The sequence below is a fragment of the Pseudorasbora parva genome, chromosome 22 (assembly GCF_024679245.1).
Source record: "Pseudorasbora parva isolate DD20220531a chromosome 22, ASM2467924v1, whole genome shotgun sequence".
In the NCBI taxonomy this organism is placed as follows: Eukaryota; Metazoa; Chordata; class Actinopteri; order Cypriniformes; family Gobionidae; genus Pseudorasbora; species Pseudorasbora parva.
Window position 1 is genome coordinate 35232929 of NC_090193.1, and position 288358 is coordinate 35521286.

The window sequence follows — 288358 nt, forward strand, 5'->3', positions numbered from 1 at the left end:
ATCTACCACTCTCAACCTCTGCCTTATTTCTATCATTTGTTCATCTGTCCTCTTATCCTCTCTTTTTCACTCTCTGAGGTCAGACATCTTGCTAGCAGGCTGTAAGCGAGAGCTGTTGATTGGGTTTAAGATGTGGAGCAGAGAGGGTTCAGGAGAGAGATGAGACAGAGAGAGAACGCCAGAGAACTCAAAGCCAGCCCATGCATGAAGGGGGTAGAGACATATCTTTAGAGGACAGATAAAGAGAAATAAAGCAACACTCCCCGAGGAACATGTTATTGCTCAGACGTTGCTTTTTCACAGCACAGGAGACCTAAAGGCTTCTGATTTTGTTTTTATGTGAAAATAGCAGAGCAGAAATAACGCATTTAAGTCTAACCTTTGCCTCTCTTTCTCTTAAAATTATGGAGAAATAAAATTATACAGTATTCGACACACAATACAAAAAAACGAATACGCAGAGCAGATCAGATTATTTGCTCTTGAGAATATCACATTGAGAAATTTGATTTTGATTCTAGGCAAATCACAGAGACACTGTTGAGATCTCTAGAAGAAAAAGTAAAGAAGCAGGAGAAGCATCTCCATAAACAATCCATTTAATTTCATTGCTAGGAGAAACATTTATGATATATTTAAAAAGGAATGAAACATTAAAAATATGCATAAAAAAAAAATCCAGCAGAAAAATAGAGACAGAAAAGGCTTGAGGAAACGAGACGTGATCTAGGACATTAAATCTCTTTGCAGAGGAACCGCACGCATTGGAAGCTTTAAAGAGACGCATGCATAAAACATCACAAATTTATTGCACAAGTGCTTTTAGTGCTCCAAGGCATTAAAGAACACATGTATTACGACGGAAGGTGTAAATACGTTACTTGAAACAAGAAGAAAGCCTAAAGTGACAGGCGAAATGATGGAATGGGAGGATGAAGACAAACTAGCAGTGATGCAGTTTATTCCCAGCGAGCAATATCTACTTAGAGTTGTTTTTAGTTCAGCGTACATCATTCACTCAGTGTAACCCCACACACTTATGCAACAGATTCGATTTTAGGTTGTTAACGGAGCACTATCGGCCCTCCCCGCCCCGCATCTGTCCTGTTCTGTGATGAGAATCAGAACGCAAGGCAGGAAAAAACTTTCTACAGAGGGAAATAAACGGCTCGGCATCTCCCGAGGCCTTGCTTAGTTTTCCCACAGATAAAAGCGGGGGGAAAAAACTGCAAACAAATGTTCCACTGAAAACAGCCATAATTATTTAGCCGTAAAGGCAATTCACACACTGCTGGGGAGGTGTCTATGTGGATATGTCTATTTTGAGCTTCTATCAGCTTAATGAGAGGACCGCTGCCAATGCCGACAAACTAAAGCTAAACACTGAATTTAAACCCTCAAGATAACTCTGCCAAGGACATGTGAGTTAAAAATAAGTGTCAGGTGAGCACAAATTGCAAAACAGCAATTTAAAAAAAGTGTCACTTTTGCAGGTTACCATATGTGCATGCTAGTTATGTAGTGCCATTTATGTGAAATATGTCACCTTACAAATAAGTGGTGAGACACCGAATTTAAAAGTTTAGAAAACAGGTTTGCTCAGTCGGACGCTAGACTGTAGAGTAACCTAAAAAAAAGTAGAGTAACCTAAAATGAAAGCTTTGCACTGTAAAAGAGGTTTAAACTGGTGTTTATTTCTTATAAGACCAAATTATTTGTACTTTAAAGGTGCATTCAAGTTGTAACTTATTATTGTACTTAAAGGAACACTCCACTTTTTTGGAAAATAGGCTTATTTCCCGAGTCCCTTAGAGTTAAACAGTTTAGTTTTACCGTTTTTGAATCCATTCAGCCGATCTCTGTATCTGGCGGTAGCACTTTTAGCATAGCTTAGCATACATCATTGATTTGGATTAGACCATTAGCATCGCGCTCAAAAAAACGACCAAAGACTTTCAATATTTTTCCTATTTAAAACTTGACACTTCTATAGTTACATCGAGTACTAAGACCAACAAAAATTAAAAGTTGCGATTTTTGCGATATGACCAGGAACTATTTTCTCATTCCTGCGTAATAATCACAGATTTACTACCGTAAAAAGTGAATTCTCTGCAACTACACAAACTTAGTGAAGGTCGCATTGGAAGTTGCCTATCTGAGGACTACTTTCAGTCGCTGTGTAATATCACTGCGCCGCTGCACCAATGGGATGGCAGCACAGTTCCATGATTATTACGCAGGAATGAGAAAATAGTTTCTATCTATATCGGTCTAAAAAAAATCCCTTTTCATTTTCCGTTGATCAGTACACAATGTTACGACGGAATAGTCAAGTTTTAATTAGGAAAAATATTATATTTGAAAAAATAAAGTCTTTGGTCATTTCTGAGTGCGATGCTAACGGTCTAATCCAATTCAATGATGTATGCTAAGCTATGCTAAAAGTGCTACCGCCAGAGATCGGTTGATTGGATTCAAAAACGGTAAAACTCAACTGTTTAACTCTACGGGACTTGGAAAATGAGCCTATTTTCAAAAAAAGTGGAGTGTTCCTTTAAGTCTCTCCATCAGTGTGCAAACAATTTAAGGACAACGACCACAACTGACAATTCCAATTTTGGCTGGGTTCTGCAGTTTTATTGTTGCCAGAGTATCCAAAGCATTCATCTGGAAAGGGGTCCGGAAGCAGCAGCTCATTTGCATATAAAGGGACAAACACATAATTGCCGAGTTCTTGCTCACATCCAAACGGGGGAAACTTTACAAGCTATTTAGTCATAATCTGTGATGTATTTTGAGCCAAAACTTCGGACACATTCTGATACCAAAGACTTATATTCATCTTTTGAAAAGGGGCATAATACGTCCACTTTAATGCATCTTTAATACAAGCATTTTCTCTTAAATATAATAAGTTAAGAACATATCCAAAACTATCCAAAATGCATTTATATGCCTGATGCAAGGAAATAAAATCTACATATCTTATGCAGTGATGCAGCAGTAAATCGATCATGATCAAACTAAGATAAAAAACAGCCTATGAAACATTAAAAATAGCACATTCCACTAATATCCAGTGGATGCAGGTTTGTTGAGTGAACAATAACCTCAAACATAACAGGACATTCACTAACTGTTTGAAATACTGAAATGAAGGCCAGAATTGGTAATTGTCATTTCCAAACGGATTGGTTGGCATTGCATATCTTCCGAGAGTTGGAAGTGCACTGGTCCATCTTGAAATAAAATCATGTTTACTAGGTAACGGCTTATTAATGCCCACTTATGAAGAGAAAAGGACTGGATTAGCCTATGTTTTCCAAGTGAGTGGCATTCAATTTTAGGGTTTGTGGAGTACCTGTTTCTGATCGAATGATTACACAGTCTATTTCAGATTACACGAATATTTCATGTATAATATTTCAACATCCAAATATTTTTCTTTACAGCATTAAAATACACATTAATAATAACAATAATACTATCAGTGAAAAGTTTGTGTTCATCACACCTGCATTTATTTGATCAAAATACAGAAAAAAACTTTAATTTTGTGAAATATTATTAGCCCACAATTTACATTAATGGTTTTCTATTTTAATGTGAACATTTTCATCAGCTTTTTCTCCAGTCTTAAGTGTCACATGATCCTTCAAAAATCATTTGAATATGCTGATTTATTGTTAATAAATACAAAAACAGTGTGAAACGGTGTGTTTTAGGATTGATTGATAAATAAAAAGTTAAAAAACGAATAGCATTTATTCCAAAAGTCTTTACTATTACTTTTTATCCTTGCTGAATAAAAATATTCATTTCTTTAAAAAAAAAAAAGTATCACAAGTTATAAAATAATATTAAGAAGCACAACTGTTTCCAACATTGATAACAAATCATCATATTAGAATGATTTCTGAAGGATCATGTGACACTTAAGACTGGAGTAATGATGCTGAAAATCAACTTTGATCTTTGATCACAGGAATTAATTACATTTTAAAATATATTAAAATAGTAAACCATTATTTTAAATTGCAATAATATATAATAATAATAATAAATATATATTATTATATAAATAAACACATTTTTGATAGTAATCAACTACTATACAATATTTAAGTAATGTAACAACAAAACTAACACTGATTAATCACTTTAAATCAATCAGATTCATGTCTAAGTGGGCGGTTTTTGGCCAAGAGAAGCTTTAAAACGGATCAGATTTTCATCTGATATAGTCAAAAGTGTTGTTGCGTGACATTGGCTTATCTTTTCTTCTCCCACAACCTCGCTTTCATAGTCATCAAATTAAATGCGGTGACTTCTGACTAAAGTCTTGCTTGTATAATCTTATGACATATGAATCAGAGCTATTAGAAATGTTAGTTTACTGCTAATGTTGTCAGCTGTTACTCATCATCATCATCATCATCAGGGGCTCCGCTGGGGGTGGCGAGTTAGGAGGATTCTAAGGGCCCACACACATTTTGGGGCCCCTAGAGATTGCTTTAATTAATAGTAACACCACTAGCAGTAATGTGACAAAACTTTAATTGCAAAATAAAACAATTACGACGTTCGATCCTGTCCTATGTAGCCTAGAGATCAGATAGTACTGTCAAATTAGAGATGTCTTCACATTCGACAAAGAAGTATAAGTCCGGTCATCAAAACCGAGGCTACAGAGGGCAGAGAGAGGCAATGACTCACTCAGTTCTTCAAAATGATCAGGGTAATAAGTAATACAAAAATAACATTCCAATCAATCGTGGGTGGATGAGAGATAAACCATTGTGTTTGTTTGATGAAGACGTGCGAGCCCAGTGAGAGAAGATTCATTCCGGTTGCCGTTTTCCCACACATTTTCAAAACAATTCCCACATCTACTGACAAGGGAGCTGAAGCTCATTAAATATGCACGTCTTATCCAATCCTAGCTGTGGGAGTTAACTTCCAAGTCTTCAGTGCGACACAAGTGTTAAAAACGACATAAAATGGACATAAAAACTATCATAAGTTGAACTCAGACAACAGTACAAAAGCCAGTTCATGAAACCTCTAAAGATTTCTAGTGATAGATTGATTTCTCATGTCAGTCTGTGCGTCAAGTATAGGCTTTTCGCCGTGTTTTGGTTCATTTTTGTGCACATGAGCCAGAAAGAACTCGCGTTTGAGAAGACAGAAAAGCACATCCTGTATTTTTTTTTTTCAGAGGCATGACATTTTGTAGTCCTTTTGTACACATATCAAATGACTATAAATAACAGAGTACTGAGTTGTTTCCACTGCTGAGGGAAAAATCCAAGTGATCGCGCCGGTGCCTATGTCAGTTCTAGCACTGACAATTTTACATTGCAGCCTGTTCATCATCAAAATAAACTACAGGTCAACCGAACATATACAAAGTTCTGCAGACTTTATGTTCACAGCTGCTGAGCGCGAATTCCAGCGTGACGCTTCAGTTAACGGCCATGAAACTAAACAGATAGAAGTTTTAAACGAGCGACAGAAACAATCAGATTGCAAAGACTGTATCAACCAATACTCAGCGTCGGGAAGGGAAATATGCAGGTCAGGAAGGAGAAGGTGAGGGAGATGAGAAGCAGGTATTGTCCTATTTAACACAGATATAATTAAATTGCTGACAACGATTTTGGATCGCTACAGGTTGGCGTGTATGTTTGGTATGCGGTAGGGGGCCCAACCACTTATTCTGTCACATGAGCGTGCCTGCTCATCATACATTTGACATATTAGAAAAGGTAAAGATGGATGAAATCCTTGGAAGAGAACTGCAAAATACTGTGGCAGTTTTTATTGTCTCAAGACGAGCCTCTTCTCTGAATGAAGATACGGTGTTAATGATAGAGTGGCCGTCTGTCTTCACAGGGATGCCGTTTCCTTTCATCTCTTTTGTTCTTTGACTTAAAAAATATCAATTTGAAGTGTGGAACTTGCATAATTCAAAGGCCAGCTAATGCTTTTGTTGAGAGAGACTAGTGCCTTTCATCCCTCAGCGTCTCAGAGCTGCCGCCATGAAACCTGGAGCCGGCGCTGCTGAGCCGCATCCGCGCAGCCAGATCTGCTCTCACTTCACAATGTGCAATAAGACAGATGTGAGAAGAAAGCAAGTGAAAGCGAGAGCAATAGCTGTGTTGCATGTGATTGGAGTTGGCAAGTCTATGTGATCCAAAGTGGAGCCTTTCATATATAACAGCTTTTTAAAATAATATGATTACAAAGATGATGATAAGGGTACGCTAAGAAATGATAAATTAAGCTGAAAATAGCCAAAGATTTAATGGATTATAGTAGCTTTTCTTGTTTACACCAACAACTTTCAAAAAAATCAGTTTTTCTAGAATAATAATAATAATATAAAAATCAGTCGAGCCAACAAGCTTTTCACTTTATTATTCATTTAAGCTTGTATGAATTAAATCACGTTTTAAACTGTATTAAATTATATGAATGTAAAGTAAAAGTAAAAAATTATTAACCTTGAATGGATAATTGATTACAAATTTGATTGCAAAATATTGCAATGGTGTCCCAGTTGGTGATGATATTGCTGTTATAATAACACAATGTGCAATTCATGTGGCCACTCATGTGATGCCACCAGTAGTTGCAGGCAAGACTTCGAAAACATGAAATGAGGCACAAAACTATTTAAAACTATGTGCATAAATATAACAAGTCATATGACGTTCATCACATCAAACTCATCAAAATTAAAAACTCAATCACTCCCACAATCAATCGATCTAGCTTGCTGTGGTAGTCTGTGTTTAGCCACACACGGATTACATCACTTGCCCACCGTGGCACCACAGTATAATTATAGTAATACAAATAATTTTAATAAAAATAAACAGACACTACAATTAAAAACTGAACTTATTTGCTCAATTCAGCATGAGCATAATTCAACAAAAGCAGTGTTAGGGACTTTTAAAAGTAATGAATTAAAATATTGTGTTACTCCCTATAAAGTAACTAATTGCATTACTTTTTATGGAAAGTAATGGCTTGCTACTTTTGTGTTACATTACTTTTTTTCATCTGGGCATGTTTGTTTGTTTTTTGATAACAAAATTTATATTTATATATTTTTGGCAAATACAAAGGACCTTTTCACACCAAAAGTTAAAGGGGGGGGGGGGGGGGGGGTGAAACACTCAGTTTCAGTCAATCTCATGTCAATCTTGAGTACCTATTCCTTCATATCTCCGAAAAGTCTTTAGTTTTATTATATTTATAAAAGAAATATGGGCTGTACCGAGTCTTTCCGAAAAAAACCGAGCGCCTGGAGGCGTATCGTGTGGGCGGAGCTAAAGAATGACGAGCGCGCACAAAGCGGTGACGTCCTTAAGCATGGAGAAGAAAACGTTACCCTAAATAAACCATGGCTATCAATCAGATTCAACTAATACAGATATGATCCAGAATCAGATCCGGAGGCTGAAATAAATTGAACAGAAGAAGCAGCAACTGCAGGACGTCCGTCTCTGTGGTATGGACTGTATTTAATGGCCTGTCATTTGTGTGTGTTTACTAGCAGTTTATGAGGACATGATTCGGTTTATAGACTATTGTATGCGACTAAACCTTAGCAGTAGCAAGCAAAACGGTTTTGCACATCAGACTAGTGTAACCTTATACATAGAACAACAATGGAGTAACCGTTAGCGCATTTGAATGAGGAAGCACGCTTTTTGAGAACGCTAGGTTTATGTTTGGGTGGTTTTACAATAAACAAACTGACACCTATATTGGTCAGCTAAACAAATGTATTTAAACACACACCATAGATCACATGCTCCATTGATAAATTAACTAACATTATACACGATCGTGTTGTTTACTGATGTTTACTTACGCGACGATAGCCAACAGCATAGACATTTGAAGCAGTTTTACTCACCGCCTGCTTCCAAAGCACGACCGTGAACCTTTATCGCTGGGACTGCTCCGTCAAAAACACACTTCTTTGGTAACTGTTGATTTCGTGAAGTCCTGTGACAGCAGTGACCGTGGAGATCCACTTTTGCGACACGACTGAAGCGATGTTGTGCCGCTTCCCGTCATTTCTGCGTTCAAATCGGTTCAAATTCAGCGCTACCTTCCCGGAATGCTGTGCTGAAGCGTTGAAGTCGCTTGACATCACCCATAGAAATAAAGTGGAGCGCGGTGCGACAGAAGTGTTGCACGGACGAGTGGATCTGCACCTGAGAGCAGTGTTTATGGGCGTGCATTTGCTCTCTCGCTCTAGTCTCTTCCGGGAGAAGAGCCCGTACGGCCCATACAAGGACCTTCCGCTCTATCAACGTCAAGCCGACCCATATTCGAAAAAAACTCTCCGAAACTTGTGAGAAACTGGAAGGAGTATTTTTTACGAAATACTCCATCAAACGTCCAACTTAGTTTTTGAACCTTTGTCTATGTTTAGGATGGGAATCCAAGTCTTTAACAGTGTAAAAAGCTCAGTATGTATGAAACAGCATCCCTAGGATGTAATGCTCTGTTTTTGCCTTATTTGGAAGAGTCATGAATATTAATGTTGAGCTCTGCTCTGATTGGCTTATTTCAGCAGCTCAGCGAAGCGACTCGTGAGTCCTGACCGTCCTGACAGAACACAGACCGAATGAATGACACTTTAAGCAGAACATCTCAAATGGAGATTGATAAAATGCAGCTTACTTGCTTATTGGTGTTTTCAGATCATCCGCCGCAAGAAATAGAGCCCAAACAAAGCTTTTCTGTGAAAAGAACACATCCAGTGTTTTATCTAAACATGTCCAATCTGGCAACCATATGCACGCAAGCTCTCTCTCTCTCTCGCGAGTGATGTGATGTCCATGTACTGAACTCTTATTGTGTCACTATTTCAAGGTTAATTCAAATTTTCATTCTAGGGCACCTTTAAATAAATCCTTACAGCTGTTCTGCCATTCTGGATTGAAAAATAGGATGCAGGAGAAGAAAGTTTAACAAGCTTATTAAAAGTCAAATTTTCTAAAGTGAATTTTGAGGAACACTATATGGAGTTCAATCTTTAATTTAAACTTGCATTTTCGCAGTTTCACCTATTAAATCCAGTCATGCTGCAGCTTTAATAAAAGCTCTATGTTGAAAATAAGACAATTTGTCATTGTATTGTTTTCTTATGTTTTTAATAATAATGAACCCACCCTTCAAGCAATTGCTGCAACAACAAAAAAAAAGGTAACCAAACTTAAGTGTATTCCCAGAATGTTGAGGTCACCACCAGTCGCACTTGCTGTGAAATCTCTTTTGTTCCGGCCTACGACAATATATCATCTTCACGCAGTGTAACGGAACGATGACATCACGGTCTGATAATGGAGCCTTTATTGCCACCAAGGTCATCAGAAAACTAGCAATTGGCCCTGACTGAACGCAGTGTGCATGCGGCCCGCCGACAAAGAGCATCACTAATCAGTATTAACCCTCACTGAGATCTCCGATGAGATGAATTGAGAGGATTCTCAAGAACACAGTTCGTTCCTTTGTCTTCGGCTCACTTCACGGTTGGGTTCAGATAGAATTTCCTCCAGGAGAATAATCACTCTTATATTCTGACCTTGTGGACTGATTATATTTCTTGTACCACAGAGCGCAGACAATTCACCCATTCCCTCTAATCAATGAGTAAATAAACCAGCTTATTGTTTTTAATGGTTGTTTACAGCTCTCTTCAGCTCTTCTCTGATCCAGTGGTATTATTAAAGTCAGTTACAACATTGCCCATTTCTGTGACATTTCTGAGTGAAAGTCTGAATTGTTATTTGGCTGAGCAAGTTATTACGTTTTGATAAAGGATTGTGAAGAAAAAGATTTTCTTTAGAATAGAGTGAACTGATGAATCATGCCCAATAACATGTTTCAAGACAGTAAAAAAGGGTCAATTTTTATGTCAATTTTTAATGTTGACTTTAAACGAAACTGAAAATCTTGACTTATTAAAATCACAATAGAGTAAACCATAAGTTACTTCAGGCCAGTTGACTCCTACCAGCCTTTTTTTATTTTTATTTTTTATAAAGGTTGTCAGCCACCACCAGCGTTTTTGATCAGTTTTTATACCATTCTCAAGGCCCCCAGAATATGTTTATGTATAAATATCTGAACATGCAATATAGCAACAGAATTCAACACTTGAATGTGGGAGCAAAAATAATTATTGAGCAAAAAGCTTAGAAAAACATGTTTTTGTCAAAGACTACATCTGGATGTGAATGAAAACGTTGATTAAAACATAAAGGCAGATGGAGTCCATCATCACCCCAAAGCTTCACAATCATATAGCTCATGGGTCGACATTTCATTCAGTAACATGAGGAAGTTTTGATTTATATGCTGTTTAATGTTGATGATTGCGTTATTTTACATATGCATCTGCTTATGCTATTGCTGGTTTATTCATCATTCATGTGTTTTGGTCATTCACTGTTTCAGAAGATGTGTAGTAGTGTCCTCCTACCGTATAACAGTGAAAACACGAAAAGCCTTATATCTCTGTCAATGGTGGAAAGCTTTGTCTCATAAATGACAGAATTTTTTTTTCAATGGCATGGAAAGAGCTAATGTTATTTTTGAAAACATAAAAGTTATTCTTATATTTACTTTATAAAAAACTTAAAATACATCACATCAAAAAGATAATTAAAATGTACAATTATACTAAAAAGCCTTTAGTTACCAATCAGACTATCAAATAAACTATCAATCAGATGACAGAAGGCATGTAGTGGCTATATTGTGCACAACAAGTTTTTCAGCAAATATATAAAGATAATTTAGAGGCTTAATAAATGTGCGCACATAATACAGTAAGTTTTATAGGGTTAAAAAACTTTAACTCTTTCCCCACCATTGACAGAATTTTCCGGCTTTCCATATTTACACTCTTATATGGTAGGGGGCACTATTAAGCATCTCCTAAAAGAGTATAGAACCTCCAGATCAACAGAGACACAGAAACAGAAACAAGCAGTAGCATATGTAAGCGGAACTGGTCCTATACTTGAACTGCTCTGAGCGGGATTTGAACCGGGGTCTCCAGCATGGAGGCAGGTGTGCTAACAAGACTAAAGACAACAGCTTCTAACCTCAGTCGCTAGCCCGCCTCTTGAGGCCCAGAGTGAGGTTTACATGCACAGCTCTTACTGGCCTGCATTACACTTAACCCCCTAAACCTCACTTCCACCCGGGTCACGGCACCAATTATAATAGGGGTGTCGAAATTAATAGTTTCTGTGATGCAGATGAAGACGATTCAGTATCTGTTTAGTAATATGCAGATTTAATGGAGTTCATGTCACTAAAACACAACAGATATGAGCTGCATTTTATTAAACATCAGCTAATTTTAAATTTGAAGATGGCAATATGTCGAGCGCACCAACAGCACTGGTAAGATCATTCCGTTTTACTTTTAATGACGATGATTGTATGTTGAGCACCTACGATTTTAATTTCGTTTTAATTTGCGGTAGTTTGTGTGTTGGCTTAGAGATAAGAGATACTCTGTGGAATGTGCTGTGGTAGCGCTGTCATATCATGACATAGCCTATAACACTCTCATACGTAATTTTTTTTAGCATTGTTAGGAGGAGTAGTTTTAACAACCAGATGTATTTAGACTTTAGTTTTGGCCCAGACCACCTCCTGAAGTGGCTTTTATTATTTACTTTTGTGTATTTCTGTGCCCAGACTTGAGTTGTTTGTTTGATACATTTAAGAAGCTTGTTTTCTTTGAGCAGGTAAAATTAAAGGTTCAGTTCATTTAGACTTCTTGTATTTATTGATAAAATTGTATACATGAGGATGCAGTGTATCGTAATGCATCGCGGTATAAAATTGAATCAAATCGATGGCATGATAATCCTAATCGAACCGAACCATTAGACCAGTGTAGGTTCACATCCTTAATATATAACCGGTCCTCCTCGACCCATACCGATTGGAATTCGAACTGGGGTCCCCGGCATGGGAGGCGGGCGTGCTAACAAGGGTGTTAAAGATCGCAGCATCTAGCGTCAGCTCTTACTGGTCTACGTCCGTTACAAAAGCAGATGCAAGTAAAAATGTGATTATCAACATTAACTCTTTCCCCGCCAAACACGGAATTTTCAGTTATTTGTGAGAAACTGCTTCCAGGCCAATAACTGAATTTTCCGGGTTTCTGTGTTTTCACTGTTAGACGCTAGGGGCGCTATTGCGTATCTTCTGAATGAGTACTGAATCTCCTGATCAAAACACACAGTAAGACGGAGCGAAAACAAGCGACCTTATGTAATCATGTGCATATGAAAAATAACGTGATCATCATCATTTAACATCATATAAATCAAAACTGCCTAATGTTAGTGAATGAAATGTGGGCCCAATACTCGATCTACTCCATCTGTGTTTGATCATCGCTCTGAATCTGATCTGGAAACAGTCTTTCACAAAAACGTGATTTTCTCAGCTTTTTGTTCACAATGTTGCTTTTTTTATGAAACATACTCATATTCAAGTGTTGATAAAAAAGGAATGCAAGTGTTCTATGGGCTATTACATTTTGGTGAAAATGTTCAAAAACCATGGCGGTGGCTCGCAACTTTTTTTTTTAAACACTGGCGGGGAAGGAGTTAAATGCCATTATAAATCAAAAACTGCCTAACGTTACCGAATGAACCAGGGCGAGCTATAGGACTGAAGATTTTGGCTGTTAATGGACTCAATCTACCCCATTTTAGTTTTAATCTTCCTTCTTAACATAAGCATAATGAGCACAAAAATTCTGAAGAAAAGCAACAGACGTCCCATCGGGCACTTCTACACAATGCACACACCATCACAAAGGAGAAACACTCCCAAACAAGAACATAGCTAAATCGATCGAGAGCCACTGAAACAAGTTCTCTCACAGGGGAAACCTTGATGAAGAGTCTTGTTATCCAGTCAGTGTGCTGACGCCATGCTTTCCCAGTACAGAACTCCATCAGATGTGTCCTCTCTCCCAGGGCGTCTCCTCTCGCAGCATAAATCAAAGCGGCTTTTTAAAAAAGCTGCAGATTGCTCTTGTGCAAACACGGTGGGTCCTGCAGCTTGCCGCCGCATCACGCTCCTGTTTGTTCATTAAATATTAACCCCGGCCGTTTGGTGCCCGCTCCCCCCTGAAATAGATTTTCATTTTCCGGAGCGTTCGTTTGGCCCAGCTCGGATCCGAGTCCACTGTGAAGGGCATCGCTGATCTAATCAGATCTCAGCGTGTTGCCTGTGGGGAGAAAACTCTGTCCCTCTGCTGTTCAATCACTTTCTTTTTCGTTCCCGACAAGGTCACTCAGCCAATTTGGTCTCTTTGGCCGCATTTACACTGCAGGCCTTACGATTTGTTGACTATATCCGATTTATGATGACCAGTGACTTATATCTGCATTTACACTTTAGACTTGGTCAAACAGCCCAAGGTAGACGTACTGACCCAGAAAAGCTTAGGCCCGGATGAAATTATAATACAAGCTTTTGCTTTCCGCTCCATCTTTTAAGGTCATCTGTAAAACATTGATCTCTTAAGGCGGAGATATTGTTGCAGCATTGAAAAAGTCACGTGATCACAATTGGTGCCCATTTTTTTTCAATGACGTATGACTGGTATTTACAGAGGAACATCTGACCTGTCCGCTTACAAGGCAGACACGAATGCACATATCCGGTACATATCAGATGATCAGAGGCCTGAAACTGATCTGAAAATATCAGAATCCATGTGCTTTTTATTCATCTTACCTGGTCATGGGTTATATCCGATCTGTGCCACATAGGAGGAAAAAAAACAGAATTGGGTCACTTGAACTATGTAATGCGGCCTTTGTCAGAGTTTTCAAGGTTAGTAAGATGAGTAACTCATAAAAAAAGGCTTGACGTTATAACACACCTCAAAATAATCTCTTCTGTAAGATTTAAATCTATGTTTATTTTTTTCTTGTTATATTGTTTATAATTATAATTTATATATAGTTTTTATATAGTTTTTTTTGTTGCCTAGCAACGAGAGGGAGAGGATCCTCGCGTTCTCTGTTCGGTGGTTCTTCACCCAAATCAAGTAAAATAAATGTTAGATTTATGATTTTTTTTAAATAATTTTTTTGTTACCGTGACCATTCAAATCAGTCAGAGATATAATTGGGACTCTTGCATGGATTTTACCGTCTCAGATGACTTCACGCTAACCAGCCAACGGCTTTTTCTAGCTGTCTACATCACCATCGGTCTCGATCTCCCTAGTAATGTCATGGATGATTGTTTGGTGCTGAGTTCTTCTTTTATTCTGCATATTGCCTCTGTGGTTGGCGGTTGAAGAAGACATACGTGAAGTTTGTGTGGCTGGCATTATGAACTACTTGGCCACCCTGCTGATGGAATATAAAAACTACAATGCTCCATCATATTTATCAGTCATTCAAGAACTTTGACTCCTACGACGGCCACGTTACATCCACAGAAGTGCTTGGCGAAAGTTTTTTTATTCCTGGTCGGGTGAAACCGAGGACTGATATGCTGAGGATTATTAGCACTCCACAAACACTCATCGGCTCAGTCCCCCTAGGATTAAGACCCGCGCCACTGGGTACAGAGCCTTTTGTGCCGCTGCGCCACTCCTGTGGAATGCCCTCCCTGAGCATCTGAGGACTCCACAAACGACTGATGTTTTTAAAGGGGTGATGAATTGAGAAATCAACTTTTCCTTGAGCTTTGGATATATAAAAGGTCATGGTAATAAAAGATTATCCTTCAAGTTTCAGAGCTGAAAAATTCTTTGTTAGTCAAAGAAAAGCTTTTATAGACACCAGCCCAGAAAACTGTCGTGTTCTTCATCCTGACGTCATCAACTGATAAAACACACCTCTACAGAATAATAAGCACGTGTAATTCAGTAGCCCCGCCCACCGACTCATCAGTTCACGCTAGTCAGCAGCAATAAACACGTCGAAAAAGATAGCAAGATATTGTGGAAGAAAAGTCGCTGCATAAGCTTCCATCGGATCATAATATTAGGAATGTATGATACTTCATTTATTTTTAATGAAGTTCCAGCTCACGTGGGAAAGAACGTTTGTGTGTTCACTTCATTTCACTGCGGAATCGTTTGTAAAGTCTCAGATGCTGGATTTGCAGACACAAAGCTGTGCCTTCTATATTGGATCCGACAGGAATGGTGCAACAAATTTTTGTGAGTAAAACGTCTTTTTTTTTAATAGTAGTCCCTGGATGTGTGTTTTCCAGATGGGCTACCAAACATATGCCCGTCGGCAGAAATAATATTTTCGTGATCTGTGTGCGTGTACACGTATGTGTGTGTGTGTGTGTGTGTGTGTGTGTGTGTGTGTGTGTGTGTTCATGCTTATATCCACTGATAGGGCGGGCCATGTAATACAAAAATAATATTCCAATCAATCGCAGGTGGATGAGAAATAAATCATTGTTTGTTAGATAAATACGTTTACGAGCCCTGTGAGAGAATCATTCTGGTTGCCGCTTTCAGAACAAACCATCCTTCATGTGAACTGAACTAAGAAGGGGAGCTGATGTTCATTAAATATGCAAATCTTGTCCAATCCTAGCCGTGGCAATTTACTTCCAAGTCTCCAGTGCGGCACGCCCATCAAAACCCAGTGTTTTGGAGACAGCCTCAAAAACAGTGTAGAAAATAGACTATTTGTTATTAATTATGATGTTTTTGAATGTAAAAACCACACAAATGTCATTAGTTGACCTCAGACAACAGTATAATTTTTCTTTTAAAAGCCAGTTCATGACACCTTTAAAATGGGACTAAAAACATAGAAAGTTGAATGTTAAAAAGAATACATATACATACATATAAGAATACATAGAAGGTAAACGAGGGGGAGGGTAGTAAATGATGTTCCAGGTCCAAAAAATCCAGAGGTGTGTATTTAAGGGTTAAAATGACAATATTATTTAAATTTCATGGCATTAACACATCTCAAAAAAGTTGGGACAAGACAATGTTTACCACTGTGTGGCATCTTCTCTTCTTTTTATAACAGTCTACAAACATCTGGGGACTGAGGAGACAAGTTGTTCAAGTTTAGGAATAGGAATGTTGTCCCATTCTTTACTAATACAGACTTCTAGTTGCTCAACTGTCTGGGCTCTTCTTTGTCGCATCTTCCTCTTTATGATGCGTCAAATGTTTTCTATGGGTGAAAGATCTCGACTGCATTTAAGTAACTGGATCCTTCTTCTACTGTCATGTTGGAAAATGCAAGGTCTTTCCTAAAAGAGACAACGTCTGGACGGGAGCATATGTTGTTCTAGAACTTGGATATACCTTTTAACATTGATGGGGCCTTTCCAGATGTGTAAGCTGCCAATGCCATACACACTCATGCAACCCCGTACCATCAGAGATGCAGGATTCTGAACTTTTCTTATTCTTATCTGAAAAGATAGCATGGTGTCCCAGTTTTCCAAAAAGAATTTCAAATTTTGACTCGTCTCACCACAGAACAGTTTTCATTAAATTGTATTTCATTACATACAGTATTTTAAATGAGCCTTAGCCCAGAGAAAACGCCTGCGCTTCTGGATCATGTTTAGATATGGCTTCTTTTTTGACCTATAGAGTTTCAGCCGGCAAACGACGAATGGGGCGGTGCATTGTGTTCACCGACGATGTTTTCTGGAAGTATTCCTGAGCCCATGTTGTGATTTCCATTAGAGTAGTATTCCTGTATGTGCTGCAGTGCCGTCTAAGGGCTGAAGATCACGGGCATCCAGAATGGTTTTCCGGCCTTGACCCTTACGCACAGAGATTGTTCCAGATTCTCCAAATCTTTGGATGATGATATGCACTGTAGATGATGATAACTTCAAACTCTTTGCAGTTTTTTTCTAAAAACCTCCTTTCTGATATTGCTCCACTATTTTTCGCAACAGCATTGGGGGAATTGGTGATCCTCTGCCCATCTTGACTTCTGAGAGACACTGCCACTTTGAGAGGCTCTTTTTATACTCAATCATGTTGCCAATTGACCTAATAAGTTGCAAATTGGTCCTCAAGTACTTATATGTACATTTAACTTTTCCGGCCTTTTATTGCTACCTGTCCCAACTTTTTGGAATGTGTAGCTTTTGGATTTTCTCATGAAATCCAAAATGAGCCAACATTTGGCATGACATTTCAAAATGTCTAACTTTCAACAAAGGATATGTTATCTTTATTCTATTGTGAATAAAATGTAAGTTTATGAGATTTGTAAATTATTGCATTTTTTTATTCACAATTTGTACAGTGTTGGAATCCGTTTTTTTTAATTAAAAAAATATTAATAGTGAAAAATAAATAGAAAATTAAAAAACAAAAATTCAATAAAAGAAAAGAAATTCATTTTCTTTTCTTTTTTTGTTACCAAGGAGTTAACAGAGTTAACTTGAGATGATATATGAGACATTATATATGAAGAAAACTAAAAAAATAAATAAAAGAAACAAGATAATTATCACTAGTGAACAGTTTTTTTTACAGTGCATCATTTGCTGTCAAGATATAATGTCAAATTATGTAAAGAGCGTGAAAATATGCCAAACTGTAAATCCTAACGTTCAAAATAATTAATTGCTTTGAGTTTCAACTCAAACCAACTCAAATTTAAAGAAACAGTTTTAGTTCAAACTAATTTATTTTTATTATTGTTCTAGTATTTAGAACTTTTTCTTTTGAGTGCTCAAAACTGACACATTTTAACTAATTTGAATTGTTTCATTGGTGTGAGTTTTATGAACTTGTTGCTTTTAATTTAGACTAACTTAAATTTAACTGAAACTTGGCTGGGATTTCCCAGCATGCTTAGCCATGACACTCAAAATGGTTTTGTGCAAGATTAACATTAAGTGGGAGATTTAGTGGCGTTTAATGTGTTATGCTAGTTTAGAAGATTTTTTCATGTTGGTCTTTTTGTAGGGTTTACATTATGGTGACGAGTGGAGCACGAGATTAGTTTGAGAACAGATGTGTGTTAAATGTATTATTATATTGCAGTACTCATTCAGCAAGTGCAATGCTAACGGTACCAAAGCATTGTGTAACCAATTAACAAGGTGGCATTTGCTGAATTAGCTAAAGCTAGTCAAATTTCCACTACTAAAAATGTAAGATTACATAATAAGTCAAATGTATGCATTAGCTTTCTCAAATATTTCAAGTTTAGTGTCAAATGTATGATTACACAAAACAAATCTGCAAGTTCTTCTCACACTTTAAATTTCTTGAAGCAACCAATTGCCTCACGTTTTGAATTTTGCCCACTTATTCAGGTTTACAGTGCACAGTACCCAACTCCAAAAAATATTGCATTTAGTAAGTTTAGCCGTATGTCATTCTGATCAAGGCCGTTTAAAATTTGCATACTGTAGTAGAAGAAAAAGGAAATGTTTTCCCATATTCTGTACATTCAGCAAAACTTACAGTAAATGTAACAGATTCAATAAAACAAATGACATAAATTAGGTTTGCATGGGTTCAAAAATGCTGTATCACACTATAATGCCGTTATGATGTCTTTCTTTTCCCATCGTCAGCAGCCCTCAGTGTCATCATCAAGCTATGAAACCAAACAACTGATTTGTATTGGTATTTCAGAACAATTAATTTTAATAAGCATCATCAGACTCATCTTATCACAAACTTCTGGACCAATTAATGGTCACTGGTCAGTTTTTTAAAAAGGGCCAAAACAGCCTTTCAGTTTTAAGCTTTTACAGAAACAGCTCCCCATCGGGTCCTCTATGATGCTTTATGTTTCCAATTTGAAATTAAGAGGAAAAGAAAATGAACTTCAGCATACAAAACTTATTTGTGCCGCTCACCGGAACAACAAAGTTATGAGGCAAACACAAGCTTTGATCGTTGGGTTTGATGTGTGTCGGGAGTTTCCATCACAGAGGAGCATGAGATAGCATCATCCTCTCACTCCTGACAGCACAGAGGCGTTTGACGGCTTCAACAGGGCCAGATATCTCAACGCTTCACTAACTTCACCTACCTCAAGCTATTATTATCATCAAAGCTGATAAACGATCAGAGTTATGAAAGCTGTCAGGGCGTGTGTAAACAATCCAAGTTTCTAATACCAAATCATTCTCATCCATTCAAAATTATAATAATAATAATAGTCATAAACATTGCAATTCTATACAGTACTTACTTAAAGATAGAATGTATGGTTTTGTGCAGTTATGAAGATTTAGGTATCTTTAAGAACTAAAGAGTATGGGTGCACTTGGGTTCCCAGATGGTTTGATATACTTGGAGTCTTTGGAATAAACATTTTGTTGTATAGTATTTTACGCATCCTAAATACATACAATTAAACATTACTGTAATTTTATTGCATTACAGCTTGGTTAGAATTACAATAATAATATTCTGTTTATCTTGATATTTCTTCGTTTTTGTTTCACATGTTGATCTACAGCTCTTCTGACAAGTAAACCAACTCGTCAGGGTGGAATGATGCCAGTTCATCTCCTAATGAACTGAAACTTCAGAAAATGTATAATTAATAAACACTAAAATTGTTCAAGTTTATTTCGCTCTCTGTTCAGATAATAATTGAAACTAAATAAAATATAAAAAAATAACAAAGTTAAATATTTTGATGGGATAGTCTCCAGCATCACCACAACCCTGAAGTATAAGAGAATTGTAATTAATTTGAATTAATATAATATAATAATATAGTGTATAAAACAACTTTTATATTATTTATGACATTTTATTTAAACATACTTTAATTACAATAATAATACAAATATAGTACAAAAAAGCTTTTGAAATGGTGTAAAAATAAATGATTGCAATGTAATATAATAAAATATATTAAAATATATTTACGATATAAGATATAAAACACCATTCACATTTTATATTATTTATGAAATGTTATTTAAAAATATATGATTTATAAATAATAAAAACGATAGTAAAAAAGGCATTTTAAATGTAGTAAAAATCAATTTATGCAATAATAAAATATAATTATATCATATAATAAATATAATTAATCAAATCAAATAAATACAATGTAATTTATATGATATTTTGCATTAAACAACATTTATATTATATGACATTTCATTTAAAAATAGATTTATTATATATAATACAAATTTATATTACAAAAAAAGCTTTTGAAATTGTGTAAAATAAATTATTATAATCTAATGCTTTATAATACAATATAATACGATAATATACACAATATATATAACACCATTTATATTATATTTATGAAATTTGATTTAAAATATATGTATAAGTAATAAAAATATAATACAAAATGGCATGCAAAGTGTAGTAAAAATTATTATTATTGTAATATATAATATAATTAATACAATATAATATGTAAAACACCATTTATATCATATTACTTATGACATTTTTATATATATATATATATATATATATATATATATATATATATATATATATATATATATATATATATATATATATATATATATATATATATATATATATATAATACAAATCTATAATACAAGAGGCATATGAAATGTATTAAAATAAATGTTTCTATAAATTATGTTCCAAATCAGTTTACTTATATAAAATAGTACTTCTACGTATGAGTTACTTATTTTAAATGTAACTTTTAATGTATATAGAAAACTCTTTTGAGCTTCAGCTGAACTGAAATGGTATATAAATACATTTATATTTATTCATTTAGCAGAAGCTTTTATCCAATGTGACTTGCAAATGAGGATAATACAAGCAGAACTGATTAATCCAAGAAAGAAAACAATATCAGAAGTGCTCAAGAGAAAACTTCTCAAGACAATAGTACATTTCCACAGCTGAAGAGGAAGTATAGAGAAGAGATTTAAGTGCAATCAAACTAAACGTTGTAATTAAGGTCTTCATTATTTACGCTTCACTGCCCATCATGGTTGAGTGTTCGTTTTGCGATAATGGCCGTTTGACTACATGATCCCTTATTGAGAACTTTTTAGAAAGCCACTGTTTCATTAAAAATAATTGTGTTCAGAAAGTACTGTATTGAAATGTACTTTCCATTTTTTCGTGCTAGTAAATGTAGTCGTGTAGGTCTCCTGTAAACATCTCTATCAATTATTGAATCATTCTAATTTAAAAAATAGATGCTGCTGACATGCTTCAATATTAATGAAGAAAATGTGTGAAAGTTGCACAAGCGCTTTTCCTCTCTGCCTCCATTCCTGCTGTTCCCATGCTTCTCTAAACCTCATTTCAGTGAAATTACTGTGAGCGATTCAGGTGTGAAAACCTCATTTAGATGCCTAATTTTTGTTGAGCACTTGTTCTGCTGCTGTTGGGGTCAGTGCCTCTGAGGTCTCCTGCTGTAGTGTGATACACATACAGCGGGTAAAGACACACACGGATACGCAAACATCAACCAACCCCCAGTTTGAAATTGAGCCGAAAGTTGTTTAAACGTCTGAACTGCTCGCCTGATGAAAAGGAGCTTTTACTGGGTTACCGCTGTGAGACGCGCAAGATCTAACAGGGATTTTGTTCATTTGTAGCCACATTTTAACATCCCTTGGCGTTTTAAAACACAAAACTTGCTTTAAAGGAACAGTAGTTCAGAGAGAAACATGAACATTCTGTCATTATTTACTCATCCTCATGAGGTTACAAACCTGTTTGACTTTCTTTCATGCAACACAAAAGAAATGTTTTGCAGTTCCACTAAAAGCGTCCATAGAGCTCCAAAAATATATAAAAAACATCAGAAAGAGCATTTTTAAAGTTTACATTTCAATGCAAGTTGCAAAGTTAGACTGAACTAAGTTTAAGTACCAATCCTAATGCTGAAATAAAAATAAATAAATGCTGCACAGAAACATTACAAAATGTGTGCAAAAGCCCGTCATAAATTACTAAATGAAAACGGACAGTATAAAATGAAAAGCTAATTTAAAATATAAATAAATACTATAATAGTACTAAAGTAAGAAACTTCCTGAAATCCCATATTTGAGATGAATGCAACTGAGCTTCAAGAGCTAGAGAGGAGGGAAATATATTTAATTATGAATGAACAATGGCTTCGGTTTCATTCTGCCCCTCACACAAACCTATCGCATTGCTTCAGATGACCTGAAAAACAGTGCAAGACATATGGACTAATGTTTTCACGACACTGAATTTTTTCCAACTTCGATATGATTCCTTGAAAAATATCGATTTCCGATACTGCCATACACTGTAAAAGGGTTGCTGTAAATTTTACAGTAACTTACTGGCAGCTGGATGCCAGTAAGTTACTGTAAAAGTGTTTACAGTATCACTACTGTAATTTAATTTACAGTAATAATAAGGTATACTGTAATGACATTTACAGTATAAATACTGTATTTTTATTTACAGTATGAGTACTGTATTTCATTTACAGTACAAGTACCATATTTTTATTTACAGTATTATAATTGATTTCCTATTACAGAATTATAATTTTTTTTACGATTTTAAATTAGCTTAATTTACTTTAAACAAAATATAATTAATTTTAATCTACATGTCGTAAGGTTGCAATAAAGTTGATGAAACAGATCTAATCACAGCAGTCAGTTTTATTTAACACAGAATTCAGCATACACAGAAAACAAAGAAACAAAACAACCAAACCAAACAGAGTTTAAAAAGACAAACCATGAAATTAACAACAGGTGTGGCAGCACTGTAAACAGTTTTTTACCCCAAAAAATGCACGAGTCCTCATGAACATTTGTCATTAAAATATGCTGTTTTGTTTAACTGTTTAACATTTACTTTAAAAAGTATATCTTACAAATGTGTTTGAATTCATCTTGTGTATTTAAAGGGATAGTTCACCCAAAAATGAAAATGTGACGTTTATCTGCTTACCCCCAGTGCATCCAACATGTTGGTGTGTTTGTTTCTTCAGTAGAACACAAATCAAGATTTTTAACTCAACCGTTGATGTGTGTAGGTCATATAATCATGTGAATGGGTAACAAGTCTATTACTTCCGGTAAGGTCAAAATACACGCTCTGGCTTGTATATCCCATTTCCAGAGTGTGTATTTTGACCTTACCGGAAGTGAAGTGTGTTCCAAGCTGTTGGATATAGCGTTGTATTCGATGTAACAAAAAATTATACAAATATGGCTCGATTTCTCACACAAACTGATCGTTTTGTGTCTTAATATATCAATGTGTTGTGATGAGCCACAGGGCTCTTTGTGCATGTTTTCTAAGCATGTTTTTTTTTTTTTTTTGCTCTGATAGAATTGTTTACCCATTCAAAAGAAAAGATAAAGTGAAAAGTGAAAGATAAAGATAGAAATGCGCAAAGGAAACAAAAACCTTACAAAAATGATATACGATCCGCCTAATCCTGGCCATAATCACAGAGATGCTGATTCGCACGGGACTAATATTATCACAGGACCTCGGTGTTCGGTGAAAGATGGTAGGTAATTTGCGGGGGAATTTTTACTTTACAAATTACAGACATAGCCGATTTGCACGGGATTAAGATCACAGACATTCTCTGCAATTATTACAAATCACCAGAGGTCCACAGATAATACTAGTCCCGTGCGAATGGGGATAAAGACACCTACATGTTGGATGCACTGGAGGTAAGCAGATAAACATCAAATTTTCATTTTTGGGTGAACTAACCCTTTAACAAGGCTAAAAATGTAAACATACTGAAAAGCAGAACAAGCCTTCAATAATTTTGCCAATCGAAATCAACAAGCTCTGATGAAAGATGCCACAAGGGGATTTAGGATGGCGATTTTTCTCTGGACCCTTTTTCCAGATGTCTGGCTGATCTGTGATTTTGATTGCCATTTGGTGCCATCAGGGTTTATTCTCAGAATGAACCTGCAAGCACAAGAGAAAAAAAAAACATTTATCAAACCACTGCTTTCCCAACAGTTATAACATGGTGATGTATGCTCTTTGATGTTAATAAAAGCAATATGTACTATATTAATAAAGAACAGTGTAGACAGATTATAATGGAAATTTGTGAGATTGCAATTAAAGGGTTAGTTCACCCAAAAATGAAAATGATTTCATTAATTACTCACCTTCATGTCATTGGACACCTGTAAGACCTTTGTTCATCTTCAGAACACAAATGAAGATATTTTTGTTGAAAGCTGATGGGTGAGAAAGGCTTCAGAAAGGCCTCCATTGGCATTCAGTACATTCCCACTCACAAGACCCATAAAGGCACTAAACACATCGATACAAAGTCCATCTAACTACAGGGACTGTACAATCATTTGATGAAGTGACGAGAATAGTTTTTGTGCGCAAAAAAAGTCAAAATAACTACTTTATCCACCAAGTAACTGACATTAACTCGACACATGCGCGAGAATATGACGCAGATTCGCCGTTCGATACATGACCCAGAAGAGGAGCGCCGCTTTCGCGTTATTTCACGTCTGAGACCTACACGGAAGACAATAACTTGGCAGATAGTCATTATTTTGATTTTTTTTTTTGCGCACAAAAACTATTCACGTCGCTTCATCAAATGATTGTACAGCCAATGTAGTGAGATGGACTTTGTATCGATGTCTTTAGTGCCTTTATGGGCCTTGTGAGTGGGAATGTACTGAATGCCAATGGAGGCCTTTCTGAAGCCTTTCTCAGCCATCAGCTTTCAACGAAAATATCTTCATTTGTGTTCCGAAGATGAACAAAGGTGTTACAGGTTTCCAATGACATGAGGGTGAGTAATTAATGAAATCATTTTCATTTTTGGATGAACCCTTTAAAACGAGGGGCACATTTTTAGTGATTATAAAGAGACATCACTTTGCGTGCTTTCTGCCATGCCAACTCAAACATCCAGTAGCCTAAGCTTACATTTTCTGTTAAAGTTAACAGTGGTTTGTGAATGAAGATAATTTTTAGGGGAATACTTATGTGATTCAGTAGATTGACCGGTAGGGGACATGTTTGGACATGTTTGGTTCACTTAGTTTTGTCGTGGCCACAACATATAAACTCGTGGGAACGTGATATGTTGTTGCTACGAGATATTATTTTGTGGGAATGTCCTATTAAGTCATGGGAACGTGATAATTAATCGTGGCCACGAGATCATTTTGTTGAGTTAACGACATGTCGTGGCCTTGACTTCATATTTTGAGAGAACAACATCTATTTATCGTGGCCACAAGTTATGTTTAGGGAACCACACCGGTCAGTATATCCTACTTAACCACAGAAGTCGGAGATAGAGATGACTGATGAAACATCATTTTACTCTGCATTAGGAATGGCATATACAGATATAGAGCAGTCTCTGGCATTAAGACATGGTTACGTTATTAAGTGAAAGACAACATTCTAAAGTTGAATGGGCTTTTTCATTGGAAATTTGCTGGCTTGAATGAACCAGAAGCATCGCGCCAAAGGAGCGCGCACAGTGTGTTAAAGGGTTAGTTTACCCAAAAAGGAAAATTATGTCATTAATTAATTACTCTAATGTCGTTCGACACCTGTAAGACCCCCTTTCATCTTCAGACACAGATGAAGATATTAGTGTTGAAATCCGATGGCTCAGAAAGGCCTTCATTGACACCAATGTCATTTCCTCTCTCAAGACCCATAAAGGCACTAAAGACGTCGTTACAAAGCCCATCTCACTACAGCGGCTCTACAATCACTTTATAAAGAGACCAGAAGAGTTTTAGTGTGCAATAAACTAAATAACGACTTATATAGTGATAGGCCGATTTCAAAACAAAGCTTTGACTGGTTATAAATCAGCGTATTGATTAATGATTTAGATCGCGTGTCAATCTGCCAAATTGCTGAAATCACGTGACATTGGCGATCCAAATCATGAATCAATATGCTGATTCATAATGCCCATCACTATACAAGTCGTTATTTAATATTTTTTTGGCGCACAAAAACTATACTTGTCGCTTCATAAAGTGATTGTAGAGCCGCTGTAGTGAGATGGGCTTTGTAACGACGTCTTTAGTGCCTTTATGGGTCTTGAGAGAGGAAATGACATTGGTGTCAATGAAGGCCTTTCTGAGCCATCGGATTTCAACAAAAATATCTTCATTTGTGTTCTGAAGATGAAAGGGGGTCTTACAGGTGTCGAACGACATTAGAGTAATTAATTAATGTCAGAATTTTCATTTTTGTGTAAACTAACCCGTTAACACGCTGTGCGCGCTCCTTTGGTGCGATGCTTCTGGTTCATTCATGGGGAGGCAGTGGCTCAGTGGTTCATGTAGGTTGTCTACAAACCGAAAGGTTGGTGGTTCGATCCCCGGTTCCACCTGACCAAGTGTCGAAGTGTCCATGAGCAAGACACCTAACCCCAGCTGCTCCTGACGAGCTGGATGGCGCCTTACACATCACCGTCGGTGTATGAATGGGTGAATGCGAGGCAAAATGTAAAGCGCTTTGGATGGCCATAGGGTCTGTTAAAAGCGCTATATAAATGCAGTCCATTTACCATTCATTCAAGCCAGCAAATTTCCAATGAAAAAGCCCATTCAACTTAAGAATGCGCTTCAGTGTCTTTCACTTAATAACGTAACTTTATTTTAAAGGGTTAGTTCACCCAAAAATGAAAATGTGATGTTTACCTGCTTACCCCCTGTGCATCCAACATGTAGGTGTGTCTGTTTCTTCAGGAGAACACAAATGAAGATTTTTTTACTCCAACCGTTGCTGTGTGCCAGTCATATAATGGTGTGAATGGGTAACAAGTCTATGAGAGCAAAACATACAAAAAAAACAAAAAAACATGCTTAGACAACATGCACAAAAACCCTGCTGCTCCTGACGACACATTGATGTCTTAAGACACGCAGCGATTGGTTTCTGTGAGAAACACAACAGTATTTGTTATTTTTTTACATCATATCCTGACGAGTCTCATCAAGTTTTCCAATCGGCTGTGACTTCCATCTGATAAGGTCAAACTAATGAGGATCGCGTCATTTTAACCTTATCAGATGGAAGTAATAGACGATGGGAAAACTTGATATGACTCGTCAGGATATGAGGTAAAAAAATAACAAATAGTTTTTTGTTTCTCACAGAAACCGATTGTTTTGTGTCTTAAGAAATTGATAATAATCAGAAATGTTTCTTGAGCAGTAAGCCATCTAAATTACAAAGATTTCTGAAGGATCAAGTGACACTGAAAACTGCAGTAATGATAACAGGAATACATTACATTTAAAAATATATTTTAAAAGAAATCAGTTATTTTAAATTGCAATAATATTTCAAAATATTACTGTTTCTGATCAAATAAATGCAGCCTTAAAGCTTTAGGATAAGTGCTTGTGATGTACAGCCTGGTTGGATTGGCTGCTGCCTAAATAAAACATAATCTAACAATTTATTTACAAAATATTAATCTCCAACATGCGTTCACAAGAGGGTGTAAAATCTGCAATGCATTCGCACAGACAACTTTCAGTGTTTGCACACAAACTGCACAACCATCTTGACTGTTGCTTTTTTAAACTGTATCTTAACGATATAAGTTTAACGTTTTAAAAGAGTCAAATAATCACCAGCTTCTGCTTACCAGTTTCCTCAGAAGACTGTAACCGCCAGAAAAACACTCCAAGACACCTCCCATGTTCCAAATGGCGGTTTTAACAGCAAACTTTAAACAAAAACAACAGATTCAGTTCGAAATGCTGTTAGTCATTAGTCAATGAAAAATATTAGTCAATGAAAAACGATTACAACCTCGAACACCGGACGCAAAGCTCGGCACGGCGCCGCTGAAATTCGAACAGTGTAACTTAACAACACACCGGTGGCGGCATTCGGTGCCTGTCCGCGGCCACTCTGGGAGTTGATCAAAATCCTGCCGTGCCACGGAGCGCCATTTCAAGGTTTTATATTAAATTTATATTTTATTTCCTTCAAATCGCCAATGTAGGCTACATAACTTACGTTACTGATTTCACCCTGTGCTGCAAGATACACACATCGTGCAGCTCTTCTGTCAGAAGAAGATTTAAATCTGAGCTTTGCGTCCGGTGTGCAACCGTCTCTTTTTTCTTTCGGTGTTTTAAGGTAGTTTGCTGCCCCTGCTTAGCTAATTTAAAAGAGGTAGATGAACATTAAAAGAGCTTTTTTTCTATTTCACTAACTATTAGTCAATGAAAACCTTTATTCACCCCGTTGAAGTAACAAAAATCACAAGGACGACCGTATGTTAACCACCCGCCTTGACAAACATGCAGAAAAAAGTCTCTTGACAGAAATTTGCTAAACTCACTCAATTTGCAGCACTGGTTCATGTTAGGTTGTTGATAATAAGTGAATGAGTTTGAAAATATCTCAGTTTTAAATAAAATCAAGACAGAAATAATACTAACCTTTATGTTGAGTCTTTCCTCATTTGCCCCCACCAACCGAAAAAAAAAAAAAAACTTGAAAAGAAGTCTCCATTGTCATTGGTCAGTTTTTTGCGGGCATTGTCGCTACTGTAAATCGATTTACAGTAGAGAATAATTACAGTAGTAAACATATATTGTCCCATAATCCTTTGCTATTAACAGTATTATACTGTTAGTACATTTAACAGTATTATACTGTACATATTACAGTAAAATACTGTTCAAATTACAAAAATCCAACAAAATCAAGATAATACAAAAATGAATGGCGGTATATATATATACCGCCATTCATTTTTGTATTATCTTGATTTTGTTGCAATAGCTTCGAACAGGGAGGCTTTATTTAAATTGTTGAACTAAATTTACTAGAAAAACAGACAAAACACTCTAAAAAAGCTGCACTATTTAAATCTGCACTATGTAACTTTACCATCCGCTAGAGGGCGCCTATTTAAAACAAAGGCGTAGTTGGATGACCCCACGTTTAAGCTCAGAATCTTGGGACATGTGATCTTCTCCTCATGTGGTGGGAAAGAATCGGGATAGGACTCTGGCAGACACCATGTTGATGGATGCGGTTATTAACGTTACTGTTGTATGAAGCAGAGCAGGAGCGAGTGTTGAGGAGCTGAGCAAGGCCGCTGGAGCGATTGCTACGCAAACACATGCCTCGCGAGCAGTGGGACTTTTATTATGAAGGGACCCAGTGGCCGGCGCCATTTCCGCATGAGTATGAGGTAACGCAGCTCTGTTTATCATATTAGATACATTTAAGTCTGTTTAAAATGATGTTATGACGTTACTCTGTGCGTTCACTCAGCGGCTGCTGTGACACTTGTTCACATTGCTAAGAGTAAAGCGTTTCTGCAGAATAAAACCGGAAGCCGAGGGTAACGCAGATATGACGCCATTGACAGGCGACTACGTCAGACGGCCCGGCTCCTTGGTTAAAATACCAATTTTCTCACAATTTACAAATAGTTGGAAACATTTGGGATATTGTAAGGACACAACTGAACAAAACAGATAACACTGGCCTGGTGGTTTTTGGATATTTTACTGCAAAAATACTACATAGTCAGGTGGGTCTAACTATAGGTTAGTGTTCACGTAAGAAATACTACAGAAATGAAAGTAATCGGTAACACTGTATAGTAAAAATGATATGCAGATTGATGCTTAAAATTAAAGTTACAAAAGTGATACATGAAAGACATCAGCAGGTTTATTAGGCTGCTGTCACTTTAAGAGCTTATGCAGGGATCCAGTATACAGTTTCACAACATGAGTTCTCTCTCAACTATGTTCCAAAACTGACTATATTTACCTGAATACTTAGCAGGATGGACATTTTGACAATTCTATATGTATTTGTCCGTTTAAATGCAATAAGCAATAAGAAAGAAGTCAAATTGTTACTTGCGAGCTATTTGAGCACCAACTCGTCACATATTGACCCTTGGTCAGTTCCCTTCAGCGTGACTTTTTAACACACATGCACCTTTAATGTCGTTTTCGACACACAGTACTCGATTGATTTCAATGAGAAAACTTTGGTGTCAGACATGTTGGACATGGTTATCGTCATGATGAAATGACATATGCCATTATGACATGTGATTCTAAATTTAATCAGCCTATATTATTTTTTTTACATTTATTTATTTCTTTTATTTACACAATTCAGACACGTTTTGAACATGCAGCCAAAATTTATTCAAAAAGTGTTCTGAGGCCAAATGATTAATTTGTGTGAAGAAAATCCCCAAAAGCAATCAGCGTCTCCATCTGTCAAAGATCATAAACACATTTCAAAAAATTCTGCGCAAAGAAACGTTACGTCAGCATTGATGGTGAAATTGCATTGGCTTTCGTGAGTCTAGTAGGGTTGCCACCTTCAATACAGAAAAATAAGGGACGCCTGCCGCAGCGGTGGCCACACCCCTCGGGGCCACGATGACCACAGTCCCGATGGTGTGCCAGTGCAGTGGTCGTATATCATAACTTAAAACATGTTTTTGTATATATAATTTGTATATTAAGATTGATACCAATGGACATTATAATAGGATATCTGCTATTGAAATCAGTGTGAACAGATGCACTCAGTATAATACACAGCTATGACAATGAAAAACAAACTCAGCTGCTGTAACCTAGAGGGGAGTAGGATAAGGAATTGCAAATTAACTCGAGTAATTTTATAGTGTTGTGAACAAAGATTTTGACTAAAATATTTGTCATTGTTTGCAGTAACACCATCCAAACAGTGAAACCACACCTAAATAACTGTAAATGATATAATATCTACAATCATTTCTTATTTTAATAAAACACTTAACATATTTTTATTTTTGGTAAGTTAAGTAAATATATTTATGTATTATTCCGTTTTTATATAGTCTATTGTTAATTCTATAGTATTGGATGATGCAATTATTTAAATTTGTTAAGCATAACAAATAGTTGTTTATTTTATTCCTAAAAGGTTCTATTTTGATTAAATATGTATTAAATATATATGTCTTATCTCTTATTAAAGTAATGCTTGTGTCTAACTGTACAACTTAACCTTAATAAACAAATCATACCATAACATCATTAATGTAGCCTACATTATTAACATTATTTCTTAATAGGCAGCATTTGAAATCTAACGTTATCAATCAAAAAATTATTTTGATATAGGGTATTTGGAACTGCCTCCGTCATCGTTTCAAATGGATTCTGCCCATATAGAAAAGAACCGGCGAGGCGGGGTCCCCTCCTCTTCTGACTCTGATTGGCCGTGATTCACGGCCCATGAACCTGAAACAAACCTATCAAACAAACCAACGACGGCAGCGACCCAATTAGGGGCAGAATAGGACGTGTCTTCACACAATGCGGGTGGACCTATGTAAAATACGGGACAAATCGCGTCCTGTATTGCTTTGATACGCGACGCGTCATTTTTCCTGAAAATACGGGACGATTCCGTATTTCACGGGATGGGTGGCAACCCTAGAGTCTAGTGACTGATCGCTTCATGCTAAAGAGTCGGGTGTATCATTTGACATTTTTTATGCGATATGACTGGGTGAAGTATGCGCGTTCACGGTACTGACCGAGCGTCAATATTTGACAAGTTGGTGTGAGACTGTGTTGATTTGATAGGCTGTTTTATGTGAGCCCCACTTATACACGATTTTGGTGTGAGCCTAAGCACGAAACCTGCGGGAATAAGGAAAATTACCAATACCCGCAACCCCGCGGTAAAGTTCAGACCAACACTATTCAACCAGAGCGAATGAGACAAGTGAGTGAGAGGAGGCGGGTGTGTGTCGCACTTGGAGAGGAGAAAGAGTGAGAAAGCGCAGCTGGAATTGGTGTAGCGATACTGCAGAAACAGAGTAAACACTAATATGGACTATTTTATTATCATTTTATGATTCTTTTTGTGTCATTTTTTGGAGCTTGACAGTCATGCTAGTTTTAAGTATGCCGTAAATATACTAACAGTCAAGATAAAATCTATGAAAACAAGTCCTAACAGAATAAGTAATTAGTGTTGCTTCGAGTAAATTATATTGTTTTGAAGATTTTTAGAATATTAAACAGGAAAACAAGACAATAACATTCATTAAAAACTCTTCATAGTCTCTAATGAGGTCTTTTAACAGTGCATTCTCTATTAAACCTAAATCAACAACTGACTATGTCGTGAAAACCTGCATGTTTCCAAAGCTCTTCCCTAATTAGTCTACGCTGATGTGTTTGATATCTTTCTCCGAAGCGCACACTAATAATAAGATGGTAAACCACAAAGCAGAAAAGTTTGACAGCTTAGTACAATGAAATGTTGTTTAACCTTTAACTAGACAGATCAGCTAATTAATAGAACACACACACACACACACACTCCTGGTCCACAGCCATATTGAACAAGCTTCGGTGTGAAAGAATCACAGTCTCTCGGCAGGCAGAGAGGGCTTGTGTGATGAAGCGCTCTGATTGGCCGTTGCTATAACAATAGGGGAGGAGAGACAGCCAAGTGGGGGTGGAGACCCAGCATGATTATAAAATCCTTCAGTGAGACACATTTGCTTCCTGTATGTTTTTATTTTTTTATTTATTTTCTGTTATGTTTCCCGCATCTCCTCCTGTCAGAAGGGTCTCTCATGAGCAGAAGTAGGAGGGAGCGCAGCGAGGGGACGCAAGATAAACGCCTGTGCCTGTGTCTACTGCATGCACGCATGCATGCGTGCTGCAGACTAAATAAGACACCTCCAGTTTTGGATTATCTGTCTGCCGGTGCGCTGACTGCCTCCAGACCTGGAGGCCGCCCTCCTCCTCCTCTTTCTCCTCCCTTTCACACTGAAGGAAGAGTAGAGACGGTGTACTGTTTGCCTCCTGCAGACTCCAACCACTCCTGTGAGTATGTCTGTGTTGTTAAATGAACTGTCATGACTTTATGACGTGCTTGAGATGATTCTGACTGTGTATTCACTTAAATGCACTGCTGCTGTTGTTGTTTAGTTCTAGACTGAAGCCTTCTGATTAAAACAGCGCTGGGATCTGCATCCAGCGCTCGGTTGATGCCGCAAACATGCTCTTTCCATTCAGGTTTCGCTCTTCTTAGTAAACCCACATGCAGGCGTTAGGCTGACGCGCGCTGACGCAACATATGCGGCTTGGGGTCATGTGTGTTCAAAGCCTACACCACTCATGATTCACAGCTGCGTGCACAGGACTATAGATTTGCAGAGAGCGCCCTGAGAACGGTGAGATGCTTTAAAGTGACATTTCAATGTTTACATAACACGCCTGCTTATCGCAGCCTATCTGACAGCACTCGAACGCACAAATAGAGTCGGTCAATACCATTAGTGTGAAGCAGAACCAGTGTGAAGCCACAATAGGCGGCTGGCGGTGGCTCATTAGTGCAGAAAGGCGCTATTAATAAACAAGTCATGCATCTTGAAGTCAATCAGCCCACTGGCTGTGGCTGTACTTTTAAAAATAAAGCTTCTCTACGCTCATCAAGGCCGTTTTGGGCTGTACATGGTTCTTGAGTTGGCACTGCGGTGATTACGAGAGCAAAAAGTACTCGATGAAGGTCTGCAGATAAGCGTTTGGGACTCTGGATCTTCAAAAGCGACAGTATGTGATGGTTTTCTACAGAATGAGAGAGTAAAAAGTTGTTTGGAAAACTTTTTGTTTTAAAGAGCCCACCATGATCTGGTCTCCTGTCAGAGCAAATTCACAAAACAAACCTCACCTTCGCAACTCTTCCCAAAAGCATCGCTAGCCAACTATGTTCGCAAGTTCCGTCGTCATCGGCACAGTTTAATGAGACCACAGTTCAGATGAACATTCACAACCAGCATTGCAAAGTTGCTCTCGACCTGCGGTTAGAAGCATAGTTTCTTATATGCATGGCATGTAGACTTAACAACCCTTTATCTATATCTTGGTGACATTCAGTACAATCCGTATATTTTTTTTATTTCAAATATACAGCATACAAATGTCATTTACTTGCTTTAGTTTGTCAAGAGTGCGCATGTGCGTACGTGCTCAAGAACGAGCCTATGGTTGAACCGGGAAAATAATCAAAATTAGTCCTCAGATGGCATGTCCAAAAGAAAAAATGAATTCATTAAAATAAATGATTACTCCAGCACTTGCATGACATTATTAACCAGCATGGCGACAATACAGTTTTTGGGAAACAGTCATGACCTGCTTGATTTATTAACAATGCATGGTACTATGGTGGAACGAGTTAAGCCGTTGTATGGGAAACATCCCCCAGATTAGGTCTTGAAAAGCTCATGTGATCACAAAGATGATGTTGTTCAGCAAATTTATATTTGCCTGAGGGAAAATTACTTGTATTCACTTGTCATTACAATGTTAAAATAACTGTGGAACTGAGCAAATGCTGCTTGTGAGACTTGGAATCTAATTGCATTAAGTAGCATCTTCTTCTGGTGGAACATTTGAGTTCCTATTGAGATCTTTGACATTTGATTGCATATGTTGGATATCTTGGCAAATCTAGAGAAACATGAGTGTACTGGAGAAAAAGCAAAAGTCTCTATTTCATCTAGATGCTGTCTAGAAGAAACAACCGAGATATTCAAGAGAGCTTGTGTACCTTGCTATGGGCGGAAATCCAGTGGGAGCAATAATAGAAACGGGTATTTTTATCAGTTAGTCATGGTGACCACTCAGTCTCCTCATAATTTGCTCCACAAACTTTATTCCATGTGTGGAAGATAACCTTCATTTAATAGACAGAGAATATGAGGTCAAACCTGTGATGTGGTGAGGAAAACGACATTATGTAAGTTTATGACTGCCTTTATGGGATGAGAATATGACAGATATTATCACCTCAGTCTAGACAGACAGCATTTCCTCTCAGAGCTAAATTGTGTATTCAGGTGGAGCAATTGTGGTTTGTTGGTCTTCTAACTCGGTTAATTTCCTCCCTCGACTGTGAAGACTTACTTCGAGAAGGTGATTGAAGATAATTGTGCAAATGGGCCTAGGAGGACAGCATCAAATGAGAGGTTTTATTGCTCATTTGAGATAAACGCTGCGTCTCATATAGCAATGGCTGCAGTGACGCACAAAAATGTCCTAAGCAAAATGTATCGTATATCATGTGCTTGGATCCGGTGATGTAAATGGCTCTGTGTAAGTAAGCAAAGTATCAGGAAACAACAAAAGCTCCTTCAAGAATTTCCCTGTGGTTTGTACCCAAGCCGGGATATAATTTCAGACCCCTGTGATTATAAAGAAGTGCTTTTTACTTTTCTTCTCCACCTTTGAAATGGAAATGACACAAAATTCCCTACCTAGAGATGGAAATAACACTTCGGGAGAATGAATATGCACAAAAACGCCGCCCAGTATTGTGCGTGATTCTCAGTCTAAAGAGCTGCTGTTTTGATGGCGACAGGAAGATGAGAACAAGGTCGTCCCAACATGGACACCAGGGTACAGGCCTGGGGTGGCGCAGAGCTCTCCGTTCAACCTCTTCACCATCTGCCCTCTCACAATCTCTCGCCTCACTGGCTCCAGTGCTCACGGCCCTGTGAACTAATAAACTCTGTTTACTCCGCTAGCGAGCGTTTCTGAGTAACGTTCACACCACCAACAGATTTATCGCTCAAAACAAGATGCTGGAGTTGGTGGTGATAAAGTGCCGATGTCAATGAACTTGCACAATGTGTGGCAAGTTTGCAAAAGGAATGGGTTGCATTGTGGAAAAAGCAGAAAGAAGAGTAATTGTAAACAATATAAATGTTTTAACTATATATGAAATTACTATTACACACATACACATATGATTAACTAATCAATTATTAATTATTTAGAACTTGAGGGATGCAAATAAAGTTATTATATATCACATTTGAATTAAGAAAAACACATCAGCAGTAAAAACACATTATAAGACAAGTATTGCATAATTGTAAAGTAAACAGTGTTACACACTTGTGAGTGCACATTAATACATTTCTATAAAATTGGCAAGTTTCAATGTTGCTAAACAACCATAAGCAACTAAAATCCATATGGGATACGTCCTGTATCATACATAACATTAACGCTATGTTTCTTTGTCACGGCTGTAAATAATGTAAAGCTGAATCTCCTCACACCGCCAAGCCTAAGTCTGAACTACACTCAATCAGTAAATTGCATGTTGATATGTGAGCAAGTACTTAAATTCCTGTGCAACTGGAATAATGAGTAATTAAGACTCAGCTAATTAGATTCACAGAGAAACACACCATGCTCTATTATAGAAATACAGTTAGTGTACAAATTACATAGTGACTTTTCAGGGTTGTTGTTTCTTTTTTAACGTGATACTTCACCTAATAATGAAAATTCTGTCATTACTCAACCTCATGTTGTTCCTAACCCGTAAGACTTTCGTTCATCTTCGGAACACGAATGAAGATATTTTGTGTGAAATCTGAGAGCTTTCTGTCGCAACTACCACTTTGGTGCTTAAAGAAGTTCGTAAAGACATCGTAAACTAATCTACATGAACTGAGCACTTTAGCCCAAATTGTCTGAAGGGACTCAAAAGCTTTTGCGCTTCTGCCAGAACCAATGAGGTTCATTCCTGTGTTATGCATCATGTTTGAGCTTCCGCAATAACAAATTAAAGTTCATTTTCATGTTACACAGCACATTTGAGCTTCCACAAGAACCAATGAAGTTCATTCTCATGTTACAAATCACATTTGAGCTTCTGCCATAACCAATGAGGTTCATTCTCGTGTTACGCATCACGTTTGAGCTTCCACTAGAACAAATGAGATTCAATGAATTAATTACGTTTTTGAAGCGTCAAGTTGGTAGCGTAACTGTCAATGGAGGGACTGAAATCTCTTAGAATGCATCAAAATGATCTTAATTTGTGTTCTGAAGATGAACAAAAGTCTTTTGGGTTTGGAACGACGTACAGTCTTGTTCAAAATAATAGCAGTACAATGTGACTAACCAGAATAATCAAGGTTTTTAGTATATTTTTTATTGCTACGTGGCAAACAAGTTACCAGTAGGTTCAGTAGATTCTCAGAAAACAAATGAGACCCAGCATTCATGATATGCACGCTCTTAAGGCTGTGCAATTGGGCAATTAGTTGAAAGGGGTGTGTTAAAAAAATAGCAGTGTCTACCTTTGACTGTACAAACTCAAAACTATTTTGTACAAACATTTTTTTTTCCTGGGATTTAGCAATCCTGTGAATCACTAAACTAATATTTAGTTGTATGACCACAGTTTTTTAAAACTGCTTGACATCTGTGTGGCATGGAGTCAACCAACTTGTGGCACCTCTCAGCTGTTATTCCACTCCATGATTCTTTAACAACATTCCACAATTCATTCACATTTCTTGGTTTTGCTTCAGAAACAGCATTTTTGATATCACCCCACAAGTTCTCAATTGGATTAAGGTCTGGAGATTGGGCTGGCCACTCCATAACATTAATTTTGTTGGTTTGGAACCAAGACTTTGCCCGTTTACTAGTGTGTTTTGGGTCATTGTCTTGTTGAAACAACCGTTTCAAGGGCATGTCCTCTTCAGCATAGGGCAACATGACCTCTTCAAGTATTTTAACATATGCAAACTGATCCATGATCCCTGGTATGCGATAAATAGGCCCAACACCATAGTAGGAGAAACATGCCCATATCATGATGCTTGCAGCTCCATGCTTCACTGTCTTCACTGTGTACTGTGGCTTGAATTCAGAGTTTGGGGGTCGTCTCACAAACTGCCTGTGGCCCTTGGACCCAAAAAGAACAATTTTACTCTCATCAGTCCACAAAATGTTCCTCCATTTCTCTTTAGGCCAGTTGATGTGTTCTTTGGCAAATTGTAACCTCTTCTGCACATGCCTTTTTTTTAACAGAGGGACTTTGCGGGGGATTCTTGAAAATAGATTAGCTTCACACAGACGTCTTCTAACTGTCACAGTACTTACAGGTAACTCCAGACTGTCTTTGATCATCCTGGAGGTGATCATTGGCTGAGCCTTTGCCATTCTGGTTATTCTTCTATCCATTTTGATGGTTGTCTTCTGTTTTCTTCCACGTCTCTCTGGTTTTGCTCTCCATTTTAAGGCATTGGAGATCATTTTAGCTGAACAGCCTATCATTTTTTGCACCTCTTTATAGGTTTTCCCCTCTCTAATCAACTTTTTAATCAAAGTACGCTGTTCTTCTGAACAATGTCTTGAACGACCCATTTTCCTCAGCTTTCAAATGCATGTTCAACAAGTGTTGGCTTCATCCTTAAATAGGGGCCACCTGATTCACACCTGTTTCTTCACAAAATTGATGACCTCAGTGATTGAATGCCACACTGCTATTTTTTTGAACACACCCCTTTCAACTAATTCAACTAATTGCCCAATTGCACAGCCTTAAGAGCGTGCATATCATGAATGCTGGGTCTCATTTGTTTTCTGAGAATCTACTGAACCTACTGGTAACTTGTTTGCCACGTAGCAATAAAAAAATATACGAAAAACCTTGATTATTCTGGTTAGTCACATTGTACTGCTATTATTTTGAACAAGACTGTAAGTGTGAGTGACAACTTAAACTGTATTTTGATATGGCGGCAGTGGCTCAAGGGGCGGCAGTGGCTCAAGGGGCGGCAGTGGCTCAAGGGGCGGCAGTGGCTCTAGGGGCGGCAGTGGCTCAAGGGGCGGCAGTGGCTCTAGGGGCGGCAGTGGCTCAAGGGGCGGCAGTGGCTCAAGGGGCGGCAGTGGCTCAGGGGCGGCAGTGGCTCAGGGGCGGCAGTGGCTCAAGGGGCGGCAGTGGCTCAGGGGCGGCAGTGGCTCTAGGGGCGGCAGTGGCTCAAGGGGCGGCAGTGGCTCAAGGGGCGGCAGTGGCTCAAGGGGCGGCAGTGGCTCAAGGGGCGGCAGTGGCTCAGGGGCGGCAGTGGCTCTAGGGGCGGCAGTGGCTCAAGGGGCGGCAGTGGCTCAAGGGGCGGCAGTGGCTCAGGGGCGGCAGTGGCTCAGGGGCGGCAGTGGCTCAAGGGGCGGCAGTGGCTCAAGGGGCGGCAGTGGCTCAGGGGTGGCAGTGGCTCAGGGGCGGCAGTGGCTCAAGGGGCGGCAGTGGCTCAAGGGGCGGCAGTGGCTCAGGGGAGGCAGTGGCTCAGGGGCGGCAGTGGCTCAAGGGGCGGCAGTGGCTCAAGGGGCGGCAGTGGCTCAGGGGCGGCAGTGGCTCAAGGGGCGGCAGTGGCTCAAGGGGCGGCAGTGGCTCAAGGGGCAGCAGTGGCTCAGGGGCGGCAGTGGCTCAGGGGGCGGCAGTGGCTCAGTGGTTCATGTAGGTTGTCTACAAACCGAAAGGTTGGTGGTTCAATCCCCGGTTCCACCTGACCAAGTGTCGAAGTGTCCTTGAGCAAGACACCTAACCCCAGCTGCTCCCGACGAGCTGGATGGTGCCTTACATGGCTGTCATCGCCTTCGGTGTATGAATGGGTGAATGTGAGGCAAAATGTAAAGCGCTTTTGATGGCCATAGGGTCTGTTAAAAGCGCTATATAAATGCAGTCCATTTACCATACACCAAACATAGCTAGATAACAATTGTGATCCTTTTGTTTCTATACTTCCAAATATAAACTACAAAGTTCAAAGATAAACAAACAAAAAACTGATACAGATACTAACAGCTGTAGATTAAAAAGGGTGTCAGAACATGAGTAATGTGTCAAATTAAACATTTACTGTAATATTTGAATTTTACACATTAAGTCCCACATCTATCCTTCTGTTTTGACTTCTTTTGGGAGATTCAAACCTCTCCCCCTTGTAACTCACAGACTGAACACAAAAACAGAGTGAGAGAAAAAGCGAAATACACTATTGATCTGCACAGACTAATTATGGTGTTTATGGTCTCTATAGGGCACTGATTGATTTACTAGAAATAACTTATAGGACTGAGTGCTTATTGATCAAGCTTTGCTTCAGAGCTCTGATGACATCACTATAAATCTGTGAGTGATTACAGGAGATGAATGGTGTGCTAGACAAATAATTAAATCCTTATAATTTAACCCACAGCTGCCACAGATATTTATTACACAGCATATGGCACCAGGAGACAAAGGTTGTACATTCAGTGTATTTTAATTATTACGGGCAAAGGTAATCTACTGTGTATTTTAGAACTGGCTATGCATACACCAGCTCAGGATGTCTGTAATATGCCAGGGCTGCTTTTGCTGCAGAACAAAATGTATTCTTTGGTTCAAGGTGTTTTTCAAATAATAGGAGTCGTGATGGATAGGCTTATTATTGGAATTTGCAATTTAATGGAAGTCAAACATTAAAAATACACTCAGAACGCCCAGGCTAATGTATAGCAATGCACCAAAACCCATCTAAGAGCACTCAAGCAAGTTCTTAAAGTGCAAGAAAAAAGAAGAAAAAACACTCATACCTCAGCAACAAATGAAAAATGATGTGGAATAAGCCTACCCTAGAAACTGGAAAGTAAGTAACACACTAAAAATCACTCAGAAAACCCTAGCAACCCCACAGCAATGCACAAACCACTCAAACCCAACCGCATAGCAACAAAAAACACCCAGAACACACTAGCAACACCATAAAAACCACTTAGCTAATCAATTAGGTTTAACCTAGCAAAGCAAAACCAACACATTTAGACAAGATTTGGCTTCAGATGCATGTAATGTTTAGCCCTGTTTAGGTCCGTCGAGGTTTTCCACTTTAATTCCATATATTTGATTTCAGTCTGAAGGCGAGGGATATTATTTAAGCTGACCTCTGGAATGTGTGGTGATTCATATCATGGTGGGTTGACTCATTAAACCTTTAATAATAGACAAACATGTCATGTTAGTCATGGTAAAGTCCCCTGTGTACTGCATGTGCCTGTTTGTGTTCATTTAACTTCCCTGTCCAAGTCTTTGATTTGGGCACAAACTGTTCTCAGATCAGTGAAGATCTTTGAATCTCAGAGTTTGAGGATTTGCCACCCACAGTGCAAACAGAGCTAGTCACCCAGCAGCTCTGAGCTAGTTAGCCTGTCAACACACTTTCATTTCTATAAATCATATCTTGTTGGGGCCATTTATGGGTCATAACTTCTGTGCAGCCTGTAGCAAACCAGCATGGGACCAGTTCCTTCAACACAGGACAAACTGTCATCTTAAATCCATATTTCATATTTGGCCAGCCATTCAGTATAGCTTTGTTTTCTTGTTTTCTGTGCTTGAACAGACTGTCTAGCAAGGACAGACTCATTGTTAGTGTACTGTAGTTTTGGTCTCGGGAAAGAAAAATCACAAATGAAAGCAACGAAATTAAACGGAGATCAAAAGGAGATGCTTGCTTTAGTCTCTCCTGAGAAAAGATACAACGATCTCACTCATCTTCTCTAGGGTTTCAGATCTCAACGCACAAAAGTCTGCGGTTAATAGAGATCCCAATATGAACTATAGTTCTCATCCAAATATCAAATCAAATAGTTCTCATCAAATGATTTCCCAAAAATTTGATGAGCATTTAATTTATATGAAAAAATAATATACAAGAATCAAGTGTCAGTTTCAGAAGCCTCAATATAAACTTGAACATTTGTTTTTTTTAAAGACAAAATTATCTTAAATCCAAACATAATATATATTTTTTTAAATATAAGGTTATATAATATTGTTTGTCTGCAATCAAAAGTCAGTGTTCTTAATATAAACTCAAAAATTTCTTTTTAATTTCTTCAAAAACAAAATTATTTTAGTCCACAAATATAATTAATTATATAATTATATTCTATATTCATTATTATATATATATATATATATATATATATATATATATATATATATATATATATATATATATATATATATATATATATATATATATACACATACAAGTAAAATATATTTTATACAAGATTTTAACACTTACCCCACCTTAAAGTGATATTTCAAAACCGTTTCAGAAAAAGGACTCGGGCCGAGTCCAATAACAAACTTGTAGCCAATCAGCAGGTAAAGGGCGTGTCTATTATTGATGGTGAGAAGAGAGGCTCAGTGCACATCATTATTCAAAACACACAACACACATAACGGACATTAGCAGAGAACTAATATTTGCGGTCTTTTGCTTGAATATGCTCGTGTGTCATGTTCGCTTGTTTGTTCATTTGCGATCGTATTGTGACTCACTCCAGCGATGATAAAGACTCGTTCATTTCCACACCGTATGGAGCATCTAAATCTCCTCATGTCTGTTTCAAGTGTCAGCTCACAAAATGTGTCCGACAGGTAAGATGCAATACTCCTAATATATGTTTCCTCTTTTCATCTATATAACTCATCCGGTCATAATTGTAATATGTTGTTAGCTGGACTATCGAGCTTGTATAGGCTACTAAAGTTATCGAGTTGTTCATGAGAACTGTTTGTGTTTTGTGATCACTATAACTCTAATCTTGTCATAACGGTAATATGTCGTTAGCTGGACTATCAAGCTTGTGTTCTATCGAGTTCTTCATGAGAACGGTTTGTGTTGTTATGATTGTTATAACTCTAATCTGGTCATAATTGTAATATATCGTTAGTTGGACTATCGGCTCGTGTTCTATCGAGTTCTTCATGAGAACGGTTTGTGTTTTTGTGATGGAAGGGGTGACTTTTTCATTGAATATTCGACCTGGATTAGTATCACACAGATTCTTCCATAGTAATAATAATAATTCGTTGCATTTATATAGCGCTTTTCTAGGCACTCAAAGCGCTTTACATAGAAGGGGGAATCTCCTCAACCACCACCAATGTGCAGCACCCACCTGGATGATGCGACGGCAGCCATATTGCGCCAGAACGCTCACCACACACCAGCTGATTGGTGGAGAGGAGACCGAGTGATTAAGCAAATCAGGAGAGAGGGATTATTAGGAGGCCATGATGGACAGAGGCCAATGGACAAATTTGGATTTTTAATGACCACAGAGAGTCAGGTCCTCGGTTTAACGTCTCATCCGGAAGACGGTGCTCTTTGTCAGTACCGTGTCCCCATCACTATACTGGGGTGTTAGGACCCACACAGACCACAGGGTGAGCGCCCCCTGCTGGCCTCACTAACACCTCTACAGCAACTACCTGGTTTTCCCAGATGGTCTCCCATCCAGGTACTGACCAGGCTCAGCCCTGCTTAGCTTCAGTGGGAAACCAGTCTTGGGGTAAAGGGTGCTATGGCTGCTGGTAGTTGCCTGGGTTATGTATGTGTGGGACGGAGCTATCAAAATAGGGCCGAGACCCTTTTTGGGGGTAGGGGCGTGTTTGTTTTGGTGATTTGAAATAACAACAACAGTTACCAGATAACACTTACCCCACCCTTGAAAGTACATACAAATATAATATACACTTTTATGCATAGTTTCAGAGGTAAAAAGTCATTGATCTCAATATAAACTCAAACTTTTGTCTTTAAATAAAAAAAAAAAAGAATATTAATCGTCATAACAGATAACATAACAGATTATACAACATACACAAAAATATTATATACCGTAATCATCCATCTCTAGATTCAGAAGTCTGCAATCAAAAGTCAATGATCTCAATATAAACTCCAACATTTCTCATCAGATTCCAAGACTATGCCATATGAGCTAATATACATTTATAGCTTTAAACTTTACTTCATGAAAACTGGTAATTTTATTTGTAAAGAAATTTGAGGAGAAACACAGATACCTAAAACATCACCAAAAAACCTATAAAGCTCTGAGTTATAAAAGAGCAACCAGTGAGCATAGAGCTATCAAGCACAGACGGGTCAAATAAAGTCTCTGCAGTATGAGAGTTAGCTCAGCAATAGCACTAACGTTCACGTGTGCCTCAGACTAGCTCATCCCCAGTAATGTTTACAGTAGCTAGCCTGCTGTTTGCAGTAAATAAAAGAAAGGTCTTCACAGGAATGTTGCCCAACATTTCAAGCTAATCCAGTTTTACTCATAAAAGGCAGACATATTGACCGCTATGTCGAACTAAAGTAAATGCTGTTTATGGACCGCTAAAGATTTTGATAACAGCTAGGGGCCTGCTAGCAATCTTCACAGCAGGAGGGCACAGACTCAACGCATCTAAGGAGCGACAAAATGACCATGTACTCTTGATAAAAATCACAGTTTTTTTCTTTCTCACCAGGCTTAGTTTCTTTCACGTAATTCTAAGCCAGCTGAACGAACACTAGCACAACTAATAAAACATTTAGCTGATAGTTGCCAGTTCTGTTTTGTTATGTGTTTCTTAAATAAGAGGAACACTAGAGCCATTGTTTTAGCTTGATGGCAAACATTTTTTTTTTTTTTTTGTGCATCTACATAACTAAAGAAAGAGCTTCTTGTAGTGAAACAAGCCATCTCTGGCGTCGGTCATAGCGACGCGGACAGTGAAAACAAAAGGTCGTTTTTATTACTTCATCTATATGGGACGCAGGCATTTACTGCTGGTAGGCTTTCTAAAAATATATAAATCACGCCCTCCCCCAGATTTATGTGCATTTTGAAGTGTTTACTCAAGTATTGAAAAGTGTACGAGCAAATGAAGGAAAATTATATGACACCAGCGCTAACAGCATTACTAATGCATCATTCACAGCTCGCTCCTTTCCAAAAAAGACAGACTAATGTGGCATTCAGAGTAATATGCATCTTTATCTATGTCCACACATGCCATGAAGCCAAAGGCAATGACAAATGGCCCTTCCTGTCATGTCATTTTCGGCTTTGCCAAATATTAAGCTGTCTGTGTGTCCATGGAACCCATTTATCTTAGTTTAGTCATGATTTTCAGCTTGACAGGCAGGAATATTGTATCGGGGCGATACGCGTGTGAGGTACCACCATCCGTCTTAAGGGGGACGTCTCAATTTCACAACCACTGGGGCTGGACGGGGCGCCGTACGAGGTCAGTTACAGTGCATTCAATCAACTATTGGCTCCAGATAGTAAAATGACTAGAGAGCCACTGGCTCCCAAAAGGAAATGTTTAGGAACCAAAACTGAATATAGACGGCTGTTAAGAAGCAAAGTTGTGTCTACTATACTAAACAATAACCAGTATTTGTTTTTTATTACAACAAAACTGTCGATGTGCATCTTTAACTACACGTTGACTTTGCACAATCAGTTGGTAATCAAACTAGTCAAACATCAAATCAGATGACCAAAAATGATTTTGAAAAAAGATTCATTAAAAAGAACTGATTCATACGAGTCATTCATTTGAGAATCAACTATCACAAACACTCTAAAGATGTGACTTACTAACACTTAATTACCAAATCAATGTAATAAAAACACTAATTCAGGAAAATAATACAGTCTGTAGCCCTGTGAACTGAAAACACAAGCTAAGTAACATGGAAATTGTTAAATAAAAAAGTAACTGCTTTGGTTTTGCCTTCCCAAAAGAACAGGCTTTAGTGGGATAGTGTCAGGGAAAAGTGCGGATTCAGTTGCAGGTAACAGAATTTATTATGGCTCAAAACGGACACAGGAAAATAGCAGGAACACAAAAAGGCATAAGAACTATCCAAATAAAATGTCCACTGGTCCGGTGAGCACCATTAACAAAAGACAAGTCCCAAGCGTCACCAATGACGCAGCGTCGAAGACCCGCTGAGTACACGGATTAACGTGATGGGCGCGCAGCAAGGGGAATGCCCCGAAGAGGTGAATCTGCAGAGAGTGGGTTCCCCGATGGGAGTGGCGAGCGTGCAGAGAGGGACTGGAGCGAAGCCTCCGATCTTCCACGAAGTGCGCACCACCAGGGCCCGTAACAAGGAGGAAAGTACTGGCGGGCGAGAGGGAGAGAGCAAAAGGCACAAAAAATAAAACAGCACAGAGAGACTGAACGAGCACGACACGGCAGGACAGGACAATAGTGAAAGTAGGTCACGAGCGAAAGTGTGCGCTACATACCACAACGGTCTGACAAAAGACTGAGAACAAGAGGGTCTAATATACGGGAGAATAACGAGGGAGAATTAGCAACCGGTGAACGAAGAGCGCAAATGGGAATGAAAGATAATGAAGGGGAGGGGAAAAGATAGCAATCACCTGGCACTAATCAATAAGCCCATGTGCTCAAGACAAACAACACGCAAACAGTGAGGAGGAAAACAGATCAGACCGAAGTCATTACAGTACCCCCCCCCCCAGGAGCGCCACCTGGCGCCCCTGAGAGGGGCTCACCTCGTCGCCGACGGAAGTCCTCAACCAGAGCCTGATCCAGAATATCCCGAGCCGGAATCCAACTCCTCTCCTCAGGACCGTAACCCTCCCAGTCCACCAAATACTGGAAACCCCGACCACGGCGTCTAACGTCCAAAAGCTTTCTCACAGTGTACACTGGAGAACCATCCACTAGACGGGGTGGAGGTGGCGGGGGTGAAACAGGATTAAGAGGGGACCAAAACACAGGTTTAACCCTGGACACATGAAAAACAGGGTGAACCCGACCAAGAGTGTGAGGAAGCTTGAGCCGCACTGCCACCGGACTGAGGACCTTGATGATGCGATATGGCCCAATGAACTTGGGTGCCAGCTTACGAGAAGACCCCCGGAGAGGCAAGTCCTTGGTGGATAGCCATACCTTTTGACCGCAAACATAATGGGGAGCCGGAGTCCGGTGACGGTCGGCCGCCGCTTTGGTCCGTCTGGAAGCCCGGGCCAAAGCCTCCTTAGCCCTCCTCCAGGTGCGGCGACACCGACGAACAAAGGCTAAGGCAGACGGGACCGCAGCGTCGGGTTCCTGTGCAGGGAAAAGAGGTGGTTGATAACCCATAGAACATTGAAATGGAGACAAACCCGTAGACGCTACCGGCAGGGAGTTGTGGGAGTATTCAACCCACGGTAGCTGCTGACTCCAGGAGCTCGGATTACATGATGTCAGGCAGCGGAGCGTTCGCTCGAGATCCTGGTTGGCTCGCTCAGCCTGCCCATTGGTCTGGGGGTGAAAACCTGAAGACAGACTCGTTGAGGCCCCGATCTGTCTACAGAACTCTTTCCAAAACCGAGAGACAAACTGGGGTCCTCTGTCGGAGACCACATCCACCGGAAGACCATGGATCCGGAAGACGTGGTCCACCACCACCTGTGCCGTCTCTTTGGCGGAGGGGAGCTTGGGTAAGGGGATAAAATGGGCCGCCTTAGAGAAGCGATCCACCACCGTTAATATCACAGTGTTACCTCTCGATGGGGGAAGACCAGTGACAAAATCAAGGGCCAGGTGTGACCAAGGACGAGAAGGAATAGGTAAAGGCTGCAACAGACCAACAGGAGGATGGTTAGACGTCTTGTTTTGAGCGCACACTGAGCAAGCCAACACAAACTGCCTGACATCTTGGGCCATGGACGGCCACCAAAATCGCTGACGGATGGCAGCCAGCGACCTCCGAACCCCCGGATGACAGGCGACTCTGGACTCATGACCCCACCGGAGGACCTCAGGACGCAGCACTACCGGCACAAACAACAGACCCCCTGGACACCCCTCTGGGATCTCATCCCCCCGCACGGCCTCCCTCACCCGTCGCTCGACATCCCAGGAAAGGGACCCCACCACCACCTCTTTGGCGAGAATGGTTTTGGGTGTCAACTCCTCCCCAGGACCCTCGAAGAGACGGGAGAGGGCGTCAGGCTTAACATTTTTGGAACCTGGCCGATACGAGAGGGAAAAGTTAAAACGCCCAAAGAAGAGTGCCCAGCGGGCCTGGCGTGCATTCAATCTCTTGGCTGAACGGACATACTCTAAATTTTTGTGATCCGTCCAGACCAAGAAAGGCTCCGCTGCTCCCTCCAGCCAGTGGCGCCACTCCCCCAGAGCCAACCTGACTGCCAGCAGCTCCCTGTTACCTATGTCGTAATTTCGTTCAGCAGGGCTCAAACGGTGAGAGAAGAAGGCACACGGGTGCACCTTCCCATCTCCGGAAAACCGCTGGGACAGGACCGCGCCTACCCCGACATCCGAGGCATCCACCTCAACAATGAATTGCCGTTCAGAATCTGGAAGACAGAGAACAGGAGCAGAGGTGAACCGGGACTTAAGAACATCAAAGGCCTCCTGGGCCTGGGAATTCCATCTGAACGGTACCTTAGGAGAGGTGAGTGCAGTTAAGGGTGCAGCGACCAGGCTAAAGTTCCGGATGAATCGCCTATAGAAGTTGGCAAATCCCAGGAACCGCTGCAGAGCCTTCCGAGAGTCAGGGGTTGGCCACTCGACCACGGCCCTTACCTTAGCGGGATCGGCCTTAATTCCCTCCGTAGAAATTATGTGCCCCAAGAACGAAACCGACTTAACGTGGAACACGCACTTCTCCGCCTTAACATAGAGCTGGTTCTCTAGTAGCCGTTGTAGCACCTGACGAACGTGTTGGGTGTGTACCTGCAAAGAGGGAGAGAAGATAAGAATATCATCAAGGTACACAAAGACAAATCTGTTTACCATGTCCCTCAACACGTCGTTCACCAGGGCCTGGAAGACAGCTGGGGCATTGGTGAGCCCGAAGGGTAGGACCCGGTATTCAAAATGTCCCGTAGGGGTGTTAAAGGCTGTCTTCCACTCATCCCCCTTGCGTATACGGATCAAATGGTAGGCATTACGGAGGTCTAGCTTAGTAAAGACCTTAGCTCCCTGTAACAACTCAAAAGCTGATGACATCAAAGGCAGAGGATACCTATTTCTTATAGTGATGTCATTGAGACCCCTGTAGTCAATACAAGGTCGCAGAGAGCCATCCTTCTTCTTAACGAAGAAGAACCCAGCCCCAGCCGGAGAGGAAGAGGGACGGATGAGACCGGCATTTAAAGACTCCTGAATATACTTGTCCATGGCCTCTCTCTCAGGACCAGACAGTGAGTACAGGCGACCCTTGGGCGGAGAAGTGCCTGGGAGGAGATCGATGGCACAGTCATACGGCCGATGAGGAGGTAAGGATGTGGCCCGGGACTTACTGAAGACCTGACAAAGATCGCGGTACTCCGCCGGGACCCCGGTGAGATCCGCCTCCTCAACCTGAAAAACAGAAAGCACAGAGCCAGGAGACAAGGCAGCACCTAAACATGACGCAAGACAAGACTGACTCCAAGATAAAATAGAGTTCCCTGACCAATCCACGTGAGGGTTGTGCTGTACCAGCCACGGGTGCCCTAAGACAATAGGGGCACTCGGGGATTCTAGAAGATACAGCTCAATTACCTCACGGTGATTGCCCGAGACTATAACACTTACGGAAGGTGTAGAATGGGTAATGGAAGAGAGGAGGAGGCCATTAAGGGAACGGACAGAGATAGGAGAAGGAAGAGGAATGGCAGGAATACCCCACAGAGCAGCAATGGAGACATCCATGAAGTTGCCTTCGGCACCGGAGTCGATCAATGCTGAACAGGAGTGAACTGTGTCCTTATATTGCACAGAGACATTCAGCAGTGTACGTGAGATGGGGGAGTTGAAACAAGGAGAAGCGCCCACCAGGATTCCCCGGACTACTGGTGGGCTCTGGCTTTTAAAGGACAGAGAATAGCCCGATGTCCTGGCTTCCCACAGTACAAGCAAAGGCCCCGAGCCAACCGATCCTGTTTCTCCTTCGGGGTGAGACGAAGTCGACCCACTTGCATGGGCTCCGGGTCTGTTGAAGGAGGAAGAGATGAAGGAGCAGGACTGGACCCATACTCATCCAGGGTCTGGAAGGATCGAGCTGTCCACCGCTGGCGCCGACGTTGCAGACGTCCCTCCACACGAAGTGCCAGCTCCACAAGGGCGTCAAAATCAGGAGGCAGCTCATGTGTAACGATCTCGTCCAGAATGTCATCGTCCAGCCCCTCTCGAAACCTGGCACGTAATGCCGCCTCATTCCAATCACAAGCTGCAGCCAGAGTTCTGAAATGGATTGAGTACTCTGTAACAGAACGCCTGTCCTGACTCAACCGCACCAACTGGGAAGCTGCCTCATCACCCTGAGCAGAGCGGTCAAACAGCTTTAACATCTCTGCTCTGAACCCCTTAAACGTGGAACAAAACGGGGCCCGAGCATCCCACACAGCGGTAGCCCAGTCACGGGCCCGTCCTTTCAGGAGGGTGATAACAAACGCTACCTGAGACTCCTCTGTCGCATAGCGGCGGGGCTGGAGAGCAAAAACGAGAGAGCACTGTGACAGGAAGGCCCGACAGGAACTGGGATCACCATCATAGGGCGGCGGATTATTAGCATGGGGTTCTGGTTCTGCATGAGATGGAGAATGGCCGTATGCAGAAACTGACCTGCTGGTTATGGCCTCCCGCTGAAGCTCCTGTACCTGGAGGCTTAGATCAGCTACCTGGGCTGACAGGCACTCAACATCCCGTGAAGTGGCTGTTAACTGGCTGGAATGCTGGCCCAGAAGAATGCCCTGTTGACTGACTGCAGTTCTGACCTGGTCTGCACCTGCTGAATCCATCTTTGGGTCAGACCGTTCTGTCAGGGAAAAGTGCGGATTCAGTTGCAGGTAACAGAATTTATTATGGCTCAAAACGGACACAGGAAAATAGCAGGAACACAAAAAGGCATAAGAACTATCCAAATAAAATGTCCACTGGTCCGGTGAGCACCATTAACAAAAGACAAGTCCCAAGCGTCACCAATGACGCAGCGTCGAAGACCCGCTGAGTACACGGATTAACGTGATGGGCGCGCAGCAAGGGGAATGCCCCGAAGAGGTGAATCTGCAGAGAGTGGGTTCCCCGATGGGAGTGGCGAGCGTGCAGAGAGGGACTGGAGCGAAGCCTCCGATCTTCCACGAAGTGCGCACCACCAGGGCCCGTAACAAGGAGGAAAGTACTGGCGGGCGAGAGGGAGAGAGCAAAAGGCACAAAAAATAAAACAGCACAGAGAGACTGAACGAGCACGACACGGCAGGACAGGACAATAGTGAAAGTAGGTCACGAGCGAAAGTGTGCGCTACATACCACAACGGTCTGACAAAAGACTGAGAACAAGAGGGTCTAATATACGGGAGAATAACGAGGGAGAATTAGCAACCGGTGAACGAAGAGCGCAAATGGGAATGAAAGATAATGAAGGGGAGGGGAAAAGATAGCAATCACCTGGCACTAATCAATAAGCCCATGTGCTCAAGACAAACAACACGCAAACAGTGAGGAGGAAAACAGATCAGACCGAAGTCATTACAGATAGAAGGAATCCGGTGTAACTGCTTGGAGGGATGTCATTCTGAAAAACAAGGGCAACGTTGTGCTGGCATATTGCGAGTTGTAAAACCGCACTGAAGCATGCATTTGAATGAGTGTTCCTGTCACTGAGGCGTAAACTAATCTGACCGCAGGACTGAGCTCAGCTTGGCTTTATGTGGTCTGGGTTTGAGTCAGAATTGGAATCTGGGTTATACACCTAATGCCGCCATTAAAGCATTATTGCAGATGCGATCCGCCTTGAGAAGATGGACGTGAATCTTCTGATGGAAAGGTAGGCTAATTTAATACATTCGATTAGATGGAACCTGGAGACAATTGCATTAGTCATAAATGTACCAAATATGAGGCACGGATGCTAACATTATCTTTGGAATCACTCATGGGAAAGTGACATCTTTTCAATATGTCACTTGAAGACAGCAACAACAGGCTCCATATAAAATCAAATACTATAAATATATTCTAAAATAAATTTATATTTTTAATCAAAAAAAGAAAGAAAAAGAAATTATATATATATATATATATATATATATATATATATATATATAAAAAATAATATTATATGTTTAATATATATATATATATATATATATATATATATATATATATATATATATATATATATATATATATATATATATATATATATATATATATATATATAAATAAATATATATATATATATATATATATATATATATATATATATATATATATATATATATATATATATATATATAATACAATTAAACTAAAAAGTAAAATTAAATATTAAGGGAGTTTTAATATGAAATGAAACACTTTTCAAATAAAATAAAATAACACTAAAAATGCTGGGTTATATCAAATGTTTGGGTAAAATATAGCCTGGATCCCAGCCGAACTCAGCCCCACCCACAACATTTGAGCTCGGGCAGTTTGGTCTGGACTTGATCCATAGGAGAGTAATTATACCTGAACAGGAACTGTTCGGACCAATGAAATCATCAGGGCGGGCTTTAGACGATGACGGACAGATGATCAACAGTAACGTAATCATCACGTCATTAAAGAAGCTTGGGTTGAATTTGTTCAAATCCTAAACGGAGAGCTTGTTTATGCATTCACCTTCACTATTTCTCTCAAACATGATGATCATGTTGGTAAGTAAGTGTGCATCCTTAAATTCTTTTTTTTACAAAGATCGTTTATTCCAGCGCGTGTACAGACTGGGTTGCCAAGTTTTTTTTTAAAACAAAACCCGCCAACTACTAGCCCAAAACAATAGCTTCTCGGAGGGTTCTCCGGAAAAAAATGGCGTTTGGGGGGTAAAATGTGTTATTTTGGCATGGTTGCCTGCTAAAATTCGCATTCATGGGACTATATATGACATAATTGAGGTCGGAAGAAAAAAAAAGCACAGACTTGGCAACACAGTGCCAAGTAACATTATGCGTCGCTTCGTTGCTCTGATTGGTTGTAGGTCTATCCAATTGATGTCTTTCCTGGTTCGGTTGAAACAGGCCTCATAATCACAGCCCAATGGAGCAGTTTCAGACTCATATTCTGACTAGAATTGATTGTGACCACATCAGGCTAGGTAAAATATGGACAAACCTAACTGTTGGTTTAATTTTTTTATTTAATTTTGAAACCCAATGGTTGGGTTTTTCCATATTTGACCATATTTTAGAGTGAATAGAGCCAATATGAAAGCAACAAATTCTCAATTTCTTCCACAAATGAAATGATAAAATACATTTTCAAAAAGCAATTTATTTCTTTAAACTCGTCATGTCAACAACAGTGAAACTGTTTAGGTTTATTGAACAGCTGATTTCGCTTTTGCTGAAATCAGTGCATTACTTTTACATCTCCTCTTCTCTTCAGTATCAGAAGAGATCCCGAACTGTCTGCAATCAAACCTCAATATGAACTCAAAACATTTCTCATCATGTTTATCAGCTCATCATCTATCTGACCTGCTATCCACATTCATTTTTTAGTTCTGTACTCTTAATAAATGTCAACTATTGACTGTTGTCACTTGTCAAAGATACTTAACAGGGAAAATGATGTACCCTGAGGTTTGAAGGAGTCACCGGTAAACAATCAAGTTCTCTTTTGGCCATTTCCACATACTAAACGAAGCCACTTAGACTGAAATATATAAATTTTGTTTTAATACAGAGAGAGAAGCAATCTCAAACTCTGTGAAAGATCATGATCCATAGCAATGCCAGTGGTCATTTCAGAACGAAAGTAAATCAAGTGTGAAGGGACAAACGAAGGAGAATTTCTCCTCATTAATCTGTCCTGTTTATTCCACTTCCATTGTGTCCTCATGACTTCCCCAAAACTAACGCCAGAGAGTAATAAGCAGAAAGCGTTCTCCGCTATCTCTAGTTAGTCATTCCTCGCTTCACTGATTTAACTCAAACAACAGCAGGGCTAAATTACTCGTCTGCTCCAAATTGCCATAGTTTTCACTCATTTTACTCAGAATGATGGCAAATCTGGAGGTAAAACATGCCATTATCTGTTGCTGGCTTTTATTTTCATTATCAACCTTAAAAACAGCCCCACAATTTCAGGCCTGAATGGTTTAACGATTTTTAACCACGTTGTCTCAACAAATTGTTGCCACAGTCTTGGAATATAAGACCAATGTAAGTGACGACGAACACTAGATTTCTGGATTTTTCTCTTTACTGGAGTATCACCTTTATTCCTCCTGAGACCACATTACCGGAGCGCACTTCCGGATGAAATGACTGTCGATCCCCCTGGGCGTCTGACAGGATCTAGGTCATCTTTTTACAGACACATATAGAGAGATTCAAGGGGTTCGTACAAAATATGATGAGTGTTTCTGGATGAGTTGTTTTACAGAAAACCTGCAGTATTTTCTCTGCTGAGGAAAAAAATCATACACTAAGTATACTAAAATCATATTGTACACAATTCATGAATGATTCAAAATAAAAAAAAATAAAAAGAAAGAAAAATCTTCACAATTTCAAAATACACCAATATTACAAATCTGGCTGATAATGAATTAATTAATCATTGGCTGATATAAAGAAAATCTATGATATTGAAGTCCAATGTAAAATAATTATAATAAATACATATAAAAATAAAATGATACGTTTTAAATTCTACAAGTGCTTTCAGGATAATATTTTATATTTATATAAAAAATCTGCAAATGATAGTGTTATTAAATTATTAGAGTCATTAAAAAAATGTATTTAAGTGAGCGCAAAAATTGGGAGAAATATACAAAAATGGAATATATCACCTAATATACAAAGAATTTAAACCAAAAATGAATAATAAATCAATAAATTAAAAGCTAATATCAGCCAATATGGTATATATTGTGTATCAAATGCAATGACTTGAATTCATTGTTGTTGACTAAATTGCCTTACAAACTACCCAGTGAACAAGCCAAAAGCAATAAAAGAAAACTTAGGAGGAAATATGCTGTGTATGCGCATGTATATGTCTGCTCTATGTATATATAAATATATATATACACACACCGATCAGGCATAACATTATGGCGGAGGCAGTGTGATGCTTTTGGGCAATGTTCTGCTGGGAAACCTTGGGTCCTGCCATCCACGTGGATGTTACTTTGACCAAGCGGCAACCTCCCGCGATCTCTCTTGAAGCCAATACGGAAGTAATGTAAACTGCAATTCCTCAACTGGCCACTAGGGACAGGCTCCAGAAGGGAGCAGAATCTCATTGAGCCCCATGTTAAAATTCTCAACTTTAAAGCAGAAAAAAACATGTTTACAGCCTGGTACAAATTGTGGTTTTGGCTTATAAGGCTAATTTTGATCTTCATGACAACTCTGAGGGGGGTGAATTTTTTTATAACTCATTCGTTTTCCGTTATATAAAGCCTTAAGGTTCTGCATAATTAAGGGCGTGGTTACAAGTGGATAGCCATTTATCCGCCGTCTATAGTTATTGCGTCACCTCAGCTCCGCGCATATGCCGCCTTTTTGCCCATTTTCTGTTATCCGGGAGTGACACGCGTTGACTCGCTCACAAGATGGCAACGCCCAGCTCGACCATACTTTAAGCTTCAGAACGGCTTATCAGAATCCTATGGGTGACGTCACGGACACTACGTCCATATTTTTTTACAGTCTATGACTTTGACACTAACCACCTCCCTAAGCATTATTGCAGACAATGTACACCCTTTCATGGAAACGGTATTCTCTGGTGGCTGTGGCCTCTCTCATCAGGATAATGTGCCCTGCCACAAAGCAAAAAAGGTTTAGGAATTGTTTGAGGACACAACAAAGAGTTTTAGGTCATTATGTCTACGCAAATCCCCATAAAACATGAAAAACACAACATGTGTGTACATTTTCCAAAATCAAAACCTTGGTTTTCACTAAAAGTTGAAAATGACAATTCCAATGCTACTGTTGATTAACTGTGACATTTCCACCGTACAATTACAAGCAACAAGCTGCTTTTTTATCTATGCATGACAAGAGGATATCCCTTTTCACATTCAAATCAAATCACAATACTATTCAGTACCACCAGCAGCTCTCAGAGTTCTCCTTGTGGCCGTCTCTGCATGCTTCTCTTCCTGGACAAAAACTAGCATTTGATCAACTGCAAGTATTGAGTGAACTGAACCCACGGGCGCCTAAGCATCAATTAAAGTGTAGGTGAAATGATTTCCCTCTCTGTACGTCAGTACTCAGCCTCCACAGCTCTGACGCCGCTCCACTGGAGGGCTTGGCCTTGTTCGCCAAAGGCAAATGTCATGTTGTTTTCTCATTGTTCAATAAATGGACTCGGTAGATGGACATCTGTGCAGTCGTGCCAGTACTGTAATTGCAGAGGCAAAGACAGATGGGGAAAAAAAAGATTGGCTTTAATGTCCAAACAATCTCCGCAGGGTGTTCGGATGCAAGAAAAGTTCCCAGGCATTCAATAACCAGACTTGTAACTAGACTGATCTACATTTTTTTAATACCGGCCACATGATGATGACTATGTGGTTGGATGAATCTTTGGGGAAGCAAACCCAGAGTCAAACGCCATCCGATTGTCACTCGCGGCCTTACGCGGGAATCTAATAGGCAGATGAGTCAAAAAAAGCCTTCATGTTTTCTCTCGAGTTTGGACGAACGCAGAAAAAGGCGAATTGTCCTGACACACTACCGTAGGAAAGCAGCTTGAGACATCACTGTTGCACCATCAAGGGCTTCCTGCTGCCAAATGATGGGTTTTCCCGCTCGGAGCCGAGGGCCAAGTTGATCTGGCACGAGAATGAGAGCAGATGCCATTTGATGATGGCGAGCCAGAGACGGGGCGGCCAAACTCTGTCAGAGAGATCAGAATCATCTCATTATTTTCTCACATCTTTTCATGTGGGAAGTCGTGTTCCCAATCAAAACCGCCGTACCCCGCAGTGTGTCCAGTCCATAGAAAAACTAAATTAGGGTTTGCTTTTCAGTGTGTTTGCGCCATGCAGGGCTTCTGGTTGCACTTTTCGTTCTGTATACGTGGCCGTGAAAGAAACCTGCATGGATATTGGCCTTTTGGCCGGGTGCACAGCGTGCCAGTGTGTGCTCTCTGGTCCGTGTTAAAGCCAGATCTGTAGTCTGTAAAGAAGACAAATGGGCCGCATCCTGATTTGTAATGCATTCCTGGCAATGAGCAATTAAACTGCTTTGGAGAGAAAGAGTGAAAGACGAGAGAAAAAGGTGGATCAAATCAAAGTGTCTGAACTCTCTTTTTTTCTGTTCACTATTTTATAAAGACAGATTTATTACTGTTGCAAAAGCCTCAGTCTAGAGAGCAGAATATTACAGATCCTTAAAGGGATAGATCACCCAAAAACTAAAATCAGAAAACCAAAACTGTAGGGTTACAGTTCCACAGAAGAAAGAATGTCGAACAGGTTTGGAACGACGTAAGGTTTGAGTAAATTATGTTAAGGTGGACTATCCTTTTTGTAACAACATAGACACCACTCACAACCACACAGCAACTTGCTAAAAAAAATCTGGAACACCCTAGCAACTCCATAGCAATGCCATGGCAACCACTCACAAACACTCCAGCATCATTATTGGAAAGCTTAAAAATCGACCAAAACCCACTGGAACTACCAAAGAACTACTAAAACACACTGGAAACCTTATAGAACATTCTGAAACTCAGAACCCATTAGCAACTCCATAGCAACACCCTGGAGAACTACCAAAACACACTGGAAACCTTATAGAACATTCTAAAACTCACAACCCATTAGCAACTCCATAGCAACACCCTGGAGAACTACCAAAACACACTGGAAACCTTATAGAACATTCTAAAACTCAGAACCCATTAGCAACTCCATAGCAACACCCTGGAGAACTACCAAAACACACTGGAAACCTTATAGAACATTCTAAAACTCAGAACACATTAGCAACTCCATAGCAACACCCTTGATAACTACCAAAACACACTGGAAACCTTATAGAACATTCTAAAACTCAGAACACATTAGCAACTCCATAGCAACACCCTGGAGAACTACCAAAACACACTGGAAACCTTATAGAACATTCTAAAACTCTGAACACATTAGCAACTCCATAGCAACACCCTGGAGAACTACCAAAACACACTGGAAACCTTATAGAACATTCTAAAACTCAGAACACATTAGCAACTCCATAGCAACACCCTGGCAACCACCCAGAATTACCTTAGCAACATGCTAAAACTCAGAACACTTAAGTTAAATCACAATCACAAATAACAAGTTTTGGGAATTGAATGGCTTTTCCTGAGGTGAATGCAACATTGTGACATTGTCAGCTTATTGAGAGGATGCGAGGTGTGCTGCAAAGCTGTTCATTCATCAACTGAAAAAGAAATGAAGAACCAATATATGTTCTTAAATCCCAAGCACTAATCCATCCGTCTGAAAAATGTGTGGTATTTAAGAAGAGAGATTAGTTCTTCAAAATGAGAATCGTTTAAAATCGAGAAATCTTAATTTTTTTTACCCAGCCCTAGATTTTCTTCGGAAAATGTAAAACTTTTATCTTGTGTGGCTTGCTTTATGGCATAAGACAAGTGCACACAGACAGAGAGGTTAAAAGAATAGTTCATCCAAAAAAGAAAATTTACTCACCCTCGTGTCATTACAACCCCGTAATTTCGTTCACCTTCGGAACAAAACTGAAGATATTTTTGATCAAATGTGAGAGATTTCGGTCCGTTGAGAGCTATGTTACTACCACTTTGAAGCTTCAGAATGCTCTTAAAGAGATCAAAAAACGAATCCATATGAATTATCCACATTTTCTGAAGAGACTTGATCCCTTTTATTAACAAACACATTAGTAAACATAAACAGAAGCTCAACATTACTTATTTGATGCACAGGAATGAACCTCATTGGTTCTTGCTGAAGCTCAAATGTGCTGCCTAACATGAGGATGAACCTCATTGGTTCTCGCGAAAGCTTAAACGTGCTGTTTAAAGGGGTACTTCTACTACATTAATGGGTCATTAATGTAGTAGAAATGTGAAATTATTTTTGAATTTGGTGCCTTGACTGAGAAAAGACAGAAAATGTATTTGTCTCATGGGGATGAAAGACTACAATTCCCAGAATGCTTCACTGCCCTGTGAGGCCATTCCCAAAGCCACCGCTACTGGATTACTGTGACTGAGTTAGAGAACAGACACTACAATCAAATACTGAACGTGTCTGTTCAATATAACGATCGAGTCGCCACGTGAGTCTCACAGCATTAACTCAGATTAGTAGTCAGATTACATTTAACGTCATAAATGAGCTGATGAGCTCTCGTGATGAGAGCTGAGGTAAGCTGAGGCGACCACGATCAAATTGGTAGTTGCATAGCTGTCAATAGAGGGACAAAAAACATTTTTTTTATCACGTGATCTTCACCTGTGTTCAGAAAATGAATAAAACCCTTTCGCGTTTATAACAACATGAGGATGAGTATTATCTGGGTGACCGATCCCTTTAAACATTCAGTGTCTTTGCACATCTCACCAATGTTAATGTGATCTTTGATCTTGGCGTCTGCCGGGAGATGGAGAGAGGCAGTCAAGGACAGCAGGGGCTTTTGGGTGGAGTGATGGCGGGCACAGCTGTTCCTCGTCGGTTCATCCACAGACTCACTCAGAGGTCAATAAATAAATCAGACTGCAGCGTTTCAGCTTTGCTAACAGCGCAGAGCTCAATTAAGGCCATCACTACCTATAGACTCGTTCTGGGGATGTAAGCAGAGATGGATGCGACAGTGGGAAGATTACGTAATGAGAAACAGAATAGCTGGAAGAAGAAAAAGGGCAAACAATGTGATTATAAAAACAATAGTGTGTGATTTGGATATGATATGACAGTCATTAGCCCGAAGGTCAGATCAGACAAAAAGTCTGTAAGTGCATTGAGTTATGTTTTCATCAACTAACAGATTATAAAGTCTACGGTAGTTATGTGGGTGCTCATTTGGACAAAATGTAATGTTATTAAAGTGATATGTAGATACTATTTAAGATAGTATTGGCAATGACTCAATGACAAATGCTAGACAATATGTCGCTAAACACCAAGATGTTAGCAGCAGATCATTTAAGTCCCCACCTCGTAACTTACAGGACTTAAAGGATCTGCTGCTAACATCTTGGTCTCAGATACCACAGGGGTCTAGTGGGGTCCATGCCGGGAAGGGTCAGGGTTTTTTGGCAGCAAAAGGGGGGCCAACACAACATAAGGAAGGTGGTCATCGTGTTATGCCTGATTGGGTGTATACGTACATGAATAAAATAATAGATAATACAAAGGATTATAATATACTTCTGGAAACATTTATCTCACATTTCTAAACTGATGGCCTGACTTTTAGTGAAATCAGTCTGGTGAAATTACTTTTAATGAAACTGTGTTTTCATTGATGGCATTAAGCACACACAACTGACCATTACTCTATTGGATTATAAGCAATTTGAGCCAAGCAATCATAATCTGCTGGTTTATGACATCTAGATTAATGTTAATACATGATTACATGAACATGAAATCGGGACATCAGCTACCTTGAGTTGTGTTGCAATAACCTAGCAACATTCTGGCAACTGCATAGCAACACTGACGCTAGAAACTACACCGCAATATACAATAGAAGACTCAAAAGACCCTAGCAACTGCATAGTAACATGAGAAGACTCATGACCCTCTGGCAACTTTAATTAATTGCCTTTATTTTATGTGCCTTTTTATCATAAACTGACCCGATTAAAGTGCAAGATGGTTCATTTGAGTTAGGTGTGCAAATCACTAACCCAAAGAATGAATGGCACAAGTAATAGTAATGCTTGAATTGACAAGAACTGCAACTAGCCTTACTGCTCTACAGCAAGCGGATGCCATTGCTTTAAATGCACCCAACAAACTATAAAACAAATGTCTGTGTTTGACTAATGCAAAATCACCAGAATACATGAGAAGACTAACATTCCATCACCAGTTATTCTTAAAGCATTTTAGCATGTGCAGGTCTTGTGAAAACCCTCTGGGGTCTGTGGCGTCTCGTCTCTGAGCTCAGATCAACAGAAAGCGGCCCACTCCAAGAACACAGTCAGTCAGCCTCCATATGCCACCAGCCCACCGACCAAATGAAAAAAACCTTATTAATAGATTCCCTGTCAAAGAGAATTCAAGTAGTGTGTACAGAGCGCCGAATGAGTCACGCTGAGAATTCCTTCGGCTTCTTCAGACGCGCCTGGAGGAGATCGCATCACGGCGGTGGATAGGTGTCTCTATTTTGAGCCACCGCAATCCCCACAGAGCCGAGGCACGTAGCAAATGCAAAAGGCAGCGAGGCGGTGTGGCTGATGGACAGGGTCGGTCAAATGAAACGAGAAGGCTGTGAATTACTTGAAGTACATGAGGCATCTTTGGGAGTAAGTAAGCTGGCAGCAGACGAAAGCAAACTCAGTTTTATCAGCAATGCCATTAGAGAGACGAAATTCTTCTTCAGGATAAGAATTAGAATACATTACAGACGGAAAAACAGCCACCACGGGAAGTGTGACAGAGAATATAAGGTCACCTCTCTGGATGATTCGGTTAACATCTGCTTATGACACCCTCACATCTTTGGAGCGTCCCCGGAGTTTGAGACGTAATTACACTCGGATGAGGTTTTGGATTCAATCAGAGTGAATATGGAAGTGCGAGAGAATATCAATACTGTGTGTGATTAATGCTAGGGAGCTATAAGATGCCGAGGTCTTTAAAAAGCATGTTAATATCCTGCCCTTTGAATCAGAGCGGATTTAGACTCATCTCTGGGATGCTAATCGCTTGAATTTGTTCGACAAAAACACGTTTCGATTCAAATAGAGACCAGTAGGTGGCACCCAGTGGGTCAAAGTCTCTTAAAATGGTACACTTAAAGTGATAGTTCACGCAAAAATTGGCCCAATCCCATTTCTACCCCTTAGCCCTTCACTTTCCCCTATACCCCTCGTTTTGTGCGTTCACTTGAAGGGGTAGGGCTGTCTCAATTCTCTTTCGGCTAAAGTGGTAGGGGTATGGGGAAGGGCCAGATAGGGTTAGGGTTAACCCCCTCCGCTTCAAGGGGCAAGGGGAAGGGGTAGGCATAGTAGGCAAAGGGGTATACAATAGAATTGGGATTGGGCCCATATGTCACCGTTTTAATGGATGTCTGGATGTGTAAAGAGCACATTCAGGGCTTTTCAAAAATAGTAAATGTTTGGAGGTTTCACCATGACAACAACAACTCCTTGGTCTTTAAGTGACCAACTGTAATTTAGTGATACAATTTTGCACTACTTTGAAAATATGATAATACTGTGTAATTATCATTTAAATCTGACTCATTCATTTTTTTTGTCATATTCTCCTGAGAACCAGGAAAAAAAGTTTTGTGAATATAGTACTTTTTGTCATTTAATTGTTTAGAGCACAAGAAAAAATGGAAAAATTTAAAACATATATATTTTTTGCTATGTAGCACCATGTCTGTTGAAAAAAAAAAAAAAAAAAAACCTTTTATACCAAACTTTGTATTAAGATGAACTATGTTATGAAAGATAAATTATGGCAATTTTTCACACATTGCATCAAGCCAAATTTAGTTAGCCGAATTGAATTTCTGTGAATTAAATTGCATCAATTTAAAGAATTTCAAATCGGCCAACTAAACAATTTAGATGTGATCAGTCACTAGAAAATGTTCAATTGGAGCAATTTATATATATATATAAAAAATTTGGCTTGATGCAATATGTGTGAAAAATTGCCATAAGCGGGTTTTCCCATTAATGTTTCTATACATTGTATAACATTTGCATATTAATGTGTTCTTGGGGAAACATGAAATGAAAAAAGAAGGGTAAAATTGGAGTAGTAATTGGCAAGATTTTCATTATAACATGTAATATTTCATCAGAATATTGAAATATAATTATTTCCCTATTCACTTGTGTCTCCAAAATGATGATTTAAGTCTCGGTGTCCTCAGTGGTCATGTATGAAATCAATGCCTGTTTTGTAACACAGTCATATTTTGATTTGAAACCCCATAATGGTTTCCCGAAAATGTTGATTTATGACAAAAATAAACAAATTGTCAAATTTAAATGATAATGTGCTCTTTACTAAAATATAAATGTCCACTACAGTGGACTAAAGTCTTTTCCCGGGTCCCAAGATGATAAATCAACATCTCAGTAAAATGTAATAGAGTTTCTAACTAAAATATGACTTTCTGTTATAAAAGTGGGCATTGATTTCATACACTGTAGAGTCATCAATTAATTCTGTTATATATTAACATATCATATAGTTGAGAATCATCTTTATACTAAGTAAAAATAGATTGGTACAGTACATGAAAAAAATCCCATTGTTTTTGCCTATACATGTAATTTGTGTCTTTTTATTTAATTTTTTAAACATCTGAGTCCTGGTGTACAATACAGTGGACATAGCATAACATGAATAATTTTTCAATTTTTTTTAAATAACATGAAAAAAACACTTAATACTACTTTTTCTGTCTCTTGGGGATATTTTTTTTTTTTTTTCTTCTATACTATGTAAGTCAATGGAGCCCATTAACTGTCTGGTTCCCCATATCCAAGGAGTCTCGGAAGGCAGAAAAAAATCTATTTTAGATTTGTAAAAAAAAAAAAAAAGAGTTGAATTCAAAAACAAAACACAAAAGACAGAATGTTGTTCCATGCAAGACCTGTTAACCTCCCATCAATCCAAGGTAGATGATGAGATTATTCAGACAGATGCTGGTCTGCATTTCATCAGCCCTATGATGGGACTGCATGGAGCCATTATTGTCTTATTAGAGCCATGTTTCAAAGACCGGAAAACTAAATCATTATCCTTAGCACAAAAAAAACAACCACAATAATCAAAGAGAGGGAGAGAGTGTGAGGCAGAAAACAAGTTTGAGAGAGAGAGAGAGAGAGAGAGAGAGAGAGAGAGAGAGAGAGAGAGAGAGAGATGACAAGGGAACTTTTTAGCACTTGAATTTATTTGATTTTTTTTTCAGAGTCATTTGAGAAACAATGGTGCTCTGAGACACAGTTACTTTGGGGGTAGCTGACGCTAATTGGCAATGGGAGTATTGGCTAGTCTCCCACTTTCAAAATAATTAGTAAAGCACACAGCACGATCTCACACCCGGAATTAAACGAACCGCACTGGAACCCTTAGCAACCTGTCTGCCTAGTAACGTCGGAGCAGAAAGGAAGAGATTTTGATAAGCTGTAGTGAGACAGACCCGAACTTCATCTGTGAAGAGATTCAATGACATTAGAAATCTATCAAATCTGTCTCTTTAAACAGTGTTACTTCCATATACTTACAGAAACCACTTCATTACTTATAAAGGACATCATTTACACTTTTGTGGTGTATTTTGGTCTTTTTTCCCCTCAAATTAATTTAAAATAAAATGTCTAGCACCAAAACTATGATCTTCTGTGCCCTAGAGAGCACTGCTGTTGGACGGATAGGAAGATTTTTGTTTTGAGGGCATATTTTTACCCAGAGAAAAATTATTGTGCAGAGGTTGCTCTTTTATAGCTCACAAGACCCACAGTAAAGCTCACATACTTTATAGTAGGTATATTTGGTTTGAAACCCATGACTGTTAGCATCCTTCCCTCGGGTCATTTTGACCCGAAACTAACTCGGCGAGGTCCAAGACCTTAGGACTTTTGCTGTGTGTGAACTATGAACACACACACACACACACACACACACACACACACACACACACACACACACACACACACACACACACACACACACACACACACACACACACACACACACACACAAACACTGACTCGATTGATTTCTGTGGTTGTGAAAAAAAGTAACAAATCCTTCCCTCGTGGGTCACCTTTGACCCAGTTAGGAATGAATGGAAATGCTTCAATTTACATAGAAAAACCTAATTAAAAAAAAAAAAATCTCAAAATGAAACCTAAAAGTGCTACCAAACTTTACCAAATTAAAAAAAAAAAAAATGTCTACATGTTTATCTGAATGCATACTGAAGGATAAACTGGAGAACTGACTTTAGGACCCAGCGGAACAGCTCATTTGCTCCATTCAGAGCTATAAGGCCATCTAGTGGCATGTCATGAAAAACATGCCTATTTTTTTTTTCTTTCTACATAAGATGTCAGCAGAGACACCTTAATTGACCCAATGTGGGATATTTTGAGCTGAGATGAGCTGGTTATGTATTTGCATGTATTGGAGTTGGAGTTTATTTTGTAAGTTAAAAAAAAAATGTGAATAATGTGATTAAATTATATTATGTATTGATACAATCTAGTAATTTAAAGGTTAATACAATTTTTTTTAAAATAAAAAATGAAAAAAAGATTAAGTGATATAAGGTGGACAAAAAAGAGCTTCATGCCATTTTGCCCATTAGGGAAGGATTTATTACAGGATGTGAGGGAAGGATGAAGGGAAAGTACATTCTATATGGTATGAATGTGTGTAGTATGAATGTTGTCATAGTCATGTTGTGGCACTTCACCGCCATCCACAAATCCTCTCCCGTGGCCTCATGGGATTGTAAATGGCCATCAAATGCACACGACTTCAGAATTTCACCAGAAGTCGGTGATTTTTACCTATACTGTTTTAGACATGCGACTCAGCTCATACCATTTAAAGCTACACAGTGAATGCGGATAGAATTTCATGAGAAACATTTGAGTTCATACAGAGATTTCTGATATTTGATTGCAGACTTATCTTGGAAAATCTGGAGTTTTTCTGTAATCAACACCAAACTTGGCTCTCTGACAGCGCGTTAAAGCAGCCAGCGATGACAGAAGAGAGCAAATCTTTGCAAAAAGAGGTTGTAAACATTGAGTCAATCTCAGTTTAATTCAACTAAGTTCTGACAAGACAAGAACACAAAAGCTCATTAATATCATGACAGCTTCTATGTAGAGAGCACAACAATCTCATTTTCAGAAATGAAATAAATAAAATAAAACAACACATAACTTATACTGTTATTGCTTCCTCCACAGGACTTCTGGTCCAGCGACATGAACAAGATGAAGAACTTCAAGAGGCGTTTCTCACTTTCCGTGCCACGAACAGAGACGATCGAGGAGAACGAGTTCACAGAACAGATAAACCAGCTCAACATTTGCTGCAATGATGGTACAGTTTCTCTCAACATCCATATCTCCCATTCAAAGCCCAAAAGTCTGGCTAGCATCACGAAACCCATTGAAATAAACAAGACTTAAATATGGATTATACCTGATGCTGCTACTACCCAGAAAGTTGCCAAAAAAGTTTAAATGCATAATGAAAGTTCACCATGTTGCAGTGAAAAATGCAGCTTCATCTGTGTCTGACAAAGTTAAAAATAAATGAGAAGGGTAAATAATATACCATAATCACAAATAGTCCTATCCAGACAGGATTTGAATTCTCAGAGGACACTTGAGTTAGACACACACACACAAAAAGAGAGATACAAAAATAAATAAATCTGCGCAACACAAACCTTCCTGACGTCCTAAGGGAAACAAGTCCTGTCCAAACAGGGCTTTAGTCTAATCCTACAATATGAACTGTTTGTTTTTCATTAATTTCATGCATAATCAAGAGTTTATAATAACAAGTGACACGTTTTCCTAATTTGGGCATCTATAACGAAATCTAATTCAACTAAAATCCATTTTTTTGTGGTCCGTTAATCCTTTTATTGGATTTTTTTTATTTAATAAATCTAGAGAGAAAAAAAACTATATGAAACTTCCATATCGTGATATTTTCATGTACAAATAGTGCAGACTAGGGCAGTTCGTCCCTACAGACATAGACAATGGTCTTAAAAAATGTTTCATAAAATTAATAGTTTTAGATAACATCCTCCAATTTGAAATGAAGCATGAGCAGACTTGTGGCTTCAGTTTTATTGTGTTTCTAAGTTTCTACACCACAGCCACATAATATTTGTATACATTTAAAAAACAGAAATCATTACACTTGAGTTTATATATATATCACCATATTAATAACAGTCTTGAACTGTAATCTAAATATTTAAAAGTGTTGGTTTTAAATATATTTTGGTTATGTGTCTATTCAGAATGATTTTTGAGCAGCAACCTTTTTATTTTGGATATGTCATTCATGCCCCACTTGCCAATATATATGTATTGGTATAGGTATAGTTAAAGGTATTTGCATGGATTATGAAAAGTGGGCTATTATTTGTTAATATCATTTTCCACTAGTCATGCTGCCTTAGGTCATAGGACAGAAAAGCTGTTCCAGAGGTGGAAAAAGTATTACATTTTAAAACCTATTCAAAACCTATTATAGCAATATTGTTTTCCAGACTTCATGGCATTGGTTCCCACTCAAACTGAAAAATACAAGTAATGCTGATTAACAAAGAAAGCCACAATTAACCCAGAGAGATGTTCTCCAGCTAGTTTTGAAATTGGGAAATGAGCTAAACCAATTAATATATCTCACTGTTCAAAAGTAAGGAGTTATGATTGTTGTTTTAGGAAATTTATACACTGTAAAAAATTATTTAGAAAAAAAGTTACCTGGCTGCCTTAAAATTTTGAGTTCATTGAAATTAAATTTTTAAGTTAATACAATGAAATTTTTTTGAGATTTGACAACCTTTATTAAAATACTATTAAAAGATTTTGTAAGCATTTTAGGTAATTGTGTGTGTTTTACTTCTGATGACACAGTGAAACATGCCAAATAGTGCTATTTTCATGATTTATCAAATTTTTTATGTTTTTTAGATACAATAATATTTTGAGTTTCTATTTATTAAACAAATTTCCTTCATTGTATCAACTCAAATTTTTTTAATTTCAATAAACTCTAAAAATTAAGGCAACCAGGTTTCTTACTTTTTTAAGTTAAACCGATAAAAAGCAACAATAATTTTTTACAGTGTACTTTTATTCAGCAAGAATGCATAAAATTGTTAAGAAGTTATAGAAAAGACATTTATAATGTTACAAAAGTTATGTTTTAAATCAAAGCTGTTATTTTGAAGTTTCTATACATATATGATCCTGAGAAGTGAGCTTTTATTGGTTAATATTCTTTTTCCTCACTCCATGCAGCATTGATTAGGTCATCAGGATAGAAAAAAAGAAAGGGGAAAAAAGGAAAATTAACTATATTTTGATTACAAGACTTTGTTCCTGTTAAAGGGTTAGCTCACCCAAAAATGAAAATGTTGTCATTAATTCCTCACCCTCATGTTGTTCCAAACCATTGGACTTGTTCATCCTTGGGACACAAATTAAGATATTTTAATGAAATATGAGAGCTCTTTCTGTCTCTCCATTGACAGCCTATGCAACTACCACTTTCAAACCCCAGAAAGGCAGTAAAGCCATCACTAAAGTAATCCATGTGACTCGAGTTGACTTAAAGAGTGTCTTAAAATAAAATCTTAGCTTTCCTGTAGCTCAACCAGTAGAGTGTGGAGTTAGCAATGCCAAGGTCATGGGTTCGATTCCCAGGGAAAGCAAGAATTGATAAAAATGTAAAATTAGTACCTTAAAAAATGCAATGTAAGTCGCTTTGGATAAAAGCGTCTACCAAATGCATAAATGTAAATGTCTTAAACCACTGAAGACATTCAAAACCTATTCAACAAACTCTTATTTTATACAATCAAGAACCTTTGTTAAGAAAGTAAACAGTGTCAATTGTGAAGACAACTAAGGCTACCTTGAAGCCCTTTTGGTTGTTCTCAAATGGAATGGGACTCACAAAGATGAGAGTGAGAGTGAGCAGCTCATAAGAGTTTGATCATTTCTCCAAGAGATGGGAGAGAGGTGAGTCTAGAGGCCTGTGAGGACCTGCGGCGGTCAGGGCCGCTCCAGAGAAGATGAGGAGGAAACAGGTTTCTGAGTCTCCAGCGTCTTCGCTCTACACTCACAAATTGCAGAGGTGGTTATCATTGAGCCTGCATTATTAATGCAGAGGTAATAGTACTATTCTGCTCTGCTGCCGGGCTCTATGGTCTTAACGCTTTCTCGAGTCAATATTAAATCGAATTTCAAGGGAGAGACTACAAGTCGGGCCACTTTAAGAATTTAAGACTCTGTCAAAGAGGGGTTTTTACACCTGCGATCTTGCAATATAAATCGATAATGCTTGTTATTGGCTAGTCTGTAACTTGTTTAACTCTAAATAATAAGTCTTTATACACTTTATTTGGAATTCCAAACAATTTCATGGGAACAAAAATGCACCATATTTTGGTAACTGGAAGCAAGCAAACAATCATAAAAAAATGACAGGTTAATTGTCTTTATTAGTTAGATTTTTCTATGAATACATGAACATGGAAATTGTGCTTGAGACACGAATCCAAAGATGGCCTCAGGTATATTTTGGAGTAGATCCCAAGAGTTATTGTCATCTCAGTCTGATTTACAGTGGACTCTGGAACTTCTGTAATAGATACAGTATGCTGATCACCATTAACATACAGCACCAGAGGGATCTTATGGAATCTGTGGGTTAGAATACCACTGTAATTCATAATCAAATCAAGCTGCACCCTTCATTATTTGGTGTCATTTATTTGTTAATGAATATTCTTTACACTTGAAAATGCATTATATTACAGAAAATGTCATGTTTATAAAATCTAAAAAATGTACACCCATTATGTTTAGATTTATACCATTTTAACGACCACAACAGTGGTACAAATTGGTGCACAATTGAAAATGCCCAGCAGGCACCCAGAGATATCGTTTTCTAGACTTTTCCCTGGTTCCTGCTCAAACAGAACAATGTCAGTATTTTTATAAGTATTAAAGGGATAGTTCAACCAAAAATTTAAATTCTGTCATCATTTACTCACCTTCAAGTTGTTCCAAACCTGTATGAGTTCTGCTGAACACAAAAGAAGATATTTTGAAGAATGTTTGAAATAAAGCAGATAGAGCAATCATTGACTAGGGAAAAAATACTATTGTAGTCAATGGTTGCTCTATCTGCTTTATTGCAAACATTCTTCAAAATTACTTCATTTGTGTTCCAAAGATGAACAAAGGTCTTACAGGTTTGGAATGACATGAGGGTGATTAATTAATCGTAAGTAATTAACAGAATTGTTTTTATTTTTGAGTGAACAAACCCTTTAATACTTTTATTCAGCAAGGATGCATCAAATTGGTGCACTGAAGACATTTATAATGTTTACTTTCTACTGTATTTCAAATAAACACTGTCCTCTGTTTCCATTCTCAAATATTCTGTAGTTTACGCAAAAATATTAAGGAGCACGACGTAAAGTTTATGTCAAAATTATTAGGGGAAAATAGCCAGAATTGCTGGATATAAACTTGCAATTCTGAGGGGGGAAAGACAGAATAACGAGCACCTCTCAATATTCTGTTTATCCTTCTAAGAATTGAGGTATAAACTCAGATTTGCAAGAAAAAAAAATTAATTGTGAGATTTAAGTTTTTTTGTCTTTAATTTCGTGGCTTCCACAAATTGCTATGGCAACCAGGTAGGCTCCGCCCACAAATAACATCATCGCTATTTGCAAACACAAAATAGGTCTATAGGTCTGAACACACTGTTCGGCCGAAGCCCATAGCAAACAAACAATCAGTAACTTTAGGTTAGTGGCATCAAGATAAATCTCCCCTAGGCAGCATGTAAAAACAAACCGAGTCTCTTTCTGTCTAAGATAGTGGTTCTTATAACAGGCTGTGCGGTGAATCAGACTTTGGTGAAGTCAAAAGTCTGGTTCCCCAAGACTGAATAAACTCATACTCAGAAGCGAAACTGGCCGATGAACCCTCGGCCCATGCATGGCAGGACAGGGATTTGGACCTGGTCTCATGCATGCAGGGAACAAAACATTTGTTTGGGGAGCAATCAGGCCCTCAGCTGTCTGTCTGAGGCAGCTGTTTCCACAATGCCACATTTTTTCCCCATCACGGACCAGCTGCTCTGATCGACCGAGGGTACGGTGCGCTTCCTCCAGCCCTGGGAGAAATGGCAGCGGTGGAGACAGCTGGAGTTTGGAAGAAGTGCGCGGTTCTGAGGACAGGCGGGGTAGAGACGCAAGAGCAGTTCTTCTATTTACCCCATCCCCTTCCCTCCAGCTGAAAATGAACCTCCAAGCCAAGCGTGGCAGGAGAAACGTCAGCAGGTCGGAATGGAAAAAGGCATCGGAAGTGCCTTGAGAAATGGAACGCTTCTTTCCAATTTACTCGCCCATATACCTAAGATTATCAGAACTCAATTACCGCAAGGTTAATGTGGGAGAAAGCGATCTGACTCACGTTAGGGAGCCGGACCTCATATTTCCTCCCTGCCAGCACGTCTACCCCCATTATCTCGTTATATTTGTGATGTATCGCTGATCGAGGTGCAACAGAGTAATTCTCCATGGAGAGAGACCCATGATGGAGCCATCATGCAAATGTTGGCGGCAGTCTTTTAGTTAACAAGTGTTTCTTGATTACCACAAAAATGTAAGCTATATTTAATGATAATGCTTCCAAAATGGCTTTCCGACAGACTCCTCGGAGGGTTCGAACATAATTACAGACCCAGAAACACCCACACACATTCACACACACAGCAAGATGGCTTTTATAAGCACACTAAATCTCATTGAGTAGTTTATACCGCAAAAGGATGAATGTAATGTTTGTTAGGCAGAATTGAAAGGAGAGGCATCTCATTTAGAGACAGCCATCGAAATAACCACCAGCTGTCGCGTGGCCCTCTGGCTAGGCATGAATGAAAAGGGTGTTCATTTCCGATGAAAAACGTTAAGGACTGAAGTGTCAGGATGGTTTCGCTCAGAGGTACGAATCAAAACAATCATAAGAACACCACAACAAGGAACCAGGTGTTCAGGTGTGCATAAAATAGCTTTTATTCAAGTACACACATCAGGAGAAAAATAACTAGACCAAAGAGGACCTGAGGCTCTTGTAATGCAACACTCAAAAGTTTAAACAGTTTTATTTCTGTACACTACTGTTCAAAAGTTTGGGGTAAGATTGTTTCATTTAACACTTGATATATATATTTGATATTATATATATATATATATATATATATATATATATATATATATATATATATATATATATATAACACTTGATATATATATATAAATTGCTCCAATTGAACATTTTCTAGTGACTGATCACATCTAAATTGTTCAGTTGGCCGAATTGAAATTCTTTGAATTGATGCAATTTAATTCACGGAAATTCAATTCGGCTAACTGAAAAATGTAGATGTGATCAGTCACTAGAAAATGTTCAATTGGAGACCTGAATTTGTTTTACAGTGTACCTATTTTCATGGTTTACTGAGAACTATTTTCCTACCTTCCTACTAGCAACCTAAACAAACTTACAGAGGTGTAAGAGGTGCATTGCGGTTATGTTGAGAAGCCCTGACCCTGAAGTCGCATGAAAGGCTTTTAGTCTAAATATTTAGCCCTCTACGTTCTATTATTAATTCACTCCTAAATGAGGAAGTCTAATAGTTTTCTGCATAATGAATTCTGGTCCAGTGGGTCAAAGCATTTCGACACAATTTGCCTAATATCTGATGACCTACTTTTAACTGGACACTAAAATCAATTCTGTATAATTAGCTGAGTCTGTGCACCACCTGTTACCTCATAACGAAGCAAAATATCACTGGCTAAGTTAAAAGTTAATTTAGCTTCACAAGCAGCCTTTCATGGTTCAAACCTGCAAACCTTCCAGTTACCAACCAAGATCTTTAATCACCACCCCAGAGAAAGGTTCAAAACCAAAAGGGTACAGTAACACGTCTTATCAGTCATTCACCTCAACCACTGAACCACCTTTGTTTCAATGACAGCTCGATTTCTCTGCATTATTAATGTGTTGAGAGCTTTTGTCTCCGAACAGGGGATGTACTTGAAAAAAAGGAAGTTAGGCCCGGAATGAACGTAGAGAAGAATGTATAATGTCCTTAATTCGAAAGGAATTATGTTATCACCTAGCCTGACAAGCCAGACCCACATCAAGATGTTTGGTCTGGAAACTCACCATAGGCAGGGCTCAATCCGAGGGGCGGATAAACGGTTGTCTTTCAAACTCCCTCTGCACGCGATAGGATAGCGCTACACCAACCGGAGCAACGACGGTGAAGGGGAGCTCGCTGACTGATTAAACATTTGCCGTATCCGGTCAGCTAAACTCCGAACACATCTTCCCTTTTTAAGAATGACTTCAGTGCCACTCTTTGTTCTTTTCTCAGAGGAAAGCTTAACTCCAAGTCTACCGGAGGCGCGGGCAGAGCTGATTCGAAAGACCGCCGCCATTCGCCAGTTTCTGTGTTGACTAGAAGCACGCAAACGCAACTCGGCCGTCGTCATTATGGCACCGCCCGCCCACTCTATAGCCTACACGATGTGATTGGGTCGTCCAGATTCTGAGGAATACAGCTCAGATAGGAATTGAGAGTTGCTAGACCACACTTGCGGGCAAATTAAATTTGCTGCCGCTAGGGTGCATCTAGATTTCTAGGCTAGTTATCACCCTCATGATGTCGCAAACCATAGGACTTTTCACTAGGCTATATTCTTTTCTTGTAAGTGAACATTCTGCAAAACATCTGCTTTGGTAAAAGAAAGTTAAGGCCCATTCACACTTAGTGACAGCCAATCAGAATCCATCTTGCTTTCAGAGCTTGAGCATTTAAAGCGGCAGATGTCAAAGTGCGCTCGTAGGATCAACAGAACAATATCATCCACTTGTGTATTTCACTTTTTAAACTTTAGATAATGTTTAAAGTTGCTGTTTGAGCATAAACATCATCTGCAAGCAATGGGAGATATTTTCTTTTTAACTTAAACTCTGTGGACCCCATACAGGGTCCGGAATGACATCGTCATTATGTATATACTTTTTAATTTTAAATGTCTGTGGAGGAGCTATGACGTCATAGGTGATACCATATGAAAGCTTTCTGCAGATATGCATCGCTTTGGCATTTGTTTTAGACAATGAATTTACACTAAATTACTCTGGTACCATTTCTGCCTGGAATTGCTTCCCATACACACATACAGTGGTCTAAGTTCAACGTGTCATTTTACAGGAAACACTTTAGAGTTACATAAAACACTGTCATAAACAAAGTAAGGTTGTCTAAGCTGTTATAACCAACAAGTTTAAGAGGTTAAAATAAATCACATTTTAAGGACTACAACAAACAAAAGACCATGCTGAGAAGAGGAAAAGCTGTAGCAACGTTAAAGAACATTTAGGAGTCTTCTCAAGCTGTCACATCCGTCTTTTCATGTTTAAAAGCAAGATGAAACAAAACTATACATGTTCTGTCTTCATGCAGCAGTTATTCTCTGGCTCTGTGCATTTTACAGCAGTTCCCACACGAGTGATTTATAGATTATCATGACTGAACATGCTAATCGATGACTTCAAGATAGTTAACTCCACATCAGCTTCATAAATTCATCAACTAACCAGGAACGTCCTGTCTCATTCTACATGTTGTCAATTCTTCTTGAGTCCCTCCATCATTGTCTGACTCCGGTTTGAACATAAAAGGCTCTCACATTTTCATTGCGTGTCTGGATGAGGTAATCGGAGCCATAGATATCTAGCCTGACAAGCCAGACCCACATCAAGATGTTTGTTCTGGAAACTCACCATTGACAGCTCAATCCGAGGGGCGGGATAAACGGTTGTCTTTCAAACTCCCTCTGCACACGATAGGATAGCGCTACAACCAACCAGAGCAACGAAGGTGAAACAGAGCTTGTTAATAGATTAAACATTCGCCGTATCCGGTCGGCTAAACTCAGAACACATCTTCCCTTTTTAAGAATGACTTCAGTGCCGTTCTTTGTTCTTTTCTCAGAGAAAAGCTTAACTCCAAGTCTTCCAGAGTCGTGGTCAAAGCTGATTCGAAAAACAGCCGCCGTTCGCCAGTTTCTGTGTTTACTAGAAGCACGCAAACGCAACTCGGCCGTCGTCATTATGGCCTCGCCCACCGACTCTATACACGACGTGATTGGCCCGTCCAGATTGTGAGGAATACAGCTCAGAAAGGTATTGAGAGTTCCTAGACGACACTTGCGGGCAGATTAAATTCGCTGCCGCTAGGGTGCGTCTAGATTTCTAGGCTAATAGATATCCATAATAAAGGCTAGATGTCTCGTGCGCGCTGTTGGCCAATGGAGGTCGCAATCCCCAACTGGCAGCCATCTTGTCACAGGCAGCTCTCTCACTCGTAACAGTGTGTTTTAATGGTGCATGTACTTTTAAATAACCAGAACTTGCTCAAATTTCAACCGATTTCAAACGGTTTCATTTGTTATAAACGTCAGAGATGTAATTATGCCACTACATACTTATAAATAATTATAACCATGGACTTCAATATGAAAGTAACATTGAGCAGAACAGATAGGTGCAATGAATATACACACACAAGGTATTTATGTTTAATTAATATATAGGCTACTAAAACTGTGCAAAAAAAAAAAAAAAAAAAAAAAATATATATATATATATATATATATATATATATATATATATATATATATATATATATATATATATATATATATATATATATATATATATATATATATATATATATATATATATACACACACACACATATATACAGCTCTGATTTTTTTCCAGAGCTAGCAAAAAAAAACAAAAAAAAAACAACAACATGCAAACTAAGTTTACTTTAACTTCAAAAATGGAATTTATGCTTCCCCCCCCCCCTTCATTTCACTGTGCCTACTTCACTTTTCCCACCTAATTTTGCCTACCATCAAATGCCTTTATTATGGATATCTATGATCGGAGCTGCTAACACGAGCTCTTGAATGTCCGCCCTCTTCTTGAAAGGGGGCCAGGAGCAGCAGCTCATTTGCATTTAAAGCGACCCACACCCAAAAACAGTGCGTTTCTGTTTACTCTCAAAAAGTGACAATTTTAACATGCCATAAAAAAATATCTGTGGGGTATTTTGAGCTAAAACTACACAGACCTATTTATAAGAGACGTATTTCACATCTTGTAAAAATGTGCATAGGAACTCTTTAATAGTTTTCCTTCTTGATATAAACAGGCCTTTATAGATTTTTGGAGGAACATGAGTGTGAGTAAATTATGATGGAATGTTCATGTTCTTTTTCTTTTAATCATTCTCCAGTTGCCTATAGCAATACTACATCACTATTGGAATATCCCAAACTAATTCACGTTCCCACAGCAGCTACTAGTTCACCTGCTGTTTTATGGCCCCATGGGACTCATGGGATAGCTTTGATATAGATATAAGTCTCAGATAGAATTCCACAAGGGAGGTTAGAGCTCTTGGAAGTTCACAGAGATGTAAGAAGGCTCTTTATAGACCTGATAGGTGTGTTTAGACAGACTCGGCTGGAGTCCAATGGGAGAAAGTGGTCTGGGTAGAAGACTGTCTGAGCCCGGAGGCCTTCTTGAAATAGGAAACACACATACTCTGACATCCAGGGTCGACGGTAGCCTACTGGCAGGGCACACACAAACTGGTGCAGGTCTGAGTGCGTGAAAAGTCATTTAAGGACAGAGCGCAGGAAACTCACAGTTTCAAACAGTTAAGTTGTTGTCAGACATATCTATTATTCCTTTTGACCCATTCAAAAGACACTGGGGAGCCACTACAAAGGGTCAAACTGCAGGGCTTTGCTTCCATTTTCTACTCAATATTTCATCCAAAAGTAGTAACTTTTCTCATCTATACTTGCTTGCAAACCTTTATACAAATGCAAGTGAGTAAATCCCTTGCATATGTAACATTCTTCACTCTGAGCAACTAAATAATATGTATTATTAGCCATTGGTTAATAAATTAATAGATTTGACTCTAGTGTGTGTTTTAGAGGCTAAGTATAGGTGTAGCATAGATATATTTAAATTCAGCTCAATGGATGTGCAGCGCACAATGTGTAAGGCACTCTGTTTCTCTCACACACACACAGGGAGAGAGGGAGAGAGAGAGAGAGAGAGAGAGAGAGAGAGAGAGAGAGAGAGAGAGAGAGAGAGAGAGAGAGAGAGAGACTTACACTCCATGCAGAATTGATTTGCTATATGTAAACAATATTTGAGGTATTTTCCTGTTCATTTGTAATTATTCTGATTTTAAGAACATGCAAAAGATATGCAGGTTTCCCCGGTAGTGGGCGGTACTAATGCGCAAGCGGAAATCTCATTGGCTGGTGCTCATCTATTACCGTCCCTGTATTGATTTCAGCAAATCACCTTGAGCAAACACTGAACACGTGATTAATATTCATGAAGGCAGCAGTTCATCAATCTTTATTAGAGAATTAGTAGTACATTTACATTTTACATTTATGCATTTGGCAGACGCTTTTATCCAAGGCGACTTACATTGCATTCAAGGTACACATTTTACATTATTGTCAGTTCTTGCTTTCCCTGGGAATCGAACCCATGACCTTGACGTTGCTAGCTATATATACTACTACTACTATATAGTAGTAGTAGTAGTAGTATCTTTTAATATTAATTACTATTATCTATCACCTTCAATGTATCAATGTATTCATACATGGTTGCCAAGTTTTAGTTCTAATTACTAAAGTAGTTACTAATTAGTAATTACTAATGATTGATTGACTGATGTTAGGAATGTATGTTCAGATATTTAAAAAGCTGTGCCATTATACAAAGATGATTTGGTGGAATCTACATCAGTATAAATAGTATATTACAGTAAATAGTCTGGCGGGTAAACAAAAAAATGTACTAGCCAGTGGCGATTGTATTGCCAAGGTGTGCGTATAGGGTTGTCTTGTGTTTCAAAACAGTTTGATAGGACAGAACGGAACAGAATGCAAGGATCTTGAGATGACTTTCGTCCTGAGACAACGCCATCCATTTGTAAGTGTACATAGATCAACACTGAACTTTTAAAAAACAGCACTGAATAAATTCAAGAATGACTTGACTGAAAGACATTCAACAAATATATGGGCTATAAACAACTATATAACCTTTATTGCTCAAAACTATCCCTGCCAACCCCCACAGTATTATGCATTGAAATTTATTGTTGAAGACAGTGGATTAGTTACAAAAGCAGTAAAAGCGGAGCTTTAAAATGGATAAATTTAGAGATGCAACTTTATGAGAGCATTTACCATACTGACAGTTTAACAACATGGTTTCAGCACAGTAAAACCCTGTCTGCATTTATAAATTCATCCCTTTAAAGCAGCACAGCTAAAAATATTAACGCTAAAACAAATTAGAAGGAAAGTGAAAATGAGATAAAGGGTGGTGATGGTCGACCAGTTTTCGCTTTCATCTCAAAGATTCACCAGCTAACGCAATCTTTCCTCTATTTTGGACACCTCAAATAAAAAAAGCAAGCCAAATCTCCTGAGCGCATCCCCTTGTATTTGCTCGCCCTGCAAGCTATTTGCTCGAACCTTCTGCGGCGCGTCTGGATTTTGTCACTAGAGAAGGCCAGGATGTAATTTGACACGTACAGTAGGTAGATGAAGGTTCGGGGCGGATATGAAAGATTGGTGGGGAGTCCATATTGCCGCTGGATTTCCTGGAGAGGAAAATCTCTCCGATAGTGCGCAAGAGGACGAGAAAGAGAAAGCGAGAGGAAAATGACTCGCCTGCTACGACCCCAATTACCACAGAGGAGATCAAAGAGCTCGCTGCCACTGTGATATTTAAATGATGAGCCTGGATAGGGCCTCGCTTTTCATATCTGCAAATGAAGGAAACCAAGGCCCGCTGCCGCCCTCTCCCTCTCTCGCTCGTTCGCTCTGTCTTTGTGCCGGGGTTTGAAAGCGCTATATAACGGTCTCATTCACCAACCGCCGAATATTAATGAAACCAAATATCAGAATATAGGAGCCTATTTAATACATTTTTATATTCAGAATGTATGATTGTCAGTTAAATGTGCGAACTATATTGTTTACTTGCAACATTTGTACTATCTGCATATTACATTGATTTGCATTACATAAGTGGTAAAATGGTACTGTCTCTTTAAGACTATCAGCAGTACAAGTGAAAGTGACAAAACAGCAAGAACACGACACGGAAGGTATAGACCATTTATTGTTGAGATAAATCAATAGATTGACCTCTAGAAAAATCAACTTATGAAAAGTAATATCTTGAAACTTTCCTGAGGAAAAATATTCATGTATGTGATTCATTTGATTTGAATCAATTGACAGATCTAGCTCAAATTAAAAACAGTGTGTCATGAGTAGAACAGATCAGAAAGGAATCATTGTTAAATTAAAATGTGTGGAAGCATGAAAATGCATTATATTTAGAATGAGTCAAGCCTTAAAGGGATAGGTCACCCAAAAAATGAAATGAAAACCCTCATGCTGTTCTAAACCCATAAAGGACTTTCTTTTCTCCATGAAAAACAAAATGGAGATATTTTTATGTACACTCATAGTACACAGAGATATAAACCTGAAAGAAGCACCATAAATGCATCATAAAAGTAGGCCGTTTGATTCATGAATTACATTTGAAATCCTCTAAAGAAATATGATAGCTTTATGTAGAAAACACACCAATATTTAAGTAAGAGAACAATATCACTGAATCACATTCATTGAAAAATATGAGCATCTCTACTTCTGTCATGGAAGATTTTCACCAAATAACTATAACACAAAGCAATCATATGACTTGTAATATAGCACAAGAGTCATAATGATTCATATAATAATAGTTTATGGTGCTTTTTTGGGGAGTTTTGGAATTACATTCAAGTGGACAGGACTTTTTGTTCTAGCTTCCACTGAAGGAAGTCCATCCTACAGGTTTGGATCGACATAAGAATGAGTAAATGACAGCATTTTTATTCTTTTGATGTTTACTGAAATGCAACACCAACCAGCCCTCCAACGCTCCTCTCTGTACTCACTTTCTCACTTTTAAATTAGCATATGTGGGCTAGAAGACATTTACCTCTATCCTAACAAATCAAGGACAGCAAAACATTAACGCGTCTGTTTCAGCACGAACTGTACCCCGCTGCATTCCTAGGCCAGGTGTGAACATAAAATGCAATTAAATCAATATGAGAACGATGGAGAAAGCACGCACGCGAGAGAGAGAGAGAGAGAGAGAGAGAGAGAGAGAGAGAGAGAGAGAGAGAGAGAGAGAGAGAGAGAGAGAGAGAGCGAGAGAGCGAGAGAGAGAGAGAGACAGTTGAAACATCTAAGGCTGGGTGGGGGACCTGCTATTGAATTTCAGATCTGCTGAAAAGCAGGATGTGATATAAATATTGATGAATCAGATGGCTACCTGAGAGACAGAATAGCTATCTCTTGTTATCCGGATCCGACATTGCCTTTGTTAACAGTCTGCATCACCATAGCAACAAGCAATTAAATGGCAGCATGCATTTAAACATCAGAGACAAGTTGAGATTCATGCTGCCGAACAATAGAGGAGGAAAAAACGCTGGCTGTGTGTGATTGCTAGGGGAATCAAAAAAAAACAAAAACATTTCAGCGAGAGAGAAAAGTTGCGAGACACAACTAAATTGAGGGTAGACGAAGACAGTGTAAATGCTGGCATACACTTGATGTCTCACAATATACAAGAGCTTAATGCACATCTCACATGTATACTACACAACACTGACCTCAGACTTTCATTCTTTTCAAAAAATAAGCCTTGAACGAAACGAAAGCCTCCGAAATGAATCACAGCATTCTGTATTTCAAGCTAAAAAAGTTTATCAAAATATGATACAAATCTCATTAGTATTTAAGGTAGTTTGGTTCTTCACGGTGAATTCGGTTTTTAGAAGCTTAAAGAAGCTTCAATCAGCACTTAAACTCAGAGCTCATGCCAGGTCATTATCACTAAAAATCGAATTCTGTTTGAAGAAAATGAATGTGATTTTTACTTCAAGATCCCTATTGCACTCAGCGGATATATGATTGGTTGAGGTCTTTAGCGCCCTCCAATCAGAAATCGCACAATTGAGGGTGCATTAGGAAACATCTACATAAATGCATCTCTAGGAGCCATATGATGTGTTGAGTGGCGCTGATGCTGAGAAAATGAAAAGCCTTCGGGGTTCGCTCTGCAGTTATAATCCTATTACTAATGATCTTCCATTGAAAAAACAAATTACCAAAGTATGATAGCCTTTGAATATGCCAGTGCTAAGCCATGCTTATTACCTGAAACATCAAATATCGCTGGACGGAATCGATGATTCATCCTCGCAATTCGCCGTGTTAATGGGGATACTCAGGTTTGCCAAGTAAAGAACAGAACGGGCTGAAGCGTTAGTCTCATTATGCTGGAAGAGGGAGGGGGCGAGACGGGGCTTTTGATCACCCAGCGAGGCCTACTCCTGCTTTCAAGGCTGTCATTGACATAAAGGAGCATTAGTGATCTTTTGTGCACCTAGAAAGGGGTTTAAAAAGATAAAAAGAAGAGGCATGAAAGACTACAAAACAAATGAAACTGAGTAAAAAGGAGAATAGGGCGATCTGTCAGTTATTCTCTTTATTTATACTAGAGTGACTGTTTAGCGGTTTCGTGAACTGACATCTTATCCTTCACTGGGATAATGATTAGGCTATTTTAGTTATGTAAGGGATTTTCTTGAACCAATGAGAATGCCAGTCACCCAAATATGATGATCTCCTAGCAAAATCCCGTTTTCAAGTATACAAACAATATATAATAGCATATATAAAAATATATATATTGCTTAGCAAATGTACCAAAATGTTTTTCAATTGTCTGCTCACTCTGCTGATTATATAACACATAAAGCTGAGCAATAACCCTTACAAGTATACAAAAAATAAACATGTATACCAGAAAACTACATCACAATGAAGATTCTTGTCAGTGTATTAGCGGCGGGGGGTTTCGTGACACAGGTAGCTGGCGAAAGGTGACTGACTGTGACTGTGATAATGGTGACTTTGTGACTGTCACGGGACTGATTTGTTCAAAACACTGTTTATTTAGGAAGGAAAGTATTTTTTTAAAAACAATTCAGATTTATTCTGTTCATACATTCTATTATGAGTCACTGAATCATTTTGCGAATCGATTCGTTCGGAAACATTGATTCATTTAGTAACAAAGGTTTCAAATTGATTAATCGCATCTAACAAAAAATGTTGTATACATAATCTGTGTGTGTGTGTGTGTGTGTGTGTGTGTGTGTGTGTGTGTGTGTGTGTGTGTGTGTGTGTGTGTGTGTGTAATATAACATACATACATACAGACAGACAGACAGACAGATTATATACTGAATATACACACACATATATTTATATATACACTGATCAGGCATAATATTTTGACCACTGACAGGTGAAATTAATAACACTGATTATCTTCATCACGGCACCTGTTAGTGGGTGGGATATATTAGGCAGCAAGTGAACATTTTGTCCTCAAAGTTGATGTGTTAGAAGCAGGAAAAATGGGCAAGCGTAAGGATTTGAGTGAGTTTGACAAGGGCCAAATTGTGATGGCTAAACTGACTGCAGCTCTTGTGGGGTGTTCCCGGTCTGCAGTGGTCAGTATCTATCAAAAGTGCTCCAAGGAAGGAACAGTGTTGAACCTGGTGACAGGGTCATGGGCGGCCAAGGCTCATTGATGCACGTGGGGAGCGAAGGCTGGCCGGTGTGTTCCGATCAAACAGACGAGCACCTGTAGCTCAAATTGCTCAAGAAGTTAATGCTGGTTCTGATAGAAAGGTGTCAGAATACACAGTGCATCGCATTTTGTTGTGTATGGGGCTGAGCAGACCAGTCAGGGTGCCCATGCTGACCCCCGTCCATCGCCGAAAGCGCCAACAGTGGGCATGTGAGCATCAGAAATTGACCACAGAGCAATGGAAGAAAGGAGACCATGCTTCAACAGGTCAAGGCTTTTTTGGCAGCAAGGGGGAAAACACAATTTTTGGAAGGAATATTTTATATATGTGTGTGTGTGCATGTCTGTGGCATTTTATGATGTTTATTACTAGTACACTTGTAAAGGTTATACCTATTATATATTGCCTATTATGTTGCCATTATTAATCGTATTAATGTGCATATCCGTCTCAGTCTTTGTCATTTCCCGTCTATGACCCGAGAGTCACGTCTCTCCCTCCGTCCGCACAATTGGATCTTTCACACTCTCATGCAGCTTTGATGATTTTCAAAGCTTCACATCTTACCTCCTGAGTTCGACAGCACAGAAACCAGTGACTGTGCATGGTGACAGTCCGTGCTACTGAGTCGATGCAGGTGGTCATTCTTACCTTTCATCATGTCGCTGTTAGCCCGAGCAGAGAGGTACAGTGAGAGTGTGATGTTGGGGGTCAGTTTGTGTGTCAGCCCAGATCAGATGAGATGGGCTTTGATGTTCGGTGGGGGCCCGAGTCACTCAAGCGGCTCAGATCCAATTTCTGACCCTGTCCTCGGCACACGCACTGGGGTCAAGACTCAAATACCCCTCCGGCCTGTCAGGAGGGAGGGATTCTGATCCCTGCACAAACTCAGAACAACAGCAAATGCCAAGTAAGATTAGAGCTGTCGATATTAACCTGGGCGCACCACAAGGAATTCAAATGTCATATTAGGTGAGAGACTGTAGGGTCCGATTCGCTCATATCTTCCGTATGGCTGGATATTTACGGATTTCATGATTCAATTCGATTCCAATCCAAATTCAATATCAATTTGTTTGGATATATATCAGGTACAGAACTGGTTTTCATAGAAAATTCACTGTTCCTATATTATATATATATAATGTATTTGTATGGATATATAATTTTATTTTATTACATTTTATTTATAATGCACTTTACATTTAACAAAATCTTTATATTTAATATATATACATACACACACACATATACACATACACCTAAAGGGTTATTAGGAACACCTGTTCAATTTCTCATGAATGCAATTATCTAATCAACCAATCACATGGCGGTTGCTTCAATGCATTTAGGGGTGTGGTCCGGGTCAAGACAATCTCCTGAACTCCAAACTGAATGTCAGAATGGGAAAGAAAGGTGATTTAAGCAATTTTGAGCGTGGCATGGTTGTTGGTGCCAGACGGGCCGGTCTGAGTATTTCACAATCAGCTCAGTTACTGGGATACACGCACAACCATTTCTAGGGTTTACAAAGAATGGTGTGAAAAGGAAAAAACATCCAGTATGCGGCAGTCCTGTGGGCGAAAATGCCTTGTTGATGCTAGAGGTCAGAGGAGAATAGGCCGACTGATTCAACCTGATAGAAGAGCAACTTTGACTGAAATAACCACTCGTTACAACCGAGGTATGCAGCAAAGCATTTGTGAAGTCACAACACGCACAACCTTGAGGCGGATGGGCTACAACAGCAGAAGACCCCACCGGGTATCTGACTATTATTTCATATGTCAGGCTTTACAGGGTTAAAGTGCATAAAAACAGAATTTATTGTTTGAATTTAAAAAATGTACAGAATTTGAAATGTGAGAAGATCTTTTCATAAAAAGTAACTAGCACAAAGGTTATATGGCAGGTGAAAAATTAAGGTTTAGTGCAGTTACTGAAAACACCAAGATCGATCTTAGCATTTAAGAATCAATATAGATTGTTGAAATGAGGATTGATTAATCAATATTGTCAACCCAGTCCTAATATTCAGAGTCATAAGACGGACTCGTAAAACAGCTGTTGCGATCATCTCAGATAAGATAAAGACAGCCATGGGTAATGCAACCACGTCGACCAGCCGTCTCTGCCAGATGTGGCATTTTGCAGCATTCCCGCCTAAATGGCTCTGATAAAGAGTTCACTTGTGCGGTCCGGAGAGGATGGGACCTGAATAAATGAGAATGGATGAGCCTGGCAGGCAATTCTCATTCAGTGATGGGCTAGGCCCAATAATGAGGTGGATCTCAATTATGCCGGCACGGCGCTGTGAAATGGACCGGGGTCTCCCACCCTGATGCCTCCAGAGGCCCTTCAAACCCCCTCATCCAAATTGAACTGATGGAGCAGAAAAGCCATTTTGATTTTCGTCCTCACCTCCGAAAACATGGTTTGGCAGTGATAATGCCAGGCTGCCGTGGGCATCTGCCATGCGCTTGCAAAGGGGGTCGGTGGGTCCCTATCGGACGTGCCGTATAGGGGCGTAATTGGATTTGTGCTGACAGTCTGTTGACACAGACATTATTAATTGGGGTGGCTGGATTGACACGCACTTAGATAGCCACATCATAAATGCATGAAATTCGGCGCGATAATTGCGATCGCTCCACTAACTGCGGTGGGCTTGATTAATGATGCCGTCATCAGCATATGCCAAATCTGACCTCACGGTTATCGAGTTAGCAGGCTAATCAAAGAAGAGGTGGGACGTCTACGGCTCATTCGCACTCCAAAGCAGCACGAGAGATTGTTGAGGATCTTCAAACGACTCTTATGATTCAGTTACCATTGAAAATTCCAGAGTAATAGAAGCAGCAACTAAAAAAAGCACAGTGTGATCACCAAAACACAGCCTATAGGCTTTGATTAAAGCTACAGAACTGGAAAAAGGAAAAGTTTACTGTATTTACCAAGGATTTGTTCTAGTGAATCCGCTCAACATGTTCAGAAGCACTCGCTTACAATCCCCTGCTTTGTCCATTCTTCCATAAAATGCATTTTTTCCTCACCTATCACTCAATACCATCAGATACAAGAACAGTGTCAAATATTTATTGTAAATATTGAATGAACTGAGACTGCAGGATGGTTTCTCAATATCAGCTCCATCTACTGAACCAAAGTCAGACAGCAAATCCAAAATAATCATATTTTGATCAATAACATGTTTTTGTTCTGGTGTTAGACATTCATTTTAAGGAAATAATCAAAAAATCCCAAATAAATGTATTAAATCATTAAATCATTAAGATTTAATTGTTATTATTATTGACAATCTAAGCACAATTAAACAAAAACACTAAATAAAAAATATTTTAAAAATAGTATATAGTTTGTGTGGCCTTCTTAACTGATTTTTTTTCCATAAATATCCATGAGGAGACAAAATACTATAATTTTTTTTATTATTGTTACACTGTAAAAAATTATTGCTGTTTTTTGTTGGTTTAACTTAAAAAGTAAGTAACCTGGTTGCCTTAAAATTTTGAGTTTATTGAAATAAAAAAATTGAGTTGATACAATGAAGGAAATTTGTTTACTAAATAGAAACTCAAAATATTTTTGTATCTGAACCACATAAAACATTTGATAAATCAAGAAAAATGTTTCACTGCGTCATCAGGTATAAAACACACACAATTACCCAATATGCTTACAAAATCTTTTAATAATATTTTAATAAAGGTTGTCGAATCTCAAAAAATGTTCATTGTATTAACTTAAACATTTTATTTCAATTAACTCAAAATTTTAAGGCAACCAGGTAACTTTTTTTCTAAATAATTTTTTACAGTGTAGAAAAATCATGCACAATTATTTAAATATAAAAATGTTGACAGTCTGTGTCACCATGTTTTAATAAAAAATATTCAAAATTTGAAATGAATTGTCACATTTGTTTTAAGAACATTCTAATGATTATATCTGTTCACTGTAAAAAAAATATTTAGAAAAAAAGTTGAGAAAAAAGTTACCTGGTTGCCTTAAAATTTTGAGTTCATTGAAATTGAAATTTTGAGTTAATACAATGAACATTTTTTGAGATTCGACAACCTTTTTTAAAATATTATTAAAATATTTTGTAAGCATATTGGGTAATTGTGTGTGCTATTTTCATTATTTATCAAATTTTTTATGTGGTTCAGATACAAAAATATTTTGAGTTTCTATTTATTAAACAAATTCTTCATTGTATCAACTCACATTTTTAATTTTAATAAACTCAAAATTTTAAGGCAACCAGGTTACTTACTTTTTTAAGTTAAACCAACAAAAAACAACCACATTTTTTTACAGTGTTGTTGCTATTTTCAAAACTATTGGAAGATAAAGTAGCATGAAGTCATCTATATTTCTGTAAATATTGTTGTGTCCTACAGGTGTGGTGCCCAATAATCTGGGTCTACACAGCCTGCAACCTAGTCCAGTGGCTCCAGACAGCCAGGCTCAGTCTCCCACACAACTGCAGTACCGCAACAAAGTCCAGCACCGCCGATTCTCCATGGAGGTGAGTACTGCATCATATCCTCCTTCTCCATGCTAAAGCACAGCCAAGTGCTCTTTCAAGAAGCTTTGATGGAGACCTAGTGATCCTAACAGAACAACACAAGCTCTGCTTGTAATCTTATCCGAGTCCTTGCCAGAGGCACAAAAGCTTAGTTATCAAACGCTTTGTCTCTTTAAGGTGAGACCAGGTAAAATAAAAACAAAAAGTACTAAAGAGATGGCAGGTTTGTGTCTGACTGCCCTAAAACACTCCTTTACTACGGGAATCTCAGTTTTATGGAACCCCCAAAAATTAGATGAGGAAATATTACAGTTTGACGCTTTGCACAGAATGTTTGCATTCCCCATTTTGTTATGGAAATGTTATGAGGTCAGAAAAAATAATATATTACAGCACTTAAACGAACAAATGCAAAATTTCTTAAGGGAATGCAATAGATTTGCAAGAGAAATGCAAAATGTATGTTTTGGGTGCAAATGCAAAGTTTCTCAGTTATTATGCAATTGTTTTGGAGGAGAATTCAATGTATCTCGTGGAACGCAATGCTTTAGAGAAAGAACCCAAAGTTTCTCGTAGAATGCAATACTTTTGAAAAAGAACAAAGTTTCTCATGGAAGCGCAATAATTTTGTGAGAGAACAAAACGTTTCTTGTGGGAACACAATCATTTTGAGAGAGAATTGAATGTTTCTCATGGAACAATCATTTTGGAGGAGAATGCAACTTCTCGTGAAAAGCAATGCTTTTGAGAAAGAAAAAAAACGTTTCTTGTGGGAACGTGAACATTTTGCCGGAGAACACAGCGTTTCCCTTGGAATGCAAGACTTTTGAGAGAGAACGCAATGCTTTTGAAAAAGAACAAAGTTTATTGTGGGAGAGCAACAATTTTGTCGGAGAACACGTTTCATTTGGAATGCTAAACTTTTGTGAGAGAACACGATGTTTCTCATGGGAATGCAATACTTTTGAGGAAGAACAAAAAGATCTTGTGGGAACAACCATTTTGGAGAACGCAACATTTCTCGGAGGAACGCAATACTTTTGAGAGAGAATTCAGAATTTCTTGGGGGAAAGTAATAATTTTGAGAGAGAACAGAAGGTTTCTCAGGGGAATGCAATAATTTTGGAGGAGAGAACGCAACATTTCTCAGGGGAACGCAATACTTTTGTGAGAGAACGCAACATTTCTCAGGGGAACGCAATATTTTTGAGAGAGAAAACAATGTTTCTCGGGGGAACGCAATACTTTTGAGAGAGAATTCAGAATTTCTTGGGGGAAAGTAATAATTTTGTGAGAGAACGCAATGTTTCTCATGGGAATGCAATACTTTTGAGAGAGAACACAAAGTTTCTCGGGGGAACGCAATACTTCTGAGAGAGAATGGAATTTTTTTTTTTCCTCCCATTTCATAGTTTTTTTCCCCCATCACTGTTTCCCCTTAAGGGCTCTGTACAGTTTTTTGGCAAAGTAATATATTATTCAATACGTATTTGTATAATGCTTTTCACAAAACAAATCATTACTAATAAAAAAAATAGAGAAAAAAGTGATTCATTCAGTGCAATCTAAAAAAATATTCAGTGCGATTCTGTAATTCCGTGTCATATATGTCTCACAAATATCTCTACCTGCTAGAAAAGAGGATTCAAAATAAACCATGCCAACTGGATTGTCAAATGTCAAGAACACACTAATCAGAGCCTGCACTAGGCTCCTGCCTTGATCATCTTCCTCGTTTTTCTCCTCTATTCTATCATAATCATCCATGCGCTGATTCTATATCGGGTGTATGAGAGAAAAGCCTCGGTTGGAGGCGCTTGAGAAAGATGGAGTCCATCATTAAATGGAGTGGAAGTATTACCTGTAAGTTAGTCCAGAGCCACAAAAGACAGACTCGGCATTCGGAGTGTTCTTTGCCTCGGCTGTCAGCTTTCTTATTCAGTGGCCATGAATCTACAGGGAGAAAATTGGAATGAATGCCCTCTCCCATTTTTAAATGCGACGGCTTCTTTCTGCTCTCGCGAACCTTTTATCTGCACCAAGCACCCTTATTTCATTCCCACGGGCATGACGGGAGAGCACCGAGGAGAAAGGGAGGACTTTTTATTCCCTGGTTTTATTGAGAATCACTCGCTAGTTTTATTGCAAGACCATACAAACTCAGCCACAAGGCAGAACAGGAGGAATCACAGGAAATGCTCTCATTTTTCAGAGCACATAAGATTCCCCCTCATTGCTGTGCTATTTTTGGCCTTCGCCTAACCGTGCCGATGAATCGAGTTACGAACTAACTCCATCAGAGCTTCTTAAATGCGAGAAGATTGTTGGAGATACTTCAGCTCACTGCACTATACAATATTTTGTCCAACCCTGCCTCTGCGTATTGAGATTACACCACAGAATCCTTTATTGAGTGAGAGTCTTCACACTAGAGAAAAGTGACAGGTTTTCTCATTGTCATGCCGAGTTCGTCCTGGTAAGAATAGTCAGCTCTGCCTATAGGCGTAGAGTTGTGTTGCGCAGTGGAGAAAGCTGTCATATTCACCTTGACTCGCTGTGTTTTTATGTGTGCAAGCTGAACACTAATAGCTGACAGCTCTTTGATGTGTGTGCAGGATGTAACTAAAAGGATGTCTCTGCCCATGGATATTCGTCTCCCGCCAGAGTTTCTGAAGAAGTTACAGATGGAAAGCACTCCGCCATGCAAACCTCTCAGCCGCATGTCCAGAAGAGCCTCACTGGTTAGTAACCAAACTAAACTCACACAGATGATTAGTTAGAAGTCTAAAGAATGATGTGTCATAGTCTAAGCTATTACTAATATCTAGAGTAAGCCTAACACTCACACAATAATAATTCATTGGTTTGAGTAACAAATTGATTCATGAGTATTTAGAAAGTTTTTTTTAATACTAATTCACACATTTTAAGTAATCTGATTTGTTTCATTGTTTTGAATTTTATGAAAGGTTTTTATTTTATTTTATACAAACTTAAATTGAAATTAAACTGAACCTGGGATTCATATTTCACAGCATGCTTTACAATGATACTCAAAAGGGAGAGTAAATACTAAAGCGTCATTTATATAATGTGTGTGTGTGTGGGGGGGGGGGGGGGGGGTTGAGTGATGAGCTTGGTTTGAAAACAGCTATATGTTAAATGTTCAAAATGGCCATACTCATTCAGTAATTCATATGCTATGCAAATGCCATCAAAGTTTTGTGTTGCCAATTAACAAGTTAGCATTCATTGAATTAGCTAGATAAAGCTAGCCAACAACAAATCTGTTACAAAACCATGAGAACTTCCTAACTACATTTTTTGGAATCATAGACATGCAATAGTGTGCAGAGGCCTTGTTTATTTACCCGACAAAATATAAACCAACTTGTCACCATGACGGTAACACTCCAAAAAATAACAGAAACTCTTCCAAATTAGCATAAAGCATTACGCACTACTAAATCTGCCACTTAACTGTAATTAGGGCTGCACGATTTGGGGAAAATATATAATTGCGATTATTCTGGGTAAAATTGCGATTGCGATTTAAAATGCGATTATTGTTATTATTTTTTACAAATGAAAAGTTTGTGTATATAACATTTTGTGTTTTTATATTAATGTGACTAATAATAATTATTATGATTATTATTACTGCTAAAAATATTTTTAAAAATAAGAAATATTACAATTACAATAAAATTTTCATAATTACAAATAAAAAACAGTATGTCAGAATAAATATAACAATATAATACTAATACTAATTATTATTATTATTATTCTAATATTTTACAGAAAACTGCTGGGTTACCTATTAATATGCAGACAGCCATTGACTAAAAACATTAGAAAGGTCTAAGCCTAAGGAGTTATTGTAAAAAAAAAAAAAAAAAAAAAAAGATATATATTGTGTGTGTGTGTGTGTGTGTGTGTGTGTGTGTGTGTGTGTGTGTGTGTGTGTGTGTGTGTGTGTGTGTGTGTGTGTGTGTGTGTGTGTGTGTGTGTGTGTGTGTGTGTGAGCCTGTTTATGTGGTTTATGAGGACACAAATTTGTATAACTACATGGGTATTACACTGGTATTACACTATAAATGTGGTTTATGAGGACATATCAAATGTCCTCATAATTCAAATGGCCTTAAAAACATACTAAATGATGTTTTTTTGAGAAAGTAAAAATGCAGAATGTTTCCTGTGATGGGTAGGTTTAGGGGCAGGGGCAGTGTAAGGGGATAGAAAATACGGTTTGTACGGTATAAAAACCATTACGCCTATGGAGAGTCCCTGTAAACCACATAGACCAACATGTGTGTGTGTGTGTGTGTGTGTGTGTGTGTGTGTGGTTTATCTGTGATATCAATTAGTGATCGACCGATATTGATTTTTTATAACCGATACCGATACCGATTATTTGGATGTTTATTTGCCGAAAACCCGATATATAGAACCGATAGTTTATGAACGCTTCACTAGTTTGTGAAGAGGTTTGGCTCGTGTTGCTTTTTCAAACGTACGTTATAAGCGACTCGCAGTCTTTCAGACGGAGCAGCGTTTATCACAGAGCCGCTCTTCGCTAACACACTGGGCATTAATTTATTTAATTAAAATCGCAGCCTTTGAGATTTCATAATCGCACACAAGCCAAATCGCGATTGCGGTTCGATTTCGATTAATCGTGCAGCCCTAACGTTAATCTTGCACAATATATAACGCTTAATTTTACCTTTTACTCTCCCTTTCGAGTTCCATGAGCAAAGCATGCTGGGAAACAGAAATGCCAGCCTAGTTTCAGTTAAAAATTTAAGTTAGCCTAAATTAAAAGAGAAAGTTTATTAAAACTTAAATGAAACAGTTGTGTTTACTTAAATATATCAGTTCTGTAAACTTTAAAAAGAAAAAGAAAGTGCAAAATACTCATGAAAGATCATCTGACTGAACTAATTTGTTTACTTTAAAGGAACTGTATGTAAGAAACATATTTCAATAAATCATAAAATTGCCCTAATATGTCACTAGACATTAAGAAATCATGTTAATTTCAAATATTTATATCACTGACAACAGTAGTCCGGCCAGGATATTGTCATTTAAAAGTTGTTGTTGCAGCCCTCAACTGATGTTGATATGTTGTGTTTTGGCCTGAAGCTCCGCCCTCCACCGATCGACCAATCACAAGGTCAGTAGTGTTTGGTCATCCGGGTTGCCAGATCTGCTCTAGTTACCACAGCTGCAGATACAAACGTTCCTGCTGATCCTGCAGTATATCTGGCAACCTGGAGGCAGGGGGGGGGGGGGGGGGGGGGGGGAGACAGTGATTGCAGTACCAGTTTTGGCCACAATCTTACATACACTTCCTTTAAGTTTGTCCTACTCAAACCAATTAATTATTTTGACCCTTAAGGTTTACAGTGTGTGATAAAATTATATATTGAGTACTGAAAAGAACGAAAATGGATTGATGAGAATTTCAACATCCAGAACCCGACTTTTCCACTATATATCAATCCTTGATTTCAACTACATCAAACCATCTGCTTTTAAACTATAGGCTATCCTGTGCAAAAATAAAACTCAACAGGTTTGAGCAGGTTGGCCTAGTATTTCGGTCTACATTTTTTATACTTGGCAAGCATGCTCAGCTATAAAAATACACTGATTAATAACACAACATAAGGCACATTTACAGTGTTGCAGCAAGAACTGCTATAGCAAACATTACCGTATGAACCATACCAGAAGCCATTGCTCGCTCCACTCCACTTTAAACAATACTTACACACACTTTCAGTTCTAGCTCTTAAATGTGCTTATTTTCACACATTTTATTCATGCACTGCTTGGATAACAAACAATTCATAAATGTTTTTAACAAACTTTTTGCTAACACAGTATTCCATTCTTTTTCAGTCGGACATTGGCTTTGGGAAATTGGAGACCTATGTGAAGTTGGGCAAACTAGGAGAGGTGAGATGTTTTCTCTTCCCTGGGTGGCAACAAATGCTATAGCAGAAATTAAGAACATAAAACAGCAGTCTTCAAAATGAAGAATCAAATGTGTTCATTACGAGATTCCCTCCAGGCGATTACAGTGAATACGAGTCGTGTTGAATGTGGATTCTGATTTAATGGGCTTTTTTTTGGCATGAAGAGACATCAGTCTGTAATATGCTCAAAGCTGTACTGCGACTAGCCCGTCAATTTTCCATTAAGTGCAACAAAGCATGCTCATTGCAAATTGTGAGAAATAATGTACTACATACAACCCTGAGGAATACCATATCTAATGACTGTGTGAGGAAAAACCTGAAGTATTAGAAAAGTACTGGACACGGACTGTGGTGAATTCTCTTCAATAAAGAAACAAATAAGAGTAAAGCAGGTTTCATATCTTTATATCAGCAGTTATAAGCGTTTTCATTGGCGTCTAAAAGGTGCTTTCAGCTCGCTGGATTTCTAGGCCTGGAAAAGCCGTGGAAATGAATAAAATCGAAAAAAGTCATGGAAATTCATGCAATGTGGTTTTCCTAGTTATGCTCAGCTGAGCTCCAACACTTTCCATCAGCTAGAAATTGCTCTTTGTGAGTGAAATATCTGTAATATCATATTTAAAATTCCTTATCCTATTATGCATGTCATTTCGCTAACACTTTTATACAAATCAATTTACAAGGATTATTATTATAAGTCTTCCTAAGTGAATGATGAGGTAGAGTTCATGGATCTAACAAAGGCTTTAACACTTACATTACAATTAATAATTTTGGGGTCAGTCAGTTAAGAAAAAAAAAAGATATTCATATTTTTATTCAGCAAAGATGCATTCAATTAAGCAAAAGTGACAGTACAAACATGTATAATGTTACAAAAGATTTCTATTTCAAAAAAATTATTCCTATTCAGAGAATCCAAATATTTTTAATAGTAAAAATATTTTTAACAATATAACCATTGTATTGTATTTCTATCAAATAAATGCAGCCTTAATGCAAAAATATTTAAAAAAAAATCTTACCAACCCCAAACATTTTGAATGTTTAGTGTAAAACCTTTCAGTTAAAGCCCCACTTGGCTACTTTTGCTCTCGGGGTCCCCCTACAGTTTGGAAAAAATAATGTCCTCAACTACTGTCGTAAGAGCTGTCATCCTACAACAGGGGATGCCATCGCGCGTGCATTTGCTGACATGACAGCCCTGATAGCCCTGAACTAGTGATGCGTGGGTCGTCCCATAACCCGCGGACCCCGTATGTCTATTTAATGATCGCGGGTGCGCGGCGGGTTGTAAAAATATATACAGTGGTGCGGTGCGGGCCAAATAACATCATAAAAGCGTCCCGCGGGTCGGTGCAGCACTAACAGTTCCCCTGAACACTGCAAGAGGAGTTCTTCTGGCGTCGCGTGTGAAATGTCTTCATCCCAGGTAACGTTACAGTCAGTGGCATATGTTTCAGCATGTCATATGAATATAATTTCATGGGTTTTATTTTTTTCAAACGCCAAATAATCACGATGCTCACGTTTACAAGCCAGCGTCATTATAGTAGTCTATTGGTTACCGTTTTACAGAATCTATATGATACTTCAGTTCAATGTTTGAGTGGTAGCTCACCGTAACAAGCAGGAGAGCATCGGTCGGGCACGCCTCCTTCAGCTCACGCCGACGAGCAAACGCTGGTCACATGTTGATTCTCGTCCTGCCTTTAATCACAGCACTTTTTCGTTTCCTCTTATTGCTTTCCTCCAACAAAACCTTTTCTTTCTTATTTGTCTCTGCTGCTTCGGACATGACTATATTATCCGACGAACAAAGTTGGGCTCGCACGTCCGAATGTAAGGAAGTGTGTGTGTTGGTGGAAGTGACGTATATGCCGTAAAGCAGTCGAATTTTGTAGTTCTTTTTTTTTCTCGGGTTACTACCCGAAACCCGAAGTTTAAAAGTACGATAAAAAACGATACAGACCCCATCAGGCTATGGCAGACGTGTCATTCAACCTATTGTAAGTCGATTTATCATCACAAGAGTCTTAAAAAATATATTATGAAGGTTGAAAAGTTACCTAGTGCTGCTTTAACAGCCCACATCTTGAACCACACTGTTCATTAACCATCTCAAATTACATATTCCTTTAGATAAAGAAACATTGATACACTATTTATGGAAATGTTGAAACGTTCATAAATACAAGGACATTTTCTATTAACAAATGTTAATTTGATATAATACAAATTATGCTCAGCTCTGGCCAACATATAGGTACGCTCACCATTTTCTTTTTAAAGTAACAGCTCACCAGTTATAAATCTTTGTTGTTGTTTTTTTAAGTTTCAGACTAAACTTTGTAATATTCCAATCCAGTGGATTGCAGGTCTGATATGGTTTCAGAGAGTAAGAATAAAAACAATGTTGAATACAAAAATGTGTGTGTGTGTGTGTGTGTGTGTGTGTGTGTGTGTGTAGAATATCTTCTGTTTCCGAGAAGACTGACATTTTTTCTTCTTTCTGTCACACAGGGCACATATGCGACGGTATTCAAGGGTCGCAGCAAACTCACAGAGAACCTGGTGGCTCTGAAAGAGATTCGTCTCGAGCATGAAGAGGGCGCCCCGTGCACGGCCATACGGGAAGGTAGCGTCCTTCTCTCACACAGAAACAACTACGATTTCGAGCTCCCAGTTGTTCAAAAGCCAGATTGTCACGAAGAGTATACATTCTAAACTAGCGAGCCACAGGCGTCTTCTTCAACCACCCTGAATCACTCCATCTAAATGAGATGGTGTACGTGAGAGGGGTTGCTAATGGAAGATGCTGATGTAAAGCAAGGCTGCCCCCCAGTGGCTGCCGCACACATCTAATGCAGCTCACGCTGGAGAGGACGCACACAGGCGAAGGGGATAACAAAACACCACGATGCATTGCTTTACAAAACATGTCACAGGAGGTCCATTCTTTTGTAGCTCTAGGATTCAGGACAAAAATCTGATGTAAGCAGGGGACAAATGTCAGTTCATTCTCCCTTTAATCTTTAATCGTTTTTTGTTGCATTAAAATATTAATTAAAGAGGGGTAGATTATAAATTCATTTAATCACAAATTAGTTAAGTAAAATAAATTATACATTAAAAAAATTATATCAAGTAATAAGACATAGATATTAAATATATGCATTTGATTAGTTCTAAGTCGTTTTGTTGATTTGTGAGCATTTATACATACGCACACATATATACACATACAATATACTGTATACAGCATTATAACTGACGGGTGAAGTGAATAACACTGATTATCTCTTCATCACGGCTCCTGTTAGTGGGCGGGATATATTAGGCAGCAAGTGAACTTTTGTCCTCAAATGTTAATGTGTCAGAAGTAGGAAAAATGGGCAAGCGTAAGGATTTGAGCGAGTTTGACAAGGGCCAAATTGTGATGGCTAGATCTCCAAAACTGCACCTTTGGTGGGGTGTTCCCGGTCTGCAGTGGTCAGTATCTGTCAAAAGTGCTCCAAGGAAGGAACAATGTTGAACCGGCAACAGGGTCATGGGCGGCCAAGGCTCATTGATGCACGTGGGGAGCGAAGGCTGGCCCGTGTGGTCTGATCAAACATACTGGAGCTCAGATTGCTCAAGAAGTTAATGCTGGTTCTGATAGAAAGGTGTCAGAATACACAGTGCATCGCAGTTTATTGTGTCTGGGGCTGCATAGCCAAAGACCAGTCGAGTGCCCATGCTGACTCCTGTCCACCACCGAAAGTGCTAACAGGGGCACGTGAGCATCAGAACTGGACCACGGAGCAATGGAAAGAAGGCGGCCTGGTCTGATGAACCACGTTTTCTTTTACATCACGTGGATGGCCGTGTGTGTTTATATATAAACACACACAAACATACATGTAAACTGTATAGATATATGCATAAATACACATACATACATATTAAATAAAATCATAAATACATTTTAGAATTTATATATTTATATATTCATATACATATATAATATATATAGATCAAGATTTTTTCACATTGTTATTTCTATGTTTCTGTGAATAGCAAATATTTTGAATGTTAATGAATAACAACATTTTATTCTTCAGTATGAATTATTACCAAGCAACACTACAGCACTTATCTCTATAGCTTTTCTTATTTGAATGAAAATTCTGCATCCTGTTTGGCTCGATTTAAATTCAGGAACTGGATTAGCATTTCAATTTAATTCTGAATGTTGCACAACCCTGCTGGAGGTTATTGTTGATGTGGCTCATTGTCATATTCTTGTTTTGTTGTAACAGTGTCCCTGCTGAAGAATCTGAAACACGCCAACATCGTAACACTCCATGACATCATCCACACAGACAGATGTCTCACCCTTGTCTTTGAGTATCTGGTACGCCGCCACGTAACACAGCATTTCTTTTGAATGTTTTCACAACAATAGCAGGCTTTAGTTGAACTCTCACCTCATGCTTTGTGGTACTGGGTGAGGCGGTTTTTAAGTATTTTCCTTAGGGTCGTTGTTGACATCATATAACCAACTGTCTTTGCAGGACAGTGACTTGAAGCAGTACCTCGACAACTGTGGAAACCTAATGAGCATGTACAATGTGAAGGTAACAGCTCTCTCACCATCAACAAGCTTACCAATTAAAAGTCAACAGAGCTGTTCCAAACCCAGTTCACATAGACAGCTACCTTCTAAGACAGCATCCTAATGCAAAATAACACGAGAGAGACGTGCCTCACAATCGATTCTGACAGAGTCTGACATGTTAACAAGTTTTTAAGATAACAACAACAAGCAATTTGTCAATTGATTATGAGCAAAACACTGCTTGACAACATGCTCACAACCAATCAGAAGATATGTTTAATTATATAGTTATAACGAGCAGGATTTTGGACCAATGAAATTTCACTGGGCGGGGCTACAAACAGAACCAGAGAAGCAACCGCAACAGATATTAATCTCGTTTGCGATTTTTCTTTTTTATAGGGAAGGCTTTAATGGAAATTAGAGCATTGGAAACCCATAATTGACTAATTAGTTTGTTTAAATGACTAATAAGTCAATTTATTAAAGGAAATTAAATATAAATGAAGTGTAGATCTCTAGGTGACATTTCAAACACTGATTAACCGCATCTAATGATTTGGAAATAGGCCATATGTTTTATGAAAATGGAGAATTTAAACTGAAAAAATAATAAATTATTAAAAACTACACTTACAGCAATAATAAACTTTCCTAATTCTGTAACTAATAGCTTTTTGCATGTCACTTTATCACGATGTGCCTGAATAAAATTCAGTGTTAGACATAAAAAAGCATGTTTTAATAATAAAAAATAAAATAAAAATAATAATAAATAAATAAAATAAATAAAATAAATTAAAATAAATAAAATAAAATAAAATAAAATAAAATAATAAAATAAAATAAAATAAAATAGTAACACTAGTTTTGGGACAAATTCTCATTATTAACTAGTTCTTGCTTAGCATGCATATTTCTAGGATATTGGCTGTTTATTGGTACTGATAAAGCACATATTAATCCCTTATTCTGCATGACTATAATCTACATCCCTTAATCACCCAATGCTTAAACAACTACCTTACTAACTAATAAGCACTAATGAGGAATTTGAGGCAAAAGTCATAGTTAATAGTGAGAATAGTATCCTAATCTAAAGTGAAAACAAAATAAAATCGAAAACAGTATTTACACAAACATCATCTATATTTGTCAGTATTGAATTAAAAAGTATAGTTACATTTACCATCGACTGCTGAAAATGTTGCAATGCATTCTGCAATTGCACTATTTGCAGTGGATACTCGTGATGCTGCTGAGTGAGGAATGCCAAAATAAGGTATCTTAGAAGGCAGCCTACATTTTGGGTGCAATAAAATGCAGTCTTTGTTGGTAGTTCAAGTTTTAGAAGTGCTAACATCCACCTCTCTGTCTTTGTAGATATTTATGTTCCAGCTTCTTCGTGGTTTATCATACTGTCATAAGAGGAAGATTCTCCACCGGGACCTGAAGCCTCAGAATCTGCTCATTAATGACAAGGGAGAACTCAAACTGGCAGATTTTGGTGAGACTTTCTTACAAGGCCTTAATATTCACAGGTGTGATTACTTTGGTGTGTTGTACAAAGAATATCTAGATGTTTTTAGCACATTCCCCAGCAGTGGTCTGCTATGTGACTTTTATTGGCTCATGGCTGGAATTGTGGGTTTCCCAGCAACGTCTGTTCATCGCTTTAACTATCCGTCTTATCTTGCTTGTTAGGTTTGGCCAGAGCAAAATCAGTCCCAACAAAAACCTATTCGAACGAGGTTGTGACCTTGTGGTATCGACCCCCTGATGTTCTACTGGGCTCCACGGAGTATTCCACACCGATAGACATGTGGTAAGATGTTTCTCGAATAAACCGCTGCTAGAATACATTCAACATAGCCGTGCATATATGACATCGGCCACAATCTGCTGCTAACACTATTGATATTATTCATACACAGTGCTTACAGACTAGAAAAATGTTAGGCTATAATATAAAACCCCATATCTAGAGACCAGACCAGACCAGAATATCATATACTGGAAAATGGACTCTTTTGACTCAGTATTAGCAAAATCCCAGAAAGCACAAACACACTGTAGCAAGCTAACCATTTGCATAGACAAGTTTTACCAACTTAATTGAGAAATTAGTTAAATTATTTTAACTATGTACATTCAAAAATGTAAAGCTTGTAGGTTTCCACTGAATGAAGCCCTAGCTTGACGCTTTGTCCACTCTCTTCGTCCGAATCCACAGAAATAAATCCACAGAACCACTTGTGTGAAAATGTATCTTTTTACTCGATTAGCAACAAAACCATAATCACAAGAATATTACAAAAAATAAAACGATTAATTAACGAGAGAGAAAAGGTCAAAAAACTGTGAGGCTCCACTCTCTCCATGCCTGACTCCGATCACCGCAAAACTTTTTTCCTTTCCTCTCACCATTCTCGCGAGAGTCTTAAAGGTAAATGCGTTTAAAGGTAAAAACGCCAAAATGGTCCTATATTCCTCAAATATCACTAATGTATTATAAATGCACTGTAAATTATACACACACATTTTAGATAATTACACAATTAACTCCTTGCATTACTGTGAATATATTAACTGCATCAACCTAATGCAAATATCCCTTTCAATTTTCTCCACATAAATGAATAAGGTAAATTACTATTTAACTATGTAAATAAAATAATGTATTTATTGCATTTAGGCTTCTACATTAAGTATTTGCAATGCATCTCTGTTGATGATTTTTCATAATGTGTTTTCTTCAAATTCCTTAGAAGTAGCAATCTGTTCATTGTGAAAACAATTACATTTAATTGGTTAAAAAAAATATTCGCGCAACAAGCCAGATTCAAATAGTTAAAAAGTATGAGATTGGTTTACAAATAATAAATGGGATATATTGATAAATATTAGAGCTGTCAAAATTAACACATTAACATAAATGCATTTTAACACCACTCATTTTAATAATGCGCGATTAACGCAGCGCGCGTTTTTTGTTTGATCCGTGCCGTAGACGTAAAGGGTGCAGCAGAAAACATTAATAGGGCAAGAAAAGGGTTAACATTACTACTCTGAAACAAGTGCAGCCTATACATAAGCTACCATATTTTCTGCTTAACATTTATTAGACTCCAGGTCGAAAGAAAAGTGTGTTTTTACACTGAGCACATTCTCTGCAGTCCGAGCGCAATGCACTGCAAGCTCACTTTCGCTCATGTCAGTAAATCATCACCACTTACATTACATGTGTTTTACTAAACTAAATACATTACAATCGGCTAAAACGAATACGCAGGTTACTTTTCTGAATAAGAGCGCTCCCGAGTCCGTGTTTCTCACACAGTTAACATGAATTGCGGCACAGTTCGTTGCACACACACACATAGAATACTGCATTTCAATAGATCACAATATATTCCTACTCGCTACAATCTCCTCCAGTATGGTGTGGTTCTGGTGCGCTCTCAGGTCCGCATGACGGCTTTGACATTACCAATTTTTCATTCGAACAGTGCCCTGTTCTGAACTAAACTGCCAGTGTAAAAACCCCCTTTATTTATATTTTTAAATGAGAGAAATCACTGCTTATTCAGAATTTTTAAGCTTAGGCTTAAGAGACATGAACAAGTTCTTTAAAAACTATTATTAACCTTTGATACATGTCTAGTCTTTGTGCTTTGTTGAATATGGTTTCAACAGTAATAAATATTTGCATAAAGCATGCATATTTGTCCATACTCATGTTGATTAGAGTATTAAAAACTATTAATTTAAGATACATTTACAACTGATAAAAATGTGAGAATCACAATTTAATATTTTAATCGATTGACAGCCCTAATAAATATATATAAATTGTGGTGTTTATTTTAAACACATTGAACTTAATAGTTCTACTATCTAAATCTCATTCTTAGTAGTTTGATATATCTATGACTGTCAAAATACGTATCACGTGTAATCCAAATGGATAGACATTTTACACACAATTAAAATACATAACTCTCATATGTAGGATTAAAAATGTATTAAATGTGGTTAACATGAGACAATCGTGTTGTCAAATCTCATCTAACATAGAAGTTTGTAAATATAACACATGCGCATGTGTGTGAGAGAGCGCGAGTGCACGTGTATACACATAAAAACACACACCAACTTTTATGTTACGCTATTAATCCAAATGAATTGATTTGACAGCACTACTTTTATTATGAAGTGTTTTAGAGACGATAGCTGGACTAAAATTGCCATCAAAGGAACTTTTTTGCTCTTTCAGCACTCAAACAAAATCAATTTCAGTCTATTTCATTTATTTATCATCTCATGCCCAAAGAACTAAATGAATGGGTTCATATAACCTTTTGTTTTGGTGGGGGGAAAAAATCCCATTTATGGACTTTATGAAATAATACATCAAACCTTCTTTTGATCATGCCAAAGAGCTCTTGACTGTTGCTCAGTCCTCCAGAAGAAACATTAAGTTAGAAAATTGAATTCTGTCTTTCCTGACACAACCTTTTAACGTCACATACGCACTCTGACACGCGCTCCTCGGGCAACCTTGGATAGCTGACATGGACTCGGACATAAATGCTTTTTTAAAGCTAAGCCGTCCTGTTCGATAAAAATACCGTGTTGTTTAATCCTCAGGATTAGTCCAGTGGGCTAATCAATCCGAGCGTGACAGCAGCCACATGTGTCTTTCCCGTATCTCCACCTCACAGCTTTCCCGAGACAACCCTCCAGTCAAGCAGACGTCAAACTGTGATAGGAAAATATTCTCAGATAAGACATCTGTGACAGTCCTGATCTGATATATTCAAATGCTGTCTGCGGGGTTCATTTAAAAGATTTGATGTATAGAATAACAGCACTGAAATTAAAAGAGATTTTATGATCATAACATGGTACAATGATGGATGTCTCTCTCTGTATGACTAGGGGCGTAGGCTGTATCATGTACGAAATGGCAACAGGGCGTCCCATGTTTCCTGGGTCGACTGTCAAAGAGGAACTTCACCTGATATTTCGGCTAATGGGTAAGAGAGACATTTCAAGTCCTTTTAATGTATAAATTAAACACCACTGCTACATGTAAACATTTCAAACAACAAAAGGTGGCATTTATTGCTCATTTATGGCACATTAAAATAATTCATGTTGGTTGAAAATATAGTAGGGATGCACTGATATGAAAATTGTGGGTTACACCGATAAACAGTATCATACATTTTGCCTGTTACTCACTTAAAAAGTAACTTACTGAGGTACTTAGTTACTTTTTAAGAAAAGTAATGTGTTGCCTTACTTTTGTGTTACTTTTTCTCACCTGGGCTGGGCTTGTTTTTTAGTGTGTTTTTTTATAAGAATTTTTTTTTATTTTTGAGTAAATGAAAAGATCTTTTCACACTAAAATTCAAATAATAAGCCTCAGGCTGAGGTAAAAATGCAAATTCACGCATGTACAGTAGAGGACGCAGCTCAAACAAACGTTTCAGCTGCTGCGATTCTGGATAACAGAAGAATAGGAAACACCAAAAAAACAAGTCATTTAAGTATTTACTTTACTAGTTACTTAAAAAAAGTTATCTGATTACATAACTCACGTTACTTGTAATGCGTTACCCCAACACTGCTGATAGCAGATAATTCTTTATATTTGAAGCCGATTTATCTGAATTCAAATGTTTTTTGAGAGCCTGATTACAAAAACATCACTCATTTTAATTGTATGTACCCTATATGACAGACTTGCACTGAACACACCTTTTTGAAGTGATTTCAAGAATATTTCAAGCAATTCAAAACCATCATAGCGAACAGTGCACATCTGAAGTGTCTCAGCTGAAGGATATAATGCATTATTTATAGGCTATAATATATCAGCCAAATTTTATCATCGGGCTGATTTGACAACATTAAAAAACATATCGGCTGATACTGATATGGTGGCAGATACATAGTGATTCAAAAGTTGACCATTCAAACATTTTTGACCATTTAAAATTTGGTTGGTAAGGTTTTAATGTGTTTTGGGAGTCTCTTATGCTTATCAATGCTGTATTTATTTGATGGAAAATATAGCACAAATAGTAATACTTCAAAATATTACTATCATTTTTTAAACTTTTGTTTCTATTTAAATATTTAAAATGTAATGCACTCCTATGATGCAAAGTTTCTGAATTTTCTGAAATCATTATAATATGCAAATTTGAAAATGAAAGTCACTTTTGATAACTGTATCCTGGCTGAATAAAAAAACAAAACTTTTGAACAGTACTTGAGACGAGTCTGAAATACTTCACCACTCTAATGTAGTCTGCCAGACTTTTGGATATCGGCATAAAAAAAAGAAGCTTGCAATGTTTTTTATTAACGCAAAAAACACTTGATGCCACCTGCACAGATTTTGGTTTGTATCCATAAGTAATTTTCACAAAAATAAAATTACACAGATCCAGTGATTACATGCTCTTCAAAATCACTCGTTCCATCAGCCAGCTATCTTGTAAACATGACAACCTGTGCACTTCGATTCCAGCCAACCAGATCATAGCTTGCCAGATGAACAAAACAGTCTGCAATTTTTTTATACGATATGCATCAGCGGTCAGTGAACAGACTGCGGGTGGTCCATAGGTGTACGTCTGAAGCTTAATGGAGGTCTAATTATCTCACTGTAGGACACTTACTAAAAAAGTACTTTTTTCCGTATCCAGGCACCCCAACTGAGGAAACCTGGCCCGGAATCCAAGCTAATGAGGAATTCAAATCCTACCTGTTTCCTCAGTACCGAGCACAAGCGCTCATTAATCATGTGCCCAGGTACCACAGAAACACTGCAGGCTGACTTTTCATGCAACAGGACTTAGCTTTAGGCTCCTTTAAATACAATGTGGAAACAAAAACACGCTTGTATCTATAAATCAACAATACAGGAAAACAGTATGTTTTGGAGACTTTGCATGCTATGAATTATACTGCCCAGCCAAAAAAAAAAAAAAAAATGTTGCTGTTTGGATTTAAATAGGGAAATACTTTAAGAATCTACAATTGGATCATTATTGCAATGATGTTTATGTTTCTAGCATGTTATATGTTTGACAGCAGTTCTTCCAAACTTGATTGATGGAGTCAACCATGTAGGAAGACATATCATGGCCATATTTCGGGATGGCAATGTCAAGATTTATCAGGCTTGAACTCTGAAAGATTGGTTGGGAAGGAGCATGAAGGATAATTTTCCAAAGAGTCCAAACCTTAAATTTATTGAATTTAATTCATTCTTTGGGATGTGCTAGAGAAGACTTTACAGAGTGCTGAATGTAATACAAGATCTTGACAAAGATTGATGGAAATAAAATGTTATTTCCATATAGAACTAATGCCAAATATATAACCGACTTTCTTTCTTTTTTATTTGGCCAGGCAATGTAGATGGTGAATTTTGTAATATACAAGCTTTTTTTCCATTTCAAGGCTTGACACGGAGGGGATAGACCTTCTTTCAGCACTGTTGATGGTAAGTGAATTAATCTGAAACATCACAAATTGTGACTTATTTTGAATTGAGCTACTGAGTTGCTACATGGAAGTAAGCAAACTTTCTTGCTTACTTGCATCAAACATACTCCAAACTGAATAGAGTTACAGCTAAATGTTTGTGCAATTAAACCAGACAGGATACTATTCAGGTAACTGTAATAAACATATCAAAAGCTAGCTTGATTATCGTTTATGCACTTGCATTGAGTACAACTTTACTGAAAAAGCAGATGTACGGTGTACACGTCTTTCCTTTTCTTGGAATGTCAAGGTGGAGCCAATATAATATGAGACAGATTTACGCAATAAGCAATTTGCCAGTCTACGTCAGATGTCCCTTGTGGGGAAGGGATGTACTGAGAATAGTCTAAAACCACACAGATACTTAGCCAGCGGTGGTACGGTTTAGAAATGCCCTGCGGATGAAAGAGGCCATCGGAAGATCATTTACAGCAATATAGCAGCACTGCTGACATCACAGCACACAATTAAAACAGGAATATTATTGCTTATTTTGATAGAAATTTGTAAACAAATCACTACAGATCCATCTGATAAAGTGTCAGTTCGTTGTTAAAAACACTGCAGTCCAAAAATCATGAATCTTAACAGATGATAACAATAATGCTAGGTATGCGACCAACCATGCATGCAAATTAGTTGACATTGATATTCATGTCAGATAAATGCCACCATTTGCTAGGTCTCCAAATAGCATACAACAACGGCATTACAGCCCCGTGAACTTCAACACTTCATTTACGTCATCTCAAGCGCAAAACAAATTCTTCAAACGTTTTAAGCCTGAACAATAAATGTGACCATTCCGATAACAAAATAACAATAACAATAATAGTGTTAATAATAGAAAAAAAATTATAATTTTTGGCAACACTTTACAATAAAGTATAATTTGTTAACATGAACTAACAATGAGCAATACATTTGTTACAGTATTTATTAATCTTTGTTAATGTTACGCAATTAAAATACTTTTTTTTGTTCATGTTAGTTCACAGTGCTTCTAATTAACTAATACAACTTTTGATTTGAATTATGTATTAGTAAATGTTGAAATTAACATTAACTAAAACTAACAGAGTAAAGTATTGTTCATTCTTAGTTTCGTTAGTAAAGAAATGAAACCTAATTGTAAAGTGTTACGTAATATTTTAGTTTGTATTTTTATTATTATAAAAAAGTATGCCATGTTCGCACAGGTGTTTCAATTATTAAAGATGTATTAACAGGTAAATTAAAAGATCAACTACTAATCAATTAAAATAGTATTGTTATTACTATTAATAAATAATAATAATCAACAAGCTTATATATATATATTTTTTTGCGTAATTAATTTAAGCGTTAAAGTCCCGTAATTAATTAATCTTAATTAACATGTTAAAGTCCCAGCCTTAATATATATATATATATATATATATATATATATATATATATATATATATATATATATATACACATATATATATATATATATACATATATATATATATATATATATATATATATATATATATATATATATATATATATATATATATATATACACATATATATATACATACATATATATATATATATATATATATATACACATACATATATATATATACATATATATATATATATATATATATATATATATATATATATATATATACACATACATATATATATATATACACATATATATATATATATATATATATATACATATATATATATATACATACATATATACATATATATACATATACATATATATATATATATATATATATATATATATATATATATATATATATATATATATATATATATAAAATTTATCTGATAGTCTGACAGATTTAACATTTTTTTAAGTAATTATAATTTAAACAAATTATAACTGATTGATTTTAAATTATTCGTACCAATCATATTTAATTGATTACTATTAGTTGATTTTTTTTTATCTGTACCAATCATTTAAAATTCTAATTAGCATATAATAATTTTAATATCTGTATTAAATTATAATTTATATATAGTCTATATATATGCACAGTTGTTTTCCAATCAGAATAAAAATATTATAAAAAAATATGGCAAAAATTCTTAGTATTATATACTGTCAAAACTAAGCAAAAAAATCATATTTTATATATATATATATATATATATATATATATATATATATATATATATATATATATATATATATATATAATATTCACTACTAATCAATTAAAAATTGATCTGTACTAATCATTTAAAAATCAATCCATTATAATTATTTTAAAATCTGTACCAGACAAAAAAATAAATAAAAGGTTTACCTCTAGCAGGACTTTTATGTGTGCGATTTCTTTCTAACAAGCGCACAGCACATGTGCAGAGGCCAGTGAGGTGATGTTTAATGCCACGGACCTGCAACTGTCTTCAGCTCTCACAAATCCCCTGGTGAAAAAAGGCCCTTGTTAAAGAGTTTCGCTGCCGAGACGGAGTGAGCTCAGAAGCTAATTATGGTGTCAACATCCCCTCTCTGCCTGCTCTCCTCCAGGTCCAATTAGTTTGATACAGGCAGGGGTGTCAGGCGCGGAGCATTATAGTGTTATCAAAACACAGGTAAACAAACGCAGGCTGACACCTCGTCGCTTCACTCAGGTACAGGCAAGAGTAAGGACCTTTCAGAGGAATAGTGTTCAAGATTATGTTGGGGGAACGACTGAACAAAGAGGGGTGCGTCAGGCTAAAGACTCTTTCAAAGCGCTTGGGCTGTAGGTTAAACGTTGCACACAATAAGGCATATAATATGTAAATATTTGCTTAAAAAGGGTGTATAAATGTGCCTAAAATGTCCTAAATAAAATCTGCACCTACAAACTGTGTGTGTGTGTGTGTGTGTGTGTGTACACATGCTTGGCAATAAAGCTCTTCTGATTCTGATCAATACAATATACCCTGATGGTAATACCAGTTATGATTAGTTTAAATTGAACAACACACGGCTTAACGGGAGGTCCTCACAAGCAGGTTTAGATCATGTGCGTTTGAATTTCAGTAGAATATGCTGCATTTGTAAAGAAACGTGAATGCGTTTCTCTCTTTCTTTGTGCGTTCTGATGGCACACGCAGCTTGAGTGCGCGCTGACCTGTCATTATGATGAAAGACCACGGAGCGCGCGATTCGTTAATGGTGACAGCGGCCTTAATGAGTCCGAACCGTGCACCTGTTTCTCATCAAACCCCGCTGACTGATCGCGCTGTCAGCCTCACACAATGCGCTCGGAACGCTCTGCACACTTTAAACAACGCCAAACTTCGCTGGAGACAATTTTATAACTTTGTGTGAGATGACAGGAGGATGATGGGTGCTTCATTATTTAAAACTACTTTATAGCGCAGGGATCAACAAGTCAGGGGAGTTGTGCTCAGATCGAGTCATTAGTGAAGAGCGCGCAAAACGGCACAACATGGGGAAATAACCACTATGCAAATTCAAAATTCAAGTTCTTACATTTTTTTGTGCATGTACTGCACTTCATATTATATATATATATATATATATATATATATATATATATATATATATATCCTTTCTTTGTATTGGTCTAAGGCTAGCCTAATATTCTAATTTTTTGAGATAGGCCTACTGAACTTGGGATTTTCCTTAGTTGTCAGTTATAATCATCAAAATTAAAAGAAAAAACATTTGAAATATATCAGTCTGTGTGTGATGAGTAAGGGATAATGTACAGTTGTTATCGCAGAATAAACCCCGACAGAGTGATCAGGACTTGCATCACTCTGAAGGGGTTTATTCTGCATAACAACCGGCTGGGTGTACATTATCCCGCTTATTACACGGCTACTATTCTCAAATAAATTAGACACAAAATATTGTCTTGAGATTAAATATTTGATTAACTCTTACGCAAAGCTTCCGCGAATGAAAACAGTTTCAAACTGCTTTAAGCCTTTATCTATTGCTGCTAAATGTTGAAAATTAATGCTGAAAGGGTTAACGTTAGTTCACCCAAAAATGAAACCAAACCTATGATTTACTCACCCTCAAGTCATTATAGGTGTATATGACATTCTTCTTTCAGACAAATACAATCGGAGTTATATTTAAAAAGTCCAGGCTAACGTTAATTAATGTAGCTGTTTTTGAAGTCCATAAAAAATGCAGCTGTCCGTTAAATAACGTGCTCCACACGGCTCCGATGGGTTAATAGAGCCTTCTGATTCGAATCGATGCGTTTGTGCAAGAAAAATATCCATATTTAAAACTTTAAGGAAACCCACCTTTAAGTCTTCCATTGTAGCCATGGCTGTTTAAGTATTTAACAGCCACAAGATGGCGCCAGCGTTAAGCATAGAAGTAGTACCGGTCAAGATAACTCGTAGTACCCGGATGAGCGGTTGTTATCTGGAATTATTACCTTATTACACGGCTCTGTGAAATACTTGATTCTGATTGGTCAATCGCGCATTCCAGCGGTATGTTATTTCCAGATAACACCCTCATACGGGTACTACGAGTTATCTTGGCCGGTACTACTTCTATGCTTAACGCTGGCACCATCTTGTGGCTTAAACAGCCATGGGTTACAATGGAAGACTTCAAGGTGGGTTTCCTTTATAACGTTTTTAATATAGATCTTTTTCTTACACAAACGCATCGATTCGAATCAGACGGCTCTATTAACCCATCGGAGCCGCGTGGAGCACGTTATTTGGCGGACAGCTGCATTTTTATGGACTTCAAAAACAACTACAACTAACGTTACTGCTTGGAAGCTTTGCGTAAGAGCTAATAAAATATTTAATCTCAAGACAATATTTTGTGTCTAATTTATTTGAGACTAGTAGCCGTGTAATAAGCGGGATAATGCACACCCAGCCGGTTGTTATGCAGAATAAACCCCTTCAGACTGATGCAAGTCCTGATCACTCTGTCGGGGTTTATTCTGCGATAACAACCGGCTGGGTGTGCATTATCCCTTACATAACATACCGCTGGAATGCACGATTGACCAATCAGAATCAAGTATTTCACAGCGCCGTGTAATAAATGAACATAAAATACAAGTTTCACTTTTTGAATGGAATTAGTGAACCGAATCAACTTTTTGATGATATTCTAATTATATGACCAGCACATGTATATGTCATTTATTTAGTTTTTTTATCTTTAATAAATTTGCACAGATTTCAAATAAACTTCTTTTACAATGTCATAATGTTTTCACGTGGTCAGAAAATGTAGAAAAGGTGAAGCTCTGTGAATACTTTCTGGATGCATTGTATGTTTAATTATGGTCACTATAAATAGAAAATGTTATAATAAATATATACATTTAAAATATGTGTATGTCATCTATTTATATTAGTTTTTTTAATTTACCTTTTTACTTATAATTATCATAATAGTTATCATAATTAGCCATATTTTTTTTTGGGGGGGGGGCATTTTAACCCCAATATTAAGCTAGATCAGAAGCATACACGCACCCAATTAAAAACTCATCACTCTCTGTTTTTCCTCTATTTTTTGTTTTGCTCCTTTACAGTACGACACCAGGCGTAGGGTTTCAGCCGAGGCGTCTCTGACACACTCTTACTTCCTGACGCTGGGCGAGAACATCCACTCCATACCTGACAGTGAGTTCATCCCAACATTTACATCATTTCTACAGAGTCTGCTTACAGAAGCGCTATTATCTGTCTTTTACCTTGGCAAAACAACAAACAACAATACATTTGCTTTAATCATCATCCTCTCTAGCCTCATCTGTGTTTTCACTGAGGGAGATCCAGCTACAGAAGGATCCAGGACACAGGAGTTCAGTATTCCAGCCTCCAGGTATTCAATTCCATTGCTTTGACATCCCTCATCTCGATATTTGCAGAGCGCAACTCGATCATGTGTAGTTATGCATAAGGCACATTAATCACATCAGCAATCCTGTAAGATTTAATCATACCTGCCTTCCTGCACCCCTGCAGATCTTTCTAACAATGGGTCGTTTTCTCCAAATCCAGGTCGAGGCAAGAACCGCAGACAAAGCATTTTCTGAGGAAAAGAATCAAAGTGGTGTGAATGAAGAGATCGGCAGAACAAAATCATTATGAAGGAAAAAGCATCCAAAACATGCATGCATCCATTCATATACACACACACACACCAATTTATTACAGTCTGGACTGAATAGAAGTAAATCATCATATTAGCTGGTTAAATGTGCAACCAAGACTAAATCAAATCTCTATTGCAGTCTCATTCAAACCGAAAACCCATGCCGATCTCCACACTCGGAGCTACGATGCTCTATGGAAAGGCATTTAAAGCGTGTCTAGACTTTGCTCTGTCAGGAGGAGACGTAGATCTGAACACCTCAAAGTACTGCTAGATTTAGTCATTTCGTTTGTATGTGAGTAACATGGTAGCTTCATTTCCTACTTTTCCCATTGAGTGAAATGTCCTTCATTTCGGTTTAGGGTTTGACTTGTTTTGCCATACGTGTTTGACTAGTCACTGCACATTCTTCGCAAACATTCATTCTTTACTGTAATATTTCGAATATTTGTCATGATACCATTGAACTTCAACTGCTAAAGGTGCTGTAAGTGGATTTTACCTTTTTTGCAAGCAAAATACAGGCCTATTGAAACCAAGGACAATAACTATAATGTTAACAGAGTTCGTACAGATACTGTAAAAATAAATTCAAAGACTTTTCAAGCACTACTTTTATAGATTTCAAGGACTACTATGAAAAATCGCACTTATTACACAATATCTCAATATCAAACTCATTTTTAAACTAAGATAAAAGGTATCCGAAACACAACTTACAACCTATTTAATAATTATATATATATATATATATATATATATATATATATATATATATATATATATATATATATATATATATAAAGTTTATTATTATTCAACTCCTATTGCTGTAGAACAATTGTCTCTTATTGTCTGTTCTTATTGATTTATATTGTCTATTATTGTTAATATAATATTTTATATTATAATATTGATGTAATTCATATCAAGAAAATGACTGATTGGGGTTTATCAGACGCCCTGAGTGTAAATTTTGCGTGAAAAGATTGTATTTGTGTTTTTTCTTTAAAAAAAATTACAGTAATTTCATGTATATTGTATTTAAATAACTTAATCAATCAAGTATCTCTTCATAAATATGCCTATTTTCAAGGGGGTTCAAGGGTGTTCAAAAAGTCAAATCTAGTACTTCAAGCACCTTGTAGGAACCCTCTGATAAAGATATTGTTCTGAAAATCATTTTAAATATATACGAATATCAGAGTTCTACATTGGCACAGGAATTATTGTAATCACTTTCATAAAATTCAGAATCCACACTGCTTTGAAGAGTTTGAGCATTTAAAGCGGCAGACGACAAAACTATGGCATCGAGATTGTCTTGTTTGTTCACGATACTGTCTGCTGGCGTGGACGCTATTATAGTTATCGCTATAGTTATCTGTCTTGGTGTGAACGGCCTGTTTCATATTGAGCTACTCCAAAAGAAAATCACCTACAGCATCTTTAACTAGCTACTAATTTACAAAATCATCAAAAGGTGCCTTTTGCAGACCAAAAAAGATGATAGGGTCCAATTTTAGCCTTTCGAAAAACCATCTACTTCAATTTTCTCAAGGATCTAGCTCCTTTCAAGTAATTGCACATGCAGATGTTAGTTGTGCCATTTTAGCTAATTGCTACTCTGTATTTGCACATGGCATGCAAGTGTCCTGGAATTGAAACCTTATGTTGTTCACCTTCTCCTACTGTATCTTGTAGTTTTTTTTTTTAAATGAGCGCACTATTACTCTTTATTGTAAGTGGCACTGAACACATGCTAGCTTTGCAGTGGACAGAAAGGAAAAGCTTGATAATTTAAGAACCACCAGGGAACAGAAATACTGACTGACAAAGAAGAAATTCTATCAAATATAATGACATGTGAAGATTTAACATCACTGCAGCAGCGGCACTAATTTATGTGTTTTGTGTTAAATGAAAAATATTTTAAATACTCTATTGAAAATAATTAATATATAAATATATGTATTTTGACAAGTTTTTTCTTTATTCTCAGTGAACTTTTGCCAGAAAAAATAATAATAAACTGTTATTGAATAATATAGATGATGTCTAAATGTTTTATAAAAGATTTAGATTTTTGTATGAAATGTGATATTAAATATTTTGTGTGATTTGTCTATATGATATTCTGAAGCTGAATGTATTGTGACTGCAAAAATGCCAAAAGTAATTAAACAAAAACTAACTAAATAAATGACTAAGTTAAGTTGAACTAGGCCTATGATGTTACTGCCCTCGTCTCAAACAATAGTCTCACTGTCTGTCTTGCACGGTGCTGTTTGTCATTAGTACACTTCACAAAGTAAACTTAAAATAGGATTTGCTCTAAGTGTTTATACTGACACTTGGGCAGCCAGATAAACCTGTGTATAAATGAATGTGGGTTTGTGTTAACCAAGCTGTAACAAAAGACATACATTAACCAAGCTGTACATAGATAGGCCTATAAGAACGTGTCGGACCTGTCAGAAGAAGGTAGGCTGATAATATGAAAATATGAGAGTCAAAATATGTATGTCGCCTCAGGCAACCGTGCGTGATTTCTTACCTTCAAGTTGGCTTTGAAGACGGAATTTTGAGGAACACACCTGATGCACGGAACAATTGGATGTTTGAATCTTTTTAGCGAATCATTTTGTTGGAGTGAATCGGTTCGCTTAAAATCATTAGTCGATTGGTGTTTTTTTTTTTTTTTTGGGGGGGGGGGGGGGGGGGGGGGGGGACACAAGCACTGATCTCCCATAAATTTTTTTGGGCGGTTCGTTCAATCAATGGAGTTCTCAAAAGTTGTTTATTGTCATTAAACATTTTGTTAGGTTTGTATAAATTGTAGTTTGTTTATTTTAATTTAGGTAGCCTACAAAAGCAGGCTCCAGCTTCACAATATGATTTCCCACGGATTTCCTTTGATCTATTCATAAGATAATTAACCAGAAGCATAGGCTACTGGACGCAAACATCTTTTTATCTAAACGAATCGGTTTGACCGAATCTTTCAAAAGAACCGATTTGAAATCGACTCGGTCGTGAATCTTACAAGCATCACTCCGCGTTCACTCTGAACACACGACTACAATAAGTTTGGAGAAGTTTTCTTCTGCCTAGTGTGAATTGCGCTGTGTAGCTAAATTCTGAAGAAACACTTTCTCCGATATGAAACATCTTCTTAATGAACGGATATGCGCTTTATTCCGCTGTAACTGGCAGCATACTTTCACATACTGGAGTGTGTTCTTCAGTTTTGGACTCTGTGTCGCTTTTCTGGGTCCGACCATTCTGGACCTGAGATGTCAGACTCAGTCCACCCTACAGGAGATCACCTTGGTCTTCTTCTCACAACAGTTTTTCCTCTTTATTGGAAGCACCATTGGTGGTTTCTTCAGTAAAACGTAAGTATTGTGGAGGGATACATAGCTAACAGCAGTATTTGTGTCGTAAGATTTAATTGGACCAATATGGAATATAGAATGTCGTAGGCTATAAAATAATTTTAAAACAAAAAAAAAGAAATGTTACCCCTAAAGTGATACACTGCCCGGTATAAACACTCGATTATAAACACTGCCGTTCAAATGTTTTTGATAAGTAAAAAACACTAATATTTTGAAATATTATTCAATTGTAAAATAACTTTTCTATTTGAAAATATTTTAAAATGTAATTTATGTATGTGGTGTAAAGCTGAATAGAACAGAAAGTTATAGAAAGTGAACAGAAAGTTCAAAAGAACAGTTTTTTTTCTGAAGTGGAAAGCTTTTGCAGCATTGTACAGTTCAAAATAACTTAAAGAAAATAATACATTTATTCAGCAAGAATTAAAATGATCAAAAGTGACAGTAAAGACATTTATAATGTTACAAACGATTATATTTAATAAATGTTGTTCTTCTAAACATTCTGTTCATCAAAGAATCCTGAAAAAAAGTTTTGCACAACTGTTTTCAACATTGATAATAAATCATAAATGTTTCTTGACTCTTGAGCAGGAATAAATTACATGTTAATACTTTTTTCACAATAAACTATATATATATATATATATATATATATATATATATATATATATATATATATATATATATATATATATATATATATATATAATAAATGCAGCTTTGGTGAGCATAAGATCTGAATGGCAGTGTATCTATGCTGAATATTTTTGTAAATTATGTCAATTATTACTGTATATTATTATTGCATTTGCAGATTATTACTGTATGATGCTGATATTAAAACCCATTCTGTGTTGTGTTTAATCTGATTCCTACACAAAATCCAGTCTAATGTAAGCTGCCCTGATATCATCCGCCTCTAATACCATTCAAATAAATGTTGATAAAGTAAATATTGCAGTAAAAAACTTTTCCACTCCTATATTGTACTCCTTGTAACTTCCTCATGAGATAAGGCATTTCAAATGTGTCCTACCCATATCTAAATATGATAGTAAACTTTTTGCAGCCTTTAAACTTTGTAACAGTTATGATTATCAGATTTCTTTGGGAATGACCCATCCGTGGCCTCGGTCTGGAAAAGTGGTCATGTGCTCATTAAAGTTGTGCTTTCTCACTGATCTGGGACTCGAGCCATAAAATCACACGCTGGCCTGCTGTTGTTTTGCCTGACAGATAAAGAAATGCACTTTCATTTTTCCAACGTTTGCCAAATATGCTTTTTTGCATGGTTTGGAACAATATTTACTTGTTTAAAGAGACCGTGTAACTCTAATTTTATATGTATAAGCAAATATTTCCGTGGCATAGTTTACACTGCTGTTTATATTTGTTTACAGTTTGTTTTGTTGGTTAGTTACCTTAGACCCTTACATTACCGGAAGGTGTCCATGTGTAGTATTGACTGAAAGTAAAACTAGTAAAACTATGCAAATACTAGCTAGCATGGCTGTAGCAATAGATAATACTCTCTTTCTCTCATGATTTGACCCTCAGATCTCCTTTAACTGCTTTTATTTGGACACTTGATGGCTCTGTGTCAGACTACAGTAGTTGCAACACATTTTTATATTGGTTTTCCTCATTACAGATAGTCATATTACTTCATCTCAGTGGGTTTGTGTACAGTTGTCTTGTAAAAGATCTTTATCTATTTTTTTACAGACCTAAATATATTTAAACAGAACATGCTCCATGTTTACTTCTGCCTGTTTTGCTTCATGGTGAGAGAGTTTGTGGTGTGAAACTTTTTAAGTTTCATTTAAAAATGAAAATTCTGTTATTAATTAATTATTTGCCCTCATGTTGATTTAAACAAGAAAGACTTGTGTTCATCTTCAGATATTTTGGATGAAACAAAGTGTCATGCTTCACATCACGTTTGAGCTTTGAAAAAAATGAGGTTCATTCTCGTGTTACGCAGCGCGTTTCATCTCTCTCAAGAACCAATGAGGTTCATTCTCGTGTTACGCAGCGCGTTTCATCTCTCTCAAGAACCAATGAGGTTTATTCTCGTGTTACGCAGCGCGTTTCATCTCCCTCAAGAACCAATGAGGTTCATTCTCGTGTTACGCATCACGTTTGAGCTTCCTCAAGAACCGATGAGGTTCATTCTCGTGTTACGCAGCGCGTTTCATCTCTCTCAAGAACCAATGAGGTTCATTCTCGTGTTACGCAGCGCGTTTCATCTCTCTCAAGAACCAATGAGGTTCATTCTCGTGTTACGCAGCGCGTTTCATCTCTCTCAAGAACCAATGAGGTTCATTCTCGTGTTACGCAGCGCGTTTCATCTCTCTCAAGAACCAATGAGTTTCATTCTCGTGTTACGCAGCGCGTTTCATCTCTCTCAAGAACCAATGAGGTTCATTCTCGTGTTACGCAGCGCGTTTCATCTCTCTCAAGAACCAATGAGGTTCATTCTCGTGTTACGCAGCGCGTTTCATCTCTCTCAAGAACCAATGAGGTTTATTCTCGTGTTACGCAGCGCGTTTCATCTCCCTCAAGAACCAATGAGGTTCATTCTCGTGTTACGCATCACGTTTGAGCTTCCTCAAGAACCGATGAGGTTCATTCTCGTGTTACGCAGCGCGTTTCATCTCTCTCAAGAACCAATGAGGTTCATTCTCGTGTTACGCAGCGCGTTTCATCTCTCTCAAGAACCAATGAGGTTCATTCTCGTGTTACGCAGCGCGTTTCATCTCTCTCAAGAACCAATGAGTTTCATTCTCGTGTTACGCAGCGCGTTTCATCTCTCTCAAGAACCAATGAGGTTCATTCTCGTGTTACGCAGCGCGTTTCATCTCTCTCAAGAACCAATGAGGTTCATTCTCGTGTTACGCAGCGCGTTTCATCTCTCTCAAGAACCAATGAGGTTCATTCTCGTGTTACGCAGCGCGTTTCATCTCTCTCAAGAACCAATGAGGTTCATTCTCGTGTTACGCATCACGTTTGAGCTTCCTCAAGAACCAATGAGGTTCATTCTCGTGTTACGCAGCGCGTTTCATCTCCCTCAAGAACCAATGAGGTTCATTCTCGTGTTACGCAGCGCGTTTCATCTCCCTCAAGAACCAATGAGGTTCATTCTCGTGTTACGCAGCGCGTTTCATCTCCCTCAAGAACCAATGAGGTTCATTCTCGTGTTACGCAGCGCGTTTCATCTCCCTCAAGAACCAATGAGGTTCATTCTCGTGTTACGCAGCGCGTTTCATCTCCCTCAAGAACCAATGAGGTTCATTCTCGTGTTACGCAGCGCGTTTCATCTCCATCATTTTTAGATGAACTGTCCCTTTAAAACTGATAGAAAGTAAATGTGTCACATACCCATCTGTTATCTGTAGAAGCAGCATTTGATAAGCCATGCAAACAGAATTTAATTAGGCCAAGGTGAAAATGAAGTCAGAGACGCCAGAAAGAAAAACTTTTTTTCTAAAAACTTACCCGAGGCTGTTTCAGGTGGTATGTGTTTGAAACTTTTCTTTATAACATACTACTAAACATGCTCAGTCACTCTATTTAAGTGTTATGCCACCCAACCCTGACTACTAGTACTATTACTTTTATGTATTTTTGTTTATGCCTTGTTTTTAACCCCCCAATGTCCTTTTTGTTTGTCTCAGGCTTGTGAATTCTTTGTCAGCTTTGGCTCTGTCCACACTCATCATCTCTGTGGTTTTTGCCATCATCCCACTATGCCATAAGCTGCTCATGTTGGCGTTTGCCTTGGCAGTGTCTGGTCTTGCCATGGGCATCATTGACACCATATCCAACCTACAACTGGTCAAGATCTACCAGAAAGACTCCACTGTTTTTCTGCAGGTTAGTGTATTCAGTCAAATGGTATCTGAAACGCTGTGGTATTTCACATTCACGTCTAAATGAAGTCCTTGCACGCAATGTACTCTGATCATTTACTTTAAGCAGAAAATTGTTGTTTTTTTACCCACCCTTGAAACCTGTTTGACTTTTACAAAAATGAGTACAAAGGAAGTTATTATGAAAATGTCAGTTACTCATTCCAAAAATATGATAATCACTGAAAACAATTTTGCTTGTTTTGTTTTAAAAAATAAAATAAAAATACTACATATTAGGCCAGGATTTGAGCAAATTAAATAAACATGCAAACTCAAGTCTTATATCATATATTTTTCTATTTCAAAAAGAAGTCTCTGGTGCTCACTAAGGCTGCATTTATTTGATCAAAACTACAGTAAAACTGTCAAATATTATTACAATATAAAAAAAACTTTGAATATGTAATATATTATAATTTAATTATGTGATTAAAGCTGAATTTTCTGCATTATTACTCCAGTCTACATTCACATATTTTAGAAATCATTCTAATATGATCATTTGATATGATGAATCAATTATTGCTGCTCAAGAACAGCCTTTAATTTAAATATTCAAACTTATAAGTTATAGTTATTATTAATAATTATATATATATATATATATATATATATATATATATATATATATATATATATATATATATATATACTTTTTAACACTTATAATAATAACTATAAGTTATAAGTATATATTTAGGGCCGGGACTCGATTAAAAAAATTAATCTAATTAATTATAGGCTATATATATATATATATATATATATATATATATATATATATATATATATATATATATATATATATATATATATATATATATATATATATATATTATATAGGGCATAAAGCATGAGCATTTTGGCACACTACACAGTTTTTCCTCATTGAATACAGTGCTTACTCACTAAGTAAATCTCATTACATGGCAATTCATGATGACTTTCAACACATTTTACACTTGAAATCATCACTGGCCATGTTGAGTCATAATTTAAGGGGTGGGGGGGGTCACTCACAAGAAATTAAACTTTGTTGTGAATGATTGTGGGTGTTAAATTTAGCATTTGAAACTATTTATATTAAAGAAGATGATTGATATGCAGATTAAATTGTAGGTTTGTTTGAGCTGATGTGTTTTTCTCATCATTGGCATTCATCCCTCACACATACGGAGAGCAAAATGCAAAAATATTACCCACTTCTGAAGTCGTGATTACAAGCTCATCAGATTCAAATGCTTTGTTGTCGGAAAGAATAGAAACCATGGGGGACGCCAGGTTTATTCATGCTTATTTATTGGGAAAATCTTATTAAAGCCAAAATTATATTAAGAGTCCTATTCATTGACAATCATAAACCTTTACCACGCTATCAAGATGAGATTCTGCTATTTCAGTCCAGTATTGTTGTTTTATATATATATATCAAAATCATTCCTGAGCTTCCTAGTGGTAAATACAAGAGGGCATCCATGTCCAATTATTATCTAGAAAACTCGTATTTACAATAATTCTGATAGCATGTTAAGGTACCATTAATCCTCAAACTACTTAAAGACATCTTAAAAAACAAGCTATATGCAAAATCTATAGGATACTGTTAGGCACTCACAGAACCAGTTTCATTATTATTGTAAAGATTCCACTTTGTCATTTTAGAAATTCCACATTATGCTTTAAGTAAAAAAGGAAGTAGACCCTCAGTTTTCAAAAGGGTTAAAAATTCTTAACAAAAAAGCAAACCACACCAGTCTTGCAGCTATTCAGAGCTATAACAATAGGGAGTGTGATGTTGCTGTACCAGTTTCATAAATATGAAATTGATATTTCATACACAGCTTGTTTATTTGTGCCAATTAAATACATTGTTACATTAGCACTCTTGGAATGCTGTCTGTACAGTCATATATTACAGGATTTGTTTTTGTTTTTTAAAGATAAACTTGCACAATACTTTCATGAGTTACAGATATATATAGTGTAATCAAACATAATCGATCACACACTGATGTATAGTCATATTGAAACAATATGACACAAAAGGGCATGACTTATTGAATTTACCATGGTTGTAAAATTACTGTGGTGCGTATCTTGAGTGGTTTATTCTGTTTGAAACCTATCAATATTAAAAAACACCAGGGTTATTATTAACTAAAATGATTAAAAACATTTTTGATGATTGAGATAAAATTTTAAATAAAATAATACAAAAATTTATATAAAATGATTAAGCAAAAAACTAAATGAAAATTAGAAATGTTGCAGATGGAAATAAGTAAACTAAAAAAAAATCAATATTTAAAAAACTGGGTTATTAACTAAAATTATTCAAAAATGTTGATAATTGAAATAAAGCTAAAATATAAAATAAAATAATAAAACAAAAAGAAATTAAGTGAAAAACTAAATAAAAATGAAATGCTGCCAAAGGAAATGAGTAGATAAAAATTATGTTTATGTTTTCTTGTAATATTAGCATTTAGGTTTAATGTAATTTTTATTTCATTTTTAATTATTTTTAATAAAAGTATGGCATAAAAATTTTTTGAAATGGAAATAAACAATAAAAGCTAATTAAAAGTATAGATACAAACGACTGGAATATTAATAATGTTACATAACAATCAATAACATATCAATGTTCAATAAATAATATAATTTATTATTTTTCATTAGGTTTATTACCATAACGATAAGCTGTTTCAAGCATCATTATATTTTGGCATATAAACATATCGATATTAAAAACACCAGGGTTATTATTGTTAACTAAACCATTAAAAATAAAAATAAAATAGTTTTTTAACTGAAATAAAGCAAAATAAACAAAACAAAACGTAAATGTTAGGTGAAAACCTATTTGAAAATTCGAAGTAAACTAAAACAAAAATAAATAGCAAACCTAAATAGTATTATTACAAGAAAAAGTATACACCATTTTGATTTACTTTTAATAAAAGTATGACATAAAAAATAAAAATTTTAAAATAATAAATACATTTTTGGAAATAAACGCTTATTAAAAAAACAAAACAAAAAAACAAATAGAATATACAGTCTTGTTCAAAATAATAGCAGTACAAAGTGACTAACCAGAATAATCAAGGTTTTGAGTATATTTTTTATTGCTACGTGGCAAACAAGTTACCAGTAGGTTCAGTAGATTCTCAGAAAACAAATGAGACCCAGCATTCATGATATGCACGCTCTTAAGGCTGTGCAATTGGGCAATTAGTTGAAAGGGGTGTGTTCAAAAAAATAGCAGTGTCTACCTTTGACTGTACAAACTCAAAACTATTTTGTACAAACATTTTTTTTTTCTGGGATTTAGCAATCCTGTGAATCACTAAACTAATATTTAGTTTTTTAAAACTGCTTGACATCTGTGTGGCATGGAGTCAACCAACTTGTGGCACCTCTCAGCTGTTATTCCACTCCATGATTCTTTAACAACATTCCACAATTCATTCACATTTCTTGGTTTTGCTTCAGAAACAGCATTTTTGATATCACCCCACAAGTTCTCAATTGGATTAAGGTCTGGAGATTGGGCTGGCCACTCCATAACATTAATTTTGTTGGTTTGGAACCAAGACTTTGCCCGTTTACTAGTGTGTTTTGGGTCATTGTCTTGTTGAAACAACCGTTTCAAGGGCATGTCCTCTTCAGCATAGGGCAACATGACCTCTTCAAGTATTTTAACATATGCAAACTGATCCATGATCCCTGGTATGCGATAAATAGGCCCAACACCATAGTAGGAGAAACATGCCCATATCATGATGCTTGCACCTCCATGCTTCACTGTCTTCACTGTGTACTGTGGCTTGAATTCAGAGTTTGGGGGTCGTCTCACAAACTGCCTGTGGCCCTTGGACCCAAAAAGAACAATTTTACTCTCATCAGTCCACAAAATGTTCCTCCATTTCTCTTTAGGCCAGTTGATGTGTTCTTTGGCAAATTGTAATCTCTTCTGCACATGCCTTTTTTTTAACAGAGGGACTTTGCGGGGGATTCTTGAAAATAGATTAGCTTCACACAGACGTCTTCTAACTGTCACAGTACTTACAGGTAACTCCAGACTGTCTTTGATCATCCTGGAGGTGATCATTGGCTGAGCCTTTGCCATTCTGGTTATTCTTCTATCCATTTTGATGGTTGTCTTCCGTTTTCTTCCACGTCTCTCTGGTTTTGCTCTCCATTTTAAGGCATTGGAGATCATTTTAGCTGAACAGCCTATCATTTTTTGCACTTCTTTATAGGTTTTCCCCTCTCTAATCAACTTTTTAATCAAAGTGCGCTGTTCTTCTGAACAATGTCTTGAACGACCCATTTTCCTCAGCTTTCAAATGCATGTTCAACAAGTGTTGGCTTCATCCTTAAATAGGGGCCACCTGATTCACACCTGTTTCTTCACAAAATTGATGACCTCAGTGATTGAATGCCACACTGCTATTTTTTTGAACACACCCCTTTCAACTAATTCAACTAATTGCCCAATTGCACAGCCTTAAGAGCGTGCATATCATGAATGCTGGGTCTCATTTGTTTTCTGAGAATTTACTGAACCTACTGGTAACTTGTTTGCCACGTAGCAATAAAAAATATACTAAAAACCTTGATTATTCTGGTTAGTCACATTGTACTGCTATTATTTTGAACAAGACTGTAAATAATGCTAAAGTAACACATCAAGGATCGATCAAATAATATAATTTTTCATTAGGTTAATTAGCATAACTATATCATTGAATCTTGGCATATTATAATATTTCATCACAAGGCATGTTTTAGGCATGACACAAAGTGAGCATCACTCAACCGCCTTAAACACGCATCCAATTAGACTGTTTCATAAACTTGCTCTGTGAGAATCTTGTGTCAGAAGAACATCATCGCTGCTTCTCCTCCATCTTCTCTTCCAGGCCCTTCATTTCTTTGTAGGTCTCGGGGCGTTAGTGAGTCCCCTCATCGCTGACCCCTTCCTGTCTGAGACCAGCTGTGTGATTGGGAACAGCAGCGCCAATGCAACATCGTTAACGCACCTGAGGAACAAACTCACAGGCAGGCTTATGCCCAACGAGTCCATTGTCCACCTCCACACCGAGGGACAGGTGGTCACCAACGTCTCCTACGCCTTCTGGATCATGGCTCTCATCAATGTAAGTTCCAGCTGTCTTGAGTTTTGACATTGTATTCAAAGGATTTTAAGAGTGGCATGCAATCAGAACAATAGCTGATGGATTATTGTAACAATGGCAACGTGATTTTGAATCACGTGTATGCACACTATACTGTCCATGTCCAGAAAGGGAATAAAAACATCATCAGAGTAGTCCATATGTGACATCAGTTAGTTCATTAGAGTCTCTTGAAGCATCGAAAATACATTTTGGTCCAAAAATAACAACTACGACTTTACTTAGCATTGTCTTCTCTTCCGCGTTTGTGTTCAATCCTCAAATAAAGATTCAAACGGTTATGAATCAGCGGATTGATTCATGATTCGGATCGCGTGTCAAACTGCTGAAATCACGTGACATTGGCGATCGGAATCATGAACACGGGTGTGGAACGACATTAGGGTGAGTCATTAATGACATAAATTTCATTTTTGGGTGAACTAACCCTATAACTTACTAAAGTTCCAGTGATCCACGGATATTGACATGCAGTCAGGTATCACGTTTCCTGACATTGAGATGTGCCTTGTTAGGGGTTAACAGCTTATGGACCAGTAGTGAAGAAAGGAAGACAGAGTCAGGATTGCAATTAATTTAAAGAAAGATCTACTTAAGAATAGATTGCAGTTTCAAAAGCAGAAGCCAGCTTCAAGTCTCACAAGGAGTTTGTAGGCCGCGCTCCCTCTCTCACCGTCTCGTTGCCTCGCCCTATCGTACATACAATTGTCCCAACAGTTATACCGTTTTCAAGGTCTTATCCACGTCGTTACTGCACTGTGGATGCTTCTGATTGGCTCAGAGACAATGCACAGTCATGGTAAATTTCCACTCGAGTTAGTTCATCTGATGCACGTTTCCACTGGTGTGTCACTTGTTGACGCTTTCACCCCAGAATTAGGCCCATAGTGACCTTCCAGATCTGGAGCAGGCACCCAGAACAACAAGTCCATCCATCTCTTAGGGAGCCTATTGTACACCATTCTCAACACTGATCTGTAACAGAGAATATTGCGCACATACACAGATACACAGTCTCTCCAAGGTTGGAGCTGATTAAGCTCCAGTTCTAACCAGTTCTTACCAAAACATACTGATAGCATGTGCTTTCTTTCAGTAAGAGGGACACACAATAGTACAGGCAATATTCATCTTGAGTCTTTAGTCTTTCAGTAAAAGTAAATATAAAAGGAATAAAATATAATAAATTAAATGAAAGACAAATCCATATTTTATCTCTGGAAGCCGGGCTAAGTGAGCAAACCCTGTTACTGCACTCCTGACATGTTAGGGGTGTGTGATGCCTCCAAAATCCAAACACACGACCTTGTTGCCAGTGTTTTGTGACACATCACACATCTCTAGGCCAGACCCTCAGTCACTCCTCAGAGACCAAATACACACTTTAGAAAACAAGAAACTAAAGCAAAATCATAACTGGATAGAATCATTATAATATAGGATAAATATTGATTAAAGTTTTGATTATGAAGTTAATTAGGATATAAATATATACAGGTATATTGAAGCGGCAGTGGATTTCAGAATCCCCTCTTCATTATATATATATAAACTGAATAAAAAATGTAAAAGTAGTGACTTTTTGTCTCAGAATTGCGAGATATAAACTTTGAGGTAAATAAAAACTGACCTGAATCGCAAGTTTATATCTCCATACCATTCTGAGAAATTGCAAGAAAAAAGTCGTAAATATTTTTTTTTTTTTCAAAATGTAGGGTCAGAATGATTTTTTTATTAAATGTATCAAAAATGGCAGTAAAGACATTTATAATGTTACAAATGCTGTTATTTTGAACTTTGTTATCAAAGAATCTTATGAAAAAAAGAATCACTGTTTCCATAAAAATATTAAGTTACACAACTGTTTTCAAACTCGATAATAATAATTATAATAAATATTTCTTGAGCAGCAAATCATCCTATTAGAATGATTTCTGAAGGATCACGTGACACTGAAGACTGGAATAATGATGCTGAAAATTCAGCTTTGATCACAGAAATAAATTGCATTTTAAAATATATTCAAATAGAAAACATTAAATATATTACCTATGAGCATAAGATACTTTTTTCAGAAACAAATCTTTAGAGACCCCAAACATGTGAATGGCAGAATCTCTATTTATTCAAATAAAAATAAATAATTTATTGAAAAAGTTTCATGCAAGAACACAAATGCTAGTTAAATAATAATTTTATGTTTTCTACTGAATGAACAAGGATGATATTTGGTTATATTTTCTGCATCTGAGTGATGCTGAAAACGATTCCTGAACTGTTTATTGATTGTAATGGACGGTTTGAAACTGTTCTGATCGGACAGCATCGGAAGTTTAAATTAGTCCGTATACATTCACACTAGGCTACTATGTTTTAATTAATGTTGCTGCTTAAGGTTTCCATCAGCGTCCATCAAGTCTTCATTATTATAGTGTATATAGAGTTTTATGAATGCTTTGCAAATTGGTTTAGCAGAACCCTTTTAAGAACACCTGTTCAAAAGAATGATTCCTTTATGAATCAGATATGCCTAATTCAGTGTCCTTATGCTCTGTCTTGTCTTTGTGTAGCTTCCGGTACCCATCGCGATATTCGTCCTGATGTATCGCGAGCGGCTGTTCGCGTGCGGATCTGACCCCAGTCGACGTTTACTCAACGGAGACGTGTTGGCGATGAAAACCTGGGGAACCAGCACAGGTCTGTCAGAAGACACTGGACATCAGAAAGAGACTTCCAGAAGTAAGACTGACGTTGATTAAATAATGGCCATGTTGGGTCAGACACGAACGGCATGTACGCAAGGGCACGCGAGTCAGAAACAGGGCCAGCCAAACATGCTGTTAGACGTGCATAACAGCCAGAAAGGATGTTGTTGTAATCGTTCAAGCTCTTCTGTCTCTCCAGGCCACGTAGACGTGTTCAGCTGCTGTCTCCTTGGCAACACGCGCGGCTTTCCGCTGTCTTTCTTTGGGATCCATATCCTCGGGGGTCTGGTGCTCTTCTGTTTTGACGGTATAGTGGTAAGCAGGATTAGCACTTCACAGCCGCTTCAGCTCTGTAATTGAACAGTATTTGCTTAATTACTTGAAGTCATGTATTATTTAATCTCACGCTCCTCAGGGCTCATACACAGGCTTCGTGTACACCTACGCAGTGGAGCCCCCTATGAATCTACCTCACAAGACCGCCGGCTACTTGACCTGCGTCTTCTGGGCGGCTATTACCGTCGGCCGCCTGTCCGCCATACCCCTGTCTTACCACTTTAAACCCGTCCGATTGCTCACCATCAGTCAGGTGTGTAACGCAGGGCATATACACTAGCGTTTGAAAGTCTGAGGTCAGTTCCATTTGTTCTTATAGTTTTAAAAGAAGTATCTAATGGCAAAAAAACTGCATTGGTTTGATCTGTAATATTTTGAAGAACTTCTGTTTAACATGTTTTTAAATGTAATTTATTACTGTTCATTACTCCAGTCTACAGTGTCCCATGATCCTTCAGAAATAACATGATGATTTGCTGCTCAAGAAACATTTATTATTATTAACATATATTTTAATTTTTTTATAAACGTCACGTTTAATCAATGTATAAAAATATTTGTATTTACTCCAGACATTTAAATAGTAGTGTTATACGGTGTTATATATAAAAATATTAATCTGCACAACTGTTTTCAACCTCAGTTATAATAATACATTTTATAATTTCTAAACAGCAAATCATCATATCAGAATGATTTCTGAAGGATCATGTGACACTGAAGACATGAGTTGATGACATCACAGGAATATATTTAATTTTACAATATATTCAAATATATATTTTTTTAATAATATTTTACAATCTACTATTTTGACTGTATTTTTGATCAAATAAATTCAGCCTTGTTGAGCAGAAGAGGCTTTTTCGAAAACATTAAAAATATGTTGTGTTTTACATTTGACCAATAGTAAAATTGTGAAAATTAAAGGAACACTCCTCCGGTTTTAGAAATAGGGCTTATTCAGCTTCTTTCCTACATTTAGATATGTGGGCAAATGCATTTTTTGTCTCAGTGCATGCATTGTTTTACTTAGGCAGGGTCGCCGCTAGGATTCCATTCATTATGTTAGCTTAGCATAATTAATGGAATCCTATGTTTCCAGCTAGCATGTCCCGAGTAACAACACCTAATTACTTCTTGTGGCCTGCGTATTCACACCAAGTACAAATAGCGATGCAGGCGAAGCACTGCTACCTGGACGCAGAGATATCACGGCTCTCATCCTCACGTCCTCCGGCTGTTGAGCGATCGCAGTGTGTTGCGTTATATCTCTGAGCCCAAGTAGCAGTGCTTCGTCTGTGCTTCCCCATAATATAGTCCCAAGTCAACATCTGCCTAGGAAATCGCCTAGTGTTAATCTGCATCGCTACTCGTTGTGAATATGCAGGCCACAAGAAGTAATTAGGTGTTGTTACTCGGGACATGCTAACTGGCAACATAGGATTCCATTCATTATGCTAAGCTAAACTAGCGGCGACCCTGCCAAACTAAAACAATGCATGCACTGAGACAAAAATGCATTTTCCCACATATCTAAATGTAGGAAAGTAGCTGAATAAGCCCTATTTCTAAAACCGGTGGAGTGTTCATTTAACAGAAATAAAGAATAGGCTCATAGTAAATTATTAAAATACTGAATTTGAATGTAATGTTAGTTATCATTTTCTGTAAGTATTATTATTATTATTATTCCAGTTTTAATCATCATTACAGAGTATTATAGTGAAAGCGGTGTAGAAATGTGAAGATCTGTGAAACTTGACAACAATAACCAAGAGAGGCGGAGCTTAGCGAAGCATCATTTATCTGTCCATTACATGCTCTCTTCAGTCACAAACTCATGTTAAATACAATGGACTATAAAAGTGGTTTACACTATCAAACAGGTGTGTCACCCACAATGCACCAAGGGAAACCATGAACAGGAACAAACATCCTTATTCTGCATCCTGCTCTGCCCTGTCCATTTGCCAGTTGGGACATTTGTTTATCTGGTGTGTCTGAGGCTCCTTTGTCATTCCATGCTTTTATTTGCAGCAAAAGTTTATGACAGCGGGCTGCTTAATTTCCGTTCCTCTGCTGATAAAGCAGAGGTGTTGACCTCAAATAACAAAGGCTTCATTGCTGGTGCGTGTCCAAATGCAAAAACTCCCTCTTCTGTTCTGTCGTAGGTGGGTGTGATAGTCACACTACTTCTGCTGCTGATCTTCTCCAACAGTAGTGTGTTCCTCTTCATCGGCACCTGCTGTCTCGGCCTATTTATAAGCAGTATTTTCCCCTGCATGCTAGCGCTCACTGAAGACATCCTGGAGTACAAAGGTATTGCGACAGATGGACCGCCGCTGTCTCCGGCAATGTTAAATCGCCTTTTTGTCTATGGCTTTCATTGATTTGACAGTAGCCATTGGTGGTTTTGCAGTTCAGTATTGACTCAAGGTTTACCGCTGAGTCCAAGGCAACAGAAGCCTCCCCGTTTAATTCTTTCCACTGTTGGCCTTGTGGGACGGGTCGGCCTGAAAGGTCTCGTCTTATGGCAGAGACAATCCTTTTTAAGCCCAGCGGTCAAAGCCTCTGGGAGAAATTATTTTGAAATAAATGTCTAATTACTGAGCCCTCTGTACGGAGCAACTTTGGGGATTGGTTAGGATAGAGCGATTAAAAGTATCATCATCATTAAAAACCTCCTGCGGATCTGGACCTTAAATGAATGAATGGACTGGTCGCAGCTGTAGCAGATGTTGAAATTCATATGGATACAAAAACGAGATGAACCACTCGAAGAAAAAATAAATGCAAGAAATCCCATCGCTGCTTTAAGCTTATTGAGAGACATCATGAGTGTGTTAAACGGATCTGCCTTAAAAATGCAATGTGAGTTTACATAGGGCTTTATGATTCAATAAAATTGAGCCAAAAGAACAATATTGCAACAATCTAAATATATTTTGTTATTTGGGAACGAAACTATTTTTCCAAACTTGTAATTAATAGCGCTTGCCAGCAAAAGAGAAGCTTTAAGGTCTCCCTGAGGTTTAATGTTTGAAAGTTAAGAAATTAAGTCAGCCATAAATATTTGTTGTACTGTAAAATACAGTTATCATTATATTACTTTTCTTAAATACTCAGATTTTATTTTACAGTGAAATATTAAAAAGTATTTTTTAGTGGTCAAATCGATAAATCATATCGAACATAAGTGTATTTTAATATAATGTGTATATGTGTGCGTGAGTGTGTATATATATATATATATATATATATATATATATTTATAGAGAGAGAGAGAGAGAGAGAGAGAGAGACCCATTTTATATATATATATATATATATATATATATATATATATATATATATATATATATATACTGTATATGGACTACACACACAAAATATTTAAATATAATACTAATATTTAAATAAAAATGTAACACATAATTTTGTTAGATGCGATTAATCAATTTGACGGCCTTAATAATGTTTGTTTAATATTTATATTAATATTTATCATATTTATCATTTTGTCATTTTTATATAATCACAAAATCCTCTACCAAACTGCGCATACCTACAGACAAGAAGTTTTTTTGGTTTTAAATCACATTTTATATCAATCAATTTCTATCAGAATAATTGCATTTACATTTTTCCTTAAATCATCTTAGGTCTCCTTAAAGGGGTGATGAATTGAGAAATCAGCTTTCCCTTGAGCTTTTGATATATCTGATATTTTAAGAATATCCTGTAAGTTTCAGAGCTGAAAACTTCCTTGTTAGTCAAAGAAAAGCTTTTATAGACACCAGGCCCAGAAAATGAGGCTCTCAAATCAGTGACGTATTAGAAGGGTGAAACCCCGCCTCTATTTATACTTCTTTAGCCCCGCCCACCGACTCATGGAGCTAAAATGATCGCGTTAACGAGCAATAAACACGCCGAAGATAATCGTGTGTAAACAAGACTCAGGTCGACACTGGATTTAATGACATATTGAGATTAAAACACAAAGCTGTCTCTTCTATATTGTATACGACAGGAATAGTGCGGCACACTTACGTGAGTAAAACATGTTTTCTATATGCGATAGTAGCTATTGCATTGTTACAGATCGTATTGATTAAGTGTACGTGACGTGTCTAACAGAGCATACCAGCAACTGTCACAGGCTGGAGAATCCCTTATTTGCAACTATCCCATATAGTTGCGCCTATATCCGCCGATAAGGTGGGCCAAGTAATAAAAGAATGAATCAGTGTTTTGGAGAGACCCTGAAAACCTGTGTAGAAAATTGTTTATTACTGAGTTATGATGTTTTTGAATGTAAAAACCATGCAAATTTCAAATTGACCTCAGACAACAGTATAAAAGTTCATGACACCTTTAATTCAGGTTCATTTTAGCTGAAGTTCTCAAACAATTGTCATTAGATTTTATTGGCAAGTTAATCTGCTGCATAATCTTGACAAAGAGTTTGAGTCTTGACAAAGAGTTTGAGTCTTGACAAAGATGGCCGCAGTTGAAAATCCGAGTTGATAGTTTGGTTTCATCTTCAGGTTGTGCCACCACAGTGCTGGTGACCGGTGCCGGGATGGGGGAGATGTTACTCCAGGTGCTCGTGGGTTCGGTAGGCCTGACTTATATCGCATTAGGAATTTAACCCCATGTTATGCCATGATGCTTTACCAACTAAGCTCAAAGTAAAACTGTTTGTAATTGTATTGATTTGAGTCTCTTCCCCCACCTCAGGTGATGCACTATCAAGGTAGCTTCAGCTTCCTGGTGTGTGGAATGCTCTTCGGCTGCCTGGGATTCGCATTCTTCATTTTACTGTACTTCGTCAAGCAAAATCACAGAAACTTCACAGAAGGTGCGCCGACTCTCTGAATGCACATTGCCGCTCATAACCGGGTGCATTTAGCGCAGGGGTGTCAAACTGTTCCTTTTTTTTATTTGACAGTTAGCCTTCCTTAAAGGGATAGGTCACCCAAAAATGAAAATTCTGTCATTATTTACTCACCCTCATGTTGTTCCAATCCTGTATGATTTTCTTTGTTCTGCTGAACACAAAATAAGATATTTGGAAGAATGTTTGTAACCAAGCAGAGAGCGCAACCATCTAAAGAATTTTCTCAATTTTCCCCCCCCACAGCTTTACCCAATAACTCCTATACGGAAAGACCAGAGGAAAATGGGATCAAGACCTGTTCTGATGCTGTGTTGAACTCATGAGACAGAGCAAAAAGCATCAATGGATCCTTAAAGGGTTAGTTCACCCAAAAATGAAATAGATGTCATTAATGACTCACCCTAATGTCGTTCCACACCCGTAAGACCTCCGTTCATCTTCAGAACACAGTTTAAGATATTTTATATTTAGTCCGAGAGCGTATGCAAGTGTATGCACACTATACTGTCCATGTCCAGAAAGGGAATAAAAACATCATCAGAGTAGTCCATATGAGACATCAGTTAGTTCATTAGAATCTCTTGAAGCATCGGAAATACATTTTGGTCCAAAAATCACAAAAACTACGACTTTATTCAGCATTGTCTTCTCTTCCGCGTTTGTGTTCAATCCTCAAATAAAGATTCAAACGGTCATGAATCAGTGAATCGATTCATGATTCGGATCGCTATTGTCACGTGATTTGAGCAGTTTCAGACATGAGATGAATCCTGTATTTCCGATGCTTCAAGAGATTCTAATGAACTAACTGATGTCTCATATGGACTACTCTGATGATGCTTTTATTCTCTTTCTGGACATGGACAGTATAGTGTGCATACACTTGCATACGCTCTCGGACTAAATATAAAATATCTTAAACTGTGTTCTGAAGATGAACGGAGGTCTTACGGGTGTGGAATGACATTAGGGTGAGGAGTTAATGACATCAATTTAATTATTGGGTGAACTAACCCTTTAAAAACGGAAAAGTTGGATGACAATAATGACGGAAGCAAAGGGACAATGGTGTCGTTGACTCAGGGACATTCCCATCGCTAATGGGACAGGAACAAATATGCTAAAGTCATGCAAATAATTGAATTCTTAAGCTAAAAAAAAAAAAACATGGAGTGTTAAAAGATCTTGAACTAAAGGTTTATTTTTGTATAGAAGTATTTTTGATGAATGAATGAAATGTGCAAGTCATAATCTAATCATGCTTGGTGGCAGCAATGTAATTTAATATGTGCAATACAGTAACTTTTCAAACAAATATATTGGCTTTGTGTTTATTGTCGGAAACACACTGACCAATCAGCAATTGAATGTAACCGGTGATTGAAGAAGATGGGTTCTTATTGGATCAACGTTACAATGTAAAAATACAGTTCAATTACATAAAGATTTTCTTTTAAAGCAACTGTTCTTCATAACTTCAATCAAATCCTATTGACAATTTTACAGATCAGCTGCCAATTTCTTCTCTGCCAAAGCCGATGTGCTCATAAACGCGTTTGTGGTGAACAGATTACGGTCAAAAGGACATCCTACTGTCTTCCTGGAAAAGTTTCCTTGTATTGTGTTGCACGGCTTCAGGTCTGACGGTCCCTCTAAAGCCAGTGACCTCTGCGTTCAGGTGGGCCAACCTGATTGTGAGAGGTTGATGTGTCAGCGTATTTCTCTTGGCCTGGGTACATTTTAATTCGTTTTTTTTTCTGGTTTACGCAGGTGTCAAACATGCTAACGTTAACACAAATGCAGCATAAATGAGGTCAGCTTTCTGCAGCTGTATTTGAAGAAGACACAAGCCAAAAAGTTGTACATTTGTTTGTTTTTTATATAGAAATCTTCCTTCCCTTCCAACATCCATAGATTAGTACAACAGGTACGCCGATGAACATAGATTTGTAAACATTTGAGCTGCTAAAGAGAGAGAATCTGAAAATACATTTGCACAAAAAAATATCGAAAACATTTGGTGTTGATATTGTACCATTACAGTAAAAAGTCACACTTTTAATTGCATCATCCTTTTTTCTTTCTTTTTTTTTGCTCATTAGAAACAAAATATTTTCCAAAAACAGTGCAGTTTTGACATGTCAACATTTAGAGGATGAGAAATCTGATTCTGTTAAAGTTTAACATTGGCACTTTTCATGAATAGGGTACAAAATAGGAATCTAAAAGAAGGTTGTCTGCGGAAAACGTTTGTCCACCTTTTAAGATATTAAATACATTATTATATATCGTTTAATTTTCTATTGTATGTGGCATTTCCCTTTTGTCGCCATTATTTTGGAAATGTCTGAATATGTAATTTTTGTTTCTTGCTATTAGAGTCGTATAATAAAAATACACCAGAATAGGTAACACATTTTCACTCAGAGAATAGTTTCTTTGGCCCATATGTTCATTTGTAGTCCTCTTTCATTTTGGTTTCATTTGTATTAATTAAAAACAAATTGGTTGAAAAAAATCTGATTGGTTAAGAATATAGTTAACACTACAACGTGTCCACATTTACAGTGGAATGATAATATGTAAATGTCTGTTCTGTCATTCTATACAAGAGTCCAAATAATGTCACTTGTCAGGGATAGTTCACCCAAAAATGAAATGTCATTCCAAACCTGAGACCCGATCGCTTTATATGATGAATAGAATTTCAGCTTTTATTCAGCTAAAACGTGTCAAGTAACACAAGAATGAATCTAACTGGTTCTTGCCAAAGCTCAAACGTCATGTGTAACACGAGAATGAACCTCATTGGTTCTTTTTGAAGCTCAAATGTGCTGCGTAACACAAGAATGAACCTCATTCTTTCTCACACGTCAAGCAAACTTGCTTGAGCTTCCGCTTACCAGATCTGACATGTTGTTTGTTGAATGTGTATACATGAATAAAAGCCTAAATTCAATCGGTTCCTCGTATAAAGCAATCGAGTATCTTCAGTAAATTTGGACTAAACCGCTCGATTCATATGGATTTGTTTTATGATCTATGATAGTCAATAGAGGGACAGAAAACAAAAATTAACCGAAGTCTTAGGGGTTTGGAACAACATGAGGCTGACTAATTAATGATATACAGTCTTGTTCAAAATAATAGCAGTACAATGTGACTAACCAGAATAATCAAGGTTTTTCGTATATTTTTTTATTGCTACGTGGCAAACAAGTTACCAGTAGGTTCAGTAGATTGTCAGAAAACAAATGAGACCCAGCATTCATGATATGCACGCTCTTAAGGCTCTTCAATTGGGCAATTAGTTGAATTAGTTGAAAGGGGTGTGTTCAAAAAAATAGCAGTGTGGCATTCAATCACTGAGGTCATCAATTTTGTGAAGAAACAGGTGTGAATCAGGTGGCCCCTATTTAAGGATGAAGCCAACACTTGTTGAACATGCATTTGAAAGCTGAGGAAAATGGGTCGTTCAAGACATTGTTCAGAAGAACAGCGTACTTTGATTAAAAAGTTGATTAGAGAGGGGAAAACCTATAAAGAGGTGCAAAAAATGATAGGCTGTTCAGCTAAAATGATCTCCAATGCCTTAAAATGGAGAGCAAAACCAGAGAGACGTGGAAGAAAACAGAAGACAACCATCAAAATGGATAGAAGAATAACCAGAATGGCAAAGGCTCAGCCAATGATCACCTCCAGGATGATCAAAGACAGTCTGGAGTTACCTGTAAGTACTGTGACAGTTAGAAGACGTCTGTGTGAAGCTAATCTATTTTCAAGAATCCCCCGCAAAGTCCCTCTGTTAACAAAAAAAGGCATGTGCAGAAGAGGTTACAATTTGCCAAAGAACACATCAACTGGCCTAAAGAGAAATGGAGGAACATTTTGTGGACTGATGAGAGTAAAATTGTTCTTTTTGGGTCCAAGGGCCACAGGCAGTTTGTGAGACGACCCCCAAACTCTGAATTCAAGCCACTGTACACAGTGAAGACAGTGAAGCATGGAGGTGCAAGCATCATGATATGGGCATGTTTCTCCTACTATGGTGTTGGGCCTATTTATCGCATACCAGGGATCATGGATCAGTTTGCATATGTTAAAATACTTGAAGAGGTCATGTTGCCCTATGCTGAAGAGGACATGCCCTTGAAACGGTTGTTTCAACAAGACAATGACCCAAAGCACACTAGTAAACGGGCAAAGTCTTGGTTCCAAACCAACAAAATTAATGTTATGGAGTGGCCAGCCCAATCTCCAGACCTTAATCCAATTGAGAACTTGTGGGGTGATATCAAAAATGCTGTTTCTGAAGCAAAACCAAGAAATGTGAATGAATTGTGGAATGTTGTTAAAGAATCATGGAGTGGAATAACAGCTGAGAGGTGCCACAAGTTGGTTGACTCCATGCCACACAGATGTCAAGCAGTTTTAAAAAACTGTGGTCATACAACTAAATATTAGTTTAGTGATTCACAGGATTGCTAAATCCCAGAAAAAAAAAATGTTTGTACAAAATAGTTTTGAGTTTGAACAGTCAAAGGTAGACACTGCTATTTTTTTGAACACACCCCTTTCAACTAATTGCCCAATTGCACAGCCTTAAGAGCGTGCATATCATGAATGCTGGGTCTCATTTGTTTTCTGACAATCTACTGAACCTACTGGTAACTTGTTTGCCACGTAGCAATAAAAAATATACTAAAAACCTTGATTATTCTGGTTAGTCACATTGTACTGCTATTATTTTGAACAAGACTGTACATTTTTGAGTAAACTATCCAATTAAGCACAGTTGAACAGCTAAATATTACATAAAACAGTAACTATTACTAAATAATAAAAATATATATTTCTATAATTAATTGAATATCAATTACTTTACATGCCATGTTAACTATGCAAGACAAAATTTGATTTAACACAATAGTTTTCTCTAAAAGTACATCATTAGCCTTAATTGCTTCCAAAAGTGTATACCCTATTCATGAAAAGTGCAATTTATCAACATGTATTTTCAATTGTAGTAAAATACAAGACTTTTTGGAGAAAGAATCTCCTCAGAGAGAAAATATACTGTTAGTAATCGATAAAGCACTCATGACGTTTTTCTTATGCCAGAAAGTCTTTAAATTCATTACAAAATCTCTGTGCAGCAAATAGCTTGAATGCATAGGCTCCAAATGTGGATCCAAAAAACCAAAATTCGAGTGTTCGTGCTGGTGGAGTCACTAATAAGATGAGATTAGTTTTATAACAACATCTAAAAAATACAAAGTGCCAGTAAGAGGAAAAATGTTTAAGTGCTTTAGACTCACATTAAAGTACAACAGATGTTCAGTATGGCTACAATAGTTAAATGTGCTCGGGGGAAAAAAAACTAAACTTGAGCAAATAGAGAAGGAACAAAACATATGACATCATTGCTTAAAAGCTAAACACATATAACAAACCCATTTTATCCTACAGAAACAAATTAAAATTTTCATAGAAACAAAACAAATGACTATTTAACAAAGTAAAATGTGCAGTCAAGCTACTTTTCCTCAAAAGAAAAAAAATGTAATCTACTGAGTGGGTAAGAGAGCATCTTGCTACAGGTCAAAGGGAAAATACTACAAAACAACAGCACAACGCTACTGACACCCCATCACATGTTACTGTATGTACAATGAACTCAATCCCTTAAGGAATAGTTAAAAACCTGCCTGAAAACAAACAAATGTGACTCTTACGAGGAAAACAAAAGGAGACGTTTTGCAGAAGCTGCTCTTTTTCCATACAATCAAAGTTGATCCAAAAAAACAGCACAATTTATAGTGTTATTAGAAAAGTAGTTCATTGTTCAAATCCCTCACAGAAAACTACATCAGACAAAATATAAAAGCACAAATCATAGATTTACATTTTACACATTAATTAAATAATGCCTGTGTATGGAAAAGACATTCTGCAAAACATCTATTTTTTGTCATGCAGGTTTGAAACAACAGTAAAACAAACAAAAATAACGAAATAAAAGTCAGATGTTTACACGTTTGCACTACACTGGCAGCTAATACATGTAATAAAACGTTCCTATTTTGTTATTTTGTTAAGTTCCTATTTATGCATACAGACTTAAAATATTAACCCGATAGTACTAGAAAGTACGAGTAAACAATATTACAATTTTCTACTGGATCTGAATACAGATGCTAGCTTTTATTAATCTATGCTCATGATACACATTACATTAAAATAATGTTCTGGGTTAAATACAACTTAAGCTCTGGGGCCCTATCATACACCGGCGCAATGCGACCATAGTAGTGACGCTAGTTTGTGTTTTTTGCTAGTTTCAGCCCGATGCAGATCTCATTTTCACGTCCAGCGTTGCGTTGTTTAAATAGCAAACGCACTCGCGCCCATCTGTTCGCCCACGGGCGTGCTGGTCTGAAAACCAGCATTGTTGGGGTGTTGCTATTTTGAGGAACTGAAAACCACCCCGTTATTGACCAACAAAAACCTGTTCTAAATTTAATAACGCAGTGTTTTTTTTGTGTTATTTAAAGGGCGCGTTAGTTCCTTTTGGACCATGCGCCTGGCTCCCAGTCTGTCTTTTCCGTTGTGAAGCTAGGAAGTGGATTCGGACACGTCCTAAGTGCCCCTGCCTCATGAGCTTCAGACCATGCTCAATCATTAAAATAGGGCCCTTGGTGTCTTACAGAATAGGTCACCCAAAAATGTAATCGCTGTCTTTTAATTAACCTAAAGTTGTTCCAAAAAGAAGATATTTTGAAGAATGTTGGTTGCTGGTCACCCTTGACTTCCAAAGTATGAAAAAAATACTATGAAAGCCAATGGGGACCAGAAACTATTTGGTTACCAACATCCTTCAAAATATCTTCTTTACAGGGTTCGTTCACCCATGTCATTCATTTCTTACCCTAATGTCGTTCGACATCCGTAAGACCTCCGTTCATCTTCAGACACAAATGAAGATATTAGTGTTGAAATCCGATGGCTAGGAAAGGCCTTCATTGACACCAATGTCATTTCCTCTCTCAAGACCCATAAAGGCACTAAAGACGTCGATCCGATTTCAACAAAAATATCTTAATTTATGTTCCGAAGATGAACTGAGATCTTACGGGTGTTGAACGACATTAGGTAATTAGGTAGTAAATCCAAAATGTTTGCTCACAAATGCTGTCAAAAGTTGTATTGAAACCAGAACAATCATTATAGCTGAAGTTTTATGACAAAAAAATTAGAAACAATTAAGAAAACCGTTGCCTATTTTCGTTTTACAGGCAACAAACAAGACTAGAAGGCACCATGCTAACATGGGTGTGAAAGAGTTATTTCTTCTACTTGTTGGGTCTTTGGGTAAGAATACGGACTGTGGCTAATCATATAATACCTGAGAGCTGAATTTTGAGATGCTGAACAGTTCCTATACATATACACACACTTTTGATCATTTCCCTTTCTATTTTGATCATTGCACTTTAAGTGGTCCTACAGGGAGGGACTACCAGAGCTCAGTTTCTGCAAATTGAGTGTCAGCATTTTAGTCTTGTTCCAGTTTTTGTATTTAACGCATGTCAGTTATAAATCATGGCTTGAGTTTGTTTAAGAGAGACTCTTAGAGGTAGGGTTTTATGTTGTGCAACACATGGCCGTTCGTTTTCTATATTGGTTTATAAGTGGAGATGTGAGAGCTAAACACTCCACAAATAGCACACAAATACTGCATTGACATCAAATGAGGACTGGCTTGTAAAATCCGACCATTAGCAATCTTTGCTGGTGTTGTGCAACATTCAGTCTTCTCACGGAATCTGATGCAACTTTGACCCGAAAACGATTCCAGAACTATGAGTATGATCAGAAACACGACATTGCTTTAAGTTGTGTTAACCATTAAAACAGTATTCATTATAAAAGCCTGAAGCCTCCCAAAATGGCACTGTGTTAAACATTTACCATAGTGCAATGTCATATTTGAAATGTAAAACAGCTATTTTTGAATGGGCATCAATGAAAAAAGATATGTTATAATCTACCAGCAATGGTTACGTGGACCGTGCTAACCAGCCACAACAGGACACACACTTCTGGATGGGCATTATAAAAAGCTTTGGCTTGTTGTCCAAGGTAGATTGTATTCTGCCGGGGATTGAATCTTGCACAACACTGGGAAAGCTGACAAATGCAGGAATGGTTTTGAGCACTTGGCCTGAGCTCTACAGACATCCGTCCAGTTACGGTACACATCCAACCGATCTCCACCAATCCAACCATCCTAATGGTGGGCTGAGGGTTTAAGCACTGAGCCGGTGCCGTTCCGTTCCATTTTACGCTGCATACGCTCCATTAGCTTAATGGTAAATCGTTGGTCTATTGGAGTAAAGCAAGTCCTTGAGTTTTCCCACTCAACTTAAATCATTCCAAATGGCTTTCAGTCTTTCAGAGAGGGGAAATGGTTTCTATGAAAAGATTTGCATGATGAGCATCGCCACAGTGGCGTATCTGGTGGTGTTGTGGTGATGGCGTTGGGGCGTGTTTGGAAACACGCTTCATTACCCAGTCGCCATCAAGCATTGGGTGATGACAATTTTGGCCTACTAAATACCCTCTCAAAAATGTTCATCAAGGTCAACGAATTTAACGCTTTAAGATGCATTTTCCAATGTTGTGGGTTACTTCAAAAATGACGTCCTGATAGCCAATCTTCATCAAGAGTTCACCCAAAAATGTATGAAATGTCATGTTGTTCCAAATCTGTATGACCTTCTTTTATTTCTGTAGAACATTAAGTTTTTTGAAAGTTAATGTTGAAAGTCAATGTTGTTTCATGCACAGAATGAGTTGAAATATTCCCCAAAGCATAGCGTTCTACTAATGAAAGACAGATATACCGGTTTGAAACCACATTCATTACATTTTTGGTGAACTATCCCAGAGAAAATTTACTTTTGCTTAGCTTTATTGTGATACGTTGTGTACAATGCACAATAAAAGGTTGTCACGGGTTGCACCAGCTAATTCGTTTTAGTTTTACCAAAGACTTCAAATCCAGGAAGACCCAAAATGGTGAATAAACCCCGCTATCAAAATGAAAGAGCCAATTGTTGATTAGTAAAGTCATCACGTCACTGCAGCTGCTATTAAAAGCTCCAGTTGCTATAGAAACAACTAGCTGAAAAATACAGTTTTTTTGTCATGATTTAAGCGTTTAGAAACAAAATTTATGAGACAGTTGTTGTCAGATTTTATTGGAGACTTCAAATGTGTCATTTAATCGTAAGCTTTGCGAACAGTTTTGGAGGAGCTGCGCTTGCATACCCGAGAGGTGTTTTAAAGATGGCCGGCGAGTGAAATGACTTTACCCCAATGAGGATTTACTAGGTGACGCACTGAACTGTGGATGCAGACATGGTAGACAGAACACAAACTGTGTCCCAAAGTAGCTGTGTGACATTAGATTTGTATTTATGGGCTACAATTATGGGGGAATGAACCTGGAGTGCAAAGCGTTCACAAACAGTGCTGGTGCTGTGGACATCTGAGATGGTCTGAGTTCCTTTAAATTGTTCACTTACGAACAAAAATGTGTGTATTACCTGCCATTTTCGTTACTCAGGTGTGTCATGAGTCATTTATGTGAGGTAATTATTGACCCGCCAACAAGTTCACTACTATTCTGGATGGCTAGTAAACATGAGTAGGTGCAAAATCCCTAGTAAAAGCTGTTCGTGTGGCTATTTTGACAAACACTTTATATACATGGCAGTAAATGCAGCATGAGGAAAGATATAACAGAGGTCACCATTATCAAAATCACAAGGCAAAGGGGCGGTTTGGCTTGGCAAGGCAGGTTTGTTTGAGGGCTTCCCAAACAAAAGGCAAAAATGAGTTGAGACGAGGTGAGCTTGCTGGATTATGTACAAAAGATCCCTCTTTGTCCGATGCAGAACAGGGATCTGGCTGTACAAACACATGATGCCGACATCATGTGAGAATCTCTTCCGTGCTTCCGGAGTCTTAAGCGCCACGAGAAACAAAACACAAGAAAATTCAATCAGGATCCCAATCAAACAGTGGTAAAGCACACATGATGCCCATTTTGGCAGCTTTGGAGATCAACAGCCATCTGCTTTAGTCACACTAGAGCCAATCCCTGAAGACCAGTGCATTAAAAAACAGAAGTTAAAGATTTACAGTGTCCTTCAGACACTATATGATGGCTTGATATACATCCCAAAGAAAAGCATGTGACATCATGAGGGTTCAAGAGTCAAACGGATGCTCTTGATGCTTAAACGACAGTCATAAATCTTTGTTACCTGAAGAGGACCAGTTCAGGTGAACAGAATGAGGTTAATCTGCATTTATCAATCAAGAACATGAGGCAAAGGTGAAGCGTGGCGGTTTTCGTCCCCCTCTTATGTCTTCTGTGGGTCGGGTGAGAGAGGGCCGGGCGTGTTGGTGCCGTCTAAATTATATACGGGAACAGAAAACTGTGTGGAACTCAGGACAGAAGGAAACTGATAAAAGGAAGAAAAACAGAATGAAAAAAATAAATAAAAATGAACGCATCCTTTCTGGAATATTATTTTATTGAGAACATCTTAAAGTCTCTGTTATTATCATTAAAGGGTTAGTTCACCCAAAAATGAAATTGATGTCATAAATGACTCACCCTAATGTCGTTCCACACCCGTAAGACTTCCCGTTCATCTTCAGAACACAGTTTATTCAGTTTTATCGTGTGTCAAACTGCTGAAATCACGTGACATTGGCGATCCGAATCATGAATCAATCTGCTGATTCCTAACCGTTTGAATCTTTATTTTGAGGTTTGAAAACAAACCCGGAAGAGAAGACAATGCTGAATAAAGTCGTAGTTTTTGTTATTTTTGGACCAAAATGTATTTTCGATGCTTCTAGAGATTCTAATGAACTAACTGATGTCACATATGGACTACTTTGATGATGTTTTTATTCCCTTTCTGGACATGGACAGTATAGTGTCCATACACTTGCATACGCTCTCGGACTGAAGATGAACGGAGGTCTTAAGGTACCTTCACACCAAACGCGAATAGAGCGTCTGGAGTGAATGATTTCCATGTTAAGTCAATGGAAAGACGCGTTGACGCGCGTCTGGAGGTCCTGCGGCGTAATAGACACGTTTCGTGCGGCGCGATGGACAAGATTCCGCCTCATTCGCGTGTCCAGTTCGCGCGAATAACGCGAATTTGAAGTGAATTGAGCGTCTTGCGCGATACGCGCGTGGTGCTTTTTGTGCATTCACGCGTTTGAAGCGAATTCGCGTCTACGCCCAAGTTGAAAAATTTGAACTTTGGCGTCAATTTGCGCCGCGTTAACCAATGGGGAGCCTGCTTGCTGCTGCCACTTGATGAGAAACCCTGCATATAATTAAAAAAATACTGATATTTTGTCACTAAATGTAGTTTTAATGCTTTTCAGTTGATAATGTAGTTGTTTAAAGCTAAAATATGTGGTTTACCTAGGATGTTTTACTCATAGACAGAGCCTATTTAATAAGAACACTTGCGTTTTTGGAGTTGTGAGATCCAGGCGCTCAGCGCTCGTTAACCCCAGCGAGAGCAGCCTCGGCCAGTCCTTCTGGCGTTTGCCGCTGGCTCGGATGTCTATGTAGAGGTTAAACATGACATACTTCGTCTTGTGTACATCTAATGGGCGATCTTTTGTCCAATTAATCTATTGTTGCCTACCAAATCATTTTGACTGATGGCAAAGTGAAGTTTCATAACTTTATATTTTATTTAAATATACATGCAGTGAAGATAATCCAGGTAGTGCGTTGGCTGTTAATGCTTAATATATTTCACCTGGAGTGCCTTTAACGTGCGTCTATTTCACTTCAAATGCTCGATTTCTAAGCGCGTCCAATTCGCTGCGGACGAGCGAATGGATTCAAAATGTTCACTCGTCAAACTAGGTGCGGTAGACGCAATTTTGCCGCTCAATTCGCGTTTTGTGTGAACGTAGCTTTACGGGTGTGGAACAACATTAGGGAGAGTCATTAATGACATCAATTTCATTTTTGGGTGAACTAACCCTTTAACTAATACTAAACTAAGTATTATATGAAACTAAACTAACTGTTAAACTGTATTTATTGAAATAACGCTGAAATTAAATGGTAGATGGCAAATATAATAGAGCTGAAGCACTAAACTACTAAAACTAGAAATATATAAAAGAAACCCATAAAAAAAAAACAGCCCATACAAAATTACTCAAATTTAAGATCAAATTTAAACAAAAAAGTAAATATAAGCTACATGAAAAATATGAATAAATACTATAATTGTATATTAATAATACTAAAATAACACCAGTTTTCACATTTTACACCACAAGTTTCTGGTGGTTTCTCCTTTAATTAGATTGATAACAAAAGCTTTTGTACACCTAATCATAAATTAATATCCAATAATTAAGCAATCCATTGTAATATATCCTATAGTAAATATTAAACTCATTGTAAAAATAAAAATACATTTTGGTTAAAATAAATAAATGCTACAAAAACCTACGATTACACAAGCGTGATATTTCAAAGCCTTTAATGTGATAATTACAGTTTTTTCCAGGACTGTGGGAATCATGCAGTCTTTCTAAACACAAAGACATTTCTCCCATTGTATTCAGGAAAGCTGTTTTCACTAGAAGCGCAATATCGGATTGCATATGAGTTTTGTCGTGCTACAAAGATAATCCAACCACTTAATGTTCCCTGTTTGTCTGAAATAAAATACATATACAAATATCATGTGTGCAAACTGATTTCTGTGAATTTTATTCAGTAACCTCTTAATGTTTTCGTCAAAGATAGCCTGATGACTTTGAATGTTAAAATATGTTCTCTACATGAAGATTGTAATGTTTATTTGTGAGTACGTTGTGAGATTTACTTCACTGTTCAGCTCTCAAATCAATGTAAATGCAGGCTGGTATGAGCGTTTGCACCATTTGGGGCAAAAAAGGAACAGCTGTGGTACTCACAGATGACATGATCTGAATCCAAAGAATGAAATGTGACGATAAACTCAAGGCGGGTGGAATCAAATGTAGGTTTGGACCCAAGTGTGAAAAGAGCCATCAAGTTCAAGTGACTCACCTGGAAGAGGGTATGAGCGCCCTGTCTCCGGGCGGGACTGAGGGGCGCCACCGGGCTGAGCGTGCTCCAGAAATGGATATTCGACAGAAGTGGACTGGGGGTGAGCAGCAGGGGTGTCTGCAACAAAAAGTGCAAATGTTCTTTTTCAGGAGTAACTCTCTTTCCATTAGCGATGCCTTTCCCAAACACTCACGAGCATCATAGCACAAAGCATTTGCAAGAGGCATAACCCTGAAATATAAATGTTTAATTAAAAGTGGCTTAATGAGACTTTAAGAAGCAATAAGAATTAATCACAGGGCAAGGGTGCTGTATTTCTCGAAAAACCATAAATAATAGATTTGAATTGTAGTATATTTCATCTTTCATCTCACTGAAGAGACAGCAGGGGGTGATCCTCTGGGGCTGGCTGTATGAGTGCTCGTAAATGCAAAGATTGTGCAGTCTTAACGAGGTGATCCATCAAAGTAACATCCAGCTAAACCTCACCATATGATCACGATCATGTAACAACCAATGAGTGTCTCCCAAGCACATCGGCAAGACTTTTACAGTGGTGCGCTACTGCCCTCTAGTGCCAACCACATCACCAAAAGGATTTCAATGAAACCTCACCATATTCCTGTGCAGGATAACGGCATATTTTTTAGAAAAAAAATATTTTTTTAATAATTTCCTTTAAAACACACTTAGAGCAAGTGATCAGTTTTATCATCAGTGGTCATTTTAAGCAATTGTGCATAATCCTGGTAGCATTTGCAAGCTTATTTAACAAGGCATTCACAAGCTTTTTTTCACAAGCAATCTCGGTTGCAAATATATATATAAAAAAAAAAATCTAATATTTTCACATATTTGTATGCATAGTTTGTGCAAAATGCAAATATTCACATAAAATAACTATGTTTTGTGTGCAAAATTATTGGTATTTTTAGACATCTGTTCTGACCAGCCCTCATTTATTCAAAATTGTCTGTGCAACATACCATGAAGACTTTTACCAATTATTCAAATAAGCTGCCACTTTGTTGCATGGTGACTTCATCTTTTGTAGTCTATAGTTGTAGGTGAGACTGGAAGAGTTTGGTTTGTGTTGTTTTCAGCTCTGCAAATCCACTTTGCATGCACTTCAAAAAGATGAAGACGTGCTAGCTTGGAATTGATATGGAAAATCACCATCTGTTCGAATCACTGTGCATCAAGCGCCGAGGAAGCCTCCATAACTGAAATTCAGATATGGTAATAGGCTTTTTTTCTGATAGGAACTGTAAGTGGTAGACCAATCGCAACAGACTGGGCTGTCTGACCAATCAGAGCAGAGTAGGCTCTCAGAAAGGAGGGATTTAGAGAGACTCTACTCAAACTCATTGTTTTCAAACTCTTTGAGAAATCAGGTGACATGAAGGCAGTGGTTCTCAAAGTGTGGGGCGGCGCAGGACATGAAAAAACAACTGCCAAGTTAACTGACGTCGCATAGAAGATGGGTCGTTTTATAAAAGGCAAGAGAAAAGCAGAAGATGAGGTCTCACAGACATCCCAGGCAGGTGCTGGTCATTTAAAACTCTAAATGCAGAAAATATGATGAGACATGTCTTGCTCTCGGCTTCACTGTTAAAGGAGAACTCCGGGGAATTTTTAAGCTAATCTTGATCATTATACCTTTGTGAGTACAATCTATAGAGAAAAATGCCCAGAGGCCCCACAAATTATGGGGCATTAATGTAAAGGGTGTCTTTGTGACTCTTAACAGACATGAAATGCTATTAAAATGTCTGTCCAACACGAACAGAGCAATTAGACATTATGCAAAAGCCACTTCAGCAACAATAAAAGCGCAACTGGCTTTGTACAAAATTGCTTATCGCATTGCACAATGCAAGAAATCACACACGATTGCAGAAGAATTTATTCTGGGAGGACTGCTTGGGAATTTGCACGGATGGCGCACAGACCATGGCTGGGAAACGAGCAGGATTGCAGGCACTCATCAGGAGAGTCGCACCGAGAGCGAAATGGATTCACTGCTTTACAGCGAGAAGTGCTCGCATCACGGCAGTTAAGTCCTACGTTAAATTCAGTTTTGTCTGACGTTGTTACGGTGGTCAATTACATCAAAACAAGACCGCTGAAATCCCGACTGTTTTCCGCACTCTGTCAGGAGATGGGCACCGATCACAGTGCTGTGCTGTTTTACAGCGAAACGAGATGGCCCTCACGCGGCAAAGTGCTATCCAGAGTGGCTGAGCTCAGGGAGCAAATTAAAAATCTGCAGGAAGAAGGATTGACTGAGCTTGCCAGCAAGTTCAGCAATAAACAATTTCTAATGAAATCGGCATATCTCAGTGATCTGTTCGCCAAGCTGAATCAATTAAACCTTCAGCTGCAGGGTAAAGACAAACACCTACCACATCTGGCAGACCAAGTCAACTAATTAGTTTGAAAATTGGAGATGTGTGGCAGGAAACTTCAGCAAGGCAATACAGAGTAATTTGAAAAATCTTTAAAAAAAAGAAAAAAAAGAAATTAAGCTCACAGAAGTCAAACCGATCACATGTTTTTTGGAACACATTTAAGCAATGAAATTCTCAGAAGTACTTCCCTGACAATATTGTGCAGTTTGACTAGGCGAGAGATGATCTGAGCTCCTCTGAGGAGGAGCAGTTCATTGAGATGACGTCTGACTCAAACACAAGGCTAAAGTTCCCATCACAAAGACTGTGAATTCTGGCTTGGTGTGGAGAAGGAGTTCTCACTCATTGGTCGAAAGGCATTTACAATTCTGCTCCCCTTTGCTACATCCTATCTGTGTGAAACAGGGTTTTCTGCTGTTTCCTCACTGAAGACAAAGTACAGATCTAAGCTCAACATTGAAACTGACTTTAGAGTGGCAATATCAAAGCTGCAGCCCCGTTTTGAAAAAAATCACTGCAGCCACTGAATGTTCATATGTAGCATCACTGAATAGTGTAAATATGTTGATTATTTCAATTAAAAGTTATGTCGATGTCGTTATGACAGTAAAAGAAATTGATCAGCTTTAACAGCAACACAGTTGTAATTTAATAATGTTTAAAATAATAAATTTAAATTTAAAAAAGCAATTCATTTTCATGATTTATTTTGTTATTTGTTGGGGGGCATTTTTTCATAGGGGACATGACCATAAAAGGGGACTGTAAGGGGACCCACGGTGTATGTAGATAGATATGGCTCATTCTAAGGTAATAAATAACGGTTCATTATGTAAGGTCTTTATACACCACTGAAAACATAGTATTCATTATGTATATTGTATATTATATTGCAATTCCTCATAAATACTACACACTGCACAATAGTTCTTCATAAATATTACACACTGCACCTTTAAGACTAAATGACACAAAAAAGCAAAGTGCAGTTGTTTTTTTATATGTTGGTCAAACAGCCAGAACAAGATGCAAAGTTCTGGCAACAAAGAGCAAACCAGCAGAGTATAAAAAAAACAGCACAAGAGGATGCGCCTCTAGCGCAACCCAACACGAAAACAGCTGATGGTCTGATGATGCTACCAAACCGATGACAGCAGTAAATAGCATTGTGCATGTGTGATGGGGAGGTCAGGAGGAGACTGACCTGCAGGAAGGCTGGGGTGAGAGAGGCCGTAGGGAGGGAGGGGCTGGACAGATTGAGAGGGCTGAGGTCAGAGCTGGTCACCACCAGCGTGGGCATCAACTCCAGGCCTTTGGGTTTCTTGGACTTCCCGCTGAGATTGCGGGGTGGAGATTCGGGCATCTCAGAAGCTGTGTCCTTGGAAACAGAGGAGGGCTGGACCTGATGGAGAGAGGGAGAGAGAGAGAGAGAGAGAGAGAGAGAGAGAGAGAGAGAGAGAGAGAGAGAGAGAGAGAGAAGAGAGAGAGAGAGAGAGAGAGAGAGAGAGAGAGAGAGAGAGAGAGAGAGAGAGAGAGAGAGAGAGAGAGAGACACATTTTAAATATTTACATCTTATATAATTATTGATATAAATACTTAATACTTATTTACATTTGTATTATATTCATCTTTATTTAGCAAATTATTAAATAATTATTTTATTTATATTTTTATTTATATTTTTCATTACATATTCAAATTATTATTCAAAGTGATTCAAGTAAAATGCTGAATTTATCACATTGACTGTATTTAAAAATGATAACTGAATAAATATCTATACATATAAAATTATAAATAATTAAATACAATTAAAACATTTTGGGGAAGAAAAAAATATCTGAATGAAGTGTTCTGCAACCAAATGATATAAATTAAATAAAAATTATGTTATATATTATTTTAAATTATAATATATATTTAAAATTAAATTAAATATTTTATCATGGATATACATTTTACCATGCAAAATGAGCGCTTCCGCTTCTTCCGCTTATGCGTATGTGTGGTAACGCAGCGCCGTTTTATCCTATTAGATACATTTGAGTGTGTTGAAAGTTGTGTTAAAATGACGGCGACTATGAGACACTTGTTCACGCTTTAGTGATCGATATTTTCGGCATGGTAAAACATGGTACTCGTGGTAAATCAAGAAAACCAGATTTAGAGCTTTATTATGAGCTGGATAATGATTGCTTTTCTGTTGATGAATGTATCCAAACAGTTGTTTCACCTGTCTAATGAAACACATCATATATTAAAGTGTCTTTGGTGTTTCCATGGGTTCTACAAAATCGAGGGTATGATGTCATTGACATGCGACACACAGACACGGCTCGTGTCCTGGTTAAAATTGCTTATTTCTCCGGATTTAAACATTCTGGAAAACATTTGGGATAATTCAAAAACACAATTCAACAAAATAAAACATTGTTATATTGGTTTTACAAATTTAATCTAAAAATCTTACATATTGTGCCTTTAAGGCACATCAACATCATTCCAATATTAATTTCCAACGCCAGCATGTTGTACCACTTTAATTTGCCAATGCATTTTCGGCACACAGGCCTTCATTAGAGCTAAAAGTCTACAGGTGTACCAAAGCTCATTTAGGCCAATACCTGCATTTGTAACTCTGAAGGCTGTGAGGAGAGGGACTCGATCTCACTGTCAATCACCAGCTCCTGGGAATCTGTCATCGGAGAAGAAGAGGGCGACTGGGAATGAGGGAGCAGTGACGGAGAGATTCTTGAGAGCGAGAAGCCAGTCATAGCATTCTCTGAAGTGGGATTCTCCATAAACGCACACACAACATGAGAGACTGTGCTCTGTTTGCTCTCATGTTCTGTCTGAGCGGTCAGTGGAGCTTGGATGGGAACCTCAGGCCTCCCTATAGCAGTCAGAGTGGTGTTTCTGTTCTGCGGCATGGTCCCAAACTTAATGACCGTGGATGGCTGTGGCGATTCCTGGCCTGCCTTTTTGTCCGTTAGCTTTTCTCCTGGGTTCTCAATCTTCATGGATTTAAAAAGTTGCGTTCCTGACTGCAAAGAAGTCAAAGTGAAGGATGTGTACAAGCCGGAGTGGATATAGTCATTCCGGCTGGATGCTTTAGACTGACCCGGCGTGCCGGCACCTCGGTCTAGGGTGGCTATGCTGTCTTTATCCCTGGAGATGTTTGCAGGTTTGTCGGAGAGAGGCGGAGGTCCGGCTGAGCCCCCGTCTGCACCCTCCGTTCTGGCCATCATATCCCCCTTTAGGATATCAGGGTATGACACAAAACGATACACAAACTTCTGCCCATTAACTTTTTTGATGATGTTCTGCAAGGAAAGATTAGAGATAATGCAGGTTTATTTTAGCTGATGAATGACTTTCTCCTACATTCATTTAAAAATCACCCAAACAAATCAAACAAAATGTCCCTCACATGTACATTTTTACCAGCCAGTCAGTAGCGTTCTTCTACCCTCTCTAACAAAATAACATGTAATTAAGTAAATGAACCCAAGTTAAAAGACCAGGAAGAATGCGGAAAACGATACCTCTTGCCCTGTGGTGCCAAGATGAGGCTTAAAAAGCTAAAGAGCCAAACCCTCAAACACACACAGTTCCCGCTCAAGAATAAACCCAACAGGCCATGACAGGCTGTGACCCACTTGTTTCAGTTCAGAGTGGCTTGATTGTGTGTTTACTACAACAAAACAACTTAAAGGACAAGAGGAGTGTGGGGGCAATGAGAGGGCTGAAAGCTAGCAAATATAATAAATGCTGATTTTAATATATGGCCACAACAGCATTTAAGCTGCATTCACACTGCCAGCGACACGCAGCATCAAAGCAGCAAGATCCCATTCATATCAATGGAGAGCTGGCGATATCCGACGACAGTGACTATTGGTGACAGGATGTAGGCGTGTTCAGTAATGCAACAAAGTTAGGATATGTTTAACTGTATGCAAATGAAGAGGGACTTTCTGGAGCAAAAACCAACAGGAGTGAAGACAGTGAAGGAGAAGTTATTTTAGCTGTCAACATCTTTCCCATACTTATGTCTCTCAGTTGGTGTCTACAACGACATGGGATGCAACAAATCAGGGACACCTGATTAGTTAACCCAATTTTTTTTTTTAAATTATTTATAATTATAATCTAGCATTATTTAATAATTTACAATTATTTAATTTTAGAATTGGGAATTGGACAAGCGTCAAAATGACACAAAAAAAAGCAAAATCTAGCATACAAGTTGTCCATACAACTTAAATACACACAGATTTTTTTTTTATTCTAAATATTATTCACAGATTTTTTTTTTTAATTCTAAATATTCTAGAAATCTAAATTCTAAAATCTCTGTCAATGTCAACTCAATTTGAACTTAGGCATTAAAATTATAATGTAAAGTATGCAATAACAATAACTACTCATTTTGAAATTAATAGTTGATGGAAAAGTTGACTATTAAAAATGAGAAATTCTTCATAATATAATTTAGACCTCAATTATAAGCCATTTTAAAGGGATAGTTCACCCAAAATTATAACTACCCCATAATTTCCTCGCCCTCAAACCATCCTAGGTGTAAATTACTTTCTTCTTTCAGCCAAACACAATCAGAGGTACATAAAAAATATCCTTGCTTTTCCAAGCTTTATAATGCAAGTAAATGGTATCCTAGTAAAAGTAATCTATACGGCTCCAGATGAAGGCCTTCGGAAGCGAAGCAATGCGTTTTTTTGTAAGAAAAATATCCATATTTATAACTTTATAAACTAGAATCACTGGCTTCTAGTAATGGCCATATGCAAGTCTAGTTCCGGTGGAAGAAGGACCTCTGACCCAACGCATGACGTAGGATGTAGGACTAGCATAAGTTTAGGTAAGAGTAATGATTCTCACGGTTCAACCAAAGAGGGCTGGGCAACAAACTCATGCCCCCCTTCTCTTATATCCTCCAACATTTCTTGTTTTATACTTCTAATCTGGGACCACTGTTTTGTTTCGCTCTAGCCACGCTTTTTTAAGTCATGTTAAAAAAAATTAAATAAATAAAAATATTGACCAATAACCATTATAATCTCGATTATAAGCCTATTGTGCATCCATCAGCTGAAGAATAATGACTAAAGAATAAGAATACTGACTTACTATCAGTCTGTTCCTCACAATATTTTTTTAATTTTTCCAGGCCAACAGACCCCATTCCAGGCCTGGTTCCAGAATCAAATCACTGAGTTTGCTGTAGTAAAGTGCAGATGTAGCAGTGTACAGTGAGAGATGTAAGACTATTTACAAGTCATTACTTTTACCAATACATTAAGTGGTATAACTTCTATCTATCAGTCTACCTTTACATTGCTTTAATGCGTAACTAGTATTTTAACGTCATCCTCCTGAGAAGCAGAAAAAAGGTTTTGAGAATTTAGATTTGTTTTTGGGTCATTACACCAGATGGTCACCATTAGGACGCCAGAACCCATTTATTGAGAAAATTAAAAGACATGCATAGGATCCAGACTTTGTATAAAGATAATTCTCAACTATGTTATGGAAGATATTACAGAATAATTTGATATACCATTTTACTTTATGCAATATGCATGTAAACATGGCCATACGTGTGTTTTCAAAGCAATGTATCTATACACTGTATTTGTTTTTTTTTTGAAAAATATGTAATTTAAAGACACGTGTATTGGAGTAATAAATGTGAATATTCATAAGAATATCCAGACTTAAAAACGTATATGTGGTCAGAGAAAATTGATCAGGCAAAGTCTTGTGCAAAATGAATCCAAAATCAATAGTTTTATTCAATGAATTTTAAGGACGGTAGCCTTGAAAGCAAACCAAGATCGTTCACTAAAATGCTGTTGCTGTGTTAAACATCTCTGATTAGACATCACGTTCAAGAGATCACAACTAACGTTATATATGGTATGTGATTGGCTACATTACTCAAACGCTTTAAAAACACATTGTAATAGATGCATTTGACACTCTCCAGAGCGCAAAAACAAATGTGCAAATCTGCCAATATATTAGAGAATCAGCTGAGGGTGCTTTTGCTTGTGTTTGATGGTGCTTTGCTCTAGCACCACTGTAGAACCGGCCCTGCCCCATTCACAGCTCTGACAAAAATCAAAACATCTCCTTTTATGTTCCATGGAAAAAGGAAGGAGTAAATGATGACTGAACTTTTATTTTTCAATGGCATTACGCACCTTGTCATAGTAGTAACGCAGAGCCCGGCTGAGCTTGTCGTAGTTCATACTGGGTTTGTTCTTGCGGGCACCCCATAACCTGGCGACTTCCTCGGCCTGCAACAGTTTGAACTCTCCATCCTCGTTGGTCCAGCAGATGAGCTGGTCATTGCTGGGGTCCAACAGGAGCTGCAGCAGGAACTGCCACAGGGTTACTGAGCTGTCCATGTCCTTCTCTATCCACAGCTGTGGGGGAAATGTTACCTTACGGGACCCTGTTCGCGCTCACAGCCTGGCCGACACGTCACGGCATATTCCGGCAAATATCCTGACAGAGGCTGAAATATAAGTTATTGAGATGCATTAGATCACAAATTGAATTGTAAAATAATAGCAGGAAGGACAGATCTATGCATGCATTTTCTTTAAGAAGCAAATTGAAATGTTTAGGAAGTGTTTCGCTTAAAACAAACCTAGAGCACCATTCTTGAAATCATAAAAACATGGTAAATATGCACACCATATTAAATACCAAATGGTACTGGACTTCAGCATAATCCTGGCAGTGTGGACAGTGCAGACCGACAGTGTGCGTGTAAGCAGCTTAAATTAAAACTAAATCTGCCTTGACTCATCCGATATCCAGCTGGTAGTTGCCAAAGAGAGCGAAAAAAAAACGTCTCCCACATACAATCTGACAGAACAGAACACATAAACATAGAAACCAAGAGGCGAGACTCATACTGTCTGGAGGTCTGTGAATTTTACACAAGAAGAGTTCAGGAGAAAATGAACTGAGATAGCATTTACCAATTACATATAGCTCAAAATTACGGCCTGTTGCATGATGATAATGATTACATACTGCAAATGTGTCACGTTAGCCTCTTCCATTTAATGGCCAAAATTAGATGCACATATTTTTCTTCTTTATTAAAGGCCTAAATGACCCTAGATCTTACCACAATTACACTTAAAAATGATGTGGTGCACGCCAATAGCCAAGGTTACACGCATTTGAATATTAAATATAAAGCCTAAATTTACACTTAATGGTTTTTAACGTAAGTTAGATCTATGTAATCTTATAATGAGAGATTTCATATATCCATGCAAATAACCATATAAGCATTTAATTTAAAACTAGACATTTAATTCCTTTAACTTGAAAATCTCAAAATGTTGGCAAAAATATTAAAATATAACCTAAATGTGCATTAAACCCTAAACAATCTTTTGGACGCAGATAAAACTCTATGCTAATTAACGTTAGTAACGTTAGCTTTGTGTAAAATATAACGTTACATTTCATAAATCTGGATAGGAGCTTAACCTTAAGCAAAACCTCCACGTCGATTTAACCAACGGGTCAAAGTACGTCATTTATTATTTGTTTAAGTTTTAAAATTCCTCTACAATACTTGCAAAGTTACCAAATTATAAAGTAATTGAAAACATGCGCGAATGTCCTAAACTGCAACCTGTTAGAACTTGAGTTTCGTTCGTTAGCATCGCGCTAATGTCTGTCAAACTCACCTGAGAAGCTTTGTGCTCCCCGGAGTCGGTTCTGGATGGGGTTTTCCGACAGATTAAAGCCCAAAAATAAATAAAATAAAATAAAAAATGCAGCCCGTTTTCTTGTATGTTTACATCGTGTAAAGATACTTAGTGGTCAGCTAGCGTAGTGTGCTAGCCCGCTAGCTAACGGAGTCTTAGCAAACTTTAGACTCATTAAACAAACTAGAGTTGATTTAAATTATACCGTTTAAAGCGGTTCTGCCGTATTTACAATGAGAACGACAATAAAAGAGGCAGAGAAAGAGAAACACTAAAGTCTCTCCATCTCATGTGATATTTTTAGCTGCAACCACAATAATACAAAACAGGAAGCAACAAACCCACCAGATTAAACACTCTCAGCACACAATAAAACTCCAGAACAACGATTTTGAGAATCTGTAAGAAATGAGGTCCGTTTAGTCTGAACAGCGATAATCTCCTCCAGATGTAAAATCAGCAGCACGAGAAATAATGCAGAGTGCAAGCATGCAGATTATCTCATGATGGACTCTCTTCATCTATATGACTACAATAGTTGTAACGTAGTCCTACCAATACGTATACTTACTGGTGGAAAAAAAGAAACTCCGAATATTAATTTGGATGGTGTTGAAATATCGTGTAATAACCGTTTGAATGTACTTTGTCGTTCAGATAAGAAATTACAGAAGGATAGACAATAAAATTATGAGAGGGTGTAAAATGACAGACAGACAGACAGAGAGACACAGACAGACAGACAGACAGACAGACAGACAGACAGACAGACAGACAGACAGATAGATAGATAGATAGATAGATAGATAGATAGATAGATAGATAGATAGATAGATAGATAGATAGATAGATAGAGAGTTTGAGTCATATACAGTTTAACATTTTCCTTATACATACATAGTTTGTTTACATAATACCACCAACCTATACACTATACATTACATTTAGAAGGTGATTAACATCATGAAGAGCGAATACAAAATACCCCTTATACATACATACAAATAAAAAAGGTTTATTACGTCTTTATAACCATACACTACATGGCCAAATAGGTAGTCACTTTAGCTACACTTTTTATGCCTTGATACAGTTGCCTTAAATGATCATTCACTGTTACCTCAGGGATTAATTGAAGCGCTGACTCTTGAGCCCCATCACCACATGACCTCTCTGATAGCCATGCAACATGCATATTTGGAATTGTGTTATGGTGTATTTTATAGTTTTAGACTACAAGTTGGTAACTATAAGGTTGTGGGCTCAAAACTCCATAGAGTGACTGATACCTGACATTCTACAAATGTTATTTCCTCAAAGCACAGCATCACCAGGTGTCCCTGCAAAATAAACCGTTAGACAACAGAAAAAAAAAGTCAAGTACTATTTGTGGGTACCAATAATACTATTACAAAAGTCTGCACAATAACACCACAACTACGATATTTCATTCCCATTACCAAACCTTCCATGCACCACCTTCATTTATTTATAACACTGTCACATTCATACTCATTTGCCATGTGCGTAGGAAAAGAGTGACAGAATATGTGTGTAATTTTAGTCTTCTGTGTCAGTTTCAGCCACCACGCCTTCCAAATAGATTCCAGCACTGCGGAAAAAACATGGAATTAAATGCAGCCACAATCCAAGCATTCCTACCGTATAAGATCAGTGACTGAGGCTTTTACTAGAAGGGCAATTATTTGCAGTTATTCTCCAGAGATGTGTGCTAACATTAACAATAAGCATTTGTCAGGAAATAAAAGTGCTCTGCAATATAAAGAAAACCATGTGATCTATAAAAACCACAATGAGTTATTTAAGGGAGGGGGAAAAACGTGTACACAATCAGGCATAAAATGATGTGCTGGTCCCCCCATTTCTTCCCAAAACAGCCCTGACCCATAGAGGCATGGACTCCACTAGACCCCTGAAGGTATGCTGTGGTATCTGGCACCAGTATGTTAGCAGCAGATCCTTTAAGTCCTGTAAGTTGCAAGGTGGGGCCTCCATGGATCTGACTTGTTTGTTCAGCACATCCCACAGATGCTCAATTCAGATTGAGATCTGGGGAATTTGGAGACCAAGTCAACACCTCAAACTCGTTGCTGTGCTCCTTAAACCATTCCTGAACCATTTGTGATTTGTGGCAGGGCGCATTATCCAGCTGAAAGAGCCAGTCACCAGAGAATACCTTTTTCATGAAAGGGTGTACATGGTCTGCAACAATACTTAGATAGGTGGTATGTGTCAAAGTAACATCCAAATGGATGGCAAGGCCCAAGGTTTCCCAGCAGAACATTGCCAACGTGGATCAATGAGCCTTAGCCGAGTTAGCCGCCCATGACCCTGTTGCCGGTTCACCACTGTTCTTTCCCTGGACCACTTTTGATAGATACTGACCACTGCAGACCAGGAACACCCCACAAGAGCTGCAGTTTTGGAGATGCTCTGACCCATCATCTATCTCTAGCATCACAATTTGGTCCTCGCTCAAATCCGTACACTTGCCCATTTTTCCTGTTTCTAATGCATCAACTATGATTACAAAATGCTTACACTCTGCCTAATATATTCCACCCACTAACATGTGCCGTGATGAAGAGATAATCAGTGTTATTCACTTCACCTATTAGTGGTCATTATGTTATGCCTGATCAGTGTATATTCTCAATAAGATTTCTTAAGGGAGTGCACCGGGTTTATCAGTGACATCAACCCTTCCTTCAGTTTGTAAAAACAAAAATGTTTGCAGTAATGCACTTGCGATGGAACTCTATGGAGAGCGTTTTAAAGCAGAAATGTGACATTCCTACGAACCAACATGCTTTTGCTGTTTTTTGATAAACATCTGGTTATGCATAGCTAACATATTTTAACTGCAAGCAAGTTTTTCGATACCATACATACTCTCTTTCTGGTATCTTTCAGTTCTTTTATTGTTAACTAAAACTTATCAACAGTTTTTCTTCATTGAAATAAAATATGAAATCAAATATAATATAACTATTGGAAAAAAAAAAAGAATTTTATTATTGTGTAGTTCGCTTTGCAACCAGGTACAATGCATCGCCCCATAGACTTCCATGGCGAGTTCATTGCAGTAAATGCAATTTTTGCTTTATTTTACAAATCGATAGATTACTCAAACCAGCAGGATTTATCCCAGAACTTTCTTTTAAATAGCCGAGATGTTTCGAAACCCTAAAGGTGACATATCACAGCTTTTCCAAAAGTTTTTTTTTTTTTTTTTACTTTATTTTCTTACATAGGAAAATAGCATTTTTCTGTTATTCAAAAATATAACCTAGATTTGACCAGCTATAAGGTATAAGAGCAGCTATAGTCAGATGGTTTGTGTACATGAAAACAGTTAAGGTCCATTCACACCAAAAACTATAACAATAACTATATTAGCATCCAATGTCTGTCACTTTAAATGCTCAAACTCGTTAAAGGGATATTTACTTAAAATTACCCCATGATTTACTCACCTTCAAGCAACCCTAGGTGTATACAGCATTCTCCTTTCAGACAAATACAATCTGAGTTATATTAAAAAATATCCTGGCTCATCCAAGCTTTTTAATGGTAGCCCAAAATTTGAAGCCCAAAAAAGTGCATTCATCCATTATAAAAGTAATTTATTATTCTTACACAAATCCATCAATTCACTTCAAAAGGTCTTTATTAACCCCCCCAGAGCCATGTGGATTACTTTTATAATGGATGGATGCACTTTTTTGGGCTTCACAATTTTAGGCTGCCACTCACTGCCATTATAAATCAGGACATTTTAACTCCGATTGTCATATACACCAAGGATGGCTTGAAGGTGAGTAAATCATGGGATAATTTTCATTTTTGGGTGAACTATTCCTTTAAAGCAGATGAATTCTGATTGGCTGCCAATGTTTTATTCTTCATCAGCTAGAAAAATCACCCTGAAAGTGATTCAAATTACATCATTCCTCTGTGCAGTTATCGTTATAGTTGTGGATTTTTTTTATGGATATTTAGAACTATATCTTTATCATTATAGTTATCGTTCTCGGTGTGAACGTGCCTTTAATGCATTAACATGATGTTTAGGTATAGGAAATAATTTAACACGTTTATTGGGGATGAAGGTGTTGGCAGAAAAATCAAGGATGAGCCCTTGCAAAGGAATATAATGTTATAATTCCCACAAAAAAAAACAAAAACAAAAAAAAAAAGACATCTCCCTTCAACAAAAAAAAAGAGAACAAGAAAAAAAAAGACCATCTTAAAACAGGAAGTACATGATAGTACTATTCGAAACACTGTAAATTAGGTGCGATATTAAAAAGGATGTACCTACGTGATCGTTCAGAAACTGCTACAAACTTTAGAGTATTGATAAGTCCAGATACTAAGTGTAGACTAGAGCATCTGATAGTTTTTAAAAGCCTACATGTGCTACTAAGTAGAGCGGGGAAAAGAAACGCATAAAGTAGTTAAGACCAGATGTACAAAGGCAAGACAATGTCAAGCAAATTCACTCCATGTGGTAGATTAACATGAACCATCTCAAGAAAGAAACTCAAACACAGTCCCATGGATGCTAGGGTAGCCCGTTCAATGACGTATCGGTAAAATGATGTCCAGATAGCTTCATTACGACAGGAAGCAGTCAGCTGCCAGTTTTTATGAACAGTAACAACTGTCCTCAGCGATTTAGCTTATCAACCATGACGGCACTAAGTAGAAAAAATGCATTGATCTAATGCAAAGCACATTACGACGACATAAAGGAAACAATTTTCTTTGTGTGATTACAGATCGAAGAGAAAATTGTTTCTAGCTTATATATGTTTTACAGTACATAAGTTCTTTTCCACACATGTAGTGATGTTATCCACGGTTTTGGCATACGCTCTCAACAGACTGAGAGAGATGAGGCACGAGAAAAAAACGTGGAAAGCTACTTGATGCATAAATACCTTTCAGCTGGCGCAGGGATGTGATTGGGCCGAGAAAATTCCACGATTGGGTTTGCGCGAGGGGCGGGGACTAAACATTCCATACATTCGGAAAAACGCCAATGTTTCAAAGCACTGTGACGTGTCACAAACAGCGGCATGGGACCTAATCACAACAATTCATTTAAAAAAAGCTGCACTCCACCAGAGTGCATCGATAAGGTGAATCTCACGAAGAAATGTCAAATTAAAACAAATGAAATTAAGCTTATTGTAAGATTTGTGGTGTTATTTTAAGTGCATTTCCACCCATATTCCTATTACCTTGAAGCTAAAATCTCATTCATATTACAGTAATACAGTTATCATCATTTCTTGTTTGTTTTGATAACAGACATCTGTATAAATTAATTTCAACAACTAACACTACCATGATGTACTCCTACAATTTAAATATCATTTTGTAGCAATACGGTAATAAGTACGAGATTTTGTTTTACAATACGATAATGAGAATGAGATGTTTTTGGAGTTACAATTATGACAAAGATGTTCTTGCATGACAAACAAGTTTGAGGGATAAATATACTCAGCTTAAAAATAATATTACAGAATATAATATTTTCTTTATGCAACCGCATTTTTTTCTATTTATTTTAGTGCTGTCTAATCGATTAATCGCGATTAATCGCATTTAACAAAAGTTTTTATTTGCATAATGTGTGTATATATTACTTTATTTTATATATATATATATATATATATATATATATATATATATATATATATATATATATATATATATATATATATATATATATATATATATATATATATATATATGTGTAGATACACATAAATATACATGTGTTTATACAGACCAGTATATATATACTGTATATTATATATATATATATATATATATATATATATATACACACACATATTATGCAAAAAAAAAGTAAAAAAAATAATGCGATTAATCACGATTAATCGATCCAACAACAGTAATTTAGTGCTTTTTAAATTATTGCAAAATTATTGCATTTCTTGACATTTATCTTGAGATTCACCGTGATAGAGGCCATATTTGATAATGCATAATATTACAGCCTAAATCATAGTGCATAATGTCTTCATTTAAAAGGAAGGGAAATTGCAGCATTCTGGCTTTATTTAATGTGCTACAGCTAACCAAAATACTGTATTCCTTTTATATTTTCACCTGGTTAGATCTATAACACAATATTCACAAAATGTACAGGAAACGCGTCTCCTCAAATTAGACTCCGTATTGTTTTTTAGATCTCCAGACTTCCTGCAAACTAGGTTTAAAGGCAATTAAAACAGATCTTGTAATCTGTTGCAGCTCAACCTATATCTTTGCACCGGACGAAACGTGATGAAATCGACTGTGAGATTAATTTTAACTCACCAAAAAGCCAGAAATCTGCTTTGAGCTTAATCACATCCCTGAGTTTCAAGTTAGCTGACTGTAGCACCAAGAAACACAAACATCTGGATAAACGATCAAAAAAGTGGGGGAGGAAACGGAGACAAAAATGAAGGCGGAGGGTTATTACAGCTCGTGAGCCCGTTTAGATATCATAGCTTTCCCTCTCAGACTCCAGGAATCACACTCCAGTTTTATCCCAGGATCAGACGTTTGTCCTGACCAGTCTGCCGGCACGAGGACCCCGGTGCACCTTGGTGTGTTTGGATAGGTGGTCGCTCCTGGCAAACTTTTTGTCGCACATTGTGCACTCGTAAGGCTTGACTCCCGAGTGAGACCGCCGATGGCGGGACAGCTCATCGGAGCGAGAGAACCTTTAAAGCATAAAACACAGCAGGACATGCACGTCAGCTCAATTCAAGGGCCCATTACAGGTTTTGATGTTAATCAGCTTACAACCTATTCCCACATTACTGTTAGTCGACCAATAGACCTCATTCAGAGCAGCGCCATGATGGGTTTGAAAGCAAGGCTGTGAGGGTTAGCTGTACCATGTTTTGAACGGCATCCACTGTAAAAAGCTCCTAATCACAGCTCAGCTTTGTCTGGAGTTTTTGGTTTACTGAAATTTATTGGAAAAGTTTTCCAGTGTTTCGTCAGCAGAACAATCCAGAAACACAAAAGATGGGGCTGCTGTGAATGAGGTCTATGGCTTACTCGTGAACTTTCAGTCATTCATTACCAGGTCAAGATTTTTTAATTCATCTCATAGAAATGACATTCACAAAGAGATATTTCTAGGCAATCAAACATTTTGAACATAGGTCAAAAAAATTGAATAAATACATATTTATTATTTAATATACATTTATAAATAAATAAGTATTTAAAATTTCAATGGCAATCACTTTTTATGCTTTTATGTTTTGTTTTAAAGAAATTAATATTTTTTGAAAAATTTAACGTTTTTTGAAAGAAATTAATATTTCTAGTCATAAAAAAAATGCATTAGTAAAGAGATTTAAATTTCTATTTCAATTCAAATAAATGCTGTTTTTTGTTTTTTTAAGTTTCCATTTATCATATAATCCTGAAAAAAAATTATTAGTTTGCACAAAAATATTCAGCAGCATAATTGTTTTTTACATTGATAATAAGGGGGGAAAAGTTTGAGCAGCAAATCAGCATTTTAGAATTATTTCTAAAGGATCATGTGACACTGAAGACTAAACGGCTGCAGAAAATGTATAATATAATATCAATTTCTAGTAATAAAATGATAGAAAGCAGCAATGTAATTTTAATTAATTTTTGATCAAATAAATGCAGCTTTGGTGAGCATAAGAGACTCATCTTAAAAATCATACCAACCCTTAAACTTATGAATGGTAGTGCACTTTTGCCATAGCATAAACATTAACCAATAGCTTGTACGGCCTAGATGACATCGGTCAATATCGTCAACATAGACGGCACGTTTTTATGAAAGAATATGCAGATGTATTTTTTGTGCGCCAACAAATCTCTAAGAGCAAAAAAGTAGTAGTTTACGAAAACAAATAGGGTCATTTTTTGATTTGATAATTTTAATGTTATGACGAAACGTCTGGGTTCAACACTTACCTCCACCCACAGTCTGGCCAGCTGCACAGGTAAGGTTTCTCCCCTGTGTGTCTGCGGAAATGAGCCTTCAGGTGGCTGCTCTTAGTGTACATCTTCTCGCACCCTGGGTGAGAGCATTTATGTACCCGCAAGGTTTCCGTAGTGGACCTGGAAGGACGTGGTGTGATGGCTTTGACCAGGCCTGCACCCGCTATTCCGACCGCCCTGACGGCAATGGGCAGGGGAGCGATCTTCACATACTTTTGGTCTTGATTGACGGCCTCGCCCATGATGGAGAGGAAAGTTGCTGAGGGCACCTGTGGTGAAAGAAGGGTAATGTTCTGTGCCCCTTGGACACCGAGCACCAGGTGGGCCACTCTGAGCCCGTTAGCCACGCCCGATTGGGTGTCAGACTGTTGGAGGGTGTGGCTTAGCTGGAGAGGTTGCAGCTGAAGCACAAATGGAGCACCAACGAGCACCGGAGCAGTATTAGCCGTGGCGTTAACACTCTGAGTGGCAGGGGCCGGTGAGGTCGTGTTGGATTTCGGCTCTGCGTCACTGGGGGAAGACGGCTGCACGAGAGGCTCATCCTCCTTTGACTTTTCCTCGGGACTCAGAGGACCATCTCTCACCAGCTCCATCTTCTCCATCAAGAATTCCTCGATGTCCTCCAGGGTCGGCGAGAAGGTGCTGGACAGCTGCGGTATGAAATCAGGCAGCTTGGGCGGCTGAGTCAAAAGCTCCTCGGTGGAGTCTAAAAAGATCTGCAGCGGCCCCTCGTCCTCGTCTTCCTCCCCTGGGCTGTAGCTGAGTCGGGCCCCGACGTCTTCCGTTTCGGGACTGGAGCACGAGATGGAGCTTCCCCTCTCGCTGCTCTCACTGCCGCCCATCTCGAAGAAAGGCAAGGTGGCCAAACCATGGTCCACGAACAATTCATTAGCAGTGGCCACCGCTTTGTCACTTATGGAGACCATTTGTTGGTGTGCAGATCAGAGGAAGGCTGAAGATATTGCCACGGTTTGTAAACACTGCGTCAAAAAAGAAAGTTAGAAATGTGTTAACAAGGATTCCGTACAGTGGCGTGCTAAAGTATTTGGACATTTAAAATAAGTGAATACATTTAAGATCACATTTCACCCAAAATCCATATATTATAAATAGAAATATTAAGCAGCACAACTGTTTCTAATATTTATAATAAATCAGCATATTAGAAAGATTTCTGAAAGGATCATGAGAGAGTAATGGCTGATGAAAATTCAGCTTTGCATCACAAAAATAAATAATATTTTAAAGTACATTAAAGTAGAAATCTTTCGTTTTAAATAGAAATTATATTTCCCAATATTATTTTTTTTCTGTATTTTTGAATAAATGCAGGCTTGATGAGCATAAGATACACCTTTCAAACACATTAAAAAAAAATTGATGTTTCCAAACTTTTGACTGGTACTATATACAGTATCAACACACAACCACTCACAAGTTTATATATATATATATATATATATATATATATATATATATATATATATATATATATATGGCACTATAATATTCAAAATAAATAATACATATTAATTAATTATTGGTAGTAAATACTAATTTATATATATATATTGCATGATGGTAGGCTATAATTTCTTTAAGCTATATTATATTGGGTGAAATATGACTTGCATTCTTGACAGGTTCTGTGGCATGATTCACCATACATTAGAAAATAAAATATTAAAACAAGTAGCATTTATTTTCTTCATTTATTTCATTTATTTAAGATTGGTAGCACGAACACAAATTTCACCAAAAAAAAATTTTTTTAATAATAAACGTTATTTTTGTTTGTTTTGTTTTGTTTTTTCAACAAACAAAAAAACATACACTTTCTGATCGTTTACATAATTCACACAGCCAATAAATGTCGGCTTATGGCAAGCTAGTACAGATAGGCTAATTTAAGTTAAATCCAAAATTGCGTATCAGATGCAATGAAAATGCATTTTAAGCATCAAAACACCATAAGGGGCCAGTGTTTTCATGCACCCATGCTCATCATTACCATGCTTTCAGAGATTAAATCACAAAGGTTCAAGGGGTAGAAAGAGGAGGGGCTATTAAAAACACCATCACAACACAACACAACACAAATCACAACGTAAGTCACAATGCACTCTAAACTCATTATTAGAAACACTACTTAATCAAACTTGCATAAAAACTGCACCAATGCTCAACTACACCACACACACGAGGCACCAGACATGTGTTTCGCCAAAGTGCGTAGGCAGGGCAGGGAAACAGGCCTGCACACATGCTCCCAACACACAGCCGAGGAAAACTGCAGCTTTTGGACAACACAGACACAACACTGCCAGAAACAGGTGTCAAGTTCATCAAAGTGGGGTCATTTAGATCGAATCTGACCCTCTGTTAAAAATACGCTTCGATTTGTTTTTATCGAACGCAAAACGATATAGTTATGTCTCATTACCTTGTGTAAATATGGATTGAAATATCCGGAGAATGGATGCACGACATAGGATGAATCCAGATGTCTCTTTCAGTGTTATTGTTGGGAAGAACATCGTCCTTGCCACGGTTCCATGTTGGCATTTCTCGCTGGGTCCTGTCACATGACACGCATCGCAATGCATTCGAGGGCACGGATCCGATTCCCGGCTTCTGATTGGTTGCGTGGCGGGGGCTCGCTCCGAAACGAGGTACGTCATTGGTTAGAGTAAAAAAACTCATGAATTATTCATAAGAATTGGAAAAACATCCAACGAAAGCAAAGAGGGGGAAAAAATACCTCAATGCATTTCTGCACATTTAATACATGCCTTTGCGTACATCATTCACAAGCAAAACTTTTAACCCGTTCAAAGCAGAATTAATTTCCGGGGTCATTCATAATCATTATTATATACTTTTTTTAAATGCAACATTTCAATAAAACGTAAATACGAAATGATATAATAATGAAATATTAAGTGTGTCAAGTGTGTTTCTTTTTTTACAAGTTAACAAGATAAACAAGATAAAGATTACATTTTATGCTTTAAGATTTTATTTATTCATTGGCACATAGAAAAATACAAATACAAAAAAAAATGCATTTCTTATATTTATTTTTAAAGATGTAAGGAGAAAACAGCGTGAATGATGGATGGAGCAACACGAAATGAAAACAGCTGCTAAAGAGACTGTAGATGGCAGTAGCTGATAAAAAACTGACTGATGCCACCCATCCAGTGATGAAGAATGACTGCCTGAAAATGAATGCTATTCAACACAGCCAGTAATAAACAGTCGAAGTTTATTGGATTTAATTTGAACTACTTTTGCTGTTTTCTTGTAGATATAGCCGAGTTGCCATTTTAAAAGACATTATATCTTAGTACCAAAACAAATACAAATGTACATTTGTTACGAATGAAATAAAATGCAATGCATAGATCTATCTATCTGGCAACTAGAGTGCTATTAAATCAGATAAATCATTGAGATAAGCATTGGAGACTTTTTCTACAATCAATTAATCACAATAAAATCTAATAATAAATTAAGAATCAGCATACTTATTCTTCTCTAAAGATTAATAATCTCTGGACTAAATATGTAAACATCACTTCTTGCACAGGGTTGTATCACAAGGTTCAAAGCCTAAAACTGTCACTCATCCTCATTTTAAATAATACATTCAGCACATTTACTTTTCTGCACTTCAGTACACCCATGTAAACTAATAATAAAATAAAATTGCTCTCTTTAATCAGTATTACTCTGTGCCAGATTGCAATATTGCAAGCCACAGGTTAGATAACAAAAGTTATGTCGTATGAATTGTGATATATAAATGATCATGCATATAATTCAATGCTCATAAAAGACCGTATGACCACATATTGTTTGCTGAATATTATCCACTCAGTGTTTTTTTTTATTTCATTTTATATAAATGACTTGTAATGCATTTAAGCCTTAATTGCACGTTGCCATCTTTCCAAAAACATTAAACAGAACCAGCTGCCCTTTATAGTTTTGCTCTGCATGTAACATCCCATTCATCTTGCATCAATATCTGTCTTCTCAAGATGATCTTACTGGAGAAATAAACAGCATACGCAGATTTCTCCTATTAATTAGCATAATAATAATAGAAACCAGCATGACTTATTCCTCTCTTAAAATAATGAATAACCTCTGCACCAAATATGTAAGCATCACTTCTTTTACAGGTACAGGTTTTTGCCGCAAGGTTCAATGTCTTTCTCTTTAGTCTTTAAAACATACATTCAGCATATTTACTTGTGTAATTGCTATCCTTAATATGTAACATTGTGCAATAAAACAAATATAATATTGCAATCCACAGGTTAGACAACAAAAGTTCTGTCAAATATATTAATTATAAAATAAATGATCATTTATAGCATTTAATACTCAGTAAAGACCCTTTCAAAATGTATGACCATACACTGTCAGGAAAAAAAAAGGTTGCTGTCACTGGGGCGGTTCCTTAAGGTACAAAACCAAAATGGTACTACTATGTACCTTTAAGGTGCTAATATGCACTCTTAAAAAACTTATATGTACCATTTAGGGGTGAGTAAGGTACAAAGATGTACCTTTTCACTTTTGTACCTTAGGGTACTGCCCCAGTGACAGCACTGTACCTTTTTTTTCTGAGAGTATAGTGCTTGCTTAAAGGTACACTATATAACTTTTTTTTTCAGTTGCGTGGTTTCACTGCCATTCATAAATCCCAGTAAAGTAACCTTCAAATGCGTACTTTAAATATGACATACTATGTTGGCATACTGTTTTTCGCATACTATATCGTAGGGAAGTATTTGATTTCAGCGATAGTGTACCTTTAAAGTGATAGTTCACCCAAAAATGATAACTCACCCTCAAGTCATCCTAGGTTTATATGACGTTCTTCTGTCAGACGAATACAATCTGAGTTATATATTTTTTTTAAAACAGGCTCTTCCAAGCTTTATGGCGGTCCATAAAAGTGCATCTTCCCATCATAAAAGTGCTCCACATGGCTCTGGGTGTTTAATAAAGGCTTTTTGAAGTGAAGCAATGCATTTTTACATTTGTGTAACAAACTATAATCTCTGACTTCCGCTAACTGAGACTGGCGTTCCAGTGCATTTTTTAATATAGCTAAATTGTATTAATCTGAAAGAAGAATGTTGTATACACCTATGACTTGAGGATGAGTATATCATGGGCTGATTTAAATGTATACTACTATCCCATAATAATTTGTTACATTTATTCTGGGTACTAAAAGCACTTTACATACTAGAAGGGGAATCCTGTGGAATCTCTACAACCACCACCAATGTGCAGCATCCACCTGGATGATCCTACACCAGCTACACATATCGCACCAGAACGGCCATCACACACCAGCTTATTGGTGGAGAGGAGACCGGGTGATGAAGCCAATCAGTATATGAGGATGATTAGGAGGCCATGATGGACAGAGGCCACTGGACATGATTTGGCCAGGATGCCGGAGTTACACCCTTACTCTTTTTCCTGGGATTTGTAATGACCACAGAGAGTCAGAACCTCGGTTTAACGTCTCATCTGAAGGACATTAAACAGAACCAGCTGTCTTTTATGGTATTTTGTCATCATTATCCAGAGTCCTTTGCTCTAGGTAATCTACTTGGATCAATATCCGCCTTCTCGAAGATGATCTTACTGGAGAAATACACAGCCACAACACTCAGCAGAGACGCACAGGCCATGTACGCGGTCACACTGAAGAGCTGCACGATGGAGCCCATGAAGAGGGAGGGCACCACCTGAGACAGCAGGTAAGCACTGTCTAATAAGGCGATGTCTGTACCCATACCTCTGAAGGCTGAGGCTTGTGCAGGATGAGGGTCCACGGGGACAGACACATGCAGATCAATGAATTGTGCATTTTTGATATTGCTCTGGAATGGTAACGCACCATTAACGAACCCATTGGATCTTTTCTGCTGCACCTCAACTGATCTGACCCGTTTGTCGGCGGTGAGAAACACCTGGAAATCGAGGGATGCAGTTGGTTAGGATAAAATCTCTTTGCATATTTGCATAATGCATCGTTTGGAGTCCTTACCGGTGCATTTGAGTGGTATAGACATATGAGCGTGTATGGCAGAATCTGCAGAATGCAGAAGGTATATCCTGTAGCTGCGGCCATGATGGTGACTAGTGTAATGTTGTGGGATACGGTCATAATTGCTGTACTCACGGCCAGCAGCACCACACTGCTCATATAGAGCTTTCTGATTCCTATGCACAACACCAAACGCTCCATGAGCAAAGAGAAGATCACTGAGGTCACACATTGAAGGAAAAGACCCAGACTGGCCATTCGCACACCTGGAGAGACATAGAGAAGCGCACAAAAATATTGATATATAAATACAGTGCAAATGTTACTCCAATCTGCCCTGTCACATGATAATATGATGATTTCATAATCAAGAAACATTTCTGATCATTATTAATGTTGAAAACAGCTGTGCTGCTTAATATCCTATACATTTTTGCTCAATCCATGATGCAGTTTTTCAGAATTTCAGAATTTTCAGATTTTTTTTTCACCAATGCAGCAAGAAAGATAAAGCAACGTGTGTGTGTGTGTCCCTGTTTATATTACATTGTGAGGACCAAATGTCCCCATAAGGATAGTAAAACTTGAGATCACCTAGGGGGATAGGATGTAGTTTGTACTGTATAAAAAACATTACGCCTAGAGAGTCTCCAAAAAGATAGTGAACCAGACGTGTGTGTGTGCGTGTGTGTGTGCGTGTGCGTGTGTGTGTGTTTGTGAAATATCAGGACACAAATGTGTACAATGCCATACTGTAGGTATTACAAGGAGAGGGCAAAATATGAGGACATTGGCCATGTCCCCACTTTTTAAAATTCTTATAAATCATACAGGATGAGGTTTTTTTAGAAAGTAAAAATGCAGAATGTTTCCTGTGATGGGTAGGTTTAGGGGTAGGGGGATAGAAAATACGTTTTTACGGTATAAAAACCATTACGCCTATATGGAATGTCCACATATGTCACAAAAACAAACGTGTGCGTGTGTGTGTGGAAAGTGGAATTAGACAAAATACTTTTTTCTGTATATTACAAATAAACCGGCACCTTCATCATAGCGAGTCCTTCCTGGGGTGCCTGGCTCTTCACTGGGCACCCCGTTATACAATCCCTCTCCGACAAAGTCTGCGTAGAAGAGCATAAAGGACATGAGTGCCATCCAGCTGCACAACTCAGCAATGAACAGCCTTGCTATGACTTTCGGCATGCGGCTGCACAGCGAGTAGATTCGGGGAACCACAGAAAAGAGACTAGAGAACGTCCTTCGCAAAAGCACAAATCTGGGAAACAACGCACAGGGGGAGCAGCAAGTCTTCAGGATTTCCGGCTTTCTGGACGCCTCAACTTCCACCGGCCTTTCTCGTACTGTCGGCTCCTCAGAGATGAAGGTCGTACCCATCAGACAGGTGAGAAAGATGAAAGTCAACACAATGTAGATGAAGGCCTCTTGTCCACCCAGGTAGACCACAGTGTCTGAAGTGGTCCAGTCGACCGCGGGCAGCAGGTAGCCAATGCATCCGCCCAGACTGAGCATAAGGGAGAAGATGGAGAAAGCCTTACGACTCTCCTCCTCTCCAGGGAAGAGGTCCGAAACCAAGGCCTCCAAAGGGGTGAAGCAGGCCTGTCCACAGAATTCCACCAAACAAATAGCAAGGACGAGCAAAGGGACCTTCAGCCAATGCTGCTGCGGTTTTGTGAGCAGGGTGAAAAGGGTGGATGTCTGAGGGATTATCAAAAGCCCAACCAGGACGCCCATGCACAATACCCATATGAAAGGGCGCCGGCGACCATATTTACTTCTCAAGCTATCACTCGCTGAACCAATAAGAGGGACAGCGATCAACCCCAGCACAGGTCCCACAGCTGAAATAAAACAAAAATCATAAAACATTGTTTAGTACACAAAATGTCAGTGAATTCATACATAGGGGTGAATTCAGGTGGATTGGGACACTTTTTCCAAGTTACCTCAATTGCAAAAATGTCCCAATCACCCTAAATTCACCCCTTATATAACCTATTATATTCTTATGTTAAAGCTGCACTGTCTTTTTCCTATCCACAAGAGGGCGCTTATTCAAAACAAAGGCATATTTTGATGACGCCAAGTATTAGCTCAGAATCTTGGGACATGTGGTCTTCACCTCACAGCCGGTGGGAAAGAATCGGGATAGGACTGTGGCAGAAATCATGTTGATGGATGCGGTTATTAACGTTACTGTAGTATGAAGCAGAGCAGGAGCGAGTGTTGAGGAGCTGAGCAAGGCCGCTGGAGCGATTGTTACGCAAACACACGCCTCGCGAGTAGCGGGACTTTTATTATGAAGGGACACAGTCCCTGGCGCCATTTCCGCTTTTCCGACCATGAGTATGAGGTAACACAACTCTGTTTATCATATTAGATCCATTTAAGTCTGTTTAAAATGATGTTATGACATGTGCGTTGTGACACTTGTTCACACTGCTAAGAGTAAAACGTTTTGGCAGAATAAAACCGGAAACCGAGGGTAACGCAGATATGACGCCATTCACCGGCAACTCCCTCAGACGGCCCGGCTCCTTGGTTAAAATAGCAATTTTCTCACAATTTACAAATAGTTGGAAACATTTGGGATATTGTAAGGACACAACTGAACAAAATATTCAACACTGGCCTAGTGGTTTTTGGATATTTTACTGCAAAATACTACATAGTGCACCTTTAAATGTCTATATTGTAAAACGTGCTATTTTGCTGTTGTACAATAACAAATTATATATACATTTTAGTTAAATATTGAGTAAACAAAATATTGTTGTGTTATCACGCTTATAATTTTCTCACAGAGTACAATTATGTTGTTTGTAGAGCTTGTTTTTTGCGATAATCCAAAAGGCTATGGGAAAATCCTATTGGGTTTTTCTCAAGGGAACCAGTTTGATGCGAACTGCTGGTTGAGCTACAAAGTGACGTCATACCTGCACCACACTATTAAGCAGAAAGTCTACTAATACTCTAATGAGAGTCAGTTAACATGTAGTTGCAAAGTTACTAATTCGACACAATGTTTTAAAAGTGACCATCAAAATAAAGTGTTACCATGTCAACCTCTCTTACTTGTGACTCGCACAACACACACACATCAAAGTACCTGGCGAAACGCTCTTGAAGGATATGATGAGACACGCACGGGCGAGTGACATATACAATATTTCCTGCGAAAACCATCCCGCCCGGTGTAAATTATAAATGCTTATAAAAGGCTTACCATAGTGAGTAAGACAAAAACATGTATTTGAAGAAGGATTGATGATGTTTTGACTCATTGTTTAAACTGTGTCAAACAAGTTTAAAGACCAGAAAATTATTCTGAAGGAATGCTCTATTGCTGGGAGAATGCTGATAGAAACTTCTCAGAACGTTCCCTGTTAGCTGCACCCACCTCCCGCCGAAACAACTTTGTCAAGAGCTGTTTTTGAGTCACTTACCCAGCACCATGGTCATGAAGCGTTCCTCCACCCCTGCCTCCAGCAGCATAGGTGGAATGAAGATGGTCCCAGCAGCCAAACATACCTCCAGGCCACATGTTAATGCATTAATCAAGAACAACTGCGAGATCCTGCCATGCATGTCCAGATTCTCCACTCTTTCACTTCTTCTCTCTCTTTCTCTCTTCTTCTTTTGCTTTAAACACTGCAGTGATGAAAGAAGCTGATTAATATATTGATGCTTATACACCCAACATTATGACTTAAATGTTACGCTATTCTTTTCACCAAGCATTCAGATGAATCATGTGTTCCTTTTAGATGTGTCCATTTCCCAATGTGCTCAAGAATTCCCATTGATTCATATCTTTACTGAAGTACGTATGCAAAGCTTAACTTCCTACCAATGCTGTTAAAGATCAGAATTTCAGTCATGTGATTGTGAGCGTTGACACCAGGATGTGTGACAGTATATTACACCCCTTTAGTCAACACAGTATGTTTGTTCAGTTCTATAAAATAATGATAACTTTCTTAGCACTCAACCGACGATCTGTGAGCTTAAAGAAGGTCGTGAGGAACATTATCAATCAGAGCAGCTTATGGTTGATTGTGGACAAATGTTACAAAAAATGTATGTAACAAACAAAAAAATGGCATCCGTGGCAATCATTTCCACAGAGAATAGCACTTTCTTTGCCGGTTTCAGTTTAGCATTGCTTGTGACTTCCAGTTGCCTAAAGAGATGTGGGTTTGTTGGTTATTCTCCTCAGATATTTCCAGTTCAACAGGAATATATATCTATACTTTAGGGAAATTTGAGTTCCCCATTTAAATCCCCATTGACGTAAATGACAAATGTTTGAATGACGCATGAGACTGTTATGTCCATTTAGAAAACTGTAAATCTCTTATTTCACTTAATAGGTAAATCTCACAAAAGCTGTTAAGAACAAGGAAATGAAGCATGTTTTAGCACCATTAAGACAGCCAATGTGTTTTTTTTCTTTTTCAAAACAGCCAATTTGTGACTACTTTCATAACAATTGAGGGCAATTCCCCAGAAATCTTAATTTGTTAATAGAAAAAAAGGCATAACATTATGTCCACTGACAGGTGAAGTGCATAACACCGATTATCTCTTCATTACTTCACCTTAGTGGGTGGGATATATTAGGCAGCAAGTGAAAAAAAATGTCAAAGTTGATGTGTTAGAAGCAGGAAAAATGGGCAAGTATGGCGAGGGTCAAATTTTGTGGAGAGCGAAGGCTGGCCTGTGTGGTCTGATCAAACAGACAGATCAAACTGCTACAACTCAAGAATTAAATGCTGGTTCTAATAGAAAGGTCTCAGAATACAAAGTTGTGACTTTCACACTGCACGTCGGACCCGCAATATTCCCGGAACATTCTTCTGTGTCACCTTCTGTGTGAAAGCAACCACGTCCCGGGATTGTTTACCGAATTCGACCCGGGACGAGCGCTGTGTGAACAAAAGCCGTAACATATGCCGCAACGTGTACGTAGTTATCGTGCGACTCCTAGAGCTGTTTTTTTCAATAATACAACCCTGCAGTTCCAGAAGAGCTAGTCGGTGTTTTAAACGCAGAGAGTGTTCGTATACAAAAGAAACTAAAATTAAACAAGCAGAAATGTGTACAAACTGGACACAAGTCGAGACCACGGAGCTCCTTACTATCCGCGCTGAAGCTGAGATCGCTCGCCATTACACGTCACATCAGGATGTCACGTGTCAACTCGACCCGGGACCGTTACGGGTTGTGTGTGAAAGCGCACATATTACGGCATTTCGCTGGCTGTGTGAATGGACAAAATCTAGCGGCCCGGGAACAAATGCCGGGTCGCATTATCCGTGTATTTGCCGGAAATCGCAGTGTGAAAGGGGCTTTCATGAGGGTGCCCATGCTGACCCTTGTCCATCACTGAAAGCGCCAACAGTGGCACGTGAGCATCAGAACTGGACCACAGAGCAGTGGAAGAAGGTGACCTGGTTTGATGAATCACGTTACTGTGATGGGTAATGCAACTTACAGGATTGAAAAGATCTGCTGCTAACATCTTGGTACCAGATACCACAGCACACCTTCAGGGTTAGTGGATGCCTCGACAGCAAAAGAGGGACTAACGCAATATTAGGAAGATGGTCATTATGTTATGCCTGATCAGTATATATATATATATATATATATATATATATATATATATATATATATATATATATATATATATAATTTCACTTTTATTTAATTAGATTAGTGAAAAAGCATAATATAATCTAAATAAATAATTAAACATAAAAATTAATAATTAATAATAATGAATTAATTTTGAATAATAATTTATGCTTATTTTTAAATAGAATATAAGCATATTTATTTATCATTTGTATTATGGTATTTTTTAAAGCAAAATATATATTTTTTACCTTTTGATTTTTCATTTAACCTAGACATGTGACTTTGTTGTGTGGGAAAAACTTATATCCTATTATTTGCAAATATTTTGTCATGATTGGTATATACAAAATTGTTATAAAGTATATATTTTTTATTCTGTTCTTTTGAACTTTCTTTCCATCAAAGAATTCTGAACAAAAAATCATCTTGGTTTCCATTAAAATATTTAGCAGCACAATTGTGTAATAAAAAATTCCCCAACATTTTGAATGCTATAGTGAACATTTTAAAGCTGACTTCATTTCTGCACTGTAAACATTTTTTTTTTTTTTTTTTTTTGGCTTAACTTAAAAAAGTAAGCAACCTGGTTGTCTTAAATTTTTGAGTTTATTGAAATAAAAAATTTGAGTTGATACAATGAAGGAAATTTGTTTAACAAACCGAAACTCAAAATATTATTGTATCCGCATAATAAATGTGATAAATCATGAAAATAGCACTATTTGACATGTTTCACTGCATCATCAGAAATAAACACACACAATTACCCAATATGCTGACAAAATCTTTAAATAATATTTTAATAAAGGTTGTCGAATCTCAAAAATGTTTAATTTCAATGAACTCAAAATTTTAAGGCAACCAGGTAAAAAAAATTCAAAATATTTTTTTACAGTGTAAACTTAAATATGAGTACATAAAAACGATGAGGTCACTTAAGTTCACTACCTCTTGTGAATATTTTTGTTCATTGACATGCCACTAACGGCTAACTTCCTCTTTTCACAGTTCGTTGAGATCTTGTTGGAAAGGAAGGAGACAAACACGTCAGAATTTAACTCTTAGGAGTGACACTCTTTTATTTAGCTGTCAACCACATGCATCGGACCCCTGCCTCACCTAAGAGTAAAAAGTTTTAAATATAAGCTGACTTTATCATAACTGAGCCATGAAAAGGTTTTCGACAGGTAAAGGTACTGAAGCGTGGCACATCTTACCTGATGCTGCCTTTGACAGGAAACTTCAGTTCCTGGAACATTTCTTGTTTCTTAAATTGATATTGAGTATATATGAATACACCTGTTTTAGGATGAAATTAACAAACATTTTAACATTATATATATTGTTTTGACAAATTAACATTTTTGTATAGTTAGAGTAAGTATTAAAAATATTAGTTTTATTGGTCTGTAAAGGAATACAACAGCTATTCACTAACCTTTACACACTAATGCATTCGAAAACAATAGCTTAAAATCAGTAATTATTACAAAGACAGTGATGCTTTTTATGATTTTATGGATTTACAACCACAGGTGCATCATCAGCTACACATGATGAAATAAAACACAAGATATAAATGACATTTTGACAGATGACAAGTTGAAATACATACGCTTGATCTCCATCTGAAAGTGTCAATTCAAGTGTCGTCGTCTCTTGAGTCTGTATTGATTCCCATGTGTATGTGGACAAAGTGCAGTGACATCAGTAGAAGTTTGAGGAGCAGTTCCAGGCGCGCAGCAGGAAGTGGGCGGGATGAGCTGTGAGAACACACACGTCTGGGAAGCCACATCACAGAGGCTGTACTCGATCTTCTACATTCTTGGGGGGTTTGCAGTAGGTCATGAATTAAAGCCACTTAAGCAGCACAGCAGGTGTGTCTCTGACTCTTTTATACTGAGTTCCTTCAATGCTTTATTTACAGTAAATGGGATGACAAGGTAGATTCTGAACCTTTGTGAGGGGATAGACTATCTATCTATCTCTATCTATCTGTCTGTCTGTCTGTCTGTCTGTCTGTCTACCTACCTACCTATCTATCTATCTATCTATCTATCTATCTATCTATCTATCTATCTATCTATCTATCTATCTATCTATCTATCTATCTATCTATCTATCTATCTATCTATCTATCTATCTATCTATCTATCTATCTATCTGTCTTGTGGTGTGGTGTGGCAAATTCATTTCAAAACTATAAATATGCCATGTTTATCAGTGAATAAAAGTCATAAAACTGCATGGATCATAAATGGAGGTTAGCATGTTAGACTTTAAAATGCTGATGTCACGTCATGTTCGACCCACCCACAGGTGGAAAAAAAGTGGTTGGTTCAGTTCTATTTTCTTTTGAGAAATCCCAAACATCAAAGGTGTTTCAACACGCAGTGGTAAAACAAAAGCATGTGTGTTATAGGAAAAGAATTTGTCACATAAGAGTTGATTAACTGCTCATGCTGGTTAATAAGCATCTGAATGGGGAAAAAGGGATTTAAGTATTTTTTTTTTCCCCCGTGTGGCACAGATTGGATATGATCCACAAACGAGAGAGCAAGACAAAAGCACATGGACTCAGAGGTTATATTTCAGTCTATGCGAGTCGTACGTCAATGAAAAAGTGATGGTGAAGTCAACTCAGGTGGACTCTTTTCAATGGCACAATAGAGGACAAAGGCTCAACCCAATGTTTTGTTGACCTTTAAAGATGGTGCAGAAAGCGAAAGCTTGGATTATCATTTTGTCTGCATCCATTGCTTATTGAGATGTTTTTACTTCCATAACGGCCTAAGCTTTTCCGGGTCAGTACATCTACCTTGGGTTATTTTGCTAAATGTATAGTGCAAATGCAGATATCAGATATGCGTCACATGCATCAGATGTAAGCTGGTCGTCAAAATACATAAATGAATTGGATGGTCAACAAATTGGAATTGGGCCTCGAGACCTGCGAACGGCCTATGTGCCAGACTGGCTGGCTGGAGCATTTCAGAAACTGCTGATCTACTAGGATTTTCAAGTACAACTATCTCTAGGGGTTACAGAGAATGGTCAGAAAAAGAGAAAATATCCAGTGCGTGGCAGTTCTTGTTGATACTAGAGGTCGGAGGCAACAGTAACGCAAATAACCACTCATTACAACCGAGAGAAGATGCTCAACATGCTCAACCTTAAAGCAAATGAGCTACGGCAGCACACCAGGTGCATGGGCTCACTAAAATTGGACAATAAAATATTGGGGAAATGATGCCTGGTCTCGATTTCTGCTGCGACATTCAGATGGTAGGGTCAGAATTTGTAAACAACATGAAAGCATGGATCCATTCTGCCTTGCATCAGTGGTCGAGGCTGCTGATGGTGGTGGTGTATGTTACGGGTCTCTGTATATAAGGAAGTGCTCGACAAGAATAATTCAAGGGAACACTTAATGTCATCGACACCGAAAGAAGACAGGACTATGCACTTTGAGGAACAAATGAACTTATTAATGGGACAACAGGTGAATGGGATAATTACTCAAACACTAAAAACTAGGGCTGGAAAATGCTGCCTTCAGTGGACTCAGGCATGCAGGCATCGAGGCACGTCTGAATCCAAAGTTCCACTTCCTGTCCTCAGAGATACCTTCATCTGATACATTTTTTGAAGGCAGCATAGATGTATCCTTCACTGATTTCCCACAATCCTGTGCTTTCCATTCTGTGACAGTGAGCTAAAAAAAAATAAAGATGCCTTAAAGTTGCGGTTGGTGGACAGCTGGTGTGTAAATGTATATTTTTGAGCTATGTTTTTCCACTTTTGATGTAATTTCTATAGTGAGAAATTGCTATTGTAGTAATTAAATGATCGCTTAGCTTTCACCAAAGCTCTCTCTATTTTGCTTTAGATTTTTAAAGTGTTACACTGCCTCAGAAGTCTGTCCGAAGTCAGTTTTCATGAGGTGCCTTTGTGCAAAAACGCTGCCTGCAAAGTCCGATATGCAGCAAGGAAACAAGTCAGCTGACAAGTTTTTGGAAGCAGCCTTTAGGTCAAATGACAGGGCAAACAAAACCAACACACAACCAAACATAGCTAAAACACATGTTACAGTGTGTGGGGATATTTTCTTGGCATACTTTGGGCCCTTTAGTACCAAATGAGCATTGAGCCTACTTGAGGATTGTTGCTGAGAATGCCCATACCTTGGCTACCCATCTGGCTAAGACTATCGCAACCTCTGTTTCATGCAGACAAAAACTTTGTTACAAAAGAATACATAGTTTAAAAACCCTGATTTCAGTGAGCAGAAATGCTAAAACATAAGTGCATGCTTAAATGTCATGTAGTTTCTTATTTTCAAGCAGACGAACCCTTGACATTTTTTCACACTGTAAGTTTGTTTCGCACCTTTGGCCTTCCTCCAGCCTCTTGTGGTTTTCTGATGTTACTCTTTAAACTTCACTTATACACATATCTGAATAAATTGGCAAAACGAAAAAAGAATTGAGGCAGTCGGTTACATAATTTTTTTTTAGGTTAAGAAATGTAAAGTTTAAATAAGCAAAGATTGCAGATTTTTATTTTGTACTCATAGATTTTAATTGCTCCTATCTTCAAATATTTGAGTAGGCTAAGCTAATTCATACATTTAAATTAAAGTTATCTACTAAATTATTTTTAGTAGTGGGAACTTGGCTTAGCTTGAACTACTACTTTGCTAATTGGTCACAAAATGCTTTGAAAGCACTATAATTTAGCATAGCACTTGCTGAAGGAGTACACTAATATTTAACATATTTGATTATAGGGACTGATGTTGCCCATTACCACTTTGCCTGTAGATCAAATATGTGCTGGCTATTAGAGTGGAAGCTAGCTAATACTTATAATTTAGTGATGTGATGCAAAAATATAGGATATTGAATTAATTGATCCCATTGATCATGGAATGACTTCATTCCATGATTAGGAAATTACGTGAAAAAATTATGTTTGTTTAACTTAAATGATTTATGTGGGAGTGGAATCGATGTACAAGTTTAAATCATGTAAATCCAACATACTTTTTTTCAGTGTGCACTGTGTATCTGTTCTCAAACATAAGCTCATTCTCCACTCGTCATCATGATGGACACCCTCCCAAAAAAACCAACATAAAAGAAACTAACCAAACAAAACCTTAAACAGCCCAGTTTTCAGTTAAATTTACATTTGTCTAAATGAAAAGAAACACGTTCATAAAACTCAAAACAATGAAACAATTTGGATTACTTAAAATGTGTCAGTTTTGTCAGGTGATTTTCTTTTCTACTGGTAATTCAAAATATGGTTAAAAGAACAGTCTCAGACTTGCACTGACAGATAAACATTCATTTGAAAACACTGCCATCATGTGTTGGAATTTAGTATCACAACGGCTGACGACAAGGTGTGTGGAAACAAAAAACAAAACAAACAAAAAAAGAATCTATTTGATTTAATAAGTAAATTAAAAAAAACAGAGCACTTCATTGGCCTGCACCTGCAGACCATATTATTACTTTCATTTTACAGTCTTGTGTGCAGAGAAGCCCAAGTCCAACACTGGCTGAACCAAAAAAAAGGCCACAAATGCTAAATCTTAAGTTTGATTAAATATTTCGTATTATAAAGAATTACACTAGCAGAACACAGAAGAATGGAGACGCCCATAGTATACTGACGAAAAAAACAATGCTACATATCAGAAAATGTAGGCTATGGTTTTAGGGTATGGGGTATGTTTATACGTTAAAAAAAGAAGAACTCAAAACTCATTAATATGATGCTGGCAGCACAATCTGATGTTCACTATCGATTTGTGCTACCCAGCTGTTTCAATCTGAGCGGGAAGCACAATGGCAATCATCACAACAACGCTAAACAACGTAAAAATCGCACAATTTATCACCAAGTTAATAAGACAGGCTGTGTGACTATAAGAAAGAATTACCTCAAAATGTAGTTAAGACTTTATCCTCATCCTCTCCTTGGATCATTTTGATCCAAAAATCATTTTCTTTTAATTAATAATAAATAAATAAAAATGCTAAGTGTTCATCGAAGTGGTCCAAGATAGTAGGATTTTTGTCACACTTGATCTTAACTTCGAATAGCCCACACACACACACACACACACACACACTTACTGGATTTGAGGAGTTTGTGTGGTTATAATAAAAATATTAACAAATCCTTCCCTCGCGGCTCAATTTGCCCCCCATAGGAATTATTATTATTAATTTTTTACTTATTTATATAAAATGACACATTTACAATGCAGAGCAAAAAACAAAAAACAAAGCACCAACTGTAGGACCCAGGGGAACCGTTCATTTGCTCCATAGACTAGACTAGAGCTATAAAGACATCTAGTGGCAAGAGTCATGACATATAATGTAAAGGAAGAGAAAATACACAAATTCTTTGGTTACTGTGACGTGCCTGATTATCCCTTCAAGTGGCAGATATACATTTTCATCTAATTAAAAAAAGGCAGTTTAATCAGTTCTGATAGTATTTTAGATCTTTAACTGCATGTGAGATTAAAAGTTCCTCTTAAAAATGCATTTTTTCCCACACATTTTCATTGCTCGTGCATCAATGAAAACATGGAGATTCACATTAAGGTATGACATACATACACACACACACATATATATATATATATATATTAAAGTGGAGTTCTAAAGTAAGGCTTTTTGCACAATAAGACACCGTACAACAGTTTCTCATTAAAATGAAGATACATTTTATTTCTTTTCTTAAAAAAACAAACAATACAAAAAAAAATCTGAGGAGGAAAAATGAAACAAAAGAAACCGTTTGAAATTAAATCAAGCACGAAAAACAAAACATTCATACGTTTTTGGACAGCTAGGTTAAAAACCAATTCATAGACAGCACGAGTGGAAAATATTCAGAGATGCCTGGCAGAAAGGATCGAACCATGTCAGAATGCCATGTGTGCACTTGTAGACAGAAATGCATCATGGGATATACGTCATATGTGTCTGGAATTAAAAACAAGCAGCAACAGAAATATATATTTAATGAGCAAACACACATAAGGTATGAATAGTACAATTCTTCTCCATCCTCACAGTGCAAATATGCCTCTCTGTGTCATGACATCACAAACACATCTGATCCAGGGCTGAAGAATAACAATATTTGACCTTTTTAAAACATTATTTGCTCGGTTGAAGAGATCTCCAACATTCGGCAATACAATCTCTGGGCGAAACGGGCACGAGTCAAAGGTGCCCTCGGTTTCTTTAATATTTAGCTTTGTGGTACAATATTTCGAAAAACAAGCTTGGTAAGGCAGAAAGACATCAGATTCACATTTCCCCTGCAATCAACCGTTTTAAGGCCCGATCTCAGCACACACACACTGCGAGCATCTTTTGAGAAAAGAGATGAAAGCATTCATGCTGCAGCCTTTATATGAGATGATCTGGTGGATGAGGAAAAAATAAAACAAGCAAAAGCGCATTACAGAGATCAGAGCAAAATGAACGAGGAAATATTCCAGGTTCAAAACGAGTTTAGCTTGATGGATGGCAACTCGTACCTCGGTTTGCAAAAAGAAAAAGCAAAGCAAACAAACCCAGAAATTAACTTACAATGGGGCAAACATTGGACATTTGCCATTGTAAGTACACAACAAACGGAGGTACAAATTGAAAATATTTTATGTGGTAACGTTGCAGATTTCATAACAGAATTTGACATTATTAATCCAGAATATTCTATTAAAACAGCAACTGCATTATGGTTCAAGCTACACAAATTGAGACTGTTTATTTAAAAGGTAAAACTGAAAATTGAATAGCAAACCCACGACAAATGTAATTCTCAAAACATGAGCACTAGATGTCAGCTTCTCCATCCTCCGCTGATAAGCAGCGAGTGCACGTGGAATAAATACGAAACGAATCCTCAGATAAGCAGAGCCCTGACCGCTGGTATCCAAACTAACGGCATGAACTATGATGGATTGCGAAACTTCCTAAGGAATGGCTTTCTAGAGAGGAATCACTACACAACTAACGCATTGGACCTCAATGAAAAATTGGACCTTCGCGAAACTATTCATACGTTAAATGACGTGCTTTTGCAAAAACTTTTTTATGAACAAACCTGTTAAACGCAAGCAGAAAAGGTTTATGAAACCAATTTTGCGCAAACGACAGAGAGAATTGCATTTACACTCCAATACGCCATTACAGATTTACACTAATACTTTTGTTTTGTTTGCGCCGATCTTTGTTGCAATCATTTGCGCAGGCATGGTTTTACAAACATTTTATACAGAACTTTGTTTCATGAATGAGGAACATCGGTCGCAAAAATGCAGAATAGACGATAAGCTTTATACAAGTTACCGAAATGAATGAGCGCGCTAAAGCATTTTTTTTGTTGAGAATACGGTCATGTGATAACCCTGGGCGAGCAGCGACGCTACTGGTTGGAACGATGGGCTTCCCTCGAGATTATATACCCATAAATAAACAGACTCAGACACATTTTACTCAATAATATATATAGATATATACGCTAACAAGTTCTGGGAAAATGTCCTTTGCGATATGGAATTTATAGGCAAAAAAAAAAGGGAAACAAAAATAGTTCAAACCGTTGAGCCAGGCCACAACAGACACTGAAAAAAAAATCTGAAAAGCAAACAAACCCAGCCCCCCCCCACCCCCATCCCCACCCAAAAAAATGCAGAATAGGAAAAAGAGTGTAAAGGGAAAGAGAAGAAGAAAGGGATGCCGTTAATAACATGGCTAGTCTTCCCCGGATGGAGCCTCCTCTTCTGAGCCGTCTTCCTCCTCGTCATCTTCCTCGTCTTCGGGGGCATCATCCTTTGTCTTTTTGGTGGGAGGAGACTCTTTCTTCTCCACCTCATCTTCCTCCTCGTCTTCAAGGGGGCTCTCGGGTTCCTCGTCATCTTTAGGTGAGGATTTTTCCAGTGCTTTAGCTGCACTTGGGCGACCTTTCCCTTTCCCCTTCATGGGACTGGGGTTCACTGAGGGACAAACGCGTTAACATTAACTTTAACACATTTTTTGAAAGCAAGGAAATATTAATACTCACAGTAAAAACATGCAAATGTTTTCAACATTGATAATATTAAGAAAAGTTGAAAATTATTTCCAAAGGATCATGTGACAATGACGACTGGAGTAATGATGCTGAAAATTCAGCTTTGTTCACAGGAATACAAAAATAGAGTTATTAAAAATTGTAAAAAATAATTCACAATATTAAGTTTCAAGTACTTCTGATCAAATGAATGCAGCCTTAGTGATCTAAAAGACTTCTTTAAAATAAATCTTACAATCCAAAACTTTTGAATTTGGCATTGTACAGGAAAGTATCAAGTGTCTCTACCTTAGGCCTTTGTCAGAATTCTGGCTATCAAACTCAGAATCCTTTGGGCAACAGCATTTTAATGCGACATGATTTAAATAAGTACACTAAAGTAATAGTTGACCTTGATGACTTTTTCATACTATGAAAATCTCAGGCAAGCCAGTGTTTACCTGTGGCCTTTAGCCGAGGTTTAGGGGATTTCTTGTCCTTCTTCTCAATTCTCCTTCCTCCCTTCTGCACCACTTTTTTCCCCTTCTTTTTGGAGTGCCCATAGTCACTGTCATCATCATCATCTACCATGAAGTCTTCATCACTGCCAGACTCTTCTGCAACAGAGAAAATGGGAAAAAAAATATGAAATGTGAGTGGCGCTTAGCTGTGCAAAATTCAGTGCTGGGAAGATGAATCTGTATTTAAACTGGGTCATTAATGTAGTAGAAATGTGAAATTATTTTTGAATTTGGTGCCTTCTACATTGAGAAAAGACAGAAAATGAATTTGTCTCATGGGGATGAAAGACAACAATTCCCAGAATGCTTCGCTACTGAATCACTTTCCCACCACCGCATTAATTTTCATAAAATCAGTTCCGTTAAGAGAACAGACACTACAATTAAAAACTGAACGTGTCTGTTCAATATAATGTGATTTAGCCACTGAGGGAGTGTCACAGCACAAATGCAGCAGGAGTCAGATTACATTTAGCCGTGATGAATGAAGAGAATGAGCTCTCGTGATGAGAGCTGAGGTAAACGCGTCCGCGCACACGGCATATACATTCACAGCGCATGTTCAGTCTGACGCGTTTTCCGTTCATGCCTTTGGAAGCTTAACCTTTAATAGGAATTAATTTAAGAAGTTGAAACACTGACTTTGCTCTGCCGGCCACTGTGTTTAAATGAATGCCTGCAGCTGCGAGCTGAGCTGTGAGTGCGATCTCCCACCCCTCCATGTGCGGGTTGACAAGCGTTAATGTGGAGCCCTGTATAATAGGGCTGGGCGATATGGCCAAAAATTCATATCCCGATATAGCTAATTTGATATCCCGATAACGATATGCATAACGATATAGCAATTTTTCTGTTAATTCAGTTTATGAATAGTCTATACAAAATTGCAATGTGGTAAATGCAGTTTGAAATGATATACAAAACAAATAAAGGTAGTATGGACTACATTTTTATTTTATTTAGAACCTTTTTTCAAGCAAGACTGTTGGTAAAGTTAACACTTGCCTAGGGATGTTAACCGATGACCGTTTGACCGATGGTTGACCGTATCAACGGTAACCGATCAAAGTTGACGGTTGAAAAAAAAAAAATTGATCTCTAAATTAGGCTATTATACAGTGGACTAAACGCTACTACAGTTGGCCATCTCATTCCAAAATCTTTTTGTGTGAAGTGAACAAATCCCTCGCACTCAATTTTTCATAATTCGCCTGTTTGTACTTAATAAACCAATAAAAACATTTGGCGCGAGGTCACAGCTTTTGGGTTTGCGCGCTCACAAGGTTTGCAAAAAGTAAACAGACTAAACACTCGAGGTTAAAGCCAGAGCAGACGACAGTATGAAGCGTGCATTCCGCGATCACCTTGTAAGTTACCCAAACCATTTCGAAACTAAGGAGCCATTGTCCTCAGATTACAAACAAGCTCCTCGGCGGCACGTTTGCGGGACTCGTGTTTCGTGCTGTGGGGGATTTTAAAAAAGTGACGTGAGTGGAAGGGAGGCAGCAGCGCTAGGACAGTGCGTGTGTGTGTTTGTGTGTGTGTGTGAGAGAGAGAAGGAGCGCGGCTCGCGGCTGTTATTTCAAATAGCGCAGCATATTTTAAACTAATCGGTTAACCGGTTTCAACCGGCTAATGAGGCTCGGTGGTTGGTCAAGAAAATGTTTAGTTTTCTCCATCCCTACACCTGCCATTAAAATATTTCAATATATGGCTGGTGTGCCACGCGTAAAAGCCCGTTGCAGCGTCTGTGTCTGAAGTTTGTTTTGAGCGCTTATGCCACCACTCTGGCATAGGCTAATTACTCTGAGAATTACCCTGGTCTGAACCGCGTCTACTACTCCATGTTTGTTGTTTATGTATTGCAGCGTGCCATGAAATTCTGCCGTAAACGCCTCATCGTGGCGTAAGCGATAGAGCCTTATATAAAACGATAGACATTTGCTATCGTCAAGACGATATATTTCGTCATATCGCCCAGCCCTACTGTATAAAAGTGGAGCGCACAAGCCGTTCCTCAGTCTCAAACAGCTTAGTTTTTCTTTATAAAATGGCTGCCAAATTACTGTTCTGGCATGCATAATACAGCATTTTGGTCGTTTCTGATAATTTTGAGAACTATTCACCTGTACAGAGGATGTTAATCAAAGAACAAAAAAATCACTTGCTGGTCTTAACTGAATAATTTTTGTAACTTATGCTGCATTCACGTGCTCTCCGAGTTATCATACATACGAGTTTCCTAGGTAAAAATTGCACATAAACGGGATACCCTCCCATTTCAAAATTTCGACTTCAGAAGTGGAAATTATCAAATTTCTGATAGCACGTGAAGGCAGCATAATTGTAAGCAGGCATCTGAAATTAAATAATATTATTTCATTTTTACAATGAAGGCTATCGAGTGTAATTTTACATTTAATTACTTACATTTCTTACCTGAATACTAACCTACGGTTAGACCCACATGAAAAACTTAAAGTTGTGTTGATTTCATATCCATCTTTATTTATCCCTAGTTTTTTTTAATAATGAAAAATAAATTTGCATTAAAGAAAACTAGATTTTTGTTTGGATATGCTGTCAATTAGAGTTCTTAGTAAGAAAAATCAGTATTGACAGGTCACGCACGTGCCAAGAAAATTGCAATCAGTGCATCTCAAGTGTAAAGACATAATGCTGCATAAAAGGCAGACGAAATTAAGTCTGTTCTGACCCACCTCAACTCCTAGTATAAAAGCATACTATTAAACAGTCTGTGTAAAAGCACCTAATTGCAACTTCAGAAGCGCTTGTTTGCCACCTTTACGGTGTACATTTGGCTTCGTTTTATCATTTGCCAAGCAAAATCATGTCCATATATGAGAAATATTGACACTAATGATGCGGAGTAAAAACGACAAACATATTGGAAGACGACAGTTAAAATGCAGCACACTTACGGTCCAGGAATGCCTGTTCTTCCTCATCTTTCTCCTCATCCTCACTGCCGCCATCTCCCAGAAGGATTTCTCTCTGTTTGGACACAGCCTTTGACGCAGCCTGCCTCACCTGCCTCGGTTTCCTGCTCACCTCTTTATCATCATCACTATCATCTGCAGAGGAATCACAAGCGTCAACATGCATTCACATTTATTCCTTTTCATATCCGATTTCAGAACATGCACTCCTAAACTGTTGTTTTATACATTGGTCAGATGGCCTTTTTCTTTCTAAATGGGCGGTTCTTGGCTAGAAGACTAAACTTTATGCTCAATAGTTTAACATCTGCTGCTTCATGCTTTATGCATGAGAGTTCAAGGAAAAATGTCAGTTTTTGTTGATCCTCATCTCACCTCCACCTCGTTTCCTCTTCAGTGACTTTTTGCCTGGCTTCTCCACCTTTGCTTTCTTTCCCTTTTTGGCCTTTTTATCATCATAGTCACTTCCTCCATCTTCCTCTTCCCCTTCCTCACCCACCTCGTTGTCTTCATCACTACCGAAGTCATCTGAAAAACACGATTGATTAGAAGTTAATCATTTATGCAACTTTATTTTAGTCAACACAAATAAGTGAAACAATTTACCTGCAGAGTCATTTTTGGATTTAGACAGTTTTTCATCTGAATCCTCGCTGTAAGACAACAGAAAAGGTTAGTTAGTAGTTTGATCTTTGAAGGTGAATGTCCTTGTAGGTGGCATTTATTTCCTAGTTATAATTAACCGCCGCATATGTGGGTCATAAGGAGAAAATGGATCTCAAAAAGGTTCGTAATCCCTGGGGATCCTAACACACACAAATCCTGTCATGAAATTCACCATTTAATACATTTAAAATATATTATTCTATTAATTATTTAAATCAAATACAGTTATACAACAAAGTTGGAAAAAGACAGATTCGTGCCTCTCTTCCTGTGAATTCTTAGACTTCTTGTGCTTGATTTCACGGGGTGGAGCACGTATCTTCTTAGTTGTTTCCTTGTTACCATAGTCCTCATCTGGAAGTAGAAATTAGATAGTTTGAACCATGAAGTACATGACTGCACAAACTGACCTAAAACATCAATCGACCTGCAGAATACTTGCATTCCAATATCGAGTAAACATACATCAATACTTTTATGAAAGATAAAATTATGCATTTTAGAAATGGTTTATTACCTGCATCGTCAGATTCATTAAACTGGGAGTAATTTACCACCTTTCTGTTCCTGTAAAAAAACACAAAAATACTGTAAAGGGACTTTTTGATGCAGCGGTGCATGTGACGTTAATTCGTGTTTAAAGGGCTTATAGACCATCAGAAGATGGTCAGCATTTTTTTCAGGAAACTAAAGTTCATTTAACATGCCTCGCTTCATTATGTTTACTCGAATTAATGGTCGTTAAACTGTTCCTCAATTAGCATTTCATTAATACTGCAGTCTTGTCCCATTTAACCATTGAGGCCTGACACGATGTTGAGATGCTTGAAAAGCCACAAGTTACTTTAAAGTAATTAGGCTTTTTGGATTATAAATTACAATACTTCATAATCAATACAGATAAAATACACAAAGAAATGAAGTCAATAATAATAATACTATTTTGAATAATAATAATAATATTCTGAATAAATGTACATGGCACATATTAATTCGACATTTGATTTTAAAACAACCGTTTGTAAATAGTAATGAGGTAGACTTGAGAACAGCAGGAAGTCATTAAATCACGTGACACGTAGTCAAACGACCAAAATAAAAACATTCAAGTTATTAACATTTAATAACTACCGTTAATTTAGTAAAAGCAGAAAAATACTCAGGGTTTTATTAAAACTGCCCAAAAATATTGCAAGCTAACTAAATTATAATTATAATTATATATATATATATATAGATACACACACAAACACACTTTGTGAAGTAATTTTCATCGCAAGTCTTCTTTTGGATTAATGCCTCCTATACCATGGTAACACCAGTTAGTACTGTATTAAGCTTTTAAGAATCTCTGCCATTTTATTAACATCTTGTTTTTGTTTTTTATTATTATTTTTACAGTGGTGGCTAATATCAAGTTATATCGTTATATTTGCATATGGTTACCACGGTGAATGTTCGTAAGGACAACGCGTTACGTTTTTTCTGCAGTCGATACACGAGGAAGGCAAGGCGCCCACCATTTTCACTCTTTTCTATATCGGCCCTCGGTCATCCACTGTGACACAAATAACGCATAATCATATATAATAATCTGTATTGCCATTGAACTCAAAATATGGAGAGTGAACATTACATTTTGTGCACGTTTTTCACATAACTCCAACTGGGGGAGGTGTGGTCGCTCTCAGCCACCCCGCCCCCCTCTGACGTCACCGCGTCGTGTTAATTTACCGCTATCAAAAAAATAGCTCAAAACGCGCTTCCCTCCCTAAAAGACCAACGGGCTTTCGCAATCTATTGTTTCTACATCATTGTGAAATTTGCGCAAATATGTGCGCGTTACAGGTTGCAAAATCACTTGAATGGGCCGATGAGCACCTCCAGTGGGATTTTATTACCCCTCCTGAAGCGCTAGCGAGGATGAATGGGAAGCCATATTCTCACTGGCTTACAAGGAAACATGAAGCGTTTTAAGACTTCTCACACAACAAATATAGTCTGAAATATAGGTAGGTGATGCACACAGAACAACAGATTTCAAAATCCGGATTGATGGAAATTAGAAATGTGCGCGATATACCCATAAATGTAAAAGACAGTCCCCCGCCACTGGGAAAGAAACAACGAGCAAAATGCATGCACGGACGAGCCAAAATGTTACAAAATCGAGCTCTAAACAAGAACATAAGGATGCCTGGCACATGCGTGAAGCCTAGAGCTCAAGTGTGCATGCAGCAGCCATCAGCAGGACGAATGGAAACCCACGTACCTCACTGGTCTTGCCATTTTGCAGGAATACTGTAGAGGTTAAAATTGTGAAAGAGCAAAAGAAATGCAGGGAAAATGCAAACAAAACGTGCTATTTTAAAACACAAGGGGCTAAAGGTGACGTCGCAAAACCAACGCCCTCTCCCTGTGGTAAAAATCAAACAATGCGGGAAATATTCCTGCTCTACGAAGGTATTTAGTTTAAATTTTACCTTCAGCTACTCAAAATGGTGAATAAAACAAACTGAAACTGCAGCCTTCGCGCAACCTAACGATTGGATGGTGGGCGGGCATTGCTGTTTAAACTCCGCCCACTCTGTTGGATTTGCCCAGAGAGCGACGCTATTGGTCAGTTCAAACGATTGTTCGATTTGGGATTGGGTTTTGTGGCTGTCTATCTAACGCACGGTCTCCAAAGCATTTACCCTCCCCCTCGTTTGCGGATAGGTTGAAACAGCATGGCTCGGCTCAGAAACAAAAAGAGGCCCTCACGATATGCAAGATGTCCCAGTTTAACTATAGAACAACTTTGTGTCGTTTGTTTCGTTTGAAATTAAGTTCATATAAGTTTACATAAGCGAGGGCTCACAACATAAGGTTTGAGAGGTCGAAAATATACATTTTGCTGGCTATTGACCTAAAATGTGACCTATCTTGGCCACTTTTAAAATTACATTACTGCAAATAGAATGATAACAGGAAAATGTTGCTTTAATGCTAACTGTTATTAGTTTTATTCAACCCTGATCATATTTCATCATTTAAATGTATATTAGAATATGTTAATTATTGTTTTTATGGGGAATAATATAAATGTTTGGATATTTTACCTTACATCTTTTTCACAATTCCCATTTTTCTCAATGTTGATTCTCACTGAATTCTGCAATAGATTGTAGTAATAAAAACAAAAAAGTACTGTAGTTGAACCTAATGTCTTCAGGCTATTTACAGATTGTTTGGTCGTAGTATGTTGCCGGCTTTTAGTTATTTCTTTCCTTGAAATTAAGCTTAAGTAAATGAAAATGTGTTTTGAGAGCTTAGAAAAGGGTTTAAGAAAGATTTAAGACCCACAAAGTTTGAATTTTAGCAGATTTTCTAGCCTGAAATGTGATCTAACTTGATAATTATTGACAGAGTATTATTGCAAATATTCAAATGTATTACTTGAATAATGACATTATCTTTATATCGTAATAACTTTAATAATATTTACCCTCGTTGTATTGTTGTTGATGAAAATGAATCTGAATAACAATGTAGGCTGTTTAATATTCAGTCTCCAGAGTCAAAAGAATTGAAGGAATTAGCAATGTATCTAACATGTATTTTCAAAGGATTTGAATGCACACATCAAATGCACCGACTGTGTATTTCTCTTTATTTCTGTTCCAGGAAAAAGGATTTCTTCCTCTTTATTCCCCTAGTCTTTCGCTGCAGACCCTGGAATCCTCTCTGCTCAGCAGTTATTGAAGTGAGGAGAAGGTAGGTCGCCATGGCAACCAGGTATGATTCTCGTCCTTTTTATTTATTTATTTATTTATTTATTTATTTGCCCATCCATCAGTGTTTGCATTTCTTTAGCCTTCTGTATTCTTCCAAAACATCACTGGATGAGTTCCTGAGAAGGAAAACTGCTATCGAGGGTCAGTCATCTCATATTGCTTTTGTTTATTTGGATGTATGTCATGTGTTGCCACAGCAACCACTCACTTTTCTCCCTGGAGTGCACACCGAAATCACATCTAAATTCGAAGACAAATGCTGTCACACAAAAGTAGGACATGTGCAAAAATGCTCTCACAGGCTAGCACACCATATGTGTAGGGGCCACATGCATAAACTTGTGTTTGCTCACAGTTATTGGGCAAAGTGCAGTGTAGTGTAGTGCACTTAATTACTAATTTCTGTTGCACATTTCTGAGTCTTAGAAGCGTTGTCAGACCAGAAACTGATTTGATATGAACCAAATTTTTATGTGGGTGAATCTTACAAAACCTGCCATAACATGTCCTTTCAAAATCCAAAGAAACAAATGACAAACAAATAAATTCAGCGCTAAATGCTAAGGATTTTTTTGCTTAAAATTTTTCTTACCTTGCTAGAATTTTCACTGGCCCCACCACAAGTCTTAACCTTGTTTAACGTAAAGGGATAGCTCCTCCCCAAATTTTTATTCTGTTATTAATTCCTCACCATCATGTCGTTTCGGACCCGTAAGACCTTCAGAACACAAATTAAGATCTTTTTACTGAAATCTGAGAGATTTCTGTCCCTCCATTGACAGCTAAGCAACTACTACTTTGATGCTTCAAAAAGTTCATAAAGAGATCATAAAACTAATCCATCTGAATTGAGTGATGACATTCTCGTTTGAGCTTCTGCAAGAACCAATGAGGTTCATACTCGTGTTACACCGCATGTTTGAGCTTTAACAAGAACCAATGAGGCTCATACTCGTGTTACACCGCATGTTTGAGCTTTAACAAGAACCAATGAGGTTCATTCTCGTGTTACACCGCATGTTTGAGCTTTAACAAGAACCAATGAGGTTCATTCTCGTGTTACACCGCATGTTTGAGCTTTAACAAGAACCAATGAGGTTCATTCTCGTGTTACACCGCATGTTTGAGCTTTAACAAGAACCAATGAGGTTCATTCTCGTGTTACACCGCATGTTTGAACTTCAACAAAACCCAATGAGGTTTCATTCCAGTGTTGCGCAGCACATTTAAGCTTCAGCAAGAACCAAAGAGGTTAATTCTTGTGTTACAGCACATTTGAGCTTCTGCAAGAACCAATGAGATTCATTCTCGTTTTGCGCAACATTTGAGTTTCTGCAGGAACCAATGAGATTCATTTTTGTGTTGCGCAACATTTGAGTTTCAGCAAGTGAGGTGAGTAATTAATGACAGAATTTTAATTTGTGGGTAAACTATCCCTTTAAGAACAAAGACAACACCAAGTATATTAGGCTACTTTCACTTTAGAACCAAATGCACAGATAATGCACATGCATTTTGTTTCTCACCTATTTACACTGGGTGCATCTCAATGGGGGCGGCAGTGGCTCAGTGGTTCATGTAGATTGTCTACAAACCAAAAGGTTGGTGGTTCAATCCCCGGTTCCACTTGACCAAGTGTCGAGGTGTCCATGAGCAAGACACCTAACCCCAGCTGCTCCCGACGAGCTGGATGGCGCCTTACATGGCTGACATCGCCGTCGGTGTATGAATGGGTGAATGTGAGGCAAAAATGTAAAGCGCTTTGGATAAAAGTGCTATATAAATGCAGTCCATTTACCATTTACCATTCAATGAGCTCCCTAGGTCGTCAATCAGTATATCGTGTACATGAATTTGGACACTGGTAAGAACAGTAGAGGATGCTGGCTTACTACACATTGGGACACTAATGACTCCATTTTCGGCGACATGAAAAGGTTCTCATTGTACAACATCACTACTCATATTTATGAACAACAGTAGAACTGATGTCTTTCTGACAATGTTTTAATGTTATTTAAAGTACATTATGAGACATAATTTGCTTGTTATATCTGCAACATTTAAGTCTACATTACAAATGTTAGCTAGATTAAGTTCATTACCTGTCTAGTGATGTTTGTTTATGCTGAAATGATATCAGCTAATGTTAACAAATAATATCTTCTATTTATTTTAGGGTGAAATGTGACCTGGACTTACTGAGATTCATCCAGGTAGGAATAATGTAAATTTTGCTCTAATGCTTTTGAACTGAAACAAGTTACTTCCTGAGTTCAAGATTTTGGTAACACTTTACTTAAAGCCTTTATGTTTAAAGCGTTATAATGATATTCATAATATACTTTATAATGCATTATATTTGCAGACTCCTTGTTACATTGGAAATTGACATTGTACTTTCTAAAGATGTTCAATGAATAGATAAGTATTATAATGTATTTTAATTGTGGTTACAATTATTCATGAGACAATGCAATGCATTACAAGGCATAATTAATGCATTATATACAAACCCAATTTCAAAAAAGTTGGGACACTGTACAAATTGTGAGTAAAAAAGGAATGCAATAATTTACAAATCTCATAAACTTATATTTTATTCGCAATAGAATATAGATAACATATGGAATGTTGAAAGTGAGACATTTTGAAATGTCATGACAAATGACATTTTGGAGTCTCATTTTGGATTTCATGAGAGCTACATATTCCAAAAAAGTTGGGACAGGCAGCAATAAGAGGCCGGAAAAGTTAAATGTACGTAAGGAAAAGCTAGAGGATAAAGCAGCTTAATAGGTCAATTGGCAAAATGATTGGGTATAAAAAGAGCCTCTCAGAGTGGCAGTGTCTCTCAGAAGTCAAGATGGGCAGAAGATCACCAATTCCCCCAATGCTGCAGCAAAAAATAGTGGAGCAATATCAGAAACGAGTTTGACGTTTTCACCCTCTACAGTGCATAATAGCATCCAAAGATTTGGAGAATCTGGAACAATCTCTGTGTGTAAGGGTCAAGGCCGGAAAGCCATTCTGGATGCCCGTGATCTTCAGCCCTTAGACGGCACTGCAGCACATACAGGAATACTACTCTAATGGAAATCACAACATGGGCTCAGGAATACTTCCAGAAAAGTGAACACAATCCACCGTGCCATTCAGCGGTGCTGGCTAAAACTCTATAGGTCAAAAAAGAAGCCATATCTACATGTACATCTACATCCAGAAGCGTAGGTGTTTTCTCTGGGCCAAGGCTCATTTAAAATGGACTGTGGTAAAGTAGAAAACTGTTCTATGGTCAGGCGAATCAAAATTTTAAGTTCTTTTTGGAAAACTGGGACGCCATGTCATCTGGACTGAAGAGGACAAGGACAACCCAATCTGTTATCAGCGCTCAGTTCAGAAGCCTGCATCTCTGATGGTATGGGGTTGCATGAGTGTGTGTGTGTGGCATGGGCAGCTTACACATCTGGAAAGGCACCATCAATGCTAAAAGGTAAATCCAAGTTCCCATTAACGTCATCTCTTTTTAGCATTTTGACCATGCTAACTGCATAATTTACATCATCATGGCTGCATAGAATAAGGATCCGGGCACTGAAATGGCCAGCCTGCAGTCCAGATCTTTCACCCATAGAAAACATTTGGCTCATCATAATAAAGAGGAAGATGCGACAAAGAAGACCCCAGACAGTTGAGCAACTAGAAGCCTGTTTTAGACAAGAATGGGAAAACATTCCTATTCCTAAACTTGAGCAACATGTCTCCTCAGTCCCCTGACGTTTGCGGACTGTTATAAAAAGAAGAGGAGATGCCACACAGCGGTAAACATGGTCTTATCCCAGCTTTTTTGAGATGTGTTGATGCCATGAAATTTGAAATCAACTTATTTTTCCTTTAAAACTATAGATTTTCTGAGTTTAAACATTTGATATATGTCATATGTGGTGTTCTGAACACATCATGGCATTCTGTTTTTATTCACAATTTGTACAGTGTCCCAACTTTTTTTTGAATCAGGTTTGTTTAAAGTCTAAATAATGTGTTACCAAAATGTTTAAAATGCCCCCATGCAGCAAAGCAAATAACTTAGTAGCCTCTCCATTTTATTTTTCTCAAACTCTAGTCATTCTAATAAAAAAACACAAGAGGGCAGTATGGCACTGCTATGATATGATTTGCGTAGACAGTTTAATTCAGTTTTTTTACTGAGATGGATCTTTAAATAATAGAGCTGTTATGTAATGTAAGTATTTCTGCAAGTGAATTCATGTGCAAAACCATTGTGATTAAAATATGACTGTCTGACTATGTGTCATTTCTATATCGGCTCTGTATAGAGTAATCAGCATCTGTTTAGCTGGCTAAAAAAAAAAGGATTTGAGCATGCTTAAAAATGTCTAGGCACAAAATATCAAACCAAGAGGAATGTATTTTAAAGAAAGACAGCACCAGCACTCTTTTAATGCAAGTTAATCAGAGGGTTATATGCTATCTAATGCAATGACATTCATGCTTTTCACTGTATAGGTATTTCATGTGATTTCAGAATATTATACAACTTTAAAAAGTTGTTTTGTCCATTGGCTATTAGTGTATTAACATAATTTGTAAGTGTATATTCTACTTTTTTTTATTTATTTTTTTTATACAGACACCAAGGTTTCTGTACATTATGCAATACTGATTATTATGTCTACTTATCCTTGTAGACTGCTGTAGCTGGAAGGAATAGCTATTGGAGTCTGGTTATGGTTATTGTTCCATACGTAAACAGCCCCTTTCTAGTGTTTTTATGTTTAAGCTATAGGGTTTATGTGGTTATGAATGTAGTTGCATATCATTTTGAAGTGATAATACGTCTAATGTTAAAGTCTTGTGGTGAATTACTGTAAATGCATACACAGCCTAACTTTGAACCTGGGACATTAAAGGGTTAGTTCACCCAAGAATGAAATGTTTGTCATAAATGACTCACCCTAATGTCTTTCCACACCCGTAAGACCTCTGTTCATCTTCAGAACACAGTTTAAGATATTTTATATTTAGTCCGAGAGCGTATGCAAGTGTATGCACACTATACTGTCTATGTCCAGAAAGGGAATAAAAACATCATCAAAGTAGTCCATACACTTCCATATATGCTCTCGGACTAAAAATATCTTAAACTGTGTTCTGAAGATGAACGGAGGTCTTACGGATGTGGAACGACATTAGGGTGAGTCATTAATGACATCAATTTAATTTTTGGCTTAACTAACCCTTTAATCAACAAGGCTAAGATTTGGCATTAGTCTTCTTTATTGTTACATACATCTGAGTGAAACTGCTTTCTCGTACAAGAAAAGATGCATGGTGGGATCTGATTTTGTCCATGGGGAATTGATTGGATGGTTTCTGGTTTGCTATTGGTGGATCTCATGTGAGTGAGGTTGCCTCTCCCTTGCGCCAGTAAACACATCCTCAGAGATGTCTGTGCGGTGAAATTATTTTGATTAAAGATAAAGAGCACATGAATTAAAAAAAAAAGTGAACATTTATAATAAATACTGCAATATGCCGTAAAAAAATAAGAATGGCCCATTCTGATTTCATGGGGACTTTAAAGATGCTGACGGTCAGGTTGCTTAGCAGGTGAAGGTTTAGGTGCAGGTTACATATGAAAGAGCTGGAACTTTAGAAGACTTCTCTCGCCACATCTCCGTCCTTAAACGTGTAGAAATCCAGAAGCAGCTGTGTCCCATCGCTGAACCTCTGATAGCACACTTCATTCAGTGCTGTGGGGAGTTTATTCAAATAGATCTCAACTCCCCGCAGCCCGCTTTACACACAAACGCTCAGGCGAGAAACCCAGTCTGGGGATTTTGAATTTTAAGGCGTACTTATTTACAATTGCAGGCAGACTATTCTTGGACAAGAGCCCTGCAGAAAAATAAGAGGAGACTTGCAGTGAGAAAATGGCGGGGAAAAGTAATAATGTATTTTTTATTGAAGCCTGCCAAATTTAAGAAAACGTACTTGTTATATCTAAATGATGGATCGCTCATTTAGGAGTTAGTCCACCCCCCCCCCCCAAAAAACATAAAGTAATCAATTATTCAGCCTCAGGTTCCTACATTAACAACTATGCAACTCTACCACCTTAACGCTTAAAACATTTAATAAAAGAGATCCATATTGAGCGGTTTAATCCAAAATTTCTGATTGAATTTAGGCTTTTATATACATTGATACAATATAAACGTTGATCAGCGAACATGAACAGAAGCTCAACCGAACTTGCTTGATGCACAAGAATAAACCTCATTGGTTCTTGCTGAAGCTCAAATGTGCTGCATAACATGAGAATAAACCTCATTGGTTCTTGCACTCTAAAAAACGCTGGGTTAATATCAACCCAAGTTGGGTTGAAAATGGACAAGCCCAGAAACGGGGTTGTTTGAACCCAGTGAATGGACCCATTCAAACAACCCAATTTCTGGGTTTGTCCATTTTCAACCCAACTTGGGTTGTTTTTAACCCAGCACTTTTTTAGAGTGTGCTGAAGCTGAAATGTGCTGTGTAACACAATAATGGACCTCATTGGTCAAATTACCCTTTATTTTGACCCTCAACTACACTCTAAAACATGCTGGATTAAAAACAACCCAAGTTGGGTTGAAAATGGACAAACCCAGAAATTGGGTTGTTTGAACCCAGTGAATGGACCCATTAAAACAACCCAATTTCTGGGTTTGTTCATTTTCAACCCAACTTGGGTTGTTTTTAAACCAGCATGTTTTAGAGTGTAATTTCAAAAGTGTGTACATTTTTTAATACTTTTTGGGAGTAGGTTTTCTATATTTTTATGGTGTCATTTTTAAATAGCTTATGCAAAAGTTATGAAAATATTACTTAAATGTGTTTAAAAAAAATCAAAAAATCAAAATAACTTCCCCTCCCCCAACATCTCTCCTCTGATGATGTTTACTGGCGCGAGGGCGGGGCAACCTGTCAATCACAAGATCGACCAATAGCAAACCACAACCATCCAACGATCCAATCAATGCCTGATGGACTAAACCAACTCCTGCTCAACATTTGCTTTAAAAAACCATTTCACAAGAAAAGCATTACAATAAGGAAGAAGAGACTATCGCAACTTCTGTTTCATGCCTTCCTTTCTATATTTTTATGATGCCCTTTTCGAAATTTCAGTATGTGTATTGCTAAAGAGTTATTCATTTCTCTATTCATTAAGAGAAAGAAGTTGACCCGTTTTATCTAAAATGTAATTTTCACCACAAAGTTTAATTTGAAATATGGTGGTATCTGTCACTGAACATAAATCTGGTATGTTTACCTTTAATTGCTAATTGCAATTAAGCCCCTGACAGGAACCATTTTTCTCTTATTTGTTTCTGTTTCGCTTTAATCCTGAAAATAATTAGTTTCCATGATCCATTTTCTAACATTTTATAGATGGCTGCATTGAGTTTTAATCTGCAGTAAACTCCAGATGGCTTGCAGTAGGACTTTGAAACCAATGAGATGGAAGAGCTGAAAAATTAGGGGCCGCAGAGCTTCAACACCCCGCAAAGCAACTTATTTAAATTAGAACAAAGGCGTTCCAGGATGAAACATTCTTCTCAGCCAGAAGGCATTTTAATGCTAGAATATATTCAATGCTAATGCCTTTGAAACTTCCAAGAGAGCCATTTTAAAGAATTCTTAAGCCGTATTGAAGGGTTTAAAAACTTCCACACACTAGATAAAATCTTTAAATTATTAAATCTTTAGAATGTTCATTTCTAACAGTCAACTGAAAAAATAAGGCATATATAGGCATACTGTTGCTAAAAGGATTCCATTAAGTCTGTACAATTGGAGAAAAAACTAAATCTTAATGGTCCTGGTATCAGTACAGACAGAGATATTCTCTACAAAACTCTTTCTGGTGAAGTTGGTTGGCCAAGGTTGTCTTACACTGTCAGAAAAAAAGGTACATTGCTGTCCCTGGGGCGGTATAAGGTACAAAACTGAAAAGGTACTAATATGTACCTTTTAAGGTACTACTATGTTCCTTTAAGGTACTAATACACACTCTTAAATTAATGATATGTACCTTTTAAGGTATTAATATGTACCATTTAGGGGTTAGTAAGGAACAAAGATGTACCTTTTCATTTTTGTACCTTAGGGTACCGACCCAGTGACAGCACTGTACCTTTTTTCACTGTACCTGAGAGTGTAGTGGGTAGAGAAATGTCCAATACAAATAGTCTTTTCATAGCAAACGTGCACTTCACAAAATGCATTTCACACGAAGTTCAAAGTGCAAAAAAATTATTTTCTTACTCAGTATTTATGTCTTGTTTTCCAGTACCTCTAACAATTCTTAAATCAAGATTAGTTTATTTGTGTATTTATTAAGTTTGAAAAAAAAAATCATGTACCAAAATAAGTGCGTTTATGCTTAAAACAAGAACATAATATGTCCTCGGTCTTGTTTTCCCTTTGGTTAAGCTGAGTTAAAGGGTCAGTTCACCCAAAAATGAAATAGATGTCATTAATGACTCACCCTAATGTCGTTCCTCACCCGTAAGACCTCCGTTCATCTTCAGAACACAGTTTAAGATATTTTATATTTAGTCAGAGAGTGTATGCAAGTGTATGCACACTATACTGTCCATGTCCAGAAAGGGAATAAAAACATCATCACAGTAGTCCATATGAGACATCAGTTAGTTCATTAGAATCTCTTGAAGCATCGAAAATACATTTTGGTCCAAAAATCACAAAAACTACGACTTTATTCAGCATTGTCTTCTCTTCCGTGTTTTCTTTCCCTTTCTGTCTTCCATTCCCTTTCTGGACATAGACAGTATAGTATGCATACACTTGCATACGCTCTCGGACTAAATATAAAATATCTTAAACTGTGTTCTGAAGATGAACGGAGGTCTTACGCGTGTGGAACGACATTAGGGTGAGTCATTAATGACAAACATTAAATTTTTTGGGTGGACTAACCCTTTAAGTGTTTTTCTGACCCCATTGGAGGAATTTATTTTCTCGTTTTAAGCATAAACTTACTTAATTTTGTAGTAATCTTATTTTTTAAGTAAAGGTATTTCGATTTAAGAATGGTTAAGGTATTTAAACTGGATTTCTTGTTTTTGTTTTAAGCATAAACTCCCTAAATATTGATGATTTTTATTCAGAAAACAAGATTTAATATCAAGTAATGTTTATTTCTCATGTAAATGTATTTTGATTTAAGAATGGTTTACATATTTAAACAGGATTTTCTGTTTCAGTTTACATTAGTTCATAAAATCACTTGCTAATCTTGTCTTTGCAAAGTTATATCCAGTATTTTTGCTAATTGTGGAAAGCCTGCTTTGCAGCTTATAGGCTATAGATGTTATTTTTAATGTACTTTAACAGAAGTACAGGCTCTATATTTCTAGGCAGCTGCTTATTGGTCAAATGTACTGAAAAAGAAAAATTAGGTGCAGTAGCAATTTTTACTCGGACACTGCTATTACATTTACCTAACAATTACAAATAAGCTGCAAGTAACTCATTGAATTGAACTTGAAATTTTGAAGTAGAAAAAACGAAATAGTATTTTCTTCTAAAACACATGCCTACTAATAATAGCATAATCTATTCTAATAGCATAATCTAATAGCATCTAATAATTTTTTTTTTTTTTTTTTTACAGTGTATGATATGGCTTGGGTCCCTACAGAATTTTTTTCAACAGTTTTATTGTCCGCCTGATCACTTCAGCAATGCTACATCTCTCCTCAACAATTATAGTTGTAATATAATATAGTAATAGTGATGCCTGCCTTAGCGACTGCACACACAATCTGTAAATAGTCTGTGTATGTGCAAGAATGGAGTATAATAGAGCTAAATCCTCATCAAAGAGATCCCATATCATAAAGCTGTCTGGTTGACATGCATTTCAAGGGCCTCCAATCTACATAATGTAAGTCAGTTGATTTAAGCCGTTTGCCTTGGCAAGGCAAATGAGCGGCAGCTCTCTCCATATGTTTGTGCGAGTAAACAGACATGCTGAGTTGTGTCATAACTGTTTGTCTCTATAGACATCAGCCACCTGTTGGGGAAATCTGCTTTATGTTCTCGAATCCAAACGATAATGCGACATGTCAGATTGTGTCAGCTGCCACCACCCCGCCAGGACGTCAGAGGTGTGTGTTTGCATGTGCGTGTGTGAGTGTGAGTGAAGTGTGTCATCTGTTCTCAGCAGGTCCTAGACATTCATAACCTATCAAGGTGCTTGTGTGGTGCATTACATGTGACCTGGTGATAAAAAATTTAAAAAGTGGCTGATTTTTTTTCTCCTTCTCAGTGGTGCACACTCCTCGAAAAGCTGTCATCTCTTCTGGTGTCTGCAGAGAAGGATCAAAGCGGGAACAGGCAGCCAGCTAGAGAGAGAGAGAGAAAGAGAGAGAGTTTGGGGTGAACCAGAGGACGCAGCCTCTACAGTTAAACAGGGTAACCCAGTTGCTGCCAGATTGAAGGAATGCTGCTTCTCTGTAAACAGATTCAATTAAGACATCAAACTTCAAACCGTACGATGAAAAAGAATGCCAATGAGGAAAAAGATGGGTTCAGGGTCTAACTGCGTGCCTCCGCTGCTTTTCTCTGATTTAGAAACAGACTTCTTTTGATTAAATAATCATCGCTTCGTAAAAATGTAAGTTGCGGACCAGACGTGCGCATAGACACAGCTGAAATTTAATGAGCTCTGTAAGATGGCGCAGAAGTGCTGCTGTTTTTAAGACCTCTGAATGAAACCTCTTTAGATCAGGGATGTTCATGCTGCGTTCCACAGATTTCCAACGTCCTACTTGGAAAAGTGCAGAAGGAAGCCAAAAGCTGGACTTCTAACCGGCAAACTGTTGGAAATCCAGAATTTGGATTAGCACAATACTTTTACTAGGTTTTACATACTTTACTATTCTGTGCCATTTTGTTGTATAAATAATGTGAAAAGTGTGTTCACACGAGAAGTTACAAAAAGAAAACGTGCATTTAAACCAACTTATATAAAAATGAAAAACAAATTGTGGAGACTTCATGTTGCAGTTTTCCTTGTGTAGTAAAAGTGAAGGGCTATCAGTCTCCGATGTTGGAGGACAAAAAAACTAAAACCTCTAGAATAGTATAGTAGAGTACATTATGGAAGAGGATTAGGGCCAAGCAAAAAAAAAAAAAAAAAGCATCTCGAGATTAAAGTCATTATAATGCGAGATTAAACTCGTTATATTTCGAGAAAAAAAGTCGAAATAAAATCTTGAGAATAGCACATTCGATCAGTGTTCATTCCATAGCATACTGATAGAGGACATGGCAGAGTTGGATCACTTAGTCAAGCTATATTTCAGACTTTCTTTCAGTAACAAAGAAATACTATCAACTTTAGATAATTATGACAAAATTATATTAATGTCCTTTATCAGTATGCTATGCAGTGAACACTGATCGAATGCGTTATTCCCAAGATTTTATTTAGACTTTTTTTCTCGAAACACAACGACTTTATTCTCAATATTTAATGAGTTTATTCTTAAGATTTTATTTCGACTTTTTTTCTTGAAATATAATGAGATTTTTCTCGAGAAACAACGATTTTATTCTCGATATTTAATGAGTTTATTCTCAAGATTTTATTTCGACTTTTTTTCTCGAAACAGAACGACTTTATTCTCGATATTTAATGAGTTTATTCTCGAGATTGTATCTCGACTTTTTTTCTCGAAATCGAACGAGTTTAATCTCGCATTATAATGACTTTAATCTCGAGATGCTATTTTTTTTTTTTTTGCTTGGCCCTAATCCTCTTCCGTAGTAAAGGTACATGGTGCAGAATATATATATATATTTATGCCACCCTGCCCTCCACGTGGTATAAAATAAAATTTGTGGAAAAAAAGTGATTCATCAGACCAGGCCACCTTTTTCCATTTCTCCGTGGTCCAGTTCTGAAGCTTACATGCCCACTTTTGGCACTTTCGGCGGTGGACAGGGGTCAGCATGGGCACCCTGACTGGTCCATAAGCTATGCAGCCCCATACCCAACAAACTGCGATGCACTGTGTATTCTGACACCTTTCTATCAGATCCAGCATTAACTTCTTGAGCAATTTGAGCTCCAGTAGCTTGTCTGTTTGATCAGACCACACAGGCCAGCCTTCGTTCCACACGTGCATCAATGACCCTTGACCTTGTTGCCGGTTCACAACTGTTCCTTCCTCGGAGAAGCAGTCGTCTAGCCATCACATTTGGCCCTTTTCAAACCCGCTCAAATCTTTAAACTTGCCCTTTTTGCTTCAAACACAACAACTTTGAGGACAAAATGTTCACTTGTTGCCTAATATATCCCACCCACTGACAGGTGCCGTGATGCAGAGATAATCAGTGTTATTCACTTCACCTTTCAGAGGTTATAATGTTATGCAAGTGTATGACTGGTTATGCCGTTTATATCAGTGTATATGCTTTATAGGAATGCATGTACCTTTTGTCTTTTCCGATATACTTTTTTTCTATAAATTAAAGTTTGTAACTTTGTAATTCACCTCATAGCTGGTTTCTTTGGTTCATGGCTTATTATGTTTAAACTAAGACAATCCCTATGGGAAAAATGTGGGCAGACACGGTTGCGCTCGATTGGTTGAGCCAAAGCCTAATGCTTGCATATGTGTGTGTGTCTAGCTAATTTGATTTCCTTAAGATTATTATTTCCTTTAGGCTCATGCATTTCATTTCTCTCAATTTTCCCTCATCAACTGACCCAAATGTTTCCACGTCCAATTTTAGCCCAAAAAACATGAAGAAAAAAAATGCCTGTAATATTGCACAATCAAGGCAACTTTGTTATAGCTTTCACCAGGCTTTCTTGGTTGGAACTGTACAAGATGGTAAATCTGGGCACCTGTGTTTTTTTTCCTGAAAGGGACCTTATGTTGAATCCTGTAGACCATTCAGAACCAGTCTCCTTAGTGTGAACCTAAGGTGAGACGATTAGTGCACCACAGTCTTTTAATGCCTCATTAATAGACTTTTCGCCACTACCTTTGACCACATAATCAGACACCGCTCTGATAATTGGGCATGGTGGATTTTGTACTCGATGCGATGCATTTTGAATGTGTTATCATGTCTTTGGACACCTCTGTATTTGCCGGAGGACATCCATGTGTTGATGTGGGACGACTCTCAAAGGTTACAAAGTTTACAATACCGCCTGTCCCCACCCAATTATTTGTCTATTACACTGTTTGCAAAGCGGTTTTCATCAGCACAGCTTTCTGCCCCAGATGCAGCCCGCAGCCCGCGGTCTGGTGTGAACGAAACCCACTGCAACACTTGCTCAGTTGCTATTATCACTCTCTAAAGCTCTCTATTGCTCTCTGTCCGCCTGAGATTGATAGAGATGTTTGGTGGTTGACGTAATAGTATTTGACATCTTTCTTCTCTGTCAGGTGAGCGGACATTAATGGAGCATTATTACAACCAGTAGAGGTCACTGTGGACACTGATGTCTGGCATCCCTTCATCTACATCTCAAGCTGTGAATTCAAGGATGAATGTGATGGGAAAACACATTAAAACCCACTCTTGCTCAACGTTTGCCATCATTTTTAGCAGCACCTGTTTTGTTGCTAAACAGAATAATAAATGTTTGATTTTAAGAGTGTTTCTCATGTTATCTATTGGTTATCCTATTTTCGTATGCAGAGACAAATATGAGTTAGGCGACGTCCTGAACATGTCAACCTCTGGGTCAACCAATGGCATGATTTTGGGCTAGGACTGCCTTTTAATAAGTTAAGCAGGAAATTGAGTATGTTCAGAATACCATATACTACTGTTTTTATTATTTTTGTAGTATATTGTATGCATGTTTATTGTACATGACACTATTTGGTATGCACAGTAGATAAGAGTACTGTTCTGGGTAGCATGTATTTCAAAATGCAATGAACTCAACGCAATGCACTCCTTATGAATAATGAATCTGAAGTAATATCAGCTGTGATTTCTAACATCTATTTCAAGAGTCAGTATTGAATCTGACTGCCTAAAGTTAAGAGATGTTTCCTACCAATTTGTTTTATTTAAAAAATGCTTTAAAATTGTTTTAATTAAAAATGAGAAATAACCCTAAAACAACAACAATGCTATAAAAATACTATAAAATAGCCTACTAATAATATACTATAAAAATTCTATAAAATACTAATACTATAAAAATACTACAAAATAGAATGCAGAAAAATATAATAAAAAAACATGCCATGTAAAATATGTTTTTAATATATGCAGTATACAATATGCACTAAGGAAAGCATTGGATTTTAAGCATATGCTTGGGAAACCAAGCACTCAGTGATACTGATACATTTCAGCTGACATGATAGACAAAGTGTTTATTACATATGATGTGCAGTAGAATGTGAAACATTTATGTAAATGATTTTGGGCCATTGCCATCATTCAAAAGGAGCAATAGGAACTGAAACGTATTGGCATATCTGTAGACAATTATATATTTGACTGAAGGTGATACTGTAGGACACTTTATGTATTTTTGTTCTGATATGACTTTCCTGTTCAAATATCTTCCATTTCAGGCTGAACTACGATGCCCGACCACCCACACAGTTCGCTTGCCGACATTAAGCAAAAATTCAACATCCCTCTTCCCTTGGTATGTCAAAACTTTTACATCATCTTAACTAGATCATTTCTATGAATTATTTATGCTACGAGATAAACACTTTTGTGACTGTCGATACTGTTTTGGGTGATGATAAAATCAACAGAGACTATGAGAAGACACCAGCCCATCCAAACATCCGTCCATCCGTCCATCCGTCCATCCGTCCATCCATCCATCCATCCATCCATCCATCCATCCATCCATCCATCCATCCATCCATCCATCCATCCATCCATCCATCCATCCATCCATCCATCCATCCATCCATCCATCCATCCATCCATCCATCCACCCTTGCAGTTAAAGCTGCAGTCTGTGGTTTTTCCTCTTTTGTGCCATCTCTGTTCGAAATCTGCAATTGCAGTTATTCCCAGAATTATCAACTTGACATGAATTGTGCCTCGTCATGGCACAGCGCAGATAAATCCAATGTTTTGAGGAGAACGTGGGGCGGTCAATCACAACACCGGTGTGGTCATTCAGAATCACAGATTATACTTTTTGAAAGTATGACCAACATATGAATGTCATCTGAACAAGTAGGTAACTAACATCCACTTTTGTTCTGACCAACTAAGGGGGAAAACGCATTGCAATAAATCACAATGATTAAATCTAACAATCGCTTATCATATCAAGTAAAGCCGTGCAAATTATACATAGTTTTTAAATTGTTAATGTAAACATCAGCCTTGTGTGAGTACATTTAATGTGTATTAGAGCTACCTGTAGTTCAATTTCCATTTCTGTGCAGTCTAATTTCTAATGGTCTTATACCAACACATTAATGTGTAGAGGTAAAATGCTCCCTCTCATAGCTAGCACAAAATTATTGATATTTACCATAATGCACTTAGCAAAACGAGAAAGGCAACAAACAAAACTCCGTAACTGTATGAATTAAGCGAACAAGTGTACTACTATTACATAATTGAACAATTGAACTGTCTTAGTTAACTCTCCTGCAGAAAAAAAAGCTGAAAAAAACCCCCTTCAAAATATGGCTTTCATGCCACCCTTCAAAAGGCCTTTTTATCTTTGTTTTCGCATCGGTCGGGTTGAAGTCTCTTTTTTTTCTGTAGCCACTCCAAAGTCCTAAGTTTTTTGCATTTTACAACGGGTGAATCTCCAGTTGTCACTGGACATTGTAGATTGGACCTTTCTGGATCCGTATTCAAATTGAGAAGTTTAATTGTATGAAGTGCTGTGAGAAAAGATGATAAATATCCACCTCCACATCCTCACACGTAATAAAGCCTACAAACCGGGACACCTTCTTTATGTGTACATATGTGACATAATTACGCAAAATGCTCAAATTTCCAGCTGAAATCCACCAGTGCTACGGGAATTAAACACATTATTACAAGCTTACCATTGTAAATTGAGCTAAGGTAAAAATATAGTTTTGAACTGGTTAGTTATGTACTTGCTCAAAAAAATATTTGGGATAATTTTAACCTAAAAAAGTTATGGACTGCAGCTTTAAGGGGGGGGGGGGGTGAAACACTCAGTCAATCTCATGTCAATCTTGAGTACCTATAGAGTAGTATTGCATCCTTCATATCTCCGAAAAGTCTTTAGTTTTATTATATTTATAAAAGAAATATGGGCTGTACCGAGTCTTTCCGGAAAAAAACGAGCACCTGGAGGCGTATCGTGTGGGCGGAGCTAAAGAATGACGAATGCGCACAAAGCGATGACGTCCTCAAGCGTGGAGAAACCCTTGCTATCGATCTCAGCTAATAGATATATGATCCAGAATCACATCCGGAGGCTGAAATAAATTGAACAGGAGAAACAGCAACAGCAGGACGTCCGTCTCTGTGGTAGTGGCCTGTCAACATTTGTGTGTGTTTACTCGCAGTTTATGAGGACATGATTCGGTTTATGGACTATTGTATGCGACTAAACCTTAGCAGTAGCAAGAAAAACGGTTTTGCACGTCAGACTAGTGTAACGTTATACATCAATGGAGTAACCGTTGCATTTGAATGACGAAGCACGCGATCGTGTCGTTTACTGATGTTTACTCACGTGACGATAGCCGACAGCTCAGACATTTGAAGCAGTTTTACTCACCGACCGTGAACCTTTATCACTGGGACCGCTCCGTCAAAAACACACTTCTTTGGTATGATGTATGGTATGTTTGGTATGATTTGGTGAAGTCCTGTGACAGCAGTGACCGTGGAGATCCGCGATGTTGTAAAGCTTCCCGCCATTTCTGTGTTCAAATTGGTTCAAATGCAGCGCTGCCTTCCCGGAATGCTGTGCTGAAGCGTTGAAGTCGCTTGATGTCACCCATAGGAATAAAGTGGAGCGCGGCGCGGACTATAACGGCATAAGTGTTCACGGACGAGTGGATCTGCACCTGAGCAAGTGTTTATGGGCGTGCATTTCCTCTCTCGCTCTAGTCACGCGTGCGCGCACCCTACCGGGAGAAGAGCCCGTACGGCCCATACAAGGACCTTCCGGTCTATTAACGTCAAGCCGAGCCATACTCGAAAAAAACTCTCTGAAACTTGTGAGAAACCGGAAGGAGTATTTTTGACACAGAAATACTCCATCAAACGTCCAACAATAGTTTTTGAAACTTTCTCCATGTTTAGAATGGGAATCCAAGTCTTTAACAGTGTAAAAAGCTCAGTATGCATGAAACAGCATTTTATCCCCCCTTTAATAAAACAGAAATCATTTTTGGTCCCACTTTATATTAGTTGGCATTAACTACTATGTACTTACATCAAAAAATAAGTACAATGTACTTATTGTGTTCATATTGTATTGCAACACACTTAGATATTGCTGATACTGAGGTGGGATACGTGTAAAGTTAGGGACAGGTGTGGTGGTGTGGGTGAGTTTAAGGGCAGGGTTAGGTGTAAGCTACAGAAATTAATTACATAAAGGTCATTTTTTAAATATAAGTATATAAGTGCAATGTAAAATCATGTATGTACACAATAAGTGCATTGTATCAGATTATTAATTACAATTTTTGTACATAGTAGTTTAGGCCACCAAAACTAAACTGGGTCCTTATTTTTTTTTACTTTGTGTCGGTGAACATTTCAATTGGTAGTAAGCATCTGACACCTTATTTTGCACAGAATTTAGGAAACAATAAATGCTTTTATGTTCGATAAATCTTATGTCACATACATTATATTGCAGGTTTTTTCATTATTCTGCTAGCAGTTTACTTTTAAAAGCAATGCATTCTTGACAGTTTAGCGCTACTTTAAACATCGTTCAGATGAACACATCTCTCTTCATCACATCCACTCTACCAACTGTCTCTGTAAGTTTTTTGTCTGTCCTTCAAAAAAGCAGAACGTGTGTGTTTTTCATGCAGCGTTTCGACCTTGAAGTTTTCCACGCTTGTAGAGTATGGATCGCAAACGAGAGCTCTCCGTCAGATCGGCAGACAGAGGTGTAGCCTCTTACTGTCTGTATCGACCCGTCTTTGTGCACTGCCGTGGATCTATAACACGTTTCAATCACAGCTGGGCCACGATCTTCACACGCAGCAGGCTGAGGGCTGAGACACACAACACACCAGCTGAGAGGTTCAGAGAGCGCGCTGCATCAAAAGCTAAAGCATTGATTGTTGCTTTTCTTAAGTGTAGCACAAAATAAAGGTGCCAAATGCTCGTAATTGAAATGTCCACCAACATACAGCAAATAAAATCGTTTTTTGGTTCTTATCTGAAAAAAAAAAACTTGAATAGTTACATTTCATATGCATCTACTATTTCAACTCCTGACTATAGAGATATATAGAGAGAAGGAATTAGCATGATAGATAGATAGATAGATAGATAGATAGATAGATAGATAGATAGATAGATAGATAGATAGATAGATAGATAGATAGAGATAGATAGATAGATAGATAGATAGATAGATAGATAGATAGATAGAGATAGATAGATAGATAGATAGATAGATAGATAGATAGATAGATAGATAGATAGATAGATAGAATTAGCATGATAGATAGATAGATAGATAGATAGATAGATAGATAGATAGATAGATAGATAGATAGATAGATAGATTAGCATGATAGATAGATAGATGGACGGACGGACGGACGGACGGACGGACGGACGGACGGACGGACGGACGGACGGACGGACGGACGGACGGACGGACGGACGGACGGACGGACAGATAGATAGATAGATAGATAGATAGATAGATAGATAGATAGATAGATAGATAGATAGATAGATAGATAGATAGATAGATAGATAGATCATTTTGGCTGTTTCACTGTCAGCTGCGTCCCCAGATAAACAAACCGTTTCGGCAGGGCTAATGTCAACCCTCTTCTCATTAATTGCTTTTTCTCTATTTAAATAAGACAGAAATACAAGAATTCAGTCAGGGATTTTCAAACAGGCGAAACCTTCAAGTATTCAAGGTGTTATGACTCATCAAACTGAGCAGGGTGTTTACACAGACAATTAAACTGTCATTACGTCTGGCCAAAGATAAAAAGCCACCGTTGAGTTTGTAGAGGTAGAGCGTTTATTCTTGGCTACTTGAGAGTAAAGCAACAAATTGAAAATAACCGTGTGTAATGCGCTGACAAGATGCTTTTTAATGTGTCATTAAGGCGCCGCCACTTCCTGTATGTATTAATCCTGGGATTAATTAGATTGTCAAGTGCTTGTTTGGGGGGACAAAAAAACCGTGGGGATCGCTACAATACGTCACACTTGTCCCAATAAAGGTGGCACCTTTACAGGTCTTGTAATTTCCTCGTTGTTTCTCACTCAAGTGCAAACTAATCCACCAATATAAGCAGCGCGACACTTCAATCTTCAGCTTAACAGGCGGGAGATGAGCGGAATATTGGATACAGAGGGGTGATTAGAGGTCATGTGATGTCACTGTCAGCAAGCCAATGACCTCTGTCACAGCGTCTGCCATTTAAATGTCAAAATGTGCATCCGTGTCGGATGGCCATCATCTCTCTCTTGCCCACATTTGCATTTCAGAGAGTCCCTGTTCGCTGTCAAAAAAAAAAAAAGCAGCCCATCAAACCTCATGCGCCAACTTACTGGGCATCTCTTCAAACGTCCCCCACACATGTGTGCCCCAGCCAGATGCTAATTCACTGCAATTAAAACAGATATCACAGGCATTTACTCGATCTGAAATTGATGAGCAGGATGCTAAATATGCAATGAAATGAGTGAGATGTTTGCCACGTCACAGCTTGAGTGATGTTTGTCCTTTCTGACAGCGCTTAGGAATGTTTCAGAGCTTGAAATCAAGTAGCATCTTTAATGCGTTAGAGTTGAGAAATAGTTCATGTGGCTTGTGCTGCATGGAAAACAGATCTGAGACCATGCACATTTTTATGTTAATTGGATGGATATGGCAAGAACCTGCCAAAAATAAAATAAAATAAAATAAATTTTTTTGTCTATATATTTTTAACATTTAGCACATTTAATCCCCAATATTATCCTGCTATATCATAATTTAATGCAAGCATTTATTCATAATGGAAGTTTTTGTTGTACAGCCTTTAATTTATTCTTATTTGAGTGAAAATGCAGTTTAGAGTTATTATTTGTATTAAAATGTATAAAATGCAATAAAAAAAGAATAATATATTGATTAAATATGTATGTTTGTTATAATACATTTTACAAATATATACATAAATAATAATTGTATTTATTTATCATTTAAAAAAAATCTGTCTAAAAGTGTTAAAAATGAGAATATGTGAAAAAACACTTTTTTGCATTACAGTAGTAAGAATTTGGGGGTGAAATACGTTTAATTGTAAGGACAATATTGTCATAATGTAAAGAAAAGGCCCTAAACATAGGCTTTTATGCACATTTTCATGTAAAAAAAACATGTTTTGTAGTTTTGTAAATAAGACAAAGATTATTGGAGCATGTTTTGCAAGAAAATGTTATTTCAGTCTTTCCACTTCAACATTTTACATTTGATTAAATTTGATACTTGCCATTTCTTCGTTATTATTTGTAAAATTTACTAGCAATTTACTAATTACTATTTTTTTTTTTTTTTTGTATACAGAGGCAACATAAAAAAAAACATCTAACAGTAGTTTACCCTCAATAAAAAAATATTTTTAGAGTATGAGGTCACATCCATTAATTCTCGGAGGTGTCATGTTTGTATACTTACAATTTTAAGCAGAATTGGAAGTTTACCTTGAGCAAACCAATAATGACACAGCATCAATCAACTCCAGCATCCTCGGCGCGTCTGCTGGGTTGAAACGACGCTCGACGGCCACTTGCTGCTTCCTGTTTAATAGTTCTTTTACGAAGTAATTCTAAGCTACAAAACGGCATCATGCTTCCTCATATTTGTGAAGACAGCAAGACTTATTTCCTCCTGAATCTATTAAATCTGGCTGTGATTTCTCTGTGCACTTCATTAAAAGAGCTTTGAGGAGCACAGCTTGAGAGTGATGTATCGCTCAGCTCCCAAATTGAAGTCCCATACATCATTTTCATTGCAGTAGTTTTCCTTCATCACACTCCTCTTGAGCGCGCCTACTAGATAATAAACTTTCTCGAAGAGAGTTATAATTCTTGAAGACAAATATGATATCTTCGAGGTTTGGAGAAGTTCCCGTTTGTTCAAATGTCCTCCAAGCTCTAGCGAAGAGAAGAGCTTTCTGCGACTGTCTAAAGTTGACTAACTCGCACGTCGACCCATTCCAGTCACGTAGCGTGTGCCAGGGCCTCTGGCTTCCCCTCTATGCACATCACTAACGGGATTTCATATGCGTCCACTCCAATTGGCCGGATAGAGATGCTCTATTGCCTTCCCGAACCCCTGAGGCGAGCCAACTTTAGGCTATATTTTAATCAGTGCTCAGCCCGTCCTGTTTACTCCCCTATCAGGAGAGCATCTATAAATACCTACTAGAATGAATAATTGTAGCCCTTGGTGAGTTTCCAAGGGCTTCCTACAAGACGAAAACAAAGCAGAGCTATATTAAAGTGGGAATATACAGCATCCATGGCTGTCTAGTACAGAAAGCAGTCGTCTTTACCCAATAAATGCCCTGTCGGTGTCTCTCGAACATTCTTGGATCGCACGTCGCTCTTTGAAACGATGTAGCAATTACATTGTCTCCCTTTCCTCAAGGACCCCAAATTAAAACGAATGAGCCATCAAAGTTCTGCGCAAAACCGTGGGACAGCGCTAGAGATGCATGGTGCTGTAGGTATAGGCTTTGTTTGGAAAGTCTAAATGACGCTGCTGTTGTTGTTATTGATGCAATCTTGTCTTCAAGCTCCCACAGCGGAGAACAAAAAGGGAAAAAAAGTACCAGAAGATTTTCCGACTGGCGGAGAGCTGTTATCCGACAAACTATACCACAATAACCTCTTTGAAATCAATAGTGCTGGATCTCTTTTTCTTTCATCTAAAATGACACCGTGCGAGTTTACTTTGTTGTTGGATTGCATGTCGAAGTAATCAATGTATAAAAAGGTGTGTATTGATAGCCCAACAGTTACAAGCAATTCACAATTTAGATAGTTTTCAAATTTCAAATACTGCAAAATCAACATTTCAAACTTCTCAATTGTCATATGTGGACAGAAATTGTGCAATTTTTTATAATATGGCATTTGATTTTTAGATCTAACGCTTCCTCTTTCTCAAAGTCAACATGAAAAGGCATTCACAACTGATTTGACTTTCACAGTGAGATGTTTTGTAATGAAACAGGGTGTTTGAGAAGAAGAAAATGGACTTGATTTAATCCTTTGGGAATGTGGAGACTGGAGTTCACCCTTTAGAGCTTCTTAATGTATTCAAAAGGTAATCCTTTTTTAATCGAATCACTATTATTACAGTAGCCAACATTAAATTACTCAGTTTATTCATTGTCTGTCCATCCATCCATCCATCCATCCATCCATCCATCCATCCATCCATCCATCCATCCATCCATCCATCCATCCATCCATCCATCCATCCATCCATCCATTAATTACATTACTCACCCTCATGTCATTCCAAACTTTCATTCAACTTCCTGCGTTTACTATGTGAACAGCGTAGGAGATTTACATAATAGATAGTAAAGTCATTATTTGTGTTTGTTCTTGCGCACAAAAAGTATTCTCGTTGCTTCATAACATTAAGGATGAACCACCGGAGTCACATGGACTATTTTAACGATGTCTTACTACCTTTCTGGGCCTTGAAAGGGAAAATAACATCTGGAGTGCTAATAACTCGGATTTCATTAAAAATACTGTATCTTAATTTGTGTCCCGAATATGAACAAAGATCTTACAGGTTTGGATCGACATGAGGATGAGTACATTTTTTGGAAAACTTTATAATGCAATAATAATGAATGTAAACAACTTACAGAGCTCTGTAGCACCTGACTACTGCAGGTTGATTTCGCCGTTGATAGTGTTGACATAGAAATGCATAAATCCGAGTTTGAGGATGAGAACACCTCCGGGTAGAACGTCGCATGCTGCATTGTCTTAATTACCATCATAATGACGTATTACTTTCAGGATGTGAGGAGAGTTTCAACCAGTGTAAAAAAAAGTGTTTATAAAAAAACCTACGCTACCTTTAACACTATTCCTGTTGTTCAAATAGTAGACTATTTTGCTCGCAACACTCATGTGTGCATGAACTTATGAATACCATGATTGCAATGTTAGTTGCTTTGGATAAAGATGTCTGCCAAATGTATACATGTAAATGTAAACATGTATTTACAGCAGACTAAAGTAATGTAACTATTTTGTGATTGGTTTAAATTGTTTTTTTGTTTTGTTTTTCTGCGTAGCTGACATCATAGAGTTTCACAAGCGGAGCAAATATTTACCAGGTCTGTAAATCTATACACAATATGCTTTGTTTCATCTCATGATATGCATTTTTAGGAAAGCATGTCAAGTTCAAATTTGAAACCCTCATTTGATGATCCCTATATTTTGTTCCATTTTGTTGTGGAACAAAATGTCCGACTGTTCTTGAGCTGCTGGGACCAAGCTGACTTTGCACTTGATAAGCATGGTAGGAAGTGTCCATATTGTGGAATTTGTTTAGGGGTCAGACAGCATGCTTAATTGCACGTTTTGTTATGTATTTTTTAAAGGTCCTGTTCTTCGCGATTCCATCTTTCAAACTTTAGTTAGTGTGAAATGTTGCTGTTGGAGCATAGATAATACCTGTAAAATTATAAAGCTCAAAATTCAATGCCAAGCAAGATATTTTATTTAACAGAAGTTCCCTTTCAAAGCCTACAGCGAACGGCCGGTTTGGACTACAGCAGGAAGTGCAGGGATGTAATGACGTCACTAGAACCGTTTGTTGACTAACAAGACCCACAAGAACACGCAAAATAGGGGGCGTGGTCTTGTTGCTCTCTCACGTGGAGAAGAGCGTGCATTCAGCTCTTGCATCTCCCCGTTATGGTAAGAGGCGGGACCTTTCAGGGCAAAGTGTGCTAAGCTGCTGTCCAATCACAACACGGGAAGCGCTGGCCCAATCAGAACTCGTTATGTAATTCTGACGGGGGGACTTCAAAGAACAATGAAATCATCAGGCCGTTTTTAGGACAGAGGAAACAGCGCTGTACAGATAAGTAAATTGTGTGAAAAATACTGTTTTTTTTCATGCGAAACATGAACTCATGTTATATTGCACACTGTAAACATAATCAAAGCTTCGAAAACACGCGAAGAACGGGACCTTTAAATCTAGGTTGAACTTTGCTCTCAGTTAGTAAAATTTGACGAAAGATTCTAACGGTTCTTTAGAACAACATGCACTGATGAATTGTGCAAAGTAAGACTACATGTTCAGAAAGTAAATAGGGCCATGTTGGCTTTAATGGCCATCCTTAAAGACACACTGTTCGTACGACATAATCAACCCTCTGGAAAACTTCTCCAAATGGGTGTTCTGGTTGCTTAAAGCAATTAGTGAGTGTTACAAAGCCAGCTGAGCCGTTGATTACAGATATTTATAACAATGACAGAAACCTGGAGAGGAGACGGCATTCTCCACTGCCACCACGGAGAGGTCAGGACGGCTTCTTACTTAAAATAATGAAGGAATATTAGACTCAGATAAAATACAGGGATGCTGGAGTCATGAATAAAAGCTAGAGGTATAAAGAAACATCTATTAAGTTTTCAAGAGGAACAGCTTGAAGTTTGGGACATTGTGCTATTGACCCGATACAAGCTTCCCCCGTCCAAACACTGGGCATCAAACAGGCTTTGTTTGATGTAACAGCTGTGAACAGATCATAAAATAATAACAATGCAGCAAAACCTATATAGATTGATTGAGTTTGTTGAGTCTAGAAAATAGTTCTGATGTTATTTCACATCTTCTCAAGGACTAATGTAAATGTATTCTATTTGTGTGTGAAAATAAAAAATTACGTTTGAGCATCACTATTAGATCTCAGACCAAAGTTATCAAGAATGATTTGTATTATTATCAGTAATGTTAATGAATTTACTGTCAACTGATTTAGAGATTTTTATAGATTTCCTAGATTAGCTGATTCACGAATTAATGAATCTTATGAGCTGGTTAGTTTTAGTTAATCATCACTTTACAGCATAGCCAGTGTTAGTCGAACTGACAGATTACAACATAAACTGGAACTAGCGTAGCCGGATTCATGAACAAATGACTCTTATTAGGCAATTGAGAATGAGGACATACGTCATGGTAGCTTGCTGTCACGTGACAAATCGGGCGGTGTTTGGGCCTGTCCACCATTTTGGGATCAGACACTATCGGTTGCCAGGGGCAACACTGTAAGAGCGATACAGAGATCGGAGCAGGAAAAACGGCTCAAGGAATTATTACATTGTTTAAACGGAGACATTTTAAAATGGAAAATAAAAAGAAATAGTTAACTACAGGGAGAAATTGCTACCAGTGCCAGGCAGAGGTATTTAGAGGAGCTGGATGATATAAAAAACGTCAATCCATCCAAGCTACCTGCAACGGAATTGAACAGAGACCTAACGTTAGACGCTTTAACTTACCTTGCACATTCCTGAAATGTTTCTATATATTTTTTGTTCATTCTGAATAACAAATAAATATATCTCCCCACTATCCTGCAACAGTCTAGTGCTCGTCCTCTCATTAACAAGTGTTTTTCTCATACTGACCATATTTTATACCTGATGACAAGTTTACATTTCTAAATGAATTTAACTAATAAAAAGGAACGCTTGTGTGCGCTGGTGCTGCTCAGTACGTAACGTTACATGTAACATTAGAGGAAAATGACAGTCAACAGCTATTAGGCCTAAGTTACTTTGGATATTAATAATTTTGGCATTAAAATGTAAATTACATAGAATAAAATAATTGACAATGAAAAATAACAGAATAGTTTTCAAAATGTTTAATACAAATAAATAAAGGATCGTGTTCATCAGATGTCAACACACTCCAGCATCGCGGCACTAGTAAGACGAAGACTGCTACCCTGTGGTGAAATAATGGCGTATGTTTACCAGCAGCTGCTTTCTCAGATCGGCTGGGGTGGATTAAAACTTCATGTTCCATTGAGTTTGGAAAATTATGTACATGGTAATCATCAGAATGTCTCTTCTCCAGTCTCTGTCCGAATCCAATACCTGGTGCACCATCCTCCCAAAATGGCGGAAGGGGGCAGGGCGGGGTGTCGTGACGTCATCTCCTCATTCTCAATTCTTTTTAATGAATCGTTAACATATAGCACAACCTGTAAGGTTTGATTCAACTCCTGAACTAATGACTTTTATTAACTGATTCTTTTCTGCAACACACAGCGTGATCAGTGTAGTCATATTCACAAATCAATTACTCTTATTGATTGGATTCAGTAACATACAGCTCAATCAGTGCAGTCTGATTTACAAAATATTCACTCTGATAACACATTTGTTTTGGGAATCAACAACATACTGCACAACCGGTGTAGTCTGATTCAAAAGCAAATTAGTCTGTTCTTCTAATGAAGAGTTTGAAAGATAATGTTTATATTGAAGTTAAAGGACAACTCCGGTGAGAAATGAACCTAGGGGTAATTAACAGATGGTTACCGAGTAGATCGTTCTCTGGGATGTGTTTTCATGAAAATCGAATGTAAATAGTTTTATCTTCAAAAACAGATTAACTTAAACGCTTGTCTATGGGGCAAAGGGTAAGTGAAATTAAATCGCTAGTTATTACCACGAACAGGATCAAAATAGCCTCACACTAACATGGTAGCATAATGGGGGTCGCTACATGCAGACCGAAGCATTGTGAACTTTGTGCGTGTACAAACAATTAAATAAGAAGATACTTTATAAAGACAGTACATTACGCGTTTAAGCTCAGGAGCCATCTTGGAAAACAGTCTCGACCAGTCGAGCCACCGGAGTTGTCCTTTAAGCAAGTTTTGCGATGCATTCAAATTTAAAAATAATATTTTTTTTCCATTTAATATATAATTTAAAATGTGACGCAAAACTGAATTTTCAGCACCAGTCTTCAGTTTCACATGATCCTTCAGAAATCATTCTAATATGCTGATTCAATACTCAAGTAACTTTTTTTATTTTTATAAATGTTGAAAACAGCTGTGCTGTCAGATCAGGTCTTTTGTATGAAAATGTATGAAAAAATATATAAAGAGAAAATATATGCATGTATTAAAGCAATAACTCCAAGAAGCCGTGGTTTACAGTGCATTTAGAACAGCATTATTTAAACACCATTAGCTGTACTAAATTCACTGAGACTGGGCTTATTGCTTTCATAAAACGGCTATAATAATAAATACTGTATAATCTAATATTGATCTAATGAGTTCACAGGTGTATGTTTGTAGAGTCATTTACAGAGGCTTAGAATGCAGCTCAACCGATCAGAATCGAGGACCAGAACTATCCGTTTTATAAATAGATCTAGATATCCAATAGATATTACACAAAGCCAGTCAGCTTTTTTTTCTGGATGCATATCTCATATTGAGATATTCCTGTAGCCTTTTGGGCTTTTCTGACCAATGTACCCTTTATTTCCGAACACAGGTGGGGCAAAAAGGCAAATTCCCCTTCCCTCACCAAACACAGGTGGGGCAAAGAGACCAAACCTACAACAAGCGGGTCTGCCGGTCTGGGAACGGGTGTCCGTGCCATACTTGAGCTTTCTCAGGTAGATCAAACAAAACAACTCAACAATGAACAATCCCAAGAGAGAGAGAAAAAAAACAGAGAAAGGTCACATTTGGAAAATATGTAATTCCCGTTTATACGAACGCGATCAGCCTATACTCCCAACGCACAGCACGGCAGCCGCTCTGAGAGCGGTAAAACTGGTATTTAAAAAAAGCAAAACAATAGACCCCTCTGACTTACCTGTGCATTCTTAGAGGATTAGCTTGCATGGAGAGACGCTAGGCCAACCTAGGAGAGGAAGAGGGGGCCGTGAAGGCTTTTAATCGATTCCCAGGCTGTCGGGACCACCGGCCTCACACAAGGGAGCTATTATGAACTTTACCTGCCTTCCAGTGCCCAGAGGCTCAGTTCAAAGGGTCTTGAGATGGACTTTCAAGCCCGGTGGGGAAGTGTCACCCTACACCACTGTGAACAGAGCCACGGGTTTTGATGATCCGAGGGGGAAATATCAATGGGACGCACAGCAGCTGTAAATGTGTACTCACCGCCCAAACGACTACGCAGGGTGCCAGAGGTCAGACGAGGATAGGACCGCTTGAAATGGGGTTTTAATCAGTCTGTACAGATAGGGAGGTGATTAAAAACTAAAGAGGATGAGATACATTTATAAAGAGCCGCACTGGTAAGGGTTTACGCCTCGGGTTATATCTTAATAAAAGCGTGAGTCACAACCCGACTTGTCAAACCATGAATGCTATAAATGAAGTTCGAAGTGTGGTTGCTTGACTTGAATGCAGCTTGTACCTTCAAAGCATTTCCTAAAACAGCACCATTGAGATGATTAAGGTGTTTCTCTCATTTCCCTACATCATCTTGTTTTCTGTTCTCCTAGCCATAATTCTTTTAGGGAAAGGAAGTGCTAAAGTGCACTATAGTTTCTTTGAGGTTAGATTAATTGGTGAAGAACTTGTACTAAAGATTTTCGGATGTTTTCAACCATGTGTGAAATCCTCATTATAATGTTTATGTCAAAACTCTTAACAGGACTTTTCCTTGGTTTCTGTCTGCGGATGAAGGAAGACATGATCAAAGTGTGACTCTCGCTAACCAAATCCCACCAGAGATGTCGGATACAAAGGAGTATTGAAGTAAAATTCTCAAAAAAAAGAAAAAAAAGGAAAGGAAACTGAGGTGCCAACATGCTAGGAGCAAAAAATCCCGAAAAACAAAAGATTGCATCAATAGTTCATGGGATTTTTTTTTAAAGGTTTGTCTTTTTATATCCTTTGCCTTATATTTACCTCTGCTGTCAAAGGATTGCTGTTCTCCTGCTACGATTCAAACAGCTCCAGATGAAGAGGATTCAAGATGGAAGCCTTAGTTGATGCTGTCATATCTGTGTAGCTCTGTGGGTTCAACTCAAGGTTAGCAGGTTCTCAGTGGCATCGTTACACCTGCCACAGAAAGAAGACGACGTTGATTTAACATTGTCCACAAAATAGTATCCCACAGGGTTCTGTCAGTGGACCGCTTTCGTTATCTTTTCTAACAGTTGGGCTTTGTTCATAAATTGAGTGGTGTAATAGTTTTAGGTTGCTATGAAAACCAGAGATGGTCATGGAAAGGTCATCTGGAAGCATTACAGCTCACCTCCTCCCTCAGGTGAGAAAAGCCTTTTTTCCTTTCCTTTAATTGTTTTGGTTCACACCTACAGTTCACAATTTTCACGTCAGATTTACTCGTTAAACAAACCTGGTGACCTGTAAAACCGAGCTGCAACTGTTTTTCTTGGCAAACAGACATTAACATTACATGCTTTTGCTTCTAATAAATCCTAAAACATTTTCAGGCCAGGGTTAGTTCCCACAAAAATGGAAATATGCTGTAACACGTTACAATATGGTTCTATTGGTTAACATTAATTAACAAGAACAACAATTAACAATAACGTTATTAATAAGTTCTGTAAAAATTTTTTATTGCTTTTGTACAGCTATTAAAGCTACACTGTGTGATATTTTCCCCCATCTAGCGATGAAAAGGTATATGACCATCCAGTGAATAATAGTTTCTGTTCCTCTCAATTTCGATTTCGTTTCAACTCCTACGGTGGCCGATTTAGTCATGGCTTTCAGTTCGACCTCTTCGGTGAGTGTTGCTTCAACTCAAGTGATGAGGTAATTTTTGAAAATTATTATAATTTGCAGTTATTTAATTTACCAAATGATCTATGATCAAATTAATCTATGTAAAATGAATAATAGTTTTACGTTTTCGTTATTTTTTACCAGTTCATTGCTAACATCAGCTATCAGGTTCCCAGACGAATGCAAGCTAATCTTAGTTAAGTATCTTTTATCAGTGATATCGTTATTCTGTATATTGTACGACACCAATAGCGTAAGGAAAACAAATTATAATGCAATTAAAATATTAATCTCATGTTATCCGTCATAGAACACGGATTTATGTTATAAGGTAAACAATACTTTTTTATCATTGACGCGAGGAAAACTATCCTAGACGTCGTTCTAGTGTTATGCACAGCACACCATGATATAATTAGCCAAGCAACAATAAAACTTCCAATATACACAAATAGGCTGAATTAATATTACCTGTCGAGAAGAAAGCAGGCAACGTCGGCGTTCTTTTTAAAATCGTTGCTCCTCATGAGCTCTCTCCATCTTGGAAAGGCCACTCCAATATTTACTTTTGTCTTGTTGATTTGCCCGTTGCGTTGCTGTCTTAATTCTCTTTTCCGCTTCCTTGGCGACTGGTCCCCGACCCGGGTCGAATTCGGTAATCAATTCCAGGACGTGGTTGCTTTCACACAGAAGGCGACCCGGCAATGCTCCAGGAATATTGCGGGTCCGACGTGCAGTGTGAAAGGGGCTTAAGAGTGATCCTCCATCATCATATAGCAGCCTCAAGCAATCCCCCTCACATTCGACATGGTGCCATTGAGTGTAAAAACGCGAAAAGCGAAGCTTGAATTTACGGGTATGTCCCTCTTTGGAAAATGTACTTTCAAGATGGAGGAGCAACATGGCGACCGCCATCCGAACCCCTAACACTTATGTATTTTCAATGGTATATTATAAAATTACGAGAATGCATTATTACTTGAAAGAAGTAAATATACATTAATGAGCACATATTTTTGAAAGAACTAAGTGATTTTAGCTAAGAATAAACTAAAAAAGTTACACAGTGTAGCTTTAAGACATTGTTTAATGTTGACAAAATGGGAACTTTTGGTAATGTTACTTACCAAATATAACATTTCTGTCTTATTACAAAATTAGATGTTGAGGGAGTGAAATATCCCTTTAAAATCAACATGGCAAACCATTTTAAAACTGTATTTAAGAGCAAATATAATCAACAAGAATAAAACTTGAGTTTGGGAAAAAGGCCAGACCATAATGCTGCCAAGTTATTGGAAAGGAAGGTTTGGGAAGTAAAGGCGGAGCAATTTTGATTTAATATTACAAAGACCATCAAAATAAGATGTATTAAACAAGAAAACACATTTAAAAAGATATATTTCATGTTGATTAACCTGTTAGTCAATGCAAATGAGATCTGAGTCCAATGGAGCAGAACATTTTCAGTGAAAAATTCTCATAAATAAATGTAATCTGTTCCTTGCATAAAGCTATTGTAAGGCTCTGGAAGACTTGGTATTTAATGAACGCGTTGCATGAACTACTTTTATGGTGCCGCTTTGTCATTTTTGGTGAGTTAGGTGAGTAAATGACAACATAATTTTCCTTTTTGGAGTGAACTATTCCTTTAACCTTTCCCCAAGAGTTTTATAACTTTCACTAAGCATTAATTCCCATTAAACTCTGACAGGCGCTGTTGGGAAGCTGATTGTGAGCTCGGCAAAGTAGAAAACGCGGGAGCCACAGCCTCGTCCCTGACATCTGCCCAGCTCCTAAACACTTCTCGTCCCGCTGTGTCCTTCTGTTCAACGGACCTCTGTCCTTCAAGTCTCAAGATAAGATGACGTCCGCCTGCAAAACCAACTGCTGGTAACTAGGTGCGAAGCCTTTCTTGTGCTCTTGAGCAGTCTATTTCTGACTTAATTGTAGATATATATTGTTTAACATCCTTTTCATCTCAAATGATTTGGAGCTGATGAATAAATGAGATTCGGGAAAGCCACATCGAGGAGTCCGCCGAGACTCGGTCTCAAACAAAGCTGGAATTAGTGTCAGCCTAGCGTTCTGTAACCTGCGCTGTAGAATACGAGCATCGCTGCCTCATTATCTCCAATAAGCGTCAATTAGCCACTCTATAATGATACCGCTACCACATATGCCAACAAGGCCAATTTAAATAGGGCTATTAAAAGCAAAATGATCTGTGTTTATGATAATGATATGTGGATTGGGTACAATTCAGCATTCTGCTATATAGTTAGGCTATATCTGATTTTTTAAGGTCTGAATGTAATCTGAGCTATGTTAAATAGCCCCAAGGCTGCCACTAAAATTCTCTGGACATGGGATCATTTTTATGTGTCGGCCCATCTGACCCAGTAACGTTCCTGATGATGGAACCGTATATACCTGTTTTGTAAAGGATTAGTTCAGCCAAAAATAACACAAACATATTTTTAAGGGACAAAAAAAAGATTTACTCAACGATTACTCCTCAATGTTCACAAAGTTGGCAACAATAGCCTTGTGGTTAGCACTCCGACATGTATAGCGGTGACACGAGTTTGATTCCCAGCTTGAGGTCCTTTGCCGATCAAATCTCTACTGTCCTATCCAATAAAGAGGCCAAAAACATAACTATATAAAAAATAACAGTGTTCTGTACAACAAAAGTATGAATGTGACCCTGGACCACAAAATCAATCGTAAGGGTCAGTTGTTTAAAACTGAGATTTATTCATTATCTGAAAGCTTTCCCTTTATGTATGGTTTGTCTGGATAGGAAGATATTTGGCTGAGATACAACTATTTGAAAACATGGAAAATTAGGGGGCAAAAAAATAAATCTACATTTTGAGAAAATCACCTTTAAAGTCCTTAGCATATCTGTACAGTAGGAAATTTACAAAATATCCTCATGGCACATGATCTTTATTTAATAACCTAATATGACATAAAAGACATATCGATCATTTTGACCCATTCAATGTAATGCCACAAATATACCTGTGTGACGGTTATGACTGGTTTTGTTGTCCATGTTCACATATAGTGACCAGGGACTGTTAATCAATCAATCAAAGTTTAAATAATTTAAATAAAATAAATATATATCTAACAATGTGTGAGTGTGCGTTAATTATATATGGTTTATGAGTACACAAAGGTATATAATGGCATGGGTCCCAAAGGCTTAAAAACAAACTTTAAACGTTTTTTTGTGACAGGTTTAGGGTTAGTGTTAGTGTAACGGAATAGAATATACAGTATAAAAGCCATTACGTCTATGGAGAGTCCCCATAAACCACAAATACAAGTGTGTGTGTGTGTGTGTGTGTGTGTGTGTGTGTGTGTGTGTGTGTGTGTGTGTGGGCTGGTAATCCCTACGTTATGGGGACAAAATGTCCACACAAAGATGGCAATATCTAAAATCTTTGTCCTTGTGGGGACATTTTTTGGTCCCCATGAGGAAAACATCTTATAAATCGTACAGGATGAGTTTTTTTGAGAAAGTAAAAATGCAGAATGTTTCCTGTGATGGGTAGGTTTAGGGGCAGGGGCAGTGTAAGGGGATAGAAAATACGGTTTGTACAGTATAAAAACCATTACGCCTATGGAGAGTCCCCATAAAACATGGAAACACTACATGTGTGTGCGTGTGTATGGGTGTGTGTGTGTGGACAAAATGTCCCCACAAAGACGGCTATTTGTTCCATTTTTTTGTTCCCCATGAGGAACAGCTTATAAATCAGATTACAGAAAAACCAAAAATTAATCAGACACCAGATATATATATTTTTTTACTAGTGTGTGCAGGACACTATAGTTCATTTATGTTAGCGAGGATATACCCAAAAATTCTTCATCCAGTGGACTACCAGTAAAACTGATTAAAACACACACACACACACACACACACACACACACACACACACACATATATATATAATATATTTACTTTAAATTATTTCTGCATTCATGGCATTTAACGTGGAATTCATGGCAGAGACATGCACGGTTTCTACACTGGTGCACTCGGAGGGAAGGAAACAGCTTTTGTGTGAGCCCCCTTCCCTTCAGCACAAAATCTAAGTGACATGCAACACAGGAGTCTCGCACGTCAGTCTACTAGAACCCGTACCCTTGAGATGAATGTAGGCATCATAAATGACTTATCAGGCTCCTCAGAATCTCTCTCGCGGTGTCCATAGAGTTAAACAGGCATGCCATATCAGGAGAAAGCATCCGTGCCAGCAATGAAGTCATGGATTTATTAGCAAACACGAGACACTGCATATTCTTCTCTTGCATTAGTGCATTTAATACTTGCTAAGGTATAAATGTATAAACATGCAAGCGCAACCATTTAAATATGTTGCAGCTGCAATATTGCAATAAATGCAAATTAAGCTTGCTATCAGGAATAAGGACACAGTTTATTCTCACTGCCCGAGAGCCATTTAGCATGCATGCACATCCACAACAGATAAACCTTCAGCATCTAATACATTTACTTCTCTGAAGATTTCCCAGATGCTAGTGATTATTTACATTGCTAAAAGTTCATTTGTGTCCTCTTCATAATCCTTTAAGAGGCTATAAAATAGTCTGGGAATTCTTTGACCGCAGCCAGGCAAACATATGTTTGAGATATGACAGGAGCTGCTTTGATTGGGCAATAAATATGCAAATGGACCTGGAGGGATATACTAATAGCTGATTGGTTTGAAGATTGGACTTATCCTCAATGACAGGATTTTGTTGGTGGGAAATTGGATGCAGGACGGCACGCTAAACACAATGACACTATTGACATTATTAGTATGTAGGGTGCACCGCAACGAATGTCATTACCGAACACACTGTGACAGCTAATCATTCCACTGTTCTGGAGTTACTGTCAAAATAGCTGGAAAAACAAAATTTCAAGGCCAGTGAGTAATGATTCAATGATTTTAGTAATGATTTTTCTTCCTGGCAGACCTATATGCGCACAAATCCAAAACCACAACATTTTGTCAAATGACAGGGATCATTGCACAGACTTTAACAAACAAAAACAGCAAATGAAATGGTTTGTTTTAGCCTTTTTAGCATCCGTTTTCGATTCCAAGCGGATTTGAATGTTTTCTGAATGCTTGACACGATGATAGGGTGTGGTGGGTGGTTGCCAGGGTGTTGCTAAGGTGTTTCGTTTTTTTATTTGAATGCATTGCTATGCAGTTGCTAGGGTGTTATGATTGGTTGCTAGGGGGTTACTTACTGGTCCAAGTCAAAAGAGTCCTCCGGTCTCAAGATATGCCTCGATTCTCTCTTTTAATGGGACTTTTTTCATCCGTTTCATAATCTGCAGGCAAAATATATTTTTGACACACAACTCTGTATTAGTCAGCTCATAAACTAGAACATACAATTTCTACCTTAGGGGTCTTCGACAGGGGGTCCGCAACTGTACTGCAGGGGGTCTGCCAATTATTGTTTGATCTCAAACTAAATTTTAATGAAAAAATGAAAATATGCATTAAACAAAATTAAAATATGAAGTCAACTTGAACAAAAGCTAAAGTCCAGCTAAATGTTTCATTGTCACTTCCACATTAAAATGTGCAATAGTCTGTACATTAATCATTTTAATAGCTTTGCAACGTATGTAAATATATGTAAATATGGGACAACAACATGCATGAAATTTGAAAGTGAACACTCAGTTGCATAGATAACAGGGCATCTTTCATTGCATAAAAAGATCTGAAAAAGGTTGAAGATGCCTGGTCTAGCTTGTAATCATATATCATTGTTCATTTTTGTATCTCTGATGGGCTTGAGTCACTCATAGCATGCCAACAGTATCCCGTCCTCTCGTCTGTATGAGGAGTTTAATACAGAAAAGCACTGCAGAAAGAAATAAGGCAGTCCTGTGATTGCAGTCGGAGACAGCTTAAAGCTTGTGAGTCGGATTATTATAGTCTTTAATTGGGAGAATCTGTTAAAAAAAATAAGAAGCCTGCCCTTCATCCTCCCCACTGTCACAAACATATCAGCCTAAATTCTTTACGTATGTTTGTATGGATGAAAGTGATTTACAATTTTGATGTGTCTTGTTGCTAATATTTCATGTGAAACATTTACCGACGCTCACGAAGGAATCACGATGCATTAAGAGTCAATGATGTGTACATTTTGTTAAAAAATCATATTTTTCCCATTCAGTAATTCCCTTCAGGAGCTACTTACATGTTTCCCAGAAGATAATTAAGACAAAATAAGTACAACCCTGATCATCAGATATAAAATAAAATAAAATAAAAAAGTTTTCACCCCCAGTGAATGTTTGCCACTTTTGTAATAGTTTATAAGTCCCTCGATTGTACAAAAAGATAGATCTCAAAATCATACAGTCACTGCAGAAAATGGGTCAAATATGCAGATGTCGGAAAACCAAATAATGCACAGGACCTGGGGGATTTTTCTGAAGAACAGTGCCTCATGAACAACTATCACAAAACATAAAACCAGTCGTTAATCATCCAGGTAACAGCACGCTGTGTTACAAATCAAGGGTATGTCAACTTTTGAACAGGGCCATTTTTATAAATGCAGTTACTATTGTCTTGTATAGTATATTTTAAATATATCTCAACATCTAGTTATGTGAATATCTTATTCAGGACAGTACTAAATAAGAACTAACACGCAATTTGTATGATATTTTGCAGATTCTGCAAGCAGTGTGTAAACTTTCCATCATAACATACAGTGCATGATTTAATTTCAAAAGAATTGGGTAAATTCATGACATTTTACTTTATTCTATAAAACGTATTTAGTTTTAATTCATTTTTAGAGCATGTAAATAATACTTTTTATTTTATGTTTTATTTAGTGCTGGGCAATCGCAATGAATAGCATCCAAAATAAAAGTTTGTGTTTACATAATATATGTGCGTGTTCTTTGTATAATTATCATGTATATATAAATACACACTCATTGATGTATATATTTAAGAAAAATATGTTATGTTTATATATAAAATATTGCTATATTTATACACAAGATAAATTATATAAATATAATGCAGTAAATATTTCTTAAATATATACATGAAGGAGTATGCATTTATATATGCACATCATAATTATGCACAGTTAACACACATATATTATGTAAACACAGACCTTTATTTTGGACGCAATTAAATCACGATTAATCGATTGCCAAGCACTAATTTAGGTCTCTCTCAAATACTGGTAAAAACGGCTCATGTCATGTAGTTAGATGGTACAACTACAGTATATACATACAACCATTTGGTTGTACCGCCTGACATAAAAACAGTCAAAAAAATAATTTTAACACGTTGAAATGTTGTTTAAACACAACTGAAACTTGTTTAAACACATTGTTTGACTCAAAAATATGCATTGCATATTTCAAATGCCTTTTTAAAGTTCAAAACACTTTTTTGAAACTTTATTTGTCAATGACCTACACACACACACACACACACACACACACACACACGCACACACACACACACACACACACACACACACACACACACACACACACACACACACTTGCATGTCTGTATATATATATGATATATATACTCCACTATTAATCATTTAACCTGAAAATGATCACACTTTCCACAACACAAAAATATTACATTTTCAACATTTATAATATTCATAAATGTTTCTTGAGCAAATCTTTAGAATGATTTCTGAAGAATCATGTGACACTGAAGACTGGACTAATGATGCTGAAAATTCTGCTTTGATCACAGGAATGTTGTAAAATGTTTCAAATAGAAAACTAATTTATTTTACATTGCAATAATATTTTACAATATTTACAGTATTTTTGATCGTATAAAAGCAGTCTTGGTGAGCAAAAGAGAAAGAAAACTTACCAACCTCAAATTTTGAACAGTAACGTGTCCACAACTTTTTGTCTTCATTTTGAACAATATATTTCACAATAACTTTTTTGTGAAATATTTGAATTGATGCGTAAGCTTGTGCTGAATTTCTTTAAATAAAACATATGCATAATGCATTACGCATTTTTAATTATAGCTTAACTGGCCAAATACTTTTTGGGCATCTATTTGTAATGAATAGACTCCATATGGATTCATATGGATTATTTTAATTATACGTTTATGGTTTGTGTTCTTTTATTATTTAGCTTATCGTGATTTAAAAAGAAAGTAAGTTATACGTGTTTGAAATGACTCGAGGGTGAGTAAACGATGACAGAGTTTTCTTTTTGAAGAACTGTCCTGTTATTAGTGATACAGTATTTCCTGTGTGAATCATTCGGTTGCATCTGTGATATTTTGGCAGGAATTTCTGTCATAAATCTTACTAACACCTGAGTTTTATATAAGTATGCCAACAACCCAAAGGAAGTGTGGTTATTAGATTCATAAACACACTCGTGACATTCAGATGCTGGTAAGAGATTCTGGAAGAATCTGTAAATAACTTTGCGATGTGCGCAGGAGGTGGACTGATGGAGATAATGAGCGTGCAGGAGGAAACCGTAAACACTGCTAAAAATGGCAAATGCCAATATCACACTGCTGACTTTTTATTGAGAAAAAGGGGCAGGTGGGGGTGTGGGTGGAGGGGGTTTGATATGGAAAATGTGAGCCTCTTAGGCACAGTGCACAGATTCCCTCAAGTTCAAATTAAAGGATTGTTCCGGGTTCACTACACCACAGAAAATAATTTCAACTCGTATCAGTTTGTATAAGCAAGCACAAATTCAGTGCACAGGAATGCACTTACAGCGAAAATGGTGCAAGACTATAGTGTTGACAGTAGGCTAACTGAATGGTTCACAGTACCAGTGAAATGTTAGGAGCCGTTCTGTTCACTTTAACCCAGCTGTTATTATGAGAAGAGTTTGTCTTGATTCTTATATATATTGCCAAAAAGTATTGGGAGACCCCTCCTCCGAATCATTGAATTCATGTGTTCCAATCACTTCCATGGTCACCACAGGTGTATAAAACCAAGCCCCTAGGCATGCAGGAACTTGACTGGGCTGCACAGAGTCCTGACCTCAACCCGGTCTTTTGTTTGTTTTTGAATTAGAGCGGAGACTGAAGGCTTCAACATTCTTCACAAGAACAGAGAAAAAAGTTCTCGCTCCTAGGGCTGCGAGAACAAAGTGACGTCATTATGACGGCAGCTTGTTCTCGACACATACGCTGAGCAGAACTTTTTTCTTGCGGGTGTCCGAGAACTATTGTGTGATTGGTCATACATTTAAAGTGGGCGTGGTTAATGCGGAGAAACGCAGATGATCGGCACCTGCTTTTCTCGTGACGTATGGAATGTCCTGGCCAGAACGAACTTTGATCTTGTTCTTGCCACCTTGAGAAAACTAAAAAATGTCTTTGTTCTTGCAGAGTATGTTTCCAAGCTTGAGAGCCAGGCCTTCTCGTCCAACATGTCTGACCTCACAAATGCGCTTCCAAAAGAATGGTCATAAATTCCCATAAAAGCACTGCTAAACCTTGTGGAAAGTCTTCCCAGAAGAGTTGAAGCTGTTATAGATGCAAAGGGTGGGCCAACTCCATATTAACCCCTACAGATTAAGAATGGGATGTCATTAAAGCTCGTGTGCATTTAAAGGGAGGCGTCCCAAAACTTTTGGCAATATAGTATACATGTCAGTTAAAAGTTGGGGGTCAGTGAGATTTAATGTTATTTATTTGAATATTTTTGTCTCTTATGCGCAGCAAGGCTGCATTTATTTGATCAAAAATACAGTAAAAGAAGCTTGTTTCCACCACAGAATAAAAAAGAAGGGTAATTGCAAATGTATTTCTTAAAATTCTGAGAAAAAAAGTCATTTTCTATTTTTATTTTTATTCCCTTGTGTGTGTGTGTATATATATATTGTGTGTATATGTATATATATATATATATATACACACACACATATATATACACATATATATATACACACACACACACACACACACACACACACATATATATATATATATATATATATATATATATATACATAAATATACATATGTACACACACACACATATAATTCCTTAAATATTATGTATTATAATATATACATACCTTTACATTTTTTTCTCCTGTAGGTTTAAATTCATTCATACTGTTTTAGTCCAGCGTCCAGGTTAGCCAAAAATGTCAAACTGGGGAGGGTGAGTAAGTTTACTATTGTTTTGATTGTTGGAGAGTAGATAAGTTTGCCTCAGTCGTAACATAGATCTAAAGGGGCACTTGAGTGAGTGCGCGTGCAGCACTTAAAAGGCAATTATCCATCAATGTGCCCTGGTCCCCATTCAAGCATGGTGCTCATCCTTTTTTAATGTTGTTGAATGGAGCACGCAGTCTCCATCGCAGCAGGGGGCTTCTGGGCAAGTCACGGAAGCCCCGGCTCGGAGCAGTAAGGCTGTGTTTCTCACGCCACTTGCTCGTACACACGCATACACACAGACACACAGCTCTTGCTCTAGTTCTCCTAGACAGACTCATTTCACCAGCCTGATGCATGAACTACTTTTGAGGACAACTATCCACATATATGCACATGCAATGATTCTATAGCTAAAAAATGCATAACATTTTCTTTCGCTTTCATATCCTTGCAAATTTGTTAATCTTTAAGACTTGACCCAATTTACTTTCGTTTTTTGCATGACTCATTGGTGCATGTTTTTCTTATCTCTTATGAGAAATATATATATTTTCCCTCTCTTTCCTTTTCAGCTCATGTCACCAATGTCATCCACCAATACCACACCCTATTTCTTTTTTGTTAAATATCCTGCTTCACTTGTAAATACAGCAAATTGTGAATGTAAAATAGTTTAATACCATTTTATGTTGACTAAGTTTAAACTTTGTCTCAGATGTTTAATAAATTCCTTTAGAAAAAAAAAGAAAAAAAAAATATATATATATAAAACAAAGATTATTTCACCATTTTTGACATTCAGTAAGATTATAGAGCTATGAAAAATGAGTGCGGATAGCAGCTAGATAACCTTCACATAGAGAACCGCTGTGATGATGTATTTTTGTAGCCAATTTTTGTGGCATTTTTGTGGCCAACTGGTTGTGAGACCAATGCGTTTGCATCATCCTGGTTTCCTCAACAAAAAAACTATAGGATTTTTTCCATTGGCTTTCAGATTATTGCGGGGGGAAAAAGCCCTGTGCCCAACAAAATTTCAGATTTTTACATGTTTGGTTCATCATATAATCTTCATAAGTGAGCACAAACTTTTATGATTTAACAATCCCCAGAAGTAAAATGCTAAACGTGTATGGCATAAAAAGTTAAAAAATAACACATGCATAATCAAACCCATACATGCATTAATTCTAAAAACTTAAATTCTGAGCATAATTGTGACTTTATAAGGGAATGAGTCCAAAATGTACAATCAAAACAGATACAAATACGACATTTGCTACATTTTTGAGTATGACTCCAAAATTTACAACTGGGTTAGTTATACTATATTTAGATATATTTTGACTATAACCAAACTACACCACAGTCTCATGACTTCAATCTCAATTCCCCTGAAAGTTTGAGCTGGAACAGTTTTCAAGAGTGTGATTATAAACACAATGAGTGTGTAAAAAAGTGTACATGTGATGTACATGACAATGTTTCATGTCCCAAACTACCTCTAGTCCCATTTAGCCACTTGTTAGCAGCCACCTTTTTCAAGACAAAACGTTTTTAAAAAAAATGACAAGGGTGCATTACTGATGTATTTTATGTTGTAGAAAAAAATGTGACAATATCTTGAGTTAGTGTTAACCACACATTATTTCAGGCATTAAACCAAAAAGCCATTCAACAAATATATTGATTCAAGGTTTTTCAGTCAACTCTAACTCCCGTCTCCCATCATAGAAATTGATAGAATCGACTCCCGACTCTATTTGCTTTACATCAATACAGGGTCAGGAATAAGATTGCAGTCGTTATTACAAACTCAATTAATGTTTTTCCCGACTCGAAGCACACAAAGCTTAAATTCACCTCAGTAAAACAACACACTTTTAGTGTGACTGTCCAAATTAGTCCAATGACATTGTGATGACATTACCTTGAAATGATGAGTAATGTGTCAACGATGTTATCTTGTCATTGCTGATACCTAGTTTTAGAGGTAAAAATCACAAGAAACAGCCATGGTTGAACATTTTCAGAATTTGATAACCTCATGCACTTAATCCAAATGATCATTAAAAGCTGCTTGGGCAGGAAAGATACGTAAAATGGATACAGAATAAAAAATAATGTACACTTATTGATGTGTTTATTCTTAATGTGAGGTTTAAGGTTAGTATAATGATTATGAACACAAATAGGTTAACCATTGAAAACCAAATTAATATTTATAGTGTATATTTGTATATTATTTATTTCTAAAGTAAGCTACAGTATTGTTCAAAATAATAGCAGTACAATGTGACTAACCAGAATAATCAAGGTTTTTAGTATATTTTTTATTGCTACGTGGCAAACAAGTTACCAGTAGGTTCAGTAGATTGTCAGAAAACAAATGAGACCCAGCATTCATGATATGCACGCTCTTAAGGCTGTGCAATTGGGCAATTAGTTGAAAGGGGTGTGTTCAAAAAAATAGCAGTGTCTACCTTTGACTGTACAAACTCAAAACTATTTTGTACAAAAATTTTTTTTTTCTGGGATTTAGCAATCCTGTGAATCACTAAACTAATATTTAGTTGTATGACCACAGTTTTTTAAAACTGCTTGACATCTGTGTGGCATGGAGTCAACCAACTTGTGGCACCTCTCAGCTGTTATTCCACTCCATGATTCTTTAACAACATTCCACAATTCATTCACATTTCTTGGTTTTGCTTCAGAAACAGCATTTTTGATATCACCCCACAAGTTCTCAATTGGATTAAGGTCTGGAGATTGGGCTGGCCACTCCATAACATTAATTTTGTTGGTTTGGAACCAAGACTTTGCCCGTTTACTAGTGTGTTTTGGGTCATTGTCTTGTTGAAACAACCGTTTCAAGGGCATGTCCTCTTCAGCATAGGGCAACATGACCTCTTCAAGTATTTTAACATATGCAAACTGATCCATGATCCCTGGTATGCGATAAATAGGCCCAACACCATAGTAGGAGAAACATGCCCATATAATGATGCTTGCACCTCCATGCTTCACTGTCTTCACTGTGTACTGTGGCTTGAATTCAGAGTTTGGGGGTCGTCTCACAAACTGCCTGTGGCCCTTGGACCCAAAAAGAACAATTTTACTCTCATCAGTCCACAAAATGTTCCTCCATTTCTCTTTAGGCCAGTTGATGTGTTCTTTGGCAAATTGTAACCTCTTCTGCACATGCCTTTTTTTTAACAGAGGGACTTTGCGGGGGATTCTTGAAAATAGATTAGCTTCACACAGACGTCTTCTAACTGTCACAGTACTTATAGGTAACTCCAGACTGTCTTTGATCATCCTGGAGGTGATCATTGGCTGAGCCTTTGCCATTCTGGTTATTCTTCTATCCATTTTGATGGTTGTCTTCCGTTTTCTTCCACGTCTCTCTGGTTTTGCTCTCCATTTTAAGGCATTGGAGATCATTTTAGCTGAACAGCCTATCATTTTTGCACTTCTTTATAGGTTTTCCCCTCTCTAATCAACTTTTTAATCAAAGTACGCTGTTCTTCTGAACAATGTCTTGAACGACCCATTTTCCTCAGCTTTCAAATGCATGTTCAACAAGTGTTGGCTTCATCCTTAAAAAGGGGCCACCTGATTCACACCTGTTTCTTCACAAAATTGATGACCTCAGTGATTGAATGCCACACTGCTATTTTTTTGAACACACCCCTTTCAACTAATTCAACTAATTGCCCAATTGCACAGCCTTAAGAGCGTGCATATCATGAATGCTGGGTCTCATTTGTTTTCTGAGAATCTACTGAACCTACTGGTAACTTGTTTGCCACATAGCAATAAAAAAATATACGAAAAACCTTGATTATTCTGGTTAGTCACATTGTACTGCTATTATTTTGAACAATACTGTACATGTAGGATGAAAGTGAGTTGTTTCTGTAAAATAAGTCGTTTCTGCGACATCTCCCACTCTCTGAAGCACGTTGTAATTGGTCAGTGTCCGAATTCCTCCCTTTTTTTCATTCACTCCTTGCTGATGTAGTGCACTCAACTGCCATGCACTCTTTAGATTATAGAATCAGTAAACAAGTGAGCAATTTCGGACACAGTAACAGATTCGACATCGAGAGTTGATTCGGTGACCCCGTCTCGAACACCCGGTCTCGGTGTGAGATCTCTGATCGTAAACTCGGGTGTGAGATCGCTGATCGTAAACTCGGGTGTGAGATCGCTGATCGTAAACTCGGGTGTGAGATCTCTGATCGTAAACTCGGGTGTGAGATCTCTGATCGTAAACTCGGGTGTGAGATCGCTGATCGTAAACTCGGGTGTGAGATCGCTGACCTTAAACTCGGGTGTGAGATCTCTGATCGTAAACTCGGGTGTGAGATCTCTGATCGTAAACTCGGGTGTGAGATCTCTGATCGTAAACTCGGGTGTGAGATCTCTGATCGTAAACTCGGGTGTGAGATCGCTGATCGTAAACTCGGGTGTGAGATCTCTGATCTTAAACTCGGGTGTGAGATCTCTGATCGTAAACTCGGGTGTGAGATCTCTGATCGTAAACTCGGGTGTGAGATCTCTGATCGTAAACTCGGGTGTGAGATCTCTGATCGTAAACTCGGGTGTGAGATCTCTGATCGTAAACTCGGGTGTGAGATCTCTGATCGTAAACTCGGGTGTGAGATCTCTGATCGTAAACTCGGGTGTGAGATCTCTGATCTTAAACTCGGGTGTGAGATCTCTGATCGTAAACTCGGGTGTGAGATCTCTGATCGTAAACTCGGTTGTGAGATCTCTGATCGTAAACTCGGGTGTGAGATCTCTGATCGTAAACTCGGGTGTGAGATCTCTGATCGTAAACTCGGGTGTGAGATCTCTGATCGTAAACTCGGGTGTGAGATCGCTGATCGTAAACTCGGGTGTGAGATCGCTGATCGTAAACTCGGGTGTGAGATCGCTGATCGTAAACTCGGGTGTGAGATCTCTGATCGTAAACTCGGGTGTGAGATCTCTGATCGTAAACTCGGGTGTGAGATCTCTGATCGTAAACTCGGGTGTGAGATCGCTGATCGTAAACTCGGGTGTGAGATCGCTGATCTTAAACTCGGGTGTGAGATCGCTGATCGTAAACTCGGGTGTGAGATCTCTGATCGTAAACTCGGGTGTGAGATCGCTGAACGTAAACTCGGGTGTGAGATCGCTGATCGTAAACTCGGGTGTGAGATCGCTGATCGTAAACTCGGGTGTGAGATCGCTGATCGTAAACTCGGGTGTGAGATCTCTGATCGTAAACTCGGGTGTGAGATCTCTGATCGTAAACTCGGGTGTGAGATCTCTGATCGTAAACTCGGGTGTGAGATCTCTGATCGTAAACTCGGGTGTGAGATCTCTGATCGTAAACTCGGGTGTGAGATCTCTGATCGTAAACTCGGGTGTGAGATCTCTGATCGTAAACTCGGTTGTGAGATCTCTGATCGTAAACTCGGGTGTGAGATCTCTGATCGTAAACTCGGGTGTGAGATCGCTGATCTTAAACTCGGGTGTGAGATCGCTGATCGTAAACTCGGGTGTGAGATCTCTGATCGTAAACTCGGGTGTGAGATCTCTGATCGTAAACTCGGGTGTGAGATCTCTGATCGTAAACTCGGGTGTGAGATCTCTGATCGTAAACTCGGGTGTGAGATCTCTGATCGTAAACTCGGGTGTGAGATCGCTGATCTTAAACTCGGGTGTGAGATCGCTGATCGTAAACTCGGGTGTGAGATCGCTGATCGTAAACTCGGGTGTGAGATCTCTGATCGTAAACTCGGGTGTGAGATCTCTGATCGTAAACTCGGGTGTGAGATCTCTGATCGTAAACTCGGGTGTGAGATCGCTGATCTTAAACTCGGGTGTGAGATCGCTGATCGTAAACTCGGGTGTGAGATCTCTGATCGTAAACTCGGGTGTGAGATCTCTGATCGTAAAATCGGGTGTGAGATCGCTGATCGTAAACTCGGGTGTGAGATCTCTGATCGTAAACTCGGGTGTGAGATCGCTGATCTTAAACTCGGGTGTGAGATCGCTGATCGTAAACTCGGGTGTGAGATCTCTGATCGTAAACTCGGGTGTGAGATCGCTGATCGTAAACTCGGGTGTGAGATCGCTGATCGTAAACTCGGGTGTGAGATCTCTGATCGTAAACTCGGGTGTGAGATCTCTGATCGCAAACTCGGGTGTGAGATCGCTGATCGTAAACTCGGGTGTGAGATCTCTGATCGCAAACTCGGGTGTCAGATCGCTGATCGCAAACTCGGGTGTGATATCTCTTCTGAAACTCTAGACAAGGCTTAAGTGGGTTTATTTTGAGACCCAATATACTCAAATTGCACTCACTCTCATTACTTTTAAAGGGTCATGAAACCCTAAACCAAATTTTCTGAGATTTTAACAGAAGTAGGAGTTTTGAACATCAAGGAAGACGATGTTACCATCTGTTAGTTTTAAATGTGGGGAAAAAAAACTATATTTTAAACTTTTTAGCTCTATTTTCAACTTCATTCATCTTCATGTCAACATCATAGGCTGTGACGCTTTCTCGTACTATAGTACGGCGATGACTCCTCGGTGTCTCATAATTATTCATGAGACTGCGTGTCTTTATCCTATGAGAAGACGCGTTGCTTAATTCATGACAGCATGCGCTTAATTATTCATGACAGCATGCGTTATAGGCAATCGTCTGACTGGTGCTTCAAATAGTGAGATTGCATACAGTAAGTAAGAGATGCATTAATGGATCAAAAACGAGTGTTTTTCCCACTTTCTATGAGTGTCTGCATTGCCTACGTTCTCTTCAATAGATCCTGAGTCTTCACACAAACGCGATTCATCCACACTGTGAGTGTAACCGCTCTTTACGGCTATTTAACCGAACAAACGGCATATAAAACTCCTCAAAACTAGCCTTAAGTTATGCAACAGCATGTTCATATATATTTTTGATGCAGAGAACAAATTGGGAATGGCTGTGCATTTAATTGTGCATTGAATTATAGCTGTCACAGGATATGTATTTGTGTAATGGTGAGCTTACAAATTCATGTGTATTGTGTTGCTTGTAACTTAAAGGGTTAGTTCACCCAAAAATGAAATTGATGTCATTAATGACTCTCCCTAATGTCGTTCCACACCCATAAGACCTCCGTTCATCTTCAAAACACAGTTTAAGATATTTTATATTTAGTCTCAGAGCGTATGCAAGTGTATGCACACTATACTGTCCATGTCCAGAAAGGGAATAAAAACATCATCAAAGTAGTCCATATGAGACATCAGTTAGTTCATTAATCTCTTGAAGCATTGAAAATACATTTTGGTCCAAAAATAACAAAAACTACGACTTTATTCAGCATTGTCTTCTCTTCCCTGTTTGTTTTCAAACCTCAAATAAAGATTCAAACGGTTATGAATCAGCGCATTGATTCATGATTCGGATTCATTTTATTCCCTTTCTGGACATGGACAGTATAGTGTGCATACACTTGCATACGCTCTCGGATTAAATATAAAATATCTTAAACTGTGTTCTGAAGATGAACGGAGGTCTTACGGGTGTGGAACGACATTAGGGTGAGTCATCAATGACATCAATTTTATTTTTGGGTGAACTAACCCTTTAATGGTAATTTGCAGCGTGCATTTGTGGGAAGCTTTGATGCGCGCGATTTAATGAGTTTTAATGAGAGCGAAATAAAACTGTCTGAATCAGAAGCCGTTGATGTGCTGTCAGTCTCCTCACGTCCCCCTCCACTCCGCCGCTAAACCACACCCACTTATAGCATTTTTCAAAGCTGTGGTGAGAACCGACTGCAGCTGAAACAGGGGGTGTCATGACCCTTTAAGGAGAACTAATTGAGATGTCATTTGTGACTTTTCTTTTCAACAGACGTCTTTCTTTCGCTCACTCACATGCAGACATTCCAACATAGTCTTGTGGGATCTGTCCTCAACAGTGGCGGCGGCAATCGCTTTCTTCCTGTTTATCCACAACTAGCCTTAATCCTTTTATCTGTCCTTGTACAGTCTATTGTGTGTGTGTGCAGACTTAGTGCCTATTTAACAATGCATCATCTCAGACATACATTTCCATTATGTGTACTGATTACACTGGAGGATGGCAGTCTAATATTTCTGACTTATTTATAGCTTAGTTAATACTCCAAATCCAAAAGAACAACACTTTTATCAGAGATTATGTGTTCAAGTGTCTCTTATGAGGTCCGATATCAAGAGCTGATTATGTAAGTCGTAGTTCTGGTACTAAAATCCTAACTCTGAAACAACATGGGCGGAAGAATTATATATAGCCTGACGTCGTCATACTCAGATTCTAGTCAGAATATGAGTCTGATACTGCTCCATTGGGCTGTGATTATGGGGCGTGTTTAGACCAGTAGAGAAAATACCTCTGCACTACAACCAATCAGAGAAAATGGAGTAAGTGACGTATGTGAGCGATGCATAGTTGTCCAGAACTCAACTGCATGCTGGAAGAATTAGAAGAAGATGAGTGTGAACGATCATTGCCAGTGTTGTAAAAATAATTTAAGGATGCACACAGTACTTACCAACACGATCATCATTTTTGAGAGAAATAGTAAAAGTGAATGCATATACGAACAAGTTCTCCATTTTGTAAACAAATTCAACCCAAGCGCTCTTTGGTAACGTAAATGATTACGTTACTGTTGATCATCTGTCCATCATCGTATAAAGTCCTCCCTGACATTTTGATTGGTCCGAACATCTCTGGTCCAGAAAGAACTTCCCGACCTCAAATGTTGTGGGCGTGGCTAAGTTCAGCTGGCATCCAGGCTATTTTATTGATACGACTGATACTAAATAGCCAAATTAGACCATCAAGTGTCTATCAAATATATATCTTTGATTTAACATTTGCAAAGTGAAAATGAGCATTGAAGAAAGCATGGGCCAGAAAATTTTTTAAAACAATTTTCACACGTTTGGCCTTTTTTTCCTTTGGCAAATGTTAAATTAAAGATGTGTTTTTGATGCTGCAACTTTTTTGTACTACGCACTTGAGAACAAACGAGTTATTCTCCTTTTTTTTGAGCGCATACAATATCCTTTTTGATACAACTAATACTAATAAATGTAATTATTTATCAAACTTAGTTTGTTTGTTTGATCATGCAGATGTTTCTCATAAAACTCTTAAATGTATTGTTCATATACAGTAAGGAGGTTATATGAATTTGTATAACATCTCAAATCATTTTGTCTTGAGAACATTTTATGAGAAATACTTCAACATGAAGTCTGTTTCTGCCTCTGGGTCAAATAAAGTAAAATGAAAATAATCAAATTGACATTTATATAAAAAAAAATAATAATAAAAAAATATATATATATTTATATATATATATATATATATATATATATATATATATATATATATATATATATATATATATATATATATATATATATATATATATATATATATAGTTTTTTTTGTCGTTTTTACAAAAAAATTTTTTTTAACTCCTCTGAGGCAGAATTTGTCTTCTAAGGTTCATGAGCTTGAATCTGTTCCCATTATATTGTTAAAGCAGTACAAAAATACACCATGTTACAGTGAGTTTACCACGGTTAAGGTGAGTTTAGTTCACAACATGCCTTATAAAACCCCATAAAAATGGTAAAAGCACTGTCACTCAGCATTGCTTCATTATCAAGTGCAGTGCAGGGATGTCCAGGTACTGAGAAAAATATAATGAGAAAAAAAGTGAATTTCACAGTTGTCTCCAAGTCTGATTATTTTAGCTAATACATCCTGATTCAAACTCCCTGAGTTTGACTTCTAATTCGAGTTTTTGTTATGTCTAACTTTGTAAATGTTCCGTTTCAGATGGCTCTTGTTCCACAAAAGAAGAACGGCAGATATTTTTCATGTCGTGCTCATGATTAGGTGCTGACTCTGATATAATGATGACGACGTGCATCTTCCATGGAGCACGCGCACATATGTCTTCCACGGCTACTGCGGCTCCGCTGGGACACGGTAGATCCCGCTGGGATTTTCCTCCATACTCTCAGCACGGCTATTTGTGCTACACCTTGTTAGAACAAGTGCAAGAAAAATGTGTGGGGTCGAAGAAGGCCTGGGAAGGAGTAAACTATAAAAAGAAACCGTCACTATTGCATTCAGGCTAGGCTCAAGAATAGCCAGCAAGCGCCGTTGGTAAACAGCTTGTCGGTTAAGGTTCACATAACATGATTACGGAAGCGAAAATCACGCAAATTTTGCTCAAATGGGGACACTTTCTCCTTCTAAACTAGGCTTGAAGCTAAACCTACAAATTTAAAATAACTTCAACTCCAGCTCCAAAGCGTAATTGTTTGAGAAACGCTCAATGAGGTTTCGTCATTGTCTCGCTAGAGTGCGCGCCAGTGCTACATTAAAGGCAGATTTATACTTCTGCATTGAACCTACACCGTAGCTACGTCATAAGCTATGTGTAGCACGCATAGCCTATGGCATTGGGTGGATGCAGGTGGCTGGATGCAGTATAGCTCATAAGCTCCGCCCTCTCCAATGTAATCTAATGAGATGTGAGACAAACTAAACAATTAAATTACACTTTTTTTCACATATTGGAGCTGAGGCTCCAATCTCCTCCCGAAGTTCCCAAAAATGTCTGTTGGTGCCTAAGGGACTACTTCGCTCAGAGAAGCTGAGCTGTCAATCATAACGTCACACCCCGTTTTTATAGCACTAAAGGTGCACTATATGGATTTTTGCAGTAAAATATCCAAAAACCACTAGGCCAGTGTTATATATTTCGTTCAATTGAGTTCTTAAAATACCCCAAATGTTTCCAACTATTTGTAAATTGTGATAAAATTGCTATTTTAACCAAGGAGCCGGGCCGTCTGAGGAAGTCGCCTGTCAATGGCGTCATATCTGCGTTTAGTTTCCGGTTTTATTCTGCAGAAACGCTTTACTCTTATCAGTGTCACATCAGCTGCTGAGTGAACACACATTTTAATGTCATTTTAAACACACTTAAATGTATCTAATATGATAAACAGAGCTACGTTACCTCATACTCATGACCAGAAAAATGCAGAAATGGCGCCGGGGACTATGTCCCTTCATAATAAAAGTCCCGCTGCTCGCGAGACGTGTGTTTGCGTAACAATCGCTCCAGCGGCCTTGCTCAGCTCCTCAACACTCGCTCCTGCTCTGCTTCATACTACAGTAAAGTTAATAACCGCATCCATCAACATGATTTCTGCCACAGTCCTATCCCGATTCTTTCCCACCGGCTTTGATGTGAAGATCACATGTCCCAAGATTCTGAGCTTAAACTTGGCATCATCAAACTCCGCCTTTGTTTTGAATAGTTACATAGTACAGCTTTAACTAACCAATTAAAACCTAACTTATTTATTAAAGAACTGTAATTGAATGCAGCATGATCCATGTTGTCCGAACACATAAACTGGGTCTTTTTAATGAGTCAGTCAAAACGAATCAAACAAAACTGGCTAAAATTCACTCGTGAGTTAGAATCGGATTCACTCAGTGAATTGTTCAGAGCGTTTTGTTAATTTTCCAGTTAGATGTGTTTCTAAATGAGCCGTATGTATATTTTTGGTTCATAACATCAGTTTGCTGACTGGTTGTTCTTATGACAACCTGCAATAAAAATGAAAGTTAACACTTTATTTTGATGACCCCTTTTGAACATTTTGTTTACTTTGCAACTACATGTCAACTTATTCTAGCCCTAGTCTACTAATATTCTGCTAGCACGCTAATGAGAGTTAGTAGGTATGAAGGTGCAACGTTACTTACAGTCAGCAGAAAGTGTTGAAGGGACCGTCTATAAATAATTTTTGGCATTCCAAAAAAAGTGTAATATGGTTGTGTGATGTATTAAGTAGAATTTTTTTAGGTGAGATCTTGGTTCCTTATTTAACACAATGATAATGATTTGACTGTTTAAATACACATGGATGAGCAGTCTTTCGCTGAAATTCAATGCGCTATTCAATTGGAGCAAACTGTTTAGGCTTGACAGAGCTGTTTCACACGCAACAAAGTTAATAACAGGACAAGAGTGCTCTCAGGTTTAATTAAGAGGGAGCTATCTTTGCTCACACATCTTTAAAAATAGATTTCACATCCACCCTAACCTCAAGGTTTCTCTGGTTAATATGCCAAAGCTTTATCAGATCAAAGAAAGAGCAGAAAGGCAAAAAAACATTGGCTGACCTGATCGAGACGGTCATTAGGAGCTTGGTGAGTCCACACTTTCTGTTCATAGTCTTCGCTAATGCTTAAAATTTATTAGTAACAGAACAGCCTTGAGTTTGAGGTGAGTGATACGAACAGAATCAGATTTACTTTTTATCAAAATAGTAGCCTGACAAGCCAGACCCACATCAAGATGTTTGGTCTGGAAACTCACCATTGACAGCTCAATCTGAGCGGCGGGATAAACGGTTATCTTTCAAACTCCCTCTGCACGCGATAGGATAGCGCTACACCAACCAGAGCAACGAAGGTGAAACGGAGCTTGCTGACTGATTAAACATTCGCCGTATCCGGTCGGCTAAACTCTGAACACATCTTCCCTTTTTAAGAATGACTTCAGTGCCGCTCTTTGTTCTTTTCTCAGAGAAAAGCTTAACTCCAAGTCTTCCAGAGTCGCGGTCAGAGCTGTTTCGAAAAACCGCCGTTCGCCAGTTTCTGTGTTTACTAGAAGCACACGAACGCAACTCGGCCGTCGTCATTATGGCCCCGCCCACCGACTCTATACACGATGTGATTGGCCTGGCAAGAGTTTGGCGTTTACAGCTCAGCAGGATATGGAGAGTTGCTAGACGACACTCGCGGAAGATTAGATTTGTTGCCGCTAGGGTGCGTCTAGATTTCTAGGCTATCAAAATAGTTAATTTTGCAACAATTCAATGAAAAATTCTGTATATATAAAAAAAAATTAAAAAAATAATAATGATATATATATATATATATTGTTTGAACTGTTAATTATTTAACTTAACAATGAGTTATTCATTATCATAATATATGTATACAATGCATGTATGTTTGTCAATATTTTAAAATATAGTTTTTTGCTTATAATAAATGAAAATCATCTATACATAAACAATTTATTTATTTATTTATTTATGATTTAATGCCATATCAGCAGCAATGGTTATATTCTTGGCAATCAACAGTATCACTTCAATACATTGTTTACAATAATTTAACAATTTTATCTTAAAAAAACAATCCATAACAACAATAGTCATAATAACAACAATTACATAGAATCTTTCAATAAAATTACTCCAGGAGAAACCTTTTTAAAAATATCAATTAATGTGTTTTCTGAATAAAACCGTTGTCTAATATTATTTAGAAAAATATGTTTTATACTCATGAAATTCTTCAAATTCCACAAATCACAAACCGGTTTCTCTTCCCCCTTCAATAAATATGAATGAGTGATTCATGAATGTCCAATTTGGCATCTCGTATATACAACCTGGTCATATCTTTTTTTAAAATAATAACTAATAACTCCTTGATTTAAAACTCGATTCACAAAAATATGGAGCGCTTCACGGATTTGCGTGTCATCCTTTCGCAGGGTATACATAAACAATTGTGTATATATTTAATGTATTTAATATTAATATTATAACAGTTAATTCTTTAAGGGTTATGGTTGTTAGTTACTTGATCATTAGTTATTATATATTGTTTATATCTTTACTGATGTTACATATTTCATCTATGTGGCAGTGCCTATTCTTGGATAACTCAGTAAATGTACAAATAAAAGGTAATTTTCCATTGTGATTATTTTCTTGATAGATCCTAATTAAGAAAAGAAAAATCTTTACAATCTTTACATTTACATGTTTTTTCTGCATTTCTTTGTAGAACTCGCATGTGGACCTTTTGACTGCCTGACACATCTCCATCACCACACGGTACTGTACATATCGTCATTTATTCGTGTATTATAGCACTGCTTGAATGCTGTAACGAGATGCTGAATTATAGAGCAACGATGAGTTTGAATGAAGTTCTGCTGTGACTTTTAATTACAGTTCACACATGACAGACCAGCAAACTACGACCCAATAAAAAGCTCAAATCTCACTCGCTGCCTTTCACTCATCCATCTGTCAGGCGCGTACGTAATGCATTAGGGCATAACTCCATCTCCATAGCAGACAGCCGGAGCCCAGACTGAGCGCACAGTGCATAGACATCTTAATGTTTCCGAGAGCTTCCTGTTCCCCCGTAGAGTTTCCCCCTCCACACACCACTCAATCCACAGTTAAGATATCTTGTTAGTAGATAACAAGCGGTCTCTGCTGGGATTTCGATAGGCACACTTTTATTCCACCAGAGGATGTCTTTCCTGGCTGCAAGAAGTGTGGAAGGAAAGAAAGCAGGGAAAAAAGAAAAAGGGCTCGCTGTCAATTATCTTCTCTCCACCAGGCTCCAGGAGAAAGAGAGCAGCTAATGTTGGGTCCTGAGCTGCGGGCTGTCCATCAAGGCCCGGCTCACGCCAGCTCTGCCAGGCCTGAAAAATGGATGGGAGCAGAGCGCAGCAAAAGGAACTGTGAGTCACAGAGAAGCGGGGAGAAAAAAAGAGCCTGTCCATTTGACTGGTGTTAAAGGCGTCTGTGTCCAGGGCTGTTCATAGGAGACCACACTTGAACCCGCCACACATTTGTGCCTGCTTGTAATTTGGTTGATAAATTCACTTACATTTATGGAGATGATATTCAAAACCCAGGGTTATTACAGTTCACTGAAACGGAAAACTAAAACCATACAGAAAGGCTGCTTGAAATCACGAAAAACTTATTTCAGCTAGTTGCTACATTTTTATTTCGTTTAACTTGATGTATAAAATAACAACTAAAATAAAAAAGTATAAACATGACAAAAAAACACAATGAAAATATTAATAAAAGCGATAATAGTATCATAATTCAGTCATATTAAATAAAACTGTTCAAAACATAAAGAGAAGCCCCTTACTCTGTGCATTCAAACATTTATGCATTTTGATAAAACTTATAATAGCCTGATTTGTTGAGAAGTTTTTTTTTAAGCAACCAGACTTACGAAAGTGCAAAGTTTGAGCATCCAATCCACACTGCTAAATTGCTACGTCCATGTTACTCTGATATACAAATAGATCTACAAAATGTCCTAAATGATTCTTTAAAATGTATTATTCATTAAAATAATAAATAAAATAAAATTATTATAATACAGTTTAAATTTGAATCAATTAACAAAACATAAAGACATCCGTTTTATGTCTGTTTGTCTTTTGCTCATATGTTTAGTGAGGTACCCTATTTACATAATTAGAATATTTTAATTAATATACTCATTTTAATCTAAATAACAACTGCTGTGGATATTTACAGTTGCTTATTGTTTTTCTTATGCAAGTTGGACACAGTTCTGTGAAGCTGTCAAAACAAGTCGCTCCAGAAGAGAATACAGATGAGCTGGGGAGGTATGGAGGGAAACTTCTGGTAGGTGAAACAAAATATTCATTTTAATAGGTTTTTACTTTCATTGTCACTAGATTCATAATGAGGTTTTATGTATATTGTATAAAAAGCAATAACATTTTATAAATGATTAATAAATGATTTTAACATTTTTTAAATTATCTTAACTGTAGCACTTGATATTTGTCCCAAATGTAAAGTGTAATTCAAATAAAATGTATTATTATTATTATTTATTATTATTATTATAATTATGTATAGTTTGGGGTTGGTTTAATGAATTATGATTAATATCATGATAAATGCTATTTTGCAGCCCAAATTCATTATTTATTTACCCTAATGTTGTTTCAAACCTATTTGTTGTAGACAGAAAAAATGAAAAGAAATACAATGATTCCATACAATGAAAGTTGTAAAAGTTTTGCCTTCAGAATCAGAATCGTGACTTGATTGTAACCATTTGGAAACCTCAGAGTGACTGTAAACAAAGGCCATGTTCACACAGCGGCAGAATACGGTTGTCAATCCTTTATTTGAGTCCTTAATACGGTTCACTCACAGTTCAGTCATTTACAGGAGTGACATCTGCATTCTGTAACAGATCTCACAGCTGTACATTTTCAGGATTCGCAAACGCATTCTCAGAAAGCCTGCGCTCACGTCATACAGTGCGAGAGAGATGCTCTGCGCTGCAAAAAACACGTCTACCGTGTGTTACAGGCTTTCATGTGTGTTGCTGTACCTTACAGCGACAGAGATATGAGTGTCATCTGATGGTTTTAGATCCAGTTACTGTTTTCCAACAGTCGGTTTTATGTTTTACACACGACTCAAAATCTACTGTCTGTTAATAAAGATTTGACGGGTCTTGAACTTTCAGCTCAATTGGACTTTCAGTTTTATGAAAATCCCCACCTTTGATATTACTTGGTCATTGTTGCTATGATTACTGGTAGGAGAATACAGGTTTGACCACCGTTGCACGTTCATACAGACCGTATTTGAGACACTACTCTAAGTTGTCTTACCCCACACCATAATCCACCCTCCACCAAACTTTAGACTTGGCACAATGCAGTCAGGCAAATACCACTCTCCCAGCAACCGCTTAAGCCAGACTCGTCCATCAGATTGCCAGACAGAGAAGCCTGATTGGTCACTCCAGAGAACTTGTCTCCACTTTTCTAGAGTCCAGTAGTGGCGTGCTTTACATCACTTCATCCAATGCTTTGCATTGTACTTGGTGATATAAGGATTAGGCTGCAGCTGCTTGGCAATGGAAACCCATTACATGAAGCTCCCTACACACTGTTCTTGAGCTAATCTGAAGGCCACACAAAGTTTGGAGGTCTGTAGCTATTGACTCTTCAGAAAGTTGGCGACTTCTGCACACTGTGTGCCTCAGCATGCGCTGACCCCACTCTGTGACCATGGAATTTATAGTAGTGCGGAAATGTCATGAATGGACTTGTCGCAAAGGTGGCAACCTATCCTGGTACCATAGTTGAGTTAACTGAGCTCCTGAGAGCGACCCATTCTTTCACAAATGTTTGTCGAAGCGTCTGCATGCCTAGTGCTTGATTTTATACACCTGTGGCCATGGAAGTGATTGGAACACCTGAAATCACTGATTTGGAGGGGTGTCCCAATACTTTTGGCAATATAGTGTATATTAGTGCACCTTCTTGTAAAGTCTTTGTAATCAAGGGGTAAAAAGTGTAGTTGAAGGCCATGTCAGTTCTTCCATGACATGTATTTGATCTCGGTCATCTTAAATCATTTAAGGTCTGTGCATTTAATTCGCAGTCCATCTAAGTGGGTTTTGATAAATAATGAAAGATTAAAGATCAAACAAAGGAAGAGAGTAATTTAGATCATGATAAAAAGACACGCATGACTCAAAAACTGCTTCTAGTAATTACACATGCCTTTTTTGAAGTCAACATCCTAGACCCTATTTACATTTTGTAGGGCACATTTCTGGTCTTGCCGTGATTTATTAATCGATGCACGTAAAACATTCCAGGTTCTGAAGGAATGTGAAGAGATGTTTTCGTTAAGCAGTTTTGTCATGGCATAAGAAATAACTGGAAAATATAAAGTCAAACCTCTTTGGTGGAAACCGCTAAAGATGTTTGATTTGATATTTTCCCTACTGCCATCTTTTTCCCACCGCTTCTAAGCTTCTCCTGGCCAATTATTATTCTGAAACAAATCCAGCAGTCCGTCAGGTGCCAAATGACCGAAATGTGAACCCGATTCGTTAATGATACTGCATCTAAAATTAAGCAAATGCTTATAGGCATTGTAATAAGAGGGCAACAGTGATCGCTTTGCTTTGTGCATGCTGGCTCCCGAGAGTAATGCAGTATCAATGCTGTACAAACCAATTAATTCATATGGAATCTCTCTGAGAGTTTATGGACTAGGATGACTTCATCATTGCTTATAATTACTTTCATAGCCCTTGGGTTACTTCTAAATGAGCGAAATCCAGAGAAAATAAAATGCTGTGTGTCAACCCGAGAGAGGAAAAGATACTGTCTTACACGGCTAAGCCGAGCAGGTCCGTATAGCGAGGTAGCATTAAAGCGCTAATGCATGGATTTTGAAACTTTACGCTGCCCGTCAAAACCGAGCCAGAGGTAATCAGTCTTGCGCCGGTGTCCAATCTTGCGCAAAACACTTCAATGAGGTGTTTAATGTATGCGGCCGAGTCTATGTTGCATGTTGGATCTTGTCAGTTGTGTCTAAGCTGAACGTTGCATATGTTGGCAGGCTTATTTTCCCGCCTGAAGCTCGGTTCCTGAGATTCCCAATATGTGTTGGAAGAACAGATTTGATTTAAAGACTTTCCTTTTTAATTCATGAAGTGGAACAAACATTGCCCCCGAGATAACAAAGGACATAGACCAAGGAACACTTTTCCCCTGTAAATTGAATGTCGTCTGCTCTAACACATCGCCTCAGTTGTCCTATTCGACAAACTTTTGGCTTCCGGCTATGAAAAGACAATACAAACAAGATTACAAAAAGGAGCCGGCATCACAAAATCTCGCTTTGAATCCTCTGAGTTTGAGACAGAACCTTTCCCCCAAGGTTCAGACGACACATCGACAGTGAAACAGAGCTTGTGGGTTAATTATTTCATCGAGCAGATGTTAAACTTTCGTGCTCTGGGTTTTATATAATTCTTTTTTATCTCTGAAATCCCTGTAGTGTAATTACAGCGGTAAAACCATTTACTCATTAGCATAGTTATGCAATCTGAACTAATGAACTGTGCTGGAATCACATTGAAAGTGAGAGTGTACGCACTTCAGATAACTGCTGCGTGCTTCTAGTTTTGTAAGACATCGTAGGCGCTCACGTATTCGTGCAAAAACGGACGCAGTCGTTAGCTGGTATATATTGTCGCGTTAAAGAAACCGTTCACTGTTTAATGAAAATGTTTGCAGGTTGTACAGACCATGTCTTTCAAGCAATATTAAAACTAGAGATGATTGAGATATTAGTATTATTCACCGATAATTATGCATTGGTCTATATATAGATATATATATACAAGTCAAATTGGGCTTGCCCATTTCATATATTTTTACATTTAGATTACTCCTGCCATCATCTAATGCTTCCATAAAATTGATCTTTAAAATCAATAATAATTTGATATAAACATATAAAAAAGCTAATCAATTCATTAACACGAATAATTCACACTATACAAATGTAAATTACTGTAATAAATATATGGTACATTACAGTGATGTGATGCATAAATACACACCTAGAATTGGTCATTTATTATTTATACCTTGTAATTAATTAATATTTAATAATTAACTTTTATTCATCTCATGTCAGTCCAAACCTGCATGTGGTTGATTTAATGGAAAAATGCAGTATCAATCTTATACATCTAGGTATCCCTGAAAAATATATATCTATACATGTATAATATATAAATATATAACTGTAATATATAAATAAAATATGTTGATTGATACTACTTTTTTCAATTATTATTTATTTATTTTTGACAACGACAAAATAACCACATACAGGTTTGGATTAACATCAGGTGTCTAAATCACGACAGAATTCTCGTTTTTGAGTGAACTGTCGCTTTAACAATTAATTCCGGTTATGGACACATGAAAAGAAGGAAAAAAATATGCTGAGGATATTCAGAGATACATATAGAATTGTTGATACTGCTGAATATCCCTGCAGCGCTGGGGGTTTCCTATGAATAGTTATTTTCATCTGGTGAACATTTGCATGCATGAATAGCCTATGGTGAATCTGTTTGTCTTAACTTCCAGAGACCTCCTGTGCTCATTTACCGCAATTCATCTCCAATCTCAACTCCTCGGGAATCGTTAAACACGACTGCAAAGGATTCCACGCTGCGAATATCCCCTGTTATTTTGTTCTTTGTCAGAACCGCATTTCCATCATTGCAAGTCTCTGCGCACGTCAGAGTCCAGTTGACACAGGTGTAGAGAAAAGCAGTGGCCTGTAATTTTCATGCTGTGCATTTGACAGTCCTTAACACTCAAATGGACGACCCCCGTCTAGAATAAAGACCCGTGGCACTCACAGCATTGGTGTGTCACTGTCTGGCACCAGCATCAGCTGGGTGTCAGGTCTTGTCAGTGATCTGGCACTGTGGATAAGAACACATGGGCAGAGAAACCAACACTATCCATGAGATGTGCCTGCTCCCTGCACCCCAGACACTATAATGGCGAGTTTGCCAAGCAGCTTAAACACAGGACACAAGTTGTGCAACGGATTAAGGCCAATGAGGTGGATGATGAACAATCCTTTTTTCTCACGTCTGTATTCTGATGCCCAGTGGCCCAAACAAGCATTTGGACACATGTGGATGCTTGACGACATACGAAATAAATTTCATTAGATGACAAAAAGTGTACAAATAATAATAATAATTTCATCTGCAAAGGAATGCTAGATTGTTTTTTTTTTTTTTTTCTAGAATGATTGACACATGGTTTTAATTATATAATTTTATATTTGTTTGTGTGTATATATATATATATATATATATATATATATATATATATATATATATATATATATATATATATATATATTGTGCTGTCAATCGATTACAATAATCAATAATCGATTACATTAATCGCCCTGTAATTAATCACAATTAAAAACATTGGAGTTTTTAATATTTTTATATTGTTATAATTTCACAGTGACTCTCCAAAATAATATAGAGACAACTTAAAGACAGTATATTTTAAATATTTTTTGTAATGGCATATTTTTATCTCTGATATTAATACTGCAGCTGCCCTTTTTTAAATTTAATGTTAGACATTCAACATTACAGTAAAACTGAAAGATGTAATTGAAATAAATTAACTTAAAACAATCTACATATAAATCCATTATAATTAATGTCATATTTACCGGTGGCCTTCCTGTCTAACAGGAAATATACAGAAACTGAATAAAGTTATTTTGCCTCCTTTAGCCTCCTTGTTAGAGCGACCGACTCTCATGCCGGCGGACCCGGGTTCGAGCCCCGCTGGGAACCATGACCCGGATGGGACTGAGGTTTAGGGTGGTGAGTGTTACAGAGGCCAGCTTGGAGTTTATGTGCAAGTAAACCCAGAGGTGGTAAAAGTACTCAAAAGTTATACTCGAGTGAAAGTATATATACCTAAATAAAAAAATACTCCAGTAAAAGTAGAAAGTCCTCCATTCAAACATCACTTGAGTAAAAGTACAAAAGTATCAGATTTAAAACGTACTCAAGTACCGAAAGTAAGAAGTAAATATTCAAATTAACTGTAAATATCAATAATTAAGCAGATAAAATCTTTTGGGACTGATATGCAATGCTTTAATTGAACAAATGATAAGATTAGATACTGCAATTAAGAATTTGTTAGATTTGCAATTAATAAGAGACAATGAAGCACCTTAAGGCAGTATAGGGGTTAAACTTAAAATAGACATGTTCCATAACATTAGCTCCATAAAACAGATGAGGAGCAAGATACTATTAACTAATTTAAAATTAATTCAAAAGCCATAACCACAATGACATATTACGTAACAATTAGTTAATAGTCATGTGCCTCAACAAGTAAAGTCATACTATAATTTTGCCAATTGCTATGATTAATGATGAATTAAACACAACTGAGAGTCCGAATGCATGGCTTTGAATACATGAATTTACATTATTATTTAATGTAATATGTTTTTAGGGAATTAATGATTTCATTAGCAATTCATATATTACTTAATCATAGAGAATGTTCATTAGTTGCTGATGCAGTAATCATTAATAAATGGTTTAGTTCTTCATTAGTAATACATTAACTCATGATTATCTGTGCATTAGTTAGGCATGAATTATAATAGTGCACCTGTATTGTAAAATGTTACCGATGTTTTCATAGTAAATTGTGTGCCGCAAAATAAAAAAGCTGGGGAAACACTGAGCTAACGTTAGTGTGGCAAACCTGACATGTCAGCTTTTCCAAGTCTATACCCGACTGGATCATCCATGACCGACCAGACCGGTTTGGAAATCAAGTGTAATAAATACTTAATACTTGGAGCGGGCATGGGGAAATGTATTGGAGTAAAAAGTAAACTTTGCCTTTAATAATGTAGTGGAGTAAGAGTAAAAGTAGATGCAAATAAAATATACTCAAGTAAAGTACAGATCCCCGAAAAAAATACTTAAGTAAAGTATCAAAGTATTTTTACTTGATTACTTACCACCCCTGAGTAAACCTCACTCCTCTGATCTCAAGAGACGCTCCAGCGACTGACGGGGCTCGAACAGTAGGGGTTACACTAGTTGTCAATATTACACCTTTAAAGGAACACTCCACCGGTTTTTAGAAATAGGGCTTATTCAGCTTCTTTCCTACATTTAGATATGTGGGAAAATGCATTTTTGTCTCAGTGCATGCATTGTTTTAGTTTGGCAGGGTCGCCGCTAGTTTAGCTTAGCATAATGAATGCAATCCTATGTTGCCAGCTAGCATGTCCCGAGTAAAAGTGATCCAAAAAACAAACAAACACCTAATTACTTCTTGTGGCCTGCGTATTCACAATGAGTACAAATAGCGATGCAGATTAACACTAGGCGATTTCCTAGGCAGATGTTGACTTGGGACTATATTATGGCGAAGCACTGCTACTTGGGCGTAGAGCAGAGCTGCCAACTCTCACGCATTGGCCGTGAGACACACGCATTTGATTGGTTTCACACGCTCACACGCCACACCCCTGATTTCTCACGCTGAAGTGTCAACCCTGTCGGTCAAATGCCTGAAAGATAAGTTTATCTAAAGATCTACCTGATGAGCAACTCGTAATCAGAGCCGGTCGCCTAGGGCCCCGCCTTATCTTGGGAGGCCCCGTCGAGAGCGCATTATTGCAGCGCGAAAGTACATTAATGTAGTGCGCGAGCGCGAATCTCTCTGCTCGCGCGCGGAATATAATGCGCGATCGCAAATTTCTCTCTTCTCGCGCGCGGAATGTAATGTGCCGAGCGCGAATCTCCCTGCTCGTACGCGAGACCTGTGCGTGCGCTCTCAGATACGCTGCACTTGGAAGATTTTTCTCTGGGCTCACTCAGAGAATATGCCTGCACTTAAAACGTGTCCAGTGCAATCGTTGATCTCTCCTCTTCGCTTAAACTAAGCCTGTATGTGCACAGACTGTCTTCCGTGCGCTCGCGAGAAGTAGGCTTCTTTACGGTTTCGTTCTCTTTGCTCTTGGCATAAACGCCGTCGAAACGGCAACAACCATTCAGGAATAGGCTTCAACGACTGACCAATAAAAACGCGACATCATACATGGAATCTTATTGTTTGATATTAAACTGCTTTTTGTAATAAATAGTACTACCTAACACTGATTATATGTTTAATTCATTTATGGAATGACAGCTCTCGACCTGTGATTAGAAGCAGAGTTTCTTGGTTTCATGACATGTGGACTTAAATGTCCATTTTTTAACGAAACAATTCGTAACGAAAATAAATAGTCAAGCAATCCGCACGCGAGCAGCTCATGACTGGAGTCTCAGAGCGGTTCTGTTCGCGCTTCATCACTGCATGTGCTGTGAGTAACCTGCATCTTTAGCCTAATCCTGACGCCTGAGTATCTCATTTAAGTTGCATACATTTTGTTCTTGGACTGATGTTAAATTTGTAGCCATTTTGCACTTTGACAGCCAGTTTGAGATATAGGCTATATTTCAGAATTTTGTGCAATAATTCTGACAGTTTTTCCCTTTGAAATGACTGGGAAAAAGTGTCCCAATAAACCCGAATTCACCCAATACTCTTTGAAATCATAATTACATTGCATTATGTTGCTTGGAACCCCAAATATTACAACATTCTTCATTAACAGTTATTCAGTTATTTGTAACAATCTCATTGTAAAAAAAAGAAGAAGAAGAAAGTAGTTTCAATATAGCTAGCTACTTTTTGAAAGTAGTGTAGCTACTTTTTCATAAGGGTAGCTTAAAGTAGTTTTACTACAAACATTTTTTTTTTTAGATCAGCCACAGCAAAAAAAAGAGCCGCACAACAGACAGGACAGACAGATTTTTTCCTTATTTCTTCGTTGTAAAAGTATGCTGTAGGTTGATGATGTATAATCAATTTGTTCTATTTAGAGAAAATCATGGCTCTAGCCAGGGGCGTAACTTCAGTGCAACCCTACCCACATCGGGGTACTGGCGACAAAGTGACTCCACATGATATTGTGACCCTCACATTTCAAATGAAATGCACTGGTTTCAGATTCGAAAATCACACGGCATTCGCACTCAACCGCCGCCACGGTTAGGATACGGACCACCTTTTCATCAGAGCACGTGAGCGAAGCAGACTATTGTGACGCTGCGCTAGATATTCCGTTGTATGCCAGTGCGCTCCACTCACACTTCCCTCTAAAATGTGAATTGTTTGATTTAAAAGTAGCAATTTCAAGCTTTCTTTAGACGTATGTTTTTATTTTACAAAAGCACAAAGTTTTGTTGTTATTGTAAGTTTATTATAAATTATGTCTCACATTTATTTGTATGACCATCCGCTATCATGACTAGTGAGGGAAAAAAAACATCAGAACTCGCCGGCGCGATTGACGTGCGTAACAAAACCTCTTGCCTGTTTCCGGGGCCTTCCAGTAAAGCTCAAATGATAGGCTAAGTCTGTCCGTTTTTAATACATTTCTTGAATACATGTTTTAATTAGGCCTATAGATAGTTATTATATGTGTGCCTTTAAAGCAATAGGCTATGCTATATTGTATAAAGTGTAGGCCTAATAAATGTAACTTGTCTGGAATGCTATATTGCAGAGCTGGTGCAAACGTATCCATATTGATATGATCAGATCAGACGCGTTCTCTTTAAAATGTCGTATTTGTTGTTGTTTTTTTATTGTTGTTTTTTTAAAATAATAATTGCACAGCACATATTCACATATAGGCGATTCATCTAAACGGCGTCGGGATGTTCATTAACAGTATAACGCTGTGAAGGTAGCCAGTTTTTTTTAACCCCAAAGCAAAATATGATCAAGAATACGAGCGTGTGTGTTGGAGAGAGATGCACGCAAAAAGAACTATACCAAACTAAGCTACTGATTTTAGTTGGTCTCAATCATGGGCGGCCAACTAAAATGGTCTAAATCAATTACATTTGTAGCCTTCAGTAAATTAAATAGCTCAGTTTTTTTCTGCCTGTATTGGGCATATGATTAGTAGCCTAATGAATGTGTGCATATTGTGAATTAATTTAATAAACGTAGTCACCTTTCCTAGCCTTCAATAAATTAACGTGTCTGAAAAAATGATTCATAAAACATAAATATCAGTTAACCAGATTTACTTTCTTCACTGACGAAAATTGTCCCTGACATGGTTTTTAAGCTATTGTTATCAAATTTGTTTGGTCTTCAGAACATATTAAAATGCACATATGTAGATCATAGAAATCAAAATTTTCCTCGGGGGTGCATGCCCCCGAACCCCCCTAACTACCTCACATTTGGAATCTCAGTGATTATAAAACTGTGCCTTTATTATGATTAAGGGTCCTATAAACAATTATGCCTTAATTTTTGATTTATAAGTAGTAATAAACAGCCAATATCCTAATATAGAATTGGACCCTAAACTAAAGTGTTATCATTTTTGTCATACCCTCACTGGGCCCGGGTTGTCACTAGTGCTTTAAAATTGTGTGTGTCTAGGATGTATACAAACCGCCATATAGATGCAAAAAACAAACAAACAATAGCACCCCATTTAAATGCAGATGCATATATAGAGAGAGCTATTATTATTATTATTATTATTATTATTATTATTTATTTGTTTATTTATTTTTTGCAATTTTTGCTTTGTACGGCAACATTTTGGTTGGCACCACCAAATCTCACTCTAAGTTTTTTTGAAAAGTTGGCAGCTCTGGTAGAGATATAACGCAACACACTGCGATCGCTCAACAGCCGGAGGACGTGAGGATGAGAGCCGGTATATCTCTGCGCCCAAGTTGCAGTGCTTCACCTGTGCTTCCCCATAATAGTCAATATCTATATTATGGGGAGTTGCTAGCTGGCAACATAGGATTCCATTCATTATGCTAAGCTAAACTAGCGGCGACCCTGCCAAATTAAAACAATGCATGCACTGAGACAAAAATGCATTTTCCCACATATCTAAATGTAGGAAAGCAGTTGAATAAGCCCTATTTCTAAAAAAACAGTGGAGTGTTCCTTAAAGACTGTAAACCGAGCTGATTTCCTAGTTTGGTTTATTGGAGTTATTGTTAGGTTTTTTAACTCTTGCGTCTCAAACATAGAAACATAGTTAGGCATATATTTACTGTGTCCAATAATAAACGTCACCTATTCAAATTTCTAGTCCATGCACGGCATGTTTGTACACTCTCTGAGGTTTTGTGTTCCTTCTCTTACAGTAGTCGAAGCCGATGGACTCCTATCTTCTGCATTAGTGCTGGGAACAGAGATAAGCTGCTCTAAAACGGAGAGAGAGAGAGAGAGATCGTCAGAGCTGGTCGTTGTTGTGAATGATTAGGAACACCCATCCTCGGAGCTGGGCAAAGCTTTCATTTGTCCACTGTGCTCGACTAGGCCCCTTTCTCCCACTTGCAATTTCAACATTTGAGAAAAGTTCTGATTATAGCTTTTCTTTATCTTTTTGTTTTTGCAGCGTGGGAAGGGTGGGAAGAAAGGTCCTAATAATTGCAACTCGACAGCTTTAATTATGGCAGAACGTTTGGCAGAAATTCATAACATGTCTTGGTCTATTCCTTTTCAGGGTTTTGGCGCTAACCGCTCTGCGAACAATGAAAACAACGATTCCGGTTTCATTGTTTTCCTGCACGACCCGAGCGGGGAAGCATATTCATTAACAATCCACATTCATTATATTCACACATACAGCGCAAAATGCAATTTTAACCTGAAGATACTCAATTTTGTGCTTTTTAACTTCGAATAATACAACCTGCATAACCATCACACGCTGTAGAAATCACAAGACTATATCTTAACTTTCACACCTGGTACTCCACAATTACTCAACATGAGTGCATGATAAGCTTTATTCTCCCCAACAGACCATAATCTAATGTTTCGCCTCCACACCAGCTTATGGCCGGCAACAGCTGGTGATATCACCTTGCCCCATCTGCCAAATGATGTTGCTATCGCCATCCCTGCCCACAAGACCTTGAGCATTATTCTGTCTTCCTCTGTTTACGTACACAACGGTATTAATGATAACTTGGCGCCGTCTCAGATCAACAGTTTTGTCTCCCCAACAAAATACATTTAGCAAAGATGTTTGTAAGCTACCGTCCCTCTTGAATGTTCCTGAACAGTACAGGTGATCTCGCTGGAACCAATTAAAGGCATTATTAGTGTTCTTTTAGCAGACTTAAAGGAATTGTTAATTCGTCCTTGTTTCATGAAGACACAACGCACCACTTGTTCTTGCATGTCTCATAAATATCAATTTTGAATATCAATCACAATTGATCATAATTTCAAAACCTTTTTAGTGCATTTGAACAATACATTTCGTCCTGTTCCTAATACAAACCTATCGTATGGAAAAGACGTTGAAAAAAGTGCTTGGGTCATTTTATTGGTAGTTTATCGGTAGTATTATTATTACTCCCCCCCCCCCCCCCCCCCTTTTCAATCTCATGTGTTTAGCTTTGGTTTTGTTGCAGTTTGACATGTTTTCTTCATTTTGTTTGACTGTTCGTGCCATTATTTTAAGCAGGGAAAAGATGATTAAATGTATGTCTATTTGTTCTTTTGGAAATAGATATTTTTCAAAGCATCTCCTTTTGTCATCCATGGAAGTTAGAAAAAAAAAAAAAAACAGTGGTTTGGAACAATATAATGGCGAGGAAATGATTGATTTTTGCATTAATGATTTGCATTTTTTAAGATATTGGTAGGGGGACAGTCCCTTATGTTTGTGCTTTACTCCAAGAAATCATCTTTTAATTTTTATTTATTTTATTTTGCCATATCATATTCAGTGCTTAATTTGTAAATTCTGTGGTCCTGGAACAAGGGTGGGTGATGGATCCGGCAAGTTAGTGGAGTAGGGAACGGTAGCGGAACATATGCGGAACCTCAGTATGGTTTCCATCCAATTATTTTGAGGCGCATTTTGAAAACCCTGAATGCAAATAGTTGACAACAGGTTGACGGAAGAACAAAATAATCACTTCACAGGAAATTCTAGCGATGACTTTAATATTAATCAGATATTAACACTTTAAAACACGCAGACAATCAGGGTAAAAACATGTCTAATGTCTGGGAATAACATCAGCGTGTCTCCATCATTATGACGTTGCAGTGTGGAAATAAGATTTACAAAAGTGTCAAAAAATCTGCTTTTCGGCACACTTCAGTTTGTTCTCACTGTTACTAGTTGCTTATTACTAGGATTTTGGCTGTCTATTACTAATGATAAAGCACATATTAATGCCTTATTCTGCGTGACCATAATCTACATCCCTTAATCACCCAATACCTTAACAACTACCTTACTAACTATTAATAAGCAGTAAATAGGAGGTTTTTTGTAGTTAAAAGTGATAAATGGACCCTAATCTAAAGTGCAACCCAAGTTTGTATTCGACTGATTCGTATTTTCAGAATGATCAGAGCAACAGATGTGATGCTAAATCTGAAGGATATTCCAGTTATGGATTTATTATATAGTCCCCTACTTTTTAAAGCACATCTTACCTTCCTAATCAATTCACGAGTTTATTCTGTAAATATGTTTCCATCACAGTTTATGTGCATTTCTTTTTGTCTAATATACAAAATTATCCACTTCAAGTTTATTCATTTTGGAGATTTTCATCTTGCCGTTTTTTTTATGCAATATCCCAAAATGCCTAATTTTTTAGAAAGCAACCAAATATTTGTAGGCCTAAATGCAACCCATTTAAAATACTGTACATTATTCCAAACCGCTAAATTGCATGCATATGTTTCAGAGAGCCGCTTCACACATAAGAGAAGTGCATTGAAGTTTATATGTTAGCCAATAGATCATTGCCAAAACATGAACTGCTTTGTAGCTGCATTTCTTAGTTACTTTCTATGTTTTAGTGTGTTGAAAATGGTAAAAATGTTAAAGATCAGTATGATGCATCTAAATAAAAATGGTAAATGGAATGGACTGCATTTATAGTAGCCTGGATTCCAGCCGAACTTAGCCCCGCCCACAACATTTTTAGGTCGGGCAGTTCGGTCTAGAATCGCTCCATAGAGGAGTGATTATCCCCGAACAGAAACTGTTCGGACCAATGAAATCATCAGGGCGGGCTTTAGACGATGACAGACAGATGATCAACAGTAACGTAATCATCACGTCATCAAAGGGGCTTGGATCATATTTGTTCAAATCTTAGACGGAGAGCTTGTTTGTATGCATTCACCTTCACAATTTCTCTCAGAAATGATGATCATGTTGGGTAAGTACTCTGTGTATCATTAAATTCTTTTATTTTTTTTACAACACCGGCAAAGATCGTTTATTTCAGCCTGATTTCAACAAAACTTTTGTTTTTACAACAAAACCTGCCAACTACTAGCCCAAAACAATAGCTTCTCGGGGGTTCTCTGGAAAAAAAATGGTGTTTGGGGGGTAAAATGTGTGTTATTTTGACAAGGTTGCCTGCTAAAATTCGCACTCATGGGTCTATATATCACATAACAGTCGCTTCAACCTGCAGACATAGAAAACAACCCACGGGAAAAAAACGCGGACTTGGCAACACTGTGCAGTTGAGCTCTGTTGACGTCGCTTCGTTGCTGTGATTGGTTGTCGGTCTATCCAATTGAGGTCTTTCCTGGTCCGGTTGAAACGCGCCCCATAATCACAGCCCAATGGAGCAGTTTCAGACTCATATTCTGACTAGAATTGAGTATGACCACGTCAGGCTACATCTAAATAGCACTTTTAACAGACCCATGGCCACCAAAGCGTTAAGTGTCTTGCTTATGGACACCTCGACACTTGGTCAGGTGTAACCAGGGATTGAACCACCAACCTTACAGTTTGTAGCCAACCTACATGAACCACTGAGCCACAGCCCATCTTCTCATACATGTCTCATTTTTTATCAGTTATTTAATTGACGAGATTACTGCATAAACCGTTTCTTTTGAGATTTAAACCTACAACTTATATTGCCTGTTGCAGGCCCCAAGACCAAGAGCTTCCATAAGCCACATAACTGCAAGTATCCGTTAAAAAACGAAACACTTCAAGAACCCCAGTTGAGTTTAATGAGTGATAACCATGACAATGCAAGTAATTAGAGAATGATGAGACATCAAAGACTTGCTTCAAAGGCTTTAGTGAGAGATTTGGAGGATGGCGCTTTGGGCGTTCGAGATGGATATCACACGGATGAGTCTCGCATCTGTCTCAGCTGTGCCAGCTGACGCAAGCCGCGTTTCTCAGAATAACCCTGACAGCTCAGCTCCTTCCTGACACGCGTGTGCCACCGAGGAGGAGCAGCGGATGCAGGAACAATGTTTCTGAACCGACTAATTGTTTTGGACCAGTGTGCATGGTAAAGTTTGAACACGCGTGCTGTCAACCATTTTGATTTGAAGAACAGAAATATAACCGGAGTTCCCCTAGCATGCGTGGCGCTCCGACCTGTCCAGCATAAACATGCGTGAAATCTTTCCATTTGACCCTTCAAGGCCGTGTTCCACTAGACCTGTCATATGAAAGACTCCTCAAATATTCCCATGTCGGAAAGGGTTGTCTTATCGGTGCAGAGGCTATTCCACAGTTCATGGGCCGTGTGACACTGTGTCTAAGGTTCTCATTTTCCTCTCACTTAAAACACCGCAGCAGTGATGTCCCTTGTGGGCCCAGTCAGGGGAAAGCTGTCTGCTCCGAGGGCAGGGTCGGCCGCTCCTTCAGACCACGACTGCCAGAACGCAGTAGGGAAATGGCAAGCCAGACGTGTGCCTGACTGAATACAGAATGAAGATAGCTGTGAGAAAGACATATATGTCAGATATTTCATGATGTTAAAAACAGGCCATCTGAATTTGACCGATTACGCCAGTGTTTTATCCAGTGAAGGCCGACTGGACGTGATGAGATTTACTTAACGTCAAAAAATCCCTTTAGTCATTTATGTAAGGGAAGTGGAATTAAAGCTTAGTCCTGACAAGATTGAAAAGCGCAGCTCTCAAGAGAGAGCATGACGTATGTCAGAAGTTGTGAGGAAAAGTAAGAACCCAGAGAGAAATGTCTTTGGGGTTCACTGAAGTATAGACTATGAGGCCCTGTTTACACCTGGTATTAAAATGCGTTTTGTTCGATCAGATCACAAGTATTCACGTTTAAACGTTTAGATCCATAAACTTAGCCACTTTGTTAAGACTGTGTCTTAAGCACTTATTTGTCCAAATAGCAATTAGTCAAAATGTAATCAGTCTTACTTTTCTAATTCAAATTGAATCGATCTACCATGTAACTGATTTAAAAAAGTTAGGACCAGTCTTAAAATTGGATGACTTTCTTTTATGACTAGTCTAAGTGGTTTATGCAACCGGCCCCTGTCCTGTTAACCGGTCTCTTTTTTCCACTTTCAACCTCTTCTATCCCGATTTCTTCGAGGGGAGGGTCTATGGGCGGGTAAATGCATAGATTTTTTTTCAGATCTTTGTATCTAATGGATGAAATTATTTCACGCAATTTACATGCGAACATGACCGAAGAAAACAGATATACATATGGAGAGCAGCAGCCTTCATTTATGGGCTTTTTCTTGTTTGCTGTTTTTTCTCAAAGTTCGTACCACCTTTCCTGTGATTTCTTGCAGCACGCATAATGAAGACGATAAACTACATCATTAAAGTGATAGTTCACCCAAAAATTTAAATTCTGCCATTAAAGCTGCACTGTGTGATATTTTCCCCCATCTAGCGGTGAAAGGTATATGACCGTCCATTTTCTGTTCCTCTCAATTCTGATTTGGTTTTAACTCCTACGGTGGCCGATTTAGTTCAAGATTAACATGGCAATCCCCCTCTTCACATTCGACACGGTGCCATCGAGTGTTAAAACGCGAAAGGCGAAGCTTGAATTTACGGGTATGTCCCTCTTTGGCTAATGTACTTTTAAGATGGAGGGGCAACATGGCGACTGGCATTCAAACCCCTCACCCGTATGTATTTTCAATGGCATATTATAAACTTACGAGAATACTTTATTACTTGAAAGAAGTAAATATACATTAATGAGCACATATATTTTTGAAACAACTAAGTGTTTTTAGCTAAGAATAAATTAAAAAAGTTACACAGTGTAGCTTTAACTACTTGTCGTTACAAACCTGTTAGACTTTTGTTCATCTTTTGAATAGAAATGAAGATTTTTTTAATGAAATCTGAGAGCTTTCTGTCCCTCCATTGACAGCTATGCAACTACCACTTGACGCTTTTAAAATTTATAAAGAGATTGTAAAACTAATCCATATCGATTAGTAATTATCATAATCGTTCATTTTATATGATGAACAGATTGAATTTAGGCTTTTATTCACATATAAATCTCACACACATCAGGTATACCGAAGCCTAAGCATGTTCACTTGACGTGCGAGAACCAGTGAGGTTCATTCTCGTGTTACGCAGCTGGTTTAAGCTTCAACAAGAACCAATGAGGTTCATTCTCTGGTTTTGCATCACGTTTGAGCCTCCACAAGAACCAATGAGATTCATTCTTGTGTTACGCAGCACGTTTGAGCCTCCACAAGAACCAATGAGATTCATTCTTGTGTTACGCAGCACGTTTGAGCTTCCACAAGAACCAATGAGGTTCATTCTCTGGTTTTGCATCACGTTTGAGCCTCCACAAGAACCAATGAGGTTCATTCTTGTGTTACGCAGCACGTTTGAGCCTCCACAAGAACCAATGAGATTCATTCTTGTGTTACGCAGCACGTTTGAGCTTCCACAAGAACCAATGAGGTTCATTCTTGTGTTACGCAGCACGTTTGAGCCTCCACAAGAACCAATGAGATTCATTCTTGTGTTACGCAGCACGTTTGAGCTTTTCCTCAAGAACCAATGAGGTTCATTTTCTGATTTTGCAGCACATTTGATCTTCCGCAAAAACCAACGAGGTTCATTCTCTTGCTTCAAGTATGTTCAGTTGAGATTAGTTTTATAATCTCTTTATGAAATTTTTAAAATGTCAAATTGGTAGTTGCTTAGCTGTCAATGGACAGAAATCAAAAAGATCTTTGTGTCTCTGTTTATTTGTGTTCTTAAGATGAACAAAAGTCTTACAGGTTTGGAACGACATGAGGATGAGTAATTCATGACACAATTTTAATTTCTGATGCACGTTAAAATACATAATTAAAGTGATAGTTCACCCAGAAATGAAAATTGTCATTAATTACTCGCCCTCTTGTCGTTCCAAACCTGTAAGACATTTGTTCATCTTCTGAACAAAAATATAGATTTTTTTAAATGAAATCTGAGAGCTTTCTGTCCCTCCATTGACAGCTATGCAACTACCACTTGACGCTTTTAAAATGTATAAATGGATTGTAAAACTAATCCAAATCGATTATTAATCATCATAATCGATCACTTTATGTGATGAACAGATTGAATTTAGGCTTTTATTCACATATAAATCTCACACACATCAGAAGCCTAAGCATGTTCACTTGATGTGCGAGAACCAGTGAGGTTTATTCTCGTGTTACGCAGCTGGTTTAAGCTTCATCAAGAACCAATGAGGTTCATTCTCATGCATCAAGCATGTTCAGCTGAGCTTAGTTTTAAGATCTCTTTATGAAATTTGTAAAGCGTCAAATTGGTGGGACAGAAATCAAAAAGACAGAATTTTCATTTTTTTGGTGCACTGTCACTTTAACAACTAGTAGTTCAGTTCGGTTCCGTACACACTGTGGAGTATTTGTAGAATTTGTTTGTTACTCCCATTAAATTACAACCAAACTGTGTGTGTAAAGAACCAGATTCAGCAAATAAAGGTGAATTCATTATGTTGCCCTTATCAATTGCCGGGTCTGAAATAATTTGCACACTTAAGAGCTAGTGTGACTTGCACACTATTGGAGCACAAATCGGGAATTCCTGCTCTCTTTGCCACCAAAAGACCCGACCGACTTTTGTGGCAGGAGGATCTTCTCAATCATAGAAGGTGAATCTGAAAGCGTTTTTTTTGCTTCTAGTTACCATGGCAACATCAGAGGCAAAACCTTTCTGTTTTCAGCTGACATAAAAATCAATGTGAAAAGTTGCTTTTTTCACTTTTACTTACAGTGCATCATATCATATAGCATCCATAAATAGTTCTTTTCATTTAGAGCTGGTGGAATGAAGGGAAAAGAAAGAACGTCTGGAACTCCTAAACCCAGCGCTGCAGATGATAGATCTCCAGCCTTATTTATCACCGCAAATAGCGATATGCAGTGATTTCAACAAATAGGTCTTTGTCATATGCCCCACATTGCCAGTGTGATAAAAGCAAACTACATCACGGATTCCCCCTTACTCCAGCTCAGCCACTTTTACTCTTTATTCACGCTCTGTACTGATTTTTAAATATAAATTTCCCCTCCCACTTAGTTTTTTTTATATTTCCCCATCTTTTCCCCACGTTAATAGCCTTTAACATAGTACAGTGCTGCCCTGGTAACAAAGAGAGGCTTCCTCAAGCCATTAATCATGATGACAAGTCCTTTGTTGTCAGTTAGCAGCTGTGCGCAGAGGAACATTACTCTTCTATTCTGGCCTGCGGTGCCGAGTCGGCCCGCTCTGCTCCTCTTTTCATGAGGAATCGGAAACTGGAGGGTCCAACCCCTGCTCGCTTATCAGCTGCTAATTGAACTCCCAGCTGTTAAGAAAATGGTCCCTGTGTGTATTTTCAGCCGAGTTTTGGCAGATATTGCAGCCTGGAGTGAACTCGGGAATGTCTGCCAGCCGCGCTAGTTTCTAAAGGTTAATAATTTGTTTTTGATGAAGGATGATGGCAAACTTCGAGTCGCGTGAAACAGTGTTTTAAATGACCGGCCCTCTGAGAATTCCCTGAGTGTCAACATCTCAACTTCATTTTTAGCTCTGGGGCTGTTTAGATATGCTAGCGCCAACTTATTCACAGCGATAGTTTATAGCAGTAGGCACTCGGAAACAGCTGTTTTATATCTGAGGTTGCAAACATTACAAGTTTTAATTGCCAATTGGTGTATTGAGGAAGCCGAAATTTGTGCTTTTCCCCCTTTTCAGAATTCCATGTGGCAAGGAAGTTGTTTTTATGTCCTAAATTATATTAGACTCTACTCTTAAAACATTTGGTGTCACTACAATTTAGTTTTAAAGAAATTATTAGCCTACTTTTATGCAACAAGGAAACATTAAATTGATGAAAAGTGACTAAAGAATTGTATAATGTTACAAAATATTTTTATTTCAAATAAATGCTGTTCTTTTGAACTTTCTGTTTATCATAGAATCCTGAGAAAAATGTGTCACGGTTTCCACAAAATAATAATGTTAATAATAAATAAATATATATTTCATTAGCAGTAAATTATGATATTAGAATGATTTCTGAAGGATCATGTGACACTGAAGACTGGAGTAATGATGCTGAAAATTCAGCTTTGATCACAGGAATATTACATTTTAAAATAGATTCAAATAGTAAACGGCTATTTTAATTTGAAATATTTCATATTATTACTGTTTTTACTGTGTGTGTGTGTGTGTGTGTGTGTGTGTGTGTGTGTGTGTGTGTGTGTGTGTGTGTGTGTGTGTGTGTGTGTGTGTGTGTGTGTGTGTGTGTGTGTGTGTGTGTATGAGAGACCTGGTAATCCCTATGTTATGGGGACAAAATGTCCCTACAAAGATGGCAATATCCAAAATCCTTGTCCTTGTGGGAACATTTTTAGGTCCCCATCTTATAAAAAACATCTTATGTTTTTTATAAGAGGAAAACATCTTATAAATCACACAGAAGGAGTTTTTTTTTGAGAAAGTAAAAATGCAGAATGTTTCCTGTGATGGGTAGGTTGTACAGTTTGTACAGTATGAAACGCATTACGCCTATGGAAAGTCCCCATAAAACATGGAAACACGACGTGTGTGTGTGTGAGAGAGAGAGAGAGAGAGAGAGAGAGAGAGAGAGAGAGAGAGAGAGAGCATAATTACAGAGGGGTGGAATAAAAATACAAGATGGCAAAAATAACATTTCCTCGCAAAATCTTTTGAGCCCTTTGAGAGCGAATGCAAAGTTTCTTGGAGGAACGCAAAACGTTTGCAAGAGAACGCAAAAGCCTTGACATTTTTTTTTCCTCCATCTAATATTTTTTTCTTCACCACCCTCCGGGGCTCCGTACATAAGAGACATTCAGAAACATACACACACACAAATCTTACCACTTCCAAACTTTTAAACAGCAGTGAACCTACACTATTATATTATATTCTTGAGGAGAATTTAAAAACGTCACAACTTTTATTGTGCTTTTGTCACTTTTGCAGCCTGATTGTAAAAATACACGTTCATTTTTTTTGGAGCTTGAAGCTCAAACGATCCAAAAGCATACGAATTTGGAATTTATTTTGGATGTATAATTATTGTTTTTTTGTTTGTTTTTTGTGCGGTAAAGGAATCCACAGACATTACTTTGTGGATTCAAGAATATGGTAAAAATGATGTAAAAATGTAAAAACTCTACAGTGACTTTCCCCATATGTTGCATTGGGATAAAAAATACAATTATTTAATTCAATTTATTTAAATTTGTTTATTTTATTTTTTTTCAGAATCAGAGGTATTATTAAAGTGATCAGGAGTGGGTAGTTATATTTAGGTATTTTTCCATTATAAAGCACTTTGAGATTTATTGCCATGTATGTTTACACACAAGGATTTTTTGTAATTTTTTCTTTGGTTATTTAGTCAATAAATTAAAAATAATTTTCATGACTGGTCAGGGATATTTTTGAATGATAGTTTTTCTCCATTCGTCTCTCGGGCGGGGTAGGTTCATTTTGGACCCTAACTGTATAGACGACCACCTCACAGTTTTAAAAGCAGAAGCAAATTCCAGCTAGTTACAGTGAACTCAAATTGACCGCCGAGAGTTTCACCACCAAAAAGTGGCACACTTTAATTGGCCGTGACGCGCGGTAAGCGCTCCAGGTTTCTTCTCTACCCGCCATCAAAAAGACATGAAAAACAAGCCATAATGCGCAACAAAACAACAAAACCAGCGCGGCTATGTATAAACATGACTCATATTGGAGTTGTTTTTGTCCTAACCACTGTTGTTGTGTAGATTAGGGTCTGTGAAAAGCACCGTGCGGTATTAGCCTGCTACGCGCTAACTGCTGTCGTACTGCCAAAAGCCTGGAGTCAATCCGTGTCTCTGGAGCTGCGTTTGGAGCAGAGCGCCTCCAGATGAACTTTCCCTCACCCTGCCTCCCACAACTGCTGCGACTGCCACTAGCTCGCTTACAGGCCTCCTCTGAAAGTGACAAAAAGCCTCTGCTGTGTGGTGACGGGCCTTGTTCTGTCTCTCTCCTTGTCCACCCCCATTTCCCATTCCCACTGTTTCACTCACAAGAATGGGAAGCATAAATGTGTGTGTGTGTGTGTGTGTTTAAGACAGCGAGAGAGAATGAGAGAGAGCAGGGTGTCTCTGTCAGCTCAGCAGAAATCCCTCCCTAATGAAGTCCTTCCTGTCACCTATAGCGTCTGTTTACTTTGTTCTTCCTTTATTTTGCATAATATATGTGCATATAGGCTTGTTTGAGCGTGCGTCTTTGAGTCTCAGCTCCAGCCATATGTGACTGAGATAACAAGTTCCACAAATTAATGATGCTGTCGTAAACATATTTTTGGAGCCATGCTAAGTTCATATCATATAGTCTGCGTGTTCAAGCGTTTGGCTTCCTGAATATCGTGCTGTATTAAGAAAGTTTTGTGGATTTTTAGATTGGTGCTTGATCCAGTTTCTGTACCCCTGGAGGAAATCCTGCGGTTGTCCCTGGTGGTTTTGGGCATGAACGACACCTTGCATTGAAGGACGGATACGAGTCATATCCGAGATCACAATGTTATAGACATTTGTCCTTCGGATGAGACGTTAAACCGAGGTACTGACTCTCTGTGGTCATTAAAAATCCCAGGATGTCCTTCAATAAAGTGTAGGGGTGTAACCCCGGCATCCGGGCCAAATTTGCCCATTGGATTCTGTCCATGGCCTCCTAATCATCCTCATATCCTAATTGGCTTCATCAACCTGTCTCCTCTCCACCAACCAGCTTGTGTGGTGGGCATTCTGGTGCGATATGGCTGGTGAAGCATCATCCACCACATTGGGGGTGGTTGAGGTTCCATGTAAAGCGCACTAAGTTCCTCGAAAAGTGTTATATAAATGTAACAAATTATCATTTTTTTTTAGAGAGACTCTTTGACTTGGATGGGTTGGAAACACCCACTAGAACACTCTAGTAACAGAATGTAATGAAACACTTTATAGCATTCAATCTGGCAACTTTTGCTCGGGCAAGCACCACTGACATTTACTTAAAAATGTAGTTGTGAAATTAACAGCTGCTAACTACACGGGCAACAAGTGACTAATTACTTCAGACAACAAAACATCATGCCTCCCCGTCTGCTTAAGTAGCTTGACTCATTATTGAAGAGTCCACACGTTTAAGATCCTCTCATGGTCTTTAGAGAGCCGCAGTCGATAGGAAACAAGTCAGATTACCTCAGATACACCCTTGGATATCTGAAACATGAGCTGTGCTAACATGTCGAAGCTTCTGATATCTCTGATCCGGGGAGTAAAGGTTCAAAGTGCTGGAGGTCCAAATTAAGACATTTTCTGTCAAATGTGAATGGTGTTTAGCAGAGAAAATGTGCCCCCACACTTAGAGCGTTGCTAAGGAATTTCTATGAGGGTTTGAATCATTTTTGTAATGTTGCTAATCGCTATTCTGGTTTTCTGGCGCGTTGCCAGAGGGCTTTGAAACCCCATCCCCAAATCTTTCTGATAGTCTTGTCGCTAGATATGGCTTGTGTACTTCATCAAAATGTTTACTGCAACTGTAGCTAAATGAATAATGACACATCCAATTTACTTAGCAGCCAATGTAACTTTATCACAAGGGTTTTTTGCTAGTTTCAGCTCGACATTTTCAAATTTGAACTTGCATTTATTTAAGTTGTGGTAACAGGTGCCCTGAATTACTTTTTAGAGTGGGCCTTAGGGTGAAAGGTTTGTTTAAGAGTACTATTACCAGTCCTTAGCGTGTGTCATGTGTCATCTCTAAAAAGCTCCATCTAAAAGTTTCCCAGTTTATTGAATCAGTATAACTAGTTAAAGTAAAAGTGTGATTCTGTCCTAAAAAAACTAATTGAAACTGTCTTTCTTAACCTGGATGAATGGATATGAATCCCGGGCATCATCTCAGAGTGATTAATCATAATTAGGAAGCCATTTAGTGGTCATACTTCATAGCAAGATGTCATGTCTCTGCCTCTGATAAAGTGATAATTAACCCCTAATCATCTTCTTTCTCAAGGCGCATCACCTTTATGATGACGAATATGGAAACTGGACAACTGGGAATTGCATGCAAACAACTGAAGGTAAGAAAAGCAGTGTATGTTGGCCTTATACTTTTCATTTAAATATATATATTTCTATGGTGACATTACATACACACTTTGTGGTTTCTTGTTTTATGGGGACTTTCCATAGACATAATGATTTTTACACTGTAAAAGCTGTATATTAAATGCCCTTACACTAACCCTACCCCACAGAAAACTTTCAGAGTTATACATTCTCAAAAAAACTTCATTGTGTATGATTTATAAGCTATTTTCCTCACGGGGACAAATTTTTCCCCCTTGCATTACAATGTAGGGTTTACCAGCTCCCTCACACACATTATTATTATTTTTCATAATTTTTATATAATACAAATAATATCTCTCATTTAATTTAGAATTATGTTGTCCGCATAATGTAGGGTTTACAAGGACACACACACACACACACACACACACACACACACACACACACACACACACACACACACACACACACACACACACACACACACACACACACACACACACACACACACACACACACACACACACACACACACACACACACACACACATGTTGGTCTATGTGGTTTACAGGGACTCTCCATAGGCGTAATGGTTTTTATACCGTACAAACCGTATTTTCTATCCCCTTACACTGCCCCTGCCCCTAAACCTACCCATCACAGGAAACATTCTGCATTTTTACTTTCTCAAAAAAACATCATTGAGTATGTTTTTAAGGCCATTTGAATTATGGGGACATTTGATATGTCCTCATAAACCACATTTATAGTGTAATACCAGTGTAATACCCATGTAGTTATACAAATTTGTGTCCTCATAAACCACATAAACAGGCTCACACACACACACACACACACACACACACACACACACACACACACACACACACACACACACACACACACACACACACACACACACACACACACACACACACACACACACACACACACACACACACACACACACACATTTTCTAAACATTTTTTTTAGACATTTAGACGTTTTAAACATTTTATTTTATATATGGATTTTTATTTTTTAGATTTTATATATTTATTTCTGTATAACTAGCCAAATAATTGATCATTTTTGTGCAAGTTAATGTACATAAAATTATCAAAACGAACCGATTCACTAAAAAGATTTATGTTCACAATGCTATATACAAGAGATTACACTTTTCAGGTGTGTGTTTTATTACTGCTTGTTACTGTTTTTTATCTGCAGTTATGCTAAAAAATGCTATTAAGTTGCTGTGTTGTAGTAGCTACTGTTAAGAAAATTATTAGGGGTTAACACTACACTTTACAACAGTGCTAAAGTCATTTTGTACTCACTTTTGACTCTTAGAGGGTTTTAATTTTGCACTTTGCCTGAAAGTCTTCATATGCTCTGAATATTAAGTTAATACATGGTTCCCAGGTGTGTGAGTTAAATCCACGAGGGGAACGGTGCTAGCAGACGAGTACACATGACTTCGCCGTATTTACAGTTTGTAAGGATTCTTCCCGAGTGCAGTGTCACGTTCAATAGAGCCGGAAGCTAATTTTCACAGTCTATGAAGAAGACGGCCACATTAATCACTACTTTGAATTTTGAATCCTGGCACTTTCACGCAAGGCAGCTTTCCATGCCTTTGAGGGAGATAAGGCAATCTTTCACCATCTCTAATAGAATGAAAAAAGAGATAGGATGAAGCAGATCGAAAATGAGGGTGAGGGTGGATGAGAAGTTTGTCCACCCTTGATTTGATCCAATCAGGCTAGTGGACCATTCATTTACAAAATAGCTAACAATGTATATTACTCATAAAAGCAACCTTAAGTGCTGGAATGGACTTGCAGAAAAAAGACTCTATGCAAATGTGCAAAACAATGAGATAAAAATAAATTAAATAAGAGAAAATCTCTGAACTCAGAGAGATAAGCTTAGGCGGAAAGAGAGTATCCACAATACAACAACAAAAGTTTCTCTTATAACTGAAATGCACAGTGAAGACACATATGCATCAAATAGAAAACGTATTACAGCCACAGACTTCATATTTTTCATCATAGACAGGTTTGAAGCAGCCTTCAGCCTTTTGGTTTTGAAAGATAGATTATATTTTTTGGTTTTGTGTCTCTTTAATACCTTTTCCTAAATTTGGGAAGTGTCAGAAAATGTACAATATGCCAGAATTACTCAGAAAAGTGTTAAATCAAACTTCTGGAGGTTTCTACAGTTACGAAACAGTATATTGTCTAAATTCATCCCTATGGTAGACAATCCCATTACACAATACTTAAAAAAAAAAAAAAAAAAAAAACGCAAGAATTTCGTAAATCCTCACAATTGTATGAAATGGTAAACTCTTTTAGGAGCAGTGACTTAGGAAATGTGAGGACCATATGGCAGAGGGACATTATTGAAGAAATTGACATTGAAAAATGGTCCTGGTGTGGCAAGTATATAAGAGAAGCAAGGGGGAAGTTTACACAATAAGATTCTCCAAAGATATTATCATACTTCGATAAGACTAAAGGATGAAATTGATGAAGGATAATTTATGTTGGAAATGCCAGCTGGAAATAGGTACCTTTATACACTGTATTTGGGAATGTATTCTGATGAAACCATTTTGAACACAAGTTATGGATACTGTAAGTAGCTGGTATGGCTCCAAAATATTTTTAACCCCTAAATTATGACGGCAGTGTCAGCCATGGAAGGCTTTCTCTCTCTTTTCTTATGTGTAGACGTGTGTTTTATTTTGTATCTGTTGCTACTTTTGTCATTCTTTTATTTGATTGTTAATATGGGCCTACAATTTTTTTTAACCTTTTATTATAATTGTAACATTGTATGCCTGTTATCAACCTTCCAAAAAAAAAAATATCTTTCAAAAAAAAAGAAAAGAAAAATGTTAAATCAGCCCTTGTATAAAATACAATATATTGCCAAAAGTATTGGGACACCCCTCCTCCAAATCATTGAATTCAGGAGTTCCAGTCACTTCCAGTGCCACAGGTGTATAAAATCAAGCACTAGGCGTGCAAACGCTTCTACAAACATTTGTGAAAGATTGGGTCGCTCTCAGGAGCTCAGTGAGTTCAAGCGTGGAACCGTGATAGGTTGCCACCTGTGCAATAAGTCCATTCTTGAAATTTCCTCACTATTAAAATTCCACGGTCAATTGTTAGTGGTATTATAACAAATTGGAAGCAATTGGGAACAACAGCAACTCAGCCACGAAGTAGTAAGCCATGTAAAATCAGTGGGGTCAGCGCATGCTGAGGCACAGTGCACAGAAGTCGGCAACTTTCTGCAGAGTCAATAGCTACAGACCTTCACACTTTGTGTGGCCTGCAGATTAGCTCAAGAACAGTCCATAGAGAGCTTGATGAAATGGGTTCTCATGGCTTAGCAGCTCATCCAAGCCTTACATCACCAAGTGAAATGCAAAGTGTGGGATGCAATGGTCTAAACCCAATTACCAGCAGCCATATCACCCTTTACCCCAAGACTGGTTTCCCACTGAAGCTAAGCAGGGCTGAGCCTGGTCAATACCTGGATGGGAGACCAACTGGAAAAACCAGGTAGCTGCTGGTAGAGGTGTTAGTGAGGCCAGCAGGGGGCGCTCACCCTGTGGTCTGTTTGGGTCCTAACACCCCAGTATAGTGATGGGGACACGGTACTGACAAAGAGCACCGTCTTTCGGGAGAGACGTTAAACCGAGGTCCCGACTCTCTGTGGTCGTTAAAAATCCCAGGATGTCTTTCGGAAAAAGAGTAGGGGTGTAACCCCGGCATCCTGGCCAAATTTGCCCATTGGCCCCTGTCCATCATGGACTCCTAATCATCCCCATATCCTGATTGGCTTCATCACTCGGTCTCCTCTCCACCAATCAGCTGGTGTGTGGTGAGCGTTCTGGCGCAATATGGCTGCCGTCGCATCATCCAGGTGGGTGCTGCACATTGGTGGTGGTTGAGGAGATTCCCCCCTTCAATGTAAAGCGCTTTGAGTGCCTTGAAAAGCGCTATATAAATCGAACGCATTATTATTATTATTATTATTATTATTATTATTATTATTATTATTATTATTATTATTATTATTATTATTATTATTATTATTATTATTAAACTCTAAAGCATGCCGCCACTGGACTCTAGAGCAGTGGAGACATGTTTTCTGGAGTTATCAATCATTACTGTCTGGCAGAATGGCAGTGTTGGGCAAGCTACTTGGAAAATGTAGTGAGCTAAGCTACCAGTTACTCTACATTAAATTAAGCTTCACTACACTGAAGCTACCCCCTGGGAAATGTAGCAAGCTAAGCTACAGCAACTTAACAAAAGTAATTTACTACATCTAAGCTACTTTTTATATCTTTAATTTTATATTGAACCAACTTCATTCATATCAATGCTATCTCAGTGATCAATAAAAGTTAAGCATATAGACATGCATACTTTTTCAGTTATTCAAAAACTGTCCGAAATCAATTTGGCAACAAAAACATGTGATCCATAATATTAACAAAACCAGGTGTTGAGAGTGTGTGTGTCTACGTTCATCTGTATGATATGCATATGCACCTGTGTGTTTACATTTATGCTCAATTTAGACTCGGGCACTTTTGCAGGACAAACTGTAAGTTAATTTACAACTCAACTTCAAACATCTATCTCCCACACAAACAAGTTTCATTCATTCATTCATATCAAGAGGTGGCCAGGCTGGACCCCGATACTTTTAACAAGAGGTGTTTATTCAAGAGACACAATAGATTTTAAAACTTTGCAGTTCCTCTTTTGTCACCGCGCGAACGATGCGCGTGCAACAGCGAATTGAACGCCCGGGGAAAAAACGTCAACTAGATGCACATAGCACACATAGTGCGAATGTGCACGCGCCTATCCCGTCTTTACACGCTCACTGCCAAAGGCTCGCGCGCGCACCTGTGCGCGTCTGCGTGAGGCAGAAAGGAACGTAGAAAGTGAAGTATATCCGCAACTTATCAGTTGTGATTCCAATTTGAACTTGATCTTCAGAAATGCTTGGGAAAATGTAACGTGTGGACGCTACCGCACTACTTGATCAACAAAAGAGCTTCGCTACTGAAAAGCTATTTAATTGAGAAAACAGCGACGCTACCACCACACCACTGAAAAATGTAGTTAAGCTAGTAGCGTCACTACTTGTAGCGACGCTACTGCTCAACACTGCAGAATGGAGAATTCTGGAGAATGGTACTTGCCTGACTGCATTGTGCCATGTGTAAAGTTTTGTGGAGGGGGGATTATGGTGTGGAGTTGTTTTTCAGGGTTTGGGCTTGTCTCCTTAGTTCCAGTGAAAGGAACTCTTAATGCTTCAGCATCTACAAGACATTTTGGACAATTTCATGCTCCCATATTTGTGGGAACAGTTTGAGGCTGGCCTCTTCCTTTTCCAACATGACTGTGCACCAGTGCACAAAGCGTCGGTCCATAATGACATGGATGAGTGAATTTGGTGTGGAGGAACTTGACTGGCCTGCACAGAGCCCTGACCTCAACCTGATAGAACATCTTTGGGATGAATTAGAGCGGAGACTGAGAGCCAGGCCTTCACGTTCAACATCAGTGTCTGATCTCACAAATGTGCTTCTAGAAGAATGGTCAAAAATTCCCATAAACACACTCCTAAACATTGTGGAAAGTCTTCCCAGAAGAGTTGAAGCTGTTATAGCTGCAAAGGGTGGGCCAACTCCATATTTAACCCCTATGGATTAAGAATGGGATGTCATTAAAGTTCATGTCCATGTAAGGCAGACATCCCAACACTTTTGGCAATATAGTGTGTGTGTTTGTGTGTGTGTGGGCATGTTTTTGTGACATATGAGGACACAAATGTGTATAATGACATAGGTATGACATAGGTAATGTCAAAAGGCTTATAAATCATACAGGAGTTTTTTTTTTAGAAAGTAAAAATTCAGAATGTTTCCTGAATTTTTTTATAGAAAATACGGTCTGTACAGTAAAAAAACCATTACGTCTATGGAATGTCCCCATATGTCACGAAAACGTGTGTGTGTGTGTGTGTGTGTGTGTGTGTGTGTGTGTGTGTGTGTGTGTGTGTGTGTGTGTGTGTGTGTGTGTGTGTGTGTGTGTGTGTGTGTGTGTTTGTGTGTGTGTGTGCATTATAAATTCAATAGCCTTCAACTATGCACTTTTTACTAAGAACTTATCAGAATTTTGGGGGTTTTTATGTACAGCTTGTATTTTTTATAATAGAAAATATCTATAAATATAAAGATTTCCTGTCACAAATAATATTAAAAATTCAAGGCTGATTCTAATCCATAACTTCTGATGAATGTTTTAACACATTTTTTGGTTTCCCATGATCTCAAGAAGTGAGGGAAAAAAAGTCTGTCTAGACTGTGCTTTAGTGATTATGATTCATTTCTGACTGAATAAGCAAAGTCCTCTCACTTTCGTTAAAGATCTGAAGACAACGTAATAAGATCAGCGGGTGGTAACCTGTCATGATCGTCTACACACTTCACGCTTGGCCTATAATGTGAGATGCTGGAGGTGTGTGATTTTTTTTGCAGAGGGCTTAACTTTGAATGTCACATTGATCACACTTGCTGATTCGGCTGTCAGGGATGTAATTAATGTCGTTTTAGATGTTCTCAAACTGTCATCGCTGATAAGAGCTACAGATGTTCTGCATTGGATCTGTGACTCACGGTGTATTTTTACCACACTCATGGTGGCATTTTTATTTTTAAAGGGCAGTTGACAGTCATATTAGCATATTACTTTCTGCACATTAATTACTTGATTACCAATTATGAGTTTTGAGGAGCGGAAAATGAAGGCTTTATGGAAGTGTGATCATGATGTACAGCAAATTATTAAAAATTATAATAAAATAAAAGAAATAATAAAAAAGAAATGTTTAAATAAAATAAATTAAAAAGTATAATATTCATGTTAAAAATATAGAATAAAATGATATGATTGTGACTTTTAATCAGTTACCATTTTTTTCACTTTCTAAAAGATTAAAATTATAGAAAAATGTAAGGAATTATAAAAACTTCCCTTTATTAAGAAATATATAAAAACGTATACATTAAAATACAGAGTACAATTAAACAATATAGTGACTTAATCAGTTAAGGCATATCTATATTTTTTTTACAGTAAAAATATATTTATTACTAATATAGTATATATATTTTTTTCTTAAAAGATCCATAAAAACGATTACATGAATTGAAACAATTTCTTTGATTAATAAATAAGGACTGCTACTTTTAAATGTGTAGTTTTCTCAATCTTCAAACAAACATGTCAGAATTACGATTTAGGCTTCATTTAGCACTGAAACAAGATTTGTTAATGCCATTTAACAAATTTGTGTGTGCTCTTTTTTCCATTAACCTTCATTGTTGTGCATGTTTAGCACTAGCTTGTTTTGTGTGTCATAGCGAATTCTGGTGATTTTTGTACCTTCGTCATGGTTAGCAGAGCTGCAGGGCTTCCCAATGTGATTAGCTTAAAATTGGCTCTGAATCCCGCCATGGAGAACGTGATTTGCTTGTGCTTTTGAAGTTGGCGGCAATTTTAGGAAGCCTTTGAATGGCTGTTTGAACTGAATTTGACCCGTCCGTTCCATCCTTTCACTGTTTGGTCTGGCTTTCGGATGGTGTTTGATTAAAACTTCACATTAGCCTTTGATGAGAACAGGCTTCTCCTTTGTAGCGCATGCTCCATCTGGAGAACTGGCCACCAGAAGGTTGGCATCTTCAATGTGACATGATCACAGGCGCCCTTCAGCCACTGATTAAGGCATAACTTGGCCAAAAAACAACAACTCCCATTGTCTTTTTCTCACCCACTTTCTAAATCTACATCATGTATATAAATAAATACTCAACTAAAGGATTATTAGGAACACCACACTAATACTGTGTTTGACCCCCTTTCGCCTTCAGAACTGCCTTAATTCTACATGGCATTGATTCAACAAGGTGCTGAAAGCATTCTTTAGAAATGTTGGCCCATATTGATAGGATAGCATCTTGCAGTTTGATGGAGATTTGTGGGATGCACATCCAGGGCACGAAGCTCCCGTTCCACCACATCCCAAAGATGCTCTATTGGGTTGAGATCTGGTGACTGTGGGGGCCATTTTAGTACAGTGAACTCATTGTCATGTTCAAGAAACCAATTTGAAATGATTCAAGCTTTGTGACATGGTGCATTATCCTGCTGGAAGTAGCCATCAGAGGATGGGTACATGGTGGTCATAAAGGGATTGACATGGTCAGAAACAATGCTCAGGTAGACTGTGGCATTTAAACGATGCCCAATTGGCACTAAGGGGCCTAAAGTGTGCCAAGAAAACATCCCCCACACCATTACACCACCACCACCAGCCTGCACAGTGGTAACAAGGCATGATGGGTCCATGTTCTCATTCTGTTTACGCCAAATTCTGACTCTATCATCTGAATATCTCAACAGAAATCGAGACTCATCAGACCAGGCAACATTTTTCAGTCTTCAACGGTCCAATTTTGGTGAGCTCGTGCAAATTGTAGCCTCTTTGGCCTATTTGCAGTGGAGATGAGTGTTACCCGGTGGGGTCTTCTGCTTTTGTAGCCCATCCGTCTCAAGGTTGTGCGTGTTGTGGCTTCACAAATGCTTTGCTGCATACCTCGGTTTTAACGAGTGGTTATTTCAGTCAAAGTTGCTCTTCTATCAGCTTGAATCAGTCGGCCCATTCTCCTCTGACCTCTAGCATCAACAAGTCATTTTCGCCCACAGGACTGCCGCGTACTGGATGTTTTTCTCTTTTCACACCATTCTTTGTAAACCCTAGAAATGGTTGTGCGTGAAAATCCCAGTAACTGAGCAGATTGTGAAATACTCAGACTGGCCCGTCTGGCACCAACAACCATGCCACGCTCAAAATTGCTTAAATCACCTTTCTTTCCCATTCTGACATTCAGTTTGGAGTTCAGGAGATTGTCTTGACCAGGACCACGCCCCTAAATGCATTGAAGCAACTGCCATGTGATTGGTTGATTAGATAACTCTATTAATGAGAAATTGAACAGGTGTTCCTAATAATCCTTTAGGTGAGTGTGTATATATATCTCACATCTGATGACGACACATCTATAATATAACTTGAAAATAATGCTTTATGTATTTGTGTATATGTGTTTGTGTATTTCTGTCGATGGATACACGTGCTGGCTTCTCAGTGATACACTACAACAACAGCGTAGTGTTTACAAACTGTCTCTCTTTGTAAACTCTTCAGTGCATGCGAGTGCTGCCGCATTTCGCCGTCATCACCCAGGTGGCATACGCAAGACACAAGTGAGAACTCGTACTTGCTGAGAGAAGATTTATCTCTGTGCACTCATCCGAGAGCGCGCAAACATCTCTCAGCGCTAATATTGAGTTATCTTTCAAGTCTTGCGCTTGAACGGACAAATTCACACAAGTATGTCAACATGTCCATCTTGATGAGTATCCAAGCAGACATTGTCGTTATACAATATACAGTCGAGAAAGACGATGCATATCCCGCAATTAGGTCTTAAAGGGGCAGTAGCCTTTACTCTGTTAAATGTCAAACAAAAGATAAGGAATCACTCACTGCTCTTGATTGAATAGCTTGTGTAAGTTTAATAAGGATTAATCTTTCATATAAACAGTGAAATATGCAATTATTTTACATTTGATTACTTTATTCAATTTCTCTACCTAAAAACTAATGTTAGACCTACCTGAAAACCTGAAAAGCATTGTTTATTGTATTAGTATCTTTGCTTAATAGTATGTATTTTTGCTGCTGCTTGTATTTAAGTTATTTGTTCTTATATTCTTTATTTTTATTTGACAGTAGTCATTTTTTCCCTGAACATACAGAACCGTACCAAAACCGTGAACATTAAACCGAACCGTGAGCAATCTGTGCCGTTAAGGGTTAATAAAGGGTAGCACACACATTCTGAAAGCCTTTGGCAGAATTCAGATGAGCCAATTTCTAGATTAAGATGCATTATAAAAGTACACAACAGTACCATAAAAGTAGTCATGTGACATGAGGGTGAGTAAATTTAATATGATATTTTTGGGTTAACTATCCCTTTAAAGTTTCCAAACACCCAAGAAGTCTTTGTAATTTTGTCAGGGAAAGCGATGATGTAACGGCAGCAAGAGAACAACAAGTTCTGCCAATTAACAGATGACGTAAGACAACAGTGCATGCCATGATGTGTTAATAAGAAGAAAAACATTTTGTTCATCCATAATTGTTTGCTTAAAATACATTCATTTCATCTGTTTTCAAGGCATGAGCATGATTCATCGCATTTATTATACTAATTGCATTTATTATGTTTTCTCCATAAATAGGTGAATCCATTAGACTACACAAGCGTGCTGCTGCAGGTTTATATATAGCAGCCACTCAGCGTCCAAGACCCGTGTAGTGACCCGCACCATCTGCTGCCACACAGTGCCACAAAATGGCAGGCCGCGGGGTAGCCAGGCAGGTAATTCAAGGCTGGCGCGTGCCAAGAGCGCTGCCTGAGCGTCCATCAAGCGCACATGAACGTCAGGTCCCCAGCAGTGCTTCTCATGCTGCAGTATGTTGGAGTTTATTAAACACTTTGAGGCAGACACACGCCTGGTTAGTGCGGGCTGTAGCGCATGACAGAACATCAGGAAGAGAGAAGACGTTTGGGTGGATGTTCCTTGAGGGATACGGCTGAAGAAAAGTTCATTTTAGTGGGTGAATGTAATGAAACCTGTCTAGAACATGCTCATGGGATATTTCATGCCACAGACAAAAATGATCATTAAAAGTCATTTAAGACCACTAAATGATAGATAGATAGATAGATAGATAGATAGATAGATAGATAGATAGATAGATAGATAGATAGATAGATAGATAGATAGATAGATAGATAGATAGATAGATAGATAGATAGATAGATAGATAGATAGATAGATAGATAGATAGATAGATAGATAGATAGATAGATAGATAGATAGATTGATTTCCAAAAAGAAACTCACATTTTGATTCTCACCACAGTTTTCTCCTTTACCACAGTCCATTTTAAATGAGCCTTGGCCCAGAGAAAACACCTACGCTTCTGGATCATGTACATGTAGATATGGCTTCTTTTTTGACCTATAGAGTTTTAGCCAGCAACGCTGAATGGCACAGTGGATTGTGTTCACTTTTCTGGAAGTATTCCTGAGCCCATGTTGTGATTTCCATTAGAGTAGTATTCCTGTATGTGCTGCAGTGCCGTCTAAGGGCTGAAGATCACGGGCATCCAGTATGGTTTTCCGGCCTTGACCCTTACACACAGAGATTGTTCCAGATTCTCTGAATCTTTGGATGCTATTATGCACTATAGATGATGATAACTTCAAACTCTTTGCAGTTTTTCTTTGAGAAGCTCCTTTCTGATAGCATTGGGGGAATTGGTGATCCTCTGCCCACCTTGACGTCTGAGAGACACTGCCACTCTGAGAGGCTCTTTTTAAACCCAATCATGTTGCCAATTGGTCCTCAAGTTGTTCCTTATGTACATTTAACTTTTTCGGCCTCTTGTTGCTACCTGTCCCAACTTTTTTGGAATATGTAGCTCTCATGAAATTTCAACATTTCAACATGTGAATAAAATATACATTTATGAGATTTTTTGGAATCTGGTTTGTAATAAATTTATAAAACATTATTGCATATATATATATATATATATATATATATATATATATATATATATATATATATATATATATATATATATATATATATATATATATATATATATATATATATATATATATATATATATATATATATAAATTATCATATTTTTCATAAGGTACTGAAGCTTCCATCGCTACATTTGAAAAATATGATAATTTACACCCAAATCCATCTAATGCAAATAAATGAATAACTAAAAAAAAATAATAGTAATAATAATAGTAATACTATTTAATATATTTACAAATAAATACATAGAAATAATTGCTCTATATATACAATACCATACTTAGCTTTTATGGTCCAGTTGTTTATTAGTATGCATATTATTGGCTGTTTATTAGTATTATAAAGCACATATTAATGCCTTATTCTGCATAACCATAATCTACATCCCTTATTCCTAATACCAAAAACCTAAATTTAACAACTGCTGTACATTCTTTTGGTTTTGGTGTGAAATATGACCTGGGCATGCATGTTTTTGCAGATTACAACCGTATGTCTTGCTGAGAAAACTTCAATAGCTTTGTGAGGAAAAAGAGACACAGCTTGGGGCGTCTCCGTGTTGTGGGGATGGTGTTGACGGGAGACGTTTCAGTTCCGCGTGATCCGTCGCCGTGCGATCCCTTCTTTTCACAAAAGCACACACTGTTTCTTCTCCAGAACGACTTGTCATGTGTAATTTTGATTGTGCCTTAATGATGTCCCATTGACAATTTCTTAGGAACTAAGACCTGCGCTCGATGAGAAATGAAATATTCTTGATTTTAATGAGGGGTTTTGGTTATGAGCTGTGAGACATATGGTTTGCACTGATTACAAGTGCTGTCTCTGAGAATACCTGTCATATATGCATTGTTTATGTTCCAGCATTGAAATGGAACAAAATGGCTTCTTTTTTTTCTTTTTTTAAACAAAAATCAGGCACAACCTGAAATAATGATATGGCAGCATATGTGCAGATTTTTTTATTTTTTTTTATTTCATTGTTTCATTAGATGCAGAATTGCTGGAGAACTCAGTGTTAAATTCAATGATTGCACACCAAAGCATTAATAGTGCAGAAATAAATGCATTTTTATTGAATGCAGTAAACTCTAAAGCAGCTTTGATGTTAGTTATAGGCTTTAATCTCTTGACTGGTCTTGAGGAATGTCTAAGTTTTAAGGTAGCATCATCTCTGTCTGCGTTTCTCCCCGTCTGCTGAAAGGCGAACAGCTGTAAAGCTCAGATGCTGGGCTGCTTTCGTCTCCTCCTGAGGATTAGTAACTAAAGAGCTAAAGAAGCCTCGAAAGATGGGAATGCTAGTGCGTCTAAAGGCACACAGCTGAAGAAACAAAATAATTTTGTGCGTCTCTGTTAATCTGAACACTATCTAGGGCTAGATGCATAAAAGAACGCATTTGAAAGCATGAAATCAATCCATATGATTTAGTCACCCATCCTTAAAATGTTCTCTTTTTCACACTGCAGAGGCACGGTAGAATGTTCTTGGCCTTAAAATAGGCATGGATAGAGGAAGGAGCCTTGCATTTTAGCGCTGCAAACATTATTGTTCCTTGTGAGGTCTGTAGCCGTGCAGTTATAATATAAATATAAAATGTGTAGTTATAATGCTGTTCGCATATGTTATTTTATTTGTCAGCTATGTTTGAAAGAATGTACACTGCTATTCACAAGTTTGCGGTCTGTACAATATTTAAAAATGTTTTTGAAAGAAGTCTTGTATGCTCACATAGGCTGCATTTATTTGATCAGAAATACAGTAAAAACAGTAATAATGTGAAATACAGTGCCTGACAAAAGTCTTGTCGCTTGTGTACAAATTGACCTAAAGTGCCGCTGAAATATATTTCTAATCAAGATTTTTTTTACAAGAAAATGGCTCATTTTAATCCCACCAGCTTTTGTGATAATGTTTCAGTGAAAAACTAAACTTTCAAAAAGTATTCTAATATTCACAGCTTGGTAAAGCCCATTGAGTCAGTTTTTGCAAAGACATAAGTGTTGTCACCTTGTCATATGAGCTTCACCTGTGACTAATAATGGATCAATTAGGTCTCAAGTGTGTATAAAAAGAACCCCAGTACGCTAGACCTTCACATCAACTGCCCAGAAGCCAGCACTAAACAAAAGACAATTGAAGAACCGTGTGGCATTTGCCAAGGCCCACAGCCTGCTAAAAGGATGGACGGAGGAAAAGTGGCAGAAGGTGGATTTTTCAGATGAATCTTCTGTTGAATTACACCACAGTCGCCGCAAATATTGCAGGAGACCTACTGGAGCCAGAATGGATCCGAGATTCACCCAGAAAACAATGAAGTTTGGTGGCGGAAAAATCATGGTCTGGGGCTACATCCAGTATGGGGGTGTGCGAGAGATCTGCAGGGTGGAAGGCAACATCAATAGTCTAAAATACCAAGAAATCTTAGCTACCTCTTATTCCCAACCATAAAAGAGGCCAAATTCTGCAGCAGGACGGTGCTCCATCGCATACTTCCATCTCCACATCAAAGTTCCTCAAGGCGAAGAAGATCAAGATGCTCCAGGATTGGCCAGCCCAGTCACCAGACATGAACATCATTGAGCATATGTGGGGTAGGATGAAAGAGGATGCATGGAAGACGAAACCAAAGAATATTGATGAACTCTTGGAGGCATGCAAGACTGCTTTCTTAGCTATTCCTGATGACTTCATCAATAAATTGTATGAATCCTTGCCAAACCGCATGGATGCAGTCCTTCAAGCTCATGGAAGTCATACAAGATATTACATTTGGATCTCACAGCACCACAACTTAATTTGCTGACATATTTTTGTATTTGCAGTAAATTTGGTCAATTTCTGTATAGGCGACAAAACTTTTTTCTTGCCAAAATTTGACCTTTCCGTCTTGATTAAATGATAAATATTTTTTCTGTGAAAATTATTTATTTCAGTGCATTAAACATCATTTGGGAGGGTTTTAGCTTTTCATATGAGCTATTTCTAACACCAATGAATTAATTAAAAGTCAGGTTAATATCAGGTATTTCTAGAAAATAGATAAGCGACAAGACTTTTGTCAGGGACTGTATTATTACCATTTAAATGAACTGTTTTCTGTTTGAATATACACTATATTGCCAAAGTTTTGGGACGCCTGCCTTTACATGCACATGAACTTAACATCCCATTCTTAAAGGACAACTCCGGGGAATTTTAAAGTTAATCTTGATAATTTTTCCTTTGTGAGTACAGTCTATACTCTATAGAAGAAAAAAAAGAAGAAAAAAACCCCGGATTGGTGCTTGCAACACGGAGCTATTAAAGTTAATGCCCAGAGCCCCCCCTCAGCTAAAACGCCAGTTATGGGGCATAAACGTAAAGGGTGTCTTTGTGCCTCTTAACAGACACACAATGCAATTAAAATGTCTGTCCAACATGAACAGGGCTGTTACATGACAACGAGATGAGTTTAGTCACTTAGCCGATGTTTAAATTTACCCAAATAGTGTTTTAGGCGGGTAGCTGTATCTCGCGCTGAAGTCCCATGGGAACTCAGTGGTAGTCGGAAAAAAAGGCAAATAGTCCAGTTGGGAAGAGCATAGTGTGTGTAAAGCATGATTATCATGGTTATAACTCTCTGTGGTTGTTAAAAATCCCAGGATGTCTTTCGGAAAAAGAGTAGGGGTGTAACCCCGGCATCCTGGCCAAATTTGCCCATTGGCCCCTGTCCATCATGGCCTCCTAATAATCCCCATATCCTGATTGGCTTCATCACTCGGTCTCCTCTCCACCAATCAGCTGGTGTGTGGTGAGCGTTCTGGCGCAATATGGCTGCCGTCGCATCATCCAGGTGGATGCTGGACATTGGTGGTGGTTGAGGAGATTCCCCCCTTCAATGTAAAGCGCTTTGAGTGCCTTGAAAAGCGCTATATAAATCGAACACATCATTATTATTATTATTATTATTATTATTATTTTTTTTTTTTTTTTTTTTTTTTTTGTTACTGCACATCTTTCCTTAAGCCGTGTGTGCCCAAATGGAAGAATAAATAAAGTTTGCATTAACTCCACAGTGGTTGCACCCGTCTTCGACCATGGAATGGCATTTTTCTTCAACCGGCCCGGCTGTGATGTGTCTGAGCAAGTTTTCCTTGTCAAAGTGTTCGCTGCAAATTTTCGCATTCTGTTGCCACAATTCGGAAAGGCACAAACACAAACCATTTCTTCTTAACACAACTGCATTCGACAGGTTTTATCCAAATTTTTAGTAGTGAAGAAATGTCACGAATGGACTTATCGCACAGGTGGCAACCTCTCACGGCACCACGCTTGAGTTCACTGATCTCCTGAGAGCGACCCATTCTTTCACAAATGTTTGTAGAAGCGCCTGCACGCCTAGTGCTTGATTTATACACCTGTGGCA

General features: G+C 37.8%; 6 protein-coding genes and 3 long non-coding RNA genes across 16 annotated transcripts; 4 read left to right on the forward strand and 5 right to left on the reverse strand.

The window, feature by feature from the left end:
- Window positions 1-23707: 23707 nt before the first annotated feature.
- Window positions 23708-28510, reverse strand: LOC137058687 (uncharacterized). 3 transcript variants are annotated; one of them, XR_010900794.1, is made up of 4 exons: window positions 28483-28510; window positions 27678-27758; window positions 26722-26846; window positions 23708-23974 (listed from the first exon to the last, which is right to left on the reverse strand). It is a non-coding gene; the product is annotated as an uncharacterized lncRNA (long non-coding RNA). The 3 variants fall into 3 exon arrangements; XR_010900795.1 differs by lacking the exon at window positions 28483-28510 and adding an exon at window positions 27845-28064; XR_010900793.1 differs by lacking the exon at window positions 28483-28510 and having other exon boundaries at window positions 27678-28064.
- Window positions 28511-32584: 4074 nt separating this feature from the next.
- cdk18 (cyclin dependent kinase 18) lies at window positions 32585-112141 on the forward strand. The gene is made up of 16 exons (XM_067430891.1): window positions 32585-32919; window positions 65885-66020; window positions 86996-87123; window positions 89739-89864; window positions 93040-93096; window positions 95643-95757; window positions 97421-97515; window positions 97676-97738; window positions 99103-99226; window positions 99424-99544; window positions 102661-102758; window positions 104442-104547; window positions 105202-105244; window positions 110847-110937; window positions 111062-111139; window positions 111319-112141. The coding sequence occupies exons 2-16, from the start codon at window positions 65903-65905 to the stop codon at window positions 111351-111353; spliced, it is 1398 nt and encodes a 465-aa protein (XP_067286992.1). The 5' UTR covers window positions 32585-32919; window positions 65885-65902; the 3' UTR covers window positions 111354-112141.
- Window positions 112142-114460: 2319 nt separating this feature from the next.
- Window positions 114461-132204, forward strand: mfsd4aa (major facilitator superfamily domain containing 4Aa). The gene is made up of 10 exons (XM_067431582.1): window positions 114461-114810; window positions 118494-118692; window positions 123662-123898; window positions 126508-126676; window positions 126842-126957; window positions 127058-127231; window positions 129153-129300; window positions 131529-131599; window positions 131722-131842; window positions 132125-132204. Exons 1-10 carry the CDS (start codon window positions 114575-114577, stop codon window positions 132202-132204), a joined length of 1551 nt encoding a protein of 516 aa, XP_067287683.1. The 5' UTR covers window positions 114461-114574.
- Window positions 132205-137479: 5275 nt separating this feature from the next.
- Window positions 137480-155731, reverse strand: elk4 (ETS transcription factor ELK4). Of its 5 annotated transcripts, XR_010900591.1 has the most exons (7): window positions 155197-155731; window positions 153682-153998; window positions 150079-150777; window positions 148659-148856; window positions 145044-145160; window positions 142216-142416; window positions 141783-141912 (listed from the first exon to the last, which is right to left on the reverse strand). XR_010900591.1 is itself a non-coding variant. In XM_067431294.1 (6 exons), exons 2-6 carry the CDS (start codon window positions 153886-153888, stop codon window positions 141631-141633), a joined length of 1503 nt encoding a protein of 500 aa, XP_067287395.1. In that variant the 5' UTR covers window positions 153889-153998; window positions 155563-155731; the 3' UTR covers window positions 137480-141630. The 5 variants fall into 5 exon arrangements, 4 of the variants coding, with proteins under 4 accessions (XP_067287395.1, XP_067287394.1, XP_067287396.1 ...); XM_067431294.1 differs by lacking the exon at window positions 142216-142416 and having other exon boundaries at window positions 137480-141912; window positions 155563-155731; XM_067431293.1 differs by lacking the exon at window positions 142216-142416 and having other exon boundaries at window positions 137480-141912.
- A 5373-nt stretch (window positions 155732-161104) lies between these two features.
- On the reverse strand, window positions 161105-165860 carry si:ch211-117k10.3 (Krueppel-like factor 15). Its single transcript, XM_067431834.1, has 3 exons — window positions 165710-165860; window positions 163240-164246; window positions 161105-161990 (listed from the first exon to the last, which is right to left on the reverse strand). The coding sequence occupies exons 2-3, from the start codon at window positions 164190-164192 to the stop codon at window positions 161822-161824; spliced, it is 1122 nt and encodes a 373-aa protein (XP_067287935.1). The 5' UTR covers window positions 164193-164246; window positions 165710-165860; the 3' UTR covers window positions 161105-161821.
- Window positions 165300-167817, forward strand: LOC137058542 (uncharacterized). The gene is made up of 3 exons (XR_010900736.1): window positions 165300-165373; window positions 165783-165938; window positions 166356-167817. It is a non-coding gene; the product is annotated as an uncharacterized lncRNA (long non-coding RNA).
- Window positions 167818-168494: 677 nt separating this feature from the next.
- slc45a3 (solute carrier family 45 member 3) lies at window positions 168495-176863 on the reverse strand. Of its 2 annotated transcripts, XM_067431472.1 has the most exons (6): window positions 176628-176863; window positions 176230-176311; window positions 172816-173020; window positions 170395-171210; window positions 169349-169614; window positions 168495-169271 (listed from the first exon to the last, which is right to left on the reverse strand). In XM_067431472.1, the coding sequence occupies exons 3-6, from the start codon at window positions 172955-172957 to the stop codon at window positions 168876-168878; spliced, it is 1620 nt and encodes a 539-aa protein (XP_067287573.1). In that variant the 5' UTR covers window positions 172958-173020; window positions 176230-176311; window positions 176628-176863; the 3' UTR covers window positions 168495-168875. The 2 variants fall into 2 exon arrangements, with proteins under 2 accessions (XP_067287573.1, XP_067287572.1); XM_067431471.1 differs by lacking the exons at window positions 176230-176311; window positions 176628-176863 and adding an exon at window positions 173104-173218.
- Window positions 176864-182588: 5725 nt separating this feature from the next.
- Window positions 182589-190806, reverse strand: nucks1a (nuclear casein kinase and cyclin-dependent kinase substrate 1a). The gene is made up of 8 exons (XM_067431318.1): window positions 190525-190806; window positions 188770-188819; window positions 188513-188606; window positions 188193-188239; window positions 187962-188114; window positions 187569-187721; window positions 184567-184722; window positions 182589-184049 (listed from the first exon to the last, which is right to left on the reverse strand). Exons 1-8 carry the CDS (start codon window positions 190539-190541, stop codon window positions 183808-183810), a joined length of 912 nt encoding a protein of 303 aa, XP_067287419.1. The 5' UTR covers window positions 190542-190806; the 3' UTR covers window positions 182589-183807.
- LOC137058133 (uncharacterized) lies at window positions 189631-202528 on the forward strand. Its single transcript, XR_010900598.1, has 6 exons — window positions 189631-190264; window positions 191919-192008; window positions 192108-192169; window positions 194208-194244; window positions 202126-202230; window positions 202392-202528. It is a non-coding gene; the product is annotated as an uncharacterized lncRNA (long non-coding RNA).
- The last annotated feature ends 85830 nt before the right edge of the window (window positions 202529-288358 follow it).

Excerpts from the sequence above, each read along its gene's own strand:
- cdk18 (XM_067430891.1), top strand. The coding sequence starts at position 65,903 with ATGAACAAGATGAAGAACTTCAAGAGGCGTTTCTCACTTTCCGTGCCA. Across the intron at positions 89,865-93,039 it reads TGTCCAGAAGAGCCTCACTG|TCGGACATTGGCTTTGGGAA; the intron begins GTTAGTAACCAA and ends ATTCTTTTTCAG. Across the intron at positions 97,516-97,675 it reads CCCTTGTCTTTGAGTATCTG|GACAGTGACTTGAAGCAGTA; the intron begins GTACGCCGCCAC and ends CTGTCTTTGCAG.
- mfsd4aa (XM_067431582.1), top strand. The coding sequence starts at position 114,575 with ATGAAACATCTTCTTAATGAACGGATATGCGCTTTATTCCGCTGTAAC. Across the intron at positions 118,693-123,661 it reads ACTCCACTGTTTTTCTGCAG|GCCCTTCATTTCTTTGTAGG; the intron begins GTTAGTGTATTC and ends CTTCTCTTCCAG. Across the intron at positions 126,677-126,841 it reads TCAGAAAGAGACTTCCAGAA|GCCACGTAGACGTGTTCAGC; the intron begins GTAAGACTGACG and ends CTGTCTCTCCAG.
- elk4 (XM_067431294.1), bottom strand. The coding sequence starts at position 153,888 with ATGGACAGCTCAGTAACCCTGTGGCAGTTCCTGCTGCAGCTCCTGTTG. Across the intron at positions 150,778-153,681 it reads TGCGTTACTACTATGACAAG|AACATCATCAAAAAAGTTAA; the intron begins GTGCGTAATGCC and ends CTTTCCTTGCAG. Across the intron at positions 148,857-150,078 it reads CTTCAGAGTTACAAATGCAG|GTCCAGCCCTCCTCTGTTTC; the intron begins GTATTGGCCTAA and ends TCTCTCCATCAG.
- si:ch211-117k10.3 (XM_067431834.1), bottom strand. The coding sequence starts at position 164,192 with ATGGTCTCCATAAGTGACAAAGCGGTGGCCACTGCTAATGAATTGTTC. Across the intron at positions 161,991-163,239 it reads TGGCCAGACTGTGGGTGGAG|GTTCTCTCGCTCCGATGAGC; the intron begins GTAAGTGTTGAA and ends TATGCTTTAAAG.
- slc45a3 (XM_067431471.1), bottom strand. The coding sequence starts at position 173,172 with ATGGGAATTCTTGAGCACATTGGGAAATGGACACATCTAAAAGGAACA. Across the intron at positions 173,021-173,103 it reads ATGATTCATCTGAATGCTTG|TGTTTAAAGCAAAAGAAGAA; the intron begins GTGAAAAGAATA and ends TCATCACTGCAG. Across the intron at positions 169,615-170,394 it reads AAGGACTCGCTATGATGAAG|GTGTGCGAATGGCCAGTCTG; the intron begins GTGCCGGTTTAT and ends ATGTCTCTCCAG.
- nucks1a (XM_067431318.1), bottom strand. Across the intron at positions 188,115-188,192 it reads ATCCAAAAATGACTCTGCAG|ATGACTTCGGTAGTGATGAA; the intron begins GTAAATTGTTTC and ends CGTGTTTTTCAG. Across the intron at positions 184,050-184,566 it reads ACCTCGGCTAAAGGCCACAG|TGAACCCCAGTCCCATGAAG; the intron begins GTAAACACTGGC and ends TTTGTCCCTCAG.